This window comes from Pangasianodon hypophthalmus, chromosome 14, assembly GCF_027358585.1.
Source record: "Pangasianodon hypophthalmus isolate fPanHyp1 chromosome 14, fPanHyp1.pri, whole genome shotgun sequence".
Taxonomy (NCBI): domain Eukaryota; kingdom Metazoa; phylum Chordata; class Actinopteri; order Siluriformes; family Pangasiidae; genus Pangasianodon; species Pangasianodon hypophthalmus.
In genome coordinates this window covers 6,029,258-6,317,615 of record NC_069723.1, presented here as the reverse complement: position 1 = coordinate 6,317,615, position 288,358 = coordinate 6,029,258, and the positions used below count along the sequence as shown (strand labels likewise).

The 288,358-nt window shown below is 39.7% G+C and overlaps 15 protein-coding genes across 22 annotated transcripts in view; 11 read left to right on the top strand and 4 right to left on the bottom strand.

Annotated features, from left to right (window-relative positions):
• The window catches only part of caln1 (calneuron 1), a 57,159-nt gene extending 8,286 nt beyond the window's left edge, over positions 1-48,873 (top strand). For both annotated transcript variants that reach the window (XM_026923943.3, XM_053239962.1), the window contains exons 3-6: positions 1,722-1,865; positions 10,899-11,011; positions 40,533-40,689; positions 44,744-48,873. In XM_026923943.3, coding sequence (XP_026779744.1) covers positions 1,722-1,865; positions 10,899-11,011; positions 40,533-40,689; positions 44,744-44,871 — 542 coding nt within the window. In that variant the 3' untranslated portion in view covers positions 44,872-48,873. The remainder of the gene's footprint in view (positions 1-1,721; positions 1,866-10,898; positions 11,012-40,532; positions 40,690-44,743) is intronic.
• Positions 48,874-51,017: 2,144 nt separating this feature from the next.
• Positions 51,018-65,381, bottom strand: galnt17 (polypeptide N-acetylgalactosaminyltransferase 17). The gene is made up of 12 exons (XM_026924597.3): positions 64,663-65,381; positions 64,224-64,470; positions 63,940-64,123; positions 62,937-63,103; positions 61,225-61,399; positions 60,714-60,911; positions 55,332-55,449; positions 55,014-55,199; positions 54,749-54,886; positions 54,395-54,490; positions 53,828-53,989; positions 51,018-52,124 (listed from the first exon to the last, which is right to left on the bottom strand). Exons 1-12 carry the CDS (start codon positions 64,663-64,665, stop codon positions 51,978-51,980), a joined length of 1,821 nt encoding a protein of 606 aa, XP_026780398.2. The 5' UTR covers positions 64,666-65,381; the 3' UTR covers positions 51,018-51,977.
• A 10,731-nt stretch (positions 65,382-76,112) lies between these two features.
• flot2b (flotillin 2b) lies at positions 76,113-97,514 on the bottom strand. Of its 2 annotated transcripts, none has more exons than XM_053239618.1 (11): positions 97,485-97,514; positions 88,945-89,026; positions 83,969-84,059; positions 82,972-83,095; positions 82,752-82,870; positions 81,899-82,012; positions 81,683-81,802; positions 80,830-81,044; positions 80,512-80,695; positions 80,144-80,293; positions 76,113-77,986 (listed from the first exon to the last, which is right to left on the bottom strand). In XM_053239618.1, exons 3-11 carry the CDS (start codon positions 84,041-84,043, stop codon positions 77,948-77,950), a joined length of 1,140 nt encoding a protein of 379 aa, XP_053095593.1. In that variant the 5' UTR covers positions 84,044-84,059; positions 88,945-89,026; positions 97,485-97,514; the 3' UTR covers positions 76,113-77,947. The 2 variants fall into 2 exon arrangements, with proteins under 2 accessions (XP_053095593.1, XP_026780513.2); XM_026924712.3 differs by lacking the exon at positions 97,485-97,514 and adding an exon at positions 90,280-90,492.
• fam222bb (family with sequence similarity 222 member Bb) lies at positions 93,334-101,237 on the top strand. Of its 2 annotated transcripts, none has more exons than XM_026924885.3 (3): positions 93,334-93,524; positions 95,501-95,622; positions 96,288-101,237. In XM_026924885.3, the coding sequence occupies exons 2-3, from the start codon at positions 95,544-95,546 to the stop codon at positions 98,018-98,020; spliced, it is 1,812 nt and encodes a 603-aa protein (XP_026780686.1). In that variant the 5' UTR covers positions 93,334-93,524; positions 95,501-95,543; the 3' UTR covers positions 98,021-101,237. The 2 variants fall into 2 exon arrangements, with proteins under 2 accessions (XP_026780686.1, XP_034166718.1); XM_034310827.2 differs by lacking the exon at positions 93,334-93,524 and adding an exon at positions 93,531-93,994.
• Positions 101,238-104,351: 3,114 nt separating this feature from the next.
• p2rx8 (purinergic receptor P2X, ligand-gated ion channel, 8) lies at positions 104,352-113,721 on the bottom strand. Of its 2 annotated transcripts, none has more exons than XM_034310803.2 (12): positions 113,471-113,721; positions 112,710-112,860; positions 112,406-112,477; positions 111,523-111,598; positions 111,344-111,440; positions 110,918-110,998; positions 110,170-110,311; positions 107,703-107,839; positions 107,525-107,618; positions 107,380-107,445; positions 106,933-107,018; positions 104,352-104,884 (listed from the first exon to the last, which is right to left on the bottom strand). In XM_034310803.2, exons 1-12 carry the CDS (start codon positions 113,527-113,529, stop codon positions 104,737-104,739), a joined length of 1,209 nt encoding a protein of 402 aa, XP_034166694.1. In that variant the 5' UTR covers positions 113,530-113,721; the 3' UTR covers positions 104,352-104,736. The 2 variants fall into 2 exon arrangements, with proteins under 2 accessions (XP_034166694.1, XP_026780424.1); XM_026924623.3 differs by lacking the exon at positions 113,471-113,721 and adding an exon at positions 113,189-113,444.
• Positions 113,722-120,486: 6,765 nt separating this feature from the next.
• Positions 120,487-122,890, top strand: txndc17 (thioredoxin domain containing 17). Its single transcript, XM_034310492.2, has 4 exons — positions 120,487-120,735; positions 121,564-121,645; positions 122,244-122,319; positions 122,450-122,890. The coding sequence occupies exons 1-4, from the start codon at positions 120,591-120,593 to the stop codon at positions 122,516-122,518; spliced, it is 372 nt and encodes a 123-aa protein (XP_034166383.2). The 5' UTR covers positions 120,487-120,590; the 3' UTR covers positions 122,519-122,890.
• A 2,009-nt stretch (positions 122,891-124,899) lies between these two features.
• Positions 124,900-186,349, top strand: nxn (nucleoredoxin). The gene is made up of 8 exons (XM_026924411.3): positions 124,900-125,400; positions 166,773-166,890; positions 173,300-173,433; positions 175,490-175,590; positions 176,623-176,729; positions 179,443-179,622; positions 180,682-180,806; positions 185,416-186,349. The coding sequence occupies exons 1-8, from the start codon at positions 125,092-125,094 to the stop codon at positions 185,596-185,598; spliced, it is 1,257 nt and encodes a 418-aa protein (XP_026780212.1). The 5' UTR covers positions 124,900-125,091; the 3' UTR covers positions 185,599-186,349.
• A 981-nt stretch (positions 186,350-187,330) lies between these two features.
• mrm3a (mitochondrial rRNA methyltransferase 3a) lies at positions 187,331-193,834 on the bottom strand. Its single transcript, XM_026924410.3, has 4 exons — positions 193,298-193,834; positions 190,240-190,484; positions 188,002-188,169; positions 187,331-187,920 (listed from the first exon to the last, which is right to left on the bottom strand). Exons 1-4 carry the CDS (start codon positions 193,678-193,680, stop codon positions 187,400-187,402), a joined length of 1,317 nt encoding a protein of 438 aa, XP_026780211.3. The 5' UTR covers positions 193,681-193,834; the 3' UTR covers positions 187,331-187,399.
• Positions 193,835-193,860: 26 nt separating this feature from the next.
• Positions 193,861-197,236, top strand: glod4 (glyoxalase domain containing 4). The gene is made up of 9 exons (XM_026924604.3): positions 193,861-194,090; positions 194,233-194,282; positions 194,581-194,701; positions 194,884-195,028; positions 195,285-195,421; positions 195,876-195,962; positions 196,089-196,202; positions 196,771-196,857; positions 196,956-197,236. Exons 1-9 carry the CDS (start codon positions 193,998-194,000, stop codon positions 197,019-197,021), a joined length of 900 nt encoding a protein of 299 aa, XP_026780405.2. The 5' UTR covers positions 193,861-193,997; the 3' UTR covers positions 197,022-197,236.
• Positions 197,237-200,316: 3,080 nt separating this feature from the next.
• LOC113532842 (bridge-like lipid transfer protein family member 2) lies at positions 200,317-229,781 on the top strand. The gene is made up of 40 exons (XM_053239617.1): positions 200,317-200,470; positions 203,879-204,043; positions 204,901-205,027; positions 205,528-205,577; positions 207,300-207,441; positions 207,534-207,652; positions 207,925-207,985; positions 208,233-208,422; positions 208,928-209,042; positions 209,114-209,238; positions 209,346-209,413; positions 209,528-209,664; positions 210,043-210,161; positions 210,544-210,710; positions 211,517-211,787; positions 211,904-212,109; positions 212,547-213,588; positions 213,710-213,901; positions 213,992-214,194; positions 214,289-214,407; positions 214,722-214,945; positions 215,146-215,336; positions 216,793-216,892; positions 217,505-217,704; positions 218,381-218,678; positions 218,760-218,917; positions 219,020-219,226; positions 219,375-219,474; positions 220,365-220,547; positions 220,654-220,775; positions 220,855-221,010; positions 221,439-221,560; positions 223,181-223,361; positions 223,731-223,817; positions 224,938-225,048; positions 225,161-225,296; positions 225,602-225,723; positions 225,995-226,096; positions 226,194-226,328; positions 228,432-229,781. The coding sequence occupies exons 2-40, from the start codon at positions 203,976-203,978 to the stop codon at positions 228,612-228,614; spliced, it is 6,639 nt and encodes a 2,212-aa protein (XP_053095592.1). The 5' UTR covers positions 200,317-200,470; positions 203,879-203,975; the 3' UTR covers positions 228,615-229,781.
• A 1,929-nt stretch (positions 229,782-231,710) lies between these two features.
• rskra (ribosomal protein S6 kinase related a) lies at positions 231,711-245,725 on the top strand. Of its 2 annotated transcripts, none has more exons than XM_026924086.3 (12): positions 231,711-231,943; positions 233,351-233,578; positions 236,334-236,417; positions 236,505-236,573; positions 236,773-236,842; positions 237,166-237,273; positions 239,817-239,857; positions 239,953-239,980; positions 241,081-241,170; positions 242,829-242,917; positions 243,645-243,755; positions 243,938-245,725. In XM_026924086.3, exons 1-12 carry the CDS (start codon positions 231,917-231,919, stop codon positions 244,109-244,111), a joined length of 1,119 nt encoding a protein of 372 aa, XP_026779887.1. In that variant the 5' UTR covers positions 231,711-231,916; the 3' UTR covers positions 244,112-245,725. The 2 variants fall into 2 exon arrangements, with proteins under 2 accessions (XP_026779887.1, XP_026779886.1); XM_026924085.3 differs by having other exon boundaries at positions 243,848-245,725.
• A 149-nt stretch (positions 245,726-245,874) lies between these two features.
• On the top strand, positions 245,875-250,118 carry aldoca (aldolase C, fructose-bisphosphate, a). 2 transcript variants are annotated; one of them, XM_026924004.3, is made up of 9 exons: positions 245,875-246,009; positions 246,200-246,330; positions 247,246-247,457; positions 247,664-247,718; positions 247,841-248,001; positions 248,117-248,200; positions 248,305-248,479; positions 248,759-248,958; positions 249,548-250,118. In XM_026924004.3, the coding sequence occupies exons 2-9, from the start codon at positions 246,219-246,221 to the stop codon at positions 249,641-249,643; spliced, it is 1,095 nt and encodes a 364-aa protein (XP_026779805.1). In that variant the 5' UTR covers positions 245,875-246,009; positions 246,200-246,218; the 3' UTR covers positions 249,644-250,118. The 2 variants fall into 2 exon arrangements, with proteins under 2 accessions (XP_026779805.1, XP_026779806.1); XM_026924005.3 differs by having other exon boundaries at positions 245,945-246,009; positions 246,182-246,330.
• Positions 250,119-250,751: 633 nt separating this feature from the next.
• On the top strand, positions 250,752-253,901 carry srsf1a (serine and arginine rich splicing factor 1a). Its single transcript, XM_026924598.3, has 5 exons — positions 250,752-250,905; positions 251,006-251,210; positions 251,867-252,039; positions 252,347-252,519; positions 253,229-253,901. The coding sequence occupies exons 2-5, from the start codon at positions 251,023-251,025 to the stop codon at positions 253,421-253,423; spliced, it is 729 nt and encodes a 242-aa protein (XP_026780399.1). The 5' UTR covers positions 250,752-250,905; positions 251,006-251,022; the 3' UTR covers positions 253,424-253,901.
• A 1,070-nt stretch (positions 253,902-254,971) lies between these two features.
• On the top strand, positions 254,972-258,234 carry dynll2a (dynein, light chain, LC8-type 2a). Its single transcript, XM_026923900.3, has 3 exons — positions 254,972-255,268; positions 256,420-256,555; positions 257,035-258,234. The coding sequence occupies exons 2-3, from the start codon at positions 256,424-256,426 to the stop codon at positions 257,170-257,172; spliced, it is 270 nt and encodes an 89-aa protein (XP_026779701.1). The 5' UTR covers positions 254,972-255,268; positions 256,420-256,423; the 3' UTR covers positions 257,173-258,234.
• Positions 258,235-275,807: 17,573 nt separating this feature from the next.
• Positions 275,808-288,358, top strand: part of hnf1ba (HNF1 homeobox Ba) — a 13,904-nt gene continuing 1,353 nt past the window's right edge. The window contains exons 1-10 of one of the 2 annotated variants that reach the window (XM_026924653.3): positions 275,809-276,359; positions 278,991-279,190; positions 280,083-280,353; positions 280,490-280,719; positions 283,991-284,139; positions 284,990-285,116; positions 285,301-285,483; positions 286,162-286,280; positions 286,657-286,701; positions 288,179-288,358. The exon at positions 288,179-288,358 is cut by the window's right edge and continues 1,353 nt beyond it. In XM_026924653.3, the coding sequence (XP_026780454.3) occupies positions 275,986-276,359; positions 278,991-279,190; positions 280,083-280,353; positions 280,490-280,719; positions 283,991-284,139; positions 284,990-285,116; positions 285,301-285,483; positions 286,162-286,280; positions 286,657-286,701; positions 288,179-288,199 (1,719 nt within the window). In that variant the 5' untranslated portion in view covers positions 275,809-275,985 and the 3' untranslated portion in view covers positions 288,200-288,358. Of the gene's footprint in view, positions 276,360-278,990; positions 279,191-280,082; positions 280,354-280,489; positions 280,720-283,990; positions 284,140-284,989; positions 285,117-285,300; positions 285,484-286,161; positions 286,281-286,656; positions 286,702-288,178 lie in introns of both variants that reach the window. The other variant, XM_053239938.1, reaches the window with a different exon arrangement.

Genomic DNA, 288,358 nt, shown 5'->3' with positions numbered 1-288,358 from the left:
ACCTATATGCTAAGTGTAAAACGATATGCTCTTTAATATTATATTAGGTGTAAAAAAATATTCTTATAAAAGCATTTAACCACAAGGTGGTGTACCTAATAAACCACATCTCAATATAGGTCCCTTGCTGCATCCTTTTCAAGTGCTTTTGGCTTTTCTTTAAGTGCTTTTGCCGTTATCCCGACAGACTAATATTCTTGGCACCACCAGTTTTTTTTCTCTTGTTGCTGCTGCTGGCATCTCTGCTGCCGGTCTACACTTACACCAAGATGTGAAAATGCCACACAAATGGCGGATTTATCCAGGGTTATACTATTGGGCGAAGGGCCACTGTTTTTTTTTTTTCTTCTTAGTTGTGACATTTACAGCTTGTGAGTGTGTTTGTGTTTATATGTGGGAGCCACTTTCATAAATGCGGCATTGTTAACCCACAGCAATCAGCTCAAAACAGGAAATCCCACTTAATCGCACTTAAAGGTGGTATTTAACAAGTCAAGCTATTAGTGTGGTGAATTGTTTCACAAGTGTCCTCCAATCCATAAACCAGAGATATGAACGAGAGCCATCATTTGGCATAGTGCTCATTTGATATAAAAGTCTGATTTAGTTTAATACATAAAGAGGCAATGAAAAATATTTTTCATTGTTGAAATAAAGAAAATATATTTCATTTTTCAGTGCTCATTTGATATAAAAGTCTGATTTAGTTTAATACATAAAGAGGCAATGAAAAATATACCATAATGCAAGCATGCTGTGCATGAGTTTTGTTCTGTTTTTTCTTTTTTTTTCCCCCTTCAGAGTACCTCTTTGTACCGACACTGTGCTTTGGATAACTCTTGGTTTTTGAACTCTGCCTGGTTATTTCACCTCAATTTTTGCCTGATGTTTTGAATTGTTTGTCTTGACCTGCAGGCACTGTATATGTTTTAACATTCATCTCTGCTATCCTGTGGAAGTACTGTATGACAGAAGCTCAGTTGGCTGATTCCTTCTCTGTAGTCATCAGCACTCAACCTCTGATGTACTGAAATGCCTGAGAACAATATTACTGATCATCCACTAAACACTTATTTTTAGGGATTCATCTAATTGGGACTCATCTTGGCTTGAAAAGCTGGATCAGATTTGACATATTTTCTGCTTTATTGACGTATTCTTTCCTTGAATGTGTGTGACGTGCCCTGACACGATACATAGAACGTAAGTTGTTCAGTGTAAATAAGTGTACTTAATAAACTGGTAACACAGTAAGGGTCTTTGCTGCATCCTCATTGAGTGTTTATCTTCTTTTTTTCCTATTGGGATTATATCAAAAATAAAAAAAGCTGAATTGATGCAGCCCATTCAGTGTTTTGTATGATTCTGCTTTGTGTAATTGTGTTTTGTATTATTTATTATTCTTTCCCTGATTGTATTTATTGAATGTTCTATGTTTGACTTTACTACTTCCTCTGTCTGTCTGTCCCTCTCTTTCACACACATACACACACAAGTACACAGAGAAAGAGAGTGTTAAACAGAAATAAGCATTGGCCACGGTGGGCTGGTGGAGGCTTTGAGGTGTGAAACAGCAGGTGCAGCAAAAATGGTTGAATTCATTTTGTTAACTTGAGTCTGTGCCACTCAGTGTACCACTCAGAAGCTGGGATAAGCTGGGAGGGATGAAGGGAGCAAGGGAGGAGTGTGGGGAATGCTGAGTCGTCTGTTTGTTTTGGCAGAAATCCGTGAGGCCTTTAGGGTGCTGGATCGCGACGGCAACGGCTTCATCTCCAAGCAGGAGCTCGGCATGGCCATGCGCTCACTCGGGTACATGCCCAGTGAAGTGGAGCTGGCTATCATCATGCAGAGACTGGACATGGATGGTGAGTTCCAATTCACATGCAAACATAGTATCTGGCCTCCACTGTCTTTATTTCAATATTGCAATAGTGTTCTTCCCAAAATCCAGACAATCTACAGTTTACAAAATACACTATATGGCCAAAACTTGTGGACACCTGACCATCAAACCCACATGTGCTTTTTGAACACCCTATTCCACAGTTAGCTGAGGGCAGGGCTCTGTGCAGGGCACTCAAGTTCTTTCACTCCCACCTTGGCAAACCACGTCTTCATGACCCTCGCTTTGTGCACAGGGGCATTGTGATGCTGGAACAGGTTTGGGCCCCTTACTTCCAGTGAAGGGAAATCTTAAACCTACAGCAAAAAAAAGACATCCTCTACATCCAACAGTATGGGGAAAAACCACATATGGGTGTGATGCTCAGGTTTCTACAAACATTTGGCCATATAGTGTACACTGCTTGTCAGTCTGAAGTGGCGTGAAAGCCTTGGACTAGTCTTCTTTCTCTCGCTAGCACTTGCTATATCCTTCAGGTGTCCTTGAAAAAAGAAAGATGCATCTTTTATTCCTAACTTCTTTAGAACCCTTAAAGGTCGTTATAGAAAGGATGCCAAGGAGAACTCTTGTAGGAAGCTAAGAACCTTAACTACCCAAAGAACACTTTAAGAACCATTGAAACATTTCTTGTCCTGAGTCTATAGAGAAATTTGAAATAATGTTTTACTGTCACATTATGTTATACCGGAAGCATGATGAGATCGCAAACCTTTCCATTTTAGGTGCAGTCATCCCTTAAAACGTGCTATAAAAATCTTTTTAAACCACGTTGATCTACAACATTGTGTTGCCATTGTATATTGTTTTGAATATTTTGGCGGTAAAATGCACTGAAGTGAATTACTGCCAGGTACAATAGTTTTTATGCTGTCATTATGTCATTTTTCTGCAATATTATGTAGTAATAAAATCTCAAATAAAATGTTTGGTTAGTTACAACAAACATATTTTTATTGTGTGACAATATGTCATTTTAACAACATAATAAACATTTCATTATTAAGCTGCAATTAGCCATTACAAGTTTTTTCACTTTATAATCATGTATCATGGTGCAGCTGAAATAATTGATCAAATTCTTCTTCTTCCTGTGCTTCAGTCACAGGTAATTAGTTTTAATGTGGAAAAAGTACGTTTGACATTCCCTAGTAACATATTAGGAAATCATGACATGAAGTAGCTAAATAAAAAGGTAAAAACTGGTATGATCCATACAAGAACTAACTATTTCTTATTACTTGCTAGAAGAGTCAATTATTCATTATCTAGTTTTTGAAATCTTTGTGACCATAAGCGCAAGCCAAAAATATAAAACTACATTAATGAGAAGTGTGATTACGCATCCTGCTGCATTATCCAATCAATTCACCTCGTCTCCTTGTGTTTGCTTTGTTAGCTAATTTGGATATAGTTTTCGTCTTAGTCTTTTCATAAAATACATAATACTTTAGATATACACTATATTACCAAAAGTATTCGGTCACCCATCCAAATGATCAGAATCAGGTGTCCTAATCACTTGGCCTGGCCACAGGTGTATAAAATCAAGCACTTAGGCATGCAGACTGTTTTTACAAACATTTGTGAAAGAATGGGCCGCTCTCAGGAGCTCAGTGAATTCCAGCGTGGAACTGTCATAGGATGCCACCTGTGCAACAAATCCAGTCGTGAAATTTCCTCGCTCCTAAATATTCCACAGTCAACTGTCAGCTTTATCATAACAAAATGGAAGAGTTTGGGAACAACAGCAACTCAGCCACGAAGTGGTAGGCCACGTAAACTGACGGAGAGGGGTCAGCGGATGCTGAAGCGCATAGTGCAAAGAGGTCGTCGACTTTCTTCACAGTCAATTGCTACAGAGCTCCAAACTTCATGTGACCTTCAGATTAGCCCAAGTACAGTACGCAGAGAGCTTCATGGAATGGGTTTCCATGGCCGAGCAGCTGCATCCAAGCCACACAACACCAAGTGCAATGCAAAGCGTCTGGGTTTGGAGGTTGCCAGGAGAACGGTACATTTCGGACTGCATTGTGCCGAGTGTGAAATTTGGTGGAGGAGGAATTATGGTGTGGGGTTGTTTTTCAGGAGTTGGGCTTGGCCCCTTAGTTCCAGTGAAAGGAACTTTGAATACTTCAGGATAACAAAACATTTTGGACAATTCCATGCTCCTAACCTTGTGGGAACAGTTTGGAGCGGGCCCCTTCCACTTCCAACATGACTGTGCACCAGTGCACAAAGCAAGGTCCATAAAGACATGGATGACAGAGTCTGGTGTGGAGGAACTTGACTGGCCTGCACCTGAACCCGATAGAACACCTTTGGGATGAATTAGAGCGGAGACTGAGAGCCAGGCCTTCTCGACCAACATCAGTGTGTGACCTCACCAATGCGCTTTTGGAAGAATGGTCAAAAATTCCTATAAACACACTCCTCAACCTTGTGGACAGCCTTCCCAGAAGAGTTGAAGCTGTAATAGCTGCACAAGGTGGACCGACATCATATTGAACCCTATGGGTTAGGAATGGGATGGCACTTAAGTTCATATGTGAGTCAAGGCAGGTGACCGAATACTTTTGGTAATATAGTGTATTTTAGTCATTTGGTTATTGTTATTGCTTTGACATTCTGACATTTTTGCCTTTGTTTTTATTTCTTGAACATAATGCTGTTTCATAAAATATATTGTGAGTAGAAGGGTGAGACATTATTTAGTTTAGTATTTTAGCATTTAGTATTCTTTAGTTTTCCTCAGTGGGGGAAAAAGTTGTTGAACATTTCTCGTCCTAATTTTAGCACAAAAAAAGAACATTGCCTTTATTAACTGAATGCGCACCATTAATGTGGAAGTACCTTTAGATTTCACTTACAGGATTCATATTGATTTTAGTGTTAAAAATAACCATGGTAACAGGTTTGAACAGTCTGTCATGGCCAATAACGCCTTACATATTTACAACAGTACAACCACAGAGAATGATGCACACCAGCTGTTTTAGTGAAACCACACTGTGTTTTTGTGAAACCTCCAACCCTTTTTGTGCTAATACCTAAAAGCATAGGCCGCTTTTATCATCAGAACAAAATGCATTTATTTCAAAATGTAAATAATTACAAACAAATTTGTTTTCATTTCAAACATAAAAAATAAATACATAAAAACTTACATAAATACGTAAAAAAAGGATATTGTGTTATCTATGTGTTTAAAAGTACAGTTAACATGTTAATAACAGTTATTTGCTCTTATTAGCACCAAAAAGATGAACATGAAACTAAAATAAAACTAACTTTACTGTGGTTTAAAAATAACCAGCTGACTGACAGTATAGCAAAAAGCACTGTCCTCTCTGCCACTATTTTTTGTCGATATTTTGGTATTGTGTATGTGCCAACTTACATACAAGTGTGCATATTTTCATTTTGAATTCCAACAGTTATGCGAGGGGTTAAATATACAAACATCAGGCTAATGCAGAAATCGAAAGGCATTAAAGAGAAAGCGTGCAGAAAGTCAATGAAGAATATAGACAGAACGACACAGTTCACAATCCACACACAACAGCTACACACAGAGAGCATACTCGACAAGGTTTTCTGCTATAAACACTATAAAATATAATATTAAATGCTAAACTGTGTGCAATTAACACAGTATATGAACTATATTTAATAGTTTGTTTTCAAGGCATGTGACACACATGTATCACTACAAACTAATTATGTCTGATTGCATTACAAGCAAACACATGTTGCTTAATGGGTTGAAAAAAAAAACAGTTTCTTTGCAAACAATCTGTGCCGTGTCTATTCTCACGCCATATGGCAGAAGAATTAAACCCCTGTGCCTGAGAACTTTATCTAGGTAATGTGCTTCACACCAGCTTCAACAGTGAAAAACAATTTCATGCTTCTGCAGTTTTTTATAGGCTACAAAGTCACGTGTAGTGTTACTGGATTTTTTTTAATGATGCTGAAATCATCTTTTGAGGGCAGGCCTAAACATCAAAAAAAGGTCACAGGAGAATGAAAGTGCATGCCTCATAAAAGTTTTCACCATAAATTGCCCTTTCTTACCCACAACTGAGTTGTTTGTTACAGATAAATTAATTAAGTCTGTTGTATTTAGTTAGATTCAGATGCTGTAGCTTATTTATTTTGAAGTGGGGTGATATAAATAGTAGACATCCATGATTCAGAGTTGTATTGTGCACTTGAAGTCATGAACATGTAATTTTATTCTCGTGTTTGCACTAAAAGGGGGTCTCAGGAGGATTTTGAATGCTACTCCCACAAAATTCCCAGAAATAGGTAACAGCGCCCAACCAAAACAGTAACATGCCGACTTCAAGCAGCAAATTACACTGGTGTCAGCATGAAAATAGTGGCCTATATGCCTGCAATCTTTGACCACTGATTTTATGCTTAGCTTATATTTGTGTCTGCTTCTCAGGGTTCCAGAGCTATGAATTCACTATTTATGCACTACTTTAACTCTATTAAACTGATACAAGGTTGTGCCTTGGTCATAGTGAACAAAGCACAGGCAGTGCACTGTTATTCTCACTTGCCATCATTTTGTCTCTTCCTAGCCTGCAGAGCCAGGAGAGTGAAATCCAAAGCTCTAGTGCAGGAATATTTAACTTTCCTAGCAAATAGGGCACATAAAAGAGTTACTAGAAATAACATTTTTGCAGCAATGTTTATCTCCATTTTATTTTTGCCATGAATACATTTGCGCATATTGTATCCATGCTATTGTTGCACAGTAAGTACAATGGTTATACACTTCTTCTAACTGGTAAATAAAAAAGTCAGCTTATTTGTCATTTTAGGCTAGAACTGATTTTAGTGTAATAGCTGAAGATTCTTCTCTTGTCCTTGCTCTTTTCCAAACATCAACAATCATTAGCTCTCATATTCATTATTTTAATGCTCCTTTTATTGGTCTACCAGCTAAATTCAGAACAAACATCAATACAGTCAAAACACAGCTGCTAGAGTACTAATACAAGCTGCTCGTATCACACCTGTGCTGTATCAGGTACACTGGTTACTGTGTCTTCTCACAATCAATGTAAGCTGCTTTTTATTACTTTGAAAGCCTTTCCCGGTCTTGCTGCTGAGTTTTCTGAGCTTCTTCATTCTTACATCTCATCTTGCACTCTGTCACCCAGCAGGCTTTCCTTAAGAGGTCGCAGATCCTTTAGTGCTCTGGCTCACAAACTGTGGGATAGCCAAGTCCAATCTATCAGTAACTGTATTTCTATTGCTTCTTTGAAATCTCTTTCTCATCACACAATATTACTCTTCTTTTTCTACTCCTTAAAGTTTTTCAATTATTTTGTGTTACATACTAAAAAGTGACTTTGGATGTAATAACGGAGATAAATTCAGCATAAATAAGTACAGCGGACATAAAAAGTCTGCACACCCAAGCCTAAAATTACAGGTTTTTGTGATATGAAACCAAGATAAATCATGTCGGATCTTTTTGCACCTTTAATGTGATATAGCAACTAACAAAATTTAAGTGAAAAACAAATCAGTGGTTTAAACTAAAAAAAAAAGGAAAAGAAAAAACTTACAGTAATCTGATTGCATCAGTGTGCACACCTTTTTATAATGGGACATGTAACTGTGCTCAGAAATAATTCATGTTCAAAGGTAATTATCATACACCTGTCATCAATGAAGTGATTCTGATGAACCCCAAATAAAGATCAGCTCTCTGTAGGATTTTCTTGACATCGTATTAGTTTCATCCAACTTCTGAAATCATTGTCTATACAAGGCAGGTATGGGATCTCATTGTAGAAAAATCCAAGCATGTCTAAATTTTACCAAAACATACATACTGTGCAGTGGAACTCACTGATGTCTTCACATACATATTTAACATCTTGCTTAGTCAGGCTGTTGTTCCCACATGGTTCAAAGCCACCACCATCATTCCAGTCCCGAAGAACTCGTCCCCCTCCTGCTTCAATGAGTACCATCCGGTTGCACTTACTCCTATCCTAATGAAGTGCTTTGAACGACTAGTCATGCACCACATCAAGTCTTTCCTCCCCCCCTCCCTTGACCCCTTTCAGTTTGCATATCGGTCCAACCGCTCGACCGATGACGCCATCGCCACCGCTCTCCACTCAGCCCTCACACATCTGGACAAAAAAGACTCATACGTTAGAATGCTGTTCATAGATTTCAGTTCAGCATTCAACACAATCATCCCTCAACAGCTCATTCACAAATTGGTCCAGCTGGGACTCAACACCTCGCTGTGCAACTGGCTGTTGGACTTCCTGCCTGGGAGACCTCAACCAGTACGGGTGTGTGCTGAGCCCCCTTCTCTTCACTCTGCTGACCCATGACTGCACACCGTCACAAAGCTCCAATCTCTTCATTAAGTTTGCGGACAACACGACTGTGGTGGGTCTCATTAGCAACAGAGATGAGACAGACTACAGGAGCGAGGTGAGCCGCCTGGCCGGGTGGTGCAAAGACAACAATCTCTCTTTGAATGTGGGAAAAGCAAAGGAGATTGTTGTCGACTTCAGGAGAGCGCACAGTCAGCATGCTCCTCTGACTATCAACAGTGCGACTGTGGAAAGAGTGAGCAGCACTAAGTTCCTGGGTGTGCACATCACAGAAAACCTCTCCTGGACTGACAACACTGCATCACTGGCCAAGAAATCACAGCAGTGTCTCTACTTCCTGCGCAAACTGAAGAGAGCCAGAGCCCCAGCCTCCATCATGTGCACCTTCTACAGAGGCACCATCGAGAGCATTCTGATGAGCTGCATCACTGTGTGGTATGGCGCCTGCAACGCGTCCTGCCAAAAGACCCTCCAACGCATAGTGAGAGCAGCCGAGAAGATTGTTGGTGTCTCTCTCCCCTCCCTCCAAGACATTTACAGCACCTTTCTCACCCGCAAAGCCCTCTGCATTGCTAGTGATCCCACCCACCCGACACATAGCTTCTTCAGTCTGCTGCCATCAGGGAGGAGACTGCGGAGTCTTCAGGCCAGGACCAGCAGACTGAAGGACAGCTTCATCCACCAGGCTGTCAGGAAGCTCAACTCTCTCCCGGCTCTGCCTCCCCTCCCCTCTTCTGCCCCATGCACTGACGAACTCTGACCCTCTGACACCCCCCCACTTCCCCAGGACCTGTCCACCCCACCCCCCCACCCCACACACACACAGACCTGCACCAGTCACCTGTGCAGCAATAGTCTATGCTTTACCTCATACAGCATTGGACTGTAAACTACCTCTTCTGACAGTTAAGACTGCTCTGTCACTTTAAACAGTCTGATAAGCTCTTTGCACTATTCCCTTTACATCTGCACTGTTTGCACTCTATCTGTTGTGCCTTGTAGATCTACATTTATACTCTATTTACATGTATTTATTTGTATTTTTACATCCTTTTGTGTGTGTGTGTGTGTGTGTGTGTGTGTGTGTGTTATCTGTATGCACCTAGGGTCTGAGAGTAACGTAATTTCAGTTCTCTGTATATGCTGAACATGTGGCAGAATTGACAATAACGCAGACTTTGACTTTGACTTTGACATACAGTCGCCCCAAACCATGTGGCAAAATATGTTATGGTCTGATGGTGGCAGCATCATGCTATGGAGCTTTTTTTCTTCATCTGGGACTGGGGCTCCAGTCACAAAACATGAAGGTCTCTGTTAGCTGAGGATGAAAAAAAAATTCACCTTCCAGCACGATAATGACCCAAAGCACAAATACAAGGCAACAAAGAAATGGCTTCAGGAGAAGAATATCAACATTTTGGAATGGCCTAGTCAGAGCCCAGAGCTAAATCCTATCAAAAACCTGTGGAATGACTTGAAGAAATTCACTTCACAATTTGACAGATCTCAAGCAATTTTGCAAGGAAGAGTGGAATAAAATTGCCAAATCAAGATGTGCTAAGTTGGTAGACTCAAAAAGACTGAGTGCTGTATTACAAACCAAATGTACTTGAGTTTTGTTGGTTGCTATATCACATTAAAGATGGAAAAGGTCTCACATGATTTATCTTGGTTTCATTTTTTCACATTCACATCACAACCCTGCAGTGTTAACAGAGGTGTGTATCCTTTTTATATTCATTGTATGTAACTAAATAAATCAATCAATAAATAAACAAACAGATAGATAGATAGATAGATAGATAGACAGATGAAATGTCCCCATTTAAGACCTGTATGTGCTGATTTGCATGTAGATTAGTCCTAAACATAGTATTAATGCGAATTTAATACTGTGGGCCATTTAAAAACTGAAATGGTCCAGATTTGGCCCATGTGCCTGTAGCTGAATAATCCTGCTCTAAACTGATTGTAGGGCCCGTGCTAACTTTAGTCCTGTTTTTAGACTAGCTCTGCCTTAACAGCCCATCTACTTATCTCCCCAAACGTCTAGCATAGTAATAATCCAAAGGCATATGCCAATCAGCCAATCAGTGCAGTGGCTGAGCATCTCAGTGCCTGAGGGATTGAGCACAGTGCTGGAATGAAACCAAATTAAGTGCAATTGACTCATCCTCCAGGAAGCGAGAGCTGTGATTAGGCACTCACGGCACAGCGGCAGTTTGGTTTGACCAGGTCCGCATTAGAGGAGGTGGATGCTTTACTGACATTTAAGAAAGCACCTCACATTTGTGTCTTTTCCACTTTATGGACTTTTCTGGTGATGATTCATCAGACTGACACACTGAAGAAACATAATGACTGGGGCAGAACTTTAGAAACTAATGCTTAAAAACTTGTTAAATCGTTCTTGTCTGTATGTATGTTAATATACACTTTCATGCATGTGACTATAAACCCTATAAAGCACAAGACTATCTGTCTACCTGCCTGCATATCTACCTTTCTGGTATCTAAAAACAGTGTGTACCTCCCTTCCCGCCTACATATCATACCTGTTAGCTATCTATCAAAGAATTATGGGGGAAATGCCACTTACAGTGCTTTTTTTGCAGGGGATGGACAGGTGGATTTTGATGAATTCATGACGATACTGGGCCCCAAACTTCTGTCCTCTGAAACACGGGACGGCTTCCTTGGAAACACAATAGACAGCATATTTTGGCAGGTATGCACTCATTGCTACTTACTACATAAGGTGTGTATTATTGTTGTCCATAAATGCTAAATATTTGTTATCTGAATCTGTCTTACATGTACTTGATAAACCAACATTGAACCATTACGAAAAGGGTCGAGTGTCAGCACATGATGTTGATGCATGGAAAGTGTAGCATACTCAGGCCAAGTGATGGATGTGTTAAGCAGAAGCATGCTGGGATAGCAGACATGCAGAGGAGAGACAAGCTACTGCACTCAGCTACAGCTCCTGCTCTGGAGCTTGATGCTATGTAGAAAGATAAAGTGCAGGCACAGGTGACCTTGGCTGGTTGCAAAGGCGGATCTGTCAGGATATGTCCACTCTCCTCGTTCAAACAGCTGACAGCCGGAAGAGGACAGAATGACCTTTTCTACACATTTCTCTGACTAAACTCTGAATTTTTATATTAATGAGTTTTTTTCACTGTCATAGTACATGGCTGCATCTGGTAAAATTTATTTTGGGCAGTGCTTTTAAAACAATGTAAAAAGTATTAGCAGTTTTCCAAACTATCAGATAGCAAACTCTGTGTTTTTCCTGCAGTGATCATATATTACTTATTTAGCATATCCTAATCAGCCCTTTAAAGATAACGATTCAACATTATAATTTGTAATTAATATCTTCTGTTGCTTTGCAAAAAGGTGCTAGCAAGTCGCATGGAACACAATGATTTCCACTGCGACTAAGTGCAGTGATTGACTCTCCTCTTTGTGCTTCCTGTGAAGGGCATCTGACTCATCCAGTCCTCATGTTAATGGGCAATAGAGTGTGTGGTGACTAATTTTCCCCTCCCTTTGAGTGCTGACTGCTTCACCATTCAATGCACATTCTCTGGTCATGGTGGCAACCTTGATGGCAGTTTCCAAGATGGAATTCGTCCATTTCTGGTGTCTGTTTTCATTATGTACCCCAAGGCCAGTCTCCACAGACAGTGCAGTACATTCTGAAACATAGGAGTTTGCTGGAGATGATTATCCTTTCTGGTGCACAAGGACAAGGGGACGCTCCCTTTCCTTCATTTCACACAAGATGTGTTAGATCGATAAGACATAAGGTACAAACAAACCTACCCTACATAAATCAGAGAAATAGAGGATGACAGCACAGTCTGAAATTGAATAAGCTCCCCGTTTATGACCAATGATTGCTCCTACAGACACTATATAAATATATATTAGAATACATTGCCTTATATGAAGTACTCAAAATGGCATTATTCTTCAAGCTTTGGCACAGTGGTCATTTTGAAATGGTTTATGGTTTATGAATGGATCCCTAAGTTTCTTAGAGGACATGGCCATTATTTATCTTCTCTGCTGTGCTGCATTATCAAGCCTGATCTTTGTTGCTCATACTGCATTTAAAGAAATATTTCTGAAAAAATTGAATTTCCACAGTTTCCCCTCTCCCCAAATCTAGTCATCCAGCCAAGACAGATTGGTGGCCAATGTTTGCTTCTTTAGTTTTGCATGGGTGAGTCTAATGTAGACAACAAGTAATACAAGTCCCATAGAAAATCTTTTCCACAGACCTGCATTAAACTGCATACAGTTCTTGAGTTATTCAAGCTTGCCACTGTGGTTTAATATACAGTATGTGTATTGGTATAATAAGTTCCACTTCACCTGTCCTTGCTATTTTACAAAATCCTTTATTAAAAAATAACCTACATATATTAATCATGTAGCAACAAAGTTATTTCAAGGTTTTTTTTATTTATTTATTTTTCTTTTTGCAAAATTATTCCTTTAAGGTATCTTTTGCTAAACTGGTCACATGCCCTACCCTTCAAATTCCACTATAAAAATAAAAATAAAAAAAAAAAAATATTATTTGGTACAAATCTTTAAATGATTCCAAAATGATTGAGAAAGCTATGTAGCATTAATAATCCTGTTATAATTAAAAGAATACCCAAACTTTATTTGGAATGTACTATAAGGAGCAATTACTATACAAATATTAAATGGTAAATAAAGTACTGGAATACTTAAATGGTAAATACAGTACACTTTAAATACTAAAAGCAACATATTAAAACATCTTATTGATGTCTGGTTTTATATAGTTGTTATCTACATTGTGTAATTTTGAGGTGAATAAAATAACAGTTAAATAAAAGATGACAACTGTATCCAAACTTTTGGGCAGTAAAATAGTCTACTGCAGCTCAAGCAACATATGTGTAAGCATTTTAGTGTTTTAGTCTCTGCTTCTTATTCTTTAGACAGATGCTGTAAAAATGTTTGGTTTTTGAGCTAGATTGCTGCAACTTCCATCAATTGTCATGGCAAGGTAAATGTTAGTGTTGATTTAGCATTGCTGATGAGCTTAAAACACCTATAATCATTTCCCTGCATAAGTAATTTAAATAACATGTTTTTCAAATGTAATTAAATGTGGTGTCCATAACTTTTATGTCATTTTACTAATTGTTATATTTGTAATTAGTTCTCCTCACATTCTGGCAGTTTCAATAAAATATCTGCGCAACTCTTTGGCACCCCAGGTTCAGTAGACAGGAGAAAAAAAACAAATGATGTAAAATACTAACAACCAACCATTTCTACTTGCTTACAGTCCTTTATATTGCTTGTAAATTCAGAAAACTCCTCCTCTTGCAATAAAATTTGGGCATTTGAGCTTAGGCAGCATTTGTTTTTGTGGGTATTGATTGTAAGTGAACACCGAAGGAAGGGATTGTATTTGCTTGATGTTTTTTTTACAGCTAGCTTCAGTTAACCTCTGCCAGAATCACTGATTACAGATTTAAAGTTTTAAACATCAGTTTTAGGAAAGAGTTCATTTTTGTTCTCTCTTCTTCACATGCATCATAAATATGTAATAGCAAAGATCCTGTTATTGATTTGTTTAGCCTGAACAATTTCTAGAACATCAATTACTTTGATTTAGATCTCTTTTAAATTACTTAACATAGGCACATAGGCAATTACTGACATGCTGTATTCAAATTAACTGATTGTGCTTTTTTGGAGGCTTTGATTACCATTTAATTACAATCATCAAACAGCAGAAGAACCGCCTGTTGAACAAATTCCTTTCTTACACATGACAGAAGGCCTCATTTTGAAAGTCACATCTGCTGTGCTACTCAACAAGAAGCCTCAGCAAGTATCAGTGTGATAGAACTCCTGCGGCACAGTTAACACCAGAATTATTGGCACCCTATTTATGAAAATAACCGAAAGTGAATATGTAAAAAGGAAAACATATGGAATAGATGATATTTTGAGGTTAAACATACAGTATAAGGAGGCTGTATAGTTTAATGTTAACACAGTTTTTCAAACATAAACAAAGTTTTCTTAAATAGTGCAGTTATTTTTGTGTTAAACACAGAATTCAAAATCATCTGTGCCCACAATTAATTCTCAGGAGAGAACAGCTCTGAGTCATTTTGTAATGTCTAACAAGGTTGGAGACACTTGTAGAGAGTTCTTGAATCACTCCTGAATGAGGAACATTTCGAGCTCCTTTATATTCTTAGGTGTGTACATGTGTACTGCAATTGAATTCAGTTCACGGGTTTTAATAGGGTTTAAATCCCGCAACCATTTCTGTGTTGATTTGGATGTTTGTTTTAGACTTGAGTCTTAACCTCAATCTTCATAGGAGAATCTTCACCATCAAAACATCACTGACTCACCACTATATTTTACAGTGGGTATCAGGTGCTGTTCCTTGTATGCCAGCGGTGTGTTTGGTCAAAAAGTTTTTGGATTTTGGTCTTATCTGACAACACACGATTCCTAACGAGTTTCGGCACAGCAATTTTCGGTATATTCAAAGGCAGGGCTTCGTTTGTGCAGCACTTGCAAACAGCTTGTTGTAAAGGTGGTGGCTACTTGTTGATTTTGAAGCCCAAGTATCAACCATGTTTACTTTAAATAGTCATTTTTATTTTTAATCTGTACCTTGCATGTGTTGTTTATGGCTCATTTTAATCTGCTACGCATGCACCAAAATGTCACGTTATGAAACTTGAGTGCCGTGGTTATAACATACAAATGCAAACCTTGCAACACAAAATTTTATTATAACATTAAAGGCATATTATTGAAATGTCTGTTATTATGAATTGTATTGAGTATGGTGGTCTAAACTTCCTCCACTTTACTTCCTTGAAAAATACATTTAAGATTCACTGATTAAGAGAATTTTCATCTAGCACTTCAATTCAATTCAATTCAATTTTATTTGTATAGCGCTTTTAACAATGGGCATTGTCACAAAGCAGCTTTATAGAAATATATAAATCCAGGATATAAATTTTAAATATATGAATTTATCCCTAATGAGCAAGCCAGAGGTGACGGTGGCAAGAAAAAACTCCATGAGATGACTAGAGGAAGAAAACTTGAGAGAAACCAGACTCACCTTGGGTGACAACAGATAGTGCAATTATAAATAAATCCCTTCTATAACTGTGTAGGAAAATTCATTATAGTTTTCACATGAAGTCTATGTTGTTGAAATTATCAACTGTTCAGTGATGGAGACTTGAGTGGGAATTAGAGTCCTAAAGCTATCATAAAAATTGTAGTCCTAAGCCATTGTAGCAAAACTGTTCATATCAGTCCAAAGCTATCTTCATGGTTTCTAAGTGGTACAATCCACAGTAATCTCATGTATCTTTAGGCTGTCCATGTGGGGCCATCCTCAGCAGCTGTGAGTGGTTTACAAGTGATGAGAACTCCAATCAGAAGTAGGACATCAGGTTGGATCGAGCAGGTCTGGAGAGCAGAAGGGGTCAGGATCACTTGTATCTCAGGTTGTGTAGCTTGACAGAGGGAGAGGGAAAGAGAGGGAGAGAGAGAGATTGTTAGGTATGCTAATTATCACGTAATGGTTAAGGAAAATGTACATTGTGTGCAGAGTGCAAGTAGTACTAGCTATGACAGCATAACTAAAAGGGAGAGCTAGAAGGTAACACAGACATGAGGGCACCCTGAGACATGAAGCGGCCAGCCACTCCACCATTGACAAACCTGAGTGAGGGCGTGAGAGTGGGGCGATGACAGCAACCAAACATTCCAGTTCACCACAACGCTCTATGCCCGTGAACCCTCCAGATCTGAGAACTATTCACAAAAGGCATGACTAAACAAATATGTTTTCAGCTTAGACTTAAACAATGAGACTGTGTTTGAGTCTAGAACACTAATTGGAAGGCTGTTCCATAACTGTGGGGCTTTGTAAGAGAAAGCTCTTCCCCCTCCTGTAGCCTTCACTGTTTGAGGTACCAACAAGTAGCCTGCACCTTTTGATTGAAGTAGGCATGGCTGATCATAAAAGATCAAAATTTCGCTCTGGTACTGTGAAAGCACCAGGGACTGTGGTGCAAGACCATTCAGTGCTTTATAGGTCAATAGTAATATTTTATAATCAATGCGAAATTTGATTGGGAGCCAATTCAGGGTGAATACGATAGGGGTGATGTGGTCATATCGTCTGGTTCTAGTAAGAACTCTGGCTGCTGCATCCTGGACTAACTGGACCATTGTTATGCACCTGCTATAATATCCAGACAGTAAGGCATTACAATAATCCAACCTGGAGTAACTAAAGCATGCTGTTGTCTCTCACCTGGCTTTGCTGAAACATACAAACAGAGCCTTGTGGAACACCAAACGTTGCCTTAGTATGCATAGAGAAGTCACCATTTACATCTACAAACCGATAACGATAAGTCAAATAAGACTTGAACCAGGAGAGGGCCATTCCCTTAATGCCAGCAACATTTTCTAGTCTATCAAGGAGAATAGTATGATCACTGGTATCAAAAGCTGCGCTAAGGTCAAGCAACACAAGCAAGGAGACACAACCCTGATCAGAGGCCAGTAGTAGGTTATTTACCACTTTAACCAGCGCTATCTGTGTGCTATAATGAGGCCTAAATCCTGACTGAACATTTCATAAATGTTATTCCTATGTAGGTATGAGTGTAACTGCTGTGCTACAAACTTTTCTATGAACTTGGAGATAAAAGGGAGGTTTCGATATTGGCCTCTAGTTGGACAACTGACAGGGGTCGAGGTCAGGTTTTTTAATCAAGGATTTGAGAACTGCTAGTTTAAAAGATTCAGGTACATAGCCAATGCTAAGGGAAGAATCGATTATTTTTAGAAGGGATTTGATTGCTTTTGGAATTATCTGTTTGAAGAAACATGTAGGTAAGGGATCTAGTACACAAGTTGATGATTTGGATAAGGAAATTAGTGAAATTAGTTTGTTCTCTCGAAGGAGAGTTATTATCTACAGTATTAGTTATGGAATTGTCTGGTTTTAAATTTATACTCTGAATTTTTTGCCTGATATTTTCAATTTTGTTATTGAAAATACTCATGAAGTTTTCACTGCTACATATTGATGGTGTGCATGTTTCTGTGGTGGTCTTATTCCTAGTTAATTTTACTACAGTATTAAATAAGAATCTAGGATTATTTTTGTTATCTTCTATTAGGCTGGAGAGATACGTTGATCTAGCAGCATTAAGAGCTTTTCTATAGCTCAGAAGGCTCTCCTTCCATGCTGTATGGAATACTACCGATTTAGTTTGACGCCATTTACGTTCTAATTTTCGAGTTCTTGGTTTTAAGGTGTGTGTGTGTGATTATTATACCAGGATGCTATTTTTTTCTCTCTATTTTTTTGTTTAAGCGGAGCTACATTAGCTAGAGTGTAGCAGAAGATTGACTCAAGCAATCAGTTGCCTGATTAAGTTCTGTGGGGTCAGACAGTGATCCAATCATGATAGAGCTCTGTGCAGTAGCTGACATGAAAGTATGTTTGCAGTGATAGCATGGCAAGATGCATATGTTATGACTAAGATACATTTTAAATGAGATGAGGTAATGATCTGAGATAGCTTCAGACTGAGGAAATGCGACTATATTTTCTATATTTAATCTGAATATTAGTATTAGATCAAGAGTGTGACCACCGTTATGAGTGGGTCCTGTTATGTTCTGATTAACCTCTACTGAATCTAGAATGGACACAACCGCTGTTCTCAGAGGGTCTTCCGGGTTATCAACATGAATATTAAAGTCTCCAACAATTAATGCTTTGTCTAAAGAAAGAACCAGGTGTGAGATGAAATCTGCTAATTCCCAAAGGAATTCAGTATATGGCCCTGGGTGTCTGTAACTAATAATTAGCAGAATCAACTGAGTAGACTTATTTTTTGTGACTATATATGTTATATATAAATGTTAGTATAAAGAACTTCAAACGCATTGAATTTATGACTGGGTTTTTATCATTTATCATTATAAATAACTGTGACACCTCCTCCTCTGCCAGTTAGACAGGGCTGATGTATATAACTGTATCCAGGAGGACTAGCTTCATTTAATGCTACATACTCATTAGGTTTAATCCATGTTTATGTTAAACACAGTACATTAAACTCCTGGAGTTTACATTAAACTCCTGGCTGTGCATTCGGTATTATCTAATTTTATGTTAATTATGTTGCTAAAAAACGTTCTGAGTATTTCCGTATTTTTATTTCGATTGGGGAACAGACAGTTTTATAATGTTGGAATCTGAGTGACGACTCAAGGCAGCTAGCAAACGGTCAGTTTAGCCTGTTGGTCTGCTGCCTGGCCTCGGCTCTGGATTGTCACAGATTAACTAGGCCTGTTCTGAGACTATGAGCTGTGGATACCATCCCACCCTGAAAGGCTAGACTTGCCCTCAAAACAACTCCAATTCTCCAAAAAGGCTGCATTGTTTTCAAAGCCCCACAAAGACATTAAGCAGTTCAGCAACCATAACCTGCTGTAATCCACACCACACTGGGATGGGGCCAGGGCATAATATAGCATCAGACACCACCTTCACTAATTTATACATGTCTTTATAGGATCCAATTCAGCAGCTGGCTCCCACTAAATGATTGCATGCAGCCTTCAATATTGTCAGCACTTTTAATATACTGCTGATAAGAGTGAATGTGGTAAAATATACTGTTGCTGTGTTTGGTAAGGCTGCCCTGTACAGGGACCTTTCCTGTAGCCAGTGGACAGGTAGGCAGAATGATTGATGAGAATCTGCAAGATAGATTGAGACAAAATGGGAAGAGGTGGATGGTCAGCATGTTAATACTCCATCTCATTGCTCCATTTCATACTTAAAGATACTCTCAAAGATAAAATATTGTTTCCCTTTTGTCTACTATTCTACCTGTTTATTCAAGAGGTGGGTGTATTTCTGTCTAGAGAGTAAAGACAATTACTGATATTGTTTCCCATATTAATTTCATAAATAAGGACCGTTAAACATCTCTCATCTTTGACCAGTTAATTTGTGACATGTCCCTACATTTATTGGCCATTATATCTGGTAAAATTACCATTTAGTTTACTGTGTAGGTATACAATTACTGACTGTAGCCCACTATGTCAGCCCTATTTTACATCATTACCCTGTAGATCAGTGGTAAAGGACTACCACAGGACCGCCGCTGACTGATTATATTTTTTGAGTGGGCTATTCTCAGCACAGCAGACACTAATATGTTAGTGTGTATGGTGCTGGAATGAGTATATCAGTTGCAACAGCTTCGATGGAGTTTTTAAACCCTTGTTCACTGCTGGGCAAGCTTGTGCTATATTTAAATGTATTTGAAGCCATAACTCTCTTTAAAGCCCTGTCTCAGTGCAGGTTGTTTGGAACTGATGATAGTGGACATGAAAGACCAGTGCTCATTTGAAGTGAACCTTTCAAGGCATTCCATCAGAGAAAAAGAGGCTTACAGTTCTCCCCATAGCCCTGATTTACGAAGATATTAAATAACACATGCTGATTTGTGTGTGCAAGGAGATAAATTAAACATTAAGATTTTTAATTAAAATGTAGGAATAAATATAGTAGATGAGTCAAACATTTAAATAGATAAAAGAAAATTAAAATACAATTTGCACATCCCTAATCAGAAAGTTATGGCAGTTGCGCAGTGCATAAAATCATACAGATACAGGTCAAGAGCTTCAGTTAATGTTCACACCAGACATCAGAACGGGGAAAGTGTGATCTCAGTACCTCTCACTGTGGCATGGGGTTGTTGGTGCCAGAAGGGTTTGAGTATTTCAGAAGCTGCTAATCTCCTGGGATGCAGAACAGTCTCAGATTTTATGCAGAATAGTGGAAAAAACAAAAAAACATCCCATCCCATGCATGCAGAAGCACCTTTTTGGGATAATGACCTGTGTTCTGTTCATAGGGTAGGCCTGGAGTTCTGGAATTTTCCCTGTGGGTCGCTCCATTTTCCATTGCTTAGGCTAGCAATTTTTGTCTTTTTTGACATTCTCTTTTCTCTCATATGCACTCTCTGACAGGTGACACACACACACACACACACACACACACAGAATATACTCAGAGGCATAGCTTACTCTTCATGATAGGGTGAGGAGCTCTCCTGGTCAGCTCCCTCCAGAGCTTTATCAGACACATCCCACTGGATGGAGAACCCAGGGCAGACCCAGGACCCACTAGAGTGATTATATCTCCCAGTTGGCTTAGGAGTGTCTGGGGATCCCCAGGAGGAGCTGGAATCTGTGGCTGGGGATAGAGAAGTCTTGACTGACCTTCTCAGCCTGTTGCCAGTGTGACCCACAAAATGACTGACTGAAAATTACTGAATGAATGAAACACTTTAGTAAACTGGGGTCTCTCTAGTCATTCAATAGCTAATCTTAGGCAAAATATTACCTTAATGTTAATATGAAAAAATATTATTAATATTTGATATTAAACCTAATATTGTTTCAAATATTATTTGCCTGTGTATTGTTGCTCATGGTCCTGGAGGCACAATATTTCATCCCAGTGTAAAGACATATTGATCAGATGGCAAAAAAAAAACGTGTGTAATAAAGGTATTAGAGCAGTAAAGGCCCTGAAAATTGATATGCCAGCTATTTTTTATATAATAAATCATGTGTCAGAGCAGGAATATATTGTGCCATTCTGTAGCCATGAGTATAACACCCTTTTCAATGGTATCACTATACATTTATAGTCATACGGTAACACCATCTGTACAATTTATTAAACCCTTCAGAATAGGCCCAGTATCAGAAGCCAAATGTATCTTGTACTTAAAGAAATATTTTTTGTGTCCTAGTAATATTAGCCAAATGTTTTGAAATGCACTTTAAGCGTACTTTGTTCCCTCAGTTATCCCAGAAAGTATGAAATCTCAGAGCATGGTAATTTGCCAACTAATATGTTTTCTGCTTCTACAAGGGTTTCACTGATTAAATAAGACAGTTAAAGACTCCATCCATGGCAGTGTAGCTCAGACACCCTAACAGCATCCTCGAGTTTTTGTTTTATTCCTACGCAACAAATGAGATTGATTCTCATAAATAATGCTCTATACATTTTTCATGCTGATTCTCTTGCACTGAGCTTCCTTCTGTTCATCATTTTTTAACTAATAAAAAATAATATTGCATAAAACACTACTTTGTAGCTGTTGGAGAAAATTGAGGTTGGGGTGGTTATGTAAATCCTACACTCTGTTTCTGCTCCTAAAATCAGCTTGAGGATATGAGATTTAAGACTTCATATTGAGGCTTTAGTGGGGAGAAGCTAAATAACAACCAGGGCTGTCCCTCATTTATCGTATTATTGTTCAGGAGAAATAATTACTGGACCATATGCTGTGTCTGTGTTCTGTCAATCCATGTGCCAGCTTTTGTCCAACTTTTTCCAAACCAGTTTTTCCAAGTGCATATAATCAAAATATAGACTGACTCAATAGTTTGATCTTTGGAATACAGAGACTCCTTTTGCTGCAGAATTATGGTTCTTGTAATCTCCATTCTGTTCTTGGACTTTGACCAGTGAAATTAAATAACGAATTTGGCTTGAAAAGAACCTTTCATGGTCAAGTGCTCAGTTTGCCTGGAACGTGAGGGGAATGGTGCACCAGATCAAAAGGGGAAAGGTGTTTGCACACTTAAAGTCATTGTTGGCAGACATTATTTTTCTTCAAGAAACGCACATCAGGCCTACTGAGCAGCGGCGGTCTCTATGCATTTAAGACTCTCTTTGCCAGAATTTCTTTAAAGGCACAGTACTGTTGGCGTTTTAATCCACAGCTATTAACTGAAAAACGGTTTCAATCACATATGTCCAAATATGTGAGCCAATTTTTGGAGACCAATTATAAGGGGGATGTTTCTTACTCTTGTCCTTGGAAGACCTGTAAAGGAGTGCTAAGAGGTGATATTATATGCATTTGAGTCCTCTGTGAAGAAGGAGAAATGTAGGTGTCTGATTGAAATGGAAACTGCACTTCCATCTCTGGAACAAGCATTTCGTGCTTCCAAATCTCAGAGTGACCTCAATGCCATTTTAAAACTGAAATATGAATACAATTCTATCTTAAGTGATCAGGTCTCTAACATGTATATTAAACTCAAACAGAAGCAGTTCGAATTGGCAGATAAAGCAGACAAGCTACTTGCCAGGCATTTGAGAGGCACACAGACTATTTATCAAATAAAATCCAAAAATGGTGAATTGTTAACTCATCCCAAGGATATGGGACGACCACTACATGGAAATTTATAAGCATCTCTATTCTTCTAAACTGCCCTGAGTTGAGTACCACAAGCAGGCAATTTCTCAAAGCGGTGGACTTTCCGGTACTTAGTGACACTGGCAGGGAGGAGCAGTTTACTCCTGAAGAAATTTTAGACGCGATTAACTCCTTCTCCATTGGGAAAGCCACAGGCCCCGATGGGTTTGGTGCGGAAATTTATAAGGCCAATGATAAGTCAATCACCCCTTGCCATTTATATTCACAACCATCCCGATATGAAAGGCATCACATGTGAGCATACAGAGATTAGGCTGTCCTTATACATGGACGATTTACTTCTATATACTTGTGATTCCCCTTCTGCTTTGCCCCCTTTAATGGAACTACTTAAGGTTTTTGGCTCCTTCTCAGGGTATTCAGTTAATTGGGAGAAGAGTTTGTTAGGTGAAGGACTGGATACTAGATACAGGTTACTTGTTACTGTTTAAAATTATGGAAGATCACTTTACTTATTTGGGGTTGTCATCCCTGAAAATTCAAAACATATTTTCAATCTTAACTTTCTTGAAGCCATTTAGAAGCTGAAAGTATCCATTGAGAAGTGGAGGGTTCTTCCACTATCCCTAATTGGTCTGGTCAATGCCATAAAAATGGTTTCCCTCCCTTGATTTATTTATCTGTTTCAGAACCTGCCCATATACTTGCCTCGGTTCTTTTTTAAACTGATTGATTCCATTATTCTTCCCCCTTTGATCTGGGGCTACAGAGCACATAAAATCTCTAAGGTCCACCTGCAGAAGCCTAAGGAGCTGGGTGGTCTAGCACTACCTGTTTTTCAGCATTATTACTGGGCTGCCAGTACCAGGGCTTTGGTGCTCTGGCAGAGCAATGAACAGACTATGGACAATCTGGCTGATGCGTCCCCCAAATGGCTGCAAATGGAAGCAGGGTCAGTTATCGGTAGCTCGCTTGCAGCTATTCTCTTTTCCAGTACTGAATCCTTAAGGAAGCAGAGATGTGAAAGCTTTGTTGTGCGCAATCTCAGAATACTGAAGCAATACCCTTCATTGCACTTGCTGATCTGTGACAATCATAACTTTTGCCTGGCCAGTCTGACAAGGTAATTTCACTTTGCACAAAGTGCACAAAGGCACAAAGGGTTAATCTCAATCAAGGATTTTTACTTAGATGGTAAATGTACTGCTTTCGACCACTTACATAAGACCTTTGATCGCTCTCAATCTCACTTCTTTTGATACTTGCAAGTGCGCCACTACATAAAACATTCTTTTTCTGAGTTTCAGGACTTACCCCAAGACCAATATATGTACAACCTCCTGTATCAACCACCTACCGCTAAACACTTAGTGAAGCAGTTTGTTTCTTTGTTTTGCTCCCATCTTATAGTGTCCTCAGATCACCTTAAAATGGCATGGGAAGATGACATTTGGGAAAGACATTTGAGAAGAGGAACTGAAACGAATTGCTCTAGAACTGCTCTATAAACGCTTGACTACAAATTATACAGTTTCAAGTGATACATAGGTTACACTATACAAAAGTCAAACTAAATAAAATTTATTCTTCACTAATAAGGGTCAAGCTCAGAAGGGACTCATGCTCACACTTTTGGGTTCTAAGTTGGTTGCAAGTTTTCAAAAAGGATATGTGGAATTAGCTCTGTTTGGATGCTCTGATCTTACATTAGCTCTGCCGCATTCTCAACAGTTGTCTCTTATGTTTGGTATGGTGGTGGCTAATAGGGTAATCTTGATGGGATGGAAGTCCACCTCGCCACCTAGCTTTCAAAAATGGCTGGCTAAGATGGTTGCCTCCCTCAAGCTTGAAAGAATTCGATTTCTTAAGACTGGTGTCTCCAAAAAATTTGAGAGGATCTGGGGCCCCTTCCTGGAGTATCTTTTCTTTCATATATGATGGATAGTTTTTATTTCGTGTCACATTTACCCCATTTCTTATGTATCTTTGTGGGGTGTAAGTGCCTAGGGTCACTGGTGGCTTTGTTAAGGGTGTTTAAATCATATCGTATCTGGTGTGTGTTGATGGAGGGAGGGACAGTTCAGACTTTTTGTTTGTTTGTTTGTTCGTTTGTTTGTTTGTTTTTCCTTTCGTTTTCCTCTTTGTGCTCTCTTTTTTGTACATATTGTGTGAAATTTCATTAATTTTCCTTTTGATTTGTCTGTTGGGTTATATAAAAACTCTTATGAATAAAATATTTTTTTTAAAAAGTGTTCAGGTTTCAGTGACACATTTAAAAACATTTGCATTTTTGCTGTCTTGCATAGCATATGATTGTTGATTTTCATTTAGATAACTTAGCTTTGAAGTTTCGAATTCCCTTGGATTTTGATTTTTTTTTAACCTTTCCAACCTTCCATGCTGCTGGCAATAACAGCAATGTATGTAAAAGCCTTCAAAACACTGACAGGAGCAGCATGGTGATGATAAATGCTAACACTGCAGCCCTTCAGCCTTCATATATCTCTGCCCAGACCAGCATGACTACCTTGGCGTCTGTTAGATTACAACTGAACACAGTGACATGGCATAGCAGTATGCTTGTGTTTGTGATTTTCTGGTGTCAGTATGTTGGATAAGACATGTCTGTAGATTGCACTATTAAAATGGCTGAAGGATGCAGTGACTCACCTTCTCTGTAAAGACTGTAGTCTCAGTGGGCACACACCGACATGCAGTGACTGACACCTCACTCTCCAGCTCATGACAGCAGAGGGCTAATTGTGCTATGGGGGCGTTTGGAAAAAAAAGCCTAGAATGAAAAAATCTTTGTAAAGCATGCCCTGAATATGAATGTAAAACGTCATTGCAGAAGCTGGCTAATGATGCAGACTGCTGCTGCCTTCTTTAATATATTCTAATCCACTCCAGACAATCAAATCAGATGAGTCTTACTAAATGCTGAAGCTGGATCAGTATGAAAACAACATTCAATTGGTGGCTCTTTACCTTTTAAACAACATACTGGACAGCAGCTGCCCAGCCCAGGAATTTTCTTTCTTTAATGAATCATTTACTTGATTGGCAAACATTTTTTCTTCTGCTAAATAATTTTAATGCTCAAAATTAGATTTTCTCAGGTAGCACTGTTGCTCCCTTTTCCACCAAATTGTTTGGGGCACCAATATACAGTGCTGTCTGCAAAACGTGTGCTGCAGAGTGAAGCAATAAAGGTGAAATATTACATATGTAGACTACATAGCTAATATTAACCTTAATTGTTACCTGGAGTATTAAAGGATTATTTCTGCCAGCTAGACACCAAGGTAACACTTCTCTGTAAGTTTAGTAAATGTTTATTAAATGTTCTGCGAAACAAAACAATGAAAGCTATGGGATTCTACCACAATGCAGGCCAGTTCTAAATAAAGGCTGATATTTAAAAAATATTTTTCATTGCTTATCCTTATTTAGAGAGTTAGGTTATGCCACAGATTACCTCCTTTCTGAATGCTGATCTGCCCATCACAATCAATAGCAACTAATTTGGAATTGAGAAGTTCTTTTTTTGAATACAGCTTTCCTTTTCTCACAGTTTCCCTTCCCTGCCTCTGCAGTTGATCTCGGTTGTTATCTAGTCATCTAGTCTACATGCATCAACAAACATGGCAACTTAATCGAAAATTGTTATTATGGGAAAAACTTGCCTGGTATTTTTCCAATTTTCAGCTGTTCAGTTTCGGGGAGACTGTGTCCACTGTAGTCTCAGATACTTGTTTTTGGCTGACAAGAGTGGAACCCAATGTGGTCTTTTGCTTTTGAAGCTCATCCTTAAGGTTCAGCATATTTTACATCTTGAGATGCTTTTCTGCTCTTTTCTGCTTTTTAGCCTTCCTGTTAACTTGAGCCAGTGTGGCCATTCTAGCCTGACCTCTTATCAACAAGGCTCTATAGATTAATTGATAATAAATTCACTAGATTCCCTAAATTTCATTAATTATGTGTTTGTGTACATTTCCTCTGTGTGGGTTATCTCCCTGTGTTGGTGTGGGTTTAGGGTTAGGGTTAGGGGTAGGTGTGGTGTGGTTTTCCCTCACTTTCCAAAAACATACTAGGTTGAATGGTGACTCTAAAGGCTTAATTATACTTGCTTTTATCTATGCATACACGTATGCAAGATAGCAGTATAGCACCATATGATACTGTGTCAGCAACTGACTACAGAAATCATCATTGTGTCTTAAATCACATTCTTATGTACTAATCTAGACCATTATTGATTACTAACACTACCCAGTTTATCTATTATCTCATGTAGCCTTCAAACCTACTGAACTGTACCAGTCTTTGAGATTTTCTAGATTAGAAGATACATTTAAATCTAAGGTCAAAGTTTTCGATTTGAGCCACGGCCCACGATAATAATCACAATGACAGTAGAAAGTTTAAAAGAAAGACAAAGCTCGTCAGTCTGTTTAACATCACTGTGCATGAAATTGCTAAATGTTGTACAGTCAACTTAGAAACCTGATAAACAGGGATGGTTTTGGCTCTGCTGTGCCATCTACTGGATGTGGCTTTTAATCCTCCAGATGTACATAAAGTATGCAGGCTGCTCATATTGCCCCTGCTTCTGCATGTGCACACAGAGTCACATATCAAATATATACCGGCCTTAAATTGCCCTTAGTCGTGAATGGGGATGTAGGGGTGTGTGTGTGTGTGTGTGTGTGTGTATACGTACATGGTACCCTGTAATGGATTGGCATCCCATCCAGGATGAATTCCCACTTTGTGCCCAAACCTGACCCGAAAAAACGGTTACTGAAGATGAATGAATGAATGAACAAAACAGACTCATATTGGTAAACAAGTTTGTTTACATTTTGGTGTTTAACATGTTTCCTTTTGGATTTTGGATTTGTCCACATAGACACTTCATACATTTGCTTCTGTGTCTCAGTGTTTCTGACAATTCACTCTGTACCCAGAAGGGAAAGAAATAAAGGTATATAAATGTGTCTGGCTCTGGAAAAGCAGGAATCAGATACTGATTGCCAAGGTGTTGAACTGAGCCTTCAGCCTCGCATACACAGCAGTGCTGTAGCCTACTCTCCATCTGTCCGTGAGATGGACTGCAGATGAGGAGGTATAAATTTGCATGTGTCGGATGGTAATGTGCACTGTCTTTAGTGTGCTATCGGCAAGGTGCTAGGAGATGATGCTGTGCACATAATGAAATGGGGGACCAGAGGAATGCCTATGTTGATTTTAATTTCAGATATGAAAATAGACCAGTGCAAGAACTCTTCCCAACACTCCTCTGCTTGACTAAGAAAAATTAAATGCAAGGACTGTAAGTTAAATACTGTGATCAGTGGTTTAAGATAAACAGCAACATAGTGTGTTTTTTGTGTGTGTGTATATATCTAAGTGCAGATTGAGTAAATATCATGTCAGGTTTTAAGTATACATGGAATTTAGTAATTAACGTTTGTAACTCAATCTTTTGTAGTTAAATACTAAAGTCTTTAAACTGTTTCAACACTAATTTCTGAAACTATAGAGCATAAAGCGTTTTACATATGCTTATTGATTTAATCAGGATGTACAACTGGCCCACAAAATCCATGGCAGAGAGGCCTTGAAGTATTCAGTGCACAAAGCAGACCTGCTTTCTTTTATAGAAAGCAGTACATTGGAAAGGTCACATTGATTTGCAGTCTAGTGAGCACTCCTTCACAGGCAGCGATGGAGGTCCTCTGTATGTGAGAAATAAAGCAAAATTAAAAGAAAAGGTCAGAAAAGCATAGAGAGAGCCAGAGGAAACCCTGCAAGTGCTCATCCTGACAAACACATCTGGGGTCCATTTGATATGACATCTTTGTCAGTTTGTACAGCATTGATACAATCCATCTGGCTGCTTGATTTCCACACCACAACCATTGGTCTGATGTGCACCATGGATACGGTGAGGGCTGATATCCGGTCCAGCTATACACGCCAATCCTCCTGATTCTTCCGGGGCCATTTTCATTAGTGTTTTAATGTGCTTCCCTCCACATTAACTTGGGAAATTTAAGTTGCTATCTTAATTAAAGTCTGTTTATCAGATCTGGTGAATTTCATTAGACAAGCCCTTGGATAGTGAAGGGATTGAGTAAACTTGAGTGTAGACTTAAGGAGAAGAGGAATGCCCATAGAATGACCCAGAAGGTATTGTGACTGAATTGTTTTTTCAAAGCAGTATAAAAATGGAAGGTTTTTTTTTAAATAAATATAAACTGCAGTAATATTATTGATTTATTTGTAAAATGTATATATTAATTTGCTATGTTTAAACTGGGTTTTATATAGCCAGTCACACTGTACATGACAGCTTTGTTACATTGTTCTGCTAGGTAGTTGGCACGCTTATTGCGGAAAGACCAACCCAGTGACTGTGTATATGTATGGACAACATTCTGCCATTGACTTCCATTGTACAGGTTTGAAGCCTGAATTAGTTCAAATTGAAAGTCACCATATTGATTAAGTTTGTGCAGTAGGTCAAAATTGGCGGCAGAGTCTGTTTCCAAGATTTCCATCTAACTCTGACACTGGCAGTAAGTTACCCATCTGAATGGAAAAGTGCTCTTTTATGCTCTGCTTGTGGTGTTGGTGGAGTATGTTTAAACAAGAATGACTGGCTAACCTTACCACGCTTCTTCAAGTGTTAGCAAAGGTCAGACAGTAAATTATTATGAAATTTAGCTTGTTGTTAGCTTTCTTGTTTTATGCCATCACTTTGTTCACTCATGTTGGTTTGCTAATTACTATATCCTTACAATGGTCACCTCCTTACAATGGTCACCTCTGCTTACATCTCCTTGCTCAGTATATTGTTCTTGCTGAAAGTGTTGTTAATGGTTAGTCTAGAAGTTTTAGATAAACTCCTGCAAGAAGAGGTGCTTCTGTTTGCTAATGTTATCTAGCAGTTAGCTAGTTCACCAGCTAGTTTAGGCATCAACATGAGCCACATACCAGAAAAACTGCAAATACCTCCCCACTGAGTGTCTGTTAGAACAGTTTACATCAGAACAAGACATGCCTTTGCTACAGAACTGTTAAAGGTCTGTCAAGTTCTGTTGGGTCAAACACTGTAAATCTTTGGTACAGGGTTTGAAAGGTGTTATGATCCACTGATGTATTCTATCAGTATATTCTATACTATTATGTACTGACACATCACAGTACATAAACACTGAACACTACTTAAAGCACACCACGATCATGCTTCTGATGTTATGCATCACTTTCAGTCATCGTTGAAGTTTATGTTTGTTGAGCAGATGTGCCGATCTTTGATATACAGAGTGTCCGAAAAGACAGGAACCAATGAGAGTAAAATTATATAGTTGGAGTCATAAGTTTACATACACCTTGCAGAATCTGCAAAATCTTAATTTTTTTTTTAAAACAGAGGGATCATAAAAATTGCAGTTTGTTTTTTATTTAGTACTGCCCTGATTTTGAACAGGATGATTGTAAATTGTTATTACTTTGTCTTCTAGGAAACATCATATCTTTTGTAGCTTCTGAAAGGCTTCTGAAAAAAAAAAAAAAAGATCTTTAAACAAAATAATAACAATTTACACCAAAGCAGAAAATGCTGGAAAAGCAAATAATGTAATAATGCAAAACCTGGAGGATTTTTCTGAAGAACAGTGGGCAGTTTCACTGCTCAGGACAAACAAGGGACTCATGAACAACTATCACAAAATATAAAAACTGTCGTTGATCATCAAAACACCACACAGTATTAAGAATCAAGCATATGTAAACTTTTGGACTGGTTCATTTGTGTAAATTCAGTTATTATTGTGTCTTCTGGACTATATGTAAACATCTGTTATGTGAAATAACTTATTCAGGGCAGTACTAAATAAAACACAAAAAGCAATTTTTATGATCCCTCTTACTATTTTTTTTTTTTCATTTATTGACATTTTGCAGATTCTGTATGTAAACGTATGACCCCAACTGTATATTAAGGTTTGTATTTATTATTTACAGCATACGTATGCTCTACATGTTCACCCTTAGATTTTCTCAGCTGCTGTATCATGTTTTTGTGGATTTTGTTCAACATATTTGCACAACATATTCCCATTGGTTCCTGACTTTTCAGACACCCTGTAGTTTATTAAAATTACTGATTAGGCTGAGATGACCTAATGAGGACACATTCAGTGGAGAGACCTCTGCTTTCCAATGTGCTTGCTGCCACAATACGAGTGTTTCAACTGCTATAATCCTCACCTTGTGCAGCACTTCAGAAACATCTCCTATTTTAGGGACCTTATCATTTTTGTTTACAGTGATGTGATCAACAGAGCAAAACCATTTTATGTTCAAGCTTAAAGTCTATTGTAAGGGCTGTTTCTTGATCACCTAGGCATGGCTGTGAGCCCTAACTACAAACTCATTTGTCTACTGATGACATTGTCATTTTTAGGGACACGGTCCTGTCAATGTTGTCATTTTGGAACATGTCCTATGAGAACTTGTCTTTTAGGGTCACATCAACTGACAGCAATGTCTTGACAACTTTTTTTATTTCAGGACAGAGATCCCTTGACAAGAATATCACTGACAACAATGTCATTTTTATGGTCATGTTCCCTAACAGCAGTGCAAACTGAATGTATCTGAAATCAAGCAAAGTTATTATCGTATTATATATTTTTAAGTGTTTAACTTGAAATGCATTTGCTCTTTGCTTATTCTATGTTTTTCATACACAAAAGGCTGTCAGAATACAAGAATTAAAGTCTGAGAAGCTGTACAGACTACCCCATGCTGACCTAATAGGTCAGAAACTTTTCCTCAAATACTAGAAATGTAGCCATGATACCATTCTACACTGGATCATAATCTGAAGTGTGCAGTGAAGTAGAGTGATTGTGGCTTCTGGGTTGGTCAGAAAACTTTGAGATGATGCCAAATGCAGTTTTCAAGTTTTATTTTCTTTTGTTTCACCTGCTATCTATGCCAGGTGAATAGTTGTTTCTCTGTTGCATATTAATGTGTAATATATTGTACTCCATTGGACATACAGCCTATTTCTGAGACTTACTGCTGTCAGGTGTGAGGTTACAGCTACATGTACATGTAATATGGTCTTATGCTTGTCGAATCAACAATGTCAGGCCTCTGTTTTTATTTGTATCACACCCTGATGTCATTACTTTCTATAACATGGCACTCTGAGTTTTTTGATGTTGAAAAGGTACACTTAAAAACCATTGAACCATAAAATATGGTGGGAAATGTGAGCTCAGTGCTGTTAAATAATGGATAAGCTGTTGTGAGATTGTGATCAATATTGTTGCAGAGCTGCTGTTTTACCAATATAAATACATATGATCTGCTTTTTCCCAGACAGGGGTAATAAGAGCTTAGCCAAGCAGACTGGCAGATCATAACTCTTGTGCACTTAGGGCTGTTTTTCAAAGGGACTTTGGTAGATTGAAGTGCTCCTCATCCATAAATTTACTACACAAGCATATGCAATGTATGCTGTGTAATTGTCCAACAGATTCAAGAATTCACTGTACTATCAGTTTGTATATAGACATATTATTATATAGGGGCGTAGTCACGGTTGGCTGAAGAGAAGAGGTGCATGAGATGTTTTTTTCTCAGCTTTTTCTCATTCTCTATTTCTCATTTTCTAACAGTAAAAAAGGAAATATGAAAAATGAAAATCTAAAAAAAAAATTACTAATTTTCCAACTTGTTTCATCCACACATGCAAAGGTCAGATATGAGGAGCTGAAAAGGGAAGATGTAGAGAAAATAGGTAAAAGATGTAGGAAATATGGCATTAAGCTGTATAAGGATGTCATAGTTCAAATGTTAGATGATGGAATGCCATGCACGGGAAAATATGCTAATCTGGCTTAAATTGCTATAGAGAAATGCATGGCTATGAGCATCTGCAAGTTTTGCTGAGACTGCAACTTGAGAAGGAAATTAGGTTAGGTTAGGTTAGGTTCGACTTTATTGTCATTGTCAGAGTACAAGTACAGAGACAATGAAATGCAGTTAGTATGCAACCAGTAGTGCAAATAGCACTTACAGATAAGTTAAATGAAATAAATAAGGTAATAATGCAATTAGTTAAGACAACAGTGTAGAGGTAAAGGTAAACAATATGATGCATACCGGTAATGCAAATGGCAATGAAGTTAAATGAAATAAATAAGAATTATGGTGCAGTAAGTTGAGATAAACAGTACACAGGTAGAGGTAAACAGAATGATGCATGCAATATGATACAAACAGCAATAATGTACAAATAATAGTCTGATACAAATAATTGTAGTCATGACAGATAATTGCAGTAAAGTGCAAGTACTTGCAAATAATTGCAGATAATAGTAGTAACGTACAATACAGTATAGTATGGTGTCTAATGCTAATGTTATTAGGTGGAGGCTGGCAATTAATGCTTAGAAGCTGAGTTCAGCATTAGTACAGCACAAGGGAAAAAGCCGTTCATGAGTTTTCTGTGCGGCAACACAGACTTCAATCCATGTTGGGGATGGGAGGTGTCCTTGAAAACACCTCTTGCTCTCCGCAAGCAGCGCATTTGATAAATGCTCATAATGTTGGGCAGCTGTGTTCCAATGATGTGTTGGGCAGTTTTCACTACTCGCTGTAGTGCCTTCTGGTCACACACTGTACAGTTGTTGTACCCTACTGTGACATAGTTTGTAAGGATGCTTTCAGTGGAAATGACAAGTGCATGACAGCTTCCTATGGCCATGTCGATAAATGCAGCAAATTTGTTGAGCCCATAATATTATTGTGTTTAATAATCCTTTCTTATAGGTCAAACCAGATGTACAGTCCATTACTGAACCATTATAGACTGATTTGCTATAGTTAGCATGTTATACACTCAAACCACCACATTCCTGTGGCCCTCCAGAACTTTAGCAGTCTTTCTCTATATAGCACTCTAAAAAAAGGTCTGGAACCCTAAAGGGTTCTTCAGTTGTCCTTCTGGAGGAAGCCCTTAAACGGTCCAAATGGAACCCTGCAGTTGAGTGTGTCTCTATCAGAGGGGGCTCCAGGTATAACCCTTTTAAAACAGACTGAAAAGGCTAAGAAGCCTTCCAAAGGATCATGTAAGGACTATTAAAAGGTTAATTTTTTTACGAGAGTGGGGTTCTTCAATGGCTGGGCTGTGTAGTGTTCTGGCCCTCTATGACTGAAATAGGAGAATCCAGTTTTGTTTTATGACATTCAGAGGAAACTGGAAACGGAAGGAGTTGTCATTAAGACTCGAAGTCAGAAATATACATGGAAGGATTTTCATCATGGTTGTCAAAAAAAAAAATCTGGTTCTTACTAGTACATAGTAAGAAGTGTGAAAATGTTGTATAGTATGTCCCTTTAATTCTGTTTCTGTCCTAATGATCCACTGTGCCCTTTCCCATGCCTTCTGGAAATGAGAAATCTCTGAGTCTCTGAGCTCCTCCAAGTCAGAGAATTATTGAGTAGGTGTTTTCCTCAGGTGCTCATCACTGCTTTGTACTGTATTTCTGTCAGCATTTCTGCGTCAAGACATCACTCACTGAGTGAATATGTTGAATCACTGGTCAATACCACAGTAGAAATTCTGGCAGTCTTGTCAAAGTTTGAAAACAAACAAATCTTTGAAATTTATATAACACTCAGTCACCACAATGCCATACTGTATGTGCTGGTCACTTCTGACTTTAGCAAACACACGAGCCATGCTTACTGCAACCCTCTGAGTTATAAAGTAAAACAGAAATTCTAGGTGTCCCTGCTAATGTTCCCATTGTCCTATGTGTGGCTTGAGGTATTTTAGAATAAAAATAAAAAAAATGATCTGTCATCTAAAAATAGAAAGAAAATCACACTATTGGCTGGTAAATGCTACTGCAGCTATTAAAAAAATACTAGGGCATTAAATTTAAACTAATCCAGATATTTAAGAGTGAAGAATGACATTTCAGTATGGATGTTTAGTAATAATTTGTGTAGATAATGTGCCTTAATTTAAAACTATAAAAATTAAGTTGGAGTAATTGGAGTAAAGTAAATTGGAGCGATTGCTAAGTCACTGTTTTTATGACTGAATCATTCACTTGTCTCTCTCTCTCACACACACACACACACACAAGCTAAATACGCATACATACAAGCCAAATACGCAGCTTCAGTGCACTGTAGTGATGTAAGAGATCCCGGTATGGCATGCTGGTAGGTTGTTAAGCAGACCAATGCACAGCATGAGGCATATATCGATAAACCTTTGATTGTTTTACTAGGACAACTCGATGTGGGCATGCAGCATGCAGAACGGTCAATAACATGCTATCACAGTACATTAGTCCCAGGGTGAGACACTATACCTTGCCTTTTAATTTTGGGCTACCCAATGCAGCCATTGACTGTTACATTTGTTGAGTTTTATTGCAATGACTTGTGTACAGCACATATCAGAAAAAAGGTGTGCATATATAAAGTATATGCAAACGAAAATGTCACTCTACACACCCCTGTTAAAATGGCAGTTTTTGTGAAGTAAAAGAATGACACTAAGATAAATCATGTCAGATCTTTTTCCACCTTTGAAAAAATGTGCAATTGCAAAGTTTACAAATAAAATTCAATAAACTTTTATATGGAAAAAAAAAAAGAAAAAAACTTACAATATGCTAATTGCATACATGTGTACACCCCTTAACTAATACTTTGTTGAAGCACCCTTTGATTTTCATTACACCACTCACTCTTTCTGGGTAAGAGTCTATCAGCATATCTTGACTTAGCAATATTTTCCCACTCTTTCTTGCAAAAACATTCTAGATCCATTAAATTGTAAGGGCATTTCCTGCACACAGCCCACTTCAGGTCACCCCACAGATTTTTATCTGGATTCAGGTCTGGGTTCTGGCTAGGCCATTCAAAACCATCGATCTTTTGGGTAAGCCATTCCTTTGTTGATTTGGATTTATGCTTTTGGTCACTGTCATGCTGAAAGGCAAAATTCATTTTCATCTTCATCTTACTAGCAGACAGCTGACAGTTTTGCACTAAAATTGACTGGTATTTATAGCTATTCATGATTCCCTCCACCTTGATAAAAAGTTCTGACTGAAGAAAAGCAGCCCTAAAGCATGATGCTGCCACCACCATGTTTTACAGTGGGTATTGTGTTCTTTTGGTGATGTGCAATTTTTGGTGCTAAACATAACTTTTGGAATTATGGAATTATTATATCTTTTAGAATTGTTCTCATCAGACCATTGCACATTTTGCTACATGGTTTACGGTAATTTAGGTGGGCTTGTATGTTTTTTGTGAGAAAGGGCTTCCATCTAGCCATCCTACCCTATAGCCCAGATATGTGAAGAATAAGAGAGATTGTTGTCACATGCAGAGAGTAATCAGTACTTGTCAGATATTCCTGCAACTCCTTCAATATTGCCATAGGTGTCTTGGCTGCCTCCCTGGTAAGTTTTTGTCTTTTGTCTTGTAAATTTTGGAGGGATGTCCTGTTCTTGGTGATGTCACTGTGTTGCCCCATTTTCTCCACTTGTTGATGATGGCCTTCACAATGTTCCATGGTACATCTAATGTTTTGGATATTATTTTATACCCCTCTACTGATTGATATCTTTCAACAAGTGAGATACCATACATGCTTTGTAAGCTATTTGCAGACAATGGCTTCAGCAGTCAGATGAAACCAAGAGGTCAAGAAAATCCTTCAGAAACAGCTGGTCTTTATTTGGGGTTAATCAGAATAATTTCATTAATGACAGCTGTATGATAATTACTTTTGTACATGAGACTGAATGTGATTGCTTCGTTCTGAACACAGCTACATCCCCAGTTATAAAAGTGTGTTCACCTTATGCAGCCAGGTTATTGTAACTTTTTTATTTTTCCTATTTTTCCCTAAAATGTTTCTGGTTGTTTTTCACTTAATTTTTATAAATTGTAATTTCACATTGAGGGTGGAAAAAGTTCTGACATGCTTTATCTTGGTTTTATTTTTTCATCACAAAAACCTGCCACTTTATTAGGGGTGTGTAGACTTTTTATATCCACTGTATATAAGAGAATGTGCAATGCTAAGAAGGAAATGTCGGCTTTCTGCTCTTTAGTGGAAGAGATGGAGCACCAGTGTTGCCATGTAATGGTATTTCTCCAGCTGCGGGTCAGCTGAAGGTCACATGCAATCAAGGTTTATTCTGTCTCTTGAAAAGCCCAGAACAAACTCAACTCTCAGGAAAGACCAGACCTGCTTTTCATGGCCTGTATCTCAAGAAACAGAGGAAATAAACATAAATCCAAAGAAAGGCAAACCAGAAGGCAAACAGGAAACTTCCATTATAGGGCTAATTTTCTCTGATTTGGTCTCTTTCTGAGCTGTTTTGCAAGGCAGGGAAAACTGAAGTGTCCAAGAGTACAACAGTGTAGCGTTTTCACCTAATGGCCGTGTTTTCAGCCTGTTTGGGCCATTGCTTATTTTGTGTTCTTTTATCTAGTCAAAATGTGAAACACTAAATCAATATGTATGCAGAGTCCAACCTCAATGTGTTCTCAAGTCTGATAAATATAACTTCAGTTAGAGGTGGAGAGAGATGGTCAGACTCATAGTGGCACATCTCTTTTAACCTTCGCTCTTTTGTTGAAGGAGCAATAAAATAATAACAGTGGCAGCATGCGCACTGTGGATAATTTATTAGCTTGCCAACTACTGTAATACCCTGTTGTATTTCCTTATGAGCCCCATAAATATGATGCTTGGCCTGGCATCCATTTTCATTTTGAGTAAGCTTGACATGAACCATTGTTCAATACAGAGCTAGAACTTAGACGAGTTTTGCAAGAAAGGCACACATGGGTTTAATGTTGCATTGTCTGTTACTGGCTTTCTAATGATGCACAGTTACTGGGTTTCTGATGATGTTTTCTGTCAAATTACCAACCAAGTTACTGTGGTAGCAATCTCTATTAACCAGTCACTGAAATAATAATAATTAAAACAGCTCCAAGCTGCATGATGAAACCTGTACTATTCAAGCAGCTCCAACTTTCCAGTGATTAGTGTAGTAAATACTGTTTTATGTTCACTCGTCTTTACAGACTGTTTCAGTATAATGAGCTGAGCAATTTCACACTTTGTGAAATATGGACAAATTTAAATTAAAATGGCTATGAATTACAATTGCTTGTAAAAAGATTTTTTAGGCAATTTAAAAGGCAATTAGTTAACATTTATCAACACTTCTCTGATTAAGAGCTTGTCATGGAGAGGAGCATGTGTACTTTGGTGAACCTCAGGCATATGTAAACTGGCGTTTAATACTTCCAGCATAGCCAACTGTCAGGAAGAGTAGTCTGATGCAGATGCACATGCAGTTAGCATTTATTAAACAACTGGCAATCAAATCCAAATCATGAGGCAAGTCTAAAACAGCAAACAGGCAGTAGTCAGGCAATCAGCAAACAACATAAACAGGGCCAAGAGTCAAGCGAGATCAAAACTAGAATATCAATCACAGAAGCAAAAGGCTTGTCAAGTTCAGGTGACACTGACTGTTACTTCCACGTGAGAGTCCTTTTATGTGTTTGTAACAGGTGAGTTTAATCAAAAGTCCAGTGATTGTGAATGTGACAGAGTTTGTGTGTTCTAGGAAGTGTAGTCCATGGCAGCCATGTTTGTAGGCGTGCGTTCTGGTAAACTGAGTTCGATACCGGAATTGAACTGACAGAACACACCTTAGTTCTTAGGCTTAGTTTCTTGCAACTTTGGGGACTTCTAAAGTCTTGTACCTGACTGTCTGGGGTACCTGACTGTCACCTGACTGATAGTGTGGGTTCTCCCCCTCAATATCGGTCAGCATTCTCCTTATTGGTCTGAGCCACTTGTTCTAGGCATTGATGTGTGCTCTCCCACACCTGTTTGCATCATTGGAATCAGTCAGTCATGGCTGGTGAGTTGGTGGGGTTGGCATTCCAGGGGAACAGTGGGGGCTGGTACCCGAGCACACATTCAAAGGGGGTTAACTGAGTAGCTGAGTGTTGCAAGGAGTTCTGGGAATGACTGCGGGACACAGGGGGGTCGGTGATGAAATCTACAGCCAAATGGAACCAGAGCCATTGGGGAGTTGGCAGAGGCATGGGTTTGCCGGCTGGCACGGCTCGAGGGACCTTGGCTTGGGCACAAGCGGTACATGATGAGACGAACCAGTGTACATCAGCTCGCATGTTGGGCAACCAGTATTATATAGCAGATGGTATGTACGCTGTAAACCTGGGTGCCCAGTGGCCAATGCAGTTTGAGCCCACATTATGAGTTTGTCTCTCAGCTGGGTGGGCACGAATCACTTGTTAGCAGGGCATCTTCTATTTTTTTTTCTCTCCTGGAGGTAACCAGATTTTAAAATGCTATAGCTTTTTAAAATATGTTCAAAATAGACACAGTTTTTCAGTTCAGTAAACTTGAACTTGAAGTCTTTGGGCCATTGCAACCCGAGAAGAATAAAGCAATTTCTGGAGGCACTAATATGTCCATTCATGGCATATTTATGTGTAATGATAACTGTCTTGCAAACCTTGCATCAGTCCATTTAATCAATGCTGTGCAAGGCTAAGCCATGAAACTGTAATACAGCCTCTGAGTAAATATAGCCATTGCCCATATCAAGTTAGAGAATAATTTTGCAGATGATGAATGCTGATGATGAAGGTGAAGCCTGCTACTCACATCAAATGGGTTACACAGAATATGTAGGCAAGACTAACGTAACCATGAGAGAGAAAGAAGAGCAATAAGAAAAAGGAATAAATTAGTGATAGACAAAAGAAAGACAAAAAGGCATTTGTGCTGGCAAACCAAGCACTGATACTGAGACAGAAATCCCAAGTAGCAAATTCCTTATGAGATGATTAAAGCTTCTTGTGGATCTAATGTGCCAATTCATGGCATATTTATCTGTAATGGTCATTTTATTTCAAAACTTATATAAGTCCCAAGTTTACTCAATGCCTTTCTGTGCAACGGTAAGCCTCTGTGGAGTTTTTTTTTTAACCTAACTAACCATTTTCTGCTATCTTCAAATCAAATCTAATTTTCTTTTTTGTCAGTTATACTGATCTTATACCTTATATGTCCCACTGCACCATTTCACACTGCACTCACCTCTAGCTGAGCAGCAGAGTGCACTTGCTACTAACTTAAATGCTTTGCCAAAACACATGAAAGGCGTGCAAGGTAAGGCACAACCGATGGTACAAAATGTCCTTCTCTGTTGCGTGCAATAACGTATTGAATTACTAGCAGAGAGATCTTGAATTCCTTGTGAACGGTTAACCGAGTGTGCATATTCTGTTCTCAGCACAGGCCCATTTTTCAGACAAGGACACATTTTAGTACAACTCATAATAGTGCATAATAGTGATGTTATTGCCAAAAAAAAAAAAAAAAAACTGTCCAATAAGGCTACTTTCAGAAAACCATACAGAAAAGCAGTTAAGATTTTGTTCAAGAGCATTCTCTAATTAAATGTACTGCATGGACAGAGCATAAAGGTGATAAAAGTCCAACTCTGTGGTATTCCTGTGTAGTCTCTCTTCATTTAACCTGAAACAGTCAGCTTTAAATTACTGCTTTCAACAGCATTATCGCAATGTGATGACATTATGAATGAAAGACATCTAGGAACCTACTGATTTTAAAGATATATTTTAATCTTCAGATATATGTATATACAGTGTATGGCATATTCATATGGAGCTGTAATGATTCTCTTTTGACCTAAATAAAGTGTCCAAAATCAAGGTTTAATAAAATAATTTTCTTGATGTTGTTCTGCTTCTTTTTTGCAGTTTGACATGCAGCGGATAACATTAGAGGAGCTCAAGCACATCCTGTTCCATGCCTTCCGGGATCACCTCACAATGAAGGACATTGAGAACATTATCATTAACGAGGAGGAGAGCCTGAATGAGAATTCAGGGAATTGCCATACAGAGTTTGAAGGAGGTGAGGTGAATCCCCTTGCCACAACAATCTCTGAATAAACATGTTTGTGTATGTGCGTGCGTGTGTGCGTGCATGTTGTTGCAACATGTTGTTACAACATGAACATAAGTTATGAATAAATTAGTTATAGCACATTATTAGAGCTTTATGAGACATTATTTGAACTTATAAAATGCTTACAAGGAATCATTACCAACTTACAAAGACTATCTCGCAAATGATTTAGCTATCAGCACATTCAATTCAATTCAATTCATTTTTATTTGTATAGCGCTTTTTACAAAGGTCATTGTCTCAAAGCAGCTTTACACAAACAAAAGTAAAGTGAAGTGTGTGTGTGTGTGTGCCGTCTCTGATGAGCAAGCAGGGCGACGGTGGCAAGGAAAAACTCCCTGAGATGGTGATAGGAAGAAACCTTGAGAGGAACCAGGCTCAACAGAGAACCCATCCTCATATGGGTTTACACTGTAGTGTGCGTGTGTGTGAGCACAATGTGTGTTGGTGTAGTCCATGGAAAACAGCTGAAGCGTTTTCGTGGCAGTATGAAGCATTGCCGGTGGACAGGTCCAGAGTGAAGGGGGGGAGGTCTGGATCACCGGCAGCTCAGGAGTGTAGCTCGGCAGAAGGAGAAGGAAAGTGGTTAGGTAATGCAGGTTATCACCAAGGCATGCAGTTCTCCCACCCTTTCAGCTTAGGTGACTGCCAGCAAAAAGTCTTAAGAGACTCCAGATAGGAGATAGGAGCTGGAAGAGCTCCCATGCCTGGCTCTTGGGGGAGTGTGGTGGATGGGCCTAGAGCCCAGGTGCAAACAATAGTGGTAACCAGGGTTTTACTGGCCATCCTGGGTCCATGCTTCTGTGTAAGGCAGAGAGTGTTTTCAAACTCATGCCCCTCTGATGATTTATATACCTGACCATCACTCCATTGCTCAAACAGATCAGGACATCACAGTGTTTTGCAACAGGTAGAAAGAACCTGAGAGTCAGCAAGGCCGCTCTCAATTCTAGCAGATAGATGAGTTCTGACCTTACACTGCGAGTCCATTGTGACACCACACTGCTCCCAGTCTAGTGAGAGAGGTATCCATGGTGACCATCTCTTTCTAATGGGAAACCACTGATAGGCATAGTCCTTTGGTGAGAAAGGCTGTGCATCTCCAGTGGGTCAGGATCCATGCCCACTTTGCTGAGACAAGAATGTGTCTCTTTTAATTGAGCCTGGGATTCAGCCACAGGCTGAATGGATGACCACTTATAGCCCCTTGGTTCCAACAGCCCTAAGGGAACCACAGTCCTGACTACAGTCAACAATCCCAGTATCCTCAACAGGAGCTGGGATCGAACATAACGGCCCACTCGCATCGTGCATTGTGATGTCTGTTGCATGCTATGGTGCAAAGGCCACTATGGAAGTATATATTGCTCAAATCCACTGACATGAACCAGTCTCATGGCATGTAACAACTTTAGCATGAGAAATCTGAGGACTTTCAGGAACCAATTCAGTCCTCTCAATTCTTGAAAAGAAATGGATCTATCATCCTTTTCCTGAACAAGACAATATATTGAGGAGAACCCCCTTGTTCTGAATGGTGGGGTCACTTTTTGGATTGTGCCTGTGTAAAAGAGAGAACGAACTTGGCTCAACTTTTTCATGGTCTGAAATTGGTGTGGCCCTGAGAGGGAATGTGGTGTCAACTATGCTACTCAGTGGGGATGCAGATGTGGGCACAATGGTAATGAAGGGACACACACTTATGGGGTATGAATGCTCCTATCCTGTGAACCTGAATGAAACTGTGGTGCTGAGTCAGCAACTCAGTGAGGATGGCGGCACAATGGTAATGAAGGGACATGCATGCTCTCTCCCTGGTAGATATGAGTTAATTGGAGGGACACATGCTCCTATTCTCTGATCCAGAGTGAAGCTCTAGCACCAAGAGGAATGGCTTGGCAAGGATGTGGTCAGTAGCATAAGGGCAATGGCGGGACACGCAATAGCTTCAGTGGATCTAAAAGGAAATAGATGGACACATAGCTATATCCTTTTTGTACCTGCCATTCTACTCTCAGTCAGTGCATGAAATTCACTGGTCCATGTTTTTTTTTGTTCCCCTACAGATCCCGAAAAAACTTAATCAGTCAGTTAGTCAGCCAGTCCGTCATTCAGTGAGTGAAAATGACTCTTCTAGATTGAATCGAAGAAAAACAAAACAAACACAAATGAAACGAAATGAAATGTAATGAAACAAAACAAAACAAAATAAAATAAAATAAGCCTTTGTATTGCACTAGCTTGTGGTGTGCTGGCTGTTTAATGGTGTATGTTCTTATGAAAATGCAGAATGAAGAGGCCACGCCACAGCTTGAGGTAGAACATTCTGGCGCTTTTCCCGTGTTATTAAAACATAAGGAAAGAATTAAGAAGTAGACTTCTCTAGGCATGAAGCTCTTCCATATTTATGAGTCCAAGGTTTTTTCGCTTATGTCAAACTGAATGTCCCTCTAGACAAAACTCATGAAAATATTATTTCTATACATAAGGGCTCCCGAAGCAGTTATGAAATTAGGTTCACCAGTTTTCCAACATTTCAAATACTTATTTTGTACCTTAAGCATCCAGAAGTATTCTTAGCGTCTTCTGTGGACACTTGTGTTAACAGAACTATTTCTTTTATTGTTGACTAGCCTTGAAGTTAATATCCTCATATAATCTACACACATAATACAGAGCATGCATTGTTAAATGAACTTGAAACTTCCTGAAATTTCCTCTGCATTTTTGGGTTGATGGTCATACTTACACACCTCATGTTGTACATCCATGTTCATGTTTTTTGCCATCACTCCTTTATTATGACACTTAATAATCTAATAATCCGATAATCTGATCTTTTTTCACTAACCTGTGTGCATTACACAATAAAGAATTATGCTCTAATAATGTCAGGAATTTTGATGAGTGATGTGATTAGTTACATATACTTCACTTTGAATTCTTCAGTCTGACTGGTCAGAAAGTGATGATTAATTTTCCTGGACAACAGCAGTTCAGACAATAGTGCCAGATGTAATTCAAGTCACATGTTTATATTAATGCACTTGTTCTGATACATTACTGTTTCTGTAGTGACTGATAATTCACAGGGGACTTGTATGATGGACGCTCCACATAATCAAAGCCTTTTAATAAAGCGATTTAAAACTTATTTAACAAAGATGATGTTGATATAATTTTCGATATTGTGAAGTTTTCTGTAAGATGATGTTTATTTAATTTTTATGGAGTCTAGTGTCAGCGCTTTGTAGCAGTCAGAGGTAAAGCTGTTCCTGTAGGTTTTCCACCAACAAGCTGCATGCTCTTATTAACTTAAAGAGACAATGAGGACTGTTTATAGCTGCCGTAAAGTAAGTGATAACAGGAACTAACTTGTTTGAATGTAACTATAAATGGATACTCCATGTCATTCTTTAATACATAAAACACAAATTGTTGTGGTATAAGAGGAATAAACACTTTTGGATGTGCTTTTATAGGAAATTCATCAACTTCAGGACGGTAACAGTGACTCCAATTCATTGATTATTTTCTTATAACAGCACACCCATTATGTTTTATTCTATTGCTAAATCTATAATTTATTGCCTATAAAACTGTTTGTTATCAACCTGTGGATCAGTAATTGTCTTATGGAAAATCAAAAGGTGTTGTATGAATTGGGCTACCACACACACATGCACACACTCCTAGCTGTCATGCCTCACAGTAGTCAGGCCACAAATTGCCTGCAGGAAGAGATACAGAGGAGGAAGGCGATGATTATGGGGTGAGATGCCATACAGTCTGTCTCACTGTGTATTCCAGAGGTACATACAAAAACGTTTTCAACCCGAAGCACTCATGTAGCCATGGGTGAAGGTGGACTATCATTTCTGCCATCATTCCAGTTATACTACTGTGAACTGGAAGAGTCGTAAATAATCACACATTAATCACACAACTGTTCTGCTGACTCATGAGTGAAAGTTGTCTCTGTCTCCTTTGTCTACTCCAGTCCATCCAACAAAGAAGAACCGACAGACATGTGTGCGCAAGAGCCTGATCTGCGCCTTTGCCTTGGCCTTCATCATCAGTGTTATGCTTATTGCGGCCAATCAGATGCTGCGCAATGGAATGGAATAGCAACGCCACTGTGAGCAGGGGTGTGTGGGCGGAACCTGCATGTGCATGTCCGTCAGAGACGTCATTCCCTTCTGCCTGAACACAAAAAAAGCCTTCAACCTGCAACCTTCAGACTAAAGAAACCAAACACCTCGTCAAAAGAATGGTGGAGTGTTTTTCTGTCAGGAATGGCAGCCAGCAGGGGCCATGCGTTACTGAGTCTCCTCTCCACCTCACTGGCAGGGACTTTAAAGGGCTGACTTGTTCTCTCGTTTTTTCCCTTCTCTTCCCATGCCATCTCTGTTTCCTCAGTGCAATAACCTGTAGAAGTCTGCAAGAACCTCTCCAACATCCAATTTTCATCTCCCATTTTCATCAGGGATGTGCTGAAGAGCTGCTTATAGGCACAGACATGCCGGCAAATTGTCAAAGTTTTCAGTGGTAGTCACTCGCCTGAGTACTTTTTACAGCTTTGAGAATCCATATGTCTAAACTTCTGTTTATTATTGGTGAGCTGTTTCTCCATATGGTCAGTATGTGAAACAAGCCTGCTGAAAGATTATTCTTGATATTATTTTAATAGTAGAGCAGGGCTTTTGCTCATGCCATATTGTTTGTGCTTAATATTCTAAATCGATGTTAGATTATCTTAAGGCCAGTTTATCTCTGATTGCCCTTGTAGAAAGACCTCTGGTGATGCTCTTATCTCTTATGGTATTTTCACACTTTGCCCAAACACTAGGACCTGGACCCATAATTGATTCTGGGCTTGTTTGGTGGAAGGTGTCACACAGAAAGTTATTTCCAAAAACTGCAGAGAAATTACACAAGTTTTAGGGATGCACCAGTGCAATAACTGTATCTGCATCAGAGCAGTTACTGGCCTGACCCGCCGGATTGGTATCTTGGATGTGATATATTTTCCATTCAAATCCACTGATGCTATGCTCCTGGTGCTATGCTTCCATTCCAATCCACCTATGCTATGAATGCATAAGACATTGTTAGCGTCATTGACTCCTGATTGGCTGCTGACTCCTGCCATTTACCTATGTAGTCAGACTTATTTCATTCCCAAGGTTTGGATGCAATGATGTTTGAGATGCCTGAGCTGGCTTAAGACCTATACATACAAATTTCTTGCCAATTCCAACCCCACACCCCTGACAAAGCATTAGGAATTACTATTACAGGATTGTAAGGACAACTCACAGCAGCTCAGGAACATCATATTATAAGGCATTTTTCCCCCTGATTCAAACTAACAAGAAAAAAAAAATCCTACACACTGTAGCTTTGGTGTATTATTTATTAGTGTTTCTTCACCTTTATTCCAAACTCTGGTTGAAGCTATTTGCTTATATTCTAAAAGAATGAATAATTTCTATGAGTCACTTGGTTCAGTTGCTTTCTTTGTTCAATGTATCAAAGTATTCCGTCTCCTCTGTAGACCAAAGCGTGTCTTTCCCCACCATTTACTTTGTAGGACGCCCAGCCCCAGGAGCAAATCGCTTTCACACATGGCGCAGCCTGTTTTTGCGAACTACAGAACACCATTTATAAGTTTTCTGTTCCACACACTGGTTTAAAAAAGTCTTCATCAAACATTCCAAACTCCTACCAAACGTATACCAAAATACAACAGACAAAAGTGTGAAAATGCCCTCAGTCTCCAGCCTGTGGTGGTAGTTGACAGTGGCTTAATGCCTCCAGATCAAAGCTGCTCTCTGAGCTTCTCCTTTCATCACAGTAAACCCTCAATAACTATTAGAGTGATGTTTCATTCCAGAAACATAATCTAAACTGAAACATATAGGATGAAAATAGGTTTTAACTTTTGTGTCAGACTGTTTTTTTGTATTCCTTGTGGATGTAATTTTACCAGATTTTTAAAAGTCTTTTTTTTTTAATGACCATTTATATTTGACTGCATTTCTCTGCATTTCTTCTGTCTAACTGCAGAATGGTACTGTGGATTTTATGGCATGTCATCCATAATCACAAGCTTTTTCAACAATGAATCGTTAATTTGCTTGGTTTGACAACCGGGCCTGTTCTGTGTCTGATGCAGCTCATTTTATTTGTGTGTTTTGTTTTGTTTTTTTTTGTCCATGAGAATACTGGTCTCCTGTATGTGTAAGCAGCTCTTTCTCCCCTTCTTTTTTTAAAGGACTTTGCTTCATAATGCATGTGATCTTGTAAAACTGTGTACATAGATGTCTCATGTAGTCACCTGTGTTAAGTGATATGTATATGCATGACTGTGGACAGATCAGTATTTTCTGCACAGACAGTGTCAGTGGGCACAGAGGGGGCGGCTGAACCCAATACCAATGCGCCAGCTATCAGCTCCTCCAGTAGCCTTTGACTAAAGCCATATTAGTCTGCACAGATGTACTGGGAAACACACATGCATTTTCTACTCCTTTAACAGCGAGAACTGCTGATGTGTGTGTGGAGAAATACCATCACTCTTTTGCACGGAAATGCTAATCCTCAAGCAAGGATTTGTTGAGTTCAAACAATTACCGTGGCTCCATCTGGTGGTTCATGTATGAACTAATTCCGTAACAGTATTAGGTATTGTGTTTGTCCTCATGTTGTCTGTCTCAATTGGATAATAACATTAGCTTGTAGCATTTGATTATATAAAAGCAGGGAGAGGAAATGGGACACTGTACCATATGTGTTTACATAAGTAGATTATTTTTATTACCACCATTATGGAGTAAGTGTGCAGATCTATAGCTAGACTGTATTCAGGAGAGAATGTCGTTCTACATGTGCATTATACTTTTGGATTGAATGTTTTCATTATTTATAACGGAGTTGTTACATTTAAGACATTTAAAAGGTCCTACACTGGAAATAAATTTTAATTCGTCCTTTGGTGTGGATATTTTTAAAAAGTGAACATGAATAACTGGATGGAGCCAATGATTCAGAATTATTATTATTATTATTATTATTATTATTATTATTATTAGTTTGTAATAGTAATAACAATATTGATTAAGGGGATAATTATTTTTTTATTATTAATAGAAATATGTTGGTGGATTATCATATTGGTTCAATGGCTTGCCAGCTGTAAAATTTTATGTGTAGATTTATTATGGGTTCTTCTCTCTACTCTAATTGATGCCTCCTCGCCTCATCTATCCTACATCCTTCAGGAAAGAAATCGATTATAACTGCCATCATTAAGGACCTACCAACACTTTAGACATAATCAGAGGATTTGTGGAGATAGGAAGCTTCTTGAGTGAAAACACACACAGACTTTAAAGTCTTTTAAAGAGCATAATGCAAGCCTAGGGTATATGTTCTCCACTTCCACCTTTACATCTGGAACATTGTGCAAGCCTCCATGTATCTGACACTTTATTTCATGCTGAAAATATTATTGAAATATTTAAATAATTTAAATTGAACGAAGGCCACAACAAATGCAAACGTGCATTGAATGTGCATTGAGAAATACCTACCCACTTAAGAAGTCAGTTTATAATACACTTGTAGTGGCATAAGCATCAGCATTTAGTCATGCCCTGTGTATACGAAATAATGTTTCCACTGAAGTTAATCCAGTTTGTAATCACACCGTGTTGTGTGCAGAACATCATCAATAAATGTCATCACTTTGAAGAAACGCTTCATTAACAAAGACATCTCATTAGGAAAATATTTTTGCCATCGATTCCTCTGTCTACACATTCCATCCCTGCATCCTCTCCTCACATCCTCAGAAAGATGAGCCAAGATGTGGGGAAGAGAAGCAAGGAAAGGAAACGAGGAAGCACAATTAGAAATGAGAAGAGCCCTATCTCTATTTCAGACACACACATACACACACATACACATACACAAACACACATAAGCCAAATATGCATGCAGAATATATATCCACATAGAATATTACTACCATAGGAGTTGTTATAAGATTCTAGATAATACTGTAAATATGAAAATCTGTATAGAATAAATGCATAGCAATGATGCAATAAAAAATGTTTTATAGAATTTTAATTGTCATCTTTATTGCTACTCATTTTTGATGCTGGCTTTAAATCCGTGAAGCTTTGGAAGTTGTGAATTATCATTTTGGTAGCATTCAACACCAGCAGTAAGATAAATCTTCATAAAACAGACTATATGTACACCAATCAGCCATAACGTTAAAACCACTGACAGGTGAAATGAATAACACTGATCTCTCATTGTAATATCTCATTACAGTGGCACCTGTCAAGGGGTGGGATATATTAGGCAGCAAGTGAACAGTCAGTTCTCGAAGTTCAAGTGTAAGGATCTGAGGATCTTAGACAAGGGCCAAATTGTAATGGCTAGAAGACTGGGTTAGAGCATCTCCAAAACGGCAGGTCTTTTGGGATGTTCCCGGTTTGCAGTGGTTAGTACCTACCAAAAGTGGTCCAAAGAAGGACAACCTGTGAACCGGCGACAGGGTCATGGGCTCCCAAGGCTCAATGATGCATGTGGGGAGCGAAGGTTAGCCCGTCTGGTCCGATCTGGCAGAAGAGCTACTGTAGCACAAATTGCTGAAAAAGTTAATGCTGGCTATGATAGAAAGGTGTCAGAACACACAGTGCATCACAGCTTGCTGCTTATGAGGCTGCGTAGCTGCAGACCGGTCAGAGTGCCCATGCTGACCCCTGTCCACTGCTGAAAGTGTTTACAATGGGCATGTGAGCATCAGAACTGGACCATGGAGCAATGGAAGAAGGTGGCCTGGTCTGAAGAATCACGTTTTCTCTTACATCATGTGGATGGCCAGGTGCGTGCGTGATGCTCTGGGCAATGTTCTGCTAGGAAACTTTGGGTCCTGGCATTCGTGTGGATGTTACTTTGACACATACCTCCTATCTAAACATTGTTGCAGACCAAGTACACCCCTTCATGGCAATGGTATTCCCTAATGGCAGTGGCCTCTTTCAGCAGGATAATCCGCCCTGCCACACTGCAAAAATTGTTCAGGAATGGTTTGAGGAACATGACAAAGAGTTCATTGTGTTGACTTGGCCTCCAAATTCCCAAGATCTCAATCCGATTGAGCATCTGTGGGATGTGCTGGACAAACAGGTCCGATCCATGAAGGCCCCACCTCGCAACTTACAGGACTTCAGGATCTGCTGCTAACGTTTTGGTGCCAGATACCACAGCACACCTTCAGAGGTCTTGTGGAGTCCATGCCTCATCAGAGCTGTTTTGGTTGCACAAGGGGGACCTACACATTATTAGGCAGGTGGTTTTAATGTTATGACTGATCAGTGTATACCACTTCCCAAATATATCAAATGTCCACTTGGTGGAGCTACAACAGGATTATTTATATCCATACACCCTTAACCTGATGAGTACACTGTACATATACACCAAAAAAGTATTTAGAAATTTTAATGAAAGTTTTATTTGTTGATATAATTGTTTGTAGAAAATATACTAAACCTGTTTTTAGTGTTAGCCAAAAACCAGACAGGCAGGTCACAAACTAATCAGAGCATAACTAGGAACACACGAACTAAGAAACCTGGAAATATACCTTAGAAATGCAGTACAGAAGGGGATTTTGGAATATGCTGCATGCTGGGGATTTTGCTGTTTAGGGTGGACGTGACAATGTTTGACTGAATTTTAAATAACAGGTGTCAGAAACTGTTTGGCCTTGTCTCAGTGTCTTCCTTATTAGCATGCACAGTCCATGGCCTTTGCAGTTAGGTCTTCTTTAGCGTCACTGAAGGAAGACTTGTGGCGGAAAATGTACACTTTGATTCTGTGAAGCTTGGTATCGCATGATCACATGGTGTTCCCTTCACATTGTTCATCACCAATGACCAAAAACCTCATGACATGCATTTAACGGGCACAGACCTAACAGCTTCATGCAGCATTTTACAGATTTGGACTTTTATAATATTTTTGTCTGGAGGTTATGTGGGGAAAGAAGGGATATCTGTTCTGTTCTTATTAAAAGCTTAAAAATTATTTATTTAAGTAGTCACTGTAATTAACTTCTGGTTAAATCTGGTTGTGCTTTAATGATATTTTTTTAGGATTGTAATTTACCTCACTTGTGATTTGCTTTTAACATTTGTAAAGTTGATGAAACATTAAGGTAGTCAGCCAATACATTAGCCTACACAAGCAGAGTAGTTCATGATTTTATTTAAAACTTTATTTTAATTTAATGGAAGACAGTATGGGAGAATTTCCATCACCAAACTATTTGACCATGAGCACCAGCAGTAGTCACATATTCATTTATGTCTTATTACACTCACTCTAAAATTCAAAAATATCTTACCTAATATATCTTATTATGCCTACTGTACACTCATTGTACTGTACTGTAGAATTATTTCCCATTTGCATATTAAGAGGTCATGCTACTGAGTGTTTAAGTCACTAACAGATTCTATTACTTACTTAAAAAGAACTGTCTTATTAATGGGGTCGAAGCTGGAAAGATTTATATATATATATAAAAAAAAAAAAAACACAATCAATCCACAGCAAATAGTAAAACTTAAGCAAATTAACTTGCACATCCATCATTATGAAAGCTTGTAAATTAGTATTTTCCACTGGGGCAGTGAATGTGTTCAAGACAAATCAACAGAAATACTAAAGTCCATGACTTCCATAATAGCCAAAATATCTCAATTCAAACAGAAGAAAGATACCACTTAAAATGCGAAAAGAGCAAAATGTAGTTTGTAGCACCCTGAAGAAAAGGTTTTACTTGATATGGAATGCTGTTAGTATAACTTCTTGATCCTGTATTGTTCCTCAGCATGACTATTACAAAATCTTTTTTTTTTTTTTTTGCCTTTTTTTTAAGTAATTAAACTTTGTAGTAGATGGCCACTCTTTTTTAGGAACACAATTATTTCTATCAAAACCTCTTGTTCTGTAGAGGACTGTACTCAGAGGACTGAGTGTGGAGTTTTTTCACATGTATTGCACACTCATCTACTGAGAGCAGCTCACACCCAATAAAATCAAATTCAATGAAGTCAGACCACAAAGCTGAAAGCAGACCATTACAGTTCCTTTCAAGACTTCTGGCTTCTTGTGTGTAACAGTCTTATCTGATGGGTCTGACTCACTCAGAGTCCCTGCTGCTGCTTCATCGTATTTTTGATGTTCCATCTCTGGCCAGTGCAGGCCTGCAGAACCAGTGCATAGCCGAAGGAGACGTTGGCCTTTACCACCTCTAGGCAGCGACCTGTGGCCCGGTTCACGATCGATTCATTCTGCAAGTAACATTTAAATACATTTATGGGCTGTGGGGTACTAATGAACAGATTTACAGATATTAAATTAGTAATAATATTTAGTACTATGTGGCATACTAATAACCTTTCCTACCACACATGCACCACATGATCTTATATACCAAAGTAGGATGTCATTATTTTGAATAACCTTAAATGTTATTCTGTTAAAAATTTTTCTTAAGTGGTGAAATTTTTTCTGCAAAAATGATTTCCAGCCCCGCAATTATTATTTAGTGATGCCTTGCTTGGACTGAACGACAGAATGAGTCTCTATGGCCAACGGTTTATGGACACTGGACACTTATGGACACTGGACCGTCACACCCATATGTGGTTCTTCCCCAAACTGTTGCCAAAAGTTAGAAGGACACAACTGTATATGATGACTTTGTATGCTGAAGCACTACAATTTCCCTTAAATGAAATTAAGGAGCCCAAACCTGTTCCTGCATGACAATGCCCCGTGCACAAACACAGGTCCATGAAGACATGCTTTGCCAAGGTTGGAGAGGAAGAACTCGAGTGTCCTCCTCAATGGCGTGACCTCAACCCCACTGAACACCTTTGAGATGAACTGGAACACCGACTGCACCCCAGACCTCCTCACCCAACATCAGTGCCTGACCTCACTAATGCTCTTGCGGCTGAATGGACAAATCCCCACAGCCACGCTCCAAAATCTAGTGGAAAGCCTTCCCATAAGAGTGGAGATTATTATAACAGCAAAGAGGGAATAAAAACTGGAAAGGGATGTTCAACAAGCAAATATGGATGTGATGGTCAGGTGTCCACAAACCTTTATAGTATAATTAAACTAACAATGCTGAAGACAACCGTACAACGATCTTGGACCACGTCCTGATATATAGCACTTTAGACTCCCTTATAATCATAGGTTTGGGCATGTGGACTGCCTGCTTTAGTTTCAGACCACAGGTTTTCAATATGGTTTAAATCCAGAGACTGAGATGACCACTGCAAAACATATAAAATCAGTAATTAATAATACACTATGCAGTGGGGATCAGCTGCTTCTCCTTGAATGAGTTCTCCTTATATGGCTACCTACTGGTCAGCACTTGTCCTTTTTGAACATTTGTGAAGAGCTTACATGGAGCTCACCACCTACCTTCACCAAATTTTATAGAATGAAAATTGCCTCATTGCGTTTCATGTGAGCTATGATGAGTCTGACCAATTTTTATCCTTTAGAGAACAGCATCACCACTTGAGTTATTCTTGAGTTATCCTTAGTAGAGAGCAGGATCATCATTTTGAGAGATTCTCATCCTTTTCCTGAAGTATCAGCACTATTTAGGAATTCTATTTGTTATTGTCTGGCGGGGTGTACTATCAGGAAGTGTTATCAACCCTTGTGTTGACTATGGTATGCAGCTTCTACTAGTTCCAAAGAAAGCCACTCTCGCAGTCTGGACCGAAAGGAAGTAGAAAGAAAGCTTATGTATGTAACTGTGGAAGACTGCCAGACCACTTATTTCACTTGGGTTTCTTAATGTGACCTTTCGTTTTGTATAGTTGATTGAGTGTAAAATTTGAATTATTGTGGTTCATGTTTCATTTTTACAAAATTAATTTGTCCATTTTCTTGAAGTATGCCATTAATTTGGGTGTTAACTGTAATGTACAGCTTGAAGATTTGTCCAAGTTTACAGTTTTACCTGTGCAAAGTTCCATGTCTTTTGGCCTATGTTAGAGACTTTGTCGCAGTTGACAAGCTGAGGGAAGCTGCTGATCATGTCATCAATCACACAGTAGGTGTCTTCTCCAGTGCTTCCCAAAGGTCCCACAAACAGGTATCCCTCCTTGGTATAGCGGCCAAGCTACCAAACACAAACATAGTGGTCTGTATACGCTGATAATTATGTACGTGTTTCTAAAACTAAGGCAGCACGTCTTAGTCCCAGTACACTGAAAAGTTTGGTGTCTTCTTGGCTGTAACACACGTCATTAAAGAAAATATAACATTGTGCAACAGTCTGGAGGAATCTATTAATTTACACAAGAATCACACTAATAGACAGTAGTGAAATTCCAGACTATGAAGCCCTTTCCTGTTCTTTTCAACAACAAGTATATTGTTGCTTAGCTATGTTAAAAACTGTGTCATGTAAAAAAAAAAAAAAAAAAAAAAAAAAAATCCCCACAGGCATAACCCATTTTCAGACTGCAGTCAGAGGAGGTGTGTTCGAGGTCAGATTTCTTGAGCGCTAGAGCTGGGACTCTACCTGTGGGTTCCATCCATGGCAAGGGTGGAGGGTTGCTGTGTGGTTTTCCTTTAGGCCCTGATCCATACACAGATGGGTCACGTTGGAGTTGCGAATCTGCCATCCAAACAGAGACACACACAAATACACTCAGCTCTGCCCTTTTTCCCGCTATTATTATTGCGTCATGACTCTCCCAACTCTCTTAACCCTTTACTCTGCTATAAACAAATGGGTAGAGCCAAAAAATAAAATGTGATGCCTGCTCAAAGCCATATGTCTGATCACTTATTACTGTTACTTCAACACCTCTACCCTGAAGTAAGAGGTTCACAGTTATGGACTTACTTATACTCACTCTCATGTTTTACTCACTTCTCCATAAAACAGCGTGCTGTTGTATCGCCTCATCTCTGGGTAGATATTATCAAGGTACCACTCAAAGTTTTTACACTGCAATTTTTTCCTCAGTGCCACACGCTCTGATATGTCCCCATAATCAATGCCATGGCTCTACATACACAGAGGCAGTAGAAAGTGTATTATAAAGATTCAGAGAAAGCATGCAGCATATTCCAGTGATGATTTATTGTTTCTGAGATTATTTTAAAAGAGATATAGTTCTGAACTAGTTCCTCACCTCCATTGGAATGTTCCAGGCCAGGTAGACATTAGACTTGTACTCGTCCAACCATACTTCGGCCACCCGCAGTGCATTGCGCCTGGTGTGAAAAGCAATGTTGCTGTGGTATGGCTTCTTCGTCCTGGCAACGTGAGCCACCCGAGAGCACGGCAAAACCTCCATACTCCCCCCACACAGCCAAACCTTGCATCCACCCACACACATAACAGTTTTTTTTACATTGTTTATGCTCTTCCCAACTGATAAAACCTTTTTAGAAGCCGGTAGTGGTAGTCAGTGGTGTTCATAACATTCACAACATTTCGGCACACTAACCCTAATTCCAAGCTCTATGTTTTCTCCACCATAGACATCCATGCCTGAGTCCAGCAGACCCAACTCTCCAAAGTAGTGCCGGTTTGCCACAAATGAACAGCCTATCATTGCAGGGGTCCTGAAAGGCACAGTTTTTAATATTATATTTTTGCTCTAGTACAGTTTGTTATACACAAACAAACTAGACAGCTACAATCCATGATATACAGTTAAGGTCAAAAGTTTAGTCTAAAGACAATTAATCTCAGTTTTTCACTCCAACTCCACTCATTTCATGTTACCATGCATTTCTTTTGGCAAGACAGTAAGGGCATCTACTTTGTTCACATCAAAGATCATTTTAAAACAATTGATTACAGACAGTTATTTCAGCTTTTATTCATTATATCAGAATTCCAGCAGGTCAAAAGTTGATTGTGTCTTTAAACACTCTGGATTGTTCCAGAAATTATGTAATTACTTTTAGAAGCTTCTGATTGACCAGTTGTCAAAATTAGTTAATTGGGAGTGCACCTGTGGCTGTATTTAAGGGCCTACCTTTAGCATCTGTACAAACAACTGTATGCAAATAAAAATCATGGGACCACTACTGACCCCCAAGACAACAAAGGAAGTGGAGAGGAGTTGGAGACATGGGGTACCGATGTATGTACAGCCACCTTTAAGAGAGTCCTATGTGGCAGTGGCCTGAAAGGCTTTAATGCAAGGAAGAATCTCCTACTCCAAGACCAGTCTAAAAAAGCTAGACTGAAGTTTGCTGGCGATCACCAGCCTCCTTGGAGGTGTGTTCTCTGATCAGATCAGAACCAAAATTGAACAGTTTGACCATAATGATCTGCGTTAAGTATGGAGGAAAACGGGCGAGGCTTTTAATATGAAGAACATCATCCCATCTGTGAAGCATAGGGGTGGCATCATCATGTTATGGGGTGTTTCACTGGAAAGGGGAATGGTGTACTTAAAAATATAGATGGCTTCATGAGGAAGGAGGATTATCTACAAATACTGAAGCAAAACCTCAAGACATCCACTAGAAACTTAAAACTTGGTCACAACCAGGTCTTCGAGCAGGACAATGATCCTAAGCAATACATCCAAATTGTAACAAAATGGCTTAAAGACAACAAAATGAAATAGCAAAAAATCCAAGTGTTGTGAGAAGCTTGTGGAAGGCTATCCCAAGTGTTTGATTTAAGTTCAAGCAATTAAAAGGCAATGCCACCAAATACTAACAAATTATATGTACATGAAAATGTGATACAGTAAATAAAAGCTGAAATAAATCTGTCTATTAGCTATTATTCTGAAATTACCTCTTATGGAAATAAAGTAAATAACCTAATTGACTAACACAAATGTGTGGAAATGTGTGGTAACATGAATGTATGGAGTCGAGTGTGTTTAGCCTATGGTGTATGTCAACTTTAGGTCTCAACTGTATACACACTGGGTGTAACACAATGCCAATGTTTGTATCTGTATTCATTTAGTGGTCCAAATATTTGTATCTGATTGCATATTGGGATTTAACCCAAAAGTGGGAGTGGTCTAGACTAGAAATTATTTAATTTATTAATTTATGTCCTGAAGCCATTATTCCTTCACAAATTATAACAACAGACAGCAATTTGCAGAACATAACTTTATTCAACTCCTGAACCACATGCCCTGTGGACCTTTCTGGCAAGCTTTCCATCTTCCATCTGTTGTCACAGAGTAAGCAAGCTATCTATGTTTCAAAACAACATATTTCCCTAATCAGTGAACTATTGTTTATACTTGACAACAATAGCCATCTAATAATATTTTATCAGATTTACTTTAGTGTTTCGATTTCTTACATTCCAGAAAGATCAGATAGGGTTTGTTTTAATAATGATGGAAAAATGAGGAGAAACATGCAATAAATGTGAATGAAATTAATATTTATAAAATTAATTAAATGATTATTTTTTTGAGACCCTACAGAGGCATACACGAAACCTGGCAACCCTGCTCACGAAACAAATACCAAGTTCATGAGTGAATAGCAGATTTGTCCAAGTTCAATGTCTTTTGGACTATGTTGGAGACTTTGTCACAGTTGACAATAGAGTAATAGTTGTAAATAAGTAAATAATATTTAGGGTGTTTTTTTGGCAGTGGTTTGTGGTCCAGTACCCTGACCTATACACTACCTTCCTGTGTTCCAAAATAAAACCATATTTCTGCCATATTTCTGTAAAAAAAAAAACAAATATGCTTTCACATTTTGAGCCATTGTTCCATATTTACAGATGTCACCTATAAATAACAGTTTCTTGATTTTGTTTCGAAACATAGTTAGCTTGCTTACTCAGTCATATTATGTAGAAGATAGAAAGCTTGCCAGAAAAGGTTCACAGATTTATGGCTGAGGAGTTGAAGAAAGTTGTGTTCTGCAAATTGCTATTTGTTAATATGATCTGTGAATGAAAAATTACTTTTTCCAGCAGCCCTGATTTTTCAAGGTCATAGAGTTAATATTAAAAAAAAAAATTCTGGTATAGACCATGTCCAATTCTGTAATTCTGTGGAATTTGCGAGGTATGTTCTGGCAAATGCACATATATATCCACTAGGATACAGTATACTGTCCCCTCCGAAAGTATTGGAACGACAAGGCCAATTCTTTTGTTTTTGCTATACACTGAAAACATTTGGGTTTAACATCAAAATATGAATATGAGACGATACATCAGAATTTCTGCTCTCATTTCCTGATATTTACATATAGATGTGTTAAACAAATTAAACATGGCACATTTGGTGGCAGACCACCCAATTTTTAGGTGAGCAAAAGTATAGGAACAGATAGTCTTAAAGTAAATTAAAGTAAATAACGCTTAATATATGGCCTCTATGTGATACCTTCACCCCTACCCTGTGGAGGTTGTTGGTGATGTCACTGACTGCTGTTTTGGGGTTTTTCTTCACAGTGTCTCACAATCTTTCTGTCATCAACTGCTGTTTTTTTCCTTGGCTGAACTGTTCGATGTCTGGTTGTTAGTACACCAGTGGTTTCTTTCTTTTTCACTATGCACAATGCTTATGTAATGGCTCTGATTGATTTTCTCTCTTTTCTCAGCCTCAAAATGACTTGCTTTTCTCCCACAGACAGCTCTCTGGTCTTTGTATTGGTTTATCCTTTTTAACAACAAATGCAGTCTTCACAGGCAAAACCCAGAGCTCAAACCAAGAGTAGACATTCAGAGCTATTAATTGTTTAATCACTTAATCTAACAGGGCACACCTGGGCAACAATAAACACCTGTCATCTGTTCCAATATTTTTGATCTTTTAAAAAATGGGTGGGTTCAAGCAAAATGTGCCATGTTCTTTAACACATGTAGATATAAACATCAGGAAATGAAGGCTAAAATTTTGATCAGTCATCTCATATTCTTCTTTTGATCTTAAACCCAAATGTCTTCAGTGTATAGTAAAAACAATAGAATTGGCCTTGCCATTCAAATAATTTCAGAGGGAAGTGTATGTGCATTTGCTAATGATCTGGTCATTTAGAAGTCACTAATGGTCAGTCACTTTCTCATTTGAACTTATATGTATTTGTTTCTAACAGTGCATTAGCCGCCAGCCTGCTGGGCAAAAGTATCAGAATGCTTTTTATTATAAACATGAAAGTGGAGGCCAAAAGCAAAGAGATAGGAAAGACCCTAGGGCAAAGCTCACGCAATTCAATAATTTTTTAATCTTTAATCTTCTTATATACTTTTTAATAATCTTTTCCTTTTGATACCGCGTCTCCCTCCTCAGCAACGAACTCGGGCTTGAAAGTGGTAAACTATCCTAACTGGGTTAGCAAAGGCTAATGGTTTGGCACAGTCTTCTTCTAGCACATTTAAATGTCACTATTGGCTTAGAAACATCATTCATTACTTATTCAGAACTAGCTTCTATTTAGCTGCTATCATTTTTATGCTAACTAAAATCTTTCAGCTTAAATTTGAGGGTATTTACATCCAGATCAGTAGGAATGGTGTAGGAATTACAGCGTTTTATGTGCTCATCCCCTTTCTAAGGGACCAAAAGTAATTGGACAGTTGGCTGCTCAGCTGTTCCATGGCCAGATGTGTGTTATTCCCTCATTATTTCACTTACAGGTAAGCAGATAAAAGGTCTAGAGTTGATTTCATGTGTGGCATTTGCATTTGGAATCTGTTGCTGTTAATTCTCAATATGAAGAGCTGTCACTGCCAGTGAAGCAAGTCATCAGTAGGCTAAAAAAATCAAAACAAACCCATCAGAGAGCTAGCAAAACCATTAGTTATGGCCAAATCAACCATTTGATACATTCTTCAAAAGAAAGAACATACTGGGGAGTTCAGGAACAACAAAAGGTCTGGAAGACCACAGAAAAACAGAATAATCATTTCCCTGGTGAAGAAGTACCCCTTCACAACAGTTGGCTGTTGTGGAACTACATCCTATGGACAGGTGAGACAAAGATCAACTTGTACCAGAACGATGGGAAGAAAAGAGTCGAGAGAAGGCAAAGAAGTGGAATGATCTGCAATGGTCTAGTCAATCACCTGACCTGAACCCAACTGAGCATGCATTTCAACTGCTGAAAGCAAAACACCCCAAGAACAAGCAGGAACTGAAGACAGATGCAGTAAAAGCCTGGAAGAGCATCACCAGAGAAGACACCCATCGTCTGGTGACAAGTATGTGTTCCAGACGACAGACAGTCATTGACTGTAAAGGATTTGCAACCAAGCATTAAAAATGACAATTTAATTTATGATTGTTAGTTTTTCCAATTACTTCTGAGACCCTGAAATTTGGGGGGGATATGTATGAAAATGGTTGTAATCCCTTCAGTGTTCACGTGATTTGGATGTAAAAAACCTCAAATTAAAGCTGAAAGTCTGCATTTTGAGCATATTCATTATTTAATTGTTGTTTACGAAACATGTTTACGAAATATTAAGGGTGTGGGATTATGCACACTTTAATACTAGTACTTGATTTGGAAAGTCAAATGTAATGCTTGCACAGGGGCCTGTGAGAAGGTTCCACCAGTGAGTGACACTGTCATGTCAGTGGTATGGTAGTGGGGTTGTGGTGGTATATTTTTAAACACCTGCTGTGTACATCACCCACATAACATCTTTTTAGTGGTGGTCCTTTTTTATTGATTGAATGGGTAGGATATGGCTGAGAAATTGTCAGAAAAAATATGGGCTGGAATCAGTTATCTTGTACATACAAAGTGATCTACAGTGCCTTGCAGAACTGTTAGCACCCTACAAAGTACTAGTTTCAAAATTATTGGCATGCTTATTTGTCAAGATGGGAGAAACATAAGTGTGGAAGCATATCTATTTTCTGATAACACACCTGATGGGTGCAGAGGTGTCTCCCTCATCCCACCACTGTTTCGGAGGACTGATGTACATGCACCACAGCTCCCAGTTGAAACCATGGCCTGAGTTCTCGTAGCGCTCCAGGCCAAATGATTTATGTTTAATGTTGTCTATTGAGGGTAGGACGATCCTCTTGGGGTCCTGCTTAATTCTGGAGAGAACTGGTTCAGCCCTAATGTGAGGGAAGAAATGATGCCATCATTAACACCTGAGCTAGATATCCCCACTTCTTAACCTCTAGCCTAGTGGTTTTCAATCTGTTTTTAATCTAAGACCCCCTTTTCTGAATAATAAGTGTTGCTGTGACCCCCCACCCACTGCTTTTCTCCACAGCTATCACTGGCCTGCATGTACAAGAGACTGTTCTGATTCAACAGCGCTGTGGTATAATGTTAAATAATGTCTACTATTTTTAAACACCCCACTCTTTTAGATTTGACAAAAGCCAAAGATTTAATTTTAAGATTTAAAATCTTAAACCTTACCAAACAGGAGTGAATTCTACGTGAGCATCGAAAAAGCCTGTCACTTCCCCTGTGGCAATTTTCCAGCCCTCAATACGAGCACGGATGAGGCCCTCTCGCTTCTGATTGCGCACAATTTTGACAAGGCCTGGGTACCGTTTGTTGACATATTCTTCAAGTGGCCCTTTCAGTTGCTCTGTCACACACATGGAAACACAGTAAAAAAGGTATGATGAATATCTAGCCAGCCCACTAATTTGCATAAAACCTGTCTAAATGAGCTTAATAGGAACAGCTTTCTTGCGCTATGCTTGTCCTGGTGTGTGCTTGAAGAATGTGCACCTCTCCCAGTGAAAAAAAAACCTCTTTGCATGAAGTTGTCATCTACATACAGAATGCTAGATATCATGCGTCACAGTAATGATAAAGGCATAGAAGGCCGGGCTACTTGTTTGCCCGCCTCATCCGAACAAAAAGAATTGCTACCCCTCACTTTGATGCATTGCTGGCCCTCTGCCACTGGCTCATTCCTACAGTGTTCTGGAAATAGAACTGTCTCTTGAAGAAAGACTAGCACTCGTAGTATGATGGATCAGACACGGGCATCGTTATTCACAACATGAGCAAGGAACACTGTGAATACTTGCCCTAGTTTATCAGGGATGACGTTCCAAGTCAAAAATGGGCTAGTGGACTTTCTCACTGAGACCGATTAAAGGTAGACCTTGTATTCTAAAAGTGGATAAATCTGAACTGTAGCACAAATGTAAACCAGGTCCTGAAAGGCAACCCTCCTGCACAATTTATTTTCAGTGTGCCTGGTTCTAATTTGCAGGTGCTACTGAAGATCATGCTCAGTTGGATTAGGTGTGTAATTAGGTTCGAACCAGCACCATGTGTAAAAAATACAATAAAATTTTTTTAAAAAATTAAAAACCTAGAAAGGCCTAGTTTTGCCTGACCTCAAGTCAACCAATTTGAGAAATCATTTACATCACCGCAGCAAGTAATATATGACAATACATATCACTAATATGAAAATTGCTTGGTGGCACTGATTCCACTTAAATAACACCACACAGGCAAGGTCAAGCTTTTATTTTTAGGGCATTTCCTGCATGCCTCCTTGACCACACTACACTGAACAGAATTATAGCAGTAATTATAATTTCTTGGTGGAGATGACAAATGTAGTAGAGGACACACCAATACAACCCAGGAAATCTTCAGAAAACAATGTTTTTATGATGTCACAATCTTCACCAATATAGCATAACATTAACAAATAACTGTTTCAGAGTTCCTTCATACCAGATGCAGTACTCTGCAAAAGTGATAGTTAAAATCCCCAGAACTGTGGCAGATTCTCCAAGATGCTCAGTAAAACTTACCAGCCACTTTCCTTATAAAATTGCACAAAATCTCCCTGAGACTACTCATGATTTTTTTAAGTAAAGCATTGTCACACCAAATACTGACTTTGTTTTTTCAGTTTATTACTGTTTGCTGCTCTTTATAGTATTTTTATGTAGAAATGTCTAATTGCATTATTTTTATACACCTTTGCTTTACAGCATTTCTCTGCATGTGCCTAAGACCTTTGCACAATACTGTACATGGTTATACCAGTATACCCACACACCCCTATTTACTACTAAACTGTGCTGGTTGGTCTTTATCAGCAACATAGGAGGTACATGGAGGTACTCATAATCCATCTCTGTGTTTCTCACCATCATCACTGTTATCGTCTACTAGGATGATCTCCTTCAGCAGATGAGGTGGAGTGTGATTGACGGCCGAGTGCACAGATCGCAGGATCACCGACAGCGCCTCGTTCACAAAGATGAAGATAAGAGAGATCTGGGGCAGGTCTCTGGGATAAAACATGTTTTTGCACCTTGAGAAACAAACAAAATGTGTCACTGTCACACATACAAATAAATATCACTTTTCCCTTGATACAGTGCTATGTTTTATCTCTCTCTCTCTCTCTCTCTATATATATATATATATATATATATATATATATATATATATATATATATATCAAGTGTAAGTATTCTCCTGCAGTCCCATAACTTGTGGGAGTGATGTGAAATCTATTTTTAGTGTCTCCTTGGAAGGCACTTGTTTTGGACTATGGTGTTGGTGGGCATGGCTGACTATGTGTTGGGATTTGCATTTCTTCTCTCAGCCTGGCTATGGGGCTCAGAAAGACATGTCATAATACCTATCTGCATATCTGGTATCTGAATAATACATCAGGAAATGCACAAAAGTACCTGGGGAGTGAGAAGGCATTGTGGCCTTTTAGAACAGGAAAAAAAAATGTTTTAGCCTGTTACTGTTTGTTCTGTATATAAATGACATTTGGGGGGGAAAATGTGTACTGTATATGTGTACAGTACAGTTAAGTTACAATTTGGTCATACTAAGGAAATAATAATTATATCTGTCACTTACAATGTCTAATTTGGACAATTTGGTCCAATTAGGGCACAATATTCTCAAATGTCTTAAGGCAATAATTTATACAGTATATGAGTAGCATTTATGGAAATACGCATTGTAATTTGCACCATGAATTGTGGTGTAAATCACAGACAGCACTAATGGTAAACCACTGTTAATTATCTGTGATAATTATCTCTGGTCAGATCTCTGAATAAATATTACACCAGTACATGCAACTGGATCTTTGATCGTGTAGGTACAGGGAAGAGTCTTGCTTACTTGCTGGGCCGATAGTCTGGGATGGACCTGTCCAGAGAAATCCTGTCACTCAGGAATGCATTGTAGCCGTACTTCTCTTGCAGATATTTGGCTTGCTTTTCCTCCTCGGGAGTCAGTGTGGCAGGAAAGCCACCTTTGCCCTGGCCTCTGAAGCCCTCAATAAGACCAAGAGATTTGGACAAACCTGTTGAACATTGAAAGAACTCAACTTTCTAACCTTCTAAGCTTCTCAGTACTGCATACGCAATAGAGACATGGAGACAGTCACAGAGGGATGAAATCACCATTTAGCTGTCTGTAGACCACATCTTCCAATGAGCCAAGCCTCTTCAGCAGGACCTCATGACTGATGCTTGGGTCTGAAGAAGATCCATTGAGGCGAGTGTGACCATTGATAATTTTGTTCGGCCGTACATCACACTTGCCCCAAAAAGTGAAGAAGCCTGCTACTGCGAACACGTTCAGCACCACCAACACCTTCCATCTTCTCATCATAAAAGCCATTAAGGACAACAGCAACCTGAACCAGATCTTGAATGAAGTAAGACAGATGAATAATCTGACGCACACTTTATCTCGTAATCTCAACTTTATCTCAGAAACAGACTGCTGATAATCAGTTGGAATTAACGCTGTATCAGTTGCATTAACCAGCAGTCACTGACTTTGCTTAGTTACTGACTTGCCCTTCATCTATGTGAAGAATTGCTCATAATTTCTTACCATTTCGTACTGATGAGATGCATCTTGATTCCTAGAAGAGTTTCTCCATCAGCTTGCAATCAGTGTTTAGCCAGAAGATCATCAGACATCAGGTCAGTTCCCATGTGTGCATTCAGAAAAGCAGTAATGCAAATGATTTCTGTTCGGTTGTTTGAATGTATAGCTGAAGTGTGTGTGTGTGTGTGTGTGTGTGTGTGTAGAGTCGTTAAAGAGGACCTGTCCCCACTATGCTGAATGGTAAGGGTGTTGCAGGGGTCACGCAGACGAGCTCCACATGAACGCAGAGGTGATGATGAGGAGGATGATGATGAGGAGGAGGATGATGATGATGATGAGGATGAGGAGGAGGATGATGATGATGATGATGAGGATGAGGATCTACAGCCTCCGACTGGAGGAGAAGCGATGTGAGAAGAGTGTGGCTCGCCTCTGGCTTTAGAAATCGCATCCCACCGAAAATCCTCTGCAGACGCGCTCTGAGCTAAACCGCGGAGCGCTGAATAAATAATCCTCTCCAAACCGCGTCTGGTTCTCCTCCATCAGCTCGCCACGGAACACCTTTTCTGCTCTGGATGTTAGAGCATTAAATATTTGGCAGCGTCCGGGGCTGGAGGCTAACACAAATAACACGATGTATGCTGGGAACTGGTTTTGGTCACACGAATGAACCTGCAGCCTCCGTTAGTATGGCTCCGTCCCAAACCGCATACTGCCCTCCTGAATAGTGTGTCAAAATTGTGCGACTCCTATGGTAACTATGGTAACCCATGGTGGGGTAGTGTAGGCTACTGTTTAGTGTGGAAGTAATGTGTGTTTAAACACTTGCTCAAGACCTCGAAGTGACTAGTAATCCTTTATCTCCAGAATTATTCCTGAAAATGAACGAAAATAAATACACAATACATTTTATTTTTGGAACAGCACTTCTGATATTAAATGAGGTATTATATTATTAACATTATAATTAACATTATAGAATTAAACAGAATTATAGTAATAAATAGATAGATGACATTATAGAATTAAATAGAATTTATATATATATATATATATATATATATATATATATATATATATATATATATATATATATATATATATATATATATAAATATAAAATTCTATTTAATTCTATAATGTTATCTATTTCTAATTAATTCTATTTAATTCTATAACGTTATCTATATAGGATATATATATATATATATGAAAATTTTCAGAGCACTTTCACACTCAGTGTTAGCTTATGTGCAGCAAATAACAGGACTGAGCCTCTTTTCTGCAAGGTTGGAGACACATACACAACACTTCAGGCTCCTTTGGGGTCTGTTTTATTATTTTTTTTCCTTGTGCAAGGTTCAAATTCAGACACTAAGCTCATCAGTGCAAAACACAGTGTTCCCATATCCTTTTCTGTGTTGATCTGGATGTTGATTCCCATTATCATCCATCTATGGTGTCAGATGTAGAGACATTCATGTTTGAAGTAAAAATATCCTGAAAAATTTATGCTGTCATCAATCTTCTTAAGAAGCCCTAAGAACAAAGCCCAAAGCATGAGGTATTTTACAGGATAGGCTTTTTCCTGTATGAAATCTTTCTTCTGTCACTTATGCTGATAACTTGCACAGACACAGAATTGTGGTCTCATCTGCACCAGCACATGATTCCACTTGTAGTTCCTATTATGCTTTTTGTGATGCTCAGGAGATGTATTTTTGGGTTGCTCTCAGCTCTGTGATCTTAGGGATCTTCTTTGTCTTTTTCACCACACACCGTACCTGTCAGTGACGCAAGTGCAGGTAATCAATGATTTTATTAATCGTGGCAAACAAGACAAAGACATAATCCAAAAACATAGTCATACAACAGGCAAGGGTCAGACGATGAGCAAACAACATTAACTAGGTCAGTCAAGAGCAAAACGTGAATAACGGAAACTAGGTCAGACCAGACAGACCATCACGTTATCAAAGGCTTGGTAATGACTGGCACAAATAGACACAGAGCGTATACTTCACAAAACATGGGAGGACTGAGGGTCTGTTTATACTGTGAGTGTGGTGGTGACTGTGATTGATGTGTGTTAGTAATCAGGTGAGTGTGAACGTGAGACTGGTTGTGTGTTGTAGTTCTTAGCAGCCATGTTTGTAGTCCACGGGAAGTGTAGTTGGATGCCGACAACATGACAATACCCCATATTTTTATATATATACTCACTGTGCACTTTATTAGGAACACATGTACACCTGCACATTCATGCAGTTATCTAATCAGCCAATCATGTGGCAGCTGCGCAGGGCACAATATCATGCAGATACAGGTTTAGATCTTTAGGTAATTTTCAGACATCAGAATGAAGAAAAAGTGTGATCACTATGACTTTGATCGTGGCATGGATGTTGGTACCACATAGGCTGGTTTGAGTATTTCATAAACTGCTGATCTCCTGGGATTTTCACACACAACATTCTCTAGAGTTTACACAGAATGGCATGAAAAACAAAAAACGTTGAGGTGGAAATGTCTTGTAGATAAGAGAGATCAGAGGAGAATGACCAGACTGGTCTGAGCTGACAGAAAGTCTATAGTAACTCAAATAAGCACTCTTTACATCTGTGGTGAGCAGAAAGGCATCTCAGGACACACAACACATCAAACCTTGAGGTGGATGGGCTACAACAGCAGAAGACCACATCAGGTTCCACTCTTGTCAGCCAAGAACAAGAATTTGAGGCTATCATGGGCACAGACTCACCCAAACTGGACAGTTGAAGACTGGAAAAAGATCAGGTGAGTTTTTTTCTAATCTTCAGCTGTCCAGTATAGGTTTTCCTAATAAAGTGGATGGTGAGCTTCTGGATACCGTATTTAAATAATAGCTGTTTTTTTTTTCAGAGATGACAATATCTCTAATAGAGATTATTTTTATTTAATTATGAAGTTGTCATTGTCCCGTATGGATATCAAAAGATTGCATTTACAAAACAGTTTATGCCCAAGACTCACCCATTCTTCAGTGGATAATTTCCCCTGGATTAGTAGACTTTTAGTATCTAAAGACTTCTGCTGTAAGTGTACATAGTGTATACACTGTACATTATCTACAGTGTAGTGGAATGATGACTCTAAGCATTCAGTCACCTGATCAGGTTCTGTGGGGTCAGATGGTGAACCAATCAAGATTGGCAGCACAGGGAGATTTTCAATAAAACTACGTACAGTAGCCGATGTGATTGTACGCTTGACACAGTAGCATGGCAAAGTGCATATATTATGTCTAAGACACATTTTAAATGAGATGAGATAATGATCGGAGACAGACTGGGCTATCTTCATTTAGAGCTGATTAGACAAAATGAGTATATAGCACTAAATGAAGATAGCCCAGTCTATCTCAGATCATTTAATAGTGCTCAGTGCTTTAGATCTAATATTTATGAATAATATTAAATAAGAGATCTAATATATAACAGTCTTAGCTTCAGATCAAAGGTACTGGCTGTGCATTCAGCATACTCTAATTTTATGTTAATTAGATTGCTAAAACGAACTTTCTAAGTGTTTCTACATTTTTTTAGCTTGGGAAACGGACAGTCTTAATATGGTGGTACGTGAGTGATGACTCAAGGCTGCTCCCTGGCCTTGGATTTTGATTGTCTTCCATTAACTAGGCTGGTTTTGAGACTATGAGCTATGCTACAAGAAATGAGAGCAGAACCTTCTTGAGTGGGATGGATACCGTCCCATCCTAAAAGGTCAGCCTTGTCCTCAATATTACTCCAATTATCAATAAAGCCCACATTCTTTTCAGAGCACCACCTAGACATCCAGCAGTTCAGTTACCATAACTTGCTGTAAGCATTGGGATGGGGCCAAAGCATACTGCTGCATCGGACATCGCCTTTGCTACACACCTTTACGATGTTTAATATTTACATCGTTGAGTAACTGTTGACTGATGAAGGCATATATCATTAGCTCCTATGTGAATAACTATCTCTGAAAACCTATGTTTGCCTAAGAAGCTTGCCTTTTCTGCCCTGGCACCTAACTAAAGCTGCTGGTGCCCCTAAAGGCCTAGCTTACTACTGTTGCCCCTGGCTTGCTCATTAGGGAGTTAAATCCACTTCCAAACATGTATTTCTAAAAGTGCTATACAAATAAAAGTGAACTGAATTAAACATGCAACATGATCATATTTAAGCTGTAACTGAATTGCAGTTAGCATAAGATTAGTTTAATAAGTTTAGATTACATTGCAAAAAGGTTGGACTGCACCACAAATTCGGAAGCGCACAATTGTATGTGATGACACTGTATGCTATAGCATTACAATTTCCCTTCACTGGCACTAAGAGGCCCAAACATGTTCCAGCATGACAAAGCGAGCTCCATGAAGACATGGTGTGCCAAAGTTGGAGTGGAAGAACTTGAGTGACCTGCACAGAGCCCTGACCTCAACCCCACTGAACACCTTCGGAATGAACTGGAACACCACCTGTACCCCAGACCTCCTCACTCAACATCACTGCCTGACCTCACTTATCGCTCTAGTAGCTTAAGGGGCAAATCACCACAGCCACACTCTAAAATCTAGTGGAAGACTTTCCCAGAACAGTGGAGGTTATTATAACAGCAAAGGAGGCTAAATCTGGAATGGGATGTTCACAAAACACATATACAGTAGGTATGATGGTCCAGTGTCCACAAATTTTTGGTCATATAGTGTAGGTGTAATAATCTTATATTAGGAAATAATAGATCAATTTGACTATGTTATATAAGATATATATATGTATATGTGTGTATATATATGTATGTATATATGTACATATATATATATTATAGGTCAATTTGACTAGGTTCAAGATATTTTCACTTGCTAACATATCTTTTTTTTGCCTTGTAGTTCCTGTAAGTACCCTTGCTTTTTGGAATGTTCTCCTCCTGTATATACATCCTCCCAGTGACATTTAACTAAATAAACTTGCTAATAATGTAATAATATTGGCTTTTGAAATTTGGATTAATATTTGGCAAATAACAATATAAACTCTATAAGTTAACACAAATTATGCACTGTTTGCAGATATAGCTATCAGCCTTTGTTTGTGCTAATAATGGCTGAGCATGTTTGTGAGAAGAATCACACTTTCATATTTGCTAAACTGGATAAGAAACAGGTCACCCATGTAGTCCAAGGAATAAACATGCCAGACAGTGTAGCTGCAACCTACAGAGCTCTGCCCACATACTTCAGTTCCTCTCCACCTATCCAAAAAGAATGAACACGCAAATATACTGTATAAAGCAGTAAACTAGGCAAAGGGTTTCTTGCATAATGATTATGTAAGAATATCTGACCCATCAAAGGCAAAGATGTTTGTGCTGTGTTTTCCTAAGAATCAGTATGCTCATTGGTTTTGTTAGCTAAACCATGGCAATAATCTAGAAATGAAGTGATTACACTCATTACCAATTATAGTATATAAAGTCAACCTTCATTATAAATGTTAAAAAAAAACAGGGTACTAAGTTTTTAGATGTTTACATCCAATGCTTAAATGTGGCACAATCTGAGACCTACCGCCAGTGGGCTTTATAAACTATTCACCTTGCTGTAATTTCGCTCTGTCAGGCTCCAGTTCTCAAGTGTGTGTAATGCTTAAAATGCAGTTTACATTGAGCATACAATGATGCAGCTACAATGAGTTACATTAATGCACATGATCTATACAGCTAAGGGCATCAAGCACCAAGCTAAAACACTGCAAAACAGAACAATGATACCGCAGTGACACTGTATCATTACCCACATCCAAGAGAGTCCTGATTGCAAAAATAAACAGGAAATTAGCACAATGGAGCCATATAAGCTAAGCAAAGCAAATAATCAGAAGTTGCCATAGCTGCAGAAAACAAGATTTTAAAATAGGTTCTATGTGATGGACACATCCGTTAAATCTCCTTGCTGCAATTCAGGAGATAAAATCAGACTTTCAGGGAATTACGTGGTTCCGCAGTGTTTGAGTTAAAAAACAGCACTAAAATTTCCACCTCCACCTCCAAAAAATCTGTAATTCTCCCTGTGCCTAAAAATTCTTCTCTACTGAGCCTAAATGACTCTAAATGACTAAATGACTCCAGTAGCTTTTCCTTGAGCGGTTATGAATTGTCTAAAAAGGTTAAGTCTCTGCAGTAAAATTCCAGAATCTTTTGACCGTCTCCATTTTGCTTAAAGACAAAACAGATCTATCTCGGATGTAGTTTCACTGCTTCTCCATACTGCCCTAGAACATCTGGATAAGAGTAATGCATATGCCAGAAAGCTACTTATGTATTATTGTTCTGCTTTTAACACAGTTATTCCTGCCAAACTGGTCATCAAGCTGAAGCTCTTATGGTAAATGGTGTAACTGTGGATATAGTAAGAGCTTACAAATACCTTGGAGAACACATATCTAGTGATCTAACATGTAAAGATCACTCTAAGGGTATCATTAAAAAGGCACAGCAGCATACAGTATGTAAAGGTGTTCTATGGGGTTGAGGTTAGGGCTCTCTGCAGGCCAGTCGAGTTCTTCACTCCAACCTTGGCAAACCTTGTCTTCATGGGCCTTGCTTGGTGCACAAGGGCCCCTTAGGTCCAGTGAAAGAAACTTGTAATGCTACAGCATACAAAGAAAGACATTTTATACAATTGTGTGTTTCCAACTTTGTGGCAACAGTTTGAGGAAGAACCACATATGAGTGTGATGGTGTCCACAAACTTTTGGCCATATAGTGTAGAAACCAATCTTCATATAAATCAGATTCTTTTTGTTTTGTCCACTGTAGGCCAACACATATAATGTAACAACTGGTGTTTGTCATACCTTAAAACGTTTCAAATAAGGATGCAAGAAGATTTCAGCTGGTGCTATAAATAAGCCAGCAAGAATCATTCTGCCATCCATCCATCCATCCATCCATCTATTAATCTCTTCATCCATCCATCTGTTCATTCATTCACTCATTCATTCAATCATTCATTCATTCTTTAGTAAGCATATTATCCCAGTTGGGATTGTGGAGCCTATCCTATCCTGAGAACACTAGACATGAGGCAAGAATACACACTGGATTGGATTCCAGTCCATCTCAGTCCTCACTCACTCACTCACTCACTCACTTTCTGTAACTGCTTTATCCTGATCAGGGTCATGGTGGATCTGGAGCTATCCCAGAAACACTGGGCGTGAGGCAGGAACACAGCCTGAATAAGATGCAAGTCTATTGCAGGGCATCATGCACACACATTCACACACTCTTTCACACCTAGGGACAATTATTGACATGGTTGAGTGGAAGAACTTGAGCCTGCAGAGAGCCCTGACCTCAACCCCACTGAACACCATTGGGATGACAAGTCTTCTCACCTGACAGCAGTGCCCTTAGCTGAATGGGCAAATTCAGCCATGCTCCAAAATCTGCTGTAGATGCAAAGGGTAGACCATCTCCATTTTAATGCCCATGGTTTTTGAATGGGAGGTTCCACATGCACATGTGAGTGTGATGGTCAGGTGTCCACATACTTTTGGCCATATACTTTTGGTGTAAATTAAATAGCATATATGACCTACTGTGTTACAGTTTTGCATTTAACTTATACAAACTTATATGAAACAATTGCATACAATTGATATTGTCAATGCAATGCACATATCACAATTTACCAAAACAGAATACATAGAAAATGGCTTTTTTTGTCAAGACATTTTTGCTTGCCTGGGCATGTCTACACTCACAACTACTCTTTAGTTAAACAGATATAAAAACATGACTTACCATTTCTTAAAAAAGAAAAAAACCTGGGTATACAAAATCTTCTTGTTGATCCTCTCTGTCTGTGGTTCTGGCATTAAAATCCATAAAACGAATAGATGCCTTTCAGAATATATTGTAAGAACTGAGCTTTGTCTCTGATGGTTTTTGTGTTGATAGTCAATGGAGGATCAAAGGTCACTCCTTCTTTCTGTTCTGAGAGACATCTGAGCCACCAGGTCCCTGCTGCTGATATCCATAGACATGTAAGAGACTCCTTATAGCTTCATGGACATCACAAGTCTAAGAGGATTTGGTTTTGGAGTACAGTATATTCCCTCTGCAAGTTGTTTCTAAAACCAGGTGTGATCAATAGAGTTGTTGTCTTGGTGGTTGTATTCTCACTTCCCTCACTGACAACTTGAATTAAGTCTTAAAAGGTTCTTGTTGAAGAGCAGCAGTAATATCCTTTCTAGAAAGACTGTTGGTGACTACAATGGTGTGATGTGGCAGGTTGTGCTTCCTTGCAGTTAGGATAGCAGAGTTTTCCCTTAAAGCACCAGAATGTTGCAGCTTTGAGAAGCTTGGGAAGCTCTGTCAGAAGCTCTGTCAGAAGATGAAGGTGGGGCCTTTATATCCCTCATCCAGATGTGTGATGAGTGATTCTCATTTTGTTTAACAAACTGTGTAGTAGCTGGTGTTTGAACAAAAGAATCCCTGAAGGTAGAACAATCTAGTTATATTTAGATTCACTCTATTTGGTAGTCTGACGGTAATAAAAACGAACATTTCAATCCTACTTGTGGACCTAAGTGCATAAACTATAGAGAATTTCAGGACACTAAAATAATACCACCAAAAAGTCATATCTGTTTTTATAGGTATTACCTGCCATTTTCCTGTTTGGGACAATGTGCTTGTGCTATTGCCAATGCAGGCGTACCACGTAAGCTTTGCAGCACTTAAGTTGTGAATGTAACAAATCTTCAGAGGCAGCAATGGCTCCAGGGTATTCACATTCAGACAAAAGGCTCTTTTGCTTTTAATAAAAATAGCAGAAAAACTATACGTCAGAAAATAGGAATAAAATGGTCTAGCAGGTTCAAAAACAATAAGCATATGAGGTCTGAAACAGGGAAGGCAATTCAAAGCTCAAAAATGCACAAGCAGTCAACAGTGGTAAGGCTTCGCAATGATTACATTTACATGCACATCAAATTCCGTTTAAGGTCTATAGTCGGGTTGCAGCCAGATTTTCCGAATACAATGTTTATATGCATACAGGCATCAGAATATTCCTGTATTCATGGTTGTTGTAAGTAGGCCGATCTACACATGCACTTTTCCTTTCCCGCTGTTATTTCCCGGGAGATTCAAGATGCTGCCATTGGTTATAGAGTACTCTCAGTTATTAGTTTTATTACTACTTTTTCACACTAGTTTAATTAGGACTCTAACACTTCTTACCATCAAAAATTCCTGACAACACTGACTCAAAATGGAAAGGATCGGGTAAGCGTCTGTTAAGCTAACTGTCTGTTAGCACCCACAATTCCTTGTGGACTGAGCATACACATATATCTCCTTTCAGTGGCTTTTCTGAATAAGGTGGGTTTACATGAGACAAATTTCCGATTAAAACAGGCATATTGCAGGGGCGGGAATCAGAATTTGGAGAATCAGAATATTGTCTTAATCTGAATCCTGAAATCGGATTGCAGCATTTACATGAATCAATACTAATTACAATATTGCCAAATTCCGATTAATATCAGAATATTGTGGCAGTTATGGTGGTGAAAGTGACCTCTTGTGGTTGTCAAGAGAAGTATGAGTAGTGACTGGAAAAAGTCAGAGATCATGATTATGTGGTCAACTCCCCTTACTGGTGAAAAACCTAGGCTGTGCTGAAGCCTTACCTGAAGCCTGCTGCCTGACTGCTCAGTGGTGCCAGATGCTACAGTTTCTGCAGGACAGGGTCTTGAGGAGGATGAATTAAGCAGATTAAACAATTATGTCTGTTTATAAGAACAGCTTACCCACCCCTGAAAAGACATACAGGTTGTTGTGATGTTGACAGACCTATTTCAGTAACATTAATGCAACACCCAGCACCCATTTTGAAAGATACAAAGTGTTAAACCAGGTTCACTCTCATTACCCCATTACTGTTTTGGGGGGTGGTACCCTCAGTTGTACACATTTTGTACCTTTAGTACACTATACGGCCAAAAGTATGTGGACACCTGATCATCACAGCTATATGAGCTTGTTGGATACGGAGTTCTCTCCCTTTGTGGCTATAACAACCTCCTTTATCTTTGAAGGCATTCTACAAGATTTTGTTAATGTCTGTGGGAATTTGTGCCCATTCAGTCAAAAGAACATTTGTAAGGTCAGGCACTGATGTTGGACGAGAAGGCCTGGCTCCGATTCATCCTAAAGTTCATCCTAAAGTGGGGTTGAGGTCAGGGCTCTGTGTAGGCCACTGGAGTTCCTCCACACCAAACACGTCAAACACAATGACGTGAAATGACCCTCCCAAAACTGCTGCCACAAAGTTGGAATACAGTTGTCTAAAATGTCTTTGTATGCTGTGCCATTAACATTAACCTTCACTGGAACAAAGGGGCCTAACCCAAACCCTGAGATCAGCCCCAGACCATTATCCCTCCTTCACCAAACATTAATGTGAGCACTATGCATTCCGGTAGGTAGCATTCTCCTGGCATCCACCGAACCCATACTCATCCATCAGACTGCCAGATAGTGAAGCGTGATTCATCACTCCAGAGAACATTTCCATTGTTCAGAGTCCAGCCAACGCTTGGCATTGCCGACACGTAGTTCTTGTGCTGATGTTGCTTCCAGAGGCAGTCTGGAACTCTGTAGTGAGTGATGCAACAGAGGATAGGCAATTTTATGGGAAAGGGCTTGATTTTATGCACCTGGTAGCAATGAACTCAATAATTCATAGGGGTGTCCACATACTTTTGGCCATACCGTGTATATATTTCTTTTATCTAGAAAGGTGCTTGCTGTTACATTTAAAGCTTTACTCTAAAAGGTAACTATGGTCCAGTTTAAATTCCATAAATGATTCCACATTTCCAGGTGAAAGATACATATTAAAGGTACAAAAGATAAGGTACCATCCCAGTGACAAGGACAGGTACAGATTAGTTCCCTTATTTTTGAGTGTTTGTTATACTGAACTGTATTGTTAGCTGTATTGTTTCTGCCAAATTAGCCCACATAAGTTTTCCTGTTTGGAGGAAAGACCTTGATACTCTGTGATGTAGCTGCTGTTCAGTTTAATACTGACAGTTAGCTGGTTATCTGCCTGATTTATTACTGTTTTAGTAGTAGCTTAAATAAGCATTAGCGGTTAATTGTTTAAAAAGTCAATGTTTGGAGTGACAGAAACTTGTTCATAGTGCCCATCTAGACCTGTCTTAACCACACAGTTGCTGTATCACATAAAACATTTAAAAAAAAAAAGGAAATGTTATATTTGCTTCTCTGCAGGTTCTAAAATTGGAAGCTTCCAGTTTACAGAGCATCACATTATTTTCATTATTCAGGCGTAAAAGTTTTTTGCTGGTCCTGTTACTCATCTTAGAATGAATTCATACAGACTGAAATCTGAGCACTTAACATTTATTTTATTTGAACACACATGCAAAAGATCCATGCACAGTTAAACGTTAGGAAAAATGTTGGTACATTTTAGGATAAGGTCTAATATATGACACAAAACATTTTGACATTTTGTGTTTTAACTTTGAATAAACTTCCTAGTTTCGAAAGCATAATACATTTCAGAGGAAAATGCCATACAAATGACATATCATCTAAAATGATGTATGGGTTCATAATGCTATGGCTTTAACAGTCCTGACTTTTAAGTAGAGACCAAAGCTCAGTATAAATGCAGTATTAACATAAATCAACCCTGAAACAGATGTAGTCTGATTGCAGAAAACCTTTACTTTAATTTAAATGCTGACTTTTTTTTCCCTTGCTCTTTTGTATGAACTTGTTTAAGCAAATGTTCTGTCAATAAAGCAAAATGATTGCCACTAATGTGTACTGTGTCTGTGTGTGTGTGTGGTTTTGGTTTTCAGTCTCATAAATGAATCACCTAAGAACAAATGACTGATTTCTTGGCTTCATTGTCTGTAGTCAACATTAGTTTATAAGAAAAATAATACAACAAGGATATAACTTACTTCCACTCACAGCACAACTGAGCGTGGCACAACACACATTAACAAATTCTAAAAGAAAAAAAGGACATAACTTTCACAGTGACAGATCACATATACCATGTAGAAACTTTTATGACTATACATATAATGTGACAAAAATAAATTCACAAATACATTTACAGTGGCAGCTCTGTGGATAAGGTTCTGCAGTGGTAACAGGGAAGGTTGTCGGTTCAAACAGCAGCGCTACCAGAGAGGTCCTTTTCCCTCAACTGCTCAGCGCTTTATTTGGAATGTATACTGTATTTGAGACTAAAAACAATTTGCTGTGCCTAATGTAAATATAGTAGCATTAACAAATTCTGATAGGTCACATATTTATCAGATTGACAGATGGGCATCCTGGGACTTGTAACTAGAATCAGACCAGTGACATTAGACTCTGCAATCCTTCACCATCCCTGATCGCTGCATTTCATTATAAAGAAAACCTCCAGCTCCATAACACATCATGCCCCTTTCCATTTGCCTTCTAAAGCGAAAAAATAAACTCACAACACTGGCTGTGTTTTCCAAAACAGTGCATTAATCCTTAAACACATCACAGTTAAAATGTCATTGACTAACGAAACACAGAGTCAGTCGAACAATTTTAAACATTAGCAAAAGATAATATTCCATGCAGGAATATCTGAGTTTGACTTGTGAGTTCGTATCCAGATAATTATTCAGCTAACAATATAGGCTGAAAGAGAGAAGAAGAAGTAGCACTTGGTTGATTGCATCTACAAGCACAACAGAAGTTATCTGTAAGACCAGAGAATTCACTGCCTTAAAATAGTACTCTGTAGACTTTAATGCAAGTGGCAATTTTAGCATTTCCTGAATAGTGTAAGGTCTGTAACATCAGCAGCTGCTCTACAGGCAGCTAAAAATATAATTAAAAAAATGTCCTATAAAAAAAAACTGTAACTGATGAAATGGGTTCACATGCATATAAAATACAATGGTACAATGAAAAATCTGTACGTCTGTATCTTTCAGTATGTACCAATCAATCACAAATAAATAACAACAACATATAAACATGAACAGGAAATGAGGAGCAGCAGTACATGCAAATGTTCTGGTCCTATAAAACATTAAGGCACCAGAGGTATCAAAAATCATTTCTGAACTTCACTATTTTAACTTTTAGTGTTCCAAAGGCATTCATAGTGAGTGCATAAAACATATTGAGAGGAAGAGGGATCTAATCTGATCACATCTCAGGCTTGAGCATTGGTCATCTTCTGCAGCAGAGGGATCTGGGGAAGGGGAAGATCATCAAATAAACACTGATGCTTTGCTTCATAATTATTAGTCATGAAATGTGCGATCACAGAAAAGTGTGCGTCAAACCGTTTAGGCAATTTTTAAGCAAATTTCTGAAAGGTCACAAAAACAAAATGCAAGTTGTGTAATTCAATCAACTACTACAAATATTCTGAGGAAAACATAAAAGATTAAATTAAAACAGAGCCACCAAAGTCTGAGCCTTATAACTATGCCATAAGTGTTTGCTTTTTTGTTTATATTTTATTAGTGACATCAGGTCTATACATTTTTAAATATTGCAATTTATTGTGTATATTTTGATGCTGATGTTATAAGTTGATGTCCAGTAATATAACAGTGTAACAGTAATGATAGGTGTCATAAAGTTCGATGTAAAACAGATTGTCATATGCTAAATTAGTATATGGATTAAGATACACATACTGTACAACAAAAGTCATAATACTGACCATATATTGTGTTGTCACATCATGACAATTTCAGTTTATTTAGTTGAACCTAAATAACTCATCATAAATAAATTTGTCTTATTTAGCTAGTTAGGTATGTGGCATTAACGCTTAAAAGTTACTGCTTAAAAATAACTCTGAGCGAGATTTGTTAATGTTTGTTCATTCATTCAGTCATACCATCTTCAGTTACCACTTTATCCCGGATCCAGACTCTAACCTGGGCATGAGACGGGAATACATCCTGGATAGGATGATCACACACTCACACCTAGGGATAATTATGAGTGTTGCCAATCGACATGTTTTTGGGAGATGGGAAGAAACAGGAAAACCCGGAGGAAACTCACATGAACACGTGAACATGTGAAATTCCACACAGACAGAAACCCAAACTCAGGCTCGAACCGGAGCTGTAAGGCAGCAACTCTACCCACTGCACCTGCTTACATACCTGTGCACTATTTATTTAATTATTTATTTAATTATTTATCATTCATATTAAAGGGGTTACTTTGCTTTATCTTTATTGTAATGTATTTTGTTAAAATAATTATAACAATATCCTACTCTATGTGTAAAACCATGTGTTTACATCATGGTTATCATGGCAGCCTGTTCCTCACTGATCGCACTGGTTTCCCCTACACATTTTAAAGCTGTTCCCGAATATAAAACAGTATTTATATGCTTCTTTGGCCTTTGTAAACTCTTAAGTTCACATTTGGTTCACATCATCCCCCTAACCACATGGGACTGCTGAAGAAACAAGATGCAGGAGTACATAGCTGACTAGTTTTCATTTCAAAATATTTCTAGTACAGTGCTTTTATAATATAGTCAACAAACTGTTCTCTTTTTCTTATATGTGATCACTACGTGCCTGCCTTCGCTAATTAAATTTGTAGACTATCACTATCCTCATATTTTTAAATGTTTGGTGAACTGCTGTTAATCTTCTAATTTGTAGAAAATTTAAGTAAAATTTAAATGTTATTTTGGATATTATTATTTTATTTTAGACATACAGTCTAAAATTACATTATCTGTTTTCTTTCTCCAAATGAGAAATATCATCATCTACCTGTGATGACTAATCTGTGCTTAGGTTTGATTAGGTCGTTTTTCAAGAGGGGGCGTGGTCATACGCTGGTTTGTGAATGGAGGGCGGAGCCAGGAAAAGTGAGTGGTGTCACATTGTTACAACATTTCACGATTTACATGTGACTGTCAGCATTATGACAACTGTCATACAGTATGTGTAATAACATCTGTCTTAAGCCATATGCTTAGAGCACACTTAGCAAATCGTAGCATATGGCATAATCTGTTATGACATCAAATTTTATGACAATTACTGATAATGGTAACAGAACATTCTTATATTACTGGACATTTACTTCTAATACAACGTATGACAGCATATGACCTCAGGCATGACGTGTCGCTTGCATCTGTGTCGTGACTCAGGATAAAATGTTACTGGATGTAGTTATAAGCAGCTGATCAGTGGCATTTGCCAAGTCCTGCAAAGCCCTTAGCTTTTCTTCCACAGCTCATGAACTAATCTAACATAGTTCTTAGTACACTAGTATGCAGTTGTTGACATGGCCATGGAGAAACTGAAACTCCTGCCTGCTGTGTCTTCATTTAAAGCCTAATTGCATCCATTCTCACCTTGGACAGATCCACTCCTGTAAGTGCATTGACGGTCACAGGCAGCTCAGCCAGTAGGCGATTCACCTCCCCTGTCATTTTGCTGCCTTCGCCGCTTAGAATCACAATCTCACTGGTTTTGGCCAGAGGTGCAGCCACTTTGCCGGCAATCTGCAAATCCACACACAACCTCAGAGATCAGCACATTTTCAACAAAATCAGAATACGAAGGAGTTCAGGCATTCAGCTCATTCTGGAAGTTTACTACTTCAATCTCAATCTGATCAATCTCATCCTACTTATCAGATCCACAAAATCAGAGGTTTGAGTGTTGAAGACAGAATTAAAGCAATAAAATTAAAGCCAAATTCCAAAAACAGTTCCTTCACCTTTGGCAGTGCCTCTAAGACCAGAGCAGTCTGGGCTGCGTCTCCATACTGCTGGTAGGCTTCTGCCTTCAGCCTCATTTTCTCTGCCTCGGCTTTGCCCACCGCCTCAATAGACTTGGCCTCCGCCTCTCCAATCTTCCGAATCTTCTCCGCCTCAGCATGTGCGATCAACACCTTCTTTATCCTTTTGCGCAAAAGAAATGCTTCTTTGTCATTTCAAACGTTGCCACTTCAATTATACAGAGAACAAACACAATTGATTGTATTTGCATTGCAGCAAGATGCCCAAGACGCAACTTCATTTAAAAGTGAACTCACTTCTGGCCCTCAGCCAACTGCTGCAGTTTGTAAGCCTCAGCCTCGGCAGGACGCTTGACTGTAGCGATCAGCTCCTTCTCTGTCCTGTCGATCTCCTTCTCCTCGATGGTAATCTGCTTCTTCCTCTGCACCACTTCAATCTCAATCTCCTCCAGACGGATCTTCTGCTGCTCCTTCGCTGCCTGGAGCTCGTACGCCAGCTGAGACTCTGCTTTCTGCTCAGTCACAAACAGCAGTGGATATTATGGTCAGTGGATATTTGACCTATTCGAGCTCACATTTTTGCATAGTGTAATTAAATTCTTATAAACACAGCACTGTTGAATTCTCAATTCTGATTGGTCAGAAGGTGTTGATTAATTTTTCTATAATAGCAGCTCTGACAGTAGTGCTGGCTGCAAAGCAAATCACAGGATTATATCAATGCGCTATTTGTAATACGTTACATTTTCTTTAATAACAATTGTCACATGGACTTGTATATTGCAAATATAAGGAGTATAAGGGGGGAAAAAAATATAGCAAAATAATCAGCACTTTCTTCAGATTTTATTTCTTACTTAACTCAGGCACATGAGCCTTAGCACATCACAGTCTCGGGGCTGAATAAAACCAGGACGATATTTTTTAAAATAATAAATGAAATTGCTTTTACTTATCACTTCCTATTGTGTAGCACTCATTCATTCACACTATGAAACTTCAGTTTAACTATATCTTTTTTGATTGCACTGTTTTGTAACATGACATGCTATATGCTGTTGCATGTATGTGAGATGTTCTTATGCTAATTCCTGTTCTTGTGTTTCCTGTACCTTTGGTGCATAAACAGTTTCTGAGGACTTAACCTAACCTTGGTGTTCACTTCCTGGTTAAATGCCGCTTTCTGCAGCTCCAGCTCCCTCTTGGAGTCGGCCATTTTGGTATCGGCTATGAACTTGACATCCATCATTTCTCTCTTGCACTCGGCTTCCTGGGCAGGGCAACCGGAAGAGTATGTTTGATGAAAGCCATTATTGAATAGAGACAGTGCTCTGGGCTAGAACTATCACAGATAAAAAGCTCTCACTCTAATTCCAGCATCTCTTTCTGCCTCAGCTACACCGATGTGTGCGTCCCTCTGCACAGCAGCCGTCTGCGTTTTCCCCAGTGAGCTCAGGTAGTCCAGCTTATCATACACATCCTGCAGAAAAACACCAGTACTTACAGTCAGCATCATATTTTTTGAGAAGGGTTGTTTTTTAGTTTCTTACAATAAATTTATTTCAACCAATAATTCTGGAACTGTATCTTTGACTATTACTCAGGCTTCACTCATTACTGCAGTAGGATCCAGAAGTCTTAATGTCACTACCGGAACTGCTTCTTTTCATTCATTTCATTTATAAAAGCAAAAATTTTGCATAGCTGATTTTGACCTTTTTCACTGGACATTTGTGGTAGTTTTCCGAATGATTAGCAGCAAAACTGCTTTGCCCAGGTGAAGCCATTGTTTCTCTTATGGAGAGAGCTTCTCTGGATGACGTGCGTTTCTTGAATTTGATGCCTTGCCACTGCGTTCACAAAGATCAGCTCCCAGTTTACAATGGACTTTTCAAATCGCAACCAATAAGATAAGGCCTTATATGTGATGTAGCAAGGACGCATGTTTTCTCCAGACTGCCCAGAAGGATGAGCAAAGCCAGAACCTTTCTTGTTTGAGATTTAGATAAATGCTGGGTTTAGAAACATTCAGAATGACCTAGACTTATAAATGATCTATGTTTTCAAATGTGTCTTGATGAGCAGACATGACCTTGAGCATAGCAAAAATACAAACATCAGTCGTAATCAGTATAAAAGAATGAAAGGAATTATTTTGGATGCAGTGATGTTTGATGCAAGTCTGCACACCATATCTTCACTGCAGCTTCAGAACTCACTTTGATGGTGAAGCTCAGGATCTCGATGCCCATTCGACCCACGTCAGGCGCTGCAACCTCACGCACCAGCTGGGCAAATTTGTCTCTGTCCTGGTAGATTTGTTCAACTGTTAAAGTGCCTGTGAATTATTAAAAACAAGCAACAGAATATTTTTAAAGCCTAAAGTATAAAACAACAAAATCAAAAAGTATAACGGAATATTTGTAGTAAATGTTTCACCTAAAATTGAGCGTAAATGCCCTTCCAGCGTTTGTAGTACCACAGCCTTGATTTCCATAACAGACTTCCCCAAAAACTGCTCACAAGCAATAGCCAGCAAGTCGCAGTCAGTCATAACCTTCACCTAATCAATGCCAGGGTAGAGGGATGGCAAATATTTATTAATCCACATGCACGTTAAATATTCTTGTGTTTATATTATGTGACTAGCAATGAAGATGTGAATATACTACACTGCCATCTAGGGGTGTAATAATACACTCTGGTCACGAGGCGATCAGATTCACGATACTGGCTTCACAATTCAGTTCAACTCTCACAATATTTTCAACCAAATTTCGATGTAGAAAAATCATGACTTATTTCTGTGTAACAAACAATGCAAAACAATGTGCATTTTTGTCTGTGTAAAACTAAATAAATCACGAATTGCAGAGAATAGAGATTTAATATTGTAAACAAAATGTACTACAGGTATCTTAAAAAATAAATAAAAATAAATTAAAAAAAAAAACAGAAATAAAGTTTTAAATTCTCCCAAAAACTTGATTGAATAAACAAAGTGTCTGACCCGGGGAAAATGACTGATTGAAACATCATGAGCTCTGTAGCAGCGTCTGAGGTGTTATTTTAAACGGAAATAGCACTCCATAGCCAGCCTCGTTCTCAGGCACTGTAGATGGCAGCGGCACGGGTTTACTGTCGTTTGAAAGCTACCAAAGATCTCTTTTTAACTGTTATAACCTAGTTGCGTAACCATATAACCTTTAATGCGTGTCAGTCATTGTGATCCGGAGCTATCGGTCAGCGTGCTCGCTATATATTTTATGGGATAGACAGAGTGGGACCTCTGGTGCTCAAACAGTGCAATTGCATTATTAATAGAATGCTGATGCACTCAATGTGAATCACACATTCCCACGATGCACACTGTAAAAAAAATTTTTTGCCTCGTGATGCATCGTTACACCCCTACTGCCATCATGTCTTTGTGTACCTGAGCCACTCCGGTGACTGTAATGGCCACTCCTTCTGCCGTCTCCACACTTTCACACTTGGGTTGTAAGGTCATAATCTCAAGTGTAAGTCTGTGGGGGAAAAAAAAACAAAAAAACGTGTTATGTAAGGCCAAAGTCATTTGGTATGTAATGCAGGCACATTACTATGGCGTCCTCTGGATGATGGGAAAAATAAGTATAATAAGAGCTGTAATGCTCGTCAAACGGTTCTGAACACCTAGAGTTTCTTATGTTTTATTACAGTTTTTACCACAGCGCATGTTGATTGATATTCTGTAACAGCAGCTCTGATGGTACTGTCAGCCACGAAGCAAATCACAGGTTAATTTTAATGTGCTTATTCTACAGGCTGTCCCAAAAGTCTCCATACATACAGGAAATTTACACTTTTTAGAAAAAATGTCATCCAAACTTTTTCATACTTAGTTTATATTATATATTTTTTTCAGATAGCCTTTAAGAATGCCTTTGACATTTGACATTGACAATCATTCTCATGGCAGGATCAGGAAGCTGTCGCAAGGTTGCGATGGACTTTAACAGAAAACATGGCGAGCACATCACACACATGACACTGCTGCCAAACTTATTAACAAATTAAAAAAGACTGGAAGTGTTGCGGACCAACAGAGAAGTGGACGTCCACGAACATCCACTGATGAAGGCACAGCCGACATGGTGCTGGCGTACACAGTCATATATATATGGAGTCCTTTGGGTCAACCTGTATTATGTTATTGTTTCTATAGCAACAAGTAATTCACATGGACTTGTGTAACCCAAGTCTAATATTAAACAGATTTTATTTAACAGAAATGGTGACTCTTTCTCTAAGAAGATGTGTATTTAGCATTTTTGGAAGGAGTCTCCAGTGTCAGCGCTTTGTAACAATCTGAGGTAAAGCTGCTCCTTTACTGTTTCCATCATGGGAGAGTCTTAAGGAAGGAGACGCTGTGTTTTGCAGTTTCTCTGTTTCTCTTTGCTCTTATAAACTGTTTATAGCTCCTATAATGTAAGTGAGATAACAGTAACTAACGTGTTTTGTTAATGTTACAACATTAAATAGAACTATATACTAACTGTATACTAATTATATAAAGCATAAGACTAGGCATTTGTTTATAAATTAAAAATTGTAATCACTGGCAAACTGCTCTGGTGTAAGTGGAATAAAACACTACAGTACATGTTTTTACTGAAAAATAATCAACTTCGATGGTAACAGTAACTATGCCTCATATATAATTGCCACAGAAAATGATAGATAAATAAGGAAAGCTAAATCTTTAGGGAACTGTGCTCTCAGTTCCTAAAGGGACTCTAAATGAGTGCTTTACTAAAGCTTTACTAAAGTCATGCATTCGGAGGGTAAACCTCTCAAATCTATAGATAATGGACTCAGACAGCGCTACTATTAACGGTAAAACATAAACATGTGGTGTGCTAGAAATGTCTAATGACAGTGATAAAAATTTGCCCTTTTCTAATTAGATTTGATTTGACTGTTCCAATAAAATAAATTCATTTCTAAAATTTCTCATTAAACATTTAATACTAAATATTTCTCAGTTCACTTATACTTGGTTAGATTTTCAAATTTTATATTTCAAGTATTTAAAATGAGGTCACTTAAACAGAACTGCTAAAACATATTACAGTTATATTTCTTCTTAGATACCATAATACTGTCCTTTTTTCAGTAATTCACTTTTGAATTCACTTTTTTCATCTGAAAAAAATTATATTTAATTTGACAATAAGTATACATTTAATTTGGCAATAAATTTTATTAAGTTAGACTTTTAAAGTGGTAGAAGTACATAACTGCATGTGACACCCACTGCCAAGATTTAGAGGGTGGTTGCTATTAGCTTGTGGAGTACATTAAAAGCATAAACTGGATAATAAAACCGATTATGATCCTCTGAGCTCATGCTCGACTTCCACCCCATCATCTCACGCGGATACGTCTAGGAGTTTTTGATTTGGTCCACCACTGTGTGATGCTCAAGCTTTCCTATGACTCATCTCATAATATTCAGAAATAGTGGTACAACGTTCCAGACAACTGTCTAAAATAAACACATAACAGTATACACTGATCAGCCATGACATTAAAACCACCCGACTAATATTGTGTAGGTCCCCCTTGTGCCGCCAAAACAGCTCTGAGCCATCGAGGCCTGGACTCCACAAGACCTCTGAAGGTGTGCTGTGGTATCTGACACCAAGACGTTAGCAGCAGATCCTTTAAGTCCTGTAAGTTGTGAGGTTGGGCCTCCCTGGATCGGACTTGTTTGTCCAGCACATCCCACAGATGTTCACATTCATATCTGGCCAAGTCAACACCTTGAACACTTTGTCATGCTCCTCAAATCATTCATGAACAATTTTTGCAGTGTGGCATGGCACATTATCCTGCTGAAAGAGGCCACTGCTATTAAGGCATACCTTTGCCATGAAGGGGTGTACTTGGTCTGCAACATTGTTTAGGAAGGTGCCTCCATGCCAGCATGCCTTCTTCCCATAGTGCATCCTGGTGCCATCTCTTCCCCAGGTAAGCGACACACACGCACCCGGCTGTCCACATGATGTAAAAGAAAACGTGATTCATCAGAGCAGGCCACCTTCTTCCAGTGCTCCATAGTCCAGTTCTGATGCTCATGAGCTCATTGTAGGCGCTTTCAGCAGTGGACAGGGGTCAGCATGGGCACTCTGACTGGTCTGCAGCTACGCAGTCCCATACACAGCAAGCTTTGATGCACTGTGTGTTCTGACACCTTTCTATCATAGCCAAACTTAACTTTTTCAGCAGTTTGTGCTACAGTAGCTCTCCTGTGGGATCAGACCAGACGGGCTAGCCTTCACTCCCCACACACGTCAGTGAGTTGGGAGCCCATGACCCTGTTGCCGGTTCACAGGTTGTCCTTCTTTGGACCACTTTTGGTAGGTACTAACCACTGCATACCAGGAACATCCCACAAGACCTGCCGTTTTGGAGATGCTCTGACCCAGTCTTCTAGCCATCATAATTTGGCCCTTGTCTAAGTCGCTCAGATCCTTATGCTTGCCCATTTTTCCATCAACTTTGAGAACTGACTGTTCACTTGCTGCCTAATATATCCCAGTCCTTGACAGGTGCCACTGTAATGAAATACTCAATGTTGTTCACTTCACCTGTCACTGGTTTTAATGTTATGGCTGTTTGGTGTCTATATAGATTATAGATGTATTATTATTTGATCACAAACCCATGTTCTGGATGAACACATTTGTGTCAATGCAGCTAATCATGAACCAGAGATGTAACTCAGTCCATCTTCATGCATAAACCAAATAAAGATGAAACAGCAGTATAAGCAGACATGGATAGAGATATACAATCACAAATAATATGGACAAATAATAAATCCATTATCTAGCCCACCGAGACAGCAGATGTTTCAGTGTACATACCCAGTCCCATGTTTTGGTTGAAACCGAACTGAGTAGGCTAATAAATAATGTAATAAAATATGGTTAGCTAGTTAAGCGCATTAATACCCAAACACAAACAAGTATATATGATGACTCGGCCATAATCTTTATCCTTTTTTAAGAAAGTGTCTGATGTAGCACATCATGTCACCAAGTCACTGGCCAGCATTTTGGCTATGAGGTGCGGTGTTTTCTCCTCACACTGAATGAGAGACATTATTCCGGAGTCTGGTTAGCATCTTTATTTTGTCTCGATATGTTTAACTGTGAGGTGACTGTGTCTAATAAGCATGAGGCTTGTATGACAGCTTTGCATTGGACCTTATTTTGCTTGCTTTTGTCAAGTTTTTCCACATATCTGATTCTGAAAAGATCATCTTTCCTCTAAGCACTCTAATTAACTTTCCTAGTAAATGCCAATGCGTGTAGTTCGGTGGAGGCTGGGATTCAGAATGAGTAGCACATGATATAGTTACAGCATCGAGTTACAGCATGGAGCTGCATCACAGCACAGTGACGTGCATTTACCTGATAAAAAGTTTTGTTTAAAGCCAACAGTAAGTAGGATTTTGTTCCGTCTCTGGTTGTTCAATGGAAGATTGGAAAAAAACAAACCAAAAAAAAAACAAACCAAAAAAAAAAACAAACACTGGTGACTTCTGGCCTACTGATGCCTAAATATGAATAAAAATGAACAACATGGCCACCCCTGCTCTGAATCCCCTGAGAAAGAGACATCTGTAACTGAAAAATATTAACCTTCTAGTAACCGTGTAATAAAACATCTACTGATCTTAACAGCATGACGATATTACTAGTTATACCAGAGCAGGGTGAATTGTTGACTCTGGTTGGTCAGAAGGTGTGCATTATTTTTGTATAACAGCACGACTCAGACAACGATAGGTTAATCTAAAAATGCACTCGTTCTAATATGTTCTTGTTTCTACAGAAACAGCTCATACACACTTGTAAGGCGGACGCTCCAGATAAAAAGACTAACAATAAACGGATTAATAAAATGTATTGTTTAACAAAGTAAAACCTGTAACTGTTGATGTTTTCGTTAGGAGACATTTACTACACATTTATGGAAGGCGTCTCTGGTGTCAGCGCTCTGTAACAGTCACGGTGCTGTGTTTCCCAGCACAGGAAAGTCTTCAGGACAGAGGAGTTTACGCTGACAGGCTGTGTGGCGTAAGCATTAACACAAACGAACTCGTCTCTTGTATGTCCACAACATTAAACCTAACTACAAACTGTTAAAAAGTGTGATGTGTTGTTCATTAATAAATTAAACATAGTAACTGTGGTATAAGCGGAATAACACTCCAGAATGTGCTGTTATACGAAAATAATGCACTTCAGGCAGGCATCCTTACTTAACAGATACACACATTGTTACTGTGTTTATTTGTGACTCATTAAATAAATTAAGACAATTAAATCATATGAGATGTTTCGATTAGAGACTTACGCTTGTGCGTCTGATAGGAACCACCATGCCCACGCCCATCCACCCACCACGTAGGTCTTCTGGTCTGACCCACAACAGCCACCTAGAAAACAACAACCAGAAGCTTCACTCAGATTTGCTCAACATTTGCTAAACGGAAGAAGACTGTGGAACAACCTCCTTAAAAAGTCTCATTTATTTACCATATATGCATTTTGTGCTTTTTAAACCTCTTCATATGACTATCTCTTATGGTTTAATATCTGTTTTTATTTCAGGTCTCAATTTACACATTTAATGTTTCATCATTTGGGACGGAATTCTGATTTAACAGAACATTTTACATGCAATATAAACTGAAATGTTTTACCATTTTACAAATGACAACCTCTGATATCATGAAGCTGTTAATAATGAACTAATTTGACTCTGGCTTCAATAAAAGATCAATTTTTATCTATAACATTCCAGATGGCCAACAGAACAGGAAATTAGCATGCACATGAACTTTTTTTTCTTTTAATCATCTCCTGCTCACATTTCTGTTCCCATTTCCTCTTCTCTATACTGTTGTTCTCACATGCCTCTTTCAACAGCAATCTAATTAAAAATCTAAAAATATAATTGCAACAGATGCTCCTTAAAGATCATGACGTCATTCCGGTGATGTCATACTCTCAGTGGGCTGATTTTCAAAGGGAAATCGGTGAAAATGGGAATGGGGGAAAAGGTGATAAGGCCAATACAATGCCTTAAAATACACAAGATCTCACAAAAAACAATCTGCACTGGACACATGATCAAATGCAAACAGTTCTGTTTCTCGTCCAGTGCAGTTTGAGATCACAGAAGAGATCACAGTTTCATGATCAGCTAGTGAAAGCTGGCAGGTTTGGTGGAAATTTGCTTTCATATGTGTATGTATGCACTTATTCATGCATTTATTTATACATTAAATAACAGATGTGTCTCCAACTCCATCTTCACCACAGACTGCATAGATTGCATGCTTTTTTAACCCTCTCTTGTGTCTATGAGGATAAATCCATGAAGACATGCAGATTATCACTAGATCTTCTCGAGCTGTTGACTGTTTAACTTGTTTTGATTCACAAACACGGAACAGCTAGCAACAACTCAGCTTCAGCCATCTGTCTCCTCCAGTCTACTGAAGCAAAAAACAAACTCATCCGATCACGAACACACGCCTTTTATCTATAAAAACACATACATTTATTCATTCGTTATATTCCGGGAGATTTTTAAGCAGCTAGCTAAGTTTAGAGCTCAGAGACAGTTAGCTTAGCTGGCTAGTTTACAGCAGAAATGACACGGCTAGGATGCTAGCTATCATACCTGATACAACGAGGGCTTCATTCGGTCCTACAGTCAAGCAGCTGCCCATAATCGCATGTGTTAGAGCAATAAACACTGCAGATAAATCAACTGACAGCTCGGGATTATGTGTGTTTCACTTTATCGGATCGCAGACAGCAGCGTAAATAGTTTACTGGAAGAAAGCCTCCCAAGCGCACGCGCCCCGCCCTGATGCGGAAATGTTTACGTTCACAGACTAAATCATAAACACGTCTGACCACGCCCACTGATATACTGACTCCGCCCACTGACACTGACTCCGCCCAGTGAGTGCTGGCCCCGCCCACCCCACTCTACATCACGTCTACTGCTAAAATGTGGATACTATAAATATTCTATAAAATCTGCTGAAGTAAAATAATCATTTTAGTACAATTTTTGGATGATGATAATAATAAATTCTAGTTTATTTGTCATGTGCACAAAATGTCAGTGACAATTGTACAATAAAATGCTTGTTGTGAGACTCAGGGACCATACACCTTAACTAGCACCATATATACATGGTCAGAGATGTATGGACTTAGTTCTCAAAATGACACCCGAGACATATAGCAAAGGGTCAGTGGTTTTAATATATTTTTAATGATGCTATGGAGGTGGAGATCATCATCAGCTACTATGAAAGCTGCTATAGTTGTTATAGATATCATTTATTTACACAACCAGCTGACTGGTCATTTGATTACGGTAGGTTCAGTACAAAGCTCAATAACTTCAATCAAGTACATAACTGTCTTTAGGAAAAGTGCTGCTAATGTTATACATACTACATTCTACAGTTCAGGGAAAATGGCTTTAGTCCTGTGGTTGAAAAGTTAAATAATTAAAGGCCCTAATGGCAACTATAAAAGTGAATATGATGGAATATAGTTTCCCAGTGTGCCGAATAATTTATGATAATTCTCATAAATGGAACTTTTTATTTATTTGTGTGTTTATTTATTTATTTATTTAACACTCGACGGGGTCTGTGGCTGCAGAAAGTGTGAGATCCCCTCCTGTATATGAAGTGCGTGTTAGTCCCATGGTGATATTAGAGAGGAACAAACTCACTAGGGATAGTCAGCAATGCTAAAATAAAATGATTCTGCAACCCGAACCTGATACGGCTTTATTTAGCCACATACCTGATATGGCTTTATGATATGGAAGCTTATTTGAATATGACTTCATATATTTGGTTTACATATATGTCACATTAAATAATTTTTTTTCTGTAGAATATTTAATAAATGTCTTTTTTTGCCAATGTTTTGAACATATAATTTGAAATGACAACTTTTTATTTTGAGATTTTAAAATTTCAGAACCCAAAAGACAAACCTCAAAATTAAAATCTCAAACATATAGATTTTACGTAAATTAGGCCAAAAGTAAAGCAGCTGAGATTTCCAGGTAGGTGCTTTAAAACAGTAGTTCAATTCAGCATTTAGCCAATCACAGTCATCTGGCTACTCAAGTGTAGAAAAATAGCTATAGTCTCCTCCAAATGTATTGGAATGTCAAAGCCAATTCTTTTGTTTTTGCTATACACTGAAGACATGAATATGAGACGACAGATAGGAATTTCTGCTCTCACTCCCTGATGTTTACATATAGATGTGTTAAACAACTGAAACATGGCACCTTTGGTGGCAGATCACCCGAATTTTAGGTGAGCAAAAGTATTGTAACAGATAGCCTTAAAGTAAATTAAAGTAAATAACACTTAATATTTGGTTGCATATCCCTTGCTTGCAATAAGTGCCTCAAGTTGGTGACCCACTGACATCACCAAACTGTTGCATTCTTCTTTTGTGATGCTTTTCCAGACTTGTACCACAGCCTCTTTCAGTTTGTTTTGGGGAGTTTTGCCATGCGAGCCCAAGCCATGACACTACCTCCACCATGCTTGACTGATGAAAGCATGTTGTATGTATTGGATCATGAGCAGATTGGGTCCTTTCTTTCTCCACACTTTGGCTTTCCGTCAACTTGGTAGAGGTTAATGTTGGTTCCAGAACTTTTGTGGCCTTCCATTTCTTACTGCTGATGAGTGGTTTGTATCTTGTGGTATGGCCTCTATATTTCTGCTCTTGAAGTCTTCTTTGAATGCTGGATGGTGATGACTTCACCCCTACCCTGTGGAGGTTGCTGGTGATGTCACTGACTGTTTTTGGGTTTTCTTCACAGCTCTCACAATGTTTCTGTCATAAACTGCTGTTGTTTTCCTTGGCCACATTGTTCCATGTCTGGTTGTTAGTACACCAGTGATTTCTTTGTTTTTCAGGACATTCCAAATTTTTGGCTAAACATTGCCCAATGCTGGTGCAGTGGCTCTGATTGATTTTCCCTCTTTTCTCAGCTTCAAAATGACTGACTTTTCTCCTATAGACCTATAGACAGCTCTCTGGTCTTCACGTTCGTTGATTTTTTTTCTTTTTTAACAACAAATGCAGTCATTGAAGGAGAAACCCAGAGCTCAAACCCGGAGTATCAAACCAAGACACTCCGAGCTGTTAACTGTTTAAAGAATCTGGGCAACAAGAAACACCTGTCAGTAACATGTTCCAGTATTTTTGATCACTTAAAAATGGGTGGGTTCAAACAAAATGTGCCATGTTCTATGTTGTTTGAATCATCTATTGTCTCATATGAGATCTTTTGATCTGAAACCCAAATGTATGGCCAAAAAAAAAAAAAAGGAAAAAAAAAAAAAAAAGAGCGAACTGGCTTTACTGTTCCATTACTTTTGGAGAGATACATGTAAACTTTTTTATTTGTTTGACCACTCTGAAAGCATCAGCTTTTCCACTGGAGGCTTTATCTTTAAAATCTGCATTTTTTTCAGATTAGAATTTTTTATATTTGTACTCTAATTTGTTAAGATCTCAATGTCTGAATTATGCTTTTAAAGGCAAATCTTTAAAACAATGAAAAAAATATTAAATGTACTATATAGCCTACCACAGAGGAAAAAACACTGTATTAAAGGTGGCGTGTGTATAATAATAATAATATCTGAAGTTGCTCGCGCGCGCTCCGGCAGAGGGGCAGCGCTTTGTGGCAGAGCGACTCTCTCTGCACCTCACAGAAGAAGATGCGTGGGAAAACCGCACTGCGCATGCGCGTGGTGCGGCTACACTCAGCGACCAAACGACGCTTCACTGGGGAACTAAGAGCGCTGGACAAAGACACAAAATGCAGCTTTGAGACTTGAACATCGCATATTACGCTGGAGAGTAAGTTTTATCTTATTCGCAGTTCATTCTGAGTGTGTGAGATCTATTTTGAGTGTAAGACATGAGCAGTAAACCAACACAGGGTAGCACAAAGAAGCCTGGGATAGCTGTTAGAATTGAGCGTTATTTTTCTCCTACCTGTTTTCTGACTGCTCTAACTTCACGCCTCAGGATTGGCTAGTGCGATCATGCCTCTTGCGCTATGATTGGCTGACTGCCGATAAGCTTAAACTGCTAGCCAATCGGAGCGCAGAAGGTGGGTTTTGGCGTAATACGTGTGGGGAAAATAACGCTAGCTGTGAAGATAGCCAGGAATTTGTAGCTAACAAAGTCTTAGCGTTGAGCTAAACCAGTGACCATGGTTCACTGGAGACAAACCTGCCATTCTGTAGGATAATACGGACTACAGACTAGCAGAGGGTGTTAATTACACGTAGTGCTGAGATAAGATGTCGAAGCCCGTCTGCTTGGTGAGCTATTTTTCCTGCCCAAGTTTGCTTTGCTAGTCCGCTCACAGGGTATCCAGTGCTGGCTGGCTAAATGGCCTGCACAGATCAGCTGGAGGCGGCCAGCTAACATTAACTTTCCCATTAGTTAGCTGTCAGGTTCCCTGCCTAGCCCTAGCCCTAGCCCTTGTGTGTAATGTTTGGTCGGTGATAATAGTGTTGGGTTAATATCAGGCTGGTTTGCTTGGCTTGAGCTCAGTCACTAAACTGCTCTCGGATTTCTATAACTAATTTAACTTCTGCTCTTACACACACATCTGCGAATAGCTAGCTTAGTCAATCATTCATGGGTACCTCCATTTTCTATCTCTTGCTAGGTCTTTTCAGTATTCAGCTGACTTTCTGGTGATGTGTTTAAGTGAACAATAAGGATGCACCAATCCCATTTTTCCATTTTCAGCACGATATCGATATCAGCGCTGAGTAATGACCGATACCCGATACTGAGCTCAGTCACTGAGGAGACTCAGAGGTGTGATGGTGACGTGCTTTAAGACAAGTCATGTCCTGTGTTCTGTCTTGTGATCATTCACAGCATAGAACATGTCAACATGTCATCCTGATCCAATATCAGACCAGTGCTTTCCTAGTTAAAGAATTCCCAGTAAAGAATTGTTGCTTAATAGGTTGGTATACATCTCACTGAGCTCTAAATCTGGTCTAGGTTATATTAATGCATATTTTCAAATTCCATCTGAAAGCGTAAGGCTATGGTTTAACAGCACACAGTGGTTTGACTAGGCCTGCCTATGCGACACTAATTGCGTTCTTGAAAGATTCATGTCTGTGGCTTAAAATGGAGGATAAGCTCAGGGTGGAGGAATCAGCTGGAGATCATGAGGCCTGTGTTCCCGCTGCAGCGTCTCCTGCCATGCTCACTGGAGAATGACGCACACTGCAGGGTGTGCACTGTGGGCCCTGACACCAGCTGTTTCACAGAACTATTTATAAAGGTCATGGATAAATGCAGGATATTTAAATAAAGAGCATGGGTGGTGAGGCAGTTGGAAGGCCACTTTTGTTCATGATCTGGAGTGATGTTTAGGTAAAACAGAGGCCGGAAGCTGATAACCTGTGGAGGCTATCAGAGACTGAATACAGTTTGGCCAGCAAATGTGATAAGCTGTAAGATAAGATTGTGCCTGTTTGATGCGTGCGTGCTGTACATATAGCCATTTTATCTTACATCACTCATAGTTTCACAGGAAATGGTTACCAGGAACGTGTTGTTACACAGATCATATGCACCTTCTGAAGAGAGAGACAGTTTGAATATGATAAAAGTGGTGCTTTTTGAGTACTTCATGGTGGTTCCATTCAAATTCAGCAGACTGGAGGTTGGAGTTTCTTATAATGAATCATTGTTGTGTGCTTCTGTCTAATGTAGGACAGAACACCTGCTTCTACAGCTGTGGTTTTAAATAGTAAGGTATATTAACATTCTTTTTCTGCTTGCGTGTCGTCTTGTAGTGTAATAAGGAGTGTGTGACCGTTGAATTAGTGCCTATGTGACATGCTGGCCTGTCTGCCGGTATCAGCCCCCTCTCTCCAGCTTCTCACCCACACGCAGATGAACACTGGACCTCAGAAATGTAAGTACCTTTTTGACTCACCATAATCCCCTTTCAGAACCCCAACAGCACAGTTTCCTCATGGTGCTGGTTTAGTTGCTTGTTATACACCAGATATGAGCTACATTATATGACCTGCGGATCAGCAGGGATGTAATTCTAACCTCACAAAAAAAAATTCAATTACGATTCTTTTGGAAACCAATCAGATTACACCTTGATTTGATTATTTCAGTAAAAAGGAAATAAACAAGACAAAGATGTGATTGGAGGAATTCTTTACACAGTAGTGGAATTTGGACAAAATCAATCCACGGCTTTACGTTTACAGGCCCACAATCTCTTGCAATTAAATTAAACTTGAAAGCTTACATTTTAGATATTACATAAAATACAGACTTTTGAGGGCATTTCACATAGTTTATACTTTGGCTTAGGGACATTAAAATATTAAATGTTTATTACAATAATTATCTTTTATTATGGTTTGTGATATCACATAAAAATACCTATATGGTTGTTATGTAAGCGTTGTTACAGAACTACATAAGAATGTTTAGATTTTTTTTGAAATAGGAACACTAAATATAAAAACAAACTTAAACACAAATCCACAAAATAAAAAAAGAAGTTGAATGATGTTAGTTTACCATTAGCTACTCTGCCACCTCTTCCACTTTTCTTAGGGGACACTACACAGAAGATGCGATCTGCACAGTATCCCACGCCAGCAGAGTTGGATGCCTATGCTAAGAAAGTTGCAAACAACCCGCTGACTATAAAAATCTTTCCCAGTAACGTGAAAGTACCTCAGAGGAAGCACCTGCGCCGTACAGTGAACGGTCTCGACACCTCTAGCCAGCGCTACAGCCCCTACCCTACTCAGGTCAGCACCAGGACTGGCCTCTTGGCCATAGTCAAAGTTCCTGTTAAAAGAATCCTGGAGAATCCTCAAGTCCGCTTCCTCCCTGAGATCGCCATGAACCCACAGAATGGACCCTACGGCACTCCAAGCACTTTAAACCTGCCTCAGACTCTTCCGTGCATGCAGGCTCTCAACCAGCCACAGCTTTTGGCTCAGAAGAACATCCCCCATTCTCAGAGCTTGCAGAGTCAGAAGAACCTCTTTCATACTCAGAGCATGCAAACCCAGAAGAACCATCCACGTTCTCAGAGCTTGCAACCCCAGCAGGCCCTTCCACACCCCCAGAGCATGCAGGAACAGAAGGCTGTGCCTCACCCTCCCAGTTTACTACAGCAGCAAAGCCTGGGCCATCAGCAAGCAGTTCATCCTGGCCTGCCTAGACAACAGACTGTGCAACAACATGCTCTCAACCATCAACATGTTCTCATGCAGCAGCAATCAGGTTCTCAGAACCTCCATCACTTGCCTGAAATTCCTCAGTCAGCTGGCCTGCAGCACTCCCACAGTTTCCCCCATTCTCAGCCCATTCCTCAAACCCCCGGTCCAGGCCTTCCAGCCCCTAGCAATGCCATGCCTGGTGCCAAGCTCCCCGATGCAGACGCCCCGCCCAATGTAACTGTGTCTACCTCAACCATCCCTCTGTCCATGGCGGCCAGCTTGCACCAGAAGCAGCCCAGTGACCTGAGCAGCATCGTTCACCAGATCAGCCGCTTCTGCCAGGCACGAGCCAGTGCCAGTGCCACATCAGTGTGTGAAGGCCAAATCGCCAACCCAAGCCCCATCAGCCGTAACCTGTTGATTGATGCCAGCTCTCGAGTGTGTGCTCACAACCCTCTGCCCTCCTGTGCCCTCGCCAGCACCGCCGACAAAGCTGCTCTGACATTGCCCAATATGGCCCCCATGAACATGAGACATGCTTATCACGATATGAAACAGCAGCCGGCTCAGCCCCACTTACCACAGCAGCACCCCTGGAATCAGCAGCTGTCTCACCTCCAGTCCCTCTCAGATGGCGCTCAGCAAGGGAAGAATCCGGCCAGAGATGGCACAGCAGGGCCTGGTTTTCCAAGCAAGAATATGAGCTATGCGCAGGATGTGTGTTTGGGCCAGTCATTTAATCTGAAGCCCCCTATAGACAAGCCCACACCTTCACCACCCGTCACTGCCATGTCTGGAGCTGTGAATTATAGCAACGGGCATTACGTGCAGCCACCATGGAATGGCATCTTGCCTACACCCAATAGTGATGGCTCAGGGTCTCAAGAGCTGGGTGTTCCGTTCCACACAGGCATGTCTGGGGCATCCATAGAGAACAGAACTCGAGCAGGCAACACGGGCCAGATGAACCTGATGCCACCCATGGAGTATGTGGGTGGAGATTATCAGGGGCCGTGCTTTCGAGAGCAGAACACGGGCATGATGGTGAAGATGAGCAGGGCTCAAGAGTCAAATGATAGTCGCAATGTGCACATTCATCACCCAGGGTACAGATGAGTAATGGTCTGCTTAGGCGAGTCATCCTTCAGTGTTAGACTCAGTATAAGAAACACATCTCTGCTCCTCCTTCTTTTGTTTCCAGTCTTGCAAGTGATCTACTGTATGTTTTCCCCAATAAGTCATGGCCATCAGTTTACTCAATTTTACTGTGTGCAAGGTTTCAAATGGCTCTTCTTTTTTGTGTAGATTAGATTATGAATCAACCTATGGGGAAAAATCTATATAGAAATCTGTGTAAATCCAATATTTATTTGCTGTCAAAGCTGTTGAAAGCAACATCTGTTTGTTTGTGGTTTTTTTTTTCTTTTTCGGTTTATGTTCTGCAGTTTCATCTAGACCTACTCATCGATCAGTGCAGTATATGTCAGATATGTGACATGCTGTATTTCTTCCAGTTTATTTTGGTGTAGTTTACTTGATTTTATTAGAAGTGCTAATACTGATGGGCCACACTCCCAGCTTACTGAAGGAATTACAGAGGTGCCATGTTTCTAAAATGTGAGACTGTTTCTTCTGTGCCGTGCTCTGGCATTCTGGCACAGGGATCAGATATTCCCTTTCAATGTTTACATGTTAATTTGCACTTGTAACTTTGAATCAGTAAAAAGTGCAAATCAACGCTGGGTTATGCACCTATGACAAGACTGTTTCTTGAGGCTGATGTTCATAAATTGGCCTCAAGACTCTGATTGGACTGTTACTGTAAGGCTTTCTCAGTGTGAAATATTTTCTCTCTTATTGTGTCAGCCAATATTGGTTCCCTCTGTGATTGGTGTTGGCTTTTCACTTTATTGGGTATGCCATAAGGTTTAGTTATATTGTCCATCTGTCATGAAGTAGACACACCCTGGGAGCCCTGGAATTTATTTTAAACCTGTGCACATGGTGCATAGTTTGGTATTTTTGTGTTATTTGTGTTGATTTTGAAATATTGAGTTTCTGAGTTGTTATTTTAAAGCTAGTTACAGTTCACTACAGGACTTTACAACCTTTCAGGGTATGTGAACCCGATCAGGATCTGCTTCTACCCTTCAAACCCCATTGAAGTATGTATGCGTGGAAAGAGCAAGGTGATCATCCTGATGGTTAGGACATGTCCACCCAGGCCAGCCCTTTTGAAACCTTTCCATTTTATGGTCATTTTTCAGTTTTGTCCAGGGAAAAACCTTACTTGAGCATTAATGGATCACTTGCAAATTTTATGGCAATATAAAAGAGGACCACAGGCTAAATCTGATGTGATATGAACACTTGCCTCCTTGCTGTACTACTGTAACTGAGGGCTGTAATAAGCCTTGTGTGAATGTGGTGATGGTGTGGACTGAACTGCATGTTTGCTCCATCAGTAACCCCATTCTTCTCTTTTTTTTCAGCAACTAATGATCCATAAATGTAACCAAGTTATGATATTTGTTGCTGATTCTGGAGAGGGCTCAACTCAGGTGCCATTTGGTTTTTAACCTGAGGAATACCACCAATAAAAATGATTTTCAGACCTAGAAAAGTAAATTAATATTCTGGGGGGGGACGGGGACGGGACGGGACTACAGCAGGTTGTAGTTACATAATGTAAAGTTACATAATCAATAAAGCAATCGATTACTTAGAACTTACTTTAAATGGTGTCCGCTGCTTTTGGGAATAGTCTTGTATGCCGAGTGCCTCCCTTTCTCAGGTCTACTGGTGCCTCCTTACATGTCATCTTCCCACTTCATGCACATTACAGTGTCTATTCATATTTTTTCTAGTGACGTTAGACTGTACGTATGAGAGCAGGCCATCTGGTAGCTGAGTGCAGGTATTTTTACACTGCACACAGGCTTTGGTGTAACTGATGGAGCAAACACTGAGCAGTTTCAAGGTGACATGAATAACATGCAGTATGTTAGCCTCACTGGTTACCCCTTAAGAGCCTTAAGTATTTGTTCCTTGGACTGTCTTTGATAACAGGCATAGTGAAGAAGATGCCGAATTATGTTTTTAGCTGTTTTAATGTAACTTTTGTTTTAATGCAAACCCCTCCCCCCCCCCCTTTTTTTTTTTTGTTTTGAGAAAACAACTTCCTAAGATGAGGATTAACTTTTTATATTTAGCAACTTAACTGTGTATAGCTGTAACAGTTGTCATTTTGCATTCAGACCAAAATCACTTACTTTCCACAGCTAGATAATTTATTGTATTGGCTTTGTTATTGCAGCACAACATTTTAAAGTCCAAGGTCTCTGTCAGTCATTCGCCAACAGCAGCTAAATGATGCAAGCTGAATTGAACCGAGCTTTGTGACTTGAAACATACAGATTGCAGTGACTGAGCCCAGACTTGTGTCGGTTAATTGTGAATAACTAATTCTGGGTAGGCTTTTGCCATTATACTTTTTTTTTTTTCCCTCCCCAAGAAGCTGCTATTTTGATTCTATCCAAGTTACAGTGATATAAGGGTAGAAGCCAGTCGTAATTTATGCTCTGCTTTTTAAAATGCAACATTGTTAATGGATAAGTACTGAAGTGAATTAATACATTTGCTTGTCAACTGCTAACTGCTTATCATAATTAAGACATTGTAAAGCTTGAAGATTAGATTTGACACAATCCTTATTTCATGTGTTGTTACAGCTCCAGGGCACAAAGTCAGGTTGCTCTTTATAAAAGTTCCTGTTTCTATGTGAAGTGCCTACACTGGGCGGATGTGGACTGTGTGTATATGTGACTGCCTGGGGGGGGTAGAAATAAGAAAAGTGCTGGCACAAGTGCACACTACAAAGACCTGGTGCACTGTTCATGAGTGGGGGACCAAACTGCGTAAAACTACTGATAGGAAGAACGCTGCATGTGCCGCCTCAGGCATAAAACCTATTTGAATTTAAATTTGAATATTTGCTGCTGAATCTTTAGTCTAGGTTGGTAAACCTACGCTGCTGAACTTCTAGTGCCCTAGAAACCTTCTACGGAGCGCTTTAGAAAGTTCTTTATATCTTATAGAGCACATGTACTCTCAATAGTACATAATGACAGTTGTTTTTTTTTTTTTCTTTTAAGTTTAGGATTCATGCCAAGGGCGTTTCATCTTGTTCTACCAAAGAACAAAATGTCGCATGAATGGTAGCAGTGTGCAACTGTAACTTAAATGTCATTCCAGATGCCCATGTTTTTCAGGAATAATGTGTTGCACAAACATTCCCCTCTAACCAAAATAAAGGTTGACTTGCATTTGAAAAGCGTGTCGTTCCATATGTTTGTATCCTGGTGTGATGAAGATTGGACAGAATGTGACTGGAGTGGCAGACATTTGAAGGTTTTAGCTGGGATGCTTCCCTTTAAAGTGGAACTTATCTATCTGGGTGCGGTCACACCTCTTAGTCTGCTTGCTGAATTGAGGTTGTTTGATATTTCATTTGGCTTCACACTGCACATAAGTGAACAAACCAAAAACCAAGTGAATTGTCTCTCCATCATTCCTCAGTCAGAAATACTGTGACAAACTTTTGCCAAGTGTGCATAGAGCTCAGAGAAACTGTAGCACGGTTCTGTTGAGAAGGTGATTCGACCCTGAATTGACCCAACTGCAGAAAGTGACTCGGACATGCTGTGTATTTTGGGTTGCAGGCAGGATTTTTTGTAGAGCTGCTAAACTGACCTACGAGGTGAGAGTGATCCTCACAGCTCAGAAAGAATCCAAGTAGAAACATAAGAGTCGTGTCTGGCCACGTGAGTAACCTGAAGCAGCATACCCTGTGTTTAGACATATCATTATGTACACTCACCAGCTAATTTATTAGGAACACTTGTACACGTTTGCAGTTATCCAGGCATAGCAGCATAATGCGTAAAATCATGCAGATACAGTTCAAGAGATTTAGTTCATTTTCACATCAATCAGAATGGGGAAAAATGTGATCTCTGTGACTGGGGCATGATTGTTGGTGTCAGACAGGGTTTTTTTTTTATTTTTATTTTATTTTTTTGAGTATTTCACAAACAGCTGATCCCCTGGGATTTTCATGCACAATAGTCTCTAGAATTTATACAGAAAAACAAAAACATCCAGTGTGCAGCAGTTCTGCAGGCAGAAACATCTTGTTGATGAGAGGAGACTGGCCAGGCTGGTTTGAGCTGCCTGGAAGGCTACGGTAAATCAAATAACTACTCTTTACAAACTTGGGGAGCAGAAAAAGTACCTCAGAATGCACAACATGCCAAACTTTGAGACGGATCCTGGGCCCTAACAGCAGAGGACCACATCTGGGTTCCACTCTCAGCCACGAACAGGAAAGTGAGGCTACAGTGGGCACAGACTCACTCAAACTGGACAGCTGAAGATTAGAAAAATGTCACCTGTTCTGATGAATCTCCATTTCTGCTGCTACATACAGATTGTAGGGTCAGAATTTGAATCCATAGACCCAATCTGCTTCATGTCAACGTTTCAGGCTAGTGGTGGTATAATGTGCAGAATGTTTTCTCGGCAGACATTGGGCCTCTTATTACCAGTCAAGTATCACTTGAATGCCACAGCTTATCAGAGTATTGTTGCTGACCATGTGCATGCCTTTATGGCATTTTATAATGGTTACTTTCAGCATGATAATGTGCCATGTCACAAAGCACAAGTCACCTTCAGCTGGTTCCATTAACATGACAATGAATTCAGTGGCCTCCCCAGTCACCAGATCTTAATCCAATAGAGTAACTTTGGGATGTGGGAGAACAGGAGATTTGCAGTATGAATGTACAGCTGAACAATCTACAGTAATTGTGGAAACCATGCCATGAAGAATTGAGGCTGTTCTTAATAATTGAGGCAGGTCCTAATAAAGTGGCCAGTGAGTGTACATGACACTAAAACAAAATAGTTCATGTTGACTATTTCACATTCATAGAACTATTGCTTTGTTATTTGTAACTAATGTCTAAAGTGTTCTCTGGTTGCAGTTTTGTGTACATAGAATGAAATGAATGACACCATGTATAGAGTGAAATAAGTTATTACTTAAACAGTAAACAAAATTACAGGAATTCTATCACAGTGTCATATTGGGCCAAACAATCCTTACATAACTAGTCATACTGCAGCATTCTGATTTATTCTCTATTAATGCTTTAATCTGGCTAGATGCCTGAATAATATTCAGCCTCTGTTTTGGATCATTATGGATAAAAGCATTGGGCAGATGAAAATAGTAAATATGAAAGGGCTTCCCGTAAAAGAGTGGGAACATCCCATCTTGCACCTGGCAGAGGAGTTTAGGTGTCTTGGGATTTTAGAAAAAGAGAGCATAAGATCATAAGCAAAGTTACAGTGTATATAGCAGTGTGTGGTGGTGAAGCAGGAGCTCCGTCTGTGGACAAAGCTCGCTGTCTACCGGTCAGTCTGGGAACCTACCCTCATGTTTGGTTGCAAGCTGTGGCTAGTGACTGAATGAATAAGATTCCACCACAGTGTTCCTGGTTTACGCTACATAATAGTGTCAGCTGTTCTCACTCTCCTCTGGACTGAGAGGAGCCAGCTGAGGTGGATTGGGTACCTTACTTGTCGCCTGCCACTTAAGCTGTATCAGGCTCCGGAACAGAGATTAGATCTCACAGTTGGCTTGAGAATGTCTTGGGATTTTGCAGGAGGAGCTTAAATCTATGGCTGGGGATAGAGAAGTCTGGACTGACCTTCTCAGCCTCTTATCACCGTGACCCCTACCAGGAAAAACGGAAGGAAAATGAAAGTGTGAAAGGGTTGTATATAGGGTAATGCTTTTGGGCTTATGATGCTATTCTACCTGCCTAATTAATTCCTCCTGGAAAGTGTATATCTATAAGAGAATAAAGTTAGACTGCCTTGACGATACAGCACAACCAGAATATGGTAAGCAGCGTAGCACTGGATCTGGAGTGTCACCTCGATATCAACTTATTAGGGGGGGAAAAATGGAGTCTTCCAGATTGCACAACAGAAAAGCATTCACGGTATCATTGGGAGACTCCAAATTTGACTTCTGACAATGCCACAGCCATCCATTGCTGAGAGTCTAGGAAGCAAAACTGGCCGTGCTGTCTGGGTGGGAGGGGTCTTATACTCTCTCTCCTACCTATCACTGCAACACTAACCTGTCTGTGAGCTCACGTACATGGAAGAGGGGCAGATAACGCATTCGTCAGCGTGTGTTACACTGCCCTGTGACACAGCATGAGCAGCAGTTCAAAAAAATGTGGTTGGCTGGCTTCACGTGTCTTAAAGGAAGCATGTGTTACCTCCCAATTGGTTGTTTTGAATGACAGGGGAGAGCTTGGGTATGGGTGTGCAGATGACCAAATTGGGGAGAAAAAAAAAAGACTCAATATCCACTCATATGTTCATATGAATATCGTGATACATTTGGTAAAGACAATCCATCACAGTGCATTTGAAAGTGTCAGTGCAGTATTCATAAATAACAGTGATGATGAAATCATCTATAATACCTGGAATCATCAAAAGGTCAGTATTAAATTACACATGAGGTGTTATTGCTTCCATCTTCAAGTAAGTACATTACTGCATGGCTAATAACTTTGCATAGTGATCACAAAAAATCCCTCGAGTTGCTTTAAGGACAGCTAGTTCCCTGGAGCAGTGATGGTCAGTGGAAAGGATGCATTCTGTATGGGATAGTCAGGTTTTTATGGCTGTTGTCCTTAAAAAAAAAAAGTCACAGTTTCTGTACAGTTAGCAGTATTATTTGTCAGTCACATGACTTGTCCCTTTGTCCTTTGGGTAAATGTTATTCCTGGTGTGTGTTGAACTGATGTTGGGTCTGCGAGTTGCTCCAGCTCTGATGGCTGTTTCACAGCATTCTCTGACATGTCTGTATTCTCTCTGTTGTTATTTCCATTCCTAGGAAAAGTGCAAACACAGGTCAAACACAGGTCAAACACAGGTCAAACAAAACGGAATGACTGGCTAATCACGTAAGTAAGGAATAAAACACTTTTTTTACCTGCTTTTATAAGAAAAAAGTTCATGTCGGAGTGGTGTCTAGTTTCTTATAAAAGCAGGCAAGAAGTTTTTTATTCCAATTATACCACAGCAACTTCAAAATCATTACATAGCACAGGTGATTGCTTTAAGACTACAGGGGAAGACTGGCCTCCCTTAAAACTTCACTAAAATGAGGCAATGATATGTTTACCAATGTGTCTATATTATCCATCACACTTGGTGAAATTCAGTATTTTAGCAAATCAAATGATCAAGTATCTCACTGCAATATCACACTGTCTGTTCATTTAACACAAACTGTTTGCAGTGGATAGTGTAGTCTGTGCGAATATCTCCTCTGAAGCCCACAGACACCCTGCTGATAAAACTCCACTGACACAAAGCTTCACTGGGATTCACAGGTACACTGTGTTTTAATGGGAGCAAAGATTAGCACTCATTGGACAACAGGCATTTAATACGGCATTCTGGGTCCTGCCTGCTTCACAGCTTCACTAGGATTCGATGAGTGTTTAAGGGGTGCATATAAAAAAAATCTCAACATTTGTTGGATAGTGTACTCTTCACTTGTCCTGCCTGGACACACAGCTTCTCTGTACAATGACTAGAGACCTCTCCCAGAGGCTGAACCTTATAAACCACTGCTCATCACTGAAACACTTCCGAACATGACTGACATCTCATATATAAACATATCAGTACCAGTCAGACTCTCACAGTGCTTCTTATTTCATCTTTGTAATGGGTAAATGTTTCTTGTGCTATAAACTTTACAAAGCATTATGACTGTTGCAAAGCGCTGACACCTGAGACGTCTTCCATCAACGTTAAATATATGTGTCTTAACAAAACATGCTACCAAATCAACACTTAAACATTTTATTCTGTTAAACAACACCATGTTTGTAAAGTCCCTGTGAATGGGCTGTTACTGTAGAAACAATAAAGTGTTAGAAAAGGCAAAAATAATGCACCATGCTATGGTATAAAACAAACAAACAAAAAAAAACTCAGCTTGTCAGGTTACTGAGAAACCAGAAAGTACAAAGTCCTCTGTCCTGATGACGCTCCCGTAATGGAAAACTTACAAAGCACAGGCACTGGGTAAAAAAAAAAAAAAAACCTCTCCTTACAAAGATCTTCACCATATCAACGATTATACATATTTCCTTGTTAAATAACAGCATGTTTTTAATCATATTATTTTTAGCCTTAGATTATGTGGAGCGTCTGCCATAATTGTGCGAGCTGTTACTATAGAAACAATAACATATTAGAATGAGCACATTAATATAAACCTGTGACTTGCCTTGCAGCCAGCATTACTGACAGTACAACTGCTGTTATAGAAAATAAATCAACACCTTCTGACCAATTGAGACTATAACAGAGCTGTGGCACAAAGAACATGCACTATATGACATATGACTTATATATATCTGACATATATGACATATATATATATATATGCTGTACTGCAGTGAGTCTCAAAGTGATGGAAATCACAATCCACCAACATTAAAGTTATTATATTTATTATTTTGTTCTTAACAGTTTATTAATTTCACTGGTCACTTGAAATAAAGGGGCTAAATCCAAATGACTCAAAAAAAAAAAAAAAAAAAAAAGGTTGGCCCATGAATAATGTCAGCTTGGACCTAATGTGTATGTGGAAAGTTCAGGAACAAAAGGCTCTATGGCTCCAAGAATTAGCCAAAATATCAAGTACTAATTTAAATAAAGTGCACTATATTCAAATAGCTGATTCATGTTCATAAAATAAATGTTTACTGAGCAGGTATATGGAATTTATTTCACAAAGCGTTCACTGGCTGCAGGTTTGAGAACCCCTGCTGTAATTATTATAATTCTTATACAGATTTATTACTGAAAATCTGATATAGATGCAGAATTACTTTGGGGTCAGTGTTTGTGTAGCATACTTATTATCTGTTTCAAATTTCCTCCTCCTGTACAGGGTGCTTTTCTTCATCATGTAGAGAAGGACCATGTCACAGAAAAATGCCCCCTGCAGGAGACAAACAAGAAACCTCACATGATATTAACCAGACGCTTTTAATCATCTCAAGTGAGGCAAATCCAAACACAGGCCTGAGCAGCTGAGGCTAGTGGGGGATTTGTACAACAGCACTAGCATAGAACCTTTACTGCTAAGCTTACCAATTGCACTTAAACACTTGGAAACTTTATATGAATGCCTGTGAGTTTAGAGTTTGCTTTAAAATCACAAAAAAACTTTGAAAATTTATGTATAAATTGGCAGCATCTAATCAATAAATACAAATGTCTACAAAGAGCAAACTCTGTTAGAAAAACTAACAGGGAACATGCTAAACAACTTGTCAGACATTTTAGATTTGAATACTTACAGCACCCATTAATGCAAGACCAGAGCCTATGTTTATGACTGTAGGAATTATATTAAACTTTCCAGCCTGAAAAAAGACAGAAAGTGTTAAAAGTGAACTGAACAGCTTTAAGGATAAATACCCGAGACTGCTTTCTGCTGCATACCTTGCCATGAACCAGGATGTCAAAGCGAATCCCATACACCTTAAAAAGTGTCCTGTGGGTCTCTCCGTCAGCATTTTTGAAATACCGTGCATATCTAAAAGAGATAGAGAAGAGAGAATCTGTTACAGGAGCGCTCTCACAAGGTCGGGTTGTGTAGTACGACAAAAAAAAACTGTACCTGAAGTTGTACCCTGATGAGATTGCATTGGCTATAGCATTCACATCCAGTCGAGTGAAAGTGTAGCGCGGGTGGCACGCTGAGTAGCCTTTATCCAGGTCACAGTGCCACTCTATGAGGATTCCTATTGCTCCTCCCTACATAAGGAAGATGTTACTGTACTCATATGTAGTGTGTTCAAAAGAAAGCCTAACTAATTTACACACACCTAGTCAGATGTCCAAATATCTAGTAGTAAGTCCCGGGTAGAGCAGAGGAAGCCTCTCATGTAATTAACAAACTCAGATAGCTTTTGAGTGTTGCTAAACACAATAGTGTGACCAAACATGATCAGCTCTTTTGTTCAAATTTTGTTTTTAATTTTGAAAGTTGGTAGTGAGCTGCCCAGCTATCTTTGGCAAACTAGCTAAAAGACTAAAAGCGTGGAGAACAAAACATTCACACCAGGTCGTTAGCAGTGTGTGTATTATTTTTATTGTCCATTCTTTGCGTATTTTGTTATTCAATCAGATAGCTGGCTAGTTTGCTACTAAAGACTCTGTGTAAAGTCTGGCAGCGGGGGCGTGGTCAAGCGACGCAGAGGAGGTGCGATGATCCAGCAGGTAACACGTGATGATTCTCACCTGTGTCTTTTTACTGCCAGTCTACTTTTGTGCGTTTATTTGAGGTTTCAGTAAGACCTGAGATCTGAGACAGAAAGCATGGCCTGGTTCAGCTCGCAAGACATACACACATACGCGGAGCGTGAATGTGAACCTTGAACTTGAGTGGCGTGTAAGCCGAGCTAGTGACGGGCCCTTTTCTGTTGGTTTGTCCCTTTTTGTTGAGTTTTTTTGGGAAGTGCGCTGAAAAGCAGGGTAAAAAGCTAAAACTAAACACCCAGAGCTCTGCTGACATTCCGCCTGCCTCCCGAGTCTTCCTCCTCACACTCTCACACCGGGTTCTACTGTCAGACTTCTATAAGGTGTTGGACTGTGGTGACATATGGACTCTCAGAAAAAGGATATTAAATTGTAGCTTTTCTTGTTGCCTTGGTGGTACTTATTAATATGTATCTTTCACCTGGAAATGTGGATATATTGTATGTTCAAAAAAGATTAAAGGTACATAATTGGACCATAATTAGGATAAAGCTATATACACTATATGCACCTTTCTAGGTAAAAGGTACACTATATGGACAAAAGTATGTGGACACCATCACACCCATGTGGTTCTTCCCAAAACTGCTGTCACACAGTTGGAAGCAATGTCTTTGTATGCTGTATCATTACAATTTCCCATCACTGGAACTAAGAGCCCAAGCCTGTTCCAGCATGACAATCCCCCTGTGCTTGGCTATAGAGCCATTGGCCATTTGGCTGCGAAGTGAGGGAAAGTTTGAAGGCATTACCCAGTTTGGAACCTCTTATAAACTGTCCCTTTATGCAGACGACCTTCTTTTATACATAGCGAACCCCACTTCATCATTGCCGCCAATCCTCTAGATTTTTAACTCGTTTGGCAAATTCTCTGGTTACAAATTGAATCTTCAAAACAATGAACTGTTCCTTATCAATTTAGCAGCTGAGACGCTTTCCCAACATCCTTTCCCTTTTAGGTGGGCTCAGGAAGGATTCAGATATTTAGGCGTATTTATCATTAAATCAGTTACAGCCATCTTTAGAAAAAATTTTAATTCTTTACTTGATGTCTGTAAGGCAGATATAGAGAGATGGTCTTCTATTCCAATATCTCTAATTGGCCGTATTAATTTGGTTAAGATGACAATTTTGCCCAAATTTTTATATCTGTTTCAGCATATACCCATTTTTATTAATAGTCTTTTTTTACCACTCTGAATCAGACAATGCCCCTGTGCACAAAGCGAGCTCCCTGAAGACATGATTTGCCAAGGGTGGAGTGGAAGAACTGGAGTGTCCTGCACAGAGCCCTGACCTCAACCCCACTGAACACCTTTGGGATGAACTGGAACACCGACTGCACCCCAGACCTCCTCGTCCAATATCAGTGTCTGACCTCACTAATGATTTTGTGACTGAGTGAACACAAATCCCCACAGCCACGCTCCAGAATCTAGTGGAAAGCCTTCCCAGAAGAGTGGAGGTTATTATAACAGCAAAAGGGGAGGAATTGGATGTTAAATAAGCACATATGAGTGTGATGGTCAGGTGTCCACATACTTTTGGCAATATAGTATATATACTAAAGGTACAAATGGTGTACACTTCTACCACCGGAGCGACAAGGAAAGGTACTGGTTAGTACCCATCAGAGTGTGACATATCTGTAAAAAAAAAATAAAATAAAAAATCTCAGGAATACCACAGTGTAGAGTATTTTATTTTCCCCAAAATGATGTTTTTAGGATTTTTTCTTTTAAAAAAATCATAACTTAAACTCTGCTTAAAGCTGCAGTGCGTATAATAATCAATGATTAGTCACTTTCTTCTGTTATAATACTCACCAGCAGGGCCATGTCTTGAAAATTATGTCCAGTTCTCCGGACTATATCACCGAACCGAAATATGGGGCAGTAAGAATGAGTGAGCTCATCATATGAACATTTCTTCAGATATGTATCATCTGACGTGTCCAAAACATTTGATCTGAGGACAGAGTAAGACATTTTAAACCAAGCACACTCACAGTGTGTTAGTCTTAATGTGGTTTGAATAAGATAATACAGTTAATGTTTCCCAACACATCTAGATCTATTGAAGGAGAAAATGTGTTATAAACCTTGATAATCAATGTAACAATGTGTAAGATGTCATGATCAGTGAGTGGTCATATAATCAAGACAAGAAAATGCCACTTCACCTCCAATATGCAACACTATTCGATTGAGTTACAGTTCATCTAAGCTCTAAAGGGTTCTGTGGTTTGTCTCTCTGAAGAAATTCTTAAAGCTTCTCTGCAGAACAGAGGGTTTCCTTTGCGGAAAAAGGTTACGAATAGGACCATTTTAGAAAACTAGAACTGTTAACCATCCAGTAAACCCTTCCAGGGGCCCTTTTTCAAGAGTGTAGCATTACGTGATCTTAGAAAAAATACATACATATTGCTAAAGAGAAGTAGAAGTAGGACACATTCTGTTTTGTACACGTTTTCAGAAAGAAATTTTGTCTTGTACAAGGTGCTCCTTGCAATGTATATTGGCATTTCATCACCTTCGTACAATTATTAATGTATTAAAAAAGGATATGACTTACTTTGAGAAGTCAAACTTGGGGAATCTGATGAAGTTCTTTATGTATATGGTGAAGTTTTCAGCTTTTCCTAACAAAGGCACACTAACAAGACATAACAAGTACCTTCTTATATACAGCAAAATGTACACAACAAACAACTGACCAGGAAAATCCTAGCCTCTGTGTACTATCATAAGAAGGTGAATTTTAGCCACTTATCAGAAATATCAAACAAAGCCTATAGGTTTGACTATCAGGAATAATTTCTGCTTGCAAAATACAAATGCCCTTAATTGCACTGGACTCCTGCTTTGCCTCATTGATCTGGCACAAATAAATATGGCACTTTTAATGAGCACAATTCTTCATTTTGTCATAATCAGTTTTCACACCGTGTTCTCTGAGCCTGTGAAACGCTGTTACAGTGGTAAGGTTATTTATTCTTACTCTGGTCGGCTGCTTCGTTCAATGGGGCACCAGCCGTATATTTCACAGGTACCTGTAGAGTTCCTGTCTTTCTTTAAGCAGCGTCCTGTCTTAATTCCTGATGGGAGCAAATAAAACCAGAATGTTTAATGCTAAATATTAATGACCAGGTTCATTTGAAACTCTGGCGTAGTACACACCATGGCCAGCTATTACAGTGTCTCCTTTTGTGCAGTCTTCATTCGCATGGCAATGACCATCAAGCACCTTAACACTCTACAAAAGAAAAAGTGCACTTCATTCATTCAAAATATACATAAGCTGATGTAGACATACCATCTGTGAGACACAATGGGTTTATTGCTGGCAGGGTTTATTGCTGGCAGGGTTTTATTGTACCGACAGCTTGGCATGCAAGAAGGTTTACATGCCCTAATAAACACTATGATTTAAAAAGACTCTGACTGTGACCATATGAGGCAATGTGAGAGGCTTCCATCGAAGCAGCTACTACTGACTAGCTTCTTGGTGTGGGCTTGAGTAAAAACATAGCATGGTGAGTCATTTAAGATTGTCTTCCACATAATGGGTCATGTTTTGGGTCAGGTCTTTCGGGGCCAAGCAGGAGGTGACTGACTTTTTTTTTTTCCCTAAGTGGCATGAGGTAAATTAATGGTAGGAGTGTTTGTGGCAACGAAAGAATGGTCAGAAAACAATGCATGCTTTATGTATAATTGATACGGGCCCCAAAGTAACTGTTACTAAACGTTAAACCTGACACCAACAACACCACTCTTGGGTTCTCTACTCACAGTGACAATTCAGACTCTAAAGAAAATATCTAATGTAGTGGTCACCTCAATAACTGCTGTATTAAAAACACCATACTAAACAGACAAACTCCTCTTACGCTCAATTCTTATATATAATCTGTATCCCGGCCATAATTCCATCCTAAAGCAGAGCTATATAAAACTGTAACTATAACTAACTATATAAAACTGTTCCAATTTGTAATAGTAGGCTTATGTGAAATAAAAAAGGTGTGTGCTTTAGGTCAGTCGAGTTTTGCTTGTGTCTTACCTCAGCACAATATCCTAATTTCTGGTTTGGGGTTGTGATAAAATTTGTGGTTATGAAGAGCACATCTTCACCCTGGAGGAATAAGGGGAGGGGGGGATTATATATACTAACTAATGATAACGTTAGTTATTATACGATAGTGCAAGTTTCCGTCCCTGGTCTGGGAGCACCTTCTGTCCTGGACAAAGGGCGTGTTAGAGCAGGAAAAACACTGAAGCGCACAGGACAGGGGTACTCCCGGACCAGGGTTGGAAACCTGTCCATTATGCACCTTCACACACACACACACACACACAGGTCTCACCTGGTAAGGGGTGACATAATCTTCAGGACCCCAAAGCCAGGGCCCGAAGCCTGTCGTGTTCGTGAACGTCACCCCTTTCACTTTAGTTATGACTGAACTCTGCAGAGATTCTTCAGTCTCCTGATAGCCTTTCTTAATCACAAACACCCACCTGGACAGTGATCACATGACACTACTGCAATGACCACATTCACACACATTCACACACATTTGCATTTTCGTGCCATTCCCAAGTAAGGAAGTGCTCCTTCCTCCACCCCCCCCACCCCACAAGTTCCTAATCTCACGACTGTCTTGAGATCATGCACCTTAATATAATAAAAAACCCGTCAGCTAGAAGAAGTCGTCATTGTCTTGATGCTTGATGATGGACATGGACATGGACATGACTGCTACAAAGCACAGCAGAAGGAACCCTTCGGCACGCGCACACGGACACGGACACTGCGACGTTCTAAGCTTGAAAAAAGTGCTCTTACCCGATGATATAACCGATTATTGAGAGCTGTATGAGTCGATAGAGGACGCCGACTTTCTTGTTTTTGGCGATGACGTATTTTTCTGTCTTGTAATCAAACGCAGAGAGGAAGACACCTTTCAAGTCAAACGGTGCCATTTCTGTGCCTGAGTGCTCCTAACAGCAGCACATAGTGCTGAACAAGCTGACAGTGCTGAAGATACTGACTGCGACACACCCACACACACACACACACACACACACACACTCATCACAAGACAGAACCTGAACCATGACTACTCACTTACTCACTCTTATGATGAAGAAGATACAAAACCTCTGTTTCAACACAGCACCTAACATAGCACAACTGTATTAAAGGTGCAAAGCCAGCTGCAGGTTCAGTTCAATACCATGTTTTAGCTCCGCCTCCGCCCGTGAGGGCCACGCCCCAAATGAATGATAGGACTCGGACTGTATCTTCAGTAAAGTCGAGTGCACGCGACACGCTTTTATGCTGCATTTGACTAAAGGTCATAACTCATAATTTCTGACCTCCGACTATGAAGAGAACACAAACAACCTGGAATTCCTGCTCAGGAGCTCGGGATGGTCTGCTGAACTCCGAGTTCAGAAAGTGACGTCAAAGCAAGATGGCTGCACACAGTGTCAGCAGGAAACAAAGCAGCACTTCTTACCTTTAAATCAAGTATTTGCACTAGATCAGTCAACATACAGACATATTCGCTCGTTAAATCTATAACACGGACCGTAGAGTTCGCTGTATTGAGGAGGAGAATATACATCACTCATCACAGGTAGCTGGCTAGATTTTTTGCTAACAAAAGAAGAACATGGAGGCGTCCATGTTTATTTTCCCCCACTTTGTAGCTCACAGCTCTGACTTCCCGCTCCTGAGGTAAGACGAACGCAGCCCTGATTAGCCCTGGATTCCCTGTCGCAAACTAATGCTGTGTTTGACTTAACTCAGAAGCGGGACATCCAAACTTGGAATTACAGTCCCTTCCAAATGTACTGGAACGGCAAGGCCAATTCTTTTGTTTTTGCTATACAATGAAGACATTTGGGTCTGAGATCAAAATATGAATATAAGACGATAGATCAGAATTTCAGCTCTCATTTCCAGATAGTTACATCTAGATGTGTTAACCAACTTAGAGCATGACACCTTTGGTGGCAGACCACCCAATTTTTAGGTGAGCAAAAGTATTTTACTAAAAGTAAAAAATACTTAATATTTGGTTACATATCCCTTGCTTGCAATAACTGCATCAAGCCGGTGACCAGGAAATAAAAGCTGAAATTATGATCTATTGTCTCATATTCATCTTTTAATTTCAAACCCAAATGTCTTCAGTATATAGCAAAAACAAAAGAATTGGCCTTGCCGTTCCAGTGCATATGGAGGGGACTAATAATAATAATAATAATAATAATATATATATTTTTTACCTCAGTGCATTCAAGCTACAAAGTGGGGAAAAAAAACGTTTGTCTTTTGTTAGCATCAATCAAGTCAGCTAACTGTGATGAGTGATGTATACTTACCACCTCAAAACAGTATCCTGTATAGTCAATGTTACAGATTTAACAACTGAAAATGGCATTTTCTTTGTTGTTTTCCTAGTCAAAGGTCAGATATTTCTGAGTAACGAGGTTTTAGTCAAACGCAGCATACTTTTGTGGTTCTGAGACAAACACCCCCAGCTCAGTGACAAATCGCTGTTCAACCACTCATTGGGTGATTTTCTCTGTCTGCCATTTGTCACAGATGCTCCGATATTTTCTACCATGTTTGAACTTCTCAGCATTGGATCTTGTAATGTGAGCACCTCTATGACAAGTAGCAAGAGCAGTGATGAGCAACAGCCAATGAGAGTACTATTCTCATTCATCTGCTGTCATGCACAGCAGATCCCTGAATCCAGTTTTAACATTCAGCAATTTTGTGGTAGGGTGAGGAAAAAAATGGAAGCACAATAATAACTGCTTCTATAAGAAATTATTTGTCTTGTTATACCCAAATGGTTGTTACGAACAGCAAAAATAACATCAAACACAACATGACTCCTTACAATGCACAGTATAAAATACCTATGTTTCTTTTCACTATACCTCCAGTTCTCTTTGCAGAACAGACAATCCTCTCTGCCTCAGTCTTCCCAACATCTCCTGCACATTTGTCATTTGTTTATCTTTTTTCTTGTTTCTGTACAAAATAGTGCATATAGTACAGAAGATAGACAATGGAATGCCAGTCCATCAGTCAACAACATCATGCACACACATTCACACGTCTTAGAGTAGCTAATCCACCGACCAGCATGTTTTTGAGAGGAAACCGGACAAGCCAGAGGAAACCCCAGACACAGGGAAAACATGTGAATCTCTGCACAGAAAGTAACCCAAGCTCAGGATTGTCCCTGGAGCTGTGTGGTGATCTATCACTATGTTCACTATGTTCACATAGAAATCTTCTATACAAGGAAATGAGACAAACCTGTTGTGAATATCAATATTTTATACAGATATGTAGGTAAATTTGTAGAAAAAGGCTCTGTCCAACTAAAATTGCACTGTAATACTTCCACTGGTCATGTCATTTAGGAAATGCCAACATTGAGTCCCAACGTGTTAGCTGTCAGAAAATTTCCACAGGAGTAAACACAGTGAACCTGACTGCAGTTGCAAAGTTTTACTACAGGTAGTATGTTTACAGTGGGAAATTCAACAAGATAGAGAGTACTATTAGTATTCAAATAATGTAAAAAAAAAACAATAGTGTTGAACAATGGACAATGTTTAAACTCAGTGGCTGTGGCCTGCTCTACATCGTGAGGTTGCTGTAGTTTGAATAACACTGACACAATGGCTAAGCCCATCATTACATCACAGAAACAAAGTAGTAACAACACATAAGTTATGAACATTTTGGATTTTAAGATCAGTTCTGTGAGGTGAATTACATGGAAGTTTGCCATTTCTCTTTAGAGCCAAACATTAACGTTTGATTTGAAAAGCCAGTACACTGTAAAAATCCAGGTACTACTAATGCATAGTGTATGGTCTATGAACATTGTGCACAATTTGAGACATAACTCTAGAATAGCTTTTTGTTAATATTACAAACATAAGCAGTGTTTAGTATACTAAGTGCAACCAATGAAGCACTGTATCAATACTGGTATGGCCTGAAAAAGCAAGGTCCTATCAACAGATAGTTGAATAAGAAGATATGTAAAAAATAAGAAATTTAAGTACACTGCCCTGTCATATGCACGCTTCATAAAAATGAGCAAAGATCATTGTATAAGATAAGAATTACACAATAATTCAAATATTGCACTAAAAAATAGGATTTCATATTTATATTTCTATTCTAACAAATACTTTTTAAATAATATAAAAAAAAAAATTTCTTAAAAATACAGTATATGCCAAAATTATTGACAATGCTAAGGAATATTTTAAATAAATGCAAAGAAATTGTCACTCTTGAAAGATGTATTTTTTATTTGCTCTCAGTACCAGGGAACACAGGTGTTTCTGTTAACCAGGTCCTGTTTCCCTGAGGTATAAAATTTAGACATATGGAGAATTGTCATCCAAACCAAACCAAAGAACTTTCAGCACAAAAGAGACAGATGATTGTTGACCTGCTCAAATCAGATAATGACATTAAAAGCACAATGAGGGCCATATCAAAACATTTCTCAGATCCGATACAGGAAAATCGGACCCATGAGCACAGTGTATGCAAAGATTTTAGAATTGCATAGTCAAGTTTCAGAATCAACTTTTAAACATCACTTTCAACAGCAAGCATTGAAGTTAGCACCTGATACACACTGTGAAACATCGTTGATGCTTTATGGCTGCTTTGTGTCTGATGGCTCAGAGGCTTTTGTGGCTTCATGAATTCTGCTAAGCACCACAATATTTCAGCCCAAAACCTGGTTGCCTCTGCCAGGATGTTTAGACCTGGCAATAGATAGAGAGCTCAACACAATGATGAGCCAAACATACTTCAACACAGAAATAGTTAAAGAAACACAATCAGTAGTAAGTAGTAGTAAGTAGTAAGTAACCATCTCAGTCTCTGGATTTGAACCCTGCTGAAAACCTGCAGTCTGAATCAAAGAAGGAAATCCACAAGCACAAACCCAAGAATATAAAGAAGCTTAAAATGTTCTGCATGGAGAATTGGACCAAGATCCCAAGACATTAGCTCATTAGAAGAGACTCCGTGCTGTTATTCTCTCCAGAGCAAGTGGTGCAGAGGGTGCAGATCATTTCAAAACAAGTGTTTTATTTAAAAAAAAAAAAAAGGTTATAAATAAAACCATGCAATGTCCTGATATGAGCTGAAAAATATCACATTGTATGTGTTATTCTTTTTATATATTATTATTTGCTCATTTTCATGAAGGGTGTCAGTAATTCTTGGGGGCAGTGTACACACACACACACACACAAACACACACATTATCAGATTTTTGTTTTCCTGTGTGCATCGCATTTCTCCTAAATATATATATTTTTTACTATAAAAGAAGTAGGAACTGATAACTGCCTTTGAAAATGTGAATTGTAGACTAGGTTGTAGTGTTTGAAGAACAGGTTAATCTTCTTTAATATCGTTGCTTATGCCCTGTAAAATTCATGTAAATTTCAACAGAACTAACTACGCAGCAGAATTTACAGTATTAACACTTACAGTGAGAATTATGAAACACTTTTTTTTATCACACACTGCTATTTTGGCACAAATCCTATCAGGTTTTACACATATAACTTTTAGTACACTCGAGGAGAAGAAATTAATACACAAGGTTACTAACTAACAAAACAGGAGACTGTAACAATACAGTAAGCATGGTATTAGCTTCCACTGTTATTCTGAAGACACACAGTTATATATATTTCAGCAAAGCCAGATGACAGACACCAGCTTAATAACACTGAGGAATGTGTAAAGGACATTAGACACTAGATGCTGAGTATCTTCCTCCTGCTTAATTCTGACAGAAGTACTTCTATGAGGACCACAGGCAGCTAGAAGTAAGCTTACTGACTGCACAGTAACTGTGGATACATCATGTGCAGCAGTCAACGTCCTTGGTGTGATTATTGACTCCAGTCTCTCATTTGAAGCTCATGTAGATAATATTACTAGAATAGCCTTCTTTCATTTCAGAAATATTGCCAAGATAAGATATATAAGGTCACTACACGGTGCAGAAAAACTAGTACATGCTTTCGTCATCTCTAGTTTGGATTGTTGTAATGCTTTGCTGTCTAGATGTTCCAGTAGGTGCATAAACAAGCTCCAGTTAGGCCAGAATGCAGCAGCCAGAGTCTTTACTAGAACCAGAAGATATGATCACATCACCGCTATCTTATCCACACTGCATTGGCTACCAGTATAAATTTGCATTGTTTATAAAATACTCCTACTGACCTATAAAGCACTGAATGGTCTCGCACCGCAGCACCTGAGCGAACTTTTGGCCTTTTATGATCGGCCACACCTGTTTCGGTCAGAAGGCTCAGGCTTTTTGTTGGTCCCTAGAATAATGAAGCCTACAGCAGGGGGCAGAGCTTTCTCTTACAAAGCCCCCCACTTATGGAACAGCCTTATTAGTGTTTGGGACAATCTTTAAGTCTAGGCTAAAAACATATTCATTTATTCAAGCCTTTTATTAATAACTTTTCTCTTAGGTAAAAGCACAGATCTGTCAAAGCTAGTCCCTGCTTGTACTCTGCACACAATGTACATCTTCTTAAACCATTACAGTAGCATGCATACCTGATAATCTGTGTGTCCCCCCACAGTACTATAGACTCTATACTATACAGTTATAGAAGAGAAATTGCATTTTCCAGTGTCACCCAGATGAGGATGGCTTCCCATTTGAGTCTGGTTCCTCTCAAGGTTTCTTCTTCTTTTTGCCTCAGGGAGATTTTCGCTGCCATTGTTGTCTCTGTCTTGCTCATTTGGGATACATTTAAATTTAGATTTTACATCTGGATTTCTGTAAAGCTGCTTTGTGACAATGTCCATTATTAAAAGCACTACATAAATAAAATTGAATAGAACTGAACATGAAACTGTATTTTACTAATTCTTTCTGTAGCCCTACACAGTGGAATTAAAGGTGGTTGCCATCATACACCATATATGACACACTATATGGCCAAAAGTATACACTGTATATTATGGCTGGTGAGGTCACGTGTTTTTATCACAAAAAATATATGATTTATGTTCATTAGGGTATAGGTTATAGCATGCTATTCTTTGATTACATAAATGTGATGGGTAAATGCCACTGAGATTTCAACAAGTTCATACAGGACCTGACAATTAAGCTGAACAGCAGGGATCTGTTGGAGCAGAACTCAGCAGCAGTGAACACAGTGGGGAGTTTTTAACTGCCGACTGAACCGAATGACCACGTCAGGGGGTCTACAATATGAGTAAACACAAAGCCAATACCAGTAAGCTATATATTTTCACTATGAATAAAGTAAAAACAAGAGTACTTTGAGTACGCTTTACTAAAGATCTTTTGTTTTATATAACAGCAGTGTTGAATCTGGAATCTGATTGGTCAGGAGGTGTTGATTAATTTTCTATAACAGCGGCTCTGACATTAGTTTTGGCTGCAAGTTCTACCACATTATATGTAACTATAAACTGATAAAAAAAATTGACATAAAAAATAAAATAAATGTTAACATTGGTAAATTGCTGTGATATCAGAAGTATAAAACACCTCAGGATATGCTGTTACAGGAAAATAATAAACCTGTGGGGGGAAACGCATCACATCAACCCAGCTGTTGATTATTTTCCTATCACAGCATGCCCCATTGTATTTTATTTCTTACATAGTACCACTAAATAGAACTCTTAATTTGTCAAACCATGATATTGAGAACTAAATGAGTCTGAGAGACCTCTAGATATTACTAGTCATGTTTTCTTCTTCTTTTGCGGCTGCCTTAAAGTTCTGTCAGAAATATCGTATTTGTGATGTAAGCGCACTTGAAGAAGAGGAAACGACATTTATTATGAAATTCAACGGATTCCCGGAAGTCAAGTCGTTTTTTGTTTTTTTCCCCTGACTTCACAATCTGACTTCACATCTCAATAACTCTCAGTCCCCTATCGAAGTGCACTACAGAGGGTATGAAGTGTGGCGTCTGTGTGCCCTGCATAGTGCACTACACAGGCAGTAGGGAGGTATTTGGGATTCAGCCTGGTTTGTTTCCGCTCTATGTGTCACGTGGTTGTTTAGTCACTGACATCCTGGTGACTGTGTGGAAGACTACACACAGACTTTATCCTCATCTCAACCTCACTGCAGAGTCATTACACACTCGTGAGTGTTGATAACATGGCTAAGTATGAGCAAGTCAGTGTCCACGGGTATGAAGAATTCTGCAAAGCTGTGGCTGAGAGAAAAGGAAAAGATGTGTTTGTGTACTTCAGTGGCGACAAAGATGAGCAAGGGAAGAGCTGGTGTCCAGACTGTGTGAAAGGTGAGAAGGGAGCTGACAGTTCAGGATTTCTGCTGGAAACTGTGCAGATTTCAGCCACATGGTCAATGCTTGTTGCCCAGCTGGTATAAGGAGAGGAGGATTTGTTTGCTTGTTTATGTTTTTGCTTGTAACACAATGTCACTTAACCAACCAAAACATAATTATTTCCTAATCTGTTCTTATCAATCAGCAAGTCAGAAACAACTCTGAGAAAACCTAACAGAAAGCATTTCTCTTCTGCAGCTGTATACTGTAATGATGTATAATCTGAGTTTAATCTGAGTTTAATCTGAGTTCCCTTCTTGGTCAGGTTTCATCCTCATGTCTTCTCAGGGAGTTTTTCCTTTCCCCCGTCATATCTGGTTGCTCAGTAGGGATCTAAATTGACATCTGGATTTCTGCTTTGTGAAAACGTTTATTGTGGAAAGCACTATATTAATAAAATTCAACTTAATTGTTAAGTCTAAAAATACAACTTCGCCTATTAATGTAGCATTGTTATGCCACATCCAGAAACCAAGTTTCCCACTTGTCAATGCTTTAGTTACTTTTATTAGCCTATAAAATAAGGTTATTGTTATTTATATATATATATATATATATATATATATATATATATATATATATATATATAATATGTATGTATGTATATATGTATGTACATATGTGTATATGATAATATATATATATATATATATGTGAATATGATAGAATTGTGCAATTAAGATAATTTGGGTTATACGTTTAACAGCAGCTGATAAATATCTGCTCTCTTTTTCTATTTAAATGCAAATGTCATTTCACTGGTTTGTTTCTTGTTGCCTACAGCTGAGCCTGTGGTTCGGGGGGAAATGGCTCATCTTCCTGAAGGCTCAGTCTTCATCTACTGCCAAGTGGGAGACCGGCCATAGTGAGTTACTCGTTAATAGACAGTACTTCATATATCATAATATTCAACACACATGATACTGTAAAACGCAGCTCGACAAGCCAGGAGCAGATAAACATGTAGCATAAATTACTGTAATGGGTTAGGTTTAGGGTTATATAGGGTTGTATTGTATTATATGCAATTATTGAGATATAATCCTGTAATATTGGGACATACTTACTTGTTAGTCTTGTTCTGCTAAGAAGTGCAGCTATTACTTATGCAAACAAACTTCCCAAATTAATTACAGTGTGTTTGTATAAAAAAAAAAAAAAAAAAAAGCATTGTAGTTCTAGTAGAAATAGCGTTCTGTTCAATAATGAGAATATTGAAATAACACCAATAAGTCGTGGCTCACCACCCATGTTTTTACTTCACCATAAAAGTCTTCTGCATTTATGTGCATTTATGATTCTCTGTTTATTATCAAATGTCTTTTTATGTTCTGCATTTATTTGCACAACATAATTGAAGTATTCTGTCAGTTGTTCTCGGTTTGTCTTGTTTTATGTCTTGTGCATACATGTTAGATTTATGAAAAGTACTCTTTCAATAAAAGTTATTATTGCTCTGCCAGCTGGAAAGATCCGAACAACGACTTTAAGAAGACTCTAAAGCTCACGGGAGTTCCTACTCTGCTACGCTACGGCACAGTAAGTGTTATTCCTTATCAGGGTTATGGTATGAAATTTAGAAAAATTGCTCTGTTATTTCATTTAACATTATGTGTAATGATGTTGTGGTGTGTATAAATGACAGTAATGTGTTATACATTTTCTCTAGCCACAGAAGCTGGTGGAGGAACAGTGTTTCAATGCGAACCTGGTGCGCATGATGTTCACAGAAGATTAATGCCTCATGCTGGCGTCTTTACACACATTGAGCTGTACTTTTTCAGTTTTTTGCTACCATATAATCAGGCACATACAGAGTATATGTGTGTGTGTGTGTGTGTGTGTGTGTGTGTTGTCACTGTGAGATGAAGGACAAAGTCTCATTCTGGGTCAGCATTCTGTATCTGAAGTGTCATAAAAGCCTTGATTCTTCTGGAAAAGGCAGTATGTGCTCACCAAATCACTGTATAAGCAAACACAAATATTCTATGCTTTCAGTAGTGAGAATTTCAATTTTTGTGCAACCAAACACAAGAAATAATGCAAAATCATTTGCAATCGCAGATTGTCATTTGTAATTGTGTACAAAATAAAATGCTTATGAACAGCCGATGGTACAGATTTGTTGATCAATTCTTCATTTTCATGGAAATCATTTTTTTGCCAGGTATTAATAAATCTGTCTTGGTGACTGAACATGTAATATACTGAAAAGGCAACACTGGACTATTAACAAATGTGGAATAAGTTAAATAGTCCAGTGTTTAGTATGTTACATGTTTAAATACCATGAAATTGATTTCATGACTAAAGCATCCCAAAGAAAAGAACACATTAATAATTATATGGAATAGTAATTGTTAGAGCATAATGTATTAAATGTGCTACAATGATTTTTAAAGAACCGTGAGGCTAAACCTATTATAAAAATAGATGCACTGAGGGGGAAAAGTGACTGATGTTTAGCTCTGCAGTCAGCAAGTAAATGTTTCAACACAGGCCAGCTGTATTAACCAATCAGGAACCTCTTTCAAAGGAGGCCATCCTGCCACTATTAATTATTTTTATGCACTGCCAGTCCATTAGAGGGCAGGCTGTAATTGAACAGAAGTTGCTAGATGTACTTTATTTATCCTAAGAGAAAATTGAAGTACTACAGTAGGTGAAGAAGACAGGATGCTAAATACACAGAATACATTCACCTAATTACACAGCTTTAAATATAGTGTATATACAGTACACAGTGCAGAGATACCTGTGAACAAGGAAGACAAAGTGAAGACACACTAATGCGAGAACAAGGAATGTTCACATACGTGCAAAACCATATTTAAAAGAAAGCCAAAAGGAAGTGGTGCTGGGTTGGCACAGTGGTGCAGTGTGTAGCATCTCCAGGGTCCCCAGTTGGATTCTGAGCTTGTGATACTATCTGCTTCCCATGTTCCCCCCATGCATGTGCAGGCTAAATTGCCCTTAAGTGTGAATGAGTGTGGGAATGTGTTTGCATGGTGCCCTGCATTCCATCTGGGAGAGGCTTCCGGATCCACCGCTATCCTGACCAGGATCAAGGATGAATGAATGATGAATGGTGTGTCTACAGGTTCTCCTCAAGTGGTGCATGTGGATAATTATTTGTTTAATAAAACTCTGTGCTGTATTTATGAGAATCGATGAAGACAGCATGCTGGGAGGTGGCGTTGTGGAACCTGATAGCAGTGGGCACAAAAGATCCACAACAGCAAAAAGTTGCTGACATGATGGCAGTTAACGCTGATGTTTGATCAAACGCTCCAGTTCTGCTGGGGCAAATGGCTTACATTACAAAACACTACTGATTTCTGTCAGTTTGGAAACGCTGAGCCACACTATATGGCCAGAACTGCTGACCATCACACCCATGTGTGCTTGTCGAACATCGCCTTCCAGACCCTCTTTACTGTTATAACAGCCTCCACTCTTCTGGGAAGGCTTTCCACTAAATTTTGGAGCGTGGCTGTGGGGATTTGCATTAGTGAGATCAGGCACTGATGTTGGGTGAGGAGGTTCCAGTCGGTGTTCCAGTTCATCCCAAAGGTGTTCAGTGGGGTTGAGGTCAGGGGTCTGTGCAGAACACTCGAGTTCTTCCACTCCAACCTTTCACTCAGACCATGTCTCCATGGAGCTCGCTTTGTGCACAGGGGCATTGTCATGCTGGAACAGGTTTGGGTCTCTTAGTTCCAGTGAAGGGAAATTGTAATGCTCCATCATACAGAGACATTCTATACAGTTATGTGTTTCCAACTTTGTGGGAACAGTTTGGGGAAGGAGCACATATGGGTGTGATGGTCAGGTGTCCAGCCACAGAGTGTAAGTTTTGGAAACAACAGCTGTTAATGCTGATGCTCGAGCACCAGCTCCAGTTCTGCTGGTGCAAATGGGTTACTTTACAAAGCACTACAGTCATGTCTGTGAGTACACGTACACGTTTGGTGTAAAAGCCTAGCTGTGTAGTTTTGTAGGAAACGCTGAAGAGAGGGACATGTTTGCATTTTGAGATAACTGCAATCCCAGCATGCACCAGTAGGTGTCAGCTGTGCAGTGTGGTGCAGAGGGCGGGAGAAGAGGCTAAAAGCAGAGCGCATTCCTTAACAGCACTCAGTGTGCCGAGTCCTCATGCTGAAGGCGGCGGTGAAGCCCGCTCTGTGCGCTTCAGAACCGGCCAGATAAGGGGCTCCACAGCGGCTCGGCTTCCGTCAAGCCTGGTGAGCTTTTCCTTCCAGCTAGTGGGTCGACCGACGGAGTACAAATCGTCCGCCACATTCCAACGCGACGATGTCGGAGTTCCTGGTAAGTCTGCTCGGAGAGCGGCTCGTCACCGGAGAGAAAGCCGAGGTGGACGTGCACGCGCTGGGCAGCGGGCTCGCGCTCGTCGGCCTCTACTTCGGCTGCAGCGTGAACGCGCCGTGCCGCCAGTTTAACAGCAGCTTGGCAGACTTCTACTGCCACTTCAAAACATCCTCCGAGCACAAGGACAAACTGGAAATTGTCTTCATCTCGTCCGATCAGGACCAGAAACACTGGCAGGACTTCTTGCAGGAGATGCAATGGCCGGCGTTGCCTTTTAAAGACAGACACAAAAAGGTCAGTATGAGAGGAGCACGAGCTGATTAATCCCTGCTGAACAGCTGGATTAACATCAGATTATTGCTGTTAAACACCACACAAGTCTAGGGTTTTATTCTGGTAGTTAAGTTCATGAGATGTTTTTCCACCCTTTAGTAGAGATGAGAGCAAAATCACAGGAAAATCACAAATAATCACAGCAATATCACAAATAATCACAGCAATATCACAGCAATATCACAGAAAAATCACTGACAGTCACAGCTAAATTACAGCAATATCACAGCAATATCACAAATAATCACAGCAATATCACAGGAAAATCACAGCAATATCACAGGAACATCACTGACAATCACAACTAAATTACAGCTAAATCACAAATAATCACAGCTAAATTACACCTAAATCACAAAAAAATCACTGCAGAATCACAGATAATCACAGCTAAATTACACCTAAATCACAAATAATCACAGGAAAATCACTGATAATCACTGCTAACTCACTGCTAAATCACAGTGTGTCAACTCAGATGTCTTGGTTATTTGTAGTAATTTAATGTTAATAATGCGGATTTGTTTACTAGATCACTTTGCCACTATTTCTACATGAGCAGCAAACACTTTCCAGTTGTCTGTTGTTTTACAATGCTGAAAACAAGCTTGATCTAAATCTCAAATTTATAAACCATCAGGGCCATAAATAAGAGGTTCATTTTAATGTGCACAAACCATCTAAAGTGAGGAAGAACAGATTTTTTTCCTGCTTCGTAACCTATCTCTCTCCTAATAATCCTTAAAACAGTACAGTAGCAATTTAACCTCAGACATCAAAACACTTTTGTCACACTATACAGTTATTTATTTAAAGCCTAAACTCTGCTTAATCACGTAATTGTACAGGGCCTGGATGAAGGGAGTTGGAGAAAACCTAGAAAGATGAGAGTCCTCATTTTCTGCCCTAAAGCACACTTAATCTCCGAATGAAACTAGTCTCTAATAAACATAAGCCCTTCCACAATAAATACACAAAGTACACAATATGTCTGTTTTGTGTGTGAAAGCAGTGTGGGGTTAAGAGTAGCTTAGACACAGTGTTATTTATATATTACATTAGTACAGTAGTGGTTTAAGTTAAGGCTATAGCACCAGGGTGGGATTTTCTAAAGCGTCTCCACAGTAACAGTTTTATTTCTTCAGGATTGTATTTAGAGATCTGAAATAATATATATAAATAATATATTTATTATTATAAATATTTATATTATATATTAATATAAAATTGAGACCATATGCTAGCCTAGAAATCATTTCGAAGGAATGTGTTGTAATTGCAGCACATTTATTCTTCAAATACCATAAAATGTGTCATTTGCTGGTGTGAACAGATTTGCTTTTTATTTTAGTAACAATTTTACATGATGCTATTTAAAAATAAAAAAAAATCTTCAAATTAAGAAAAAAATGCATGGCAGATCAGATTCTGCTGATAATGATTGTAAGATATTATAGTGGAAATGATAAGAATTATTTTCTTCGGGGTAGTTTGTTGGTGGTTTGTGTTAAAGCGTAATCTGACGTGATGCATCTACAAACCAATATCATCATGGTATCAGTTTACAGTTTTATAATATTTAATCACTTTCACCACACAGCCAAAAAAAACCCCAACTTTCTCTGAATTCACCCAATTTTTCACCTCTTCTGCACTTGGAAACATCTTTACTATCAGTTCTGAAACATTCAAAGGTTACAATATAAGTGTTTTCATATTTATTTCATGGTACTAGTATATTGTTTCATCCCTGGTAGTGATATTCGAGTGCCTTGTCTAATGTTACCTCCATGTTATTTCCCAGTTACACATACTGGCGCCTGCTTTCTGTTTGTTTGTTATGATTTATGTCCCCTGTGTTAGGACATGCATCTGGATTGAGGTCTGATTTGCACCTCTGCTGGTATCAGTTTTATTCCATTGCATCAGCTCAGCCTCTTCCTGCATGTGTTTACATGTTGTCTTTTCAGACACATGTGAGCTGTGCAGTTAAAGCCCAGTGGTCTTCCGTTTGAATGCATCTCTCTGTGGAAGTGTCAGTAAAGGCTTAGAGGGTTCAGTGGAATGTGGAATTCAGTGCAGTGTGGTGTGTGTGTGTGTGTGTGTGTGTGTGTGTATTATAAATGATCTGCTTTTACACAATGCAGGTTGGATTAGTGCTGCGTTCCTTCCTGGCAGTTCATGGATCATAATAAGTGCTGTTTGGGAATTTAATCCCCAGTGCCTTCTTTAGAAGACCTCATCTAGAATGTGAAAACCCCTGATTGTTCGATAATTCTTTCTGGTCGCACTGTGATGACAAAACATCTTCCAAATGCCAGATTTATGTGCAATTCTTTTGGCCCTGTGTAATGAATGCACTTACTACTGCTCAATTGGGCTGAACTGAATTTCATGGTCATGTCACTGGCTTGGATGGGGTGATTTTTAAAAATTTTTTCCTGATTGTGACACTACTCTGAAATATTATTTGTGATTTTTTTAGCCATTGGATTGCTCTCTAGAGGTGATGTTTGCAGCATGTAGATGTGTTCAGTTTGTTCAGTCTGTAAGTAATGCTGTGGTAGGTTTTGGTACAAACATTTGGTTGTATTTATGCCAGTGTTTTCTTGTTGGACATTCTGCCTTTGTCTGAATTAGATGATCATTCTGGCATAATGCTATAAAAATGTCACGGGCCACAATAACTTGTTTAAAATATGGTATTTTCTGGGTCAAAACGTAAATAAAGTATGTTTTATGCCGACGTCAGGGTAAATTAGGACACCAGATCACTAGTGATTTCCATATTCGTGTCTTTAGTTATATTACAGTCCTACTGAAACCCAACCTGATTTATGTGGACACGGGCTCAGTGGCAGCTGTAGGTTTGTGTTACAGTATGAAAGCCCAGCAGAGCTCCTGAGAGCTTTATGGCACCATGATTGATGGATCTCATGTTCTTATTTGCTCAGTGCTGCAGCCTCAAGTCAGCCTGTGTTTTGGGGCAGAAGGGCGTAATTAATGTGTTAATGTATTACTGGCTTTGCTGGAAAGCTGTATAGATTCTGATGAATGTGATTCTGACTGTGGGGATTTCCTACTGCCCACAACTTTCACTCTTTTTTTTCCTCTCACTCACTCACACACACACACACACTCTCATCCCTGACAGACAGTGGTAAAGACCTCGCTGCTCAGAATCACCTCTTTCAGTCCATCTTCATTATTCGCTCTTTTTCCTAATCTCAGACCTCGCTCTTCTCTCTTCCTCCTCTCATATCAGATGGAGGTTTACTTATGTAGGCATGAGGTTCAGCTCTTAGAGACCCTTAGAGTTAAGCCCCTTCTTATCACACCATTAGACATTCAATATCATGAACAAACGGGAAGCAGATTCATTATTTGTATCTGCGTCCTGTTTGCTCATGATACTATAATTGCATAGTAACGTAAACAAATGCGGTTTTATTCATCTGTACTGGAAACGAGTACTGCTTTTTCCACCACAGCCACTAATCACTAATATTATCAGAGCTCTTAAATGCGTCTGCTGGACCGTTTTTTTCCCCATGCAGTTTGCTTTTTATTCCCCCGTCGCTGCCTGCAGTATGGCACAGAGTAAAGTGGTCAGGGATGACAGAGTAGTGCCGCTATTCTGTCCAGCATCAGTGTCAGCTTTTTTCCCCCAAAGTATATGAAAGGGAGCAGGCGCCTGGACAGTATTGGGGGAGGCTGGCATTGCCTTACAAGGAGATGCTGCAAGGAGAGCAGATCGTAAATCAACCATGGCCTCGAATCCCCTCGCAGCCTGGATCTGCCAGCAGTGGAAAGCAAATGGCAGTTTGGCTGTGTGGAGAGAGAGAGAGGGAGAGAGAGAGAGGGAGGGAGGGAGGGAGAGAGAGAGAGAGAGGGAGAGAGGTCTCTCTTTCAGGCACTGTGCCCGTCTCTGCCACTCGGCTCTCTGTTCTGTGGGCACAGAGACAGCTGCTGGGAGCTTTTGAGCAGGTTAAGAGGTGGCTGTCATCGGGGTGAAAACAGCTGACATGTACTCATCACATAACCCGGAGCTGCGCCACATTGGCCGCTTTGATTTCAGTGTCTGGGGTTTGAAAGCGATCAGGGCCTTCCCTACATGCGATAACATGTGCTCACTTATCACTGATGGTGAGTTTTTGCCTTTTGGCACTGAGTTTACACTCTGTGTTGTCCTAGGGGTGATGGCTCTAGCTGGTAGTGTGAAAAGAAAGGAAAAAAGTTGGTCAAATAATGGAGTCTAGGCCAAATTAGGAATGTTTTCATGCGCAATCACTGTCTTGTTTTTTATGCCTTGAGAAAAAAACAGGGGAAAAAAAAAGAAATAGTTTGAAATAAGTAGATAGAAAGAAAAAGAAAATAATTACGGAAATTATTTGGGGGAGAAATAGTTATTATTATTATTATTATTATTAAGGGAAAAAGAAAGCATAGAAAGCAATGGAGACGTGTGAGAGGTAAGGGAAGGCTTATAGTGTGTACTTGCGTTGTGTGTTAGCTTAAAGCGGAGTTGCTGATTGGTTGGTTGGCTGTAAAGCCCATTCAGACCTCATCATATGCTGGGTTTCAAATGATCAGAATCCAAACTAACAAGCATTGCGACAATATATTTTAATGAAAATATTTCACACTTTAAATCTAAATTTAAAAAATGATAAAGTTTATCAAAACCAGAAAATAGATTCCTTAATTCTCAAAGATTCACAAAGATCTTTGAAGAGCAGTTTGAACAGAATCTGTGTTAAGCGCTTCAGCTGAAATAACTCTGGGAAAGCGTTATGATGAATTAGCCTGAGCAGCAGCAATGCAGTACTCACCTTCCAAGCACTGTAATGATTGACTTTAGTCTCTTCATATGGTTTGAGTTTTTCTTTTGACCTGATTGGTGACTTTGCATATAATTTGCTGCCAGTTTAGATGCCAGGTAGGTTAGAGGTCATGTCCCCGTAGCCTGTGTATGGAGGGTGAGCAGGCACCTGCTGAACAGAGATTCCCAAATGAAACTGCCTGCCCCTGGCTACGCTTCATTCAGATTCACCTAGAGCCCATGATGTCCCATCTGAATGAAATCACTCTAACGCTGTGAGCCGGGACAGCTGGAGCGTGGTCATGCCATTTCTGGAAGGATGGAAGGAACCGTCTTCCCCCTGGTTTAGTTTACTTATTCAAAGCTCCTAGAGGGCGGGCAGTAGACAGTCTGCTGGCTGGGGTAGTGAAGTTAAACAATAGTTGTCAGGCTGTGACCTCAGGTAAACTGGCTGCCCAAGAACAGATCAGATTGTAGTTGAGGTGGAAGAAAGTGCTGCATGTTTTGCTTTTAATAAAGTATCTGCAGGAACAATGTGATGAGCAGCTGATAATGAAGACATATTCCTCTAGGTTTGGACATGCACTGCCCTTAATGTCTAACATCTGTTCTGAGAATTACTGAACACTTTGTTTTTAAGACTCTGCAGTCGGATAGTTTCAGTCACAGATCAGAGTGGAGAGCAGGAGAAGAAGTGTAGAGGAAACTGAGTACCTTCCTTTTTAAACTCCTCTAGTTTTCTGGAGTTCTGTTTCACAAAACCATGTTAAGACAGTTGCGCTCCATGTGCTTGAATGATGCTTTGAGGTTCAGCATATTTGAGTAGAAGCTGCATGAAATCAGCTTTGCCCAGCTGCATCCCTCGTGTGTGTGTGTGTGTGTGTGTGTGTGTGTGTGTATGTATGTGTGTGAACCCATTAACCTTTTAGAGCCTCATTCCTCTGATTGCTGCCTGCCGCAGCTCTCCTACTATTTCCTGCTTAATAACTCCATAATGGCTTCCAACCCTAAATACTTGCTGCCACAAACTCATGCATATTGCATCTTTTTGGTTTCTTTTATTTTAGCTCTCAATTAGATATTGCTTTTTTGTTCCGTATTCTCTAAAAACCTCTGTTAAATCACATATTCTCGAAAAGATTTATGACTAAGCCGAGGTTGGATGTGCGGAAAAATAAACGCTGGGTCGGAGGAGTGGGATTACACACAGGGTCGAACAAATTCATACACGTTCTTTGGGAGGTTGTTAAGTTGGTGAGCGTGATTCGTTTGGTGCTTCAGAAATATGCTATATAAATAAAAAATGATTCATTTTGATAAAGTGGAAAATGAGCCTTAAAGTACTTGAGGGCAGCTCTGAGAAGTTTTCCATGTGACAGATTTGTAATAAATCTATTGTCTGCATCTTGCCTGGATACTTATTGAATCAATGTCAAGTAGTAGAGAAGTCTAAAATGTAGAAGAAAATTTGGCCTTTTTAATGAATAATTAAAAAGAACTTTTTGTACTATTACTTAAAAATTATTTTGGATTTATGCCTTTTCAGCCATTAACTGAAACTGTAGGTATTGGAAAAAACATTCTTTACAAGGGAAGTAGGATAAATCTCAATCCAGAATTCAGAAAAAAACATCAAAATGTTACTTTTGTAAAAGCAGAAAGGATCACATTGAATACGGCAATACTGAACAATGCTTTTGTGGGAAAGCAAAGGAAACTGTCTTTTTAACTAATAATAATAATAGTAAGACTTTTTACAAGTGAAATTGTTTGTAAAGTCATTTTTATATGCTGTTAGTTCATCTTAAGAAGTTAAAACTGCATGACCTTTTTTCTGTTAGTTTTACTTTTTTGTCAAATACATTTTTGTTGTGTGATTCGATCTCCTGTAATCCCTTTGTGTGTATTGTATTGCCGTTCCTTTGCAGCAACATTGTAGATTACATCACATTACAGCATTTAGGAAGTATTCTTCCACAGGAAAAATACAAACTGTTTACTTTACACTTTCCTTAGGGGTTCTGAGTTCACAATCCCATTGTAGACATTTGCAGAAATGATTTTTTTCTCCTTGAAACCTTACACCTTTGTTTATTCTTAAAGCAGGTGTGTGTCTGTGGTAGAATAGAGGTACAGAGAGGAGTTAAGTCGGGGTCAGTGTGTCACAGACTGCTGGCTGACTCCTCTGTGGTGAAACACAGCACAAACACAACACTGTGTACTAGTGGCTAGACGCCTCGCATGTTGGTGTCAGATCTGCGGTCCGTCTCCTCTTTGCTCAGGAGGGTTAAGACGTGAGAGGTTTGCTTGTCTTGTTTCACTGCCATGCAGAATCTGGCCACGGGCGATGTGAGCGAGTTGTGTATCTATTTTCAGATTTGTTGAGAGCTACTGAGATGTTTGTAGAGTTGGATTTCATCTTCAATCCAGTTGCTTTACTGTCACTGCTGGAGATGTACCGCATATCAACCCCCTCTTCTAAGAAGAACAGGGAATGTGACTGAGAGGATGGAGGGAAAGAGAAAGAGATCCGAAATCACTGGTGTAGGGAATTCTTTAGCCAGTTGGTTCAGTGTCAGAATACTATGTAAAGCTGTTAGGATAAAGTGGACCTATAATTATTGTGATGAATGTTGTATAACAGCACTTCTGTAAGTAGTGCCGGCTGTGAGGAAAACGCAGGTTTATATTCATGCCCTTGCTTTTCTACATTGTTACTATAGTAACAGATAATTGACAGGGACATGCATGATGGACATGCCACATAATCTAAGACTGAAAATAAACGGATCAAGAAACATGCTGTCGTTTAACAAAGAAAATGTTTAATCATTGATATGGTCAAGATGGAGATAACATTAATGGAAGGAGTCTCCAGTGTTAGCACTTTGTAACAGGAACTTTTCCACCACTGGAGAGTCTTCAGGACAGAGGTCATTGTGTCTTGTGGCTTCACATAACGTGACAAGCTGAGTTTCTTCTCGTCGTATTAGCTTCAAGAGAGAGAAAGAAGAGAGGCTGGTGAAGGAACGACTGTTTATTGCTGATATAACATAAGCGATAGAAGAACTCGTTTCATGGATGTTCTGCAACATTAAATGTGACTATAAATTAAAAAAGTATGATGTGTCATTTTTTATGTAACGTAACTTTGCTGTGGTATAAAGGGAATAAAACACCTCTCACACGTAACACACCTCTCACACATCGCTCGATCTCTCCGTTGTGCTTATCATAACATATTACATGTAAACTATGCACAAAGTGTGAAAGAACTCTTAGATCTGAAAGCGTTGAGCGAAATGTGTCTTTTAAGGTTACGATTTTGAAAGCGTGGTTTTATTGGATGTTGTCGTTCTGCCCTGAGGTACCAAGCTGTTACCTTTACTCCTTAAGCTTCATAAATTGTCAGTTGTACAGAGTGGGTGGTGGATGACCTGCTGTTTACAGACTGAGACTGCAGATGTGACTAATGCCACAGCAGCACTGTTGGCCTGCAGCATATTTAAAAGCGTTCTTCAGCAAATATGAATCTGAAAGAAAATGGCGCGAGACTCCCATCAGCAGCAAAATGAACATTTGCATCAGCACTCCAGGCAAAGCTTTGTGCGATTGCTGAGGTTTTCAGAGATTGGGCCTTTAATGAAAGCAGTGAAAGCCTGAAATTTTCTTCTGACATTGACCATCAGTGATTATTCTGCTCATTCACATGTGGATCGACATAATTTACTTAAGTGTTTTTCACATTGTGGTTGACCATGCTCTCGGCCGCAAGGATATGGCGGCCTTTTTTCCCCAGCTGGCAGCTCCAGCTGCATTGAGTGGGCAGCAAAATTATTGGCCTCCTTGTAAATTTTTGTTTCAAGTGCGTCATATGATCCTCTTGGATTTGGGTACACAATCTGATCCAGAACCACTGCCCCTGGGTGCGTGCTTGAAAAACTCTCTGAACCCTCCAAAAGTAAGGTGAACTTATCGTCTCGGGACTTGTCCCTCTTTTAATCTTGCGCTGTATCTCTGTTTCACGTTTCACACCAGGGCAGAACTCCGGCTGACGTTGGGGTGTTGTTAATTCCCTCCTTTCTCAGTTTCAGCTTTGAGCTTGTATCTCGCCTTTCAGTTTTCTCAGTGTGGAGTGAAAGCCCAGGGGATGGAAAGAAGGTCAGTGCTCCGTGACTGGGTGCTCGTTATGTGTACAATTAGAGTCTTGTGACTAAATTGTAGGGAAGGAGCTGGAATCTACAGAATGCACAAGCCTGCAAGTGGAAGGCGATGTGAGTCAAGCACATAATAACAGTTCACTGAAATGTTTGGAAGAAATGTCTAAACACAAAATGTGTTACCTGTAGTCAGCATTATTATACTGATGACCACAAGTTTCTGTTTTCTTCCAAAAGTGTTGTCCATTTCCAGACTGTACAGTGTGACAGTTTTGCTCGCATTTGCAGTATTTAGTTATTCTAAATATGACTGCACTCGCATGTGTGTGTCTCTTTGTATCATTTGAGTTCCAATTTAGCATTATAAAACACAATAAGTGCCTTAAATAATATGTGATTGTGAGGTGATCGTGAGGTTTGGTTGTATTTCAAACTAGACTGTGACTGCGCTAGCTGACAGGAGCTAAGACAAAACAACAATAAAAAAAAAGTCAGTGTTGCCTTGATATTGTGCTGTTTTCTGTGGTTTTATTTTGCATCTTTGGAAGGAGTCTCCAATGTCAGTGTTTTGTAACAGTCTCAGGTAAAGCTGCAACTAAGTTTTCAAATACTGGAATGTCTTCAGGGCGAAGGGCATTAACATCACATGCTGCATTTTTTTTGAGAGAGAGAGAGAGAGAGAGAGAGAGAGAGAGAGAAAAAAAAAAAAAAAAGAGTCTGGAAAGGGAACGACTGTTTATAGCTGCTATAACGTAAGTGAGAACAGGACCTGACTTGTGTCACAGACATTCCACAGCATTAAACGTATAAACAGATAAAATGTGTGGCCTGTGGTATAAGAGGAATAAAACACCTCAGGACATGCTGTTATCAGAAAATAATCATCTTCAGGGCAGTAAGAGTAACTCCGCTTCACATCAGGCCGCATCACATTACCCAATCATTGATTATTTTCCTATAATAGCATACTCTGTTGTGCTTTATTCCTTAACTAATCACGCCTTGGCTGTTTTAAGGAATACTTCTATTAAATGTAAAATATACAACCTATTTTAGTTTGTAAGCTGTTTAGACACTGTGTTTCATTCAGATAGAATTCCACACATGCACAGGCCACAGTCAGACAGCAGTGTTTCCTGCTGTATTTTTAACCTCGAGTCATGACATGCTGTTCCCAGGTGTCAGAAATGACAGTGTAAAGTCCTGAGAGAAGCTGCAAGAGGCCTGTTGAGGAAACACTCAAAAGACATGACTGATTCAAATGCTTGTCTTCTCTCATATCTATTCTGATGAACATTCTAATGAGTTGCAGTGCGGAATATTGCACTTCTAAATGATGTATAATTTCAACACTGGGTTAGAAGACTGAATTGAAAATCCAGTACAGCATAAATCACTTATGAACTGTAAAAAAAAAAAAAATATTCAGTGCTTAAAAAAAAGTCAAATTGTAAAACTAGCAGATCCCTTTTTCAGATTCCAGCCGTGCACTTCCCTCGGCTTGGGCGTAATTGCATCTGTTGAAAGCGAAGTGTAAAAATGAGCACTCCTCCGTCTGAAAGGAGCGCTGGCAGTTGGCCGCGGCCTCCCGCTGAGCACGAACAGCAGGGGGTCTGTGACTGCGTGGACGCCATAATCGGCGTTGTGATTAATCATTTTCAGTACAGGTTTATAACTGATCTTGTTGCCATGTAAAACGAAAGGACTTATCAGCTTAAGCCGATTGTAAGAGCGCGAGAAGGCCCATCTTTTCAGTGCCGAGGGAGAAGCCTTTGGGGTGAAGTGTCCAGACAATTAGAGACGCTCTCCCCTCTCAGAGAGATTAGTGATGTGGAAAAGCGTAGCGAGTCCTCTTCTCTTCACTTATTGGGTTAAACTTTAGGCTTCATGACCATGTCCTCTGTCCTCTGTGTGTCAGAAATAAACCTCAATCAGGGAGAGATGTGAGCTTGTGGTGGTTTCTTTTTCCTCACATACAGTGTGCCGTTTGAAGGTGATCAATAACAGAGTAACTTTTAGCAGCAGGTCTTACACTATTGTAACTAACAAAGTCAAACAAATCACATCTGAAAAATACACAGTTACACAGCTGTTATTAGTCATGTTGGATAAAATGTATATACTTTCAAAATTTATCAGGTAAACCAGAAAAATAGTGTGACCACTGACCGTCACGGTCATTTTGGTCACTTGGTCAAGTTAAATAGCTGATTACAGAAATTTATTTATTAACTAATGATTACATACTGCACTTTTAATAATACGCTGGAAAAACCTGACCACTTAAATACAGGTGTGCGCTCTGGATTGGTTGGCATCCAGAATCCACTTGTCTCAACATTTTATAAAACACACACACACGGATGTAAATGTTCATAAATGTAGTGAATAAAATTCATCCAGTCCATTTTGAGAATTTAGAACTTTACACATCAATTTTTTTTTTTTTTTTTTACAACTTACTAAAAATGAACAAATACCATTTCTGAGGCGATATTTCTGGACACCTTCTAAGACGTGTGTGTGTGTGTGTGTTATATTAATGCAAAATAAACCTTTAAAAACCTACTATATATAAAACCATAATATAATGTTCCAAAGAAACATCACGTTTCTCTTTTACTACTTCTACATTTATTGCTGAAAAACAGTGCGTATAATGCTATAACACAATAACATGAAAACACACCATCCTGAAAAGAGCATTAGCATCCTGTGTGGGTCTGAGGGAAGCCGACTCTTGAGACAGAGCTGCACAAGGTCACTCATTAGCCCTACGGCTAACACAAACATGTCACTCAGCACCTGTTCATTAACGGGGGAGGAGGACCTGCAGCCCCGGCAGGTTTGCACCTGTGCTCTAAAGGCCAGCTCGCTCAGTCCCTGCCCCCAAGCTGCATGGATCTGCCCTACACAGCATGCTCACCTTTCCCTATCACTTTCTGGGCTGTGTCTTTCTCTCTATGTGTATATATGTATATGTATGTATGTGTGTATATGTGATTTGTAGCTGATGATGGAGGTGCAGTTGGTTAAAAAGAAAAAAAGCTTGTCTATTTAAAGCAGTGAGTTAAGCACATCTGTGCAGCTGCTTTGCCATCTCTGCTCTCACACAGATAATTAACACAAGCTGGAGCTGTGCCGTTTAAAATAAGCAAATTGGGTAAACCAGGCTGAAAACGAGTGAGGAGGTGGGCGTGGATTGAGAAAGAGAAATAGTTTGAACAGTAGGAATAGAGGCTGAGTGATGCCAGTGGTAGTGTGTATAAATGGGATAGCTCAGCTAAACCCTCCCTTTCTTTCATAGATAAAAGATATATAGTTTGATTTTTTTTTTTTTTAACCAAGTGCAACAACACAGTAAAACAGTCATAGGATAAATACACAGAGTGTAGATTTATGCAGCCCATCATAAACAATCGTGTGATGATTACACAGAGTGAAACAGCGCCTAGATTTCATTGTGCCTTGGGGTTCATTTCAGAGCCGCATTGCTGATGCATCTGTAACACATCATCAGCAGTGTTGAGAAATGTGAAATGCAGCCATGGGTGTAACATCAACTTGGTATATTATTTATTCTATTGTCCTTTTTTTTAATAACACAAAATGCCTTTGGAGAAGGAACTAAAAGTAGATAGAATAAGCACACATTATCCTATCAGAGTGCAAAAGGACAGATGACAGAATGAATGAAAATGAAAGTGTTACGACTTTTTTTTTTTTTTTTTTTAGCTTACCATTTTCGGTGTTCAGAGGAAACATGACAAAAAGCCAACACAGCATTACAAAGTTGAAACAAACTGAAAAAGATAGATGTCGGCTCCCGAGTGGCGCAACAGAAAAGCGTTCGCTGTCGTCTGAAGATCGTGTTTTCGAGTCGGGTTGATGCTAGAGCTGTCTGTGGATCACTGGGTGGGAGGGGTTTTATGCACTCTCTCCCTTGTCAATCACAGTGTGAGGGATTGATAGCCAATCGCAGACATCTGTGAGTTCATGTATGAGGAAGAAAGGTAGACGGCGCTTTCCTCCGGGTGTGTTACACTGCCCTGTGATGCAGCACGAGCAGCAGTTTGAAAAGATGCAGAGGCAGCCTTCACGCACCTCGGAGGAAGCACGTGTTTGCCCCAGCCTCCCTGGTTTGGTAGATGTCGTGTAATAGGGTTAGCTAGTGGGTGGGGAAAAAAGGGGGGAAGGCATTTATATTATGCCATAAATGGGTTTTTATTAGATTTTTTAGATATTAGATTTTAGTCCTTCCATCTAATATCACCCCCAGCCGTCACTGAGTGCTAGATACTGCCTGGATGTGTAGCATAAGGATCAGCTTGGTCTGAGTCAGTTAATCAGTGCTTCCATTCAGAGAAGCAAAATGGTTCTCTTCGTACTTGATTTACCCTCAATGTGTGTATTTTTCCAACATCCAAGTCTTTGAAATCAGTGTTTTGCCATGGAAACGTACTCAGTGGTATCCTCTAGAGAATCAGTCCCGAGTTTCACAGATCAGAGAAAAAATTTTTAATCATCTTTTGACCTGGAATGACTCACTCTGTGTTGTTCTCTGAAACATCAAGAAAGGCAGAGTTGTGTTTTTAATTGTTGTCTGCAATCTAGTTGTAAACTTCTTGGTGCTCCTGATAGATAGATACCAACATCGTAATGTTTGAACAGAGATAAGTAGACCAGCTAAGTAATATACACTTCAGGACATTTGGACTTACAGTTTCTAGATTGCCCGTTTATAAGATATATGCCTAGATGGCCTTTACAGTGTATAAAGCTTTAGTGTGTATAAGTGTATAAGCACACAGAGCCATGGGGAATTTCAGCATCATGCATAAACCAGTGTTTGTTGTGTTGATTATTGTATCCATGGCTAAAATGCATTTAATCATCTAATCAGGAAGCAAAATGTTAACATGTAATATTATAAACCAAATGTTAAAATACAAGTTTGCATACCAGCATCTGGTCACCACTGTTCACATAAATGCTTTCTGATGTGTGGTGACTCCACTTAACAACTCAACTGCTTCATCTGTGTCCAATTTATAATTCGTGCATATGCTTGCAATCTGAATTCTGATCAAATGGCGTGTTTCTTAGCTGTCGGTGTTGTTACATGCATGAACTATTGACTAACTTCCTTAACACTAGCAAAAAAAACCCATGATGTTTAAAGGTGCATTAGGTAAGATTTCTCAAAATTTGTCAAGGTCTTTATTGGTTATGTAGGTGGAGCTGAAAAAGATTCGAATGATTTTTTATTTATTTATTTATTTATTTTTTAACTTTTTGAGTGGTTCATCTGGAGTTAGCATTAGGAAGGATTGTCAGGACCTCACGTTTAAGCGCACTGTATAACACTATAAACACGCAAAATCTGGCTCATAACGATTTATGCGAACGATCACAAGGGCAGGTGCTGTCCTTTTTTCTTCTTAGTAAGCTCTTATGAGTGCTAAGCTGTGGTATTAGCCTGTTAGCAGGGTGCGAAGTGAAGCTGTATGAGGGAGTGTCTATAAAATGATTGACAGGATGGCCATGTAAACACAAACATGCATTCCGGACAATACAGCAGTTTTTTTGAAAAGGGTTTTTTTCAGCCACGTAATACTTTTCTTCTGAGGTCACGGGTTAAACCATTATTATTTTTAATCATGTTCTACATATTTTTCCAGCTTATTTGTATTATTACTACAAAAAACTATTGCACCCTTATGTTTCAAAGCTTAGGGTTTTTTGTTTTTTTTTCCAAGTAGAGCTAATTTGGGATCGTCGAGGTTGTAGTAAATATGATTATGGAACGATTGACTTATTTTTGTTGGGTTGTGTTTCAGTAAGCTTTTAAAAAATCATCAGTAAATCATCTGTTACTTGGTCTTTCTGTCTGCTATATAACACTGATCAGTTTATAATTGCCATGAAACGAAGTCGGGCAACTACCATGCAAATGTCAACCTTACCGTGGAAAAACAGTTATGAACACTGGAAAAAACCACTTATTACTTTTCCCTCTTAAGTCTTAATGGCTCTGATTGCTAAATGATACAATTTTCTTAAAATGCAACCAAGTATGAGCTGTACTGCCAAAGAAAACTGTGTGTTTCAGCAACCACATTGCACTAGCATCAAGAGAGGCATACTTTTTATGTAATGTCATCACTAATAAATATTTCAGCACACAGTCATGGATTAAATTGACCATAAATTTTGCCAATGTTTCAACAGGCAATATATAATGAACCATGATTTCTTTATATTTAATTTAGAGAGAAGGAGATATCCTTGGCAGGGTGGGTACAGAGATGGAGGACAGGGGAGAATTCACTCCAGATGGGATACCAGTCCATCACAGAACACCATTAACACACACATTCACACACTCGTTCCCACCTACGTATATATATGGACTGAACATCGTCTGTGAATGGGTGTGTGAGCAGATGCGCGCACTGTCTCCCTGATGCTGAGTTTGTGCTCATTGATTTGCATTTTGATTGCATGTGTAATGGAGTTAGCGGTCTAAAGCTAAGGTGTGTGTGTTGCATGTGTATGTGTGATAGCGAGAGAGAGAGAGAGAGAGAGAGAGAGAGAGAGAGGGAGGGAATTGGGGCAGAGAGTTCTAGAACGCTGTTTTTTTTTTTGTTTGTGTGCGTGTGTATGTGTGTGTGCGTGTGTATGTGTGTGTGCGTGTGTATGTGTGTGTGCGTGTGTATGTGTGTGTGCGTGTGTATGCGTGTGTGCGTGTGTATGCGTGTGTGCGTGCGTGTGTGAGAGGAATCAATGCCTCTCCCCTCTTGTGGCCTCCTTCGTTCTGCCTCCATTTTCTTCTTGCCCTTTTTTTGGTTCACAGCTGAGAGCTCAGCCAAGCTAAATATCTGGCTTGGCCTCAAAACATGGAATATTTTACTGGAGAAGAGCAAAGCGGTTTACACTCGTTTGGTTTGAAGGGTTTTCTGCCTTTTGTGGCCTAGTTGTTGTGGAACTCTTCACCACACACTGCTATTGAGCTGCAATCGCAGACTGCTTCCTGGTGGACTGTACATCACTGGGCTGAATGATTTTTATGATATTAAACACTGAAATCACAATTCTTACTTAGGGAATAAGAAACAAAATCGATTTTTTTTACATGAACGTTATTACAATGTAGACCTGCATTATTAGTCTTTATACCTTCACATTGTTGAATCAAAATAAGGCTGATGTTTTAATGGTCACTGGTATTGAATGTGTCTTGTAGAGTTATGCTGCACATAAACACAACTGAACTTGTACTACGCAGCCAAAAAGACTACTGAATACTATTAACATCATGCTTTATTTTTAACTGCAGAAACCCAAAATAGTGATTAAAACACTGTTATGCTATTTTCACTTTACACTTATTAGTCTTGCGTAGCTGCACAATAATTTCCCAACCTCATTGCTGTTTATAGTATTATCCTGATACTGTTTTTCCTGTTTAAATCTCTTTACTCAGACATGTCTCACTGGGAAAGCTTTGTTGTTTTATCCTGACTAACAAAGCCTGCTAACAGTAACCAGTGCCTGTCATGTTAGCTTGCTAAATTTATCAACTTCTGGGAATTGGCATACAAATATACCCGTAAATATTTTACACCTTTTCATACAAGTTGTGTTGTGATAACATGAAAGGATAAGTTACAATTTAAATGGAAACTTTACCCAGAAAAATGTTGTGCAGGGATCGCTAATAATGACCACTAACCTTAGCTTGTTAGCATTGTGCAGATAAAATCATATCAGGTCTTTCACTGTTAGCCATGTTAGCCTGTTGCTCTGGATTTTCATTTTAAAGCAATATTATTCAACTAAAATTTGTACAGATCGTGTTGGTTACAAAGGTTCGATGAAGCATAAACATGACTTAATGGCAACAGCAGTTTTTTTTTTTTTATCCGTTTAATTCTATAAGTGATTAGTGTATGGCTATAAATAAGACTATTCAAAGTGGTTGTTTTGCTTCATAGTGGCACTCCACATTACCACTTAATGCTGCAGGGTCGACCAATGAGACATGTGTTTTAAATTTGACACGAGGAGAATTAGCAGCATACTTCTCTCTCCAGCCTGTTTTCTGTGTTGACTTAAAAAAAAAAAAAAGAAACCAAGCCATGTTTGCTAATCAGACCAGAGAGGGTCAATACAATGAAAATTCTATGAATGTCCAATGAATGTTTCCTTTCTGATGTAATGTCTTGAACTCTGTGACTAGTCTCTGGTGTGATTTCAGAGAAATAATGTGCATATGTAAATGCATGTGATTTACCACAACAGAGGATCCGCTACAGAAGCCGTGTTGGTTTAGAAAACTAGAGTTGATGTATGACGGGCAAAAACCATGACTTTGTTCATATGTCAATCAGCTCTGTTACAGTATTTTTGCAAGTACAGTTTAAATACTTTGCTGGGTCCACATCCGGGCCGCGGTCTGCCAGTTGATGACCCCTGGTCTAAATGTATCCCTCTGCCTGTAGGTGCCTGTTTCCTCCGGCTGTGATGTAACCAGGGAATATTTCGGCCGTGTGGTTTTGCTTTCCAGGCCTACGCAGCTGGTGTTCTTTCTCTTTTCCTGCTCGGCGTTGGCTTTTTGAAGTGATCCTCAGGAGTGGTTTTGGCCTTGACTAGCGATCTGCTTGTCCTAAAACAGTTGTTGTAATTGAGATGCCATTGCCTCATAGCTTGAGGTACTAGAGGTGCCCATGGGAAATTAAAATCAGAGGTGGCAGTCTGAGGCAATCTTGTGTCTCAATCTTTGTGTAATCTTTGTTCTCTTCCATAAAGAGGCTGAGTAAAAAAGTTTTCTGAGGCTACTTTGAACTTTGAGCTTTTAAATTGACAGTCATTACACAATCAAGCATATTAAACTTTCAAATGGACATTCTTTTGCATTCATGATTATGATTCTTGGATAAAATACGGCTCCGTTGTGTGTCTGTTTGATGGCTTGTTCTTTTTGCTCTTTTATGTGCTCTGGAGCCGTGTTTCTTCTGAAGGTTATTCAGGGTTCTAGGCTCTCCTCCTCTCTGGCTTTCCTCTGGTGGGACGCTGGGTGAAACCTGCAGCTCATGGTTAGTGAGCCTCCTTCAGTCAGAACATTGGATTTGGGTTTGAGGTTTATATTTAGTGGTGGAGTTTAGGTTTTTGGGCACAAGGCGTTGTGGTTTGAGTTGGCATTGTGTGAACACAGGGAGATGGAAGCTGAAGACAGATGCAGAGAGGTACAGAAGACGTCATTCTTCAGCATTTTTTTCTTCAGTGTTTCTGGCAAGACACTTTAGTTGTTGTTGTTTTGTTTTTGTTTTTTTTTGTTTTGTTTTTTTCTGTAGTGATGAAAAAGACAGTTGGTTTTCGATTTTCTCAAGTACGAACAGCTTTCTGAAGGTCTCGGCAGTTTGAAACATAAATACCATTAAAGTTTAACTGTCTGCAGGGGAAAGTCAGAGGGAGTGAGAACAGCCGCTTAAGTGTGAAGAGGACCAAGATTTATTGCGAGGGTGAGACGAGGGGTGAAAGCAAAGACACGGTTTTGTCTCTTGTCTCCATTCTCCTTTGACTGCTTCTCTCAAGCCCTTCATCAGAGACACAAAGGAAGGAAGGGAAAAGCTGCCTCACGCTTCCTCTTACCACATGCTCTTTTTTTCCCTTTCCCTCTGTCCCCTTCTTCATTCTTTCTCTTTTACATTATACTCCTCTTTTTCTGACTTATATCATGATGTCTAATTTTATACATTTGGTTGTAATTTTCTGCAATTGCTTTATTCATAAAGCATTAATTTTACATGTGAAATTCCATCCTGTGCAGTTGCTACTCCCTGATTATATTACTGGATCTGCCATACTGGTGTTTTTTTTTTGTCTCCACCCTCAAGAAAATTACCTTCTGTTTATATCACAGAACATTCCTCTGTAGCATATCCAGTGATTTAATTTAATACAAAACACAACACAAGCAGTGTTTCGAATCAGCATTTTTCTAAAGTAAAGTGTGATTCATTTGATATTTAGTGTAGTGCTGGGCAATATTACGTTATTTTATATATATATATATATATATATATATATATATTAGTGTTAAAGTATGTCACAATACACTTTTCTGGTATATTCTACAGTATTTTAATAACAATTGCAAATGATTGTTCAGAATTTATTTTACCTCCTTTTCACTGTTAAATCATTTTTGTTGAAATTAACTAAAGTATTATTGATATGATATTTTTATGTTTGACATAGTATTTTGACCAATGTGAACAATTCAATATTACTCTATTTGTCTTAAGATGCATTGCAACAAGTTTTATTTGAAGAGAAACAATGGGTCAAAACATTTCCTCTTCACTGCTCTCCCACTAGAAGGAAAAAGAAAATAGCTAACCAAAAAAAGAAAAAGAAATTCCACAAGCTGATTAAACAAAATATTATAGCAAGCTACAGGTATGCAGCCTCACCTGCAAAATAAATTTATGATTCAGTATCACCACATGATTCATGTGATTCAGGTTTGTATGAAAAGAATCCTGCTGAAAAAAACGGCTGGTCAGGAGCCAAAAGTTTTTATCACAGAAAATATGAGCAGATATTTCACTGAAGACGTCACCCTGAGATGTCCAAGTGGAAATATCTGATTCTTCTCTAAATGGCCAAACTGATTAGCGCTATTTCGACACGTCACTGCTGTGACTATATGAGCAATGTGGGTTTGTTGTTGGTTAACGTTTCTGCAGCTTAGCTTGTTTAAGTATAACTGGATTCATCTCTGTCTTTCTCCTGAACCAGAGCAGAATGTCAGCTTGTTTTCCAGAAAAACCCTCCTTGGGTGGTTAATTGAGTGAGCATAAAGCCAAAAAATCTTAACCCTATTCACAAGCTGTTGGTTCCTATGTTGAAGAAAGGATCTCCCAGACCCTCTGGACTCTTTCTCACACCGAGCAGCGGGGCTCTTCTCTCAGAATTGTCCTGGGGGTGGCTTCCCTGCTGTTCTGTGGAGTTGATGGTCCTTGAGCAGTGCTACTCCACACACACTTTCTCAGGATCTAACAATAGCCTCCTCAATCCTGGCTCCAAATAATCCCCTCATACTCGCTTTACTCTGTGTGTGTGTGTGTGTGTGTGTGTGTGTGTGTGTGTGTGCGCGCGTGTGTGCTCAGGCCTGTGTTTGCTCACTGCAAGAGGCTGCATCGGCTTCAGACTCTGTTGTGTTCCAGGATATAAACAGGAGTTCTTTCAACATAGTATACCATTATTTTAGCTAAATATCTCATTATTAAGACTAAATAACCTTCTTCAACATCTCGTCATGTCTTCTTAGTCTGTGCAGTGTTCAGTATTATCAATTACCAAGTGATACCAATATTTATTGCTTGAATGGAAGTCAAATGCTCAAAATGGCCGCTACTGCCTTTATGGGATTCCATCATTTTAAGTGTTTTGGAGTTGAAACCTTTGGCAAAACCTGAGTGAATTTAACGAGTTATCAGTCATAAGATGTGTCTGTGTCAACTGAATTCCACTAAAACAACATCTGGCATTAATATTCAATTAATTAGTCTTATTAATAATAGATTGAGGGATGTTCAATTTTAAGTCAAAATACCAAGATATTAATTTTTTGTGTGAGTGTGTGTGAGTGTGTGTGAGTGTGTGTGAGTGTGTGTGAGTGTGTGTGAGTGTGTGTGAGTGTGTGTGAGTGTCTACCACGGCATGCTGTGCCTGATGTAAGTTGCGTGTCATGCTGCTGATGATAAGATTCCTGAAAGGCTCTGATCACAATCAGGACAGAAGGAGTTTTTCAGGGAGAGAAAAAAAGACAGTTAAGATTAACACCATGTTAGGTAAAGTTTTCTGCTCTCAGTATCTTGACTGTTTCTTTCCCTCTTTTGCTTAGACCCACTTCTCTCCAGTTTTCACCCTGAAGAGACTATAAACTTGCACAACATCAGTCAGATACAAAACTGCTTCAGTCAGAGGCAGAGAACTAATACTGTGTTCATCGTCTCTTAAAACATAATCATCAAATAGTTCACATAAGTAGTGATTGTAGTTGGTGATTATACATTATTGAAGGTATAACAGTATTTGAATTTATTTTACTTTCCAAAGCAACTTGCATGAAGAATGTATGGGTTAAGGATTCTTCATCCAAGTATTCTTCTCGTAACTCCTGTCTGTCTTTCATGAGGTTTTATTTTTTCCACACTGGTTTCGTATGATTGTGTCTAGCTCTCTGTGCGCTGTATGCCTGGTTCCACTTCTTAAAGTGACTTGTTCAATTAAACTCACTACAAGAGTTTAAAAATCTTCCATCCATATAAAATGAATGAGTCTTTCGTGCTTTACTTTATTTACTTTACTTTAAGCTCTCTCTTGCTTGCACACACACATCATTCTGTCACGTTTAACTTTCCAAAATTGCTACCGTAAATCTATAGATACAAGATCATGACGTTTTTAGTCATTTAAAATGAGTCTGCTAAACACAAATGGTCCTGTTAAATGTGAAATAATGTTTTAAAGAGTTCAATGGGCAATGAATCTGAATATGCACTTGTTAGTATTAAGTGTGTGTTGCAAATTCTTTCATATGTTTGCACTGAGCAAATTATCAGTTGTAATAGAAAAATGCCACTGATGATGCTAGTGCAAGTGCTTTATGTGAATCAGTACTGATATACCTAAACCAAGGAATACGGCCAAGTCATCATAAAAATCATGATTAATTTGCGAGTTTCAATACATTGATGGATATTTTCATTTCTTTACAGTCCTTAAAAACTGATTATTGATCAGCACATTAACTGCTAGGTTAATCTATAGTGACGGACCTATTTAGACTGCAATAACCTGCGTTCTTTGATTCATTAATTTGATATTTTGGCTTGAGTTATAAAGAAGTCAGAAATTTCTAACAAAAGCCCTCATTTATAAATAGTCTGTAAGTTTTAAAACTTGGTGTAAATTTCCACGTTTATACAGCTGTCTGTATACCTGCATGCTGTATCCTTTATAATGTGCGCACTGAAGTGAACACAGCTTTTCGTTTCTTCCTGCTCTCATAAACAAGTAAATCGGACCAGGATTGTGTGTGTGTTTGTAAGAAAACCAATGAGAAAGTGGAAAAGAGGTTGTTTGGAATCTAAATGTTTGAATACACTGCTGTTAGATAACGTACAAGTCTTATAATTATGTTAGCGAGTGCCAGCTGTGTATCATGGATCACTTGCACATTAAATAAGGGAAGCTTTCTGTTTTAATGATGTTTCTCTGATGATACCTGCATTACATCCTGGGATCCATCCATCCGTCCATCCATCACACTGTAGATGGAATGCCCATCCATTCCAGGGCATCATAAACACCTTCACACCTAGAGGTAATTTATGGTAGCCAATCACCTACTGAGCAAACCAGGACACTTGGCACTGTGATGCACCAGCTGCTGCTCCACCATGCCACCTAGCTGACAATTCCAAAACAGCTGATAATCCAGTCATCATCATGATCCCCCTGGGTGTGTGTGTGTGTGTGTGTGTGTGTGTGTGTGTGTGTGTGTGTGTGTGTGTGTGATATGGTGAACAATTCCCTTAGCTCTGTAAATTGTCATGTGTGCATGTGTAGCTATCAGGATCTATCCCCACTGAGCAGCACTTATATCGTGGGTTCATTCTTTTAGTCTTCATGAAGGGAAAAATACACAAAATACAACACTGATTTTAAAATATGAAGAATAAGAAGAAAATACAGAGAGTTTAAGGTGTAGACGTGGCAGGATTTAGCTACAGAAATACAACCCCCACCCCAAATAATGGAAAAAAAGTGTGTGCTTGTGGAGGACTCGTCTTGAACAAACCCACGTGGAACCAAATTTCCATATGCTCCTTCCCGTGTAATTTGTTGCCTGCAGTGAGAGGCTGCCAGTTGAATTGTGTGCTATTGATTGTCAGTAAATTGCTGTCGGGATTTGGCTAATGGGTCTCTCTGAATGACTGGAAGCACCAGAGCCAGCTGGCCCATGCTGTTTAGCAGTGCATGATGTGATGCTAGTCTGCTGCTCCCTGTTTGACATTAGTCTGATGAAGCAGCCTATTGAGGAGCTTGGGCTTTGTTCTGGAGCTCTTGTCTGCTCTCTTACCAAATACCACACACACACACACACACACACACACACACACACACACACACACACACACGTACACATATAAGCGCACACACATTTGTCCCCAAAACACTATCGGTGTTCAAATGGACCGTGAATCATGTCCTATACAGCTAATGCTCTATAAGCTTCACAAGCCTGAGATTTATTTCAGAACTGAAGACTACTGATAAAGGTAGCACTGCAAATGATGGCTTGATGAACTTTCATAAAATGAATTAAAGCACAGTCTACTATGCTTCAACTACTATGCTCGTTTATTACAATGAATATGATTTCTACTTTCTTCTGCTGGTATAAATCAATTTAAATGCCTTGTGACCCAGAAGACCCCTCTAGTGTAATAAGACGGTAAGGCAGTATCCGTCTGGAAGGATGTAGTGTCTTAGAGCAACGAGCGTAGAGTTCATCTAGGTCCGCTGAAACAGCTAAATGCTGCTAAAATATTTGGCAATTACTTATTTACAAAAGGATACAAGTTCATAGTTCTTGTAGCTTTTGCACTTTGGTGCCTGCAGAGTGTACAGTATTTGCGTGTAAACGTTAGAGCTGGAGGAACATTAGTAAATCAGCAGAGCAGATCCGCAGGCAGGAAGTCGTGCCTTATTTATAACCCACTTGAAGACACCTGCAGTCTGTGCCTGTTCTGTGAAAGTGGTGTGTGTGTGTGTGTGTGTGTGTGTGTGTGTGTGTGTGTGTGTGTGTGTGTGTGTGTGTGTGTGTATGACTCTCGCAGTTAGACAATGACTTAAAATTACATTTAACTTGCAGTTGCCTCACTGTATCAGCCAGATGTGCAGGGCTTCACCTCGGGCAACACTAATCACAGTTATTTTAAATCGTTTTATTGCACATTATCATTTTAAGTCAACAGAAAGCAGTTTTTTCTTGTGCATTGTACATTATAAGCCTGTATTCCTCCAAATATATAAATATTTTAATTAGAACAATACTGGTCCAGTAATTAAATAATATTAAAACTGGCAGAAAATGTTGCTGATTATTATTTCATTTTTCATTTTAAGTTTAAATGCAACAACAGATTATATTATATTGCAAATATAAAATTCTAAAAAATAATAGTGGTTAAAAGAGGCTTTGCTGTTCTCCACAGGCCACTGATCACTTCTAACACTGTCAGTAATGTCTTCAGTGCTGCCACATTAAGCAGGATGACTAAACCCTCCTCTTTACATGGAGCAACCACATCATACACAGTCTTATGTATGGTGTAATTGCTTCAGATCATCTTGTGTATACTGTCATTGCTCCAGGAAGTCTTATATGACGGTGTTAATCCAGGTCATCTTATGTATGAAGTGTTTGCTCCTGGTCCTCTTATATATGGTGTTGTTGCTCCAGGTAGTCGGATGGTATTTGTCTGTATGTTACATAACCCTATATTTAAGCAAGCCAGTATGCCACCAAGCCAGAATGCTACCATTGTATTAGTTTATTTGTTTCAGAATGTGTGCCTCGTGATTTTGGTTTCACTGCTTTAGATTCTAGTAAAGTTCTCTGTCGTTGAGGCCTTGGACTGGTAGAAAGATTCCTTTCCTGCATTATGAAAACTCTTTCACACTTTCAAATAACCTGCTTAGTAAAAATCATTCTACTGTCAGTCATGTCATGTCTTGGGTGGTGTGTAGTTCATTTGGTGGTGGGATTTGGAGTTAACTCATGCTATAGTGAAGTGGAAGTTTAAATATAGCGACATACCAAATGAAAATTTTGTTATGCAAAAATCAGGAAGAAGTAAGTCTGGACACAAAATCTGCTTGCTCCATGATCCCTGGGTTGGAGATTTGTCCACGCCTTTAGGAATTATATAGCATACCGTATAGCATTGGTACTAAAAACACACACTATTTTGCTTCCTCAAAAGCACTGAACTGCTTTAAACCCACATTCAGGTGAGAATTACCCTGCTATGTCCCACCACTCCTCTCCTTGCCCACCCCTACATATCCACCAGCTCCAGGGAACAATAACCATAAAACCACATGTGTACAAATGATGGTTTGGCTTGTGTGGAGCTGCGCATGTGTATTGTAGGAAACGGCACATCCCAAGGCTGCTCGAGTGCATTAGTGTGAGTGGCAGTTAAAAGCACATAGGAAGCCCTCAATTCACTCAATCCTGTTAAGGTAGAACAGCGTTTAATTAGATCTGGCCTGTGCAGACGGCTGCTGGAACTGCAACGGCTGCATACTGTATTCCACTGGTGTGTGTGCACGAGAGCTGGTGTGTGTGCACGAGAGCTGGTGTGTGTGCACAATAGGCTTGATGGAAGACACTGTTCTGTGAGTGAGCCGGGTCCGAGATTTATAAACAGATAAAAATTGTATCAGATAATCTGATAATCTTATACATAACTGTTTCCTTTAATCGGCAAAAAAAAAACATTTGCATTTTAATTGCATTTCAATTTCAGTTATGTAAAATATTTACTATTATTAACCATTCATATATTTATTTGCTCATTCTTTTTAAATAAAATAACACAATTTTAAATAAAACAGTTAAAATGAGATGCATTTATTTAGACCCCTATTCTGCCTTTGACAGAAAAAGTAGGAAATGTCTTTTTATTAGGCTTATGTTTGTGTAACATACCTATTTTCACTTTTGAATTTATTACATACTTTTAAATACTATTCCAACAGTGACATTCTTTCTGATAGCCCTAATAGAAATACATTTACGCCCAGTGTTTTTCATTGTGGATTTCGATGATAGTACACTTTTTAAAAGTAGCAAGTGTTTATACTAGAAGAAAAAAAAAAAAGTAAATAAGAATAAATAATCAACAAATTATTGTTATTATTAAATGTAAAATATTTTTTTGTTTTGCTGTTGGTTTTAAATAATTTTTAAAAAATTAAATTAAAAAATATATAAAACTAACACTGAAAAGGAAAAAAATAAATTTGTGCAATTTTAAAGATGTACATCAGCTGCTTCTGTGTGTAATTATTAAAAATTGTTTATTGTAAAAAAAAATTTAATAAAAAGATATCATGATTGCATGTTATGGCATAATCTTGATATTATTTTGTCATATTGCCCAGCCCTACTACAGATATTTCCACCCCGTGTAACCCCTCAGACATTCTGTCATGTGATCTTTGTAACAGAACTGATGCATGATTGATTTGACTGTATACTATATTTTAGAGCATTTTGCATCACATGTCTTGCAAAAACCTCTCTGATCAGGAATTGCAATCCAGTTCCCCATGTGAAGTGACCTGACCAATATGAAAACTCGACCCGCCTTATGTGCTGTGGTTGAGCGACTTTTCTGTACAGCGAGGATGGCTATTGTGTTCCAGTCGAGCTAGGCAGACCTGCCTCACCCTCCGTTCTCTCTCTCTCTCTCTCTCTCTCTCTCTCTCTCTCTCTCCCCTCTTTTTGTTTCTTTGTCTCGATGCATGGGCGCCCAGAAGACTAAAGGCTGTAACCTCGAGGCTAACAGCCCACACATATGAATGGGAACTTGGCTGAAGGCACAGGAGAGTGTTAGCACTAATCTGTGGATAACGACTGTGGTCCTGTCTGGAGTTCTGCATCAGCTGCATGTCTTGATATGTATTTTTAGCTTACTGCATCATCATGCTGCTTCTGAGACTCTGTCTTTTATCCCGTGTTGTAGGGGTTTTAGCCAAAGCACAGTTATTTCCTCATTTGGCACTACTGATTTCATGGATTTGCCATTATGAATGACTCACTGGACTTGATTTGAAAAGCTAGGTCCAATGCTGTCTGGTTTGCTTGAGAATTGTTTGAAATGAAATGTTTAGTTTTTGCAGTCTGAGACGACTATGTTGTGAAGTTTCAATGCACAAGCAGATGCTACTTTTTTAGTGCATATTGTAAACGATAAAGCCATGGCTCACCATGTCTCTCATTCACACACACGTTTTCGTTAAGCTTTTATTACCAGCCATGTGCTACTTCACCATCCCTTCATTCTCTGTGGCAGTATGTGGCCGGAGCCACTTCACCCCGAGAGGCCAGATAGTGGCGTCTTTTGTGTCTCGGCCTCTCCACGCTGCTTATTTAGCAGTTGTGTAAACCCACGGTGCATTCCAGGCTCGCCTCATTCCCTGCATGCTGCTTTTGTCTCTGTACTGCGAAACTTTTTAGGCCTCCATTTTGCCTGTATTATTGACCGCCTGCCTCAGCTCAATGGCTCGCTGTGTTCTTTCACTCAGCAGGGACGGTCCTGCTTCTATAAATTTAAATTCAATATAAATGTAGGTGGTGAGAGGCGCTGGCAACGTGACGCCTCATTGCAGTTTTATGAGCACCACTCTGTGGTCACTGTGTGATGTGACATACATTTTCGTTTCAGAAAGCCATGCTGCCTCTTTTTCTCCAATTCGCTCCTTTTTTTTTTTTTCTTTTGCTCTCTCCAAGGATTTCTTTATCTCCAGCAGTGGAAAACATTAGTCGTGGTTTCCTGACAGGAGTTTAGGTCCACTGGCTCCATCAGCCACTTCTCTGCCACACACCCTCCCAGCTCCCGAGTCTTATGTAAACTCAGCTTGAGATAATTCATGCTTTATGGTTTAATTGCTTTTTACACAGTGAGATATACATAATAAAACAGAGCTCTATGTTCGAGATAGGGAAACGCTGGAGTGGGTTTGGTCAAGCAGAAACCACAGTAACTCCTACTGCTTTAATGTGCCAGTTTTTCTGACAGCTTACGAAGGACATTTCTGCAAATCCTCCTCTTTGGATAGTTCACAGGTCCACAGACATGTGGAGACCGACATATAGGACTGGACAATGATATTAATATTGCGATAAGTTACACACTGATGTATTTCTCTGAGAGTTTTGCACGTATCTTCAGTACTTCTGTGCCGCTGATTGACTCAGTTGTTATTCCCAGTAACAAGTAACTGATTGGATGTTCATTTGTTTTGCTTTCATTTTTATTCCTTTGCACTAGCACTAACATATGTGTTTTCTCTAATGTTTAACCACAAGGTGTTGTGGAGCAGGAGTGTTATATTCAGTTCAATTCAATTCAATTTTATCTGTAAAGCGCTTTTAACAATGGACATTGTCACAAAGCAGCTTTACAGAAATTAATAGACTGAAATAAAATTAAACCAAAATAAATTGTAAATATGTGAATTTATATGACGGCTTTGCACTGCACTGTACTTTTTTAAATTTTTTTTTTTTTCAGGGTTTCCACAAAACCCTGTGTTTTGTGTTCCAGATTCTGAACAGGTCATCTGTCATCTGTGCACATTAATTAATCCGACTAATACAAATCATTCCACCGTCAGCAAGATTGCATCTCGGTGTAGTGCAGCACTGTGAAGTGCATTAAGTTTAAATATTGCTACAGTCCAAAGGAAAACTTTGTTTGCAGGTCAATAAGGAGTTGTTGTTTTCCCTTTTCTGGTTGTTAAGCCTACTGGTCAGGAGAATTTAAAAAGCTACAAATAAAATGAATGATAAGAATAAACTATAAGTAAACGACACATAAAAACTATGAACCCAGATATAAAATCTGCTTGTCCCTGGCTACTGGCCGTTCCACCTCTGTCACCCAGACTACAGCAGGTTTGTGCTGGGTTTTTAGCTGTGTTTTGCTCTCTCATGACACTTAAAGCTCCTGCATGTAATACACTTTAGAGGAACAGTGAACACTCTGTAGCCTGCTTCACATCTGAACCTCTGCCACTTTATGGTCCTGGCTCTGGCCATAACACTTTTCTCCATTCCCATGCTGCAGTGTTTCAGAGGCTTACTATTTACAGTTTTAGGACCTACGTGACAGCTGGTGGCTTTGAAAGCACCTTTCATCATCAGACACTCTGTATCTGTAAGAGCCACTTACACATCACACAGCCCATGTTCTCACTCAGTTACAGTCTACAGCACATCAGCAAGCTGTCACTTTTAACAGATAGTATCATGAAAGTCATGAGAGTGATGTCTTTTTGTTTTTTTTTGTTTTTTTTGTTTTTTTTTTTAAGAGAACATAACTTGTCTTTGCTAGCTTTCGTTTATTTTTAGTCATGGACAGTGTATTATTTTAAGTGCAGCTGAAAGGTCCTGGTTCGATCCTGAGCTCAGGTTACTGTCTATGTGGGGTCTCTGTGCATGCTCACGAGTTTCCTCCGGGTTCTCTGGTTTCCTCCCAAATCCCAAAACCATACTGGGAGGTGGATTGACTACTGTAAATTACTTATTATTATGAGTGTGTGAACGAGTGTGTGTGAGATGGCGTGTGAGATGGCGTGTGACGGACTGGCGTTTCATCCTGGTTGTATTCCCGCCTCACCTCCTGTGTGGGATAAAGCTGTGATTGAAAGCAAGCAAGTGGTAAAGATATTGTGTAATGCTCTGTGTTTACCGCATTGGTTAACAGCAAGAAACAATACACTTACGCGTTAATAAACTAAGTAATGTTAACAAAGTAACTTAAAAAATTAGTTAACTTACTTTATTAAATTTTAAATAAATACACCTGCACTGACTCACTTTTATTCAAGCCATGACTAAAAATAAGTCCGTATAAATTAGCAGGAGTTAAAGTACAGCACATTATTAAATGTTGATGATTTACTGAACTCTAGTCAGATGTAAATATTGGATCTTGCATTTTGGCCTCAGTTCATAACTGTGCCAGTTAACAACCACAAACATGTTCATGACGGCCTTGTCATTATTTGCTTTATTTGGTTTATTATTAAAAAACATGAATTAATACAAGTGATAACAACTTTTAAGTAATACAACTTTGTAAATGAGTTATTGTGTATTAATGGGTTAAATAATGTCAGCCAAGGGAATGTTAATGTAAAGCATGACTGGATTTTATAATAGACTGTTGACTTTGTTGTTTATGTTTAAAGACATTGGGAATGAAAGAGGTTTGCATAACCTCCGACTAAACGAGCTTTGAGGCCTAAACGTGAACGAGGGATGTGTGATGTGTTTGGGATGACAGTTTTTCATGCAGATTAATTCCTTGCTGAAAAACATGAACTTTTGGGTCCTGATTCCTCAGAGTTCTGTGCTGACCTGAATAAAGGGTTTAAAATAGTAGTGTGTATTTGTGATTCTCTGCCCTACAGGATCAGAGGCCTTTGAAGGCTGTGGTTGTGCTTGTGCTTATTTTAACCCAGCTCCTTTTTGGTTTTTAATGAGGACTTGTGGGTCTCTGGGGTTCACGGGTTGGTGAGAGGTGAGCAAAGTGGATGTTTCAAGGCCAGGCTATGCTTTTGTATAAAAACCATGACCCTTGACCTCTCCATTGCAGCAACAGTAACAGGGAGGTGACCCTGAAAATGCCCCACAGCTGTCCTTACACACATGCACACGCGCACACACACCTACCCTCCAGCCACTCCCTACTCACCAAACATAGCAACTGACACTCATAAATCTCCGGTGTGCAGCAGGAGGAATTCTGCCACACACATTTCTACAGTAGTGCTACAGTCGCAGCAGAGGAGCTCAGGAAACACACTCAGGAGATCAGGGTCTGGAGGCCAGATCGTTGAAACTGTGCCACTGTGCCAGTGCCTGCTTTATCAGTGTGTTGTATAGACAACCAAGGCATTGGTGAGAGAAGAGAAGGCTTTTGTGTGTCTGTGTACATTCTTTTACTCCATTCTGATCACATGTATTTTCAAACAATATTAAAGGTGTAAGTTCTAATATGAACTTACTGGCAGCTTTACATAAGCTAAAGGGGCCAGAAAAGTTTTTATCGGTTACAGAGTTGGGTGCAGGCATAGTAACCTTGGAAAGTAATGCACTGACCAATCTAACTCCAATCATAATGCAGAACTGTCTTTGTGTGAGTGTGTGTGTGTGTGTGTGTGTGTGTGAGAGAGAGAGAGAGTGAGAGAGAGAGAGAGGGAGGTAAGGGTGGAGGACTCTAGGACTGGCAGTAGTGGCCCACAGCAGCCAAAAACAGATGTGTGTTTTAACGAGAGAAAGTGGAGAAGAGGAAACGGCTTAATGGACCTGGATAGAGTGTCATAATGAAATAGTACAGTATGTCCCCACATGACTTCAATGCCACACTGTCCAATAAATAAATCAACTGGGCTATTAATATAGAAGCACTGGTCAAACCTGTCCTCATCACCTACAACTGAGTCACTGTGTATGATCTGTAAATGGACTGTAATAGCCAAATGGGAACCGTGTGTGTGTGTGTGTGTGTGTGTGTGTGTCCCAGGCCTTCATGATTTGTGTGTGTGTATGTGTCTGCTACCACTGGTCTTTAAAAAGCTGTCCGCTGAGATTTATGACGGTGGTCATTGTGTGGTTCCTGGGGACTCTGAGAGGACCTGTATGTCAGATGTTTGGCCTTTGGGAGTTGGAAAAGAAAACTTCAAATGACTGAATGATGGCTAGTTGTTTTAACTGTGACCTCATGTATTATATGCAGCTGACTATCCGCATTTCCTTATTCTTTACTTAATTATACACATCAGGCATCAGGCTGCTTTTCTAACCATTCAGAGGCTTCAGAAGAAAAAACATTGGAGAAAGAGAATGAAGCCGAAGTGAAATGAGATGGAAACGTGTGTCCCAGCCCTGCAGCGATTGACCGGTATGATGGGGTGGGAAATTGGTGCAAGTTTCAACACTGCTACTGTGATGAGATGAATGGGTTTGAGCAGAGCTTGTCTGAAGTGCAGTGTTGTACTGTAGTTGAGGTATTACTTTACACTATTTCCCAGGAGCAAGGTGATGGCATGATCATGGCAGGAATACACCCTGCGGTGGACTGGTGCCACATCCACATGCTCATTCACACCCAGGGGCAATTTACAGAAGCCAATCCACTTATCTGCACACAGACAGTAACCCGAGCTCAGGATCGAATCAGCAAAGCTGTGAGGCAGCACCACTACCTGCTGCTCCACCCTGCCGCTCTAATTCAAATTTGATCAGGCTGAAATCGGCAAAATCCTGATTTTTGAAGTGTGTGCTGCCATTTTGTTTAAATAGACAACAAAAAAAACTGCACTTTCATCCATCATTACATGCTAATTTTACTACCACACCCACGTGTTTGATGAACAGCCTGCAAATAGCTAAGATCCTTCCGTTCTGGAAAACCCTGGCTGTATCGCAGTACTCTAATCAATGCCTCTTTGATTCCTCCATCCTTCCGTTTGTGATCCAGAAATCAATCGAAGTCCACCATCTTTAATCCAGCTAGGTTTAACAGTCAATAAAAATGCCCCATTTCAAACAGATATATGGTGTTTTTATATCATTTTTCCAGCACCAAGCATCAGCATTTTTTCTCATTAAGCACCAAGATTAGATTTATTTAGATTTAGAGTACGTCGCCACTAAATAATTCGTTAATTATTTAGCAACAGAAACGCGTGATTTTTCATGGTGCAGATGCCATCACAGACGTCTAAGGGCTATAGATGTGTTTTAAATGTGCTCAGAGGAATCGAGTAGCAAGATGACTTCTAGATAGAGTGCACACGAGCTTCCTAGACCGAAGTCTATGGTAAATGGTACTTAATAAGAACTACAAGTACAGGTATTAATATTAAATTCATAGATAAATAATGTTAAAGATACTTAAGAAACAATGGGAAAAATCTGGTCTGACATTTAAAAATGACTATAAGAGAAATTAGGTGATGAGTAGAATCTTGTCTAGGCTAAATCATCACTGTTTAAGTGTGTACACATTCAATAATAATTCAATATTCAATATTTTTTTGTTCATTGCGTGTGAATATGCGGATTGGATATGCGCAGTGGCAATACAGCAGTTAATCAACGAGTCATTTGGCGAGTATGTTTGCCATCAGTTCTTCCTTTGAGTTTCCATTTCGAGGAGAAATGAGAAGTACCCCATGAATATTCTGGGCATTCAGGACTGTGTTTGGAAACACTTCTGACGATCCCTAAAGTCGTATTTCTTACTCGTACTCTCTCTTTCCCCTGTCCGTGGTGTATGGTCGGGGGTTTTCAGCTGGTCAGAAGGTCAGAGAACACAGGAACCCTTTCTTGGCTTATAGGCTTCTATCTATAATCTCTCCTCACTATATCCAGTGGCATATGCCAGCATTGAGATTCCATTCGACACTCAGTTCTTGCAGTTCCCAGCATCTTTCTGACCGTCTCTGTTCTTAGAGCTGCGATAATGTTGGAAGCATATGTGTATGTAGGGCCTCTGCCAGCTAGCCATTCCATGCAGTATTGCGATGCCTCATTTTCTGGAGGAGGGAGCGTGTTTTGAATTGCTGATGGCGCATGCCAGGAGCTGCAGAACTGAGCTCTCAGTATTGCATGAGTGGAGCTGTTGTGGGAGGATGATGCCAGTGTTAAGTGGGCAGCTGGGGCTGGTGGGCAGGCTCACACAAGCTGCTCCTGCACTGGTAGCCTCTCGACAACCAGTGAGGAGAATGGGGATTACATATTGGAGATTAACACACTTAAATTTCACAGCTAACAGCTGCTCAGCTATTCCTTGCCAACACAGGATGCTTTCAGGAAATGGCTTGTGTGAAGCTGGACTAACAGTGGAGATGCTCAGTGTCACTTTCGGTTCTTTAAACAGAACATTTTTTAAAAATCTGTTTATCTCTTTAAAGCACAAACTTGCTACTTGCTATTTATATTAATCAAGGCTTGCTCTATATAGATTTTGTGGAAATTCACTTGTAGTGCTTGACCCCGCTCAGTCTTGCCCACTGTGTTGGGTGCATATGTTGTCATTTGTAGTATGTAAAGTAGGGGCAGGAGACATGGAACCTCCTGCTCCAATGCCCTTTGACCTTACGTCACTGAAACCCAGGAGCAAGTGGGATTTGTCAGAGACAATACTGTGCATAATTTTAAAGCCCTGCTTTTCAGAATCCCACAATCCCTTCGTATAACCTGCCATCTTTCCGAAATGAAATCTTGCTCTCACTGGGCTAGAGAGCATAAGTTCGGGATTAAAGTCAATTTCAGAGAATGGCTTTTGTATAACAACACAACACGCCTTCGTCTGTCTGTCTGTCTGTCTGTCTGTCTCACTCTTGTTTTTTAAATTTCTCTTTGTCTCCTTCTGTTCTTCAATTGCGTATGTCTTTTTTTGTCTCTTTTTCCAGCTAATCCCACTGATGTTTTGCCATCTGTTTTTCCCACTAAAGTTAATTTGTTACCGAATTATTCAATAAGCTCTCACAATCCGCATGACGCTCTGAGATACAGTCCTGATAAAGTGCAGGGTTTGTAGGGGGAATGGGTGTGTTAGTCAAATTCTGTGCCATCTATCCAAAAGCAATTTAACCTTCATATCATGGTCATTAAGGCCTCTATAATAGTCTGGTGAATGAATATTTTAGGTGTTAAATGTGGCATGTTATTAGTGTTTCTTATTTAAAAGGCAAGTGTGTGATGGCTTGCCGTGAGAGATTTTAAAAACCGGAGTGAGACGCTTCGTTTCTTAGAAGTCTGATTTGCTTTTTGTCTGGAAAAGAAGTAGAGAGGGTGGTAATAACAATCACAGAACCAGCTGAGATGAAATATACTTTTTGTTCCAAGCCTGGATAAATAAGGCGTCCACCCAGAAACAGGATTTGCTTCTTCCTTTAAACAGCTCCGAAGATGCAGAGCCACAAGTTTGGCTTTGTGTCACATGTATGACATCATTTCTGTGTACGTAGATCTGTGGTGCTGCTTTTGCTGAAATCACTGGGTGTTTACATGTCATCTGTCTAAACTTGATTTTGTGGCTGATGCATTTCCAGCACGTCTTCCCAAACTCCACTACCTGCAGACCTCTTCCCTAAAAAAAAAAAAAAAAAATTGATTGATGTTTGGTTATCTGTAATGTGGGACTAAGACAGCTGTCCTGGCTCAATTCATGGTACACCAAGCTTTAACTATATGACAGTCATCTTTGTTCTTTACATGAAGTAGTGGCTGTGCTGTGGTTGGGTTTCACTCTCGCCTCCCTGCCTCATGGCTGTTAAAACTCCACATCTGACTGCAACAGAAGTAGGACTGCATTTTTTTCCCCCAATTCTAAAAGCGGTGCTCTGTTCTTCAAAATGTGGAAAGCATTACTGACTTTATGGAGCCCAGTAACATACCAATCCGTTTGAGTGCACAGCGGCAGTAAACTGCAGCGAACACGGCCAGTGGAGTTCATTCAGGAGGGGTTTTTTTCCCACTGTTTAATGATTAGCAGTTAAGGATACACAACTGGAGCCAATCCAGGAACCAGGAGAGAAGTGACACTTTCCTAATTGTGATGCAGAGGATTTCAGGCAAAAGCTGACCACAGTCACAGCTGGAGTTGACCAAGACGCTTCTATCAGTCTCGGTTCAGGGCTTCTGTGGTGGCACTTTGATTCTGTAAAGCTGTGATATTTTGCTAATGGCTTTATTGTGTGAAGAGAAAGTGAGATTTATTCTGTGTATTGTAATATGGTGTGTTTTGTGAAACCTGAATGCGGTCGTGGCATTGGGCCAGATTTACTCCAGACTGTGAAAGAACCATGCAGAGTCGAGGCAGGAAGTGAACTAGTCGATGACTATGGAAACGTCATCCTCTTGGCCTCTCAAATTCCACAGCAGCAGCTAATACTTAATGACTATGCATCTTTATCTGAAACTGTTAACGTAGCTAACAACTGATGTGCCTCTCTTGTGTAAAGCCAGTTACTGGGGGTCATTTTGAGCAATTGTGGTTGCCTTATTTATTTCATTAGTGTATAAGCACAGGCTTCTCTTCATATGATGTGCAGAAGGCTGAGTCTGGGGAAGGGAGGCGAGTGAAAGAAAGCTGCCAAGCTTGTAAGTAAAGCAGAAGGGCACCATGGGGACTTTGGCAAAGCTGTTACCCCCTTAAAGAACGAGTCTTACTTACTAAAAGCTGCCTGGGTTTGACAACTTCATTCCTCAACTCTCTGCCTTGCTGTAGGTTTCTTTAACTGTTGTTTTTTATACTGCCAAGCCTTCAGACACACGGCGTTGGAAATAATCATGCTGCAGGGTTTTCACAGGTTACAGCAGTGTCGTAATCGCTGACCTGCGTCCAACACGTTGGAATGTGGACAATGTGAAAGGAAGTGCAACATCTGAAGTTTACTTCTGGAGCCTTTATCCGTTCCTCATTTCCTCCCTTCTAGAAATTTTCTCTCCTTCTTCCTGTTTTGTAACCACAAAGCATGTGTCATCCCTTTGTGTAGTGCCATGGATCTCGAGGTGGGGTCTGTGAAGCACAGCTGGGAGCTTGTGGTTGGTATTATTTCTTTTGTTTATTTTATTTCAGTGCTGGAAATCACAAGTCAGCTTCTTAAAAGTTCTGTTTATTGATGAGATATTAGCATGTTCGATGGGTTAGTTGAATTAAAGGGTTTAAATCGGAACCTCAATAACTGGAAAAACAAGCAGGTCTATAGATAATGTCAGCATGGACCTATGCTGTGTTCTGTTGGTGGAATGTTCAGACATTATTATAAGCTCTATGGCTCTAATAAACAGCCAGAATATTAAAGTAGATATTTATGTAATGAGCTTAATATTAGTAGGATTATATTTATACAGTAAATCTATATTGAGTGGGTCTGGAATTTTTTCTTTTTTTTTTTTTTTTAAATATTAAAGGAGTCCCTGGCTGCATTAATTTGAGAACCGCTGCTGTAGTACGTGTTTGCAGGCTGCTCATGTTCCTGTGCTTGTATGAGAAAGCAGTGTGTGCTGTATACATTTCTACACTTGGCTTTATGCAGATGTCAGTGGAAGACTGCTACATGCGCTCCAGGAAAATGTGTCTAACGTCTGTGTGTCAGCAAACCAAAAGTTATTATTAATTTGCAGGTCCTTTGCAATTTGCATTCAGATTTTAATTAATGGAAACATTGTGTTTGAATGTGTTTCGTGTTTATTTATTTATTTATTTATTTATTTATTCATTTTATTTTAATGTAAGCCCCTCTAACACAGTTAAACCAAATCTCAAATGGTGTTCTATTAAACTGAAAGAAAACCTATGAATGTTTTAAGACTTGAGGGGAAAATGCAGGAATCCTTGTCTTAATTCAGTGTGTCCGAATGTCTACTTTATAATAATTTTATTTGAAAATGAGTTTATCATTTAAACTAAAAAATGTGGATTTTTTATTTATTTTTTATTTTTTTGCTTTTAAATACATAAATATTATGAAAATAAGTGAAATTTGTCAACATCCCTGATACAGTATTGTAGAGCTGGCCAATATGATTATATAATTTATCACAATATCAATATGGTGTCCCAACACACACTTTTGAGATATTATAGATATTGCAATATCTTTTTATAACAATATTTATAACAGTTATAAACTCGATTGATTGAAAGCTGATATGATACATTTTCCTGCTGAATTTTTAACATTAAAATGTTTATTTTATTTTCCTTTTTTCCCCATGTTAAATATTTAATTTTTGTAGACAATAACTGAAAATATCCTCAAACACATTTATCACATTTAACACACTGCTGGCAGTTTGTTACCAAATCTATACAGTATATAGTGATGTATCATGCTTCATAGGAATCAGGTATTGTGATATTTTTATCGTATTGCCCTCTCTAATGTTATGTTCATTTTGGATAAGGACAAAAGCCAGTGTTCAGTGTTGAAGCTTATTCCTACGGCTTTTCTCTCATTTATAAATGTTCTTCTATTATAGTATGTGTTAAACAAAATAAAAAATGTTCACTTGAGGGAAAAAAAACACTGAGTTCTATTCAAGCTGGTCATCCCCATGTCCTCAGAGTGCTTACTTGTGGCTCAGAGGCTGAGCGCTTGTTTTGGAGAGACTCGGCCCTTGTAGCTAGCACTTGCCCCTGCAGTAAAAGGGAATGGGTTAAATCTGAGCACTTCTGGAAGCTGATAGACGTGTAGGTGTTGTAGCTGGTGTGATTATCTGCCATCATCTGCTTCAGACTGTCTCCATCTCTCTCTGTCTCTCTTTTTCTCTCTCTGCTCAGTGAGTCCAGGCGAGAATGATTAACTGTGCCGTCACTCTGAACGCTTGCCAGGACGCTGCTCACACACAGTAAATAATCAGCAGTGAGAGCAAGCTGAATTCACTCCAGAACTTTACTTCTCCTCCTCTTTCATTTCTCATCGACCTTTTTTTTCACGTTTTTTCTACCTGTGCTTTAGTGTTACTCTGTCAGTCATGTCACATTCTCAGTCACTCCTTTAACTGTCTCTTTTACTGGATCTCTTCTCCTCCGTCTCGGCCAAATCCGGGCTGGCTGAAACTCGACGCACTCAAACACCCACACATGTGAATCCTACACCTGCAAATTCTTCCTCTATTAACTTATTTGAGGTTTGGGTGTAAGTCAGCTGCATCCTGAATGAACCACTGTGAAAGGCATGTAGACAGCAGAACTGTGCGATTGTGCAGTGAAGACGAGAGCAGGCTGAGCTGCTGTAAAGCAGGAGGCGTCTCTGTCCACTGTATTACCTCTAGAGTTCCAGACTAAAGCTCTGACTCTGGAGAGAAACTCTGCTCCGCTCCTTCCTTGCCTGTTTTCATCATCACGACGAGTGTGTGTGTGTGTGTGTGTGTGTGTGTGTGTTTGTAGCAGAATGACTGGGATCCAAATCTTTGGATCTTTGGGATCCAAATATCTTCTCCGTGTGTTCTCCTTTCCTAAACCAGATCTTGTCCTATCCCCAGCAGGAAAGCGGCTTGTGTAGCAGGATGTTCCTGTCTCGGGCTAGTTGGAGGGTGTGAGCTTTGAGACAGTGCGCACCTCAGAGTGAGAGGACATTCTCACTCCGCTTTACTGTGTCATGTTGCACTTTCAGACCATTGCTATCGCATGCCTGCAAGTTTTCCTTAGTATTAAAGCATGTGTGCTTTTCCACTGAATCCATGACAGAAAACACCAGAAGACAGAAGCAACACTGGAAAAAGAAATGAAGTCGTCATTCTCGTCTGCCATAAGATGAGCGACAGCAGAGGAACAAAATCCTTCGGAACCGCTTTTTTCCCTCAGTAATAATTCTCCCACATCCGCCGCAGCTCTCTCCGCTCTCTGATCTCTCTGTCCTCTTGGAAACACACACAGCACACGCACACTTCTGTTAGCGAATAAGACTTTCTTGGGAGTATCCGAAAAGGAAAACGTACTTTTATCGCATATAAATAATAAAAGCCCCCATCCGTCCGTCAGCTCCTTTTTAAGCATCCCTTCATCCTCCAGCTCTTTCAGTGCTTCACATGTACACCACTGAATTATTTATCACATTTTGTTCTTTTGCGAATGCAGAAAAGCAGTGCGCAGTGAGTTCAGGTTTTTTTTCTTGTTTTTCTTTCCTTTTATTATATTGAACATGGACTTTTTTCTTACTGTGTGGATCTTCCACTCGCTTGCTGGCTTTGTGAAGCAGGATGGCGGGGAGATGAAGGTTTCCACTCGAATTTCCTCAGAAGTCCAACTCTAAAGCTGAAGCGGCCCTGTAGCTGTAGCTGTCTGATTCCTGCCTTTAGCCAAATCACCACTGTTCTGTTTGTTGGCTGCTGTTTAGTTCTGAATGTTGAAACGGATAAACCAGTAGAATGAAACGCTGCAAAGATGGCAGAAATACTAATTGATGTGTCATGTAGTTTTTATTCAGGATCATCTAACAAGCGTGATTTAAAGGAATACTTCAGTAGTCTTTGACTCTAATCTCTAGCCACAGCATCTGTAGCTTTTTAAAATTTTGTTTTGTACCAGACAATAATCGTCTCACGCGCTCCCTGTACTGTTTAACTGGAAATCGCTTATAATGAATGCCTTAAGGCAGCCTTTTAAAATGCATGGCTATGTAACACAAATTCAAAACTATAAATATTACACTTAAACCATTAGTAAATGGTTTAATGTAAAATCTTTGGGAGATTTGAGGTTCTTATGCAAGATAAATCACAGGTTTAATATTAATTAATATTAATTATTGTTTCTGTAGTAACAGCTCACACAGGGACCTTCAGTCATGGGAACTGTACAGGGACCTGAGGTTATATGTTCGTTTATAGAAGTCAGTGAAGATCACACACTTGTTATATCGGCCCAGAGGAATAAAAACATAGAATTGAAGGAGACTGTACACTCTTTTTGCTATGACTGTATAATGAATGCTCACCATAATCTACAGTAAGTCTGAGAATAGGGAAAAATCATTGATATGGTGAAGTTTTCTGTGAGGAGATAGGTTTTCCAACACAGGAAAGACAGAATTGTGGACAGAATTGTGTTGTTTTGTTTTGAGGATTCTCTCTGTGACATGCTGCGTTTTTTTTTTTTTTTTTTGGTTTTTTTTTTTGTCTTATTAACTTCAAGAGCAAGAAAAAAATAGAGGCTGTTGAGGGAACTGTTGTTTATAGCTGCTATAATGTAAGTGATAACAGGATCTAGCTTGTTTTGCAGATGTTCCACAAGATTAGCTCTTCCACAAGATGAGATGAGCTCTCAGTCTGAGTTTCATGGCTAATCACAGCCATTCCAGTATTCAGTATAATTTTTGCTTTTATACCACAGTTTTATACAACAGCTATTGCTTTTATACAACAGTTCCATAAACAAGAAATTAATACCGAGTAAGTGACATTTCGGACAAATGTGGCCAAATGTTCTGTTCATTTTTGCTCCGCTAGAGTAAATAGAAGCCACGTTCTCTTTATAGCATGTCGGCTAGTCTCGTTGATATGTACATTCCCGTTAAAGGTGCTTCCAGTAAAATTGCCATCCCTTCTTCCTCTTCCTCTTTAACTGATGAGCTTTCATATTTTAAGGCAAAAGTTATATTCCTAAAAAGTATTGTTTGCCATGTTCCTGATGATGTCATTAACTCTACTGTGGTAACAGTTTCGAGGTAGGAAGTGGAATTTTACATGGCGAGCACAGACGAGCGGAGTGATACACACAGTGAAACGTCTCAGTGCAGTTACTGGAACTATAGGCACTCTGCTCGACCAATCAAATTAGTGGATCAGCGCTAACTGTTATAGTTTTTTCTAATATATGTTTAATATATTTTATAATATAACTGTTTTAACTTTGCTTCACATTACACCGCTCCATTGTTGGTTATATTCCTATGGTACACTTATCTTCGTGTCTCTCTTTCTTTTCCTTTCTTTCTCTCTCTCTGTATAGATGAAGCTGTGGAATAAGTACAAGGTGACCAGTATCCCCTCACTGGTGTTTGTGGACGCAACAACAGGGAAGGTGGTGTGTCGCAACGGTTTACTTGTGGTGAAAGACGACCCTAAAGGTGAGCGACACAGCACACACGTATATTTTATATATATATATATATATATATATATATATATATATATATATATATATATATATATATATACAGTGCATATATGTGTATACACACACAGACACTGATCAGTCATAACAACATAACAATAAAACCACCTGCCTAATATTATGAAGGCCCCCTTGTGCTGCCAAAACAGCTCTGACCCATCAAGGCATGGACTCGACAAGACCTCTGAAGGCGTGCTGTGGTATCTGGCACCAAGACGTTAGCAGAAAAAAAATAACAAAAGAATTGTCCTTGCCGTTCCAATACTTTCGGAGGGGGCTGTATCCCACCCCTTGACAGGTGCTGTTGCAACGAGATAATAATCATGTTATTTACTTCACCTGTCAGTGGTTTTAATGTTATGGCTGATCGGTGTATGTACAGCCATGTATGTGCCCAATTCCTCATAAAGAAAATCCTTATCTCCTCTAGCCATTAAAGCTTAAAGCACTGTGCACAGACTGATGTACACGAGGAGAAGAGAATCTCCTCTTGTGTTGCCCTATCAATATTTTGACACCCCGCTCTTAAATGGCACCCAGACCCCCTTAGCGCACAGCACAGAAAGCCTCATTTTTCATCAGGCAGATGAAGAAGCGCAGTGGCATGTGTGAAATCCCCTCAGCAAAAGGGAACGGCTTTCCCATGAGCAGAATGACAGATTCCTGCCCAGCCTAATGAACACCAACTCTGGCAGTAGCCATGCCGAATTATCCGTTCTGCTCATTAGTGCACTTCCATTCAGAGGAGCAGAGATGAGGAGCTGTTTCTCAACCAGGCAGCTCCCTTTTTTTTTTTTTTTTTAGGTGTGTGTGTGTGTGTGTGTGTGTGTGTGTGTGTGTTTGGGGTGTACACTGTGTTTGTGCATTTGAGCTGTAGCTGGGAGGTGGTAGATTCAAAAAGAAGAGAAAATATTGCGTATATTTTCCTGAGTGTGCATAAGGTAGTGTTGGCTTGTCTGGGATTCTGTCCAAATTATAGAGTAGTCGTGTGTGTGTGTGTGTGTGTGTGTGTGTGTGTGTGTGTGTGTGTGTGTGTGTTTTCATGCTGTAACTGGTCGAAAAGTCACTTGTTGATGGGATGTAATATGTATATAATCTCAACAGGTGACTTGTAGATTGTAAAAACGCACACACACACACACACACACACACACACACACACATACATACATACATACATATATATATATATATATATATATATATATATATATATATATATATATATATATATATATTATTTATTTATTTATTTAAACAACCCTTTAAAATATATATATATATAAAATGTTTGTATGTATCTGTCGAAGTTTTTATTATTTTTTTTTAAACTGGCTTATCTGGACTTATCTGGTGTGTGTGGGTGTGTGTGTGTGTGTGTGTGTGTGTGTGTGTGTGTGGGGCTGTCTGGGGAAAACCCATTGGATATTGCTGTGGCTGGGAAAAAAGATTGTGAATATATTGCACCAAAATGATGTGTCAGTGTTTTTATTTACTGTTTAATCTTGCCTAGGCTTGATTAAATCCTGTTAGGAGCCAGTTTAACAAATGCAGTGGTGAAAAATATCACTCAGCCTCAAGATGTCTAAAAGCTGGCTAGCTAAGTGTGAATTCCTCACACACTGAACATCACACTTTGATCAAGTTGTTGGAAAGCTATGTGCTGTGGCAAAACAGACATAAGCCTAGTCAGTTCAGTTTGTAATCAGACACTGACTGATGCTCCTGCACCGCTGTTGGAGTTAACGCTTTAAATGCTAGCACTTGTGATTCAGATACACCTAAAGAGAAATGTATTTCAGTTCAAGAAACCCTGTAGTTTTCAGAACTGTGTGTAGTAGAATATGTCACAATTTCACCGTGTGAATGGTTTTCCCAGGCCACCAGACATTTGGTTTGGGTAGAAGTAGGGCTGGACGATATAAAAAAAAAAATCTAATCAAAATAATCATTTTCATGATGCACGATATACATTATGATGTTTAGGTGCCAGCAAAACAGTAGTGCCATATTTAAAAACATTGGACAACTATACTTTTTCATTTATATGTACAATCTCAACCCAATAGAGCATGCTTTTCACTTACTGAAGACAGAAAGACCCACAAACAAGCAGCAACTGAAGGTGGCTGCAGTGAAGGCCTGGCAAAGCATCTCCAGGGAGGAAACTCAGAATTTCAGTTTTGAGAACATGGGCTCCAGACTTCAGGCAGTCATCGACTGCAAAGGATTTTCATCCAAGTATTAAAATTATGGTCATATTTACAATTATGTCACTTTGTCCAAATACCTTTGAGCCCCTGAAAATGGAGGTACTTTGTTGAAAATGGCTGTACTTCCTAAATGGTAAATGCCATATTTTAGTGGAACCTCTTAAAATAAAGCTGAAAGTCTAAACTTCAATCACATCTTGATTGTTTTATTTCAAATCCATTGTGGTGGTGTATAAAGGCAAAATCACAAAAACTCTGTCACTGTCCAAATACTTCCGGACCTGACTGTATATAAATTGGATTGGAAAACATTCGGTACAAAAGCATATGTCGTAACAAGCAATCAGCTACTATCAGTTACTGTGAGATATAAAAATGTTGGCTATACTCATACTATATCTGTATATCATATATTGTCATATTATCCAATCTTACGGAGAAGAATTATTGGTGTGTTCAGGGCAACAAAATAAATGCTATTCAAAAGCAGAGGTAAAATCTGTGAATCAGCTGTTTTACCTGATATTGTAACTAGACATCTTTCCTCCAACCCTGTATCAGATCATGAACACTGTGAGTCACGTGATTCACCTCCCTGACTAGCCGACTGTCGCATGTAGTTTGTGCTGCACCGCTATCATTACTATGACCTTTCTGTAACCCCTGTCAGTGCTGATATTGAATTGATATTGTGTGATTTCTCAGAGAACCACAGAGTAGAACTGCAGCTGAGTATCTCAGCAGAGCATTTAAACAGACTCACCCTGGCATGGAACAGGTAGCTAGTTTGGCTTCATCCTAAATCTCAATGTCCTGCACTAAATACTGTTTTGTCACACCATTTAGTTTAGTGTAACAGATTATGAAATTGGGTCTGGATCATTTTTCCTTTTATTGATTTTCTTTCTTTTTTAATCATGAATACAGATTTCTGACGTGTCACAGGTGCATGCTGGCTTTTGCCGTGTTTGCAATATACACAAATAGGCTAAAAACGAAGTAGACTTTTATGATTATTTGCTCTTTCTTGAATATTGTGCATGTTGATGGCTACTTAATCAACATAAGAAAGGGTAAATCTTCTTTAACTTGTCTATACAGTGTAGTGGCCCGGGAAATCCCTTGACATTTCCTGCTGTATACACTATATTGCCAAAAGTTTGAGGACACCTGTGCCCTTTCAGCCACCCGAGCATTAGTGAGGTCAGGCACTGATGTTGGTGAGGAGGTCTGGGGTGCAGTCGGTGTTCCAGTTCATCCCAAAGGTGTTCAGTGGGGTTGAGATCAGGGCTCTGTGCAGGACACTCAAGTTCTTCCACTCCAACCTTCACACACCATGTCTTCATGGAGCTCGCTTTGTGCTCAGGGGCATTGTCATGCTAGAACAGGTTTGGGCCTCTTAGTTCCAGTGCAGGGAAATTGTAATTCTACAGCATTCAAAGACATGCGATGCAATTTTGTGCTTCTACCTTTGTGATAGCACTTTGGGGAAGAACCACATATGGGTGTGATGGTCAGGTGTCCACAAACTTTTGGCCGTATAGTGTACAATTCTGAAAACTACAAGTATTCCTGAACTGAAGTGTGTTTCTCCTTTGCATGCATCTGAATCAAGTAGTGTTGTAGCGTTTAAAAAATTTCAAAGCATTTTAAAGTTAACCCCAAAAGTGAAAAGGGTGAAAAGAGATCCTTGCATTGAAACGTTCCATTCTGTGGTTCAAAAGCATCTGTGACTTTAACAGTCAGTGTCTGATTACAAACTGAACTGATTAGGCTTTCTGAGAAATTTTTGATATTGTCCAGCCCTACTATCTGACCCACAAATGTGTGGTGGCTTGGGAAAACCATTCACATGGTGACGTTTTGATATTTGACATCACACAGTTTTGAAATATATTTTTTCTATTGGAGAATCTGTGTCACAACTAAAGTTCTAGCATTTAAAGAGTTACTTTCCGATGACAGAACAGGAGCATCACAGACATTTTAACAGTCAGTGTCTGATTACTAACTGAATTGATTAGGCTTATGTCCGTTTCTCTATAGAAATAGTTGCTCTGTCAACAACTTGAGCAAAGTGTGACATTCGCTCTGTGAGGTACACACACTTAGCTAACCAGCATTTAGACATCTTTAGGCAGACTGATTGTGTTTTCAGTTAATAAAGATGTTTGCACATCATTTTGGTGCAATATACTTACAGTTTCTTAAAGTTGAGGTTTGACATAGTTTAACAGATTATTCTACAGGGGAAAAAAATAAAAGGTTTTGGCCAGAACTCAATTTGTTCATCATTTTTGGCTGAAAGTCATATGTAACGTTCCCAGACAGCCATACAATTATTTGTCGAGCCTGTCTGTCATCGTGTTTTTGGAGCTGGCAGCAGTTTGACGCTCTAGTTTCAGCTTCAGACTGTCCTCCCACAGACTAAGGTATACTGCACACGAGCTGAATCCTGCCAGGTACAAGCTGACTGACTGTCTGCTTCTCCGTGCGCTAGTGTTTAAACATTTGAACGTTTGAACATAAAGGGTTATTGGTGCAAGTCACTAGACTGTTTCTGCATTAGCAATGCAGCATTTCATGATCTCCACTGAGCCATGCTGGTAAACCATTTTGTTTCCAGGCTACAGGTCTGTTTTTGTTATGGGTTATGTTTTCATTCTTCTCCTATCTGTCATGTAAGAACAGTGATCTGAGGTTCATTTGTCAGTCAGAGTGGGAGTAAAAGCGTTTGAAAGTAAGCGTTCGAAAGTAAGCGTTAGTCATGTTGAGTGACAAAGACAACCAGACTCTTGGCTTGCAATCCTCGGTGCCCCCAGGCAATTGCCCATCCTGCTGTGTGTGTGTGTGTGTGTGTGTGTGTGTGTGTGTGTGTGTGTGTGTGTGTGTGTGTGTGTGTGTGTGTGTGTGAGAGAGAGAGAGAGAGAGAGAGAGAGAGAGAGAGAGAGAGAGAGAAGGCATTCATGCTGTAACTGGTATAAGGAAAGGTAAAAGGATTCATTGTTGATGGGACGTAAATATGTGTAGGTTTCTGTGGTGAATGTTTGCTGAAACTGTCTTAGATGATATTTGGTTCAGAGGATAGAACTCAGGGCAGTGTAGTGTAAAGAATAAAACACGAAGGAGCGTGCTGTTATGGGAAAATAATCAAAAGCAAGGTGGTGTTGTGTTACTACCCCAAAGGCAGCTATTTTCCAATAAGTATTTTATTCCTCTTGTACCACAACAGTTTGCCAATGATTACAATGTGTGTACTTATTAAAGAGCAAAATGCTCTTTAACTTTTTATCCGCTTATAGTTACATGTAATATTGGGGAACATCCACGAGTTAGTTGGTTCCTGTTGTCACTTACGTCATCACAAGTGCTCTATTTTCTCTCTTTGAAGCAGCTTATCATGTTATAGAGAAACAGCAACTGTCCTGAAGACTTTCCTGTGTCGGAAAGCTGTACCTCTAAGTGAGATTAATGTGTGGTTGTGTGTGTGTTCAGGTGTGCTCATGCAGTAACTGCTATTAATGATTCACAGCCTGTTAATGGGGTGTGATAGTGTATCTATATTCAGTATGTGGTATGAAGGGAGTGGTGAATGTCTGGTGCTTGAATGTAGCAGTGTGGTGCTGGCAGAGGAGAGAGAAAGTGTGAAGCGATGAGCGAGAGCTCTATAGGACGCCTTTCTCTGAACGGTGGCTCTGCATCAGCCTGCAGCGAGTGGCTAGAGAGCACTTCAGCGCTCGCACAACAATAGAGCAGGAGCAGGAGCTGCTCAGTGGGACGCGGCCTCTGGGCCTAATGAAGCGCTCGTCAAAAAGGCACTTGTATAAGGGCACTTTCAGAGAGTGTAGCCTGCTCTGTTTACCATAAAAACCTTTTCACCTTCCTTCAAGAACCAAAGGTGGAAATCAATGACCATACAGTGAAAAGAGAGAGAGGTGCTTAGCGTTCTCTTTCATTTCATTTCCAAGAGCAAACTGAATCAAGTGTGTGCAATTTATTCTAATTTTAAATATGTGGAGGACTTACTGTATGCACATCACATGTGCATGCATGGTGTGTGTGTGTGTGTGTGTGTGTGTGTGTGTGTGTGTGTGTGTGTGTGTGTGTGTGTGTGTGTGTAATATGAGTCTGTCTATCTCCGTACCTCAGGTCTAGAGTTCCCGTGGGGGCCGAAGCCCTTTGCGGAGGTGGTGGCCGGACCCCTGCTCAGTAACAATAGGCAGACGACAGACAGCAGCACCCTGGAGGGTTCCTACGTGGGGGTTTACTTCTCTGCTCACTGGGTGAGTACACTTTCAACACTTAACTCCAAGTCTAACTATTGGAAAGTAGTATATGTCATATATATATATATATATATATATATATATATATATATATATATATATATATATATATATATATATATATATATATATAAAATAAATGTGCATCAAGAAGCGAGTTTACCGAACACCTAAACCTCCGCTTGAGTCACTATTATTTCTATTAGCTTTGAACTTATCTCCTAGGAAGCAAGTCTGATGTGTGGATGCGAGCCTCTCATAGCTCTTTTTCACCACCAGTGTGCCAGTGCTGTGCGTTTTCACCACGAAAGAGCAGTGCAGTTGAAGCCACAAAACACTCCTGGTCTGAAACCAGACTAGTGACTTGAGCACCTCAAGGTTTTAAAGCCTGCCTCTAAGCAGTCTCTGATTGTGCACTCACGTGGGGGTTTAAAAAATTCATCGTGTCATGTTTCTCCTCCCCTACACCTAGCTATCATCCTGTAGAAAATGCTGAGTCAGCTTGTGCTCAAGTGACAGTGATACTGACTGGCAAACAGCAGGATTTTCACCGCCTCACGATATATGATACGCTCCATCCCCTTATGGTTACAGCCACATTCTTGGCTTACATTATTCCTGCCCAAATATGCCATGTCCCTGGGAAATGTTACATTATTGGAGAAAAACAAGAGTTTGAATGAGACCACTAGTGAAAATACTTCTATTTTGCATTCTTTTCTAATTTAATACAATTATTTACATGAATTTCAGAGCTTCTTAGTATTTAATATGTCCTCTTTTTGCTTTAATGACAGTGTGCACTCGAGCTGGTATGGACTCCTCAAGTTTTTGCACAAACTTATGATCCATTTTAGATCAATTCCATCGGAGTGTTGTCTGAGCACATGGTTCAAGAGAAGAGATTAGGCATGAGGAAAATCTGGCCTTTTTTACAACGCTTTTAACATGGTAACCTGGTCAATATCACAAATTTGCTTACATTTAAATGGGGACCTAGAAATAGTGCAGAAACTTGGATATTAAATATTCAAGATATTGAACATTTGCTTTCTGTTTTAAATATTTCAAAATTCTAAAACCTACTGTTTATTTCCAGTTTTAAATGACAAAAAAATCGAGATTTTCATTGTGGTCTCAGACTTTTGGACCCAAATGTATGTGGTCTGAGGAAGAAACAATAAAATGTATTGGAGCAATAAAAGCAGTAAAAACAGGAATCTCTTGTCTGTCTTTATGACAGTGTTTTCATTTCATGTGGTTTCTTACTTGAAGGTAAAACATGTTTACCATAATAACTCCTACATCTGATTACGTAATTGTGGAACCCAGTGGAAATTTAGGCTTCATTCTAAAAAAAGGTTTGCCGGTTCCCTGAAACAGTATCTGCACCTTGTCAGGAAAAAGTCTTTGCCAACCAATTTAAAAAACATCAAAGGACCTACATGTAGGATTTCTGGTATCAAATTATCCATGATGCCATTTGATTTTTGTCCATGAACACAACCTCATGTAACCTCTGATAACCTCAGGCAAGCAAATAGTGTGTAACTGTGTTGTTCCATTTTATTCAGTTTTATTTGTATAGCGTTTTAACAATAGACATAGTCACAGAGCAGCTTTACAGAAATCAAGATGAAGATTTTGATCCCTAATGAGCAAGCCAGTGGCAATGCATATAAACTCCCTGAGATGACATCAGGAAGAAACATTGAAGGGAACCAGACTCTTCTGGGTGACACTGGATTATAGATTATTTGAGTATACAGGTGTAAAAGAGTAAAATCAAACTGTAATAAGGGTGTTTAAAGGATGTTCAGTATGAGCCTATTGTAAATAAGAGTCCTGAGATAAATAGCGGGCAGTCTTTATGATTACAGCAGCAGTTCTTAGTAGGTACAAATCTGCAATATACAGGTGAGATTATCCACTCAAACAGTTGGTACAGTTGTTATGGCCTGTCGAGAGAGAGAGGGAGAAGTATCAGACACGGAAGCAAGCAAGTGTCATTGCTCATTTCCTGTTGTGTGTGTTTGTACGTGTGTGGACACAGTGCCCTCCCTGCCGCAGTCTTACCCGAGTGCTGGTGGAGTCTTATCGGAAAGTGAAGGAGTCGGGACACAAGTTTGAGATCGTGTTTGTGAGCGCTGACAGGTGAAGATGCAGACTTTTACATACTTGTGAGGCACATTACACACATCTCACACACACACACACAGAAAGAACCACAAATGTGTAATAATGAGATTTCACACCCAGTGTTGGGTTTGAAATGATGGGTTTATGATTGATTTTTCTTTTGGGCGGGGGGTTAATTTGAGTGTGCACACTGGTTATTTTGTGAAAACAGTCACAGGCAGATCTTTTAAGCAACAAGGGAGCTGAAAATTTCATCTGATTTAATATTTAACATGTGACTGGTTCTTCTATGTTATGTAAGGAATAAAACATGATGAGGCATACTATTATAGCAAAATAATCAACAAGGTGGTGGTGTGATGCAGAGCTACTGTTACCACCTCAAAGGTGACTACTTTCTAACAACAGCACCTTCCGAGGTGTTTTATTCCTTTTATACCACAGCAATGTGCCAGCGATTGCATTTTTTTATTTATTACAGAACATCATTCTTTTTATCCAGTTACAGTTACATTTAATGTTGTGCAACATCCACGATACAAGTTAGTTCCTTGTTATCACTTACATTATAACAGCTATATACAGTATATATAGTTGTTCACACACCTGCCTCTCTGCATTAATATAAACCTGTGATTTGCCTTGCAGCTGACATTATTGTTGGAGCTGCTCAAATGTAAAATTAATCAACACTTTCTGACCAATCAGAATCGCGGATTCAGCAGTGTTGTGGTATAAGATGTGATAATATTTTCCGATCACATTCCAATATGCTAATTCCATAATGAGTTGTGAACATTTTCATTTTGCATATTCAGAGAGTTGATAGAATTGAAAGAAAGAACTAACTAACCTAACTAACTTACTTACTTACTTACTTACTTACTTACTTACTCACTCACTTACTTATTGATCCCAAGGGAAATTGCAGTTTCCCTGGTTAATTTCTTAACCATTGAAAAATGTAGGTTCTCCTGTGCATTTTTGCTGTTGTCTACGGAACTGTACAAGTAAATATAGAAAAAAACATGATCTTTGTGTTTGCAGATCAGAAGATTCCTTCACGCAGTATTTCAGCGAGATGCCGTGGCTGGCCGTGCCATACACAGACGAGGCCAGGAGATCCCGCCTCAACAGACTCTATGGCATACAAGGTGTGTAGCTGACACGGTGTGTGTGCCTGGAGTGGAGAGATGTGTCTTGGTGTGGTGAGGCTGAGATCAGAAAAGCTTGTAAATGGAAGGAGAAGGAGGAGAAGAGGGAAAGAGAGAGGCACAGCTGTGGAGTTTGAGGAATGTGGGCAGCTGATCAAGTTTGCTATTGGGTTACTGTAGGATGCTGTTTCTCCACCCAGTATTATGGCTTTTCTGTGAAGGCCAAAGCTGGAGGGGTGTTCAGTAAGATTCCTGCTGTGCCTCTGGGGAAATTTGCTTTACCTCCACATCAAATGGACAGCTGTTATCAGGGTCTGCCTTTCAAAAGCCTGTTTTACTGATCCCTGCAGCTGTAATGCCTCCTGGTGTTTCCCGTTGGGGGTCGCTGTAGGTATGTGGGCAGTTGATTAGCCAGTGACAGACAAAGCCAAGATAAGACTGACTTCAATTCAATTCAGTTTTTATTTGTGTAGTGCTTTTAACAATGGACATTGTCACAAAGCAGCTTTACAGAAATATATAAATTCTGGATATAAATTTTACATATTTATAAATTTATCCCTAATGAGCAAGCCAGAGGCGACAGTGGCAAGGAAAAACTCCCTGAGACGATATGAGGAAGAAATCTTGAGAAGAACCAGAATCAAAGGGGCACCCATCCTCATCTGGGTCCTGAATCTGGGTCCTGAATCTGGGTCCTGAATCTGGGTCCTGAATCTGGGTCCTGAATCTGGGACTGAATGAATTCCAGTCAATGCTAAGAGGAAAAAAACATCATGGACATGTTTAGTAGCTACAGATTGGTGACAAAGGAAAAACAGTGGTGCTGTGGGGGCATTTATTTTTGCTTTGTGTCTCCTGGTCCCCTTAGAGAGAAGCTTCACTGCAAAACATTCTTTAATTTTTTTATCCTATGATGAAACAGTTGTATCCTGATGGGAGTGGTCTCTTCTAGGATGTCCCCGCCCCATCCACAGGGCAAGAGGATCACTGAATGGTTTGATGATGATGTAATGATCTAAATCATATGCTATGGCCTTCACAGTCACCAGATCTCAACTCCAGTTTCGGAGTGGCATGTTTGGAGAGACAATTCTCTAACACCATGATCAGAACATCACCTGACGGAATATCTTTTAGAAGAATGGTGTTCATCGCTCCGTCACAGTTCCAGAGACTTGGAGAATTTATGCCATCTAAGCAGTTCTGGCAGCTTCTGGTGCTTCAACAACTTACTAAGATCTGGGTTTTTCCCTTTAATTTGTCCTTCGTGTGTCTAAAGCCTCTATTATGGAATCCTTGAATAAATCAGGTTTTAATTATGCTCATGCCAAAATAAATACCCCAGCAAAGCTTACAGAAGTAAGCTGAGATACACTGGCACTTACAAAGATGTTGCACTTACAAAGCATTCAGGTGATCTTCTCCGTGATGTATCTTGCCCCATCATTCACTTAATTCTAACATGTAGCAAATATGCTACATTACTATTAATAAACCCAGCCGTGTTAATTTACAAGCTTAACTTTTTTCTGGCCAAGCATAAATGTGAAGCTCGGCGTCTTTCAACACAGGAATGCCAAGCATTAAAGTAAGTGTTAAACTGACTGGTGCTAAATATAACACTGCTTAGACTTTTGTTTATCTAAAAAATGAGTTCTCTCCACTATTTTACTTTATTATTTTGGTACTTTCCCCTTTTTGTGTCTTTTCTGCCCACATGGTTCTTTCTTTTGTTATCTCTCTCATCTCTTCCCCTCTGAGGCGGTCAGTCAGTTCTTGTTGGCTCCCGGCCTGGCTCAGCTGGAATGAGTGGAATTCTTGCTGGTTTCAGGAATTGACACAGCCGCTGACCAAAAGCTGCTCACTAACTGACTGAGTGTGATAAGAGCTCACAGAGCAGCCACAGAGCCAATCTCAAATAGGGGCTGAGAGATCACCAGGGTGCAGACAGATCTCCCTGTCTGTCTGTGTCTGTGTGTGTGTCTGTGTGTGTGTCTGTGTGTGTCTGTGTGTGTCTGTGTGTGTGTCTGTGTGTGTGTCTGTGTGTGTCTGTGTGTGTCTGTGTGTGTGTCTGTGTGTGTGTCTGTGTGTGTGTCTGTGTGTGTGTCTGTGTGTGTGTCTGTGTGTGTGTCTGTGTGTGTGTCTGTCTGTGTGTGCATACATATATAAATTTAAAATTTATATCCTGAATTTATATATTTCTGTAAAGCTGCTTTGTGACAATGTCTGTTGTAAAAAGTGCTATACAAATAAATTGAATTGAATTGAATTGTGTGTGTGTGTGTGCATGAGTGAGCATGTAATGTATCAGATGTATCTACTATAGTAAACCTGCCCACAACCTGTAGACACCTGACAGCTAGAATACAGCTGTACTCTGCGCGCACACGCACACACGCGCACACACACGCACACACACACGCTTGCTCACAGACAGCAAGTTCTTAACAGAAAATGGACCGAAGCTGTCAGTCATGTCATCATAGCTGAATATGTTCCAGGACATTTGGTTTAATGTTTTATATGTGGTATGTATTCAAATATACATTTCTACACACAGATGGAAATATTTTAAGATGGATGAAGTGACTCTCAAGCTGTCAGATTCTTATACACATCTCCCAGCCAAAGCAGTGTTATAAGCTGTTAACAACAGATAAATTGTGTGTGTGTCTGTGTGTGTGTGTGTGTGTGTGTGTACATGCTGCAGGGATCCCCACACTAATTTTTCTGGACACGGAAGGTCACATGATCACGCGGCAGGGCCGGGTGGAGGTGCTCAATGACCCAGAATGCCATCTTTTCCCCTGGCACCCACGGCCTGTGCTGGAGCTCAGCGAGTCCAATGCTGTACAACTCCATGAAGGCCCCTGCCTCGTTCTGTTTGTAGGTGAGTGTGTTCGTGTGTGTGTGAGAGAGAGAGAGACCATACTTTAGTCTTCACCAGAAGAATACAGACAAAATTTACCATGTGTAGTAATTCCCTATAGTGTGGGGGGGCACGGTGGTTTAGTGGTTACACTCACACCTCAGGGTTGGGGGTTTGATTCCCGCCTCCGCCCTGTGTGCTCGGAGTTCGCATGCTCTCCCTGTGCTTTTCCTCTGGGTACTCTGGTTTCTTCCCCCAGTCCGAAGACATGCACTGTAGGCTGATTGGCGTCCATAGTGTGTGAATGGGAGTGTGTGTGCTTGCGCCCTATGATGGATACTAATTTCCTATAATGTGTAATAATTCCCTCTATACCAAATGTAGTAATTCTCTATATCATGTGAACTAATTCCCCATATACCATGTGTAGTAATTTCCAATATCGTGTGTACTAATTCCTTATACCATGTGTCCTAATTCCTTATACCATGTGTACTAATTCCTTATACCATGTGTACTACCCTACAGCATTTTTACTAATTCTCTATAACAACCCTATAATAAAAACGTTTAAATATATATGTGTCAATAGATGTATTAAGTGTCTAAACATTTAAAACATGGGATACTAAGTGTTTAGCTTTGGATTTTTTCTGTTGAATATGAAAAGAATATGAAAATTTGAATAGTAGTAGAACAGTAAAACTCAGCAGTGTGTGTGTGTGTGTGTGTGTGTGTGAGTGAGTACAGCCCCTGTGAATGTGTGTAGGAAGTTATGTGCATACACTTCTGAGGCAGAGCGATGCAGGTGTAAGGTGAGCCCTGAGGCCTTTATGGGATCAGGTCAGAGGGAGGCTTCCTGAGGCCATCTGCTCCTCTCCATTTCCCCTGCAACCTCCTACATTCATTTTTCAGCTTCTGTCCCTTCATCTAGCCGTTCCTCCCTCATTCCATTCTTTTCTGCTCCTCAACACTCTTACGCTGGAAATGATGGCTCATTTCATTTTTGGTCTTCCATAGCTCCATTTTCTCTCTCTCTCTCTCCTTTTTTTCATATACTCTGTGTTCACTGTGTTTCAGACGCAGAGGAGGAGGGTGAGCTGGAGCCAGCCAAGGAGCTCATCCAGCCGATTGCTGAGAAGATCATGGCCAAGTACAAAGCCAAGGATGAGGAAACCCCGCTGCTCTTTTTTGTGGCTGGAGAGGTGTGTGTCTGTGTGTGTGTCTGTGTGTGTGTCTGTGTGTGTGTCTGTGTGTGTGTCTGTGTGTGTGTCTGTGTGTGTCTGTGTGTGTCTGTGTGTGTGTCTGTGTTCATGTGGTTTCAGTATGAGAGAACTGAAACTCACTGTTTTGGACCTGTTATAAGAAAACCACATTAATCACAGCTAGAGCTGGGGGGATTTGATGATATGATATCAATGTGATAAATTTAAGCACAGCACATTTTTCTGAGAGCAGAGGCATCTGAGAGCAGGGGCGTCTGAGAGCAGGGGCAGCTAAGAGTACAGTATGGGTAGATGAGGGTACGTGTAGCTGAGAGTATGGTATGGTCAAATGAGAGTATGGTACGTGTAGCTGAGAGTATTGGTCTGGCTAGCAGAGGGTGAGGGTATTTGAGAGTATGAGTCTCTCTCTCTCTCTCTCTCTCTCTCTCTCTCTCTCTCTCTCTCTCTCTCTCTCTCTCTCTCTCTCTCTCTCTCTCTCTCTCTCTCTCTCTCTCTCTCTCTCTGCATGTGTACGTGTGTATGTGTGTGTGCGTGTGTGTGTTCATGTCTGTGTTCATGATCAGATCATCTCCTCCATATGGAATATCGCTGTTCTTATGGTTTATGTTTCAGTAGTATCAGTGACGGACTTGCAGAGAAGTTCGTACACTTACTGTAAACTGATAGCACGCACGCACACACACTGGCTATACATACATAAGGAAATACACACACTGTAGACCACTGTACACACACCAGGGCTATTTATGTGTAGCCTGTAGGCCAATATCACTTAGGGCTTAAGCTTCTAAATGACTGTGTTTACAACAGCAGATCCACTGGAAATAGTAAAACAGACTGTACTGAAGAGTCAGTGGATATATGAGTTTGGACAGTGTTGCCTGCAAGTGTGTGTGTGTGTGTGAGAGAGAGAAATGCCCCAGTGTTCTTTTCATGGGTTTTTTTTTTAGTAAATTAAATGAATTAATAAATTCAATGAATGAGTTTTGTAAGCATTAAAGAACAATGTGAGTATGTATCAGTCTGCAAAGATTTTTTTTTTTTTTTTTTTTTTTCTGTCAAATTGTTATTCTCAATAACAGTGTAAACTTTAATCAGGCAGGTGCAGAACTTGCTAGAAAAGATTTTTAACATTTTTCCATCTAAATTTTTTTAGCATTTTTACATATAATTAGATTTTTACAGAAATATTTTGTTATATTAATAGCCATTTGACATTTTGTATGTTTGTGTTTTTGTGTATATCTATAAGTGTGTAAAAGTGTATGCAGCTTAGTAAACAATGTTTAACACAACAGGAAAATATCCAAATCTGAACATGGAGACTCCAAACGATAAATAACTATATCAACAATTGTACAGTAACAACAATAAGATGTGTTAATTGTCAGATTAAATTGTGAGTGTCTCTTTGACGAGCCCATTTGAGCTGGTTGCTGCTGTACGAAAGATAATGTATCAAAACCAGTGCACTAATATAAAATCATCATTTGAATGACATCCACTGTCAGAGCTTCTGTTATAGAACGAAATCAGAGCACTAAAGCCAGAGCAGCTTCTACAAGTCTCTGGAACTGTACTACAGGAATGAACGCCAAAAGACATTCCCTCGGTTAGTGTTTTGATGATAGTGGTGCAGAGCGCTGTCTAATGTGTGTCTCGTGATGGTCCACCAGATTTCTGTTGGGTTTTTCCTTTAATCAGTCTGTGTATGTATGTGTGTGTATGCTGTATATATACACTAAAGCCAGCCTTGATCTGCACTGTTGGTTGTGCATGATTTATCAAGATTGTTTGGAAAGCTACACTAAGCAGACGAAACTTCACATTGTGTGGCTGTTATGATCCAGAAAATGCAAAGACCTTTATCTTGTTATGAGACAGCAGGCAGCCACCGATCACTGCGACAATCAGTGTGGCAGTGTGGGTGTTTGTGCATGCTATATATTTCTGAAAAGCAGTTTATACATGCATAGCAGCCTTGCAAAAAAGAAGACATATGGCTCAGTGGAGAAAGGCAGGCAGCCTGAGAGATGTAATCTCCTCCTATCAGGGAGGCGGGAAGCCCAAGTCAGATTTCATGCTTCTTCTGCCGAGCCTCAGCTTTAGTGCGTCTCCTCTGACTTTATCAGAGCTTGTAGAAGATTTTCAGATTTTTTTTTTTCTGTGATTTTGTTTGCAATCCAGTGGGGTGAGTTCAAGTCTTTTAGTCTCAGCCTCCAAGAGGACAATAGACTCCATCTGCACTGGAAAAGGAAGCGATTATGAGTAATGTCATAGCTTCCCTCCTGCCTGATGCTGTTTCTTCTCCCGCTGCCAGATTACAGGAAGTGTGTAATCATCACCACTACATGGCCTTATTATTTTCCACTGGTCTTTCGCTGTTATTGTAACAAACATGTCAAGAGATTTGTAAGCATTAGAAAATGAAATTTGTAGGTCAGCAGGGAGGCTGGTTGCTCTTTTGTCTTGCTGTCTAAACAAAAGTGTGCCTGATCCATCTGTAAGCAGTTTTGCAAAAATTTCTTGTCACCGACTGTGTGCTCACATTTTTGTCCTTTTTAGGTAGCAGAACAGTAAAGCAGTTCTTTCAGAGGCCTGAGATCTGATTGTGTGGTTTAATGCATTTACTGCTACGTGGACTAGCTCATAGTTTCACTGGAATGAAGTCAGAGCTGGGATGGACAAGCTGAGATTTTTTTTTAAATAATCCGGCTTTTATTTTACCGCCATCTCGTGGCTGTTGGAAATATAATGTTTTCAGCATGAAATTTCCACATGTCCAAGAGGGATTCCAATGAGAGGGAAATGAGATCTTTAGGTTATGTGAACATGAGAGATTGTGTGTGGAAGGAGAGAAAATTTGCAGTTTTATTAAGAACTACTGTGCATGTATAATTTTGCTTTTATGATTATTGATTTTATGCAATATGTACACTATATGGCCAAAAGTTTGTGGACACCTGACAATGAAACCCATATGTGGTTCTTCCCCAAACTGGTTGCCACGAAGTTGGAAGCACACAATTGTATAGAATGTCTTTGTTACAATTTCCCTTCACTAAGAGGCTCAAAACCAGCCTGAAAATGCCTCTCTGCACAAAGCGAGCTCCCTGAAGACATGGTTTGGAGTGGAAGAACTCGAGTGTCCTGCACAGAGCCCTGACCTCAACCCCACTGAACACCTTTGGAATGAACTGGAACACCGACTGAACCCCAGACCTCCTCACCAACATCAGCGCCTGACCTCACTAATGCTCGTGTGGCTGAATGAACACAAATCCCCACAGCCACGCTCCAGAATCTAGTGGAAAGCCTTCCCAGAAGAGTGGAGGTTAATATATCAGAAAAGGGGAACTAAAACTGGAATGGGATGTTCAACAAGCATATATGGGTGTGATGGACAGGTCTCAACATACTTTTGGTCATATAGTGTATGTATTGCAGAGGTTTGACAAGCTGCCAGTTTGGTTTAGAATTATAGGACTGTATGTTCGGTGTCATTAAACGGAGGAAAGTCGAAGTAGATCAGAAGGAAAAGGCAGCAAAGGGCGTATAATATATTCGGTGACTTAGTTTTTCTCTCCGGTTCTGTCTCGTAGTTTGAGAAGGGGACACACACACACACACAAAAACTGCTTGTGTGTTGCATCTCTTTGGTTTTTTCTGCTCAGTAGGCCGTTAGATCCCGCTCGGAGGGGAGCCATGTTTTTTTACCTCCTCCTGTTTTCTCCTGCTGGGGGCAGAGAGAAGAAAGCAAACCGTCTCCTAACTGCCATGCAGGATCTAATGAGAGATAACACTGAGCCCTGTGTGACTCCTCACTGCTGAGCCTTTCATGCTTTAAAGTCCTGGCCACAAAGTCTCCTTTGATTGTTGCTTATCAAAGTCCTAAATGTTGCTTCAAAGGAAGAGGCATCATTCAGTTTTATTGATAATCAGAAGACTTTTACAGGTGGATTTAGTACAAGAATCAATTTCCATGCATTAAAACTGTATAGTTTAAAAAAACCAACATGGCTTTATGGAAATGAGCAAACGGGCAGGACAAATTCTGGGAATAGAGACCCATCCTTCTCAGGTCAATACTGGATAGTGGGTTAAGAGGGCACAGGTATAGAGTATGAAGGGGTACATCCCTAATGATGATAAAAGCCTTCAATTGTAGTGAAAAGCTTTGTATTACAGATGGAGAGATTTTGTATAAAGCTGGGCACATATTTGTAACTGAATACTGAGAAAGAGAATACCTTTCCAACATTTTAGCTGAAGTTCATCTGGAATCAGCTACATTAACCTTATTAATAGGAGAAAAGTCCAGTTCATTCATGTGCATTGTGTCCCCAGTGTGATTAAGCTGTATGAGGAGACACCAGGAGAACTGCAGAGTAGGATTTCTGCTTTGATTTGATGAACTAAAGGTGATCAGTTATGAGCAGTCCATATTTAGTTTCCTGAACCCTATAATTTAGTGTTTTCAATTTAATGTGGTACTCATTGAAAATGTGAAGATTTATGTAGAGTAGATATTGCGATGTATTGAAGACAGTCGTAATGAGTTGACTGACGGTTTCTAATGTGCCCGCAGGACGACATGAGCGACTCTCTGCGCGATTACACCAACCTGCCTGAGGCGGCGCCACTGCTCACCATCCTGGATATGTCAGCCCGTGCAAAGTACGTCAAAGACGTGGAGGAGATCACGCCGGCCGTGGTGGAGCAGTTTGTCACTGACTTTCTAGCCGAGAAGCTCAAACCGGAGCCAATATAAAGTTGGACAGTACTACATCTCCTATCAGCCCCGTGACTTCCACTTCCCTTCACTCCTCCTGTGAGACTCTGAGAAGCTTCACTTTGTACTGACTCGTGTTTTTTTTTAAACAAACACTACCCCACATCCCTGGAGTCCTTCTTTCTCTCCTGTGGTGCCTTGCATATTTACAGCCAGGATGGTAAAATTTCCTAAAAAGATTTTTCTGTTGTGGCAGTACATGTCAGAATGTAGATGAAACAGCTACAGTACACTTGGAATTAAAACACTTTCATTTTATTTTATTAAAAATTAATAAGACATGGCTTTTATTTCCACATAGTGCTTTCAGTAAGAAAATCCTGGTGCATTTCTAAGGAACGCAGCACACACGTTTCAGGAACAGGCTGCACTTCTGTCCTTATGGGTGCTGATTATACACTTTCATGGACAACCTGATATCTCCGTAAAGAAAGTTCACAAAGTCTGTTCATTTGTTAAAGCAGTTTTATGCAGTTGGCTATTCATGAACCAGAAATTAACTTTTTTCCAAGAGTTCTTGATATTCGATGTAACACATTTTCCCATTTCAGTCACATTTCAGTGGATTTTCTGTGAAGGTCCAGTTTAATAAAACAGTATAATTTTGAAGGCACAGAATAGCATTTAGCAAGTTTCCACACTAAATGTAGGCATTCAATAGTGTACAGCTTCTGTCTCTCCTTCATTGTGTTTCTCTTGAGCCCTGGCCATTAAAACTGACTGTCTTGGTCCTGTGTCTCGTCTCGTCTCGTCTTCAACGCAATCCTCAATTTCAGGAACAAAATTTATGGCACTCTTCGTATGATGATATGATAGATTTGTAATGGTCATGAAAGTACTTTCCTAGAGAGAGACCTTGAGACCCAGGAATTCTAAGGTTCTCTCTGACTTATTACACCAGCAATGAGTTAATGTTAAAAATGTTATACACTCAATATGTGAAGTTTTATAAACCAAATATTGTTTAAAAGTATATAAAACTCGGAGTGGTATAGTGCCACAGTGGAATTTCACAGGTTCTCCCCATACCCATGTGGGTGTCCTCCTACCTCCCAAAAACATGCATGTTGGTGGACTAGCTATGCAAATTGTTCAAGGCTGTGTAGGCGTGAGTATGTGTGCATCCATGCCTCACACCCAGGGTTTCGGGGATAGGCTCCGGATCCACTGTGGATAAACCAGGATAAAGTGCTTACTGAAAGTGAGTGAGAGTTTACATGTGCTCATTTCCTGGATGCCAGAAGTGACTTATAATTGAGACAGAATACAAACAGGCAGTTGAACGATCTTGCTCAAGGACCCAACAGCTTGGTGCTGCTGGGGTTTTAACTCACAACTTTCTGATCAAAGCCTTAACTATTGATCCATGACTTGAAAAGTTGTAACTGCTTTGCTCTTACTGAGGATTGAAACCTGTTGTCTTACTGGTTACCGTCAGTGGGGAGTTTTGCATGTTCTCCCCGTGTCCGTGTTGGATTCTTCGAGGTTCTCCAGGTTTCTGCTCAAAAACATGCTGGTAGATGGATTGGCTACTCTAAGTTACCCCTAAGTGTGAATGAGTGTGTGAATGAGTGTGTGAATGAGTGTGTGAATGAGTGTGTGAATGAGTGTGTGAATGAGTGTATCCACGCCTCACTCCCAGTGCTCAGGCCTCACTGAGACCCTGTCCAGGATAAACTGCTTACTGATGAAGAATGAACGAAAACTCATAGAAATGTCAGAAATAACTTTTAATTCCAATGACCTGTTTAACATTAGAGCTGTATTAGAGAATTACTGATCAATCGATGATGGATTTTTTTCTTCTTGCTTTCTGTGTAAATTTCATCAACTGTCTCCGCCCTTCAAATAGCAGGATACTAGCCATCATGGCTGAATTCAGACACTCGACTCCTGGAGCTATAGGAACAAAGAGTTCATAACCATTTGTTTCCTCAGCCAGCTGGAGAGCCTCCGAGCTCAGTCCATGTGTCTCACCACTAATCACTAGAGCGGTTTTTCTCTGTGCCCAGTTCTCATGATACACCTTCTGCTCTATGCGTGGAAGAGACAGTTCATCATCAGATTCATCAGAGTCTGACTCAGTGTACTCCTCCAAGACAGCATTATTGCACATCTTTCCTGGCTTTTGAACCTCTGTGTCACTGCTCCTTGTGCTTGCATCATCTGCAACATGGACAGTCACTGGCTTCGGTAAGTGCTCTGAAATGGTGTCCCAGGTCAAACCAGACAACATGGGGAGACGGAAATGGGCCCCCATTGCGGCACGCAGAACCTTTGGCTCCCATGGATCCACACAGCCTGTGAGAGGACGGACAAATTACAGTCTGGACAAACTTGAGAAAGTGCTTTAACATTGAGACTAAACACACAGTGAAGTACCTTGAGTGAGGAGGACACGATCGCAGCCGGCTGCAGCGGCACAGCGCAGGATGGTGCCCAGGCTCCCTGGGTCTCGCACATTATCACAGATCAGGAACAAGGGGACGGACTGGAGACGAAGATCTTTGGGGAATGTGAGCCGAGATTCATCTGGCTTTGAGAATATGGCTACAAAAAAAGACAAAAAGTCTTTTTTGTCAAGAGTCACTCTCACAATAGACATCTTCTACATGAAAGGAAGAAATAATCAATTAAAAAAACTCATCGGACTGGCAGCACAAATTCAACATTTTTTTTTTAATATTTACATGGATACAGGCAAAAGAAATCAAATCTCAAATATTTTATTTTTATTAGCTTACTATAAGGCTGTCAAAACCAGTGTCTTAAACTTGTTGGCTAAATGACTCGTCATTCAATGTACAAAAAAATGGGTTTGAATAAATGAATGTGATCTTTTGCAAACCTTCATTTGTCTTAACTTGTTTGAGACTTTTCTAATTAAGTAAAAACAAGCAGAACTTGCCGCAAACAGTGTCAACAGGGATGCCTTCACTGCCAAGTCTAGTCCTTCTTCTTACTACTATGTATGCCTCAAATACAAATACTAAACCATACGTCAAACAGGAAGGAAGCTATTGAAGAAAAACTATTCAGACATTTGACCTTGCTGTGACATTGTCTCTGTTTGGATTAATTCCAAAATCTGATCAGTTCATCTGCAGGTTACAGTGATTCTATAGAAATCCTACATTCAACCCCTCGTTCTTGAGATACAGCATTAACGATGTTTTCAGCAGGACGGACGGACAGAGAACCCGAAAACCTGATTCCTCCTCCACCTAGTGGCGGAGACATTAAAATACATGTCAAGAGTTCATTACCTGGGGAGACAAGTATCTGTGAAATAAAGGAACAATACTGTGGGTGAACAAATTAAAAACAAATCTAGACCATTAAAGGTTATGATAAAATATATAATATTGCCTCGTGGTGAATTTTTTTTTTTTTTTTGCATTAGTGTTCACCTTCTGTGGTTTAGGGATACAAAGATATAGTTTTATAAGTAACACTGCTTAGAATGTAGGTTCATTAATAATTAAATATATATTTAAAAATACTGTAATAAGTAATTCAAATTGATTTGAATGGTATTTGGCCACTCTGAGGCTGGAAATGGAAAGTTATGTACTGTGTGTCTATATTGTGCCTTTGCAGTGACTTTCTCACTCACAGGACAGTGTAATGAGCACATCTGCCTGTTATATTAGGCTTCACTCACTATAGCTCATGATGAAGTAAGGAATAAAATATAATAGGGTGTGCTGTTACAGGAAAATAATCAACGACTGGGTGGTGTGATGCAGCCCGATGCAAAGAGGAGTAACTTACCACCTGGAGTTGATTATTTTCCTATAAGATCGTGTCCTGAAGTGTTTTATTCCTCTCACAGACATTTACCAACAGTTAAAGGTTTTTATTTATTAATGAACAAGACTTTATACTTCTTAACTTCTTAACCATTTACAGTTGCATTTAATGTACTGGAATATCCATGCAACAGTTAGTTCCTGTTATCACTTACTATATCAGCTATAAGCAGCCGTTCCTTTAGCAAGCTCTCTTTTCTGTCTCGTGAAATTGATAAGCCAAAAAAAAAAGAAAAGGAAACAGTTTTTTATGTTACCTAGAAACTGCAACATCCTCTATCCTGAGGAAATCTCACTGACTCTTACAAAGTGATGCTGGAGACTCCATCACTTTTACCATATCAACAATTATACATTTTTGTTTGTTAAATAACATCACATTTTAAAAATTCATTTATTATTAGCCTTAGATTATTGTGGAGTATCTGCCTTGCACATCCCTCTAAGCTGTTTCTATAGAAACATTAAATAACACATTAGAACGCATTAAACCTGTGAAACCTGTCATTTCAATTACAACTGAACAACTGTCAGATATGGAAGTATACGAGCTTATATTAAGTATATTATACTCAATATTATATTAAGTATATTCAGAGCTTCTGCTGTAGAAAATGAATCAACACCTTCTGATGAATCAGATACAAGACTTCAACAGCACTGTAGTATAAAATAAGATAACTCATTTGTTTATAGGGATGCCACAGCTTGAGAAGATGATGCAATTAGTTTTAAACCACACGCCTGGAGCCACAACAAGATACCAAGTGCTATACAAGACAAAATCCGGCATTATGCAGCTACTCACCGATAAGCCCCTGTGGGGTGACCAGATCAGACCAGATTTTGATGTCCTCAAATTTGACCTTGACCAGAGACGCCTGGCCCAGTTTGTCCAGAGGAAGCTCTCGCAGGCGCTCCACCCTGCTGAAAAACAGCACCTGAGGAGACGCTCCAGCAGCCATGGCGTCGCAGATCAGACGCTTTCCCTCCAGCAGCACTTTGCCCTCCTTCTCTCGAAATGCCCTGGAGCGGGCGATGCTCACCATCTTCCTGAAAAACAGGAGAGAGAGATTCATAATTGGCATGACAACTTATCAGCTGTGCTGTAGATTTACATCTTATCTTCTTCTATGAGTCTTATGTCAGATATCTTCCTCACCAGTCTGGCCCACCCTCATGTCAGCTTTCACTCCTTTCAGGAGAAGTGACAGGGGATTTCATCAAATGTTTAAGACAAAATAAAGGAAAGGAAATTCTTGTGCCAGTTGCTTAAGTCAGTGCAAACAATGAAAGATAACGAATATATTTTTATATATTTATTCATCTTTTATTTCATTTATAATATTAAATTACCCTTAGTATACTTTCTAACTCTCTGTGCTGCTGTAATATGTGAATTTCCCTTTGGGAGGAATAAAGTGATCTATCTATCTATCTATCTATCTATCTATCATAAAAAAGTGATCTATCTATCTATCTATCATAAAAAAGTGATCTATCTATCTATCTATCTATCTATCTATCCATCTATCATAAAAAATCTAAAAACGTATACTATTAATAAAATAAAAAAATAGAAATATTCTTTAAAACTGTCCAAAAATGACCAACTTAACAGTGTAAATAAATTGAAAAAAAAAAAGAGCTGTAAGTGTAGAAATATAAGTGTAAATATAAATCTAGGTCTTTAGGCATTCGGGTCTTAGAGAGCCCCTCTCTGCAGAAATGGAGGTGTTCAGGAGTGTGTTCAGTTATACACAGCCTCACTCCTTGGTGTGACTGGCAGTGGAGAATATAAGAGTGAGCACTGGAGTGAGCTCTGCATGGTGTCTAACAGTCTGTGGTGTTAATGTTTTACTGCGGTAGGAGAGCAAGAGACACATCACAGCAGCATATCACCATCCTGCAGTGGTCTTTTCTGCTTTAACACATGCATATGATTACAAATGACATGTCCTTTCCATTGAACATTTTTCTGACAGAAATGATTGTAGTGATTCACGCCACCCGTTTTGGTTACCCTCCACCCTCAAAGTGTATTTTAGTTGTTTTCCCAGGACACAACTCAGCCATAGTCAAGCCTAATTATCCATTATTTGGCATTTATATAGACACCTGGGCCCTGGAGAGCGGCTCTCACTGCCAATGCTTTCCAGAACAGTCTGTGTTTATTCTGCTCTTCTGACCCAAAAGATGGCATTAGAGAACCACTACCGCCGTTAACAGGCCTTTTTATTCACCATTTTATTGACACAGACTATTATAAAACGCTTACTTGTTTAAATTATGTTTTAGAAACATAAATTCAAAACATCAGGGTTACTTCTTTTATATTCTATTATATTTTTATAGATTTCTTGCAAGTAAATTGTGCTTTCTGTAAATTCTTTTTCTAGGTCACTGGACAGTTGTAAAAAGCATTTCACTGCACGTCATACTGCACATGGTTGAGTGTGACCAATAAAATTTGAATTTGCATTAACAAAGATTTTTAGAAAATTTAAATGAATAGCATGAGCACAAATTTACTATCTTATGAAATTTCTTTAGTGTAAATCACTGGTTCTCAAAGCGGGGTCCAGGGAAGCCCAGGGGTCTGGGAAGCATTGCCAGGGGTCCAGTGCTGTTACAGTGATGAAATTCACAACCCACCATTAACAACTTCATTATACTATTATTCCGTTCTTATAGTTATTAGCCTATTTGACTGATAATTTGAATTTAATGGATTTAATCCAAACCTCAATAATCCCAAAAACGAGTCGTCTTATAAGTAATTTGAACTTTGACTTTATGTGTTTTGTCAGCAAAAATTTCAGGAATAAAAATGTCTAATGGTGATTAATAAATAGCCAAAATGTTATTGTACACATTTAAATAAAGAAATGAATATTTTAAAAGTTGGATTCTGTTCAGAGATGGTCTGTGAAATTTATTTCACCGTTAATGGAGCTTCTGGCTGCAAAACTGTGAGAACTCCTGGTCTAAATATTGAATGTAAGATAAAGGCTTGCATTCGAAACATTATATACATGCAGAACATTATAATCTTAAACAATGCCAGCTATTTGTTGTTTGCCGCTGTGGCCATTTTATATTATTACTATTATTATTATTATTATTATTATTTTAAATTAAATATTAAATAGCCTCTACATCAGTAGTCTGTGTAAAAAAGGCTTTTAAAGTTGTAAATGTGCACAATTCTGACTCAGCATACCTGACTGAGAGAGAGAGATGACTGCAGTAGGTAACCCTATAACAGTCCAGTTGATGACAGAGTGTAACTAAACGGAATAGTCTTAGTCTATGTCATTTCTAATATCCATTACATCTAATGATCACATCTGGAATATATGTATAAATATATATTCATTAAAGGTGCAATAGCTGCAACAGCTAATTTTTGGAAAACAGACGTCCGGTCTGGAATGCTTGTTTGTGTTTGGATGCGCCTCCTGTCAGTCATTTTATAGACACTATATGGGCCACCTAAGATCCTGGGTGCAGAGCTTCATGAACATGGGCAGAAATCATTCAAATATCAAACCTAACCATTAGAGACCTAATCTTGGGGGAAAACAAGATTAATCTTACCTAATGCACCTTTAATCATGGTAGAGCATGACACCCCCCACCCAGAAAGACTTCAGATCTGTGGGAAACACTGCATAACATTGGGCATGGGCATCATGAAACCTCCTCAGCTAATGACTAATGATGGTTATTCCGGCTCTTTTCACTGAGTCAGATCATTTGGCTCAGCTCACTCAGATATTGATAAAGAGGTTTCGACTCACTGCTAAGGACAGAGTAGCTAGGGGAAGGGTGCAGGGATGAATTTGAGACAGGATCACACTCACGCGAGTCTCTTGTCTCCAGGGAGAGCTTTGTCGAAGCGCAGGCCGCCCAGCTGCTCTCTCACACTGGGCAGATTTCCACCAGACCTGCCCACCCCAGTCTGCCCTGACTCCGAGGATTTCTCTTTAGACCTGCGTTCATCTGCCTTGTGAGGATGTTTCCTCTGTGTCTCAGGGTCATGTTTGGGCTGCTTGCTTTGGTCAGCTGGTTTAATGACAGTCTCACGTTCATCACCGGGATAAAGCACTGCTACAGGTCTCCGTCTGAGACCTCGGATAAATCTCCTCGTATTTACAACTACACTGTTACAGCCCCTCAGTAGTAATGACCTCCGTTCAGTAATGATCATCAGCTCCCGACTCACGCTGATGAAGAGCGCCGCCATGTTTGTTGCTTTGGGATTACGTCACAGCTATTGGGCGGTACTAAAGACGGATAAATAGCGTTCACTAATATTTTTATATATTTTTTTTTATTGTCACACGTTATAAAAATGCACAAATTTTCGAATTTTGAGTTTAAAAAATGAATACGTGTGTTTTTAAAAAATAAAACTAGACATTCGCACTACGCAGTAAGAAGGAAAAAGAAGAAGGCGGATGTAATCGATCGTCGGGAAGCTGATGGCCAGGCTGATGAATCGAGTAACGCTGAGAGAAGTACTGAAGCGCTACTGAAGCAGTACTGAAGCGGTGAAGTTGAATGATGGCGCTCAGACGGGCTCTGCATTTCGTTTTTAAAGTAGGAGACAGGGGCAAGACAGCTGTCTTTTACAGGGATGTCCTCGGCATGAAGGTAAGTCAGTGTGTTTCTGAAATGTACATGTAAAGTCTGCTGTGCAGTAATATATGCCAAGAGGACTTTATTGCATAGTCACTAAAGAATAAATCTTTAACCATATCAGAAATGATTCAGTTGTCCTGATTCCACTGTGTAGATTTTACGCCATGAGGAGTTTGAAGAGGGCTGTAAGGCAACGTGTAATGGGTGAGTAAAGAGCTGTTATGGCACTGATGACTTGGGTGACACATGCACACTAACAGCACATGATAAGGAAGGAAGGGACCTTTGAACATTATTAACATGCTAACACATTATTGCACATTATTAATCCTGCTTAACTGGACATTATTACCAGAGATTACCATTAACACACCCCGTTTCATAAAAGTTTCGCAATAGGAAGTTCTCAGTGTGCATGATCAAAATGTAACTCTTGCTTACATTAGTTTTCTAAAAAATGTAAAAAAAAAAAAAAAAAGTAACTTAGTTTTCTCCATTCCAGACCTTATGATGGAAAATGGAGTAAAACCATGGTGGGCTTTGGTCCGGAGGATGATCACTTTGTAGCAGAGTTGACATATAATTATGGAGTGGGAGAGTACAAACTTGGCAATGACTTTTTGGTACGTTTATAATCACTCCTACGCTGTATGTAAGAATAGTCATTAATGATACAACTGTATTCTTCCTATAAGTTTTTTTATGAGGGATATGAGTACATACTCTAAACAGAGTAGTCAGAGTAGTATACATTTCCATTTAGCTCAGATATGCATACTGTATAATATCCATTATTTCTGCACAGGGTTTCACCATACAGTCGAGTCAAGCTCTCAGTAATGCCAAGAAGATAGGCTGGCCTGTTACTGAGGTTGGGGAAGCTCTGTATTTGACAGAAGCACCTGGTGGATATCGATTCTACCTGCTCGACAAAGATCAGCCAGACGGCGGTAAGTGTGAGGAGTTCTTATCAGTAACTGGAAATGAACTGCAAAAGTTGTAATCAATTTCTTGAAGTAAGTAACGATGATGGTTCAAGTACAATATTGTCAAAATAGGAGTAGAAAGATGTGGTGTGCATTTTAGTGTTTTCTATTAATGTGATTCATTCAGGATTCATTTTTCCAATTAACCAGTTCTTCTGTTGTTAGCAGCTTCTCTAATGCTAATGTTTCTCTGTGATTTCCTTTCGGGGGTTTGGAAAAGATCCGGTTCAGAAAATCACTTTGGCCGTGTCTGACCTGCAGCGTTCTGTACATTACTGGACCTCGCTGCTGGGGATGAAAGTGATGGAGAAATGTGAGGAGAAGAAAAGTGTCCTGATGGGATTCTCAGACAGTCAGGTTGGATCATAAATACCAGTTTCTTCACGCAGCAAATATCATAACCCTCTGTGTGATTTTCTCATTTATAAAACACACAAGAGACTTAAGACACAACTACGCCCTTTAACTAGTAAATACAAATGTCATGTGGTCAGTGTTTCTGGTTAAATATTAACAAGACATATAAGCATATGCCAGGCCACGAAGAGGGATAGACCCTTTTCCAAAAGATATATGTACTTAGTTGTAGTTATGTAAAAATAAGTGTATTCAAGATTCAAGACATTTTGTATACAGACATTTCCCAAACTAAAAAACTTCAATAAATAGTATGAAACTATAAATAGCTTCAATAAATAGTATGACACTTGGAATTGGAACTCATATGTTGTAACTTTCATGTTGATATTTTCATATAGTAACTCTGTATTGCTTCAAGAATGCCTGATTTTATGCCTGTATTGGTTTCCAGTGTAAACTGGAGCTACAGGATATCAGGGCTCCTGTGGATCATGGAACCGCTTTTGGCAGGATTGCATTCTCTTGCCCACGAGAACAGGTGATATATCAGACTAAGCTGATTTATTAAAGAGAACTAATGTACCTCCTGCCTCAGGTAAAACATTGCTCACTAGTGCTTTATTGCCTTTCTGTCTTTCTGCATCTATCTGTTACATTTCTCCAGTTACCTGATATTGAGGCGCTGATGAAGAAGGAAAACCAGAAGATCCTCACCCCCCTCGTCAGCCTGGACACTCCGGGGAAGGCGACTGTGGAAGTGGTCATTCTGGCTGATCCTGTGAGTGAGTCTTTGCAGACAGACTAAGTGTCCAGTTTAACTGAGAGGATATAAAAAATATTAGTGTTTGTCCACAGAGCAAGCAGGAAAAGAAACAGGCATAAGTGTAAGGCTAGTGAAGCAGTACAAAGCAATTAAAAAAAAAATCAATTGACTTGTTAATTGAATGACTTAGAGCGTAAGTGGACTTAAGTTAATTTAATGCTCACTCTTGTAATTCCAGGCAATACAGCAGACTGAATACTCTATATAAATCCAATACTAAACAAATTACATGTTTAAGTGTGTACTTGGCAACTACATCAACTTGCCTCAGTAACATTTTAAGGTTATTGTGCCCTGAAACAAACTGTAACATGTTTTTGTACACACATGTCCCTGTAGTTAGCTCTTTAGGAGAGAACTCAGCAGATTGGAAGAGAAACGGACACAGCATCCTCCTCGTAACTCAAAAGGCAGTGCCATTCACGGACCCTGTCCATAACTAATGCTACTTTCTGCCTTTTCAGTAAAGTACTGTATAAATTAAATTGTATAACACATAAACAACATCTTCTGTTTCATATAGGACGGACATGAGATCTGCTTTGTGGGAGATGAAGCTTTCCGCCAGCTGTCTGCCTTTGACCCCAGTGGAAATGAATTGCTGGATAAGGTACTCTGTCCTTTATTAAATCTTCAGCTTCAGAGAGGATGCATGTGGTTTATTTATAATGTCTGTGCTTTTTATCATATGATTTGTTTCTTTCCCAGGCCATGGCTGCTGATAAGAGCGACGAATGGTTTGCGAAACACAAAAAGCAGAAGGCGTCAGCATGAAGTCTTTCAAAGTCTTCTGATCTCTGCAGAAAAGCCAAAATAGCAAAATGACCGTTTATTATGTCTTTGATTTCATTGTTGCAATATCTGTTTGTCTGGCTTTATATGTTTGTGTTGATTAGAAGCAGCATATGTCCACACAGAGATTTCTGTTTGATTTGTATTTGTGCATAAAATTATACTGGAAGCATTAAAAATATAAGTGCTAAAAGCTCGCGATACTTGTTCTTCTGGCTTTAATTATTTTGTTTGGATACTGATGATAAATTCTAAAGAGTAACCATTGTGAGAGTAAGCGGAAGCTTTAATATACACTCAGTTGCCACTTTATTAGGTACACCAACCTTGTAACTACACTCACTGGCATTTTATAAGGTAAGCTATTCATGCTGGTTTGCAGTTACTCCGACATGGTTTTGTGTGTGTGTGTGTGTGTGTGTGTGTGTCCGCGCATGTATCAGGCACAGCAGTTTTGCACAGTTTTTAACAGTGTGTTAGACTCTCCTACTTGTATACCTCATATATATGTATTATTCATCCTCCAACCTTTACTGGTGGACTGTTCTCCACACAGCAGCCACACTCAGGGAAAAAAAAAACAGTATGCACACAGAATATTTATATCAAATTCAGAAAGTAAGATGCAAAATTACAAAACTGATATCATTCTGATTGTTTTACTAATAATATCTTATACATGTTGCTCGCTTGCTGTTAAATTCTCAAATCTGATTGGTCAGAAGGTGGTGATCAATTTTCTGTAACAGCAACTCTGACCAGAGTGGCAGTTGAGATCACAGGTTTATATTAACACACTGATTCTAATACATTAGTGTTTTTGTAGTAACAGCTAATTCACAGGGACTTGTATGGGGGATGCGCCACATAATATATCGCTAATATTAAACAGCCATTTAACAAAGGAAAACCTGTCACTGTTGATATGGTGATATTGATATTATCTGTAAGGAGATGTTTTGTGTAGAAGGAGTCTCCAGTGTCAGTGCTTTGTAACAGTCAGTTTTCAGTCTACAGGACAAAGGAAAAAAGAGTGGCAGGTGAAATGACTGTTTACAGATATTAGAACAAAAGTGATTATAGGAACATGTCCTGTGGACGTTTCACAACTTTACTGATGTGCCATTCATGAATAATTTAAAAAATATATAATTGTTGGCAAATTACTGTGAATACTTTGGGAGGTGCCGTTATTGTTTAATAGTGAATTTTCGGGTGGTAAATTAACTCCACTTCATGCTGAGCCTCATCACACGTTATTTTCCTACAACAGCATGCCACAAAGTATTTTATTCTTTAGTTAACAAACACTGTTTGGCCATTTTTGTTACTTGTGATAGGAACATTAAATGTGATACACACACTAAATGTCTTTTGGTTTAAATGTTATTGTCCTCTTTATTTTTCCTGCACTCAGATGTATATACACTATATGGCCAAAAGTTTGTGGACACCTAACCAGAACACTCATTTGTGCTGTTTGAACATCCCGTTCCAAATTTATTCCCCTTTACTGTTATAATAAGTTCCACTCTTCTGGGAAGGCTTTCCACAAGATTCTGAAGCGTGGCTCTGGGGATTTGTCTTCATTCAGCCACACGAGCATTAGTGAGGTCAGGCGCTGATGTTGGTGAGGAGGTCTGGGGTGCAGTCAGTGTTCCAGTTCATCCCAAAGGTGTTCAGTGGGGTTGAGGTCAGGGCTCTGTGCAGGACACTCGAGTTCTTCCACTCCAACCTTCTCAGACCACGTCTTCATGGAGCTCGCTTTGTGCACAGGGGCTTCACCATGCTGGAACAGGTTTGGTTACATGGACTGTAATGTTACAGTGTACAAAGTTATCTTATACAGTTGTGTGCTTCTAACTTGGTGGTAATAGTTTGAAGAAGGCTCACATACGAGTCTGAAGGTCAGGTGTCCACAAACTTTTGACCATGTTGTGTGTTTGATTTCATTCTTTCATCTGATGTTAAGTGATTTTGTATATACATTATCACCCCTGCTGAAAAAAACAAGAGAAACCCTCATAGAATTTGTAATGGTTTTAATGGAAACTCTAATGGTCCCTGTGGGTCTCTACTGATAATTTGTTGCCTTCTATTGGTGGCATGTTGTGACTAATGGATGCCATTAAGGACCAGTAATGGTAATGGTTTTAATGATTAGCCGATGGTTTGTAATGGTACTTGTAGTGAAAACTATGATTTCTGTGATGGTTTCTATTGTTTGTTTTTTTTCTTTTCTTTTTCAGCAGGGACTACTTTCAGGTATTTTAAGACTTAATTTATTACATATTTTCCTTTAGGACTGACAGGACTGTTGTTTTGAAACAGCAGGAGGAGCAGAGGAGCAGCAGGAGCAGGAGGATGAGCAGCAGCAGAGAAGCAGGAGGAACAGGAGGAGCAGGAGGAGCAGTAGGAACAGGAGGAGCAGGAGGAGGCGCAGAGGAGCAGCAGGAGGAGCAGGAAGAGGAGCAGCAGGAACAGGAGGAGCAGCAGGAGCAGGAGGAGGAGCAGAGGAGCAGGAAGAGGAGCAGCAGGAGGAGCAGGAAGAGGAGCAGCAGGAACAGGAGGAGCAGCAGGAGCAGGAGGAGGAGCAGAGGAGCAGGAAGAGGAGCAGCAGGAACAGGAGGAGCAGCAGGAGCAGGAGGAGGAGCAGAGGAGCAGCAGGAGGAGCAGGAAGAGGAGCAGCAGGAACAGGAGGAGCAGCAGGAACAGGAGGAGGAGCAAAGGAGCAGCAGGAACAGGAGGAGCAGGAAGAGGAGGAGCAGGAGGAGGAGCAGAGGAGCAGCGGGAGGAGCAGGAACAGGAGCAGCAGGAGGGGGAGCAGAGGAGCAGCAGGAGGAGCAGGAAGAGGAGCAGCAGGAACAGGAGGAGCAGCAGGAACAGGAGGAGGAGCAAAGGAGCAGCAGGAACAGGAGGAGCAGGAAGAGGAGGAGCAGGAGGAGGAGCAGCAGGAACAGGAGGAGGAGCAAAGGAGCAGCAGGAACAGGAGGAGCAGGAAGAGGAGGAGCAGGAGGAGGAGCAGAGGAGCAGCGGGAGGAGCAGGAACAGGAGCAGCAGGAACAGGAGGAGGAGCAACAGGAGCAGCAAGAGCAGGAGGAGCAGCAGAAGGAGCAGCAGCAGCAGGAGGAGCAGCAGCAGGAGCAGCAGCAGGAGGAAGAGTAGCAGGAGGAGGAGCAGCAGCAGCAGAGGAGGAGGAGCAGAGGAGCAGCAGCAGGAGCAGCAGGAGGAGGAGCAGGAAGATCAGCAGCAGCAGAGGAGGAGGAGCAGGAGGATCAGCAGCAGCAGAGGAGGAGGAGCAGAGGAGCAGCAGCAGGAGCAGCAGCAGGAGGAGCAGGAGGAGGATCAGCAGCAGCAGAGGAGGAGGAGCAGAAGGGAACTGAGCGGAACTGAGCGCATTAGCGCTTTCACACACGACTCTTGGCTATAATGTAAGTGTTACTCAGCCAAGAAAGCTCACATTTCTTCGTTTCTTCTTCAGGCACAACGAGAAGCGTTTTCACGCCGTGTAACTTTGGTTTGTGCGCAGTGGCAAAGAAATGCCGAGGAACTGTAATCATGTGTAAAGCTCGAGCTAGCGCAGCTAACTAGCACAAAGCTGTCAAAACTCTGTAGTGGGCTAGAGTTACCCAAACAAACAGCTAGCGTAGTTTAGCTTAGCTTAGCATAGCATAGCTTAGCTCGGAAAATAAGCTTGCAAGACTCACTGTCCGCCGGTTACTCTGCAAATTATTCGTCATTAGTTGGCAGTAAACTCAGAATACAGATAAAGGTTTTCGTTTTATTCAGCTAAAAGTAGAATTTCGTCCTTCCCCGCTAGCAGTTTAGCTAATGACTCGGTGGTGGAAACCTGTAGCTCTGCAGCTATACTGTACACTTCAGGTACCTTATGGAGGTCCGCAATAAGGGCTTGATGAAAGGTAGCTTTTAGCTAACAGTGGCTAATAACAGTATTACTGATCTCTTTCTGAAGGTTAGCCATGTCCTGGGCGTCTCTGTGATGTAGTGATGCAGAATAGAGCTGTGATGAGGAATGAATTGAGTGATGTGTTGTGTTGTTGTATTGTACAGGTGATTCACTCTCAGTGTTGTGTTGTGTTGTGTTTTGTTGTACAGGTGTTTAACTCTCAGTGATGTGTTGTGTTGTGTTGTACAGGTATTTAACTCTCAGTGATGTGTTGTGTTGTTGTATTGTACAGGTGTTTCACTCTCAGTGATGTGTTGTGTTGTGTTTTGTTGTACAGGTGTTTAACTCTCAGTGATGTGTTGTGTTGTGTTGTACAAGTGTTTAACTCTCAGTGATGTGTTGTGTTGTGTTGTACAGGTATTTAACTCTCAGTGATGTGTTGTGTTGTGTTGTACAGGTGTTTAACTCTCAGTGATGTGTTGTGTTGTGTTGTACAGGTGTTTAACTCTCAGTGATGTGATGTGTTGTACAGGTGTTTAACTCTCAGTGATGTGTTGTGTTGTGTTGTACAGGTATTTAACTCTCAGTGATGTGTTGTGTTGTACAGGTGTTTAACTCTCAGTGTTGTGTTGTACAGGTGTTTAACTCTCAGTGTTGTGTTGTACAGGTGTTTAACTCTCAGTGTTGTGTTGTGTTGTGTTGTACAGGTATTTAACTCTCAGTGTTGTGTTGTGTTGTGTTGTACAGGTGTTTAACTCTCAGTGATGTGTTGTGTTGTGTTGTACAGGTGCTTAACTCTCAGTGTTGTGTTGTGTTGTACAGGTGCTTAACTCTCAGTGTTGTGTTGTGTTGTACAGGTGTTTAACTCTCAGTGATGTGTTGTGTTGTACAGGTATTTAACTCTCAGTGATGTGTTGTGTTGTGTTGTACAAGTGTTTAACTCTCAGTGATGTGTTGTGTTGTGTTGTACAGGTGTTTAAATCTCAGTGATGTGTTGTGTTGTGTTGTACAGGTGTTTAACTCTCAGTGATGTGTTGTGTTGTACAGGTGTTTAACTCTCAGTGATGTGTTGTGTTGTGTTGTACAGGTGTTTAACTCTCAGTGATGTGTTGTGTTGTACAGGTGTTTAACTCTCAGTGATGTGTTGTGTTGTGTTGTACAAGTATTTAACTCTCAGTGATGTGTTGTGTTTTGTTGTACAGGTGTTTAACTCTCAGTGATGTGTTGTGTTGTGTTGTACAAGTGTTTAACTCTCAGTGATGTGTTGTGTTGTGTTGTACAGGTATTTAACTCTCAGTGATGTGATGTGTTGTACAGGTGTTTAACTCTCAGTGATGTGTTGTGTTGTACAGGTGTTTAACTCTCAGTGATGTGATGTGTTGTACAGGTGTTTAACTCTCAGTGATGTGATGTGTTGTACAGGTGTTTAACTCTCAGTGATGTGTTGTGTTGTGTTGTACAGGTGTTTAACTCTCAGTGATGTGTTGTGTTGTGTTGTACAAGTGTTTAACTCTCAGTGATGTGATGTGTTGTACAGGTGTTTAACTCTCAGTGTTGTGTTGTGTTGTACAGGTGTTTAACTCTCAGTGATGTGATGTGTTGTACAGGTGTTTAACTCTCAGTGATGTGTTGTGTTGTAGAGGTGTTTAACTCTCAGTGATGTGATGTGTTGTACAGGTGTTTAACTCTCAGTGATGTGTTGTGTTGTGTTGTACAAGTGTTTAACTCTCAGTGATGTGTTGTGTTGTGTTGTACAGGTGTTTAACTCTCAGTGATGTGTTGTGTTGTACAGGTGTTTAACTCTCAGTGATGTGTTGTGTTGTGTTGTACAGGTGTTTAACTCTCAGTGATGTGTTGTGTTGTGTTGTACAGGTGTTTAACTCTCAGTGATGTGTTGTGTTGTGTTGTACAGGTGTTTAACTCTCAGTGATGTGTTGTGTTGTGTTGTACAGGTGTTTCACTCTCAGTGATGTGTTGTGTTGTGTTGTACAGGTGTTTCACTCTCAGTGATGTGTTGTGTTGTGTTGTACAGGTGTTTCACTCTCAGTGATGTGTTGTGTTGTGTTGTACAGGTGTTTCACTCTCAGTGATGTGTTGTGTTGTGTTGTACAGGTGTTTCACTCTCAGTGATGTGTTGTGTTGTGTTGTACAGGTGTTTAACTCTCAGTGATGTGATGTGTTGTACAGGTGTTTAACTCTCAGTGTTGTGTTGTGTTGTACAGGTGTTTAACTCTCAGTGATGTGATGTGTTGTACAGGTGTTTAACTCTCAGTGATGTGTTGTGTTGTAGAGGTGTTTAACTCTCAGTGATGTGATGTGTTGTACAGGTGTTTAACTCTCAGTGATGTGTTGTGTTGTGTTGTACAAGTGTTTAACTCTCAGTGATGTGTTGTGTTGTGTTGTACAGGTGTTTAACTCTCAGTGATGTGTTGTGTTGTACAGGTGTTTAACTCTCAGTGATGTGTTGTGTTGTGTTGTACAGGTGTTTAACTCTCAGTGATGTGTTGTGTTGTGTTGTACAGGTATTTAACTCTCAGTGTTGTGTTGTGTTGTGTTGTACAGGTGTTTCACTCTCAGTGATGTGATGTGTTGTACAGGTGTTTCACTCTCAGTGATGTGTTGTGTTGTGTTGTACAGGTGTTTAACTCTCAGTGTTGTGTTGTGTTGTACAGGTGTTTAACTCTCAGTGATGTGATGTGTTGTACAGGTGTTTAACTCTCAGTGTTGTGTTGTGTTGTGTTGTACAGGTGTTTCACTCTCAGTGATGTGATGTGTTGTACAGGTGTTTCACTCTCAGTGATGTGTTGTGTTGTGTTGTACAGGTGTTTAACTCTCAGTGTTGTGTTGTGTTGTACAGGTGTTTAACTCTCAGTGATGTGATGTGTTGTACAGGTGTTTAACTCTCAGTGATGTGTTGTGTTGTGTTGTACAGGTGTTTCACTCTCAGTGATCTGCTGGCCGTTACTGAATGATGCCCCAGAGAGCCAGTGCTGAGCTGCTGGATTTGACCCTTGCTCCCGTGCAGCACCATGGCCACTCTGCTCATCGCCCTTCTGCTCTTTCTGGCTGGGGGAGCTCTGTGCGTCCTGATTTGCAGGTGATCTTCTTGTTTATTAGAAGTGTCACTGACACACACTCACTGATGCTCATTAGGGCATTGTGTAGTTATTGCAGATACAGTCTGCTGATGTTCACATTTCACCCAACACGCCTTTTCCTGTACATGACTATCGTGTGACCATGTTACTGAGTAACACTGTTGCATCAGCCATGCAGCGTTTCAGCAGAGCTTTCTACACTCATTCTGTATAATAATTGTTCTCTGTCTGTTTGATTATTTAGTTTGCATGCTTCTGGAATTGAGTAATTAATAATAATTTATATTCATATTATACATTTTTTCACTTTTACATTTTTTATTATTATACTTTTATTCTATACACTTGGAAATGTTTTATTATGTATGTTTTTATTTTACGTATTGTTTTTCTTCTTTCTGTCACTGCTGTTATTTGTTATATTTTTATTATTTGCCTATTTTACCTATTTGCCTAAATTTCATTTTTTTTTGACTACTTTTTCTTTCTTTATTTCTTTTTTTACTTAACACTGTAAAGCACTTTGAGCTGTATGGAAGGTAAAGTTTATTTTTAATTAACTGTAAATAACAAAATAGACCAAAGGAGTGAATATTATTTTTATAATGATGTAAGGATTTTTTTTTTTTTTTTTTTAGGAATATAGGCGTGTAAATTTACTATTTCATTATTTGAGCTGATGATGTGTGTGTACATTTCAGCATGACTTACTTCTTCAAGTTTTTCAACTTTCAAACCTGTTATATTTGCAGGATCAGTCATCAGGTGTTTGGATAGGTCCTTGTATAATTAAAGCATTAGTGTGCAACAGAATAACTTGCCCTAACATTTGCTTTTTCTCTTTGCTTGCTTTCAGATGGCTCTTATGCAGGCTGGCGGTGCAATTCTTTCACCGCGTCCTAAAAGCTGAGTTGAAAATTAAATCACTGGGCCTCTTTTCACTCCGAGGAATCAGTGTACAGTTCTTGTCTCAGCATACACTGGTGGGTGAGCTTTCTGACGTTTCATTGTGTTTTCATCAGTTTCACACATGAAGCCAAAATGCCTTTTCTAATGGTCTCACAGTCCTAAAGATGCTGACATTTATTTGAGTTCAGAACAGAAGCTGCTTTCTTCTATCCACCAAGCAAGGGTTAATTAAGATTCATTTCTCATTGCCTGAAGACATCCAGTTAGGGTTTACAAGCAGTACAATGGTTTAACGTTAGTTTTAAAAAGGCCATTATTTGGTACCAAAAAGAAGCAAGCTTAGAGACTTTACAAGCTCATGTGACATTTCCAGTCGGTCTGCTAGCTAACAGCTGTTAGAAATACCTGTAGTTTAGTTTATTATAGCTTTTGTAGCAACTGATGGAAGGTTCTAGAGAAATCTGCTTTAAAAAAAAATCTCAAATTAGTTTGGCTCATATGGGTAAGACTTAGCATGACATTTGGTAACTTGGTTCAGGTCTTCTTAGTCACCTTATGTCTGTTTGTCTTGTAGGAAATAGACAGAATATGGATTTCGAGCAAGTTATTCAACCAGGACATGCCGTAAGTATTGAACTTAAGCAACCTGCATGAACTTAGATGTTTTAAACTACTAACAGCACGGAAATGCCACAGCACTGTTCAATTCTCGAATCTGATTGGCCAGAAGCTGTTGATAATGTTCTGTAACAGGAGCTCTGAGTGTAGTGCTGTATGCAAAGCACAGGTTTATTTTAATGCGCACCTTCTGATAGGTTATTGTTTCTATAGCAACAGCTGAGTCTCATGGACTACTGCTGATACTGTATGTAATCTAAGACCAGTAATAGAAAACACTCACTAGGTTTTTAGCCACAAGAGAGTCTTCAGGATAGAGGACTTTGTACTTTTTGTTTCACAATATAACAGGAACTAACATGTTTTGCAGATGTTGTGCAACAGAAATGCAACTATAAACTGTTAAAGAAGTACAATGTGTGTAATTAATAAAAATTTGTAACCACTTGCAAATTGCTGTGGATTTAGAGGAATAAAACACTTCAGGATGTGGAGTTATAGGAAAGTAAACAACTTCGGGGAGGAAACAGTATCTCAGCTGGCTGCATCACGCCATCCTGTTGTTGAATATTTTCCTTTGAGAGCACACTTCCAAGTGTTTTATTCCTTAATCCTAATGAGGTAATCTCAGTAGACACTTGTGTTTATCCACTTGTCCAGTAGTAACTTTGGAAGACTGAATTTGTGGTATATTGTTAAAAATGATAAAAGAATTGTTTCTTGAACTGTGTAACTGAAAGAATTAATAGACATATAATACCCATTAGAGGTTGACGGAGCGATCAGCCTGGCCAATTAATTAGACAATTGAGATAATTAACAATATCAAGGCTTTTAAGGTGATTGGAATCAGCCGAACAGCCTGCAAGCATGGCTGATTAATAGAAGTGCTCAGGCTCCCCCTTTCGTTTGCCCTGGCCATCACATACTGTCTTCAAACTCAATAAACCACCTCAGAGAAAACACTGGCACTGATAAGGCTGAATTCCTCAAAGAGTTCATTTAATTAAGTTAATTGTATTAAATACTGTTTACTCTAGCCTCTGTATCATTTGTTTGATTCCTGTCACTTAGTGAGAAAACATGATTCTAAGCTAAGATTGCTAACAACACAAACGTGACAAAAGCATACTGCTTCGCAGACTGCGTGCTGCATACCACATCACTTTCAGAACACGTATTGCAGATCACTGTAGGCTAGGGCTGAATGTCAACATCGACATCGAATGTCCTGCACGTACAGTAGTCGCATCGCAAAGGCTGCGTAGTCAAATTGATCAGTAACCTTATGCTAATAGATTTTTTTTCTTTTTCATAGAAGATGAAAACTAGCAATGTTGAAGAGAAAATATTTCTTCTGTGTAAAACTGAATTTAACTGAAATTTTACTGAATTTCTTCTAATTTAATGAGCTTATTGATGTGCTTATCATGTGTTCTGAATGGCCGACCATAATCGTTCAGTTCGTGCTGATTAATTCCTTCACAAAAAAAAAAAAACATTCAGGTGTTGCTGGTGCCTAATAGATGTTTAGTGCAGCAGAATGTTCAGAAGATGTATGGTATTTTCGTTATTTTGTTATTATATTGTTCTGTTGTATCTGGGAGAAAATTGCCATCATATCGGCCATCTGCCTCCTTACTCAGTAGTTATTGGCATCAGCATCGGCCACTGAAAACTCCATATTGGTTGACCACTAATACTCACGTGTGGTTGCTTGTCCTCCAGGAGATACTTGGCACTGTGTGTGGGTGAGACTCGGGTACGGATTGACCTGCAGGAGCCTCTCAGGCCACAAGTGACCCAGAATCATGATGGAAATCCCAGCAGGTCACTGCTTAGTCCTTCATGGCTGCGCTTTCTGTGCCAGGTGGGCTTCTGAAAGTCAGGACACACAAGCTTATCTCTGAGTCTCTGTGTGATCTGTTGGCATTACAGCTTTCTCCTCTTTTTCCTTGGCAGCTGCTGTCACTCCACGTTGGCTCCGTGAATGTGATGGTTCTGAACCTGCTGCTGCCGGAGTCCCTCTGGCACATGACGAGCACAGCTATCACTCTACTGCTCGATCACCAGTGCAAGAGGTACAAAATATGTCTTGCTTCACATTATTTTAGGGAAAACTCTAGTGTTTTTATGTAGATCCCATGTAATCCCACTATCCATTATCACCCTGAATTGGAAGTGTTCCTTGCTGAGTCTGTTTCTCGTGTCATCTCAGGGAGTTTTCCTTGCCACTGCCATACATGACGATTAGATTGAAAAAAATGCAGGAGTAGTCCTTTAACGTCCAAACCTAATTTTTGGAACTGACTAAAGACTTGTGCTAAGTTGAGAGGTCATTCTGTCTTTTTAGGTTGGCCTGGGACTTTACTGTGGGACAGATCAGCAGTAAAGTTTTAAAAAGCAGCAGGCTGGTATGTGCTATGTGTTATATTCTTTACTAATTTGTTAGAGCTTGTTCTTTGCCACAGATTAACCTTATGTCTGATTTAAAGTTCATTTCAAATGCTGTTTTCATTTTAGCTTTATTCTATATACAACGAATGTGACCCTTTGTGTCTAGTTAATTTCTTGTATAAATGGCACTGCTAACAGTGTGTGCTTTAAATTTATGTCCTCAGTCATATGAAGCTGTGTATTGGGTCTGTCCCCTGTCTGCAGGACACGTGTCTGGCGGAGGTGTCTCTGGGCCTGGCTGTGAGTGGCGATGTGAGCCTGCCTGACTTGCGCCCGGGCCAGCTGGCGCTCAGCGTGAGGACCCTGTTGGCAGAGCTGCACGAGGGACTCTTCCACTCTCACCTGCTGCTTCCGAGAACAACCTGTACTCCACCGACCGACACTTCTTCACCAGGTGAGGATACACCAAGGACATGGACTTACGCCAGGGCTATTCAGCTTCACTTAATTATATGTGGACACGGACGATGTAAAAATCTCCCACCAAACATAAATCTTACAAGTATTCACAACAAAATGCTACTATGAATGTTGACATTGTAAGTTTACTTAAGTGAATGTTAGGTGGATCAATGTTATGACATTTAAGTGACAGTTGATGTTGGTTTTTATGTTAACTTATATGTATATATATAGACTATACAGTTTGCTGTCTATATACTTTATATTTACAGCAAACTGTATAATCTGTGTTTGCTTATTTGCTTTTATCCTCAGTATACTAATTGTAGTATTACTAATTAACTGGCACATGGCTACACTTATTAAAATTATAAACTGCTCATATTTGCCACACAGATCTCTACTTGAAAGGACTTTGCTAATGTTTTATGACAATACATGAGCCAAATAAAAGCCATTTTATTCATTTATTTATTTTGATCTCCCGGAACATGCAGAAGATCAGTATATCCAGATGGAAGCAGTAGAGAGGATTCACCAGATGATTCCCCAGAAGGTCAATGTGGAGTTTGAGAACACTAACATTACCCTCTCTATGCACAGCCAGAAGCGGTGAGTGAACAGTATTATTTTTTGTGGATTTGTTTTATTTGATTTCTTGCTGACCCTCTTTGGTTTTTAAGGCACCTGAACTGGACACTGAAGTCTTTAAAGCTTGACTACGACTGTGATGAGGAGCAGCCTCCCCTGAAAGGGTTCGTTCCTGAACTCAAATTCCCCCACAGCTGCTTAGAGCTCCTGCTGGAGGGTGAGCAGGGATGAGACACACACACACACACACACACACACACACAGCTATCTGTTTAACATTGTGAGGTGCTACCTTTTTATCCTGTTCTCTTTTTCTCTCCGTAGATGGCCTTCTTCTCTCACAAAGCCGGCAACGGATTATATGTCTCACCTCACTAAAAACTGTGCTGCAGGTAAGCTGATGATTACAGGCTCATGATTATCTTATCATTAAATCTACACTTTTGTTCCAACAAATATTTAGTCTTTTTTTTAACAAAGGTTTTATGTTTGTCCTGGCTTTGAAGGTGACATCGGTGGATATCTGTGGCTCGGCGACAGTCAGCACGTGCATCATCCACTACCGCCAGCAGGAGTTCTCTCACTGGCTGGACTTGTTCTCATGGGAACAGCTCATTCATAGGAAGGCCACTCACAGGAAAAAGTAGGAAGACAATTATTTACAGTACATTAGTATTTACAAACGTGGACAGTCTATTTGAACGTTGAAAATCTGCAATGATCTTTGGTAAATGGAAAGCTGCAAAAAAAAAAAAAAGAAACATAATTGAAGTGAAGTGAAGTGAAGTGACTTGTGACCCATACTCAGATTTTGTGCTCTGCATTTAACCCAATTGCACTGCACTGATGCACCAATAGTACATAATTTGGTAGCCTATGGTCTGTCCAAAACAAAAGAATTAAAAACTTTATTTTATTATAATAGTAGCATTAGCTAGCAGTATACCCCAGTATCTGCATCATGTCACTAAGCTCAGATTTCAAAGTATCGTCAAATTTACACCTTGTATTTGTCCTGCAGGCGCTTCCCTCTACTGGATGTCCCTGTGAGATTCAGCTCTACTGTGTCAAGTGTTAATGTGTCTATTCAGCTGGGAGACACTCCACCCTTTGCTCTGGGGTTCATTTCTGTCAGTACAGGTAGGCACCGCGGATAAAGATCCTCTGGATATGTCTAGTTGGCCTTGCAATGCTGCTTAAGTTCACAGTGAGTGAAAACTTTAATCAGATTGCCCTTATGTGGCTGATTTGACTCCCCTTTGAAAACAAACCAAACCCAGAACGATTAGAATAGACTCGTTCTGAGGATAACATAGTACATATTAACCAAACATATCTATGAGGGAATGATGTACAGTATATTTCTCTTAGTATTCTTTTAAAAAAAGGTTGTTACCTGGGTATAATGGCACTTGAATATTTTGGACTTGTTTTAAACTTCATAAGTTAAAAAAAAAAACAGCATTACCAATTATCAACATCCTTTCCCTTTCTGATAGTGAATGTTCCTGTTTCCAAACAGAACTTCAGCACTCGATGGATTCCACTAAACAAGAAGAAAGCCTGACAATGTCCCTGGACCATTTCTGGTGGAGGGTGGGCCAAGGCTCTCACATCCAGCAAGCTCCTCATCCACCAGGCAAGCATGTGTGGGGAGAGGCACTGATCGTGGACTGCTTCACACTGCAGGTAAAAAAAATTGCTCTCGCACATTCAGCATTTATTAAGCTATTTAAGTCAGCATCCATTATGTTGTGATCAACAGAATAAACTATTGTCATTGCCACATATGTGTTGTATTATAAACATTTATTTTTAGGTACAGGTTTTATTAGCATAAAGCTTAAAGGGACGTTGTTGCCCCTTCATAAGACAGCATGTGAGGGACTTATTTTCCAGAAAGTAATTAGGTTATTTCCTAGTTTTTTTGTTTTTTTTTTTAATATGTTTTCTAGTTGTTTGTGCGTCTGTCGGTCTGTCTGATATTCTCGTTAGCACAATATCTCAAGAACGAGTGGGTGAAGGTTTGTAGGGTTTATATGAAATTATCACTGTGTCCGGCAGAAAAACTGATTAGATTTTGGAATTGATCCAAACAGGTCCACGGTCACATGTCTGAAAGAGTCTTTCTTCAATAGCTTCTATCCTGTTTTTCATACAGAGGTGTTACTTGCACAGTAGGAAATTTTGGTACATGCAGTGTCAAACAATTAAGTGGTTAAATGTAGGATTAGTATGGACTTATCCTTGCTACCACCAAATGAACTAATTACATTTTGGCATTGATCCAAACATGGTCAGTGTATATTTTAAGGTTATTTGAGGTGTGCAAATTGGTAAGAGAGTCATCCTGTTGGCATAGAGTTCTACTTGTTGCATCTAGAGTCTTTTAAAGGGAGGGTCCTTTACATTTAAAGAAATATAAAATATCTGGCACACGTTTTCTTTAGCACACACTGTAGTTATTATCTGTGTATTTCTGTCTGAATTGGCAGGGCAGCTACAGTAATTCCCAGAGTGTGGACTCCAGTTCCTCAGCCAGTGTCTGTGTGGAGTCCAGTCTGCAGGGCCTGCAGGTGGAGCTATCTGAGACCTGTGCTCTGTGCCTCTCTCGTCTGTTCTCCGTCCTTAAACTGGGCCAAGCTCAGAATTCGCTCACTCCAGCACCTTCCACTACACAAGAGTCAGCATCTCACTTACCTCTAGATTTGAAACTTCAGCTCAACCTGCAGGATGTCAACATGTTCACGCTTTCTAATGTAGCAGGTGAGTATAGCTGGAAAGCTTCATGTTTTACAACTGCATTTCTTTTCCCTTTCTTTAATCGTCCTCTGTAATAGCCTGCTTTATAACTACAATTCTGGCTGCTTCTGATGGTGTAGGAGCTGTGGTGTTTCGGGTGGATGAACTAGGAGCCAGTAGCTCTGCTGAGAGCTCGCAATTGTTAGTACGAGGTGTGGCTCTGTCTATTCTAAAGTCACTCAGCGAGAGCACTGAGCCATGCTACCCTGCAGACCAGGCCTTCAGCCCTGTTGTCAGTCTCAGCAGCCTCACTGTGGCCTACCAGAACAGCAACCACACCCTGGAGGTACCTCACTGACACAGTCTTAAACACACGGCTGGAACTCCATGTTCCTCTTTCTGCTATTGAAGATAGTTAGTTATGTAGTGAATATTTTGAAATAATAAGCTGTATGTGTACCAATGGTGGCTTGTTAGAGGTTCTTTCTCTTGCAAACTTACAGAAATTGTCATTTATTTTCCACAATCCTATTGAATAAAACACCACAAAGTCACAGTCCTTGTGACAGGACTGGCATGCCCTGATTGGTTGCTAGTGTAACAAGGCTCATAACAGGCTACTGTCATGACCAATTAAAAAAACTGCTTAGTAGGTCACTACTCTTACTAAATGTTACATATTGGCTCCTGCATGTGTCAGTCAGCGCCTGATCTACAAATTAGAAGTTTAAATCAGTTATTTCTTCCCATTTTAATAATGCTTCCCATTTATTTTGTGCACAGATGCAGAGTGAAAATGCCTTGGCTCTGCAGTGGACGCCATCTGATCACATGTTTCTCTACCAGCATGTCTGTGAAAGTCGTAGCTGCTGGAGCATGCTGCGTGCAGTGCTAGGCATAAAGCAGAAAGAAGTTACCTTATCCTCGCCACCCTCTTCTGCTTTAAGAAGCCTCAGCATGCGTTTTGTTCTGGCCAACACCCAGCTTACTGCATATGTCGCGGAGAAGAACTTCATTATTGTGCGCGCTGAGGCTCTGTCTGTTTCCAAGCAGCCGGGAGCTACTCACCTCAGGTCTCTACAGGTGGTGTTCAACTTCGATGGCAACGATATTTTTACATTCTCTGAGCCAGAGGTAAACATGCTTGATAATTCAGATGAGCTACAGCAGTACCGCAATCGCTTCCCGTTTCTGTCAACGCCCCACAACCGTGCTTGGCTCTTTTCCTTCCCCGTGCTCTCTGTGGAATTCCCATACCAGTACAACTTTTCCAGCACTTTTGACAAGACCGTGAGTGCCCAGAAATGGCTGAAGAGCCTCCACAGAACTGGTTCCGCCGAGCCTGAGCGCCTTCCTCCAGATCTCTTGTTCCACGTGGGCCAGTTCTCCTTCGTCTTTCTGGATGACGTGTTCGAGATCAAACTGCGTGACAACTATGAGCTGATGAAGGACGAGAGCAAGGAGAGTGCCAAACGCTTGCAGCTACTTGACCGCAAAGTGGCTGAGCTGCGCAGGATGCATGGAGAACTGCTTCCAGCACGCAAGATTGAGGAGCTGTATGCCTCACTGGAGCGCAAGCACATAGAAATCTACATCCAGCGCTCACGCCGCCTCTATGCCAGCACCCCAATGCGCAAGGCACTGCTCACATGGAGTATGGCAAAATTGGAACTGGTGGCACTGGCTGATCACTCACTTCATGGGCATGAACGTATGCGTGAGCTGCTCTGTGAGATCGACAGTGTCAGTCCCTTTCCCAGAGAAGGACTGCCTCTGGTGGTGCAGTGGTGCCGTGCCGTCTCATTTAAGATTAGTGCTTTCTTGGGTCAGTACTTTTATTTTATCTTTACACTTATGTTCTTCATATTATGTGTTTGTTATACGTGTAAGGTGCAGTATTCTGTTTCTTCTTTTTTGTTAACTGTTATCTTCCACTTTTGGCGTAGTGAGGATCCGAGATTACCCACGATACCTGTTCGAGATTAGGGACTGGGAGCTGTCGGGGCGTCTCATAGGGACAGAGCAGGATGGGCAGGTCCGTGGACGGCGCAGGGAGGTGGTTCAACTCGGCCAACCTTGGGGAGATGTGACTGTTTACAGGAACATGCCTTCTCTCAAATTCTACTATGATGTCACCTGTGAGTTTCAATATATATACATTTTCATGCTATACTTGACATACTCTGAAAAATTTGAGTACAATATTCTCTTTTTCTTCTTTTCTTTAGCAAACATATCACTTTATACCATTGTTTGGGGGCCATGCTGGGACCCAGCGTGGACTCTGATTGGCCAGGCAGTGGATTTGCTGACCAAGCCCACTGCTGACCCCTCTCCTCTTCTGGCCTGGTGGGATAAAAGCAGGCTGCTCCTGCATGGACGCTGGCGCATGGACATCGAACAAGCCAACCTGCACCAGCTTGCCACTGAGGTACTTCCAATACCAAGGTTTTTGGTATTGCGTTGCAATTAAGAATACTGGCTTATTCAAAGAGTCATTTCACTGAACTCACATACTTTTGCAGGACCCTTACAACACTACAGAAAACATGCACTGGGAGTGGAACAAGCTCAATTTTGACTGGAACCCTGGACAGTTTGTCTTTAAGGGTGACTTGGATGTCAATGTTAGGACCGCCTCAAAGTATGTAACCTTTTTTTAATGACCTAAATTTAAAATCTAAAACTAAACCTAAAAATCCTTATATTTGGATCAGCAATATTTTTTATGTTGAAAATTGAGAGTTCTGTTTTTTAAATTTCAGTAGCTTCCATTTTAATTGCGTAATTTCATCTGATTGTCTTAATGTAGGAACGATGTAAATTTCTAATAATGCTTGGTATACGTTTGATATTATGTAGACCACCACTACAAGCAACTTGTAATTACAATATCTGTCAAAATACTCCCCAAATCATTCAGCCCTATTCAATATCATATCTTTTTGTTCTTTCCAGATATGATGATATCTGTTTCCTGCACCTTCCCAACCTGTGTATGACCCTGGACCTGCAGTGGCTTTGCCATGGCAACCCACATGACCACCACTCAGTTATGTTGTGCAGTGCAGAAAGTGTGGCTGACGTCACCTCGGGACAGCCACACGATTCCTACAGGGCCTTCCGTTCAGAAAACCTCAACCTCTCCATCACTATGGACCTTAACCAGAACACCGGCACAGGTTTTTTTTTTTTTTTTCCCCCCCAGGATTTTTGTAGAATATTTCCAGCCTCTACATTTATTAGTACACTGCAGTTACACCTTGGAATCTTCTTGGAATTTTTTTTATCTACGCACTTGTACGCACATTGGTGCTATGAGACTTTCGGGCTATGATAAAATATTGTTAAAATGTTTCTAAGTATGTCTGTTTGCTTTCAGAGCCATCTCAGCCTCGAATACTTCTGTATAGCAGCACTCTGCGCTGGATGCAGAACTTCTGGGCCACATGGACCAGTGTGTCGCGGCCCATCTGCAGAGGAAAACTCTTCCACAGCCTCCGGCCCTCCCGCAAGAAGCTCGGCCAGCACTACAAACAGCTGTCCTACACAGCCGCATTTCCCCAGCTGCAGGTCACACACTGGTCACCCTGTTTATTCACTCACACACACTCAAGCACACACAAAAAAGCATTTTGAAGAAGTATTGTATGTTCAGACAGATACAGATACTATTGATCTTGTTTCTGAGAAATTGCCTTCTTACAAAGCACATCAAAAAAGAATAGTTCATAACCAAATAGGAATTAGCAATAAGTAGTTAAAATATATTTTAAAAAATCAAAATATGTCATGTATTGATCCCTGGAATAAGGTTATTTGTAATGTATTACACACTAATGGTGCATCTGTTGCAATGTTCATTTTGTTAAAATTAGAAACTAAGCTAAAAATCATTCCTCACTGACTTTTATTCAATGACAAACGCTTAAGCTAACTATATAATAATTCATCCTTCTCCCCAAAAGTTTACATACACCTAGGCTAAAGATATACAAACGCAGTATAATAAGTCATTTAGAGTATCTACTTCATTTCCGTAAATGGTAATTTCAAAATAATACCCAAGTCACAGATTTATTTCAGATTTTATTTACTGCATCAGGTGTTCAGTGGAGATACTTTGTTAGTATCTGTTGACATTGCCTTGTTAAATTTTTGTTTCATTTGACCAGAGAACACTCCTCCAAATGTCTAGGTCTTTGTCCTCATGATCACCTGCAAACTTCAGCCTATTTGTTTATGCCTGTCTTGGAGTAAGGGTCTTATTCCTTGCATGACAGCTGTTCAGGCCATGGTGATGTAGGAATCTTTTAATGGGAGCTTTACATAATTTGGTATCTGATGCCTCCAACTGCTTCACCAATTCCTTTGTCGCTGTCCCTGGGTTCAGTTGAACCTAGAAACCTGATTTGTAGAGATCCATAATTTTTTTTTCTGAGGTCTTGGCTGAGTTGCTTGGACTTTCCCATGCAATCAAAGGTAAAAAGGCACCGGCTCTAAACTTAAGGCGCTTAAATACAGCCACCAGTGCACTCCCAGTTAACTCCTAATTTGCCATTGGCTGATAAGAAGCTTATCATTTCATTCATTTAAAAAACTGAGATTGAATATCTTTAGCCTAGGTGTGTGTAACCCTTTGGTCTCAACCGTATATGACACCATAGCAACATTTTCCTCAATAAACAAAAACAAGATGCAAATGTGAGAACTGGCCAGTTGGACAAAGGTGAAAATCCCATCATCTTTGCACACTCGCAGCAATTCTACAGAAGAATTAATCAAGATGTGAGCATTGCTTCTCTGATCTGTGTATACACACTCACTGTCCACTTTATTAGGAACATCTGTACACCTGCACATTCATGCAGTGATCTAATCAGCCAATCATGTGGCAGCAGCGCACTGCAACAAATCGTGCTAGTACAGGACTAGAGCTTCAGTTAATGTTCACAGCAAAGATCAGCATGACTTGAGTCAGTGATTTACTCTTGAAGGTAATCCTTGATGATTTTTGTGCTGTTTACAGGTTCATTATTGGGCATCTTTTGCTCAGCAGCGGGGAATTCAGCTGGAGTGCAGTAAGGGTCATATCTTCACCAGAGGAGCACAGAGGCTTATACCACAGGGTGAGAGTGAACACATTACATTTACATTTACAGCATTCATCAGAACCCTTATCCAGAGCAAGTTATAGAAGTGCTTTGTAGCATCAAAAACATCCTCATGCTAGTACAGCAGGCCAGGGTATAAGAATACTATCAAGCTAGAAGCCTGTTAGACAGGAGTGAGTACAGCATGAAAAAAACACAAGTCAGGGGTTTTATTTATTTAATTAAGTTAGTGCTCATTAAATCCTTTGTCAAGAGGACTTCAGTCTTGCTTTGAAAACAGCCAGTGACTCAGCTGTTCAGACTTCCAAGAGAAGTTTATTCCACCAGCTGGGTGTCCAGGACGGAGAAGACTGTTGTGTGTCTTCCTTGCACCTTGAAGGATAGGTCTGTTTTAGCTTTGTAGGCGAACATCAGTGTTTTGAATCTGAAGTGAGCCGTTACAGGAAGCCAGTGGAGAGAACGCAAAAATTGGGTGATGTGGGAGAGCTTGGGGAAATTGAAAACAAGTCTGGCAGCTGTATTCTGGATCAGTTGCAAGGGTCAGATGGCACGCAGAGGAAGACCTGCCAGGAGCGAGTTACAGTAGTACTACAGTGGGAATAAGCGTGTGTGTTTGTGTGGCTGCAGCCGGCACAGTGATGAGGAGACTAATCTCAGAGTGGAACGTGACTCAGATGGTGAGCGAGCTGTCCTTGGTCACCGTGCACCTGATGTCCTCCAGCTCAGACGAGACAGCCGACCACCAGATCAACGCACAGGTGAAGAAGACCCATTTACTCAGCCTGTCTTCGCTCAGCTATCAGAGACAAAGCAACCGCATGGAGGAGGTGAGACCACATATGCACAACTCAGTTTAAATCATTTAGAACAGTCTAAATTATTTAAATAAAATTGTAATTATGATATGAATCTATACAATTACTAGTTCACTCTTATCATCTTGTAGGACTGTGCTCAAGTAAATTTAAATGTTTAATTTGGATAAAGAAAATGTGGTGTGGCATGGTGGGGCAACAGATCACAGTCTGATCCTGAGCTCCAATTATTGTCTGTGCAGAGTTTCACATGCTTTCCTAATATCTCTGTGGGTTTCCAAAGGGTGCTTTGGGTTCTTCCTACTCCTACTTCCGAAAGCAATGCTGGTAGCTGGATTAGCTATTCTAAATTGCGTGTAACGGTGTGTATGACTATATGCAATGGGCCAGAGTGTCTTCCTGCCCTGTTCTGTGTGTTACTGGGACAGGGTCCAGATCCATTGCAGTGTAATAGCTTCAAAATTTGGTAGTCTTGTCACTGAGGTAGCTCTTTTGCAATAATGCCAGTCAAACATTTGTCCTCGAACAACAATCATTTGTCTTATTTTCTTTAAATGGATCCCTGTGGATTGTGTAAACTTTTTAAATAGTTGATAAGATGATATTAACCAATTAGTTAATAGTTGATATTAACTAATAGTGAATATAATTTTTAAGAATTATGGTCTTATCACTTATGTTTCCAAAGGAGGTCAGTTCAAAGGACGAGTGCAATGCCTCCTACACGCACAAGCTGTGTTTGGTGGATCTGCGTGCCTCGTGGACTGCTACCAACAGGAACATCGCCTTCGGTCTGTATGATGGTTATAAGAAGGCAGCCGTACTGAAGAGGAACCTGTCCACAGAGGCACTGAAGGGCCTGAGGATCGACACACAGCTTCAAGCTAAGAAGCTTAAACGCTCCATGTCCACTTACACTCCTAACACTGCTCTTTCTACCCCTATTGTACCTACTGCCAATCGCACAGAGAAGAACCAGAATGAAGGTGCACAGCTTTCCAATTTTTATTTAAACTGAATGTATTATGGAAACTTTATGACTGAATCTGTGCGATTGTGGTTTCCAGGCACGTCCATGCTGCAGAAGCTGATTGAGGAGACAGATAAGTTTGTGGTGTTTTCTGAAGAGGATGCTGGAGTGAGCGACCAGCTGAGCGGAATCGCTGCGTGCCAAACAGACGACGTGTACAACCACAACTGGTGCATTGAGCTTGTCAACTGTCAGGTAGAGGACAAATCTTCCCTTTTTTGGAAGCTGTTTCCATCTTGTTTGGATTCTATCTGAATCATATCATGTTGCCCTTTCTGTTTTTTTTTTTATGTTTAGATGATGCTGCGAGGCACTGAGACGGCAGGGTGTGTCCTCGTTTCAGCTGCAAAGGCTCAGCTGCTGCAGTGTGAGCATCATCCAGCTTGGTACAATGATACACTGAAGCAGAAGACCACTTGGGCCTGCTCATTAGACTGTATGCAGTATTTTGCCACCATGGAGCCCAATCCTTCAGAACAGGAGGATGGGCAACTGTGGCTAGAGGTGAGTTGTCCAGGACAAGTCTTGTCCAGGTTGATTGCCACATCAGCCATCCTGGAATTTCAGTGAAAGGAGCTGTATTCTGGTTACTGTTTTTGACACTTAATACAAACAGCATTTGAATTAAATTTTTTGTTTTGTGAACGTGCAGGTGAAAAACATTGAGGAACACAGGCAACGGACCCTGGACTCTGTACAGGAGCTGATGGAGAGCGGGCAGGCTGTGGGCGGCATGGTCAGCACCACCACAGGTACACTGCTGCTCTTGCACTATAGGGTCCTTTGAGTCCATTAGACTATTAAGCTGGCAGGCAATGACAAGAAGAACCTGTACTATGTAATAAATGTTTGGAGAAACAAAAACTCCACATACACTCTTAAGTCATACACTGTATGGTCAAAAGTTTGTGGACACCTGACCATCACACCCATATGTGAGCCTTACCCAATCTGTTGCCACAAGGTTTGAAGCACACGATAGAAAGTCTTTGTATGCTGTAACATTACAATTTCCCTTCACTGGAACTAAGGGGCCCAAACCTTTAAAACTATGAAGAGATGGTTTCCTGAGATTGGAGTGGAAGAACTTGTGTGGCCTACAAGGAACACTGACCTCAACCCCATTTTAGCTGACCTGGAATACTGACTGCACCCCAGGCCTCCTCCCCTGACATCAGTGCAAGACTTCACTAATACTCTTGTGGCTGAATGGGTAAAAATCCCCACAGCCATGCTCTAAAATTCGGTGGAAAGCCTTCCTAGAAAGTGGAGATTATTATAACAGCAAAGGGGGGACACAATCTGTAATGGGATGTTCAACAAGCACATATGGGCATGATTGCTCAGGTGCCCACAAACTTTTGGCAGTTTAGTGAAAGTGACGATGACTAATTTAAACTGAAATAAGATGAAGTAGTTAACTAAGGTAGTAAAAAGTAGTTAACTAATGGGCATTTTGAGCACAATGTATTTATATGTTTTACTTATGTGAGCGCCATTCGGTTGAGTATCACAACAATAACTTCTGTCATGCCATCACCGATACAAGGAGCTGTGTTGTTTGTTGATTTGTGAGTTGCATCTTGTTAATGTTGTTTGCCATGGGCAATGAAAATATGCGGATATATTCTATGTGCATTAGACTGGAACCAGCCGTCACATGTGCAGGAGACTCAGCAGGTCCAGCGCATCATCTCACGTTGCAGCTGCCGCATGTACTATATCGGCTACAGCCATGATATTGACCCAGAGCTAGCAACACAGATCAAACCTCCAGAAATCCGTGACCGCCATGAAAAAGAGGATCTGCTCAAGAAGCAGGCTGGTAGGGCCAACAATTTTCTTAAAATGACACCACAAAAAAAGCTAAAATTCTGTGTTGTATTGTGAGAGTACTTAAATCAAGCTTACGTTCCTGTTCTGCCTGCCAGGTGCAGTAGACACCTTCACCCTTATTCATAATGACCTGGAGATCTCCACCAACCCAGTGCAATATGCCATGATTCTGGACATAGTCAACAACCTTCTGCTACATGTGGAACCCAGACGCAAGGTTGGAGATTTTTGCAAGTAGTCTGAAAGGCTGCTGGCTTTAAAGAGATGAGCTTTCTAAAATGTTCTTTCGCTCACAGGAGCACAGTGAGAAGAAGCAGCGCGTGCGCTTCCAGCTGGAGATCTCCAGCAATCCTGAGGAGCAGCGCAGCAGCATTCTGCACCTGCAGGAGGCCGTTCGCCAGCATGTGGCCCAGATCCGTCGACTCGAGAAGCAGATCTACACCAACATAAGGGTCAGTGTCTAAAACCTGCCAGCCCTTCAGACGTTTGTGTTCTTTCTTGTTCTTGTGTTCTGACCTAGCTCAGTGTTACACACATTTTCAGTGCTGGTTTATTGGTGTATCTGTGGTGGTTCCTAAGGCCAGGTTTGAGATTCACCAAGTTATCTGGACTATACATGGGTAGAATACTGTATATGTTTGTGCTAAAGTTAAATGTTATGAGATTTTCCTGGTAATAATAACCATACAACACAATATTACAGTTTTTGAAAGAGCACATTACATGCACTGTATCATAACAGTGTAGAAATACTGTTTTGTCTTATTTTTCTAGTAAACTATCCTGTTTAAAAAGCAGTTTTACATGTTTAATTAAAATGGACATAGCTTTAGGGCTTTTTTCCTCCATAAGTTTACACACTTTGCTTGGACTCCCGCAGTCCCAAGCTGAGGAACTAAGAGGAGATGAGCTGTCTGACATCAATATGCGCCTGCAGAATCAGCTCAATCAGGAGAAGACTGACCTGCAAATGAAAAGTGAGGAGCTCAACATCCTCATCAGGTGGGTGTGCATTGGTTCATCATGAGCAACATGAGTATTAGGGTGAAAAAAAATAATGGTCCTAGTGACTGACTTTATGACAATAAGCTGATAATTAAGAGTCCCTCCGAAAGTATTGGAACAACAAGGCCAGTTCTTTTGTTTTTGTTATACACGGAGGTCTTCTGAGATGATAGATCAGAATTTCAGCTTTATTTTCCTGATGTTTACATCTAGATGTGTTAAACAACTTAGAATGTGGCACATTTGGAGACAGACCACCCAATTTTTAGATGAGCAAAAGTATTGGAACAGATAGACTTAAAGTAAATAACACTTAATATTTGGTTGCATATCCCTTGCTTGCAATAACTGCCTCAAGCCGGGGACCCAATGACATCACCAAACTGTTGCATTCTTCTTTTGTAATGCTTTTCCAGGCTTGTACTGCAGCTCCTTCCAGTTGTTTGTTTTGGGGGCTTCCACTTTTTTTCCCCTGATGAAGTCCTTTGTTGTGATGGCAGTGTGTTTTGGGTCATTGTCTTGCTGCTCGATGAAGTTTCTCCCAATTAGATTGGATGCATGTCTCTGTAAATTGGCAGACGCAATGTTTCTGTAGACTTCTGAACTCATTCTGCTGCTAATATCATGAGTTACATCATCAGTAAAGATGAGTGAGCCTATTCCAGAAGCAGCCGTTCAAGCCCAAGCCATGACACTACCTCCACCATGCTTGACCGATGAAAGCATGTTGTATGTATTGGGTCATGAGCAGATTGGGTCCTTTCTTTCTCCACACTTTGGCTTTCCGTCAACTTGGTAGAGGTTAATGTTGGTTCCAGAACTTTTGTGGCCTTCCATTTCTTACTGCTGATGAGTGGTTTGTATCTTGTGGTATGGCCTCTATATTTCTGCTCTCTAAGTCTTCTTTGAATGCTGGATGGTGATGACTTCACCCCTACCCTGTGGAGGTTGCTGATGATGTCACTGACTGTTGTTCTTGGGGTTTTTTTCTCACAGCTCTCACAATGTTTCTGTCATCAACTGCTGTTGTTTTCCTTGGCTGACCTGTTCCATATCTGGTTGTTAGTACACCAGTGGTTTCTTTCTTTTTCAGGACATTACACATTTTTGTACTGGCTATGGCCAATGCTTGCGCAGTGGCTCTGATTGATTTTCCCTCCTTTCTCAGCTTCAAAATGATTTGCTTTTCTCCCACAGACAGCTCTCTGGTCTTCATGTTGGTTGATTTTTTTTTTTTTTTTTTTTAAAAACAAATGCAGTCATCGAAGGAGAAACCCAGAGCTCAAACCAAGACATTCAGAGCTGTTAATCGTTTAAACAATCTAACAGGGCACATCTGGGCAACAAGAAACACCTGTCAGTCACATGTTCCAATATTTTTGATCACTTGAAAAATGGGTGGGTTCAAACAAAATGTGCCATATTCTAATAACATCTAGATGCAAATATCAGGAACTGAAAGCTGAAATTCTGATGTAACGTCTAATATATCTTTTGATCTCAAACCAAAATGTGTTCAGTGTATAGCAAGAACAAGAAATGGCCTTGGCGAGACTGCAGTTGCGTAGTTAGGTGGTTATATTGGAAAGCTGACATAAATAACCACTTTATTTCCAGATGTTTTAAGGACTTCCAGCTGCAGCGGGCGAATAAGTTGGAACTACGAAAACCTCCAGAAGATGTGAGTGTGGTGCGTCGTACCGAAATCTATTTTGCTCAGGCGCGCTGGTGTCTCACAGAGGAGGACGGCCAGCTGGGCATCGCTGAGCTCGAGCTGCAGAGGTTCATGTACAGCAAGGTTAGATTATATAATTAGTTAATTGTGTATTAACCGTGGCTCTTGTGTTCTCCATGCTCTTTCTGTGCAGACTTGGCAAAGGATATTTTTTTACATTTTTCTGCTGTATTTCTGAGCATTTAATGAGTTTTGGGGAGAGAGAGAGAGCAAGATGTACCTGAGGGTTTTTTTTTTTTTTTGGGTTTGTTTAATGATGTGTGGTGTGAGTGGAAACCAAACTAAATAGCAAGCAATCCAAAAGTAAAAATTTTGCTCTGATTTGTGTTCAGCAATCACGCTAACATATTTGCATAGTCGGGCACCACCACTGTGTGTTTTGTCTTTTAATATGAGGAAAAGTAGTTCAATTTATTTCTGCTTTTCCCACAGCTAAACAAATCTGATGATACAGCAGAACATCTTTTGGAACTTGGATGGTTCACGATGAATAACCTGCTTCCCAATGCTGCTTACAAGGTACTGCAGTATGCATTCTTTCAAACAGGAAAACAACACGTTATTTCTTTCAGTTGAAGCTTCTGGACACAGAGAACTGGACTAGTTGTGTGTCTGTGAAAGACTTTATTACCTTGGTTTTCCAAAGTTCACTACCAAGACAGTGTTTAAATATAACTTTACTGTAACTCGTATTGTTGGCTCAGGTTATTGGTGCTATTTTCTAAGTCTTATAACTTTTCTACTTGGTCTCTCTTGTGCAGCATGTGAGGGTACGTATGGTATTGAGTATGTGTGCCAGTCATCTTTCCCATTTCAACTGTAAAAAATACACTGTATGGCCAAAGTTTGTGGACACCTGACCATCACACCCATATGCGGTTTTTCCCCAAACTGTTGCCACAAAGTTGGAAGAGCACAATTGTCTAGAATGTCTTTGTATGCTGTAGCATTACAATTAAATTAAGAGGCCCAAACCTGTTCCAGCACGACGATGCCCCTGTGCACAAAGCGAGCTCCATAAAGATATGGTCTGCTAAAGTTGGAGTGGAAGAACTCGAGTGTCCTGCACAGAGCCCTGACCTCAACCCCACTGAACACCTTTGGGATGAACTGGAACACTGACTGCACCCCAGACCTCCTCACCAACATCAGCGCCTGACCTCACTAATGCTCTTGTGGCTGAATCCCCACAGCCACGCTCCAAAATCTAGTGGAAAGCCTTCCCAGAAGAGTGGAGGTTGTTACGACACCAAAGGGGGACTAAACCTGGAATGGGATTTTAAAAACGCACATATGGGTATGATGGACAGGTGTCCACAAACTTTTGGCCATATAGTGTACACGGCATCTGCTCTTCGGTCAAAATAGCTTGCAGGAATTTACTGTTTTGTTTTGTCATTATTTGCTTGATTTTAGTCCTACATTTTCATTTCTGATTTTTTTTTTTTTTTTTTCGGTTTTTGTGTTCCTGTATACTCATCTGCCACTGCTATACTAGTTTATTTAGCATTTTTGGTTTAAAAAAGAACATAAATATATAAAAAAAAATAGATCCATACTAATTTTGGCATGAGTGTGCTCTAAATGTGAGTTACATGATCCATGCTGTGTTTCTTTGCACAACTGTTTTGCATTGTAGGTGGTGTTACGTCCGCAGAGCCCCTGCCAGTCAGGACGTCAGCTTGCCCTTCGCATCTTCAGCAAAGTTCGTCCTCCTGTGGGCGGGATTTCTGTCAAAGAGCATTTTGAGGTCATTTGGATAGAATTCCACTAGCATTGCTAGTATTGAAAGTGCTTTAGAAGTGCAAAATATCCTGTTAACATTTGCTTTGCACCATGTTAAAACTTGTTTTAATGACTAGGTCAACGTGGTCCCACTTACCATCCAGCTGATGTACCACTTCTTTAAGAGAATGATGGGATTTTTCTTCCCTGGAAGAAATGTCGAGGAGGAGGAAGTTGGAGACGAGGAAGATAAGTTACGAATGGTCACCACAGGTTTGAACTGTTATATTTAAATTGAATAACTTTTTTTTCTCTGGCTTTTTTCCTTTTCTGTGTTTAGCCCTGACATGCTGATACCCATACCGCTCTGCCTACTGGTCAATATTAGTTTTAGCTCTCCTGCTCTTTGGGAATATTGGCTTTCTAATGGCTGTGCCCAAGGCCACACTGATAGCTCAGGCTTGGCTATTAAAAGCTCAGCTCATTGACATTGAGTGGAGATACTCATGATACAGGGTCATCCTGATGTGTACACAGTAAGAGATTCTCAAATCCCTCTTCCCTCTCTCACAATGCAGGTGTTGTAAAACCAAGGCAGCTATCTGAGGACTCTATAGGGGGGCTGGGCCCCAGTAAAGGAGTCACGCAGGGGATGAATCGTACAGCAGGGGTCCGGAGGTCATTCCGTAAACCACCGGAGGTAATGTCACATTTTGCCATTAAACAACAGCATTAACACATTTGAAAACTTGATGCCAGTTTCCATTACTGAGACCTATCTGCTGATAAGCCTCACATTTCCTGTGTATAATTCAGTGTCTTTTTAGACACTGTCTTTTTAATCATTTTAGTAAAAAAAAAAAAAAAAAAAAAAAAACAGTGATACCTGGATTGAAATATGCAGTAACACTTGCACAAGTCTCTAAGAACAAGCTGAGAGGCTAAAACTATGCTGCTTGATTTCTGTCCAGCATCCTATAGATGACATTGACAAAATGAAAGAGAGAGCTGCAATGAACAACTCGTTCATCTACATAAAAATCCCTCAGGTTCCTCTTTGTGTCAGCTACAAGGTGAGTGTTGCACTGAAGCCCTGCTTTACTTTTTTCACTGCAGGTTGTTATCATGGATAAACACCTTCCAATATTATTCTGCTTTGTAACTGTGCAGGGTGAAAAGAGCAGTGTTGACTGGAAGGATCTGAACCTGGTGCTGCCCTGTTTAGAGTATCACAACAACACCTGGACGTGGCTGGATTTTGCCATGGCTGTGAAGAGAGACAGTCGAAAAGCTCTGGTTGCCCAGGTACTAAAGCCCAGACTGGATTATTAGACTATATTTGCAGCTCTGATCAACATGTGAAATGATAGTGAGGCTGTTTTTTTTTCAATAGCTTTACATCAGAAATGTTCAAAAAAATCATTTTAAAAACATGCACGTGTGAAATATCATAATGTTGTGGGACGCTAGCAATATTAACATCTGGTTAAGTAATTATTCAAAATAATATTTCTGTTTTTAAAAAAAAAAAAAAAACCCTGAAAGTCCTTGATTCTCAGTAACATGTCATTGTGAAAAAGTCTATTTGCTCTCTCTGCATAATGCGCTTCCACACTTCCTGGCTGAAGTGCTTTTTGTTCTTTAAAAAAAAAAAAAAAGGCTGCTAACATAATATACACACTGTAACCATAACCACACTCTTACCAGTCTTTGCTAGTATTAGCTAACTAACTAGCCTATGGTACATTAGATTAATTAATATCAGTCATAAATAAAAATTGTAGCTCTGAAGGCAGGAAATCAAGAGAACCAGTGAACAGATAAAGAAAAAAATTTGATTCGTCTGCACCATACATTTTGGCACGTGAAGTAGAAAAAAGACATGGACGCCTCAGTAAAAGCGTGTGTTTTGTTTGCTCTGTCAGAGCATGTAAAGCTCATAAGAAGCTACTTTAATTGCACTTTTACAGTTACAGGCCCGAGTGGCTACTGGTGCTGTTCTACTACAGTGAACTTCAAACATTCATGCAACATTTTGGACTAAAATTGCAGCACAGGAACAACAGTGGCAATAGCAAGTAGTGTTAGCAACAAGCTAACTGGATAACGTTAGTGATAAGTCTAATGTTAATGATTACCTTCCCAAAACAGCAATTACTATGGACAATGTTATAGACTTAACCAAGTACTGTCTGTATATTATCTCGTCTAAAGCCAATCTGGTGTAAACTAATTTAAAAGTAGAGAAAGTGGACTTTACACTGTTCACAGTGTGCTTGGACATGTTGATTTGATATCACTCCATAAACAGGGAAAGAACTGGTAGTTGAAAAGACTACCCCAAGTTGCTGAGCTGAAATTTCAAGTTCAGGGTGTTTTGATGGTTTTGATGGTTTTGCCGGTTGTAGGCAGGGAATTACAGCTACAATTTGAATGCAGCATTAGGTTCAAATCAGGGATCTCATTTATCAACGCTTGCATGGAACAAGTTTTAAATTTGTGCGTAAGAGCTGCCAGTACAAGGCATTTATCACAAGTGTGTACGCACATCTGTAAGCATTTACCAGTGGTTTGACTAAGAAATAAATACGAAATTCTTTTTTTGTTGTTTTTTTTTTTTTTTTTTTTTTTTTTTTTAAGATTTTATGGCTACATGTGTGCATTGTAATTACATTTAGAAAATCTGCAATAGCGTGAAAATTCCTCATTATTGTTATCTTTTTATCTGCCATATTTGGAAATATATTGCAGCGTAAGCAGTATGAATGCATGCAAGGCAAGTCATTACTCATCACATAGTTGATTGGAAACTTTGAGACCTTTCGGCAGTTTCTTGCTGAAATGTACATATGGGTTAAAAATCTTTAAGCATGGCATCGTCCCAGTCAATCTTTAGACATACCCTTTATACGATTTTATCGTACACTTCATCACTTTCGCCTGTCTGCACCTTATAATAAGTGACAATAAGTGGAATGAGAGCTCTCCAGTCAGTTTATCTGCAATTACACATCTCTACCACTGGGGTTCCTGCATATGCTGGGTTAGGAGTGTGCGTAAATATACACACATCCTACTGCACAAGAAGAAATCAATAATGTTCTGTGCATAGAAACATACATATGCATGGTTTACACACAAAACTATCCGTACACATGGCTGATAACTGAGACCCTATATCATGTGAATGAGGCTCCAGTATCTCACCTTTTATTCCACCTTATCTTGCAATATTGATTGTGTTTTGATGTTGATCAACACAAGAAATCGACTGATCCAACTAAAAAAAAAAAGGAACCAAAAAAACATTCATTACAGGAATTGGCCATATGATGTCCTGGGCTAAAATAAATTAAATACACAGATGTTTGTTCTTTTGTTTTAATTCCTTCTGTTTTTCTGGGACAGATGATAAAAGAGAAGTTGCGTCTGAAGCCTGCCTCTGCCTCTGAGTCTCGGGGAAAGGCAGCAGAAGGAAAGGCTGACAGCGGCCTGCAGCAGCAGATGGAGGACGAGAAGGCCCGGCTGCTGATCGGCCTCAGCACCACCGACAAGAGCTCCAGCAAGAAGATCTTCAGCCGCCACAAGTGATTCCTCCCTCACGATACGACACTGTGGAGAGATTAAGCTCACCTGAGTCTCACATGTCTCGGCTTCCTGTAGTCAAGTGGACCATGATGGAGAGCTGAACAAAGCTTTTTATTTCAAATAGATATTAAATAAATTTACTGATACCCACCTCTCACTTGTAGAGGTCCATGCTGGCTATGGATTTCTGATGCCCTGAGGAGAAGTCCTCATGTCTCTCAGTGCTGATAACATTAAGGACAGTTTGATCATCATCTTGCTGTCCATGAAGAGCACAGTGTTCTTTTTTGGGATCAATGTTAAATTCTCACACACTTGTTTTTGTGCCGTAAGTGTTTCATGTATCATGGTAGTTCACACACTATACACAGTCTTCACTTATCAGGACAGCCATTTCAGCAAGCCCTCAGGTGTTTAAGATGTTAGAGTTGTGTTCATTTCAGGAGAAAAGTATCAAACACACAGAATAGTTGTGTTTTAATGACTGCCAACATCGCTCCTGCTGGCACAGGAGACCCTGCAGAGTCTAAGGGAAAGTATTGCACCCCATTTTATGCACCTTGGAAAACCAAGAGGGATCAGAAATTGTTTTTTTTCTCCAGAGATATACTTAATGTGTAGTATTTCACACATGCTAAAATGCATTTACGTTCACTTACCTAATGCCTTGCCCACTTAAGAAGTTGCACTCTCACTGAAACGGCTCTTAAGAATCTATTCTTTAGCGCTCAATATATAACTGTAATTCCAGAAGGTAGCAGGTGTTTAATATTATATTGTTGGTGTAAGATTTACTGTACTAACATTTGTGCAATATCTTGACACAAAGTATACTGAAGATCTGTTGATCTATTAATTGTTTTATGATCTTGATATTCTTGGGGAGCATTCTTGATCAATTTTTTGGCGCATTCTTGATCAATTTTTTTGGAGCATTTTAACACTGTGGCACTTTTTGTTGTTTTTTTTGTCCTTTCAATTCTGAAGTTATATTTTGCCTGTTAATATTTTTTCAGTTTCAGAAAAAATCAAATTGCAGTTATTTCAGCTTAAGTGTTAAATATTTTTCAGTTGTCAGGGTGTTGCCTCTGTCTTTTGATTATTTTGATTTTTGATGTCAACACGCTTTGTAAATGAATTTTCAGTATTAAAAATCAAAGCTCCATAAAACTGGTTGTATTGTTCTGTTAGAAATCAATTCTGAACGAGGTCAAAATCACAGCCGTCCGATTGGTCATTTGTTAGTAGACACTCCTGATATTTGGTTTATCACATTTTCTATGTTAACTGACATAACAGTCTCAGTTCATACAAATAAAGCGTCCACTCTCTCTTGCCTAACAGCTCAGTGTGTGACTACGCTATAGAGTATTAACTTTAGCCATGAAGCAGCAGATGAGAACATCTGCACGCCTGATCTTATCCTGAGAAGATTGTCACGGATTGTAAACAGCTTTCTAGGTATCCTCTGGAAACTATACTCAACAACTATTGGTGAACTAGAGGGTTTTTAGGACTGGGATGTAGACATAAAAGTAATTTCCTCTTGCAATCTAGTCAGACTCAAATCTCTGCTATAATAAATGCAAAATGATGCATTGATCTCGTTATAGTTGTATAGCATTAACAGATCCTGTATCAGAGAGGCTTGGCTAGAGTACATGTTTTCCCCTTCATGATTGCCCACCACATATTATTACAAAAAGCCAATCAACTACTGGAGTATACTGTATGTGTGATATTTAGTCACATTCAGTTTACTGTAAATCAGGTGAGCTCTTATTCATTTGTTTTACAGTATAATAGCTTAAAATACCACGGATATAAGCAAGTACTTACCACTTTGGATGATACTTTCATATATTGTCATGGTCTGCTCTCACATATTATTGAAATTCCTGATAGAGAGTAATGAAGAAAATATAGATTTACCTACAAAACATTTTCCTAGGGCCAATGTATCATACTTTATTCCACGTGAAGATGTAATAGGTTATGTAGCCTCTGTTCTCATGCAGGCAGTCAAATTTAGTCATTATCAAACACCCGGCTGTTTTCTGCCAGCCTCCCCTCTGGCCTTGCAGTTCTGACAGAAAATCTCATTATATTTATATTTATATAAATATAAATTATTTATATTGTGCTACTGAATGCTCAAATCTAATTGACCTAAAAGAGGATTCATTTTCAATAACAGAATAGTTTCAGCTGCAAGGCAATAGTTTGTTTAGTTACAATGTACACAGGAGCTTATATGGTAGATGCTCCATGTAAAAGGCTTTATAAAAAAATGTGTGTAATCATTAACATGGTGACGTTTTTTTGTAAGGAGACATAATATTTATAGAAGGAGTCTCCAGTGTCAGTGCTTTGTCACAGTAAGTGGTAAAGCTGCAACGTTAACTTTTCCAACATGAAAAGTCTTTAGGACTGGATGCATTGTGATTTCTCAATAGCACGATGAGTGGGGTCCCCAGTTTGATCCTGAACTCCGTTTCACACGTGAATTTTCCTCCTGTGTGAGTTTTCTCAGGGTTCTCTGGTTTCCTCCCATGTCCCAAAAACCATTCCTGCAGATGGATTGGCTACTTTAAATTGCCCCTAGGTCTGGATGTGTGTGTGCCTTGTGATGAACTAGCGTCCCATCCGAGGTGTATTCCCACTTCAGGCCCAGTGTTCCTGGGAGAGGCTCCGGATCCACCCTGACCCTGACCAGGATAAACTCTTTACTGAAAGTGAATGAATGAATGAACTATAAAAAAAAAGTCTGGTGAGGGAACCTGTTAATAGCTGTTCTAAAGTGATAACAGGTACTAATTTGTTTTGTGGACTTTTCACAACATTAAATCTAACTATTAATTAATTATTTTAAAAAAGCTAATTGCTGTGCTAAAAGGGGAATAATACACGCCTCTGTGTTGAGATGGGACTGAAGTCAGGGTGCTGGGGAAGGGGGCGTGGTCATGTTGCTGGGGGAAGGGGCGTGGTCAGGCGGCTGGTGAGGGAGGAATGACCATGTTGCTGGGATAAGGGGGCGTGGTTATGCTGCTCGGGAAAGGGGCGTGGTTTGAGATTGTGTGGTTTGGGACACAGCGCACACAAATCAATGGTCTGAGCATCAAATCTGAGCTGGAATGACACTCTCCTGTTTTGAAACACTAAATGCGGTGTAAGAAAGTGCTTAAATGAAGTTTTTTAAACAAAGAATTGCCATCTGAGTTCCAGTAGCCCACAGGAGCGATTATTTAATGGTGATTTGATGAATAAGAAGAACATCATTCATTTGTTGACAACATGCGCGTGCTATGGGCGGTGCTGTGAGCAAAAACAAGGTGAGGCAATCTCAGAGGTTTTGTTTGGGTTTTATTTGTTTGGATTTATTTGGGAATGTTACACTATGAATGAATCCCAAAACAGATCCCTAATGGACATACAGCACAGCAGCAGTGTGTGAAAGTCCCACCCTGTGTAGTGATATTGTCCTGTATGATAGTGTATAAGAGTGAGGGACAATAGTTAGTGCCTGTTCAGATGATTTCAAAACTATATATTTTTATTGACTCAGAGAGAAAAGCAGGATTAACATGCCTATCAGTTTACTTGTATATTTCTTAAAGGATCTGTGGAGTTTTGAAATCAGTCTAGTGTCTATAATGTGTTAGAGAAGAGGATTAAACTGGTTCTTAATTCATGGACAGTCTGAAAGCCTTCCTAACTAGATGCTTCTCAGTACATTCATGCATATGATTACACATACACTTTCCAGCAACTTTATTAGGAACACCTAATAATTACCTTGTAATACACCTATAATAATGTGTATCTATAATACACCTATACACACCTGCTTCATGCTGTTATTCAATCAACCAATCATGTGGCAGCAGCACAGTGCATGAAATCAAGCAGATACAGGTTCAGTTAATGTTCATGTTAAACATCAGAATGGGGAAAAATCTCACTGGTCCCAGTGAGTTTGACCGTGACATGGTTGCTGGTGACAGATGGGCTGGTTTGAGTATTTCAGGAACTGCTAATCTCCTGGGATTGGCACACACACACACACACACACACACACAGCATTCTTTAGAGTTTACACAGAATTGAGTGAAAAGCATCCAGTGAGCAGCAGTTCCGCAGACGGAAAGACTTGTTGATGAGAGAGGTCAGAGGAAAATAGCCAAACTGATTTGAGCTGACATTAACTCAAGTGACCACTCTACAACCGTGGTGAGCGGAAAAGCATCTCAGAATGCCCAACATGTCAAACCGTGAGGTGGATGGGCTACAACAGCAAAACACCGCATCAGGTTCCACTCCTGTCAGCCAAGAACTGGAATCTGACACTACAGTGGAGACAGGATCACCCAAACTGGACAGGTGGAGAACAATGCCTAATCATTTTCCAATTTTCAGCTGTCTGGTTTGAGAAGCAGTCTGGCCTTCATCTTCTGATCTCGCTCATCAACAAGGGGTTTCCACCTACAGAACTGCCACTCATTGGATGTTTTTTTGTTTTTCACACCATAAGGTGTAAGCTGTAGAGAATGAGATGTGTGTGTGTGTGGAGATCCTAGTAGATCAGCAGTTTCTGAAATACTCATCCCAGCCTGTCTGGCACCAGTAACCATGTCACCATCAAAGTCACTGAGATCACACTTAGTAGTGCACAGTCAGACTTTTCAGCCTGACAATTTTTTTTATTATTTTATTAAGTGTTTTTCATTTTTCATGTGCAGACACCTTTCTCATTAGTGGAGAAGAGGAGTTTGTCCAGTAAGCAAAGGTTCCTGTCTCCCCATGATGTACTTGTCCAAAGCAGTCCATTGAGGCAGCAGAGTGACCAGTGCACATCATCCCAATTCAATAAATGTACAAAAAGTCAAGAGACAAATCCTCTACCTTCATCCACTTCCATCTTCCTGCCAGAATTTCCGCACCGCGAGGGGAGACCTGCACATTTACAGGTACTCTATTACTCTGTCTCTTCATAATGTAAGTAACTACTAATGCAAGTAATTTCATGCATTTTGTGTCCCTTAATTGTGGAAATAAGCACAATGAATATGCCATGATGTTGGTCATAACCAGCAATGCAAATTCTTTCTAACACAAAATATTGTCCTAGAATCGTAAACAAAACTTTTGTAGTCATCGATAATTCAAAGAACTACAGTTGAATTTATAACATGCATTCTACACTCATGCCCATAGATGGAGTCACAGATGGTGACAAGACACTGATTCCTGCTGGAGAATAACAAATGAATAACTGGGCTGGAGTGTAGTGGCAGAACCATCAAGAGTTTACTAGACAGACAGACAGATAGATTTATTTGACAATGATATAAAACACATATAAGACTGCATTCATACAGAACTTACAAACATTGAAAAATGTTGAGGATTAAAACACAATAAAGCCTGAAGGATTAATTCCATTGTGGTCCTCTAAAAATGTCAAATGGGTCAAAATGTCAGCTTGGAATAGTCAAGCAGAACAATGGATTAAAAATTTCAATCAATTAATACAACTTTACAATTTCACATGTTATTTAGCAGCAATTTCTTCAATGCATACTTAAAGCTTGTTATTCTTTAAGAGAAATGAGAAGTTTATTCCACACAGCAGCTGCTGTTCATATAAAAAAAGTATTTTATCCACTAAACTGTTGAATCTAAAAGGTATAATATTTGTTATACTCCCTCTGGTTGCATAGTTGTGAAGGTCTCTTACTAGGTTCAAATAATTAAGTAAATATTTGGGGACTAATGTATTAAGAATTTAGAAGAAATTAAGAAGAAGGAAGGTTGTGTTTTTGAAACTGATCTATTTCCAGGTGTGTGTGGGGAGGTGTTTTCAGCTGAACCCTAATCATCTTGTTTTAGGCTGTCTGAAGTTTCTTCTTAATAGATTGAGACTACACAGCTGGCTCATATACAGCTAGCCCACACATCTGTCTAACTGTTCTAAATGCTGTTTTGGTTCTGCTTAAGGCCGGATTCTCATGTGGTTTTGTAAGCAGTTGCTAGGGTTGTCAGAATTCCTGAGGGTGGAAAGCTCCCAGCCAAAGTGTGTGGAATCTCAGAGGAGGTTATCCATGGTGCACACTGGAAAAACACATTTACAGTGTCTCATTTGACATGGCTTCACTGGCATCCTTTTCAACATAGAATACATTATTTATATCCTTTTATTTGTTTTTAAAGATATAAAAGAACTAGCACCTTCCTTTATGTAAGATTAACTAACTGCATATGCTCCATGGCGATGTATAAGATAATGCAACACAGGATTACTTTCTGTTCTGTGAACAAAACACAACAGAAGTGGTGCTTTTAGTGTATTCTCTATGAGAATCCTCGGTTTGCAGTATTGAAAGGCAGCTTACAACATATCTTTTTACGTTACCTTTTGGTCTAGTTTTACATTTATTGTATCATTGTCACCTTTTTGGGAATAATTCATAAGGGGGATAAATTTCAAATTCATATCCAGAATTTATATATTTCTGTAAAGCTGCTTCGTGATAATATCCATTGTTAAAAGTGCCATATAAATACAGTTGAATTTAACTAATTACTTTATGAGCAATTTTTTATTTTACATTACTTTCAGTATTTAATTTTAAAAAAAAATTCTGATTTACCAGGTTTATTACGATTTTATCTTAATTACTAAATTAAATTATGGATACTTATTTTTTCTAAATAATTATTTATTTTTCCAATTTCTATTGCATTTTCTGCTTCTTCTATTATGCTTTTTTATTTTCCTTTTTATTCACTGTAAAGAACTTGAGTTTCATTTCAGTGCATCAGAGATGCTATATAAATAAAGTTATAATAAAGTTATTTTTCTTCTTCTCGTTATTATTATTATTATTATTATTATTATTATTATTATTATTATTATGTCAAACAGCTGTCTGAGACAATGGATGATAAGAGAAGGGGAGGACACTGTTCTCTGTTCTCCATGTTTTTCATTAAAACCTGTGGTGAGCAATTGATGAGCTTCCAGCCAAACAGATCCATATTATTGAACTGAAGCAAAAATTCTGATGTGGCACAAAAACCACAAAGTGAGTTTCCCATGTCTCCCAGGTCACAGGCAACAACAGAGCACAGGAAATTCGAACGGAGACACCACATACATTTATCATAGTGGGAGTTCAGCACGCTAAAAAAAATCTGACAAACTCTTAACCTGTGCACAAAGGGAAACCACTGCACTTTCTTCTGCGTGTACCACACAAACAAACAGAGTCATTTTATTTAATAATTACTTATATACTCTCACTATCAGTAACCACCTTATGCTGTTTAGAGACACAGTGGACCCTGTGCCTATACCAAGAAACCCTAGGCGAGAGGTAGGAATACACCCTGGATGGGATGCCAGGCCATCTCAGGGCACCACTCATACATTCACACACTCATTCACACCTAAGGGTAATATAGAGTAGCCAATCCACCTACTGGCATGTGTTTGGGAAGTGGAAGAAAACCAGAGAACTAGGAGGACACAGGGAGAACATGCACAGAAACTCCACACAGACAGTAACCCAAGGTCAGGATCAAACCCTGAACCCTGGAGCACTGAGCCACCACGCAGCACCAGTAGAATCTTCATAACCCTTACTTAGTGTCATGTAAACTGAGCAGCTCATTCCACAGTTTAAGGAATTTATTGCAAGTTACTTTTATTTTTCTATTCAGGTAACTGGGGTAATAGCGAAAGGATCATTTGGCCCTATTCTGAAGGTGAATGACTCGGCAAAAGGGAAGACCTATGCTATAAAGGTGACACCTTTTTCTGTGGCATAAAACAGTTTTTCCTGTCCTGAAATATCTGCTGTTTTACTTGCAGTCTGTTGTACTGATGGTTAGGTTTTACCCAAATCTGAGGTTCTGAGACATGGAGCCCTGGAACAGTCGAAAGAGGAGGTTATAATCCAGGTGGAGATTAGCCACACACACTCACACACACACACACACAGATGCCTCAGATTATGAGCAGGCGCTTGATTCATTTCCGTGATACATTCACCCCAAAACATTTCATGCTCTTAATGTATTACAAAAAGCCATGATTTACTTTTGCTCAGTGTTTGTCAGCTTCTTCATCTCCTCTACTTTGTTACCTGTTCCATCACAGCGGCAGCTCAAACACGCTTTTGTCCTCGGTCTGGAGGACTGTTGGCAGAGTCAGAACAACCTCTTCGTCAGTGAGTCATTCCATCCACATCCTGCCCTTTCCTCACCTCTTCTCTCTGCTCTGCTATTTCTACTCATTTGCCAGTCTGAGCTACCAGCAGGTCTCTTGGTGCATTGTGTTTCTGTAAGAATCTGTTGTTCATTGTTGTCGAACATTTATTATTTTCTGCATCTCACACACTCCCACAGCGTAGTGTTTCCAAAACTAATTCACTGGTCACAATAATGATATATTATAATGTTAAATTAAAAAAAGGAATTTCAGCACCTGAGAATATGTCTAAATCTCTCTATCTCTGGCTTTTTCTGTCTGTCTTGCTTTTTTACTCTTTAGTGTGTGATTACTGCAGCACTGGAGATCTGTACACCTACTGGATGCTAACTGGCCAGTTTAAAGAGAGGGAGGTTCGAGTGTTTGCTGCTGAACTCGGCAGTGCTTTAGGTCACTCACACTTATATATAAACACCACACACATACAGACACAAACACACACACACATATGACACACCAGTCAGTCTTGCAGCCTCACAGCTCCAGGGCCCCCAGTTAAATCCCGACCTCGGGTTACTGTCTGTGTGGAATTTGCTTCCATGTTCTCATTCTCCTAGTGTTTGCGTGGGTTTCCTCCAGGTTCTCAGATTTCCTTCAGGACTGGTATCGCATCCAGGGTGTATTCCTGTCTCACACCCAGTGTTCCCAGAATAAGCCCTGATCCTGACTGAAGATGAATAAATATTCCATCCATCCATCCATTCATCCATTCTCTGTGCCCCTTATCCTACACAGGGTCGCGGGGAGCCTGGAGCCTATCCCAGGGGACTTGGGGCACAAGGCGGGGGACACCCTAGACGGGGTGATAGTCCATCACAGAGCATAATTGCACATACACTCACACGCCCATTCACACACTACGGACAATTTGGAAATGCTAATCAGCCTACAATGCATGTCTTTGGACTGGGGAGGAAACTGGAGTACCCAGAGGAAACCCCCGAAGCACGGGGAAGCACGGGGAAGCACGGGGCATTCAATGACTGCCTGAAGTCTGGAACCCCTGGACATTACCAAATGCTGAGTTTCCTCCCTTGAGATGATTTGCCAGGCCTTTACTGCAGCCACCTTCAGTTGCTGCTTTTTTGTGGGTCTTTCTGCCTTCAGTTTTGTCTTCAGTAAGCATGCTCAGTTGGGTTGAAGTCAGGTGACTGACTTGGCCATTTAAGAACGTTCCATTTCTTTGCCTTAGGAAGCTCTTGGGTTGCTTTTGCGGTATGCCATTTTCCATCTGTACTGTGACATGCCTTCCTATCAGTTTTGCAGCATTTGACTGAATCTGGGCAGACAGTATAGCTCTTTATTCTACAGAATTCATCCTGCCACTTCTATCAGCAGTCACATCAGCAATAAACACCAGTGACCCAGTTCTATTGGCAGCCATACATGCCCATGCCATAACACTTCCACCACATGTTTGACAGATGATGTGGTATGCTTTGGATCATGAGCCCTTCCTTTTCTTCTCCATACTCTTCTCTTCCTATAATTCAAGTACAAGTTAATCTTGGTTCCATCTGTCCTACGAATCTTGTTCCAGAACTGCACAAGCTTTTTTTTTTTTAATGTTTGCTAGAGTCTAATCTGGTCTTTCTGTCCTTGAATGTTATCAGTGGTTTGCATCTTGAGGTAATTTGTTCTTTTTAAGAATGTACCAAATTGTTGATTTGGCCACTCCTAAAGTTTCTGCTATCTCTCTGATAGGTCTGTTTTGTTTTTTCATGATGGCCTCCTTCACTTGCATCAACACCTCTTTGGACGGCATAGTGAGAGTTCCCATGAACAGCTACCAAATGCAAATCCAACACTTGGAATCAGCTCCAGACCTTTTATCTCCTTAATTTATCATGATATAATGAAGAAACATTCGACGACAATTGGCCGAGAAACTACTTATCAGTCAATTGTCCCATTACTTTTGAGCCTGTGAAAATGGAGGGACTCTGTAAAAAATGGCTGTAATTCCTAAACGATTAATGCAATATTTTTGTTAAACCCCTTGAATTAAGGCTGAAAGTCTACACTTCAGTCATATCTTGATTGCTTCATTTCAAATCCCTTGTGGTAGTGTACAGAGACAAAATTACGAAAATTGTGTCACTGTCCAAATACTTAGGGTCTTACTGTGTCTAACTTGAAACACATGGAGTTGTCTCCACTTCCTGGACTTTTGGCTCAAGTACACTCGGGTGAGAGAAGATAGATCAGGTCTGACTCCACCCCATGGAATTTTTGTTCTGTAGTGCGGGGTATGTGAATGTGACTGGGACATTGACAGCCAATGCAGGATTTACATTTCCTATATCTATAGGTAAATTAGGCTTAAGGAACAAACATGCACACATACACACACACACACACACACACACAATATTTTCAGTAACCCAGTCGTGGCAGAGTCATTGAGATCATAGGCTTCAGAAAAATCATTATATGATCACTGTCACCTCATTGTGACATCACATTGTTGGAGCATCATTGTAACATCTTTGTGGCATCTCTGTGACATTATTGTGACATAATTACGACAGCATTATGACAGCACTGATTGTAAGATATGATTGTAACATCATTCTGACAATGTTGTGACTTTGTCACTAATGTTGTCACTATCACATCATTGTGACATCATAGTTTCATCATTGTTATGTCACTCTGATGTCACTGTATCCTCACTCTTATGTCATTGTGACATCATTGTGTTTTCACTGTTACCTCATTATGATGTCACTGTGGCATCATTGTTTGTCACACACATACACACACACACAAATGAACAGAAACACTGCATATGCCATTTAATCATATTGAGTGGAATGTTTTATTTAGTAAAACATAATGACTACTTATGACTGCTTATGGCTCCTATTTATATGAAATATTTTACTGGAATGCAAGGACTCTCAGGTCAATTTTTCTGTGATTTTTATTAGGTTTTCTTCATGACTTTGGGATAATGCACAGGGATTTGAAGGTATGGGAGCGTGTTATCAGTTTTCAGCCTAGTAAGTATAGTAACTGTCTAATTTCTAATATTGGAATGCTTTTTCTCATTGGTTTCTCTTCCAGATGGAGAACATCCTTTTAACTGACCAAGGTAAAGCTGCTTCTGTCTCAAACTATAATACTGGTAGCGAACATTAGAGAGCCACAGAGCAGCAGTGTCACTGAAAAAAAATGCAGTTGAATATAAGTTATACAAAATAAAATATATTCCTCTTTGTTTATTGATCTGTAAGCTATAATCACACTCAGGGGCATTTCTTATTACACCATTTATACTTGTAGTTGGGCAGTGACTACACAGAGTTTATGCCAGTAGTGTATTATTTGATCAGCCACTAATGTCAATAAAGGTGTCCTTAAATGGGAGTAAATGGGATTAGCCATCATTTTCTCCAAGTGGCTGAGTGGCAATGAAGAGTCTGCAAAAAGTTACTGTAAATTTTGTAAAAGTCAGTTGAACATAAAGTGAGATACAGCCAATTTTACCAGGGTAGAGATGCATCTGTCCATAGACTTGCACTGGTTTATGAGCTATTCTCGCTCCTGCTAATGTGGCAAGATAGTCCTCATTGCAGAAGCAAAAATCTGTGGGGTGGAGCTGGATCTGATCCAACTCCTGCTATAGGCCTAACCCTAATCATAACCCAATCATAGCAGAGTCATTGAGTTCATAGAGTGACATTGTGACAACACTGTGACTTCACTATCACATCATTGTGACATCACAGTTTCATCATTGTGACATCACTCTGATGTCACTGTATCCTCACTCTTACATTATTGTGACACCATTGTGTCTGAAGTTACTGTAATAAAGCTGTAGTAAAGCTGTAAAAGCATTTTTGGGTAACAAATCCAGATGAGATTACATAAAGTGCCTCTAAAGCTTTTGCAAAAATCTAATGACCTTCTGCTTGGTACACTGACTAATATTAATTTGGCTTGAAAAAGGCTTGTGGCTTTTCACATTTCTCTGTGCTATGTTCTTAGCATATTCCTATTGTATAATTATCTATGTAAGTGATGCTATACATTAACCCCCTCTTTTCTTCTTCTCAAATTAAGAGATAATTTTAATAATTTTGTCTCATGTTCTGATGACTCTTGTAATAAGTACTAACATGTATTGAGCTGAAAAACAATGCTGTTCCCCATCAACTGATCCTAAACTTTTTGTGCTGCCGAGTTCAGGTCACGTCTGCCTGGGAGATTTTGGACTGTCTCGTCGACTTGAGCGTGGTGAAAAAGCATTTACAATCTGTGGGACAATCCAATACATGGGTAATATTTTGCACACAAGACTGTCTAATTCCATCTTCACAGGCAGACTGTACACTGGATATAAAAAGTCTACACACCCCTGTTAAAATGCAGGTTTTTGTGATGTAAAAATATGAAACCAAGATAAATCATGTCAGAACTTTTACCACCCTCAATGTGAAATTACAACGTGCAGAAATTAAGTGAAAAACAGGCAGAAACATTTTAGGGAAAAATAGGAAAAATAAAAAAAGTTACAATAACCCTGTTGCATAAGGTGCACACCCTTTTATAATTGGGTATGTGTTCAGAATGAACCAATCACATTCAATCTCATGTACAAAAGTAATTATCATACAGCTGTCATCAATGAAATTATTCTGATTAACCCCAAATAAAGACCAGCTGTTTCTGTAAGATTTTCTTCACATCTTCTTGGTTTCATCTGACTGCTGAAGCCATGAACTGTAAAGAGCTTAAAGAGCCTGTACTGTATCTCACCAGGAAAGGGGCAGAAAAGAATTTCCAAAACATTAGATGTACCATGGAACACCACGGTACATCATCAACAAGTGGAGAAAATGAGCACCACCAGTGACATCACCAAGAACAGGACGTCCCTCCAAAAATTATAGAAGGACAAGACACAAACTTACCAGGGAGGCTGCCAAGACCTTCAGCAACATTAAAGCAGCTGCAGGAATATTTGATAAGTTCTAATTACTCTTTGCATGTGACAACAATCCCTCATTTTTTTTTTTACATGTCTGGGCTATGGGGTAGGGTGGCTAGATGGAAGCCCTTTCTCACAAAAATCATCCAATCTCAACTACAACACCACAAATCATCTGACAAAATGTATTATGGTCTGATGAGACCAATTCCAAAATGTATGTTGGTGCAAAAAAGCACATCAACAAAAAACCACCAACTCACGGTGAAGCATGGTGGTGGCAGTATCATGCTTTAGGGCTGCTTTTCTTCAGCCAGAACTGCAGGTTTTATCAAGGTGGAGGCAATCATGAATAGCTGCAAATACCAGCAAATTGTAGTGCAAAACATTCAGGTGTCTGCTAGTAAGCTGAAGATGAAAAGGAATCTCAACTTTCAGCACAACAATAACCCAAAGCATAACAAAGCAATGGCTTAACCAAAAGAAGATCAATGTTTCTGAATGGCCTTGCCAGAGCTCAGACCTGAACCCAACTGAAAATCTGTGGTGTGACCTGAAGCAGGCTGTGCACAGGAGACGCCCTCATGATTTGATGGATCCAGAATGTTTTTGCAAGAAAGAGTGGGAAAATATTGTCAAGTCAAGATAAAAGTCAAGATGCTGATAGGCTCTTTCCCAAAAAGACTGAGTGGTGTAATAAAATCAAAAATGTGCTTCAACAAAGTCTTAGTTTAGGGGCGTGCACACTTATACAACTTGGTTATTGTAAGTTTTTAGTTTTCTTTTTTTCCCTAAAAAGTTTCTGATTGTTTTTCACTTTATTTGTTTACTTTGCAATTTCACATTAAAGATGAGAAAAGTTCTGACATGATTTATCTTAGTGTCATGCTTTTACTTCACAAAAACCTGCCATTTTAAAAGGGGTGTGTAGACTTTTTATATCCATTGTATTTGTTACTTATTTATAGCAAATATGTTCATTATATTCTACATTACTGCTGAACAGCTCCTGAGGTTCTGACTGGGGGTCCTTACAGCCATGCAGCAGACTGGTGGTCCCTGGGCATCCTGTTATACACACTGGCTGAGGGAGAGGTAACATTCAGAAAAAAGTGGTCATTTCAAACAAATAGGACTGAATGTTACCTGATGGAATTATTGAATGCAATCACAGTAATAACAAAACTGTTGATTTTGGAAATCAAAACACATCACACAAGCTACAACAGTTTAATGAAAAACTGGCACTACTTATGGAGGGGGCTGCTCAACAGTTTCCTCTGTTTGACTCAAAGATTTATGTATACTGGGTTTTCTAGTTATCACCTGAATTGCTTGTACCATTTTAATCCTAATACTGATGAATGTATAGTATTTCAGTTAAAAGTGTTGCCATGCCACACACATACACATACACATACACTGCAAGTGATGGTGTTTTTTAGATTGTAGATTGTTATTGTTAATGCTAATTTTACTATTACTACTAATATTAGTATTACTTTCTAATTATTATCATCAGTGTATTTGTCCTATGTGGCATTTTCTTTATATATCTTTTGCACTTCCTCTATTTGTATTATTAGTGTTGGTTTTCCCCATTTGTATTAGTTTAGTCTCTTATTTTACTTTTGCATTACTTTTTAAAGTGTATAATAACACTAAGTCTCAGTGGTCCTCCAAACCCTTTTGGGTTGGGCTGGCCCCAAAAAAAAAAAAATAGCAAACAACAAAAAATAGATGTGTTGAAATGCTTATTGATATTCACATCTTGGAACTGAACAAACCTTATGGTCCATAAAACTCTTATTTTTGCATTTAGTTCCCACTTCCTCCAGAGTCAGACCACAGCGGCATGCTGACCAAAGTCACTGAGCATTCTTATGAAATGCCTCTGAGCTTCAGTCCTGCACTGGCCCTGCTACTCACGGAGGTAATGCAATGTCTGTTTGCCCTTTGCCTTTGACTGAAGACAAACACAGCTGTTGTAATCTCTCACACTTTCTTTGTGTTCTCTGGGTGCAGCTCCTATGCAAGACCCCCATGCGACGTCTGCGCTGTCTGGAACGCTATATGAGTCAGAGGTTTTTTAATGGCTTCTCCTTTGACTCTCAGGTGCTGATGAAGAGTCCCATTCTACCAATCCTTGAGCTCAAGGATCACCCTAATCGGCCAGAGATATCAAAGAGGGGATTAACATTCGACCAGCTTCAGGACTTTGAATGTGATCTCTTTGACCCTCCTTCCTCATCCACAGATTTATCGCCTGCTATTCCTCACCAACACTGAGGAGACCTCAGGTTCTAAAGATGCATATGGTGCAATATCCTCAACCATTTCTAGACAAGAACCAAACAAATTGACAATCTATATCTATATCTATATCTATCTATCTACAATATACTGTATATATGAACTACACAAACATATGTATATATGTGGAGGGAAAAACACAGCTATAGATGGTGCTTCTGTCGTAGCTCTATTGTATAAAATAAAGTTGCATAAACACATATGTAGTCTTTGAGTATATTTCTAAATGTTTGTTTTTTTTCTCTTAGCAATCTTTGTATCCATTGCTCTTTTTTTCAAATTGGGTTTGGCTAAGCTGGAAATGTTCTGTAGGAATTGCTGCAGTATCTTTACTAAGTGAGCATACCATTTGGTAGGCTAATTCACATGTGCCATTTTGCTAGAAATGATTTCAATATAAATTATTGTATCTGTGAATGATACTATCTAACTTTTAGACCTTGGTATGACCTATTTGTGAGAGCAAAGACAAATCCAAATGGGAGCAACCTTAATAGGGCAGAAAATTGAAGACTAGATAAAGCATCATTATTAATGTTTTTAATTAGGTATCAGGGAAAAAAACCCAAAGCCCCTGTGGAGTAGGCTAAATATAACATTATCTCTTTGTAGTTCTCCCTGGGGGCCCCTCCCAGACCCCATCTACAGAAAGATGAGTGTCAGTTCCTGCATGTGCAGAGTAACATTGGACAATTCTCCTAAATCTGCACCAATCAGGTTCAGCACCTGATCATAATCTCTATGAGTTTTCTTGCACTAAACTCAACTCTCAGGGAGATTTTCCTTGCCACTCTCACCTCTGGCTTGATCAATAGGGATCTAAATCTACACCTAGATTTCTGTAAAGCTGCTTTGTGACAGTGTGTATTGTTAAATGCATGAATAGGGCTGAATAGATGTAATCACAATCAAACTGTGTGTGTGTCTGTGTGTGTATATATATGTATATATCCCTTCTTTATGCTCTGGCTCATCCCTAAAGGTGGATTGCCTGAATATTTGCCTAAATGAGAAATACTGCTAAATTTGGGCCACCTCACATCAGACCGTTTAGGAGATTTTTATCAGCTTAGTTCTCCAACAGTTGTCCTTGAAAACTGGATCATGGAGTTGTTGAAAAAATTCACATGGACATGTCATAGTTGCTTTGGGACATAACTGCCTAGATAATTTTGAATTCACTTAAGTGAATTTGATCTAGTTAGACCAGGGGTGTCTGATTTTAAGGGCAAAGGGCTGGTGTGACTGTAGGTTTGACAAGGTTTGTTTGGTAGCCAAGCAGGAGCCACACCTCTTTCCATCTGTTTAATCAGTTGAACTTAGCCTACAATCAGTGAGTTGTTGCGTAGTTAGTTGTGGCTCCTATCTGTCTGAACTGAAATCCTGCAGCCACACCAGCCATTTGGGGATAAGACTGGACACTCTGAGATACATTATTAAAGGAGTGCAACACTGTATTGCATGGATTGAAAAAGATCGATGTCATGTAGTTCAGAGCACTTTTTGGGACTTACCTGCTGCTGCCTGTTCTCTTTTAGGTGTCAGTGTTTAGCATTACAAATGTTTACTTTTCTTTGTGATTAATTAAGCACTTTCTTATTATTGCCACATTAGCTATGCAACTGTCATTAAAGTAACAGAACCCCAGAATGGAATTAAAGCAGGTTAGAGGTGGAGGTGCGCCCCTCCATGGCCTTTACAAATAACACTTAATGAGGTCATGACGTTATGCTCCGCCCTACAGGTTCCAGCCTCCTCCGGGACGCCACCATAAAGAACTGGGACAATGTTGCTGTCACAAAAAGAGCTTCTCATTTCATTCCTCATCACATCTGCGGAGCAAGCCAACGCATCTGCATCTCTTCTCGGACTTGGTGAGTAACTCGGAGTTTCTTTGTGAAGTATGCCTTTATTGTTGTTTAACAATTGTTGTGTGTCAGTTGTGTGTCAACTTATCTCTTTTTAAGATTTAATACTCTGGACCATTTACACCTGTCAGATTCAGGAGAACTTCTTCATACTGGCGTCTTTATTTCTATAATACAGTCAGCCTACCGTTCTCAGGTTGTGATCCCTCTGTAAGATGACCCACCAGTTTCCGACCCTCACCACGGAGCAGAAGAAGGAGCTGCATGAGATCGCTCTGCGCATCGTGGCTCCTGGGAAAGGCATTCTAGCAGCTGATGAATCAGTTGGTTAGTGCAACTACTTAAGCCTTTCAGTCAGTGTATATATATGTGTTGTTATAGGAAAATTATCGATGACAGGATGGTGTGATGCAGTACGAAGTGAAGCAGAGATTAAAAGATTACCACCCAAAGATTAAAACAGCATCTCCTGAAGTGTTTTATTCTACTTATACCACAGCAACTTGCCAATGATTTCAGTTTTTTTTTAATTAATTAAAGAGCAACAGGTCATCTTTTTATCAGTTTTAGTTACATTTAATGTTATGGAATGTACACAAAACATGTTAGTTCCTGTTGTCACTTACATTATAGCAGCTATAAACAGTTGTTCCCTCAGCAGCCTCTAGTTTTTTCTAGTTAATAAGACAAAAAATGCAGCTTGTCATGGAAAACACAAACCCCTGTAATGGAAAACTTACTAACCGTTGACACTAAATAAACATAAAATAACCATTTCCTTACAGAAAATTTCAGCATATCAAAGAATTTTCTTTGTTAAATAACAACACATTTTTAATTCTTTTATCATTAGTCTTACGTTATGTAGTAGGTCTGCCATACAAGTCCATGTTAATGCTCGAACTACAGAAGCAACGCGGTGCGATAGACTGGCGTCCCATCCAGGGAGTATTCCTGCCTCATGCCCAGTATTCCTGGGACAGGCTCTGGCTCCTCTGTAATTCCCAACCTGGATAAATCAGCTACTGAAGAATGAATGAATGAAATAGAAACATATTAATTGCATTCATACAAACCCATGAGATGCCTTTCAGAGCTGCTCTTATGGAAAATTAATCTACAGTCAGATTTGAGAGTTCAGTAGTGCTGTGTTATAAGCCAGAATGTTAATCGTAGCGTGCTTTATGTGTTCCAACATATTCGTGATACTCTTTCACTCTGTGTGTATTGTTAAACCAACAGGCAGCATGGGAAAGCGTCTGAATCAGATAGGAGTGGAGAACACAGAGGAGAATCGTCGCCTGTATCGCCAAGTCCTCTTCAGCGCAGACGACCGCATTGACAGCTGCATCGGCGGAGTAATTTTTTTCCATGAAACCCTCTACCAGACTTCAGATGATGGTGTTCCTTTTGTTAAAATGATCAAAGACAAAGGGATCACTATTGGCATCAAGGTACATGCTGTACTATTAGAGGTCAGAACTTTTTGTTCGTAATTAGGAAGCACTTTAAGTTGAACTAGTGTGTGGCTACTAAAGAGCGCTAGCTCCTTTGTAGATTCGTAACACAAGGGAGATTGAGGACCATTCAATGATCTTCAAATAATCAAGGTATTGTAGATAAGAAGAGCTCAGATTTGTCATTTTCTTTTTTTCCTAAGGTTGACAAAGGAGTAGTTCCCCTGCCAGGAACTAATGGAGAAACAACTACACAAGGTGCAAACACATCATCATTCATCATCATCTTACTTTCGATTGTTTTGGCTTGATTCTGCTGGTCACTGTATTGTTTCACCCTGAACTCTGTGACTAAAGCTGTAAATTGATGCTTGTTTCAGGGCTGGATGGTCTGTCAGAGAGATGCGCTCAGTACAAGAAAGATGGAGCAGATTTTGCCAAGTGGCGCTGTGTGATGAAGATCAGTGACACGGCTCCATCTCCGCTGTGCATCACAGAAAATGCAAATGTCCTTGCACGCTATGCTACTATCTGCCAGCAGGTACACTGTGAAACTGATTAAATATTTTTAATACAGTTGGCTTTTCCTCTTAGTTTTACAAAACAAAGATGTGTGGCTAAATGTTGTTTTTTGGTTTTGTTTTTTTTTCTTCCAGCATGGGATTGTACCCATAGTGGAACCTGAGATCCTACCTGATGGAGATCATGACCTCAAGCGCTGCCAGTTTGTTACAGAGAGGGTTAGTGGCAGTCGCCGTTAATGCTGCTGTCCCGTATGAAATTGAAGATAGTTAAGCTTATTGCATATTAAAGCCAGTGTAAACGCTCTGTGTTTGTGCTCCAGGTTTTGGCAGCAGTGTACAAGGCCATGTTTGATCATCATGTGTATCTGGAGGGCACCCTGCTCAAGCCCAACATGGTGACCCCTGGACATGGATGCCCCACCAAATACAGTGCCGAGGAGGTTGCCATGGCGACCGTCACTGCTCTACGTCGCACCGTGCCTCCTGCAGTCACTGGTTATGTCGATTACATCACTGACAATCATGATTACATGTCCTGCGTATCCTTGTTCTGCCGAATTTCAGCTGTAATTCTGCTCATTGCTCTTGTCTTACACTGTCTTGTCACACTATTTATACTTTACGTACCTGTGTGTTCAGAGCCCTCTACTGCATTTTGCACCTTGAACTTACATTTTTTCTAATTTTGTTTGGCTTCACATTCACGTGGCCATTATATGAGATTAAAAAAAAAAAAAAAAAAAGTTTATAATGCTCAAATACTTCTGCTTCCAGGAATAACTTTTCTCTCCGGAGGCCAGAGTGAAGAGGAGGCCTCTGTCCACTTAAATGCCATCAATAACTGCCCGCTGGTAAAGCCCTGGGCACTGACCTTTTCTTTTGGTCGGGCGCTGCAGGCCTCAGCACTGAAGACCTGGCGTGGTCAGAAAGAAAACCAGAGTGCTGCCACTGAGGAGTTCATCAAACGTGCTGAGGCACGTCCTGCCATGTTTTTCCATTCTGACTTATCATAAACTGTATAATATGGATGATTCCACACATTCTACAGTTGGGAAATAGAGACAGATAAGCTGTAAATTTTCAAATTGGGTTCAAGCAAAATTACAACATTTATCTTATTTTGTACAAGTAAATACCAAATGATTTTATATGAATTGTCAGAAATCATCTTGGTCATGTTTTACAATCAGTAAACTGTAAACCATTTAATATATTTTGTTTAAAGCACAGAACAGAGTGACAGAGCAACAAGTACAAAAGTCCAAGCTCACAAGCTAATGACTAATTTATTAACTTGGTAATGTAGTTTTGGGTGACTTGTGTGTGTGTGTGTGTGTGTGTATGTATATATATATAGGCTTTTTACCTAACCCCGGGACAATAAAAATTACCAAGCCTTAATGCACATATTGCAGCTTAAATGCGGAATAATGCTGCTGCTCCTGCAAAATAACCAATCAGGTTGATAATATTGTGCTACAGAACAGAGTAGAAATGCTGGATTGACCTATATACTGTTCACTTTCCAACTAGTCCTCACATCTTCCTTGTGGTTGTTTTCAGATCAACAGTCTGGCATCCCAGGGGAAGTATTCTGGTGGAGGGGACAGCAGTGGAGCTACTGGGCTTTCCCATTACCTGTCTAGCTATGCATACTGAAATGCTACCTTTACCTGCTGCCTATGATTATTCAGAATCTCCTCAGATACAGCCAATTCCACTGCCACTGTTGTAGAAACGACTGTACTCTGATACACATACACAACTTCGAGGTGTATCTTGGGTTCAGTACGTAGCTGTTTGGACTAAATCAGTATTAGAGCTGTTGAAATTAATTAAACAACTCAAACACTGTTCATAAAACCTTATAAATGATTATGAATACCATATAGATAAATGTGATCTAGTGATCTTGTCACTCAGCCAACACAATTTGGGTTTCTCTTTACAGCTTGTGCTGTGCAGTGCTTGATGAAAACATGATTTAAACGTCTGTGTGTAATGGATAGAAATAAGCTTATTTACACTTAGTACCTGTGAGCTGTGTGCTTTTGGTGAGTGTTGTGGTATTCTGTGTGACTAGATAAATGTGATCAGAAAATACTGCATAAGATGTAATAAATTCTGAAAATATTGCATGTGTCTGGCTCAACTAACTCCGTGTCAGTGTTACAGCTGTATATGAGTATGTTCATTCTGGGAACTAACATCATGGTTTTCCTAAGCAGGCCATAAATACACTAACTACACAATAACTGAGATTCTTCACAATGAACAGCCAAGGATCTTACCCCAGATATCAGATATAAATATTAGGTTATTAGCTTTATATTCCCCTATTTCACTTTCTTATCTGTAAGGCCAAAAGGAAATAATCCTAACTTCTATTACACTGTTAAAAGAAGAGGTCACGTGATTTTCATATCCATTCTTTGAAAAGTTATAGAGAATAATTAGTGTATGTTAATAATTGATGGAATTACAGTGTGATCATTAATATTATGATCTCTGGGGTTGATTTATATTTCGCACAGTAATGTTTCCAGGAGTTAGCAATTAAATAAGTTAGATAAGTTAAATAAATTAAATAAGTTACCCAGAGGATTGAGAAATAAACATAAATCACAATAAAGTAGTGTATTAACAGTATGGAGTAACTAAAAAAACACTTGCTTATTTAGCACTGCATTGGCATTTACCGGAAATACACAAAAATGATTGTTGGTTTGGGAACTAGCTCGCCTCGCGGATGTAGGCGGATGCGGCGCCTGACGCGCCGCGAGTTTCCGGGATTCTTCCGCGCCGCCGCCGCGCGCGGGTCATGGAGAGGAAGTGAAGGCGCGAGCGCGCAGTGCAGGTGGAGCGCCACGCGCTTATTGTCTTGTGTGCACAGGAAGGCTGAATCCCGCTGTTTACCGCCGGTACTGTAGCCTTACTGCACTGCTGCTTGTGTGTTAGATGTGTATGCGACGTCGCTCGTTCGCGTTTGGCTGACTGCAGTGTGTGTGTTTTCATTTACAGCACGCTTTCTTTTTGCCATGTCTGGAGTGATCCGAGGCCCAGCTGGTAGCAACGACTGCCGGATTTATGTAGGAAACCTTCCTCCTGATATCCGCACTAAAGACGTCGAGGACGTGTTCTACAAGTACGGAGCGATCCGAGATATCGATCTGAAAAACCGACGAGGTGGCCCTCCGTTTGCCTTTGTCGAGTTTGAAGACCCCAGGTGAGTGAGTGAGTGAGCTTAGCTTAGCATAGTTTAGCATCGTTTAAGCTATCCTGCGACCGTCGTGTCTGTTATCTCTCCCTCACTTAACGGCATTAACTAGTCGGGGTGGAAGTTATGAAGCTATCCTAGTAGTTTTTACTATTTTGGACGGTGCATTATAAATATTTGTGCAGTGTTGTGTGCTGCATGTGGCAGGTTGTTATTGTGCTGTAGCCTGCAGGCCGCTGGCGGCTAATGATGGCGTCACGCAGGTTTGAGCTAACTGCTAGCATGTAATCTGGTTTGGTGTGATTTCCTGCAGGTAGTGCTTTCGTTTTTAAAAGTGTGCATTTTGGAAATTTGTGTGTTTAGGAGAATGTTTCGCAGACCGTAGTCAGGCTTGCAAAACTGTTAGACTGTGTGTGTTAGCTCGCTAAGCTGCTGTTGGTGTGTTTGTTAGCTGATGTGCTAAAGCTGCTAGCTCGGTGAGAGAGCAGGACGAGTCGGGAATCTGTCGCTCTCTCAGGTGTGTACAGCTACAGTGGGCTTTTCTTTTCGCCTCTGAGTAAAATATTAGGTGTGTTAATTCGTGTTTATGAATGAAAAGCCAGTTTGTTTGAGTATCCCGAGGAAGCAGGAGCTGCAGGAATGAGCGTGGCTGTGTGTCTCCTCAGGGACGCCGAGGACGCGGTGTATGCTCGGGACGGCTATGACTACGACGGCTACCGGCTCCGGGTGGAGTTTCCCAGAAGTGGACGCGGTATGGGGAGAGGAGGCTTCGGTGGAGCTCCCAGAGGCAGATACGGACCTCCATCCAGGCGATCTGAATACAGAGTCATTGTTTCAGGTCAGTCTTTAGCTTGCTTTTTTTGCATGCTGTTCAGAAGCTCATCTGTAAGGCGCACAGCTACTGAACACTAAACAGCACAGCATGTAAGCTTAAGGCTTATCAGCTCTCAGAACTGAGTCTTGCTGATGGAGTGGCTTCGAGACTGAGTCCCGTGGGCTGTCTGCAGGTTCAGTAATCCAAGTCCCTTTCCTGTGTCATATTATCTGTGCTTGGACAGAGAACAGTATGCAGATGGAGTACACCTGTACATAGCATTGTACATTGCAAGATAAACCATGATGGTATGTTTTTGTTTTTCCTGTAGGGTTACCACCCAGCGGCAGTTGGCAAGATCTGAAGGATCACATGCGTGAAGCAGGTGATGTATGTTATGCTGACGTTTTCCGAGATGGGACCGGTGTGGTGGAGTTTGTGCGCAAAGAAGACATGACCTACGCTGTTCGAAAACTGGATAACACTAAATTCCGGTCACATGAGGTAAGATTTTAGCTCAGACTTTTGGATGTTCTTGCCATATCATGGTTTTTTCTTTAAGGTAAGCAAATCTGGGATGGATCCATATTTGTTTATTTATTTACCTTGGTGATCGGAGTTTCACAATGCCATGATGCAGAAGTAGTAATTCCTCGGCTCAGGATAGTAATGTATCAGAGTTTCCCTGTCGATGCAGCCGTTGATTGGGTGGATTTATTTCCAGTAAAGATGCAGTAACTGGTGGGCAGCTCATGGGACAAAGAAATGCAACATAAATGAACACGGGAATGTAGTGGGTGCTGTCTGACCATCATGAATGAACTCATTCATTCATCTTCCGTAACTGCTTTATCGTGGTTAGTGTCGCTGTTTAAATTGTTTTTTAATTAGTTTATAATCTGGAAAGTAGAACTAAGATTATTAGAAACCGCCCTGGGCAGGTACAAACAAAAATCCACCATGGGAATGGCGCTAGTTAGACAAACATTTCTTCTGTGGTGAGCAGGATTTGTTATAATTCCTTTAGAAGCAGACTGGAGTGAGAGTCAAAGTCCTGTACACACCATCACTAAGCCTACACCCAAAACTGTTCCAAGTCTGTTATAATACAGTGTGCATTGAGGGCATGTTAAATAATCGGTAAGTATTTTAATATTATGAGGTCTGGTTGTTCTGTTGCTCAGAGGAAAGCTTTCTGTTATATTTTTTCCAGGGGGAAACCGCATATATCCGTGTGAAAGTGGATGGTCCACGCAGTCCAAGTTACGGAAGATCAAGGTCCCGGAGCCGCAGTCGCAGCAGAAGTCGCAGTCGCAGCAACGAGCGTAGCCGCAGCTACTCGCCGCGCCGTGGCCGAAGCTCCCCACAGTACTCCCCCCGGCACAGCCGCTCTCGCTCTCGTTCCTAAGCCGTCCACTCGCCACCGCTGTGGTGTTTTGGGTTTGAGATTCCCTTCCCCTGTTTTTTGGTGAAGCTGTTGAGTCAGTCTGTTGGTTTTTACCCCCCTCCCTCCTCCTTTTTTAAATATTAGTTTTAGTTTTTTTTCCCCTCCGTGTCTTCGTTATGACCTTTGTTTTCTGATTGCCCCTGCCCCCGTCCTCCACCCCTCTTCTTAACCATCAACACCCATCTAATTTTTAACAATGCTTTTTAAAGGACTAAGTTGACTCCCTCACATTCTCGCCTTTCTTTTGTCCTCTTTCGAATACAAGATGGAACTCTCATTGACCAAACAAAGAGTTGTTCAATGCCTCTGAATATTTTTGTAAATGCCATCTACTGTCTTTCATGAGAGTGAGCTCACATGTATTTTACCCTTTTGTCTTCCTGTAGTCGCTTGACAAGAAGAATGAACTGATACTTTGTAATAAAGAATTGCCGAATCATTTGAGTTACAGGTTTAAATATATAAACAGTCGGGTTTCTATTATGTTTAATGTTTCTTTACCAGCAAATCAGAGGGATATCATGCTTCCTCTGGGTAGAACACAGTACAGAACTGCATGTTCGAGCTCGATGCAGTCAGATGTGTGTTTTTGGTCTTAACCGAATGTTTCATGCTGTTCTGTATCTTTGCATCTGATTCGATTTGCCAGGCTGCTAAATCAAGGTAGACATTCACTTTCAGGCCTTGGCGTGTTTGGTGTGTAGGGGGCATGGGTATCTCAATAAATATCATTTTCATCATTTTATGCATTATAGAAAGGACTGTGAGTGGAAGTGTTTCTAACTCTCACCTCTTCTTGGTTTTGCTGGTATTTAAAGGTTTGGGATGGAGGAGAGGCTCGGTGGATGCCGGCTCATTGGGATCAGTTCATAATGAAGATAGGATAGGGAGTGCTGGATACATGGATCAGGATCAATTCGTCCAGGATATATAAGACCTTTTGATTTTTATTTTTCTATAAATTCCCCTTGGAACCTTTCTCCACATTGTGGCCATTGGTGTTTTCTCACACACACACTTTGAGGAGGAGATGCTGCAGTCTTGTGGGATGGAGTCAACAGGAGCAATCTGGTAAATTAAGGGAAGTTTGTTTAGGGCTGATCCTCATGCAACTTTAGATTGTCAGTTGTTTTTTGATGGACGGTAGTAGATGCTTTTACATCGTTAGCTTTTCATTTGGTATTTTTTTTAGTGAACAACTGCATCAATAAACAATAAAAAGAAAACGTTGATGCATAATGAGTGACTCCTTTTCTTTATTAACTATGAAAGAAGAATCTTAAAATATTACACATCACAAATAGATCACAAACAACTTAAAATTGTCAAAGGTATTCTCTCTCTCTCTCTCTCTCTCTCTCTCTCTCTCACACACACTATTTAAAAAAAAAAAAGAAGGAAGGAAGGAAGTTTTGGCTGCAGGTGCTACCATGCTTTCTGAGTTCACCTGGGTGATCACATGATCTTGCAGGCTGGGAGGGGAAGCCTGTCGCGTTTCCGTCTCTGCTCCGGTCAAAGATGCATTATGGGTTGAAATAAGATGCAGGCAGAGCGGCGCGAGAGGAAAACGCGCGCGCACCACACGGCGGAGGCGGAGAGCTGCAGCCAATGGAAAGCGCGCGCTGGAGAGCAGCGGAACCGAGCAGAGGAACCGAGCAGCGCTTCAGACTCTGTGTTTGAGTTCCTGTAGACACAAAGCTCATCCTGACAGGACGCGAGAAAAATACAAGCATCCAAACTCGGGCTGCTGTGAATATTTCTGCTTCTTATTCTTCTTATTTGCTAAGGACACCTGATCGACTGCAGGTGAGTCACGCGGCGTAACGCGTTCAGCTCCGGCGTTAGTGACAGGTTTGAATGAAGCAGGTGAAATGAAGAGAGCTTCGTGCTTTACCGCACGGTTGGTGGAAATGACTGCTGGAGAAGCAGTGTGTAATTTGGCATGCGCGTGCGGAGGAGTAGGCCATTAGCACGCGCCTGGGAGATCATGTCCAGGAGGGGTTAGGATCCGAGAACTGCGCTTTTACATTCCTTTTCATCTGCTCTCGTCAAAGCTCGCTCAGCTCTGTGCAGGCATTCTCCTCCAAAAGTCACAGCCAAGCTAAACGTGGATTTCAGTGTAATAATCCGTATGAAGAGTTAAACACTCTGAACAGTAGCATAGCCCAGAATAAACTATCCATGCACTGAACCTCAAATGGCTCCTTCATCCTTACAGAGAGGAATTAGGCTACATGGGGTGAAGTGATGCCTTCTGCACCCTGTGCAGCGCACTGCCTTTCAGCTACACAGTCTTCAGCAATTCACTAAAGTCTTGCCTTTAATTCACTATAAATTCATTATAATGTGGATCATTATTGCTTGGCAGCAGCCGGTGTTCCTCTGAGGCTGGTTGGACTTTATTTTGGCCTGTGTGTGTGTGTGTGTGTGTGTGCTGTAAAAGAACTGAACCATCCATTAAGCATTTAGCCTACTTTAGTCTCACTTTGACTTATCAGGTGTCCCAGAATTACCCTAACAAAACACATCCTTGGAGTGTGTTGAGAGTTTCTGGCAGTGAGAGAACAGCCTAAGAGCACACCAGTGAAAGGCCTCTCTGTTGAAGCATAAGGCAAACAGTAGGCAGAGGGGTTTTTTCACTGGCTCACTTAAAGCTTAATGCATTTATTAAGTTATCCAAAGTGAGCCGGAATACAACCCAACAGTACTGTTCCAGGAGCTGACAGATGACTCAAAGCAGTTACATGAGAATTGTAGTATGAACAGATAGAGCCACACCTAAACTAACGCAGGCACAGAGAGCACTGCTAAACCCAGTGGCTGGAGTAGTACTTAAACTTTAGTCATGTAACAACCAATCTGACTGAACGATGCCATTTTAGCAAAGTTGAATTGTGGTGTCTTCTTGGGGTGTGTGTGTGTGTATGCATATGATATTTGCTTTTTCCCCCTTCAAGCATTATGACTGACAGGAAAGCTGTGATCAAGAATGCTGACATGTCTGAGGACATGCAGCAGGATGCAGTTGACTGTGCAACACAGGCCATGGAGAAGTACAACATTGAGAAGGACATCGCAGCATACATCAAAAAGGTAACTTTAATCACAGCAGTAATCTGAACTGTTTCCCAAGTTTCCCAAACCTGGTCTTCAAAATCAGCCAGAGTTCAACATGGAAATCCACGTGCAAATTTGTATCTGTTCTCTACGACTCGACTTGTGTGAAATGTTAGTTTTACTTAGCAGTCATACTTGCTCATATGACTTCACTGCATTTCTGTTGAGATCAGGTTGCCTGCACAGATAACGCCGTGGAAATTCCTGGTTCAGGCAAATACAGTCTCTTCATTGTGTGCGCTCTCTCTCTCTCTCTCTCTCTCTCCCTCCCTCTCTCTCTCCCTCCCTCTCTCTATCCCTCCCTCTCTCTCTTTCTAAAAACCCCAAAACAAAATACATTATGACCTGAGCTGGTGTTATGGGCCTGTTAAACACTTGAGTTACTGAAGGACAACGTCCAGGAACCCCATAATAAAGATTGTCACTGAAACTTTGTTTTTTTCTCTCCATTGCAGGAGTTTGACAAGAAGTACAACCCAACATGGCATTGCATTGTGGGAAGAAACTTTGGCAGCTATGTCACCCATGAGACGAAGCACTTCATCTACTTCTACTTGGGCCAGGTGGCCATCCTCCTGTTCAAATCCGGCTGATGTCTTACAGCGAGAGTAGAATGTTCTTTTCCAACATGGACCAAGATGCACTAGTGGCCAATGTCCTGTCTAACCACATGCTACAAATATTAAACAAGGCCATACCATGACTATGCTGACTGTGCGTAACTGCATGGGCCGTATACCATACTAATTGTGCATATGTTGAGGTTAAGTTGCTTTTCAGTAGGTGTCCCATGTTTATCGGGAGAGTTTTTGTTTCTGGTCCTGACGAGTTTGTTCGAGCATAGGAGCTGTGAAGGCAGGCGTGATGTTGATTAAATAAAGCAATTCAGATGAACTCCAAAAAGTGCATCTGTATTATTTTTCTTCTAAGAGCTGTTTTGTTTAAGTAGTCTTTGCTGCCATGTAGTTCTAACGAGCACGGGGTGTGTCTGTACCGTGGTGGAGATGGAGAATAAAGAAAATAAGTCATGTTTATGTGGGTTCATCTAAGGTTAGGTGATTATTATTGTCGATTGTTTCATGTCATTGGTTTGGAGATGGTGCTTGTATGCTAGGGAACAGATGGGTTACAGATGCACAAATCACACTCTTATTCTGTGAAACTGCATTTCCTTTTTGTTTAAAATGTCTTACAAGGTTACAAGTGCATTATGTCTGTTGGGGAATAATCTAAGATATATTAAACGAACTGCTTTTCCAGCTTTATTTTGTGTTTAATTTCTTCATTATGTCAGTTGCCGAACATAAAGGGACTCTGCACACAATATTCTCCAGCTCTTTCAGTCTGCTATTAAAGTTGGAATTATTTAGATGTTTAGCATTTAGCATGTTTTTTTTCTCTACATATGAGGTGTAGGTTTTTGTTACTTGTCTGTATTTGCTATTTCTGTATATTGCACATGACTTCAAGCCTCCCTCTATTGGTAGGCCTGTGAAACACTTGCACTCCATTTCACTGTACCCTCTCAGGTACTGCCCATGACAAAAAGCAGATCAGTCATTAACATGTGTAAATGTCCTCTGGGTTTTGTTTGCCTAAGTAATTTTGCTGTATTGTGTAATATCAATAAAGACTATAGTTGCACATTGGAGAAACAGGACCAGCAAATATGTTTCTTGAACAACCAGTGATGAACAAAAGTGTGTTAAATAATGCATGAAAAGTGCATGCTGTTGTAGGAAAATTACCAACGCCGTGGTGGTGTGATATGTTACTGCCCTGAAATTTATATTTTATTTCTCTTATACTACAGCAATTTCCCCACCAATTTGAAATGAAATGCAAATGTAAAAAATTTGTATTAAATATTTATTATCGAATGACACAATGCTTTTTAACCACTTATAGTTACGTTAGTTCCTGTTATCACTTAGGTTATAGCAGCTATAAACAGCCTCTCCCTCACCAGTCTCTCTTTTTTCTTTCTTGAAGTTAATGAGACCCCCCAAAAAACACAACATGTCCTCTTTCCTGAAGACTTTTCTTGTGGTGGAATCTGACCGTTACATATAAATAACAAATAAACATCCACTTAGAGAAAACATCACCATATCAAATATTACACTTTTTTTGTTATATGACAAAATGTTTTTTTTTTTTTTTAAATATGATTATTATTAGCTTTACACTATGTGGAGAGTCAGTTCCTGTGAATTAGCGATTACTATGGAAATGAATGCGGTACTATAAAGCTATGATTTGGATTAAAGCCAGAACGACTGCCAGAACTGCTGTTGTAGAAACTTAATCAACACCTTCTGACCAAGCAGATTTAAGAATTCAACAGCACTGTGGTATAAATTCCCGTTTGGAACAGGTTGCAAAGTAAATCCCTGACCCAAGAAGGATGCTCTTTGATATTTGTGTGAAGTTTTGTTGGCCTCTGTGGCTCTGCTGTTGAGGCCCTTGTGAACATTCTGTGATCAGTATTGGTCACTAGAGGGCATCCTCACCATGCACAGGGGTGTGGCTCAGTAATTGGGACTGCAGTGTTGTTTCCACCCAAGGTCACGATTCAGTCTTTATTCCCCACCACTGAATCACGTCAATTTTACAGCCCAGTGAGTATGATAAGACGTGCTGAAACATGACATTTGTTTTTATAGCTCCAGTGCTTTTGCAAGTTTATTTCTTAAGAAGGGCTGCGTTCCTCTGGCATTCCACCTCTGGTTCGGAGTCATTGATCTGATCTGGATATTGTCCCTCTGAACCATAAAATTTGTGTACTGAGTGTGTGTGCAGAAAAAAACCTCTCTACAAATACACTCTTAAAAAGGGATCTTCGGTGGCTGTTGTAAGGTTCTCCATAGGACCTAAGTATGTACTGAAAAAAAAAAAAAAAAAAAAAAACCCAAAAAAACAGAAACGTGACATTTACCTGAATAGGAAAACTACAACTTTGAGTTGAATCAGTTTACAGAGAGTGTATAAACCCTATGAAGAGAGTTTGTACAGTATGTCAATCATACAAAAGGTCACAAAGTGTACTCTTATGTCATGAGGTCCAGGTGGAAACAATGTCTAATCAGGGCATCTTTAAAAAGCCTGACAAAATGACACTCATTTTATTTCCTGTGCACACTATAACATCTTGCATGTCATGAGAATCAGAGAGACATAAACATGCGGGTTTGTCATGTTCCAGCATTTCGAGGTTTCAGCAGACAACAAGGACAAATCATCATCCAGGTTGTGCTCATCCTCTCCTGACTGTCACTGGCTGCTAAATTTATCAGGAATAGGAGAGATTCACAGCTGCACACCTTTGAGAAAAAAAAATTTAATATGACAGTAGTATAGTATAGTATAATATAATATAGTGTAGTACAGTATAGTACAGTGCAGTATGGTATATGTAGTACGGTATAACAGTACAGTGTCACAGTATAGTGTAGTATAGTATAGTAGAGTACAATATATTTTGGTACACTGTAGTATGATATAGTATAGTATGGTACGGTATACTGTCACATGATTTAACGTAGTACAATATAATGTAGTGTAGTGTAGCCTAGTACAGTATATTGTAGTACAGTATAGTACAGTGCACTATAGTATAGTATAGTACTGTACATTTGGGTGTGATACATTTCTAATAACTATTATTTCAAACTCTTTTCATGTATATGTGTTTAAAACAAAGCTTTACAAATTATTTACAAGCATACAAATTATTATGTATTCTTATACTACTCATCCACTCATGATTAGTTTGATGTTAAAGCTTATATATATATATATATATATATATATATATATATATATATATATATATATATATATATATATATATATATAAGAAATAAATAATAGTAAACTTTAATTTTTATTAAATTCGCAATAGAACGTGATAAAAATACTGTAGGTGTTTGTACAAATTTGAATGGATTTTTTGAATGAATGGATTTTTTTTTTTTCAGAATTTCAGGGTATTTACAATAAATACAATTGCTGTTGTACAAATAATCAAATTTAATTAATTATTTAATAAAATGTGTTGAAATGCTTTATGCATTAAAAATGAATACAAAATTATAGTAAAAGTGTGCAATTAAAAAAAGGATGCGCTGACTGAAAAAAAAGGAAAAAAAAGAAAATTTTGTTCCTGAATCAAGTTGACACCTTTGAGTGTGTTGATGTGGCAGAATAAATACATTAAATGTTCATGATAAACCTAGCAAAGTGTTTTTTTCATCAAGAGAATTCAGAGAATTAATGGAGTTGTGTACCAGAAGTGTAAAGCAGTGGAAGTTGATGTAAGATATTGAATGAATGCAGGATGACTACTGTTATTTATTAGTTTTCCTGTTTTATGTATTTATTTATTTTTTTTACTGAATTTAATTAGATTTATGCACTAAAAGATCAAATGATGTGTTTGTTGGACAGATTAAATGGGGATGATTTTTAATTCTGCTGGTGTTCTGATGTGAAGACTTTGAGAAGATGGAGGACAGTGCAGTGGTGAAACGTTGGTGGCACCACAAGGAACTTTATTCACTATTTGCAGCCTGTCAGAATTTGCCTCAGCCAAAGTGAGAGTTAAAGATTATCCCAGTTCCTGTTATTTATAGGGGCTGATACTGGAGTAAGAGGCAGAAAGTGAGATGGGCGCATGACGGTAAGGGTGGTCAGACAAATAGCTGGGATCCTATGGAAAACTCATTACGCTGGAGCTAATTTCAGAGAAATGTTGGTTGTGGTAAATATAGCTAGGGACTTTTTGCTTTGTCATTCCAGAGCTCTGTGTCATGCTTTTTTATTACTTATAAGAATGTGCAGAACAAACATGATCTCACTGGATCAATTGTTGAAACATTTGTTAAAAAAATCTGTGTGTGTTCATTGTTTTTTAAAGTTTGTCCTTGCACAGGGACTTCTAGGCAATTACCTTCTAAATGTCATGCCCGATGTACCCTGCTGGCCCCGTGAGCAGTTTGGCCTAATGGCTTTGCTCTGAACTGGGTGGGAAGCCATTGAGTTTAGCAATGCTATGCAGGAAATGGCTGAGGCAGTCACGCTGAACAGGTTCACACTGGATCTGTAGGTGTGATTGCCCTGATAAACCTCTGCAACAAAACTTTATACAGAGCTTTAACTGGAAACAAATTGCCCCAGTGCAATAATCTGAAAAAATCAGCGCAGACCTATAAAGCTGAGAAGAATCTGTGTTTAAATTGTTTTGAGGGATATTGGTTGGAGTTGGTCTAATGTTGTCTTGTCATATGGATAGCATATTAAAGGTAACTGCCTTTTGTCGGTCTGCTGCTAATATCTAGACTACACCTCTGCCAACCTTTACTCTCCACACTGTAAACACAAAACAAGCAATCGTTTCCTGGATGTTTTGAGCTGGCCAAAAACATTCCATTGTCCTTAATATATCACTTACAATTTCTCTTTACAATTGCTGCCATTGACTATAATGAGTCTAATTTCTCCTTCCACTATTTAATTAACTCAAAAGAACACAATCCTAATTGTATTAGTGTCAGTTGCCAGCTTGTTGCTCTCCTGTTTCTCTCTTTCTCCCTCTCTCTCCCACACTCAGAAACCTTAGCCAAAGTCTTTATGGTCTTACGTCTTGTAATCCAGCCCCTTTTATTGCTCACTCTGTGAGCTGCCGTCAAGGATAAGGCAATTAGCTTATCACAAAGATGTGATTTATAGAATCAACAAGTGACAAAAATCCTTGCGGTACCTCCATGCTCTCTTTTACTTCATTTAAAAAAAAAAAAAAAAGCTTATTTTCAGTTGGTCTCAGCTCCCAAACACTTCGAGCAGTGCTGGGTCATTGGTTATGGGAGAGGGAGCTTGTTTTAGCAGGTGGCTGGGCAAATAAAACGCATAACTACAGTGCAGTAGTGCTTGGCTTTTGATGCCATTTTAGAAAGCCCTGGGGGGTCTGAGAACACCCTACTAAAACGGCTGTGTTGGTAGACTTTGCATTTGTGTGTGTGTGTGTGTGTGTGTACAACCCAGGGAGAGGTCAGGTTGGTGCCGGGCTCGTCGCTTTCTTACCTTATCTCAGGTAATATCCCAGCTCTGGAGGCATGTGATGTTGAGCAACTGGGCCATAAAGCGGCAAAACACTTTATGAGTGTGGCTGTGAAACTGTGTGCCCATGTCCTGGCCCACTGCAGGGCTTTGTTCACCTCAGCCCACGTGTTAAATCCATTGTAGAATAACACCTTGATACGTCTGAGAAAACTCACTCTAGTGTATCTTTATAGAATGTGGACATGATGAACAGAAAAACCCCCACATTTTTTTTCAATAGGGGTTAATTCTAGAAGTCTAAAATGCTTTAGGGCAGTCGCTTTGCAGGGATACTTAAAGCTTCTATGTAGAATCCTGCTACAGAAGTTTCCCTATCAGAGAGAGTTTCAAGGGAGCTTAAGAACCCCTAATTATCCAGAGAACCATTTTTTCAGAGGTCCAAAGCCTGTAGAAAAAGGCACGGGACAATGGTGGGATCAAGTTTTGTTTGAGATAACCTGCAGCTCTTTCAGTATGCTAAGGGTGTTGTAAAAAAGCTTTTATCGCATTTCTGAGGCTTACCTGTCCCTGTCTCTGACCCTGTCCCTTTTCAGTCTAGTAGACCTGACCATCTCAGCAGGGGGGATCCAGCAATAGCTGAAGGGAGCTGGGAGTAAAGGTGTGTATACAGTATGCTGCCTCATCTCAAACCCATCTCCCTGCTCCAGTGCTCACGGCTCTGTTTAATGGCTCCCAACTACATTCTGGCCTTCCTGCAGATAGAAGGCAGCCAAGCACAACGCTGCTTAATAACTGCATCCTGAACAAGTGAGATCACATCCCATCATGTCCATGGGGGGTCATGGACACCGGGGGAAGGGGGGGTTAGTGTCAGTGTGTGGGAATGTGGGCTTGATCACACAACTGCATGGTTTCTACTCTTATTTAAAAAACAAACAAACAAACAAACAAACAAACAGACAAAAAAAAAACAATTCAAATTCTTTAAAGGAACATCATGTTACCTAATAAGGCCTTAAACATGTGGTGTAAATGAAAAAGCAGGAGTAGTGAGGGAGAGAGGGAGTGAGTGAAGGTGAAAGTGAGTAAGGGAATGAGTGTATGACTGAATGAGAAATGAAGACAGCAGTAAGAGAGCGAGAGAGTGAATGGATGAGTGATTGAGTGACTGCATGAGCGAGAGAGTGAGTGATGAGTTAGCTATGCGCTGGCACTGTGTTGAAATGCAGATGAAGCAAGACTAGGGCAAAGGGGCTGACAAGGAGGGGGACAGGGTTGAAAGGTCAACCTGATGTCGCTCTCGGTGGCCAGAGAGGGACAGGTTTTATTTTCCGTCAGGATGCCTCCTTCGGCCGGGGGTTAATGTGCTGACTGAGGAACAGAGATGTGTGACTGAATTCATTATGGGACAGGCAGAGGAGCGTGGAGACGGTGGAAAAGACAGGAGACAGAGTCCACACAAAACTTGGCACCTCCTCTTCCCTCACAGTAACCTCATCCTAATCCAGCCAGGTTCACAGTGACGTCATCAAACAAAATGTTCAATGTAGTTATAAGATCAATTCATATTTGTGTTAGGAAATGTGGGGGGAATAAAAAGCTTAGAACCATGCACTAGAGAGTGCAGTCTGACATTAGTTCATGGCTGGTGATGATACAGGGACAGAGGGCACCTGAAGACGTTTAAAATTTGTCAGAGGGACAAGACGCCACGGATGATTGAGTGTGAAGTTCTTCTCTTTACTCATGTAATAATGGATAACTTTGGGTTTCACATTAGATGGCACCGTGCCAGATGTTTGCTCAAGGCTGAAAACTCATTTAGGAGGACACAAATTGAAATAATGCTATATTGATCAATTTACAAAGCTTTACATAGATTTAGAAGGTGGAGAAGTTTGATATCTTTAATGGGTGCCAACAATGTAGGAACAGTACAGTTCAATGTATTTGTAAGGAATAAAAAAAAAAAACTTTGGGTCATGCTGTTAAAGGAAAATAATGAACAACAGGGTGGTGTGATGTGGCCCAGTGTTACCACCTCCATTTCCTGATTATCTTCTAAAAACAATATGTCCAGAAGTGTGTCATTCCTCTTATACCACAGCAATCTGACAACAATTAGATTTTTTTTATTAATTAAAGAACAGCACATCATACTTATAGTTATTTATACATATGATTAGTTATGTTTAATGTTGTGGAACGTCTTGGAACAACTTAGTTCTTCCGATCATTTACGTAACAGCAGCTATTAACAGTTGATCCCTCAGCATCCTCTCTTTTCTCTTTCTCTTTAAGCTGATAAGAAAAAAATGCTGCTTGTCATGTTATTGAAAAAACAGAAAGTGGAAACTCCTCTTCCCTGAAGACATTTCCATATTGCTCTGATAAATAAATAAATAAACATCTCCTTTACACATTTTTTGTTAAATAACAGCATGTTCTTAATATTAGTCGTACGTTAAGTGGAGCAGCCCAGTCACAAGTTCCCGTGTAAACTGTTACTATGGAAATGATGTATTAGAACGAGCACATGAATATAAACCTGTGATTTGCCTTGCAGCGGGAACTACTGTCTGAGCTGCTGCTATAGAAAATACATTTCTAAACAGCATTGTGGTATGTTATTTTAAATTACACATATCAACATATAACATATACACGCACTGTCCACTTTAATAGGAACACCTGTACACCTGCTCATTCATGTAGTTTCAATCAGTCAATCATGTGGCAGCAGCACAATGCATAAAATCATGCAGATACAGGTCAAGAGCTTCAGTTAATGTTCACATCAAACATCGGAATGGGGAAAAAGTGTGATCTCTGTGATTTTCACCGTGGCATGGTTGTTTCAGAAACTGCTCCCGGGATCTCCTGGGATTTTCACACACAGCAGTCTCTGGAGTTTTCACAGAATGGTACGAAAACAAAAAACATTGAGTGAGCGATAGTTCTGTGAGTGGAAATGCCTTGTTGATAAGAGAGGTCAGAGGAAAATGGCCAGACTGGTCTGAGCTGACAGGAAGTCTATAATAATCACTCTTTATAACCGAGGTGAGCAGAAAAGCATCTCAGAATGCCAGATCAGGTCATTTTTTTTTTCTTCTAATCTTAAACTGTCCAATTTTGATGAGCCTGTGCCCTTGATAGGATGTTGGATTGGATAACTGCATAAATGAGCAGGTGTACAGGTGTTCCTATTAAAGTGCACGGTGAGTGTGTATTATTGAAATATTACATGGTTACAGTTTTCAATCTTTTCCTATCCTTAAGGAACTATTTATACAACTACAGTTACATAGACATTATGTTTCCAGTATTCACTGTTTCAGTTTTGGCATCAAAATAATATTAAAGGATTCTTCTTGGCAAAAATACTGTTAACAAGCAAGTTGAACACATTTTGCTTTAATTGTTAACAGTTAACAGTTACCTTGAATAAAACCAGAAAGTTTTTAATTGAAAGCATTTCTCTACAAAACAGTGTAAAAAAGTATTACATCATTATTATACTCATTATTATGCCATGTTACAATTTATATTTCTATCATTATTATGGAATACAAACTCAGCTTCCCATATCCCTATTCTGACTAATCTGTCTTTTGATGTACAAAAAAAGAGGAAAAACTGATCAATCTGCCACAGAAGTTGTGCTTCCGCAAAGCTGTGGATAATACGTTAAGTTGATGATTTATAAAAAGTCATGGTCTAATGTCCCCATCTCTGCATAAATCTTCCCAGAATCAGAATTTTGCATAAAAGGAAACAGACTCCAGCACAGACAGGAAAAACACGTCATAGTTCCTCCTCCTTCAAATAACAACAGATCCCTCAAGTATCCACTATACGTACACGATATGTGTGTTTTTATTGCATTTATAGTATAAATCGTTAAAAGACATTTAATTAGAAATCTATTTTTAGCAGATTTTCTGTGATGTAAACAGAAACCATGAGTTTTGTGTAAAGTGTTCAGTGTTTGTCATGTGTGTATGATACAGGTGCTGGATCCGTGTCCTGGTGTAGTGTCTTTTTCACATTACTAATGTTATGCTATAGCACTAAAGCAGCAGATCATCTATAATTTAACAATAAGATAATAATTCTTTTGAAGGAGACTTAGACTTTAGTTTTAATTACAGCACTGGTAATACAGATTTTTATTCTCTGTCACTTAAATTAATACTAACATTCTTTCATCTCACACACACACACACATACACACACACACACACAGAGCTGGGTGATATGATGATATTGTTATAAAATACATTACACTGCAGTTTTTCCGAGTGTCTTGAGTATTGCCTGTACTTTAATAACACATTTTTCCTCCTTTTACATATTCAGTGATTTATATAGAATATTTTCAACCAAAGTATCAGTGAACACAGTTTTCTGGTTTCTTAAATATGGTACTGCTGTTTTGACGTCACTCTGTTAATAAATATACCATGTCTTCACGTGTCATGATCTGATGTGTCATTGTGAATAATTTTTTTATAACTATATATTCAAGCCACTGGAAAAGTATTTTAAGTAATGCAGATTATTTAAAACACACACACAGTCTCTGGCATTGACTTTAGTGCTGGTGGGAGGCATGAGTGATACAGTGGTGTGTCAAACAATGCCACCTTTGAATTCTCACAGACACTCACACCACACCAGCATTGATTGGTGTCTGTGCTAAAGGGAAATTTGCTGATCCCTCACACACTCTGTTACTCATTAACATCCACCTAAATCTATATCTATATCTATATCTATACATACATCTTTAGGTGTGTTTGTGTGTCTCTCTCTGTGTATATATATATATATATATATATATATATATATATATATATATATATATATACACACACAAAAGTCTTAAGCACTCTAATTTTCTTTATGCTAATTTTGACTTAGATGTTCATTTTATGACTTCTGCATTATTGGGTCCTTAAAAATGTTTTTAATTTTCCAAACATTACTTTTACTGCCCCAAAATTTGATGTCAATTTATGTCAGGTCAAGAAATTAACTACTGCATAATAAACCAGAAAAGAATGCTGGTCATAAGGAATTTTCTGCAAAAACAGAAGCAAATCTGACAGTCAAAATCTCGGTATATGTTACTGTTTCAGGCAAAGGCATGAATTTCGTGAATTTGTCATGTAATATGAAAGATATTAGAAATAATATGAAATAAAAGCAGTGGGAAAGGTTTTATGGGTTTGAATATGGGTGCTAATAGGTGCTCACATGGGTGCTGGATATTATTTCAGATAATATTATGGTTTTTGTGTGTTTGAACTGATATTCAGTTCACTCTCCAGAGCACTGTGTGAGAATGCTTGGCTATTTTTAAAATAATCCCTTTCATGTTTTGAATAAATCTTTCAACCATAAGGGGCATCAATGGGAAAAATATGTGAATTGTTCGTTATATTATGTAGCAGGTGCCTTCTTTGTTTAATAAAATAGCTCTTTGTAGCTGCTAGTGGGAAATTCCTCAGAATTGAAAGGTTTGGGTTAAATTATGCTTTAAAGCATTACACTGGGACTGGATCAGCACTCTGAGCCGGACACTTAGCTATTTCTTCTCTTTGCTTCACTTTATTATTTTCTCTCCTGCGTTCTGAATCCTGAATTCACAGACGAACAACATGATACACTGCACAATTAATCACTACCTGACGCAGGGAAGTAGCAAAAATAGTGTTGTGTTCATTTACAAAAAAGGTTTTTGTCTTGTCTATAGAAAATGATACACACTCGAAGGTTCTTTTTTTTCTGGAGAGTTTCTCCAAAGTTCAGTGTCAGTGTAGGATACACACTTATGGAGAGCAGCATGGATTTCTTCTTCACTGGTAAAACGAAAGATCATCAGAAAAACTTTTGAGCCATTTTCTATTTGTATGAGTTCCCATGTTTCTTTGAAATCTCATATGTATATATGTTTTTTTTACGTTGTAATGTTTTCGTAGACAAAATTTCACCCACCTTTTCTAATTTCTCTTTTCAAGCTGTCAGTATGCTCTGCACAATGTTGTTTGCACAATTTTTCCAGCAAAGATCACATAAGTTTAAACCACTTGGTTAATAAAGATATGGCAATGTTTTTTTTTTTACTCTTTAGTACCCATACATATAGATCTATATAATTTCAGAGGGGTCACAAACATCATCCTCTGGAGCTTGTTCACATGATTTGCTTTTATTATGCATTGCACTGCATTGCTGGTGGAGGCATGCTCATTCCTCTTCATGTAAGACATTTCCACATGCTTTACAAGGCTGTAAAAGCATGTGACAATATTACCTTTAATCTACATGTTTAAAGCTCTATATTTTATACTAAACTATATTCTAAAGCTGTAAAGCTATTTACAATTTTTTTATATATTATTTGTAAGTAATATTTTTCTCTAGGGAAATGATCTAATGTGTGTTTTTATTAAGCCCTGTCAATAGAGACATGAGAATAGATGATGTGTGCTTCCTTGTTTATGCTTTACCCACTTATCTATCTCAGTTTTATTAAGGTCTAATTATAGTTGAGTGGAAAATTATCTCCTTTGTCTAAAGTATTTACAAACTGCTGGGCCTTGAGTTGACTTTAAGTGAATATTCAGTTCTCTCAGCAATTTATTCTTCTGTACCAGCTTCATTGTGTCTTTTTTTAGTGTGCTTATTTTGAAAGTGGCCATTTTTGCTCGGCAGGTTTTGAGTAAGAGGTTGCACTTCTCATGGCCGCTATAATGGCTGTGCTGCGTGGCCCTGCATTAATGAGGAGGCTGTGAAGTCAACCTTAATCGCAAAGGAAATCAAGCAGGTAATTGCTTTTGAATGCTTAATTGGGTGGAGTGGGGGCGTTGGGAAGGTTAGGGGGAGGATCAAAGTCACATGGACCTCTGACTTCCCAATTCACCCTCATTGTGCTCACTGGCCTCCTCTGCTCAACAGCTCACCAAGAGTGAGAGAGTGTGAGAGAGAGAGAGAGAGAGTGTGTGTGTGTGTGTGTGTGTGTGTGTGTGTGTGTGTGTTTCCACAGGTCCCCACAGGGTGGTGCCTGGGAGCAAAATTCAAGTCTGCAACAAATGAAGCATTATCTCCTGCACCAGGACAATGTAGTCTTGTATGGCGGGGTCTGCATGAAATGCTTCATGTTACTGTGAAACTTTGGAGTGATATGCAAATTCACCCAGCATGCATCACGACAATATCCTTAATGACTAACTCATATAGAGATATTGGCTCCTCTCCTAGTTTCAGAGCTTTGGCCTGCCTCATATATAACATATGCTCAGGTGACACAGATACCCTGCTCCCAGTAAGTCATAATGTTTTTTTGGTGAGGTCTGAAAATGTGGATTAGACTGTGTTGGCCTTGAAAAGAAGATACATCATCTTCTGGACCGTTGGTTTTATTGGTGATTGCGATGCATGGTCTTGGATGGACAGGGGATAAGGATAGCTGAGGGGGCACAGCAGCACAAGCCTTAGGGCTAGTAAGGCTGTCTGAGTGCCACTGTGAGTTGTCATTGCTGCAACAAACGACAAATAAGAGCCAAGATTTTACCTTCACGTATCATAGGTGAACTCCTTTGTGCTGTTTGAGAAATCTGGGTTGGGTTTGCTTCCTTTTTTTTTTTTTGCTTTTCATACCTCGGTGTGCCTGTGTGTGTTTTTGGGTCATTTGTTTTCTCTGAATCATTCTCTTTGAATATGTGAATGCTAATAACCCCAACGCCAGCTGTCTTATTAATCAGGCTGCTCTGGTGAGGTGTTCTGCTCCAAACCTTTACATTTCACACCTCCCTTGTCTGGACATGATCCAGCTTGGGCTGTTTAATACATAAGCCACCTTTCAATCAATTTCTTTTATAAAAGCCCATTTCTATTACAAAAACGCATACCACAAAGTCTCAACACAAAATACATACCAGTGGTTAAACCTCATGAACACAAAATCCAGAATACAGTTTGGTAATAAAAAGGCAAACATTTAAAGAACTCTTTGGAGTTCTGGATCAAAGTCTTATAGACAGGTGAAGATCAACGTCTACCGGTTATCTGACTCTTACTGCTGCATTTGTGAATCATGGTATGATGGAGGTATATAAAGTCATTTTCATTTATGATGTGACTATTAATATATTGTAGTTGCTCTAATTTTTACTAATTATCCTTTTGTTTTCCAAAGAAATTTTATGTTATTCATCCTGGTCAGGATTGTGGACACACCCTGAATGTGACACCAGTCCATCACGGCACCATGTACAGACACATCCACACACTCATTCACACACATAGGGGAATTTAACGTAGTCGGGTGGGATGTTTTCAGGAGGTGGGATGATCCTGGAAAATGCAGAGGAAACCCACATGGACACAGCAGAGAAACTCCATGCACACAGTAACCTGATCTCAGGAGAGAATCGGTGACCCAACTGGTGACCTGCTGCAACTGTGCAGTCCCATTTAATCTCGATGAATTTCAAATGTAAAAAAAAAAATTGCCAAAACAGCAATTTGGGCAAAAAATGTGAAATGTTCTTGACTGGCTAAATACGTAAATGGTTCTCAGGGTGTTCCAGAAGGAGTTCCACTTGGAAGACTTTGTGGTAGAATCCAATTGAGATACTCTTTTTCTCTGTATTTTTCTGTATATTAATGGAAATAGTTGAACTATGTATATAAAGGATATGTATATAAATGATATTAACATATCAGATTAAAGCTGTTACTAATTCATAGTACTAGTGCCAAAAACCACAAAAACTGTTTCTCATGTAGCCATCTGGACACAGTTCCTATCACTGTGCTCAGTGCCTACACTATACGTCTTATGATTCTGCATTATTTCGGTTTAGTCAGACTCCACTGAAACCACAATGAAACCACATAGTCAAAATGGACTTTCCTGATTTTACAGTACAGCAGCAGAGCTTTACTTTGAGTCCCTGAGTCAATATTGATTCCAGGATGGGCAGGGTGAGAAGTACAGCACAGTGTGACCAGAAAACATGGAGGCACTGAAATTTTACACAAAGCACTGAATGACACATGCTGAATATTATTTCCATGTCAGACTTCCTACAGTGTAATGTGGTAGCATGATGAGCAAAAAACCATTACTTTGTTGAACTTTTTGCTCACTTTTCATGGCAATGCATATGCACATACTGTACTTTTTGGGACTGAGATTACATTAGTGTAAATAGAGGTAATGATATTGTAATTATATTATGTGATGAGGCTTTCTTCCTGTAATGATTTTAAGCTGTATTGAGGAGTCTCCTACAGTAGTTCCTGAAGGCCAGAGAAGGATGGGAGGTTATTCATGGAGTCATGGTGCCCTGGTGATGAGTTATGGACTGCTTCTCTAAGGACGCTCTGACCCCGGCTCTTCAAGGTTTTCCCCAACACTCCCTCCGTCTACTTCATCATGTTCCTTTGATTGTCCCAACCTGAGTATTGAATACATGTGCGAGATGTCTTAGATGCTGACCATGATAGCTCACATCTATTGTCTTCTAGTTGCAAGCGAACTTACAGAGCTGCACAGCTGAGACAGGGTCTCATTTCCTTAGGTAAAGAATAAGACTGAAAAACTCTAAAAATGGACTGAAAAAGAAAGATGAGGCAAGTACTGATTACCAGTGAATCACTACACTCTGAGTCTTTGTGATCAAAGACCAAATGGTGTCCTGAGCTTAGACACACATCTCCGGCACTGACAGGGTAGACTTTCATGTCTTGGGCTTCATTCAGGAAAAGTGCACACATGCACACCCTTTCCACTGTCTGTTGACTGAGTCGACAGTCTGTGTCAGTCAGTCAGAAGTTCAGAAACAGGGAGGGGCAATGCCAGTGTGGTTGTTCACATTATGGAGGTTTAATAACACAAGATTTGTTTATGTCATGGGAGGGGTCATACGAGTTTAATGGACTGTTTTTAATTTATTTTATGGGATGGATTATTGTGATTATGACTGTGACAATGTGCACTTCTTCTAAATTGTCTGTTCTGCAGGGTGAAGGGTGCTGGTTCCTCATGCTTCATGGATCAATGCTCCGTTTACTTCCAGGGGAAAATTCAAGTGATCTAATCAAAGCACTTTAAGTCCTTGATCAAAGTCGTTGATGACTTTAGTGCTTAAAAAAATTCATGCTATTAATATCCCCTGCAAAACTGTAGTTATGCCAAGTTCTCGTGGCATAAAGATCACCAAAAACGTTGTGGGGTATGTCAAAAACATATTTTGACAATTATAATGGACAATTCCAGTCATGAGTACTATAAAGTTCACCTTTTATCTTAAAATACACTATGAAAAAAAAACGACTACAAACATCAGACCTCTCTATTCTCTATTTTTTTCTCAGCAAAAATGTGACGCTACTTAAAACAATAAAGAGTCAACAAGCAGAAGGTAGTTTGGAGCGGGGAATGACATGTTTTAAAGCAGTAATGTGGAGCAGTTGACGAGTGCAGGTAGAGGGTAAGGTCCAAGTCGTTGTGTGGAACGGGACATGATCGCCGGCTACTGAGTCTCACACCCGCTCTATACCTCTGCTGCCCTTTTCGTCCAGGAAAATTTCCGAACGTTCCACTCTGTGCTGTAGACCGTAGTGGAGGGGGTAGAAAGAGGTCACAGGCCTAAATGGCTGCCAAGTGTATTGTAGTTCAGTGTATTTTAGTTCAGACCCTTGTTCGAAGTTAACCTCAAACTTCTGTTCTTACAACATTCACAATGCAAACTACCATTAGCTGATGGCTACCAGACGTGCACTGTAAATGCAAGCTATCCGTGAATATCATTGTTAGGCTTAGGAATATATATTGATCTTTTATTAAGTTATGTAGTTTAGGTAGATTTGGAAAACAGTCCCTGATTTGGTGAGAGTCTCCCTTTCCATGTTATCACAGTTTGACAACACCAAACACCCCAGAAATAATTTCTGACATGTCATGACTGCTAGATTTGTGTGAAAACCTCAATGGAAACTACTTGCCATTTTTGGTACAATTGCTTTCAAAGTGATTTCACCTACTTTCTATTTGCATAACACCATAACAACCTCTGCTGCACATCCACTTTCACTCTCATTACAGAACCAAGCTTCAGTGACAAATTCTTCTTCATGAACAGAAATCTTCTTCTTCTTCTTCTTCTTCTTCTTCTTCTTCTGCAACATATCCCTTTACTTGATATCAGCCAATCACAAAACTAAAATGCATCCAGGGAATTCTGAGGAACTACTGAATATTCTACGGCCAAATTTGCCTGATTGCCAGACCAGACAAATAATCAGGAAGTGAATGGAATTATATCCAAGTAGGTTAATTTTAAGTTCCCATTAAATTTCATTCCATTTTTCTAATGACTGATGTAGCTACGGTCATTCTTAATATATTATCTTATATCATATATTATCTACCAGTACAAAACTCTAACTGAGTTGTCCTGTTTTTTTGCTACAGTATATATTCACACACATTGACAGGATAGGCATATCACGGTAGAACTTCAGTCCCAACAACTATTATTATCCTAATAATAGTTAGTGTAGGTCTACTAAAAATACCGTACACTCCAAATTCTTCAAATTCTATCCCCAAAATCCCACAAATACACAAAATTTTAAATACTCTAGCACAGGTTGACATTTCAGTTAAGTAAATTACTACCGTCTGTAAATTGGCTCAATTACTGCCATCTTTAAGTAAGTACTAATCCAGTGTGGTATTTCTGTCCTGCTTCCTACAGTATGTGTAGGCATAAAGCCTAAAGATATTTGTGAAGTAAAGTGTTAACACAGCTTATGATCCACATCTGTCCTACTCTTGCCCAACCATCCTGTGTCTGTGAAGCATGTGAGCTCGGGAATGCTGAATGTTTTTTCACTACGCTCTACTAAACACATGGCTTTCAAAACAGGGCCAAGAGCTTGTGTGCAGGATACATAGGTTTTGCTGTTTGTTATTATTTGTTGTTAATGGTTGACACATTGGAAGCTCTGGAAGGAGGTGTGTGAAATTCTGCCTCTCCCTATAAAACTAAAAACTGACCCTGTCATCAACACAACCTATCATGTAAAAGTAACTCTGCTTATCCGTATGGGTTATTTATTTATTTATTTATTTCAACAAATATGTAAATAGTTCTGTAAAATGGTAGAGAAAATGAGCTCCTGAATTTAATACACATGTCCTGTTCCTCTGTACTCCCCTGCAATCCTCTCTGTTTATTACTGAAATATACTGTAGTTACCCCCTTCATGCATGGATATATGTATCACATGGCTTATTCATTTCAATCAGGCCTAGACAAAAACACGGTCAACTGAGGTTATAACTCCCTGTCTATTGAAAATGACGTGTTTTTTATATTGACAAATTAACATAAATGTAAGTGTTCAGAGATACACAGAGATATACTGTACACATGCAGTTTTTATAAAAGTGCAGCTGGACAGAAAAGTTCTTGCAACTGTAAAACACACAACAAAAACCCTAAAAAAAACAATATATTTTTGTTTTCCTGACTTATAAAAAAGAATCAAGTTTGTGTCCAATGCCCAGATTAATGCCACAAAGCAGGTTCACCTATACGCTTCCTCCTCACTGACCCCCCTACACTGACACCTCTTATTGGATAATAATAATAATAATAATAATAATAATAATATATTAAAAATAAAAATAAAAACATAATAATAATCATTAATTGTTTAATCAATAAATTGTTTTAAAACTGTATGTATTGTGCATATTGCTTCTATTTTTTGCTCCAAAGTGCAATTAAAGTAGCCTATGAATATGTATAAATAATAAAATATGCATATTATTTTAATTATATTTAATTGTATAATCGTTTGTATTGTAATTGCTGCCATGTTGTTGTTATTATTATTATTATTATTATTATTATTATTATTATTATTATTATTATTATGCCCCTTCACTACAGTCTGAATGTGACAGAGTCCAAAGTTCACTGAAGTTGCTGATAAGAGAGGCCAATAAAAGCAGCAGAGCTCCAGTGTAAACACTCTCTACCTGCCGGTCTGTGACAACCTGCTCATTTGCATAAAGGACAGTACAGAAGCAGCAGTGGCTGCAGGGCCCCGCCCTCTCATTAGCATACTGTGATGCCCCGCCCTCCCAAAGCATCATGGCAAGTTATAGCGAGTGGGGAAGTTGCTGGGCTTTCATCAGGCAGGTGTCTTTCTCAGGGGGACTTTTTACGTGCTGGAGGTAGTGAGAAGAAGGAATTTTTTACAGCTTACTGTTTATTTCTCTCTTTACCTCCTCATCAAGGTGGGCTTTTTTTTTTTGGATGTTCGCAGACATGGTGTCCAAGCTGACATCTCTGCAGCAGGAGCTTTTAAGCGCCCTGTTAGACTCCGGAGTTACTAAAGATGTTTTGATCCAGGCGCTGGACGACATGGAGCCGAGCCCGGCCAGTTACGGAGTTAAACTGGAGAACCTGCACATGTCTCCGCCGCCGCCGCCTAAAACTAACGGCAGCGACGTGGAGGCCAAGCCGGTCTTTCATACGCTGACCAACGGGCACAGTAAAGGGAAGCTGTCGGGGGACGAGGGCTCGGAGGACGGAGATGATTACGACACGCCGCCTATCCTGAAGGAGCTGCAGTCTCTCAACACGGAGGAAGCGGCCGAGCAGCGCGCAGAGGTGGACCGCATGCTGGCGTGAGTGGCCTGTCCCTGTCCCTGTCCCTGTCCCGCAATCCCTCCGCAATAACACTCATGTCCTCTGACCACACGCGCCTAAATAATCTCATCACAAAATATATTTATTAGAGTTGCTTTTTTTTCCCAATTGTCATACTAAGCTATTTAACCTTAATAGACTAAATAAACCCCAAATCCTTAAAGTCTGAAAACTTAAAATTATTATTATTATTATTATTATTATTATTATTGTTATTATTGTTGTTGTTATTGTTATTGGGGTTGTTCTTGTTTTGTGAGAACATTTAATAGAAAAAAAACATATCAAGAAGAATTTGAAAGCGGTTGTGGTACAGATACAGAAGTGTGTCTCTGTGGAAGTTTGTGTGTAAAGACTCCCGGTAATATTCATATCTTCAGGCCTTTGGAGATAATGTTTTGGAGAGCTTGTGTGGAGCAGAAGAATGAGGCAGAAGACCGGCGTGTTGCAGTCAGAGCCAGAGGCTGTACAGTAAAGCTCAGCCTCGCGGTGTTTACAAATTTAAAAGCACGCGCCAAATTCATCTTTTAACATTCTGGTTACTAATTATCTACCTGGTTATTATTTCTTTACCTTAGCGAAATATCAACTGAAGAAGCTCTATTTATCATTAACTACAGCGCTCTCCAGCACTAATGTGAAATGTTCGTTGATCTTTCTGTATAATTACAGGCCACTGCGGCCTTCAGGACAGAGTTACTCCACTTTCTTAAAATGAGCGAAAATATCCAACACTGGCAACTGAGATCACTTCCATAAAAATTATTCCTGTCATTTAAAATTAATTCATTCATTTTTAAAAATAATTTTGTAATTAGTAATTTATGTGTGATATTAAAATAGACTGCTTCTACAATACAATGCAATATAGCTAATAATAATAATAATAATAATAATAATAATAATGCTAGTTGTTGTTGTTGTTGTTTTGAAACTCTTTGGGGCACTCAGATGAATAATCAGCTACGGTTTAATCGGATTTAGCAAATGAATTCACGCCGTTTTTCTGATTTTCAGTTTGTAGCCCGACTTTTCTTCTTGAAGCCGCAACATCAGCATCGCGAAATGCAGTTTTAAAAACCCAAACTAAACCACGTGGCGTTGACTTCTTATTAATTTTATTCTATAAATCATCAACTGAAAGATACACAGTGGCGTATGATTAGCGTGAATGGAGATCTGGTTATTCATTGTCAAAAGGCATAAAGCAGCTTCTCCCTCAGCTGTAACTTGCTGTGTGTGTGTAAGTGTGAGTGTGTGTGAGTGTGTGAGTGTGTGGTGTCAGACTCCAAATCAAACAGGACAGAAAGATTTGTTACAGTCTGGCTTATTATGGCTAACACTTCAGTTTTAAAGGTAAGTGCTGCAGCAGTTGGGAATTAAAGCGCGCGCTCGTGCTCGCTGCTCTTTCATGGCTGTAGTGGTTTTTTATATTGTTGGTTTTTTTGGCCGCTTCTGTGTACGCAAGCTTTAATTAACAATATTTAAATGTATTTTAGCTAAAAAACGGAAAGACATTTCAATGCGCAAAGCGGTGTGATATAGTTAACCACTGCCTTTGCTTTTTGTTCTGATAACTGAAGCTTCCACTTCCACGCTGAGCAGCAGATTTAATTCAGCTCTGTGCTCACGTGCTCGCTCTTCATCCTGCAATTACACCTCAAAAATACCTCAACAGTTTTCATCACTGAACAATACTTATTTTTCAGTAGGCTTTGTGTTACAGCATGCCGTCATTTTTATAACATGCAAAGTAGCATTTTTAATTTTTTAAAACTAATTTAAAATATTATTATGAGTATTATTAGTGCTTAGTTTATATTTCTAAAGGATATTATTAATGCGTAAATTTCCTCATAATTCAAAGCATTTATTATTCTTAGGAGAAGCGCTTTATTTTTTTTTCTCTTTTACTTTTCGTTTGTTCTTTGTATTTGTATTTATGTGAAATATAGACTGTATTATAAATAACTGTAGCATGCATATAAATAATTAACAATCACAGAAGTAATGTTTCTTCCGTGAGTACGCTGCTAGTCAGCTGAAGCCGGAGAAATCCTCACTGCTGGTTTTTTTTATTTTTACATTATTATTAATAAACACGTCCTCCTGTAATGAAATCCCATCAGAGTGAATTGTGCTTATCCCATTAAATGTAGGCCTAACCTTTGGAAGCATTTACAGCCCCTGAAAGCGATGATTAACGGTCGTTTATTAGGGTGATTAACAATCGTGTGTGAGCGCTTCCACCATTTAAAGCTGGAAAGTGACAGACTGTCACAGAGCCAGAGAGGGAACAGCACACAGCTCACACAGCTCACAGCTCACACAGTTCACACAGTACACAGCTGTTCGCTTAGTTTCGAGCTCTCACACAGAGCCTGGACATTACACATTTGTTTCTCTGCGTTAGTAATCACCAATAACAACATTTTAAAACATTTTAAATTCTGGCAATAATAATAATAATAATAATAACAATAATAATAATAATAATAATAATAATATATGTGGACATGTGTAACGCATATTTTTAAAATTGCTTTTTTTCCATATAAAAAAAAACAAATAAAAATAAAGCACTTGTGTCTTTATGCCCGCGCGCGCAGTGAGGACCCGTGGCGTGCCGCGCGCATGATCAAGGCCTACATGCAGCAACACAACATTCCGCAGCGCGAGGTGGTCGACGTCACTGGCCTCAACCAATCACATCTCTCTCAGCACCTGAACAAGGGCACGCCCATGAAGACGCAGAAGCGCGCGGCTCTTTACACCTGGTACGTCAGGAAGCAGCGCGAGATTCTGCGACGTAAGTTCACTAAGCTTGTACTGAAACCAATGAAGTTTAGCATATATCATTTGTGTGGATATATATATATATATATACACATACATATACACAGTACTGTGCAAAAGTCTTAGGCGCATGCAAAGAAATGCTGTAGAGCAGAGATGCCTTCAAAGATAATGAAATTAAATGTTTCCACATTTTAAAAAATACTATAAAGAGCAGTAAACAGTAATAAATGAAATAAAGTCAATATTTGGTGTGATGATCCTTCGCTTTAAAAAAAAATAGTAGTCTCAGGTACAGTGTGTGCAGTTTTATAAGGAAATGAGCTGTAAGTGTTACTGAGCATCTTGCAGAAGCAGCCACAGTTCTTCTGGACACTTTGTCTCACTTGCTTCTTATTTTTGCAGCAAAACCCAGCAGCCTTCATTATGTTTTTTTGTCTGAAAAGTGTCTCTTATGTAATCTGCTGCTTTCTTTACTGGCATACAAACATTTTTCTGTAACACTGAATTTTGTGCTGGAAAACTAATGTTTGGAATCTAAAATGTTTTTGTGCTGAATCAGTAATGTAGAAGTCATAAAATAAAAATCTATAACAAAGTTTGTACTAAAAAAATAGGGTGCCTAAGACTTTTGCACAGTCCTGTATTTATATTTATATACTTATATACATGAAATCTTATAAGATACCGGATTTGTAATCACAAAAGCCTATTTTATTTATTTTTTGCTATAATGTCATTTGCTCTTTTCTGGCCCTGTAGGCTTAATCATGTGGCAATTAAATTTGAGTAGGTTACACTGGCCACATATCTGAGTATCCTGGCACTCATAAATGCACAGACCACCAAACTTTGTAATAGCACGAGGTACATGTACACCAAAAACACTTTCTTTATTTTTACAGAATTCAACCAAGCAACACAAGGGTCTGGCAGTAGTATGGCAGACAAAAGCAGTCAGGATCAGGTGCTCCTTCTTTTCCCAGAGTTCAGTCAGCCTGGACCGGGCATTGGGCAGCCTGGAGATGATGCTGGCACTGAACCTGCCCTCAAGAAACTCAGACGCAACCGCTTCAAGTGGGGGCCTGCGTCCCAGCAGATCCTCTACCAGGCCTATGAACGGCAGAAGAACCCAAGCAAAGAAGAGCGGGAGGCTCTGGTAGAAGAATGCAATCGGTAATGCTGCATGCATCATATAATTTATTAACTATTTCAATATGCAATATCAAGGTTTCTAGCATCCTACACACTATGTAATCGTACATAATTGACCAATAATTGCATCGATTAAACATTTTTTGTCCCCATTTAGGGCAGAGTGTCTACAGAGAGGCGTATCACCATCTAAAGCCCAAGGGCTTGGTACCAATTTAGTCACAGAGGTGCGCGTTTACAACTGGTTCGCCAATCGGCGCAAAGAGGAAGCCTTCAGGCAGAAGCTGGCTATGGATGCCTATGGAGGGCAAAGCATCAACCCTCTCCTCACACACAGCTCGCCACACCATTCTCAGGCCAGCACCTCTCCACCCAGCAAGATGCAAGGTAAGCATATTTCAATATCCTTTCACCTCCAGTTAAACGAACTTACGTCTATAAACGCTGCTTAAAGCCTCAGCTGTGAATCTAGGCCAGGTTACTGAGGCAAGGCTGTTATCAGGGCTGTAGTGTTTGATAGCATTGTAGGTAGAAAACAATGTTTGTCATTAGATTCAACTCCAGTTCTGTGGGAAAATAAGAAACAGTTGAGACAGATCGGATCAGCATTAGAGTGAGAAGAGATGAGAGTAATTAGAATGTACTGTGCAAATGCCATTTTTTTTATTCTCAGCTTTGGAAATGTGTTAATGACAATCCACATACCTGGGATCAGTACCAGGGTCAGCCTCAGGTCAAACAAGCAGTAGTTATGGCAGTAGTATTGTTTTCCCTGTGAGGTTGTCATTTTACTGCTGCCCCCTCTTCTGATTTATCTAATAAAGCACATACCCAGTTGGATACACTGACCTAGCTTGAAATAGCAAGGCACTAAAATTAAAAAAAAAAATCTTTGTGTTAAAAGATCAGAAGAAGAGAGTGCTCATTTTCCTTGAACATACTTTTTAATCTTGTGGATACATGTTGGTTGTGTGGGGTTTGTTTGTTTGCTTATGGATTTTCCCTCCTGCACACCTGGCCAGTCAATGACCCCAGGTTGCAAGGAGAGGCAGGGTCACTGGCTGGTGTGTTAGAGTGGAAAGGGGCAGAAGCTAAGGGCATAGGGGTAGGGGTGATGGTTTCAGAAAAGGAAGACTCTGCTTTACTAAGCTCTTCCTTAGCTGGGGGTTAGGGTGCTTACAAGGCATCCTGCCAGCAGCATCAGATGTTTTTCAGTGTAGAAGCCTGACCCAACAAGAATGGCTCAGCAGGTTGCCCTCATCATGTTGCTAAGACACAGTCTGTATTATGCATGCTTAATTGACAATTAAAATCCTCAGTTACTACATCTCCCAGACCTTTGATAAGGGGCTCCCCTGTCCCCTGCTCTCTTTACTCTCTCCTAGCAGGAAGCCCCATTGTCCATGGTGTATTAGAAGTGACTGTAACCTAGGTTCATTTATCTCTGTTGGGGTAGGGGAGGGGATGCCAGAGCCCTCCCCCCACCTTTATGAACTAGAATATAGTGGTTGAAGCTGGGACGGGAGCAGAGCAGCAGGAGCTGTCCGCTAGTATTGGGTCTTTTTTTGAGCAGACAGGACTGATCACCCCTTCTGCTGTGGCTATAGTTGGCTGTGGGTGAAGCCCCTTTTTTCTCAAATCACATCAAGCCTAGGTCAGAAGGAAAAGGTCACTGAAGGGTCAGTTCTCTTATTCCAGTTTTATTGACCTTTTATTGATCTTATCATGCTATTGATAAGAGTTAGGAGCTATGTGTTGAGTCTTTGGCTGTTTTGTTACCTTTGTTTTGGGTCCCAATGCAATGCAGATAAATGTATATACTTCTGTACTCTGAATGAATATACCACTGGCAGCAATTTTTGACAGCCACATTAAATATTGTAATTTGTCTTTCTCTTATCATACCTTCTTATTTCTTAATGAAAGAATTCTCCTCAGCTGGTGGGCCAGAATGTAGAACATTGTAGTTTATGGTGCAGTGTCCTTCTGGATGACCTTTGCACAGAACTCATGGGTTCAGCTGTCCCGACACTTACCATGAAGCCCACAGCCAGGCTGAAAGGACATGTACGTCCTGCAGAGACCCAGGAGGTCTCTCATATGCAGCAGCATTCTAAAGACTATTGCCTGGGGTTGGGCACCAGGGCTTTGATATTACATGGGTCCCAGGGAGAACTGAAGCCTTTTAGTTCTTGCTCCCACTCCCTGCTACCACTCCCCTTCTGCACTTACCATCCTCTGGACTTTTTTTTACTCAATCTGGCTTGTTCCACTAGGTTTTAAGATCAAGGATTGACCACTGAACAGGTGTATTACAACTTTTGTAATGTGTGTTGTGGGATAGTTCCACTTGCTTATGGTGTGTTTTTGTCCTGCATTGCTCCTGCCCTATGTTGTCAAAGACCATATTTTGCTTCCTTGTTGCCCCAGAAACAGAGCTCTCCTGCTGGTCAGACTGGATCAGACATACGACCCAGGCTGGCTAAAAGAGAGAGAGAGAGAGAGAGAGAGAGAGAGAGAGCAGTCCCTGCATCCTAGGTGAATAGCAGACAAAGTCAGACAATGCCCCCGGTGAATAGCCCCATCCTCCCCCTGACACTTTTACAGGGTATAGTCCTATAAAATAAAGTCAGTTTATGGTGGTCGGTCCATTGTGTGGTCAGGGGTCCATGAGCCCAATGGAGTGCTTTATTGTCCGCTGTTGGTGTTTACAAGATGCTGTAGACCTGGAGGGATTTGGCTGCATGCTGAAGCGGACAGACACAGGTTTGTGGCCTTCTGTGGAGAGACCCTCGTCTAGCTAATGAACCACATGATGGATGAAATGTGGTCATTGCTACTATGGTTAAAAAAAAGTTGTTTGCCACTTAGAAGCATGTGTTTCATACCACCACAACTATGATGTTTATGTAGTACATGGTGCCTTTGGTAATGTGTGGCAGTGTTTGGGTGTTCTATGTCATGGTCTGGTCAGTTATAAAGCTTGCGAAGAGCCTGCTCTTGGTGTGTTATTTTAGGTAATCATAGCCGATGTCTCTGTCAGGTTGTTACTGGAGCTTAAATGAGATACTGCCTGCATATCAACAGAAGTATTTGACACTGGCATTGATTTTGTAATGTTTGCTTGGACAGTATCAGAGGGGGCTGGGATTTGCAAACACCCACTGCACAAGAGATGACTGAAATCTCTGTAAAGTGGACTCCCAGGACTTGACATGAGACTCAGACTGCAAAGCAAATTATCCCATTAAAAGAATCTTCAATTTTGAATTTGAAAACATGTATCTTTTTACTCAAAGTCAAATCAGAGAATGTTTAAGGTGTCCTGGGAAGCACAAGCTGCCATGAGTGTGTGGTGTTATGAGCGACAGGCTATGTGTACACTGGCCTTGACTCTGTTGGGCATGTATCTGCAATAGAGTTTGTTTGTTCTGCTCTAACCTGTCTGGGGCCAGAAGGCAGACATAAGCGTCTCTGGCAACTTGTGGCTAATGTGAAAACACATGGAAAGGCCCAAATCTCTACCCTATATGTAGACTTGTGCGACACACCTCCAGCAAAGACAAACTTCAAAAAGTAACTCTCTCTCTCTCACTCTCTCTCTCTTTCTTTGTTTCTTTCTCTCTCTCTCTCTCTCTCTCTCTCTCTCTTTCCTCAGCTGTCAGGTACAACCAGGCTCCCAGTGAAGTCAGCTCCTCTAGCACTATCAATCACCACAGCATGACGAGCAGCCAGTCTGTACTGCAGCAGGTCTCCCCCGGTGCACTGGACCCCAGCCACGGCCTGCTGTCACCTGACGCCAAGATGGTGAGCACACCTGGCCACTCCTGCCTCAGATAAGATAAGCCAAGGCCTACTTTTGATACAGCAACGCCGAAACGGGCCCCCGATAGCTGCTGTCATTGACTGCTGTGTAGCGCAACAAACACTGCATTGTTCTTTCAGTTGAAGCTCCAGTAGACAGTAAGATTTAGTCCACAGTACGCCACAGGGCAGCTATGGTGTTACTATGAGCAGGGCATGACCATGGCTATGCCAATAAACCTGACAAAGAAACATTCTGTTGTTATTGATTATATGCCATGGAGGAAGAAGTAGCGGGTGGAGCTCTGCTTACTCTGGCAAGTGGACTGACAGCAGCGCTCGATTAAGCTATGGTGCTGCAGGAGGAGAATATCTGACCCCCCTGCTCTATCTAAATATTGAATTTTCAGCTAGACAAACCTCAGTCACCTTCGATGTTTTAAACTTCTTTATATATCACAGATATTGACTTGTTTAATTTAGTTAGGTTCTGACTTAAATTCATTGGGACTTTCTAGTGCACTTGTGTCAGTGAGTAGAACGTAAATCAGCATGAGGAGGAAGGGAGGATAATTGTGGCTTATCTTTGCCCTCAGACAGTTGTCTGAGCAAAGCCTCATCTATGACCAGCAGCCTATTCAAAAATACCCATTGTCACTTCAAGCCCTGTCATTCTTGCTCTAAGACAGCACTGCAGATCCTTTTATCCTTTTATAAAACCATCTCAGCCCTTTTACTGGTAACTGATCTAAGGTTTAGAAAGCAAGAGTTTGGTACTTGCACTAGAATGAAGTCCCTTGCCTAATGGCAGTTAGACAGCCTATGACTGAGTCTCTGTGTTTTCTCTTGGCAGATCTCAGTATCAGGTGGAGGTCTTCCACCAGTTAGCACCTTGACCAACATCCACAACTCCCACCATGCTCACCAGCAAACACAGAACCTCATTATGCCCATTTCTGGAGTCATGGCCATTGCACAGGGTGAGTGCTCTCTCTTACTTTCTCTGTCTTCAGCAATTCATATTTGCTGCCACTGTTTGTCAACCCCCAGTCTTGGGGACATGATGGCCTGAGCATTTTTGTGTTTCCTCTGCTAATAACATGCCTGATTTAAACCAGGAGTGGAATCGGTAGCATCATAAACATTGTGTAACTTTGTGTACAGGTCTGAGCACATCGCAGGCACAGACTGTGCCAGTAATCAACAGTGTGGCAGGAAGCCTGGCCACCCTACAGCCCGTGCAGTTCTCACAGCAGCTGCATAGCTCTCACCAGCAGAGTCTCATGCAACAGTCCCATAGCCACATGAGCCAACAGCCCTTCATGGCCACCGTTACACACTCACATAGTAAGTGTGCTTTCTTCTCTTACATGTACATCCACTCTTAATGTAGCTGGTTAATTCTTTCATTATACATAAAGTGAAAAATTCCCTAATGGGAAATAGCAATATGTTTGCATATTTTCCTTTTCTTAATTTTCCTTATACTTAAAAAAAAAAAAACTAAAAACCCAACTTTGTACTTGTTGTTTATTTACTTAGTTAGGTACTTACAAGTTTGAAAAATGTTTTTAGTTATCCTCTGGGGCACTCCAGCCCTTGTTACGAATCAACATTAGTCTCTAGTCTTTCTGGTTATGAACCTTGTTCTTTTTATGCTACAATAATTTGCATTAAACCTAGATTATCATTGTAGGACATGCTTCTGATAAGTACACAATGAGACTATACTCTTCTGTACCTCTATAGATAATAGTCGAGGCCAGTTAGTCCATTGAGTTGTCTTCATTCTGATTATTTATATTATGACCTTTCAGCTGTTAGAAGTGTTAAAAGTATCTGCCAAATGACTGAATGCATATTTAAGTGTAACATTTTGGTTCCTATATGGATAAACATACTACATGCAACTCACTCAAAACAACAATTTATTTAGGAAAATGCAGCTCATTTGTATTCTTATTACATGCAGACATTTTAGACACACATGTGACCCTTCGTCTGCCTGTTGTGTTCTTTTCACAGTGTATCCACACAAGCAGGAGCCACCACAGTATTCCCACCCATCACGCTTTCCGTCCGCCATGGTAGTGACAGACAACAACAGCCTCAGCACCCTCAGCTCAATGTCCTCCACCAAACAGGTCAGTCATGTGCGCCTAGCTTCAGTTCTTCTCATTTCTTCTGCCATAATATATGATACCTTTGTGTGGAATATGTAGCTATCTGAGTTTGTGTGTTCTGCATGTATCCCTTCAGTCATGCTTTTGGAAAGTTTAAGCATTAGGGGCTCTATCCTGCAGCTTTCAAATTTTTTTTTTTTTGTTTTGGGAATGAAAAAAAAAAATCAAATTTTTAAATTTTTTTTCTTAATTATTAATCAAGCTACACTAATGTGCACCTAATTGCAGATTATCACTAAAGGACATGTTATTCGTAAACATCCACAGTGAGCACTATACTAATCCCAGCTAATAGTTGTGTTCATTCTGACAATTTATTTAATCCCTGTCATATTAGGATGCTCCTGTAAACAAGATGGTGCAACTGGGGGGTCTCAACTGGGTAAATACTGTTTAAATAAAGTCACTTAATAATCCTGCACTTTGGTGAAGTGAAATGGTGAAATGGTGTCCTTCTTGCCTGATCAAATCTGTAGTATTTCATGAAGTAGCAGACATAGGATGCTTTTTTACAATTTGAAGCACACAGAATGTGTACAAAATGAGTAATGAGGGAACAGCTGGAAATAAGAGAATTAAATGGTAATTTGTAGAGTCAGAAATTGTAAAGGAGTCCCTTCGGTTTATCCATGCTCTCTGCACATCTGAATCAGTAAAGCAAGCAAGTGTAGCTATACTCCTCAGAATACCCATTTCCTTTGAACGGCCTGGCTGACTAGTCACCCGTGCTGTCCCCACACAAGCAGATATATATCTCCTGATATATAAACCGCTCCCTCTGTCTCTCTTTCTTCTTTTCCTCTCTATCACTCACTCACTCATACTTTCAGTATTTCTATCTCTATTTTTCCTTTATTCCCATCCCTGTTCTCTTTTCCTCTTTTTTTTAATCGCTCCCCATCCCTATATCCGCTTCTCTCTTTCCCTCTGCCCACTCTTTATTCCACCACTCCCGGACCAGCGCTCAGCATATCAGACCAGGAAATGACCCTCGCTCTTAATTAAAGCTAGTGTGTCGCTCTTGTTTCCCTGCTGTGGGGAGGCAAGTGCGTTCACTAATTCCCTCTTCCCCTTTCTGACTTCTCCCCACCCTCCATGAGCGCTCTAGCCTGAAATGCAGTCCTCACTCAACTGCTTTCACACGCTCAATTTCCCACGCTGCACTGGTGATGGCCACTAGCTGATGAGCTGACGTGACTTGGCCTTAATGTCACATAGTGCTCTTCACTGCAGAGAGTCTCTCTCTCCCACACGCACACGCACACACACACACAAACCCTTTACAATATTAGTAATATATAGTAACACATGAAATCAAATAATTGAATTCAGAATTTTATATCTATATATGGAGCTGTTTATGAGGTACTGAATGTGCCTCAGGTATGTGATCCCTCAGCCTGCTAAGAGGGCACTTTCAGGTTCTCCTCTCCCTTATCAGAGCCCTTGTATTTGACTTGGGTGGTGTAACAAATGGCAGTGGGCTTTCTGGGGGATATTACAAACCCACTCTGGCTTTATTGCCCTCCTGTTTGCCCTTTTTTGCTCACACTAAACACCCCCTCTACTCATAGAGCAGCATCTTAAGGCTCTAGTCGCAGCAGCTGGCCCACACCTTTATCAGGTGAGACTGTTTGTTGGCCAGCAGGTCATGATGGGGTCACGTGCCTCCGCCCTTAAAGGCAAAGAGAGAAATAGAAATAGCAAACAAAACAATAGAGGACATTTCATTGGAAAAGCTTATAACTTCACTATTAATTCTGACATCTGTTAACTTTACCACCAGTAGCACTGTGTATATCACTGTTTATTAAGGTCTGACCATTTACTCTTTTTTTCCTTCCTCTCTTTGTCGACAGTGTCCTCTGCAAGCCTGGTGAGCATATCCACCTGACTTCCTCAATGCCTAGCAACAGGAGCACATTTCTCCGGCTCTCTCCCTGCTGTATCTGTGGCAACTCCTAATCACTGGCAACAGTGCACTGGAAGATGAGCTGGTCACTAATGTAGGGACTGAAAAAAAGAGGAGAGCAATCAGA

Bases quoted from the DNA above. Each gene is read 5' to 3' on its own strand.
- galnt17 (XM_026924597.3), bottom strand. The intron at 61,400-62,936 runs GTGAGAAACACA...TGTGTGTGACAG, and splicing joins AGACGATAACAGTGATGATG to AGCAACTGAAAGGGCCACTT. The intron at 54,491-54,748 runs GTGAGTAAAACA...TTTGGATGGCAG, and splicing joins GCACGCTGTTTTATGGAGAA to ATTCGCAACTCCAACGTGAC.
- flot2b (XM_026924712.3), bottom strand. From the start codon at position 90,328: ATGGGCAGCTGCTTGACTGTAGGACCGAATGAAGCCCTCGTTGTATCA. The intron at 81,803-81,898 runs GTGAGAGCTTTT...TGCCCTGCCCAG, and splicing joins AAAGAGATGCTGGAATTAGA to GAAGCCGAGTGCAAGAGAGA. The intron at 80,294-80,511 runs GTGAAGGAACTG...GTGGATTTGCAG, and splicing joins TCTTAGAGGCACTGCCAAAG to ATTGCCGGCAAAGTGGCTGC.
- fam222bb (XM_026924885.3), top strand. From the start codon at position 95,544: ATGCTGGCCTGTCTGCCGGTATCAGCCCCCTCTCTCCAGCTTCTCACC. The intron at 95,623-96,287 runs GTAAGTACCTTT...CACTTTTCTTAG, and splicing joins GAACACTGGACCTCAGAAAT to GGGACACTACACAGAAGATG.
- p2rx8 (XM_026924623.3), bottom strand. From the start codon at position 113,325: ATGGCACCGTTTGACTTGAAAGGTGTCTTCCTCTCTGCGTTTGATTAC. The intron at 112,861-113,188 runs GTAAGAGCACTT...ATCACTGTCCAG, and splicing joins ATAATCGGTTATATCATCGG to GTGGGTGTTTGTGATTAAGA. The intron at 107,019-107,379 runs GTAAGTATTCAA...TGTCTCCTGCAG, and splicing joins GTCTTGCATTAATGGGTGCT to GGGGCATTTTTCTGTGACAT.
- txndc17 (XM_034310492.2), top strand. From the start codon at position 120,591: ATGGCTAAGTATGAGCAAGTCAGTGTCCACGGGTATGAAGAATTCTGC. The intron at 120,736-121,563 runs GTGAGAAGGGAG...TGTTGCCTACAG, and splicing joins GTGTCCAGACTGTGTGAAAG to CTGAGCCTGTGGTTCGGGGG. The intron at 121,646-122,243 runs GTGAGTTACTCG...TTGCTCTGCCAG, and splicing joins CAAGTGGGAGACCGGCCATA to CTGGAAAGATCCGAACAACG.
- nxn (XM_026924411.3), top strand. From the start codon at position 125,092: ATGTCGGAGTTCCTGGTAAGTCTGCTCGGAGAGCGGCTCGTCACCGGA. The intron at 125,401-166,772 runs GTCAGTATGAGA...CTCTCTGTATAG, and splicing joins TTAAAGACAGACACAAAAAG to ATGAAGCTGTGGAATAAGTA. The intron at 176,730-179,442 runs GTGTGTAGCTGA...TACATGCTGCAG, and splicing joins CAGACTCTATGGCATACAAG to GGATCCCCACACTAATTTTT.
- mrm3a (XM_026924410.3), bottom strand. From the start codon at position 193,680: ATGGCGGCGCTCTTCATCAGCGTGAGTCGGGAGCTGATGATCATTACT. The intron at 188,170-190,239 runs GTGAGTAGCTGC...CTTTTTTTGTAG, and splicing joins CACCCCACAGGGGCTTATCG to CCATATTCTCAAAGCCAGAT. The intron at 187,921-188,001 runs GTACTTCACTGT...GTCCTCTCACAG, and splicing joins TCGTGTCCTCCTCACTCAAG to GCTGTGTGGATCCATGGGAG.
- glod4 (XM_026924604.3), top strand. From the start codon at position 193,998: ATGATGGCGCTCAGACGGGCTCTGCATTTCGTTTTTAAAGTAGGAGAC. The intron at 194,283-194,580 runs GTGAGTAAAGAG...TCTCCATTCCAG, and splicing joins TGTAAGGCAACGTGTAATGG to ACCTTATGATGGAAAATGGA. The intron at 196,858-196,955 runs GTACTCTGTCCT...TTTCTTTCCCAG, and splicing joins GAAATGAATTGCTGGATAAG to GCCATGGCTGCTGATAAGAG.
- LOC113532842 (XM_053239617.1), top strand. From the start codon at position 203,976: ATGGCCACTCTGCTCATCGCCCTTCTGCTCTTTCTGGCTGGGGGAGCT. The intron at 211,788-211,903 runs GTGAGTATAGCT...CTGATGGTGTAG, and splicing joins CACGCTTTCTAATGTAGCAG to GAGCTGTGGTGTTTCGGGTG. The intron at 221,561-223,180 runs GTGGGTGTGCAT...CTTTATTTCCAG, and splicing joins GAGCTCAACATCCTCATCAG to ATGTTTTAAGGACTTCCAGC.
- rskra (XM_026924085.3), top strand. From the start codon at position 231,917: ATGGGCGGTGCTGTGAGCAAAAACAAG. The intron at 239,858-239,952 runs GTATGGGAGCGT...TTTCTCTTCCAG, and splicing joins TAATGCACAGGGATTTGAAG to ATGGAGAACATCCTTTTAAC. The intron at 242,918-243,644 runs GTAACATTCAGA...TTTTGCATTTAG, and splicing joins ACACACTGGCTGAGGGAGAG to TTCCCACTTCCTCCAGAGTC.
- aldoca (XM_026924004.3), top strand. From the start codon at position 246,219: ATGACCCACCAGTTTCCGACCCTCACCACGGAGCAGAAGAAGGAGCTG. The intron at 246,331-247,245 runs GTTAGTGCAACT...TTAAACCAACAG, and splicing joins AGCAGCTGATGAATCAGTTG to GCAGCATGGGAAAGCGTCTG. The intron at 248,959-249,547 runs GCACGTCCTGCC...GGTTGTTTTCAG, and splicing joins AGTTCATCAAACGTGCTGAG to ATCAACAGTCTGGCATCCCA.
- srsf1a (XM_026924598.3), top strand. From the start codon at position 251,023: ATGTCTGGAGTGATCCGAGGCCCAGCTGGTAGCAACGACTGCCGGATT. The intron at 251,211-251,866 runs GTGAGTGAGTGA...GTGTCTCCTCAG, and splicing joins GTCGAGTTTGAAGACCCCAG to GGACGCCGAGGACGCGGTGT. The intron at 252,520-253,228 runs GTAAGATTTTAG...TATTTTTTCCAG, and splicing joins CTAAATTCCGGTCACATGAG to GGGGAAACCGCATATATCCG.
- dynll2a (XM_026923900.3), top strand. From the start codon at position 256,424: ATGACTGACAGGAAAGCTGTGATCAAGAATGCTGACATGTCTGAGGAC. The intron at 256,556-257,034 runs GTAACTTTAATC...TCTCCATTGCAG, and splicing joins TCGCAGCATACATCAAAAAG to GAGTTTGACAAGAAGTACAA.